Source organism: Canis lupus, chromosome 3 (genome assembly GCF_011100685.1).
Source record: "Canis lupus familiaris isolate Mischka breed German Shepherd chromosome 3, alternate assembly UU_Cfam_GSD_1.0, whole genome shotgun sequence".
In the NCBI taxonomy this organism is placed as follows: domain Eukaryota; kingdom Metazoa; phylum Chordata; class Mammalia; order Carnivora; family Canidae; genus Canis; species Canis lupus.
The window spans coordinates 15,704,241-15,992,598 of record NC_049224.1 but is presented as its reverse complement, the minus strand read 5'-3'; the positions used below and the strand labels follow the sequence as shown (position 1 = coordinate 15,992,598).

At 39.4% G+C, this 288,358-nt stretch overlaps 2 protein-coding genes, 2 long non-coding RNA genes and 1 pseudogene across 19 annotated transcripts in view; 2 read left to right on the top strand and 3 right to left on the bottom strand.

Moving 5' to 3' along the window:
- Positions 1–67,538: 67,538 nt before the first annotated feature.
- Positions 67,539–211,380, bottom strand: LOC102151182. 6 transcript variants are annotated; one of them, XR_005356687.1, is made up of 8 exons: positions 204,085–204,237; positions 203,554–203,665; positions 188,557–188,677; positions 187,446–187,548; positions 153,022–153,110; positions 148,747–148,903; positions 81,784–81,915; positions 72,682–73,861 (listed from the first exon to the last, which is right to left on the bottom strand). It is a non-coding gene; the product is annotated as an uncharacterized LOC102151182 (long non-coding RNA). The 6 variants fall into 6 exon arrangements; XR_005356683.1 differs by lacking the exons at positions 148,747–148,903; positions 153,022–153,110 and adding an exon at positions 67,539–67,991 and having other exon boundaries at positions 72,168–73,861; positions 204,085–204,236; XR_005356682.1 differs by lacking the exons at positions 148,747–148,903; positions 153,022–153,110; positions 204,085–204,237 and adding exons at positions 211,174–211,253; positions 211,327–211,380.
- On the bottom strand, positions 176,799–178,084 carry LOC119871115 (annotated as a pseudogene).
- Positions 211,381–218,334: 6,954 nt separating the features above from the next.
- NR2F1 (nuclear receptor subfamily 2 group F member 1) lies at positions 218,335–228,116 on the top strand. Of its 4 annotated transcripts, none has more exons than XM_038532339.1 (3): positions 218,335–218,892; positions 221,386–221,913; positions 227,060–228,116. In XM_038532339.1, exons 1-3 carry the CDS (start codon positions 218,430–218,432, stop codon positions 227,338–227,340), a joined length of 1,272 nt encoding a protein of 423 aa, XP_038388267.1. In that variant the 5' UTR covers positions 218,335–218,429; the 3' UTR covers positions 227,341–228,116. The 4 variants fall into 4 exon arrangements, with proteins under 4 accessions (XP_038388267.1, XP_038388270.1, XP_038388268.1 ...); XM_038532342.1 differs by lacking the exon at positions 218,335–218,892 and adding an exon at positions 219,199–219,220; XM_038532340.1 differs by lacking the exon at positions 218,335–218,892 and adding an exon at positions 219,395–220,683.
- Positions 228,117–240,715: 12,599 nt separating this feature from the next.
- The window catches only part of FAM172A (family with sequence similarity 172 member A), a 425,633-nt gene continuing 377,990 nt past the window's right edge, over positions 240,716–288,358 (bottom strand). For 6 of the 8 annotated variants that reach the window (XM_038532335.1, XM_038532328.1, XM_038532332.1 and 3 more), the window contains one exon: positions 254,471–254,754. In XM_038532335.1, the coding sequence (XP_038388263.1) occupies positions 254,486–254,754 (269 nt within the window). In that variant the 3' untranslated portion in view covers positions 254,471–254,485. Of the gene's footprint in view, positions 240,781–254,470; positions 254,755–266,671; positions 266,713–288,358 lie in introns of those variants that run through there. The other 2 variants (XM_038532336.1, XM_038532338.1) reach the window with 2 other exon arrangements.
- Positions 270,975–288,358, top strand: part of LOC111095134 — a 20,012-nt gene continuing 2,628 nt past the window's right edge. Inside the window, exons 1-3 of the long non-coding RNA XR_005356680.1 lie at positions 270,975–271,111; positions 271,621–271,697; positions 280,196–280,315. This is a non-coding gene — a long non-coding RNA (uncharacterized LOC111095134). The remainder of the gene's footprint in view (positions 271,112–271,620; positions 271,698–280,195; positions 280,316–288,358) is intronic.

Genomic DNA, 288,358 nt, shown 5'->3' with positions numbered 1-288,358 from the left:
ATTTTAGTTTTTTATGTGGTTCACTTTGTTTATAAATGTGTACCTTGAAGATCTCAAGATACCATATTTTATCAACATAGCCTATATGTTTTAATCATTAATAATTCTCTTTCTAAGCTGACTTAGGCTTAATATTCTTAAATTCAACTAATTGAGGCAGTTGGTTGGAGCGTCAAGAGGAGGTTCTTTGGAAATAATCAGAATCAGACCAAGATTGAATTTGCTAGAGCGGATGTCACTTCATACTTTGATTTGTGTGCATGAAGATTGAACTGGACATTTCTCCTTTTTATGTCATACTGAGTTGTTCTTTAAATTACAGAATTAAATGCTCAAAGATGAAATCTTCAGAGTTACAATGTCGCTGAATCAAATGCTGTAAAGATGAAGTAGCTTTGCTGTTATGTCTGTCAAAGCCTTCTAGCTATACTTCACATTTGGTGCCTTTATATTTGTTCTTCTATTTCTATTTTGTTAAATAAAATGTTGGAACATATACCAAGAAACACAGATTGTCCATAGCAGCATGAGACTTAGGCTGTGGTTGGAAATAATTTAAATTAAACATTACATGAACACTGAAGAAGTTTCCAACTTCCCAATTTAACTTGTGTATAAATTATACCCCCCCTCAAAAAATATAATACAAGAATATTTTATTAAGGCATCTAGGTATCTAAATATATATAGAGATAGATAGATAGCCTATATTTGTGTATAAATGATATTTTAAAGGGGATAAAAATTAAATGTATCCTCATTTTTTAACAAAAAAGATTACTAAATCCCACCAGAATACAGTACTAAACATAGAAAAATCCCTAGAACATAAATCTTGCTTGAAGAAATTACCTTACTTAAAATATAAATTATGCTTTTAAAGAGAACTCTTACCCAAAACATACATCCTATGATCAGATAAAGGGCATTCAATGATAAGGATGTAAATAATCATGCAAATGCTTTTCCAGTTGGGCAACTAGAAGTATTCATTTTATTCCACAGTCCTCCAAAATGCTGTGTTGCTTATCAAGTTTTAAAATAACTGCTTCCGTGTCCACATTTTGGCAGCCACAAACTATGGCGTGACTAGAACTTTGCTCATGTTACTTTGGATTCACAGGCTGTGTCTAAATGCAGCCTCTGAATTGGACTGCCTCATGCAGAATCTAGCCAAATTGGTTGCAGAGATCTTCATCAAATGTTAAGTTATCAAAAAGATCCAATTATTAAAGACATTTTCAATCTATAGGCCCACACATAGTCTAGGCTAAGGTCCAACATATCCCACAGAATGACAGAAAACATTTGGAGGCTGATACAACTCTTAGAGTTGGTAACAGATGACCCTGATCAGAGAGTGGCAGGAAGTAAAAACTCATTTTTACTCATTTTCTAAAACTCAGCTGTGACCTAATCACATATTGAATTACCAGAGAAGTTTCCTAAAGAAAATTACCTCCAGTCCAATTATGATCCTCCTACATGGGCAAGACACAAGGAGAGAAAACAGTAGACACATCGATAGGAAAATGTAATGTATAATTTTATGCCCATGAATGTGATGACTTAGACTACATGAACAAATTCCCAGAAAACAGTTACTTAACTAAGTACACTCAAAAAAGTATTAACAAGCCAAGTAGTCCCATGACCATACAGGACATTGAAGAAGAGTTTAAATTTTTCCCACAAAGAAAACAATGGGCCCATACAACCTTACAGAAAATTTCTACACAATTTTCAGGGAATAATTCCAATCTAACACAAACAATTCCAGACAATAGAAAAAAACAGGGAAGAAGGGACAATTTTATGTGATTTTATAAAACCCTGATACCATAAAGCAAACAAAGACAGTAAGAGAAAAGAAAATTACAGGCCAATCTCATACACACACATAGATTAAAAAATTTCAAATAAAATACTAGTAAACTTAATCGCTTCATACAAAATATAATAATCATCAATTCAGTTTCTATCGAGAATATGAAACTGACACTTGTCATTTCAGCTTCAAGAGGTAAGGAGCTTGGAAGCTATCACTCCCACCAGTACAAGAAGAGAAAGCGGGACCAACTAAAAATCAAAAACTTTTCTTGGATCTATCAGATAATAGAGGTTGCAAGACAGAGTGCCACCCCAAAACCTAGAGAGAGGCACATCCAGCAAGATATGGCAGCCCAGACTTGCTTCATACAGCAGAAGCAGCCAGAGCCACAGACTGATAGGAAAAATTAAATGGTAATTTTGATAATTTCTGGAGGAGCAGTGTAGACCAACATGAGAGTAACTCCGAGGTGTGTTTCTCCTGGGAACAGAGTCTTTGAATGGTCCTCCTGGATTTTAATGGGTTTTCTCTCCAGGAACTCCAAGTCTTACTTAAGGATCTGAGAATTAGAGAAAGATTCCCCTGTGGCTCTGGTAAGGGCAGGGGAAGAGTAGTCCCTATGGAACACATTCAGAGACCTCTCCATTAAACAGGGCTACTCTCCAAGGCAAAAGACATTGCCTTAGCACAATTTTGAAACCTTATCTCTGATAAGGGAAAGGCAGTCCTCCTCATTCCAGGCCCCCTCCAGCCTTCCTGTCTCACTAAAGGGGAAAAAATTAAAATTATAGTAGACAGGGGACAGGGCTTCAAGGAAATAGACTCAAAATGCTACAGCCAGGGAAGAGTAGGGAGCAGGAAAAATAAAAAGCAAACCACTGGGGGAGGGAAATATTTATGAAGACCACAGCTCCTGAACACAAGCCCACTAAAAAACCAAGAGTTCATCAGAAGATTACATAAAGCTTACTGGGGCACCTGGCTGGTTCAGTCAGCATAGCCTATGATTCTTAATCTCAGGGTCATGAGTTTGAGTCCCACGTTGGGTGGAGAGATTACTTTAAAAAAAGATTATAGTATGTTCCCCCTCCCACACCACCATATCAACAGGGCTTCTGTACAATAATCATGGATTTTAACCATAATAGCTACGAGACACAGGCTTTTTCTGAGGAGCAGTACATAGGGAAACCCCAAAGCAAAGAGAGCAGACAAAAACAAGGCTGCTGGAGGATTTTGAAGCCTCCAGAACTGTAACTATAACAAACATTAAACACAACCCAACTTTTAGCAAGAGTAGCATAAATCCACACACTAGAGGCCTATTAAATTAGTTCCTGTTCTCTGATACACTATGCTCTGCTTACAATAACAAAACAAAACAAAAAAATTACAAGGATGCTAAAAGGCAGGGGAACAAAAGCAACAATCTGAAGAGATAAAGCAGTCATCAGAACCAGACTCGGATAGGCAGAGCTAATGCAATTATCAAACAGAATTTAAAGTGACACGATTAATACGTCAAAGGGTCTAGTGGAAAGAGTAAACAATAACGGAGTTCAGATGAGTAATGTTAAGTGCAGAAGGGGAAACCATATGGAAGAATAAAAAGGAAATGATATAAATTATAAACACAGTAAAAGAAATGATGGATGGTCTTGATAAGCTGATCAGTAGACTTGACACAGTTGAGAAAGGAAGCAGCCAACTTGAGGAAAATAGGTCAATAGAAAGTTCTCAAACTGAATTGCAAAGAGAAAACAGAATGAAGCGGAACATCCAAGCACAGTGGGACAACTTCAAAAGGTTTATCAAACTCAAAACTATAATATCAAAAATAAGAGAAGGAAAAAGAATATTTGAACTGATAATGGCCAAGCACTTTCCATCTTAATGGCAGACAGACATCAAACCACAGATCTAAGAATCTTAAAAACAATTAGCAAGATTTTTTTTAATAATAAAAACAGCAACAAGAGCAAACCACCCAGGTATGCTGTATTCAAATTACATGAAATCAAGGACAAAGAGAAAATCTTGACAGGAGCCAGAGGATGAAGAATAAGATAAAGCTTCCCATTATACAACTTTTACTTAATGCTGTATCAAAGGTCATGGAAAAAAATAAAAAGATTTGAAAGGAAGAAAGAAAACTATCACGACTCTCGGATAATACAATAATGTATATAGAAAACCCAGACTTAATTATAAATTAAGATTTTTAATATCCTTATGAAGAAAATTAGAAAACTCAATTAGAAAACACAAAAGAAGATCTAAAAAAATGGACAGATTTGCCATGTTCGTGGACATAATGACTGAATACCATATGGATGCCAATTCTCCTCCGATTCATGTATAGACTAAAGGCAACTCTAATTAAATTCCCAAATTTTTTATGATGGACCTCAACAAGCCAATTCTAAACCTTGCATGGAAGATCAAAGGTTAAAAAGAACTAAGTCTATCTTCTGACAAAAATTGGATGGGTCAGGACACCTTCTGTGGTGGTTCAGTCCATTGAGCATCGGACTCTCAGTTTTAGTTCAGGTCATGATCTCAGGGTCAAGATATTGAGTCCCACCTCAGGCTCCACACTCAGCAGAGAATCTGCTTGAGATTCCCTCTCTCCCTCTTCCTCTGCCACCCCTCAATCACATGTGTGCATTTTCTCTCTCTCTAATATAAATATTTTTTTAAAAAAACAAAATGAGTGAATTGCCCTATGAGTGATCAAAAAATATTATAAAGTCATGTTAATTAAGGCAATGTGAAACCAGAACATTAGAAAGAAAACTAAAGGGATGGAATATTGAATCTACAAGCAGATACACACTTACATGTAGACTGGAGCTGTGAAGCAGTAGCACTATAGATCAGGGAGGAAATGTCTCAGTAAGTGTTGTCCAGCCAATTGCTTATCCATGTGGGGAACAAAATGAAGTTGAACCTCTGTATCACACAATACACAAAAATGAATTCCAAGTGGTTTAAAGAATTGAAGGATAAAGACAAAAATGATAGAACTTTTAAAAGATAGCTGTCAAGAAGACAAAATAATTAATACATTGCATTCTAAGTATTGGAGTCCAGCGATGACATAAAGGGGGAGATCTTGGTTGGGGAGGATGGGAAGGGAGCATTTATTCCAAGCAGAGGAACTAGTGCCCTCCAAGACCCAGGGGTGTGTATTGGCAGGTACTTTCAGGGACTCGTAAGCAGTACCATAAGGATGAGTATCTCAATATACGGAGGCAGAAATAGTAATGGAAACTAAGCTGGAAAAATAGATGGAGAGCAAATCCTAAAGAGCCTTTGTTGACTCCATAAAGGAACCTGAGCAGAGTCCTCCAGGCAATGAGCCCCCAGAGGAATTTGAAATAGGAGTAATGGGATTTGATTTGCATTTCAGATGGATCTGTCGGACCTCCAGGTGGATGAGAGAACAGAAGGGGTTTAGGCTGAAACTAGGGAATAAGAAAACTAGTAAAGGGATGCAGGCATGGCTGTTGGCTGGCCTTAGGACAGCTGCTAAGTAGCTGAGGGGGGAGCAGAGGGAATCAAACAGTGGAATCCACTGGGCTCTGTAACTTGTGGAGGAGCTAGAGGATGGGAGGAGGACTCTCGGGCTTCCAGAATGTGTAAATGAGTAGACAGTGATGTAAATTAATAACATCAAGAAGATTGGGGATTTGGGGATAAGGAATAAGATAGTGAGTTCAGTTTTGAACAAAGGGAGTTTGGATACCATCATCATATCCAGGTGGAGATGTTCAGTCGGCATGGAAGACATCGGAGAGAGCAGAAGCCCCAAAACAGCAGTTTCCATAGTGAAGGTACAAAATCAAAATACCTTCTGATCATGTTAAACAAAGCCTGGTGTCAATGATTATGATGGTCAGAGGCACTACCTGGAAAATGTGCTGCCTGGGGGAAAAAGAAGTCTGGGGGAAAAACAAACTACTGCTATATTTCAATTTCAATTAAAAATAAAATTGTATTTACTCATCTGAAAATAATGAGGTCCAAATGAGCTTGAGGACCCAAATTTGCAAAGATGTTCTTTTAAAACTTCAATTACCGCACCTACCTTTTCTGATGCTCGTGAAGGTTTCTCTTCATACATAGGACGCATTGGAAACACATTCTCGGAGGAGGTAATCTAGAGTCTCCCACTATATACGTTCTTTCTCAAAAACGAGAATGTTCAATACAATAGCAACAGCAGCGCCAGACGTAATGGGAAAATGCAGTCGAATATGCCAGGGAAAATTAAAACAACCCTCTAATGGTGGCCCTGGCACCTGAGATCCCTCCATAAACTCCCGATTAACTAGAGCAACAAAGATCAAATGAACATTGGAAGCAGCTTTAGCTTCTCACACTTCAGGGCTTCATAGGGGGAATCATTGCCTCAGTGATCTGGAAAAGTGTACACATTCCTGGAGACGAACACTGTTATGCAATAAATATTACAAAGAGCATGAGAAAGCTGCCAAAGTTTCGAAGATGGGCTTTTAAATAAAACAATCATAGAACTGATCTAGGAGGATTTCTGGTTTCATTGCTTTCACTTTGTCTAGGTCTCTGAGAAGCAACACGTTTTTAAGTGGTACAGGCCATTGCCTCGGCACCTTTTGACATTAGCTATGGTCTTTCCTAAGTTCCCTAAGTTCTCTCGCTGCTCAAAATTCACACTTGTCATTTCTCTCTATTGTTTCCCCTGACATGTGTGCGGAGATGGAGAGACTCCAAATCCAAGCAGACGTAAAGATGGGTCTGTGTCACTAAACACAGTACATTGTACTCTATTTTTCTTTAGTTACAGAGTCTCTAAGAAAATGCTCAAAACAATTATGTTTCACTTTATACAATAAAAATAGCTTTCTGTATTAAGCTGTGGCACATGTTAGGGAGACGGTGTTGGTTTTCTACTAGCATTTTTCTTGAACACGCATCTCTGACTAAAACTCTGAACTTCACTTCCAAGATATTACAGATCAGCTCTTCCTGCTTCTCTCATTTGCCTCCCTAAACAATATTCGTTAATTTCTACTTACTAGAAGGTCTGGAACCTAGGAAACCAAGTAGTGCTATTCCGTTCCTTATGCTTCGTTAAAAGCCAAAGGTTTAAAAATGTAATAACAACCTTGGCTAATGGAAGCTGCCCTTTGATTCCAACATCTATTTCAGCATTTAAGATTACCAGGCATCGTATTTAAATAGTTACGACGAACACTCCTAAATTAGGAGTAGACTCTACCCTATAATGTGGACAATTCAAATTAGATATTCAAACCGGTAGCTTTACAGTTTTGCATACTTTACCATGTATAATTTTAAATGACATAAATAGGCTTAAACGGCTGTGTTTGAAGGTGAAGCTAGCATGTGAAGAGCTCTTTGGTTTTCATATTATTGTAATAATTGACCGAGTTTAGTTTTATTTGGTGTATTAACCTTTGCTGCAATAATCCTAAACCACGCTGGTTTTTGTTTTCCGTGCTATTTTAGCGATTCTCAACCCGCCACACTTTTATAAATGGGTATACAGAAAGGTCACACCTTTCTACGAAAGGCTGGTGATTCCCTTTCAAATAGAGCAAGGCCAGACAGAAAGCATAAGTAAGAAGGTGGGGTGGGGGTGGGGGGTCAGAAAAACAGCTTCATTTGCCATAAAGGGAACAGAGCTCCAAATGCTACTGCTCCAGGTCTCCTCCTGTCACTACCTGTCCATTCTTGAGGTTTTGTTCTGAACTCTTCCCCAAACTGCCCATCGGAAAAGGACCTATCCCTGAAAACTGCGGCTGAGAACTGAGTCCCTGGATACTGATAATCACCTCTGTTAATTATTAGGGCAGGGGTTTGTCTTCCTTGGCAACTGCCACAAATTACCACAAATGTAGTGGCTTAAAACAACACAGATTTATTATCTCATAGTTCTGGGAGTCAGAAGTCCAAAATGAGACTCACTGGGCTAAAATTAAGGTGTCAACAGAGCTGTGTTCCTTCTGGAAGCCGAAGGGAGAATCTATTTCCTTGCCTCTTACAGCTCTATCTTCGTCTACTCAGGCTGCTCTCACAAAATACCACAGACAGGAGGGATTATAAACGACAGAAATTTATTTCTCACAGTTCTGGAGGCTGAAAGTCCAACGTCGGAGGACCAGCATGGGCAGGTGAGGGTCCTCCCTGAGTTGCAGACTCCCCATCGAATCCTCTCTCGTGGCAGAAAGGCTGAGGCAACTCTGTGGGGTCTCTTTTGTAAGGGTGCTAATCCCTTTTATGAGGGATCCACCCTCATGACCTAATCCCCTCCCAGAGGGCCCACCTCCTCATACTACATCTCATGATTAGCCATTACAATTTAATATGTGAATTTTGAGAGGATGCATTCGGCCAATTGCAAGCTCCTGGAGGCCCCTCCACCTTCCTTGGTTCATGCCCCTCTTCCTCCACCTTCAACACCCAGAACAGAAAGTTCTTTTTGCGCAGCCACCTTACTTGGTCCTCTATTCCCAATTTCTCTTCCACTCTTAAGGATGAATGTGATTACATTGGGTTCACCTGGACGACACAGGGTTCTCCCTCCACCCTAAGGTCAGGTGGTTAGCAACTTTAATTTCATCTCCACTCCCAACTCCCCTTTGCCTTATAACCTAACATATTCACAGGTTCCTTGAACTAGGACCCCAACATTTGAGGGGAGCCACTCTCCTGCCTACAGTAAACTATTACACAGCATTATTTTGACAGTAAGAGCTGTGATGCTCCCTTGAAAGCAGTACACATCTCGCAGGACACCCAACTCTGGCTCCCCTCTTAGGTCAGCAATCCCACAGAGATATGCACCCTTGAAGAGGGCCACTCACCCCGCTACTGACTAGGCCTGATTCTCCCACTCACACCTTTGCCATGGACACCCCAGCACTGTGAGCTGGCCCAGAGTCACCCGACAAGGAGAGAGGGTTTGGGGGAGTAGGTATCATGAAAGCTCGAAGGCCAGGGCAAGGAATCTTCAGGAAGACACCCAAGCTGTGTCTCCTAAGAGCTTGCGTCTGCCAGTTGCAGATCTGGACATCCTCAATGCCTGTCTTCAGAAGCTGCCTGGAACCTGGGGGCTATCCCACCAAAAAAAGTCTGTATTGGTTAAAGTAAAAGTAAGCCACTACCGCAGCTCCTTTTTAACACTGGGATAGACCTTTTGCTCTCTCTGGCAGTGCAGTCCGCGCAATTGCAGCCGACAGGGCAGCTCTGACCATTCAGCAACCCGGACTCCTCCCATCCTCACTCTGTTGCACGACCCTCATCCTCACTGGCCTGGTCCAAGCGGGGGGAACCTTCAAATCCGTTTCCATCCCAGAGGAATAGGAAACAAGGGAAGTTGAGTGTGAATAAATTTTTCAGCCAGCGAGGCAGTGACTGCACAAATCCTTTCCCCTCACCGTCAAAACGTCATCACGTAGACACACACCTACCTGCAAGGGCGGCAGGAAAATGTCATCTCTAGCTAGGCGGGTTTAACATTTATTTACAGCCTGCTTCGTGCCAAATTCTTTCCGCACCTTATTTTTATTGCTTGTTTGTAACCAAATGAAGCACCTGAGGCAGAAGGGAGCTAAGTCACTTGCTCACGATCACCCAGAACACCTGGAGCTGAACCCAGGCTCCCTGGTCACAAAGCTGGGGTCTTCGGGGTCTGCAGGAACCTGCCATCGCAGAGCCCCACATACTGCCTCGCCACACAGAACTTGCTTCTCAGGATTTGGGAGAGCATTCAAGTTGGATCCGCATCTTTTCCTACTTTTTCAGATCCCTACGGGCACACTCCCTCCACCTTCCCTTCTCTTTCACAGGCCAAATCACAGCGTTGACATTTATCATTTGTCTTAGGTTTCGGGGAAGTGCTGGAGACCTTTGTAGAGTCCTTAATTTTAAGAGCAAATGACCGATCATTGTATTCTCTTACTTTTGGAGAGCTTAATTCAAATTCACTCGTTTCACTTTTTCTTTTGTCGTCTTGAAAGACAGTGGATGGCCTTGGCCACCAGGGCTCAGCTCGGTGGGAGGAGCTGCTGGGTGAAGACCAGAAGCAGGCAGGCTGGGGGTTCAGGATTAGACCCACAGCCTCACAAAAGAGGAAGCTAACCCAGAGCAAGATCAACGAGGAGGCTGAAGATTAGTGGTGGCAGGAAACTTTATAAAAAGAAAACAAGGCAGGGAATCCCTGGGTGGCTCAGCGGTTTGGCAACTGCCTTTGGCCCAGGGCCTGATCCTGGAGACCCGAGATTGAGTCCTGCGTCAGGCTCCTGGCATGGGGCCTGCTTCTCCCTCTGCCTGTGTCTCTGCCTCTCTCTCTCTCTCTCTCTCTCTCTATCATGAATAAATAAATAAATAACCTTAAAAAAAAAAAAAAGAAAGACAAAACAAGGGAATTTTGCTATGGGCCACAGCCCCTTTGAAAGTCAGAGTGGGAAGAGCCGAAGGATACCCCGTTCATTCTCCACTCCCATGAAGTACCCGATGTCCTTCCTCTGCTGTGTCGTAAGCACCTACATCAGGAACTTGCAGCTCCGACTTAGAAGGCAGCTCCTGCAAGAGTGTGACAGTGTCCAGTTTGTTCTTCGTCCTTCTACAGCACTCTGCATACAAACAGTTCTCGGTAAGTGCTTTGGGAACTTAAATATGGAAGGTATGGAAAAGGAAGCCTTGGGCCAGATTGTTTTTTTTTTTTTTTTTCTTTTTCCTGGAACCTAGATGGAAAATGACCGTCTGATGGTCACACATCGGACGCCAAGCCTGGCTCGGAGCATGAGATCCCGGGCCCCACTGCAGCAGGGGGGCCTCCAGACCTGGGTTTGCCGGACAGGTGCTGGAAGCCAGGGCTCCTGCCACCACGCCGCCGAGGCCAGCGACCCTGCACGTCCTTGCAGGCTCAGACTGCTTTCTCTCAAAGCCGCGTATCTTGTCAAAGCTGTTTGCCCACATCACTGCAATCTGTGTGCAGGGAAGCCTGAGACGAGTCGTGTTTGGAAAGCAACGGAGAAAGTACAAGAGGTCCTGAAACTCCTAGGCCTGGGAAAGCAGTGGTTCAGAGAGAAGCTGCTCTTCTCCGTTCTCCCCAACTGGGAAGCCCTGGGAGCACCAGAGCAGCGGCCACTTTCCTAGGCTGGCTCCCAGTGACCTGGCTTGACCTTGGACCTCACTGCGTGAATTGGGCCTCCGGCCAGACCAGCAAACCAAGCCCCCTCCCCTGACCAAGTTTGACCTGTCTGCCTCTCCCCCCCTGCAGAAGCACCAGGGGAGCCAGGCGGTGGGGACACAGTCAAGGGTGAGGTCAGAGGAGCCGCTTAACTAAAGGGTTAAGGCCAATGCAGTCCTCACAGCTCTCCTTCCTCCCCTTTCCACCATGCTGCTGGCTTCTCATCCTTTACCTTCTATGGTTTTCAGTTCCAGGGGACTAATAATTTTTTTTAAAGATTTTATTTATTGGGGGATCCCTGGGTGGCTCAGCGGTTTGGCATCTGCCTTTGGCCCAGGGCGCGATCCTGGAGACCCGGGATTGAGTCCCGCATCAGGCTCCCAGCGTGGAGCCTGCTTCTCCCTCCTCCTGTGTCTCTGCCTCTTTCTCTCTCTGTGTCTATCATAAATAAAAAATTAATAAATAAATCTTAAAAAAAAGATTTTATTTATTCATAGAGACAGAGACAGAGAGAGGCAGAGACACAGGCAGAGGGAGAAGCAGGCTCCATGCGGGGACCCTGACCTGGGACTCGATCCCGGGTTCCCAGGACCACACCCTGGGCTGCAGGCAGCGCTAAACCGCTGAGCCACTGGGGCTGCCCAAGGGGACTAATAATTAAGTGATTGTTAATTCACTTCTGTCATCTGGAAGTTATGATCGTCTCAGCCACGATGATCCCACCGTAGCCTGGGAAGGAAATGCGGGTGGGCTGGACCGACAGAAATTCCAGGGTTTCCCCTCCTGTGTCAAAATCATAGCGTCCTCAAATGAAATGGGTTGTAGTGCATAGTCTTCGCTCTATAAACAATTTATTATGTTTTGAAATGCACTCCTTTCTTATTTCCCCAAGTACTTTCGTGTTCCCCAGACTTGGGGAGTAGAAATAAAGTCACCATTATCATCCAGGGATTCTGAGCATCCTTAGCAACAAGGATTCAACCTTAAATATTTACTTGGCAGCTGATTCTAAATTCAAGTAGACCTGCAGTTATTGGGTAACAAAAAGTGTGCCCCGTAACTCAAAGCACTCATAATTAGGCTGGCCTAATTTATGTTTCCAGTTTGACGCACAGTAGGTTGAGCCACTCATGACTCGATGGCATGCAGTGAGGAGCCAGCCCACAAGATCTCAGTCAAGGAATGTTCTCCTTTGATGTTCTTCTTGACTTCTCAAGAGTTTATAAAACTGAATCTGTTCTGAAACACAGTGAATCTGAATAATGTGTGTGTGCCTGTAGCCAAGTGACGGACACCAAGCATACTCCTAACTATTTTAATATTTTAAAGCAATTCAAAGAACTGGCCACTACAGAAACCTTCACTAACCACCTCCACCTCATACCAGTTATTGGCCTTGTACCCCCTCTAAGTGATTTGAACTACATTATCCTACCCTTGCAGTCCCCATGTTCCCTAATCTAGATTTTATATCTACAACAGCTAGAACGTAACCTCTTTGAAGAGAGTAGCCCTTTATTTACAGTAGACACTCCACAGATATTTGGGAATGAACAAGCGAACACGTGGATAAATGAGTGAAAACCTCATTCAGACCAAGTCCTATTCATTAATGAGGCTTTTTTGCTACCTAACTACCTTCTGCCCTCCTACCCTCCATGTTCTTTGGAGTTCCAAGGTTCTGTAGGCAGGGGCGAGCGTTCGGGTTTGAGCAGATATCCCAGTATGCTACCCACAGCCAAGATTAGGCACTTTCCCTTCATGGCAACCTGACTGGTGGTCAGTGACCAACGAATGCCTACCACTCATCCATATCGTCGATTCCTTTAGCACTTGCACGACCGTTGCAGCCCTTCTGATCCGACAAGTTGATGACGAGGTTTATGAGCAAATGGATATCATACGGTTAACGATTCAACTTGGAAACATTTTCTGCTCGTTCTCACAAGCTTCCGAGTCAGCTCCACTAAGGAGTATCCTGGGGCTGCAGGGCAAACTACTTTTGGGTGAACCAATATTTTTTTGATACAGTACTGGGCAAGCGATATAGAAGACAGAAAGAAATTGGATTTTAGGGCTGCTGTATGACAGTAGTCCTGACTTTTAGATTGTCGGTTTGTCACATGACACCTCCATAGTTATCGATCAGCTGTAAAATAAGGGAAAGTTACATACTTGGACTTATTCATTAAAAACATGTTTATTTATATATTCAAGTTGTATGTAAGATTCTTTTTTTTTTTTTTTTTTTAAGTTTAAAATCACTAAAATAAAGCATCACTAGTGAACGTGAGGAGCTCTGCCGGGAGCTTGCAGGGTTTTTCAGGAACCTACACGTTTCATCCATTCACAGTCATTTGACAAGTATTTCCCGGCCCCTGAACAATGTCTGGTGCTGTTCTAAGTGCTGGGAAAATCACCGTGAATGAGAGAATCGAATTCCTGCCCCCATTCTAGAGAACTGATAGAGTACAGTATTTATAGTATTCTCTTTGTAACTTCCTAAAATAACTGTGATCAGGGCATCGTGTCCTAAATTTCATCTACGCCATGGAATACTAGGAAAATGAATTTTCTGAACTGAAATATCCACAAATGAACTTCCTCATTCACAAAAGACTGCGTGAATTACAGCATTACCAAGGCAGGTGAAAGCTTCTCCCCGTGAGGTAAGCACTCCCTGTAGCCTCCACTGTTCCAGGGCTTTCCAGACCCCTCGCAGGCCTGGTTCCCATCCTCCTGCTGCTTTCTAACCTGTGGCTACCCGTGCAAGGCGTCCAACCGTGTTGGGGGGAAACCTCCACAACTGGTTTCAGCGCTGGTTGCGGGAGCCACAGGCAACCACACCTCAATCCACATAAACTCAGAATAAAGACTTTTCTCCTTACCCTGCCCATCGCCATTGTCCAGGTCAGGCACGTGCTAACCACGTTCTGGAGTCCGACACTCTCCACCTGGCTATGGGAGCTCCCTACCCACATTAGTCCTACAAACTATGGGACAAAGTCGGTCTCGATTTCTCAAATTCTTCCCCAAGGGCAGGACGCAAAGGGGTCCCACTGTTCAGTTCAACCCAGTCATCCAACAGGTATAAAATTGGGACCTGTTAGATGCAAAAGCAAACCTGGATCCTCTTCACAAGAAACCGCCGCGTACCTAGGGTAGTTTCAGAGAGATCAGTCATTTAAGTGGGTCCTTAAGTGCTGTGTGATTGAAGCCAGACGGGAAGGCCAAGGCCCACCCGGGTGCCACCAGGACAGTCCTGCAAGGACCCAGCGAGGACCCAGCGTTCACAGCCTAACACCTTGGCACACGCCTTGCCCTTGCAGAGCATCCTTCTAAGATGCACAAGACAAAACAGTGCTTCCTCACAGTACTGTTGTGGGGATTAAATACATGCACACCAGTTAGCTCAGAGGCTGGTCTAAGGCCCGGGGGGCTACGACCCTGGGACACATCAGGTGCCCGGGCACTCCGGGCTCCAACACTGGCCCCACTGTTTGCTGATTTCTATCCACACGACTTTCCCCAAAGAAACATCAAGAAACACATTAAACAGTGGGAGAGACAGTAAAAATATTTACAAATGATACCAAACACTAGGTTCATACTAAAATTGTGACGTTTCATTTCTTTTCCTCAGTCACTGGTGCTAGTATATCAATTGGGGGGAGGGGGGACTCATTCAGATTATTGGACTGTCTCAGGGCACGTGCGGACTTTGTCTGTTTTACAAATTCCTCAAAATTCTTTTCTAAAAATGGATGAGACTGTAATTCATTTTTAATGTGCAGAAGAATTGTAAGAAATGCAGAAGTCTCTTAGGTGATATAAAAATTGAAAATGCTCCATAAAAAGGACCCACTTAAATGTCTGACTTGTAAAAGTAAATGTCGTTTTAAAATTTTTCATTTGTCACCCTCCATGAGGTCTCTCCTGCCTGCCAGGCCCATGCCAGTCCCTCCCGGTGCTCAGTGGCATGTGGGGACAGCGCGGCTCATGGCACTCCAGCCGGGGTGCTGCTGGAGAGGGGCAAAGCGGCCTCCCCTGCAGGCTCCCGTCACCAATTCTCCCAACCAGCTACCCTAAGAAACTTCCATCCAGCTGCTGCATTTTATAGCTACCCAGAGAGGGACACAGCCAAGGTCACACATCCAAGGGGATGCCAAGCAAGCACCAGAGTCCTGCTCCCTGAGGACTCCCGGTCCAGTGCTCATCCCACAAAACCAGGCTTGCACTGAGATGCACCAGAGAGGATGCCCCAGACCCAGCTACTGACCACAAGGTCTTCGATCAGAATCTTGAAAAGCCTCTGGGTGTTGGATATAATTGTGGCCCCAGCACCTCTGAGACCCCTGAGGAAATATCCTCCCCTACCCCCTATAATTCTAGGTCCCCCCCACCCCCTGCTGCCCAGCCCAGGACTCCTGAAATAATGCCACACATACGTTGCCAGGACACCTCTGAGAGCCAGGGCTGCCCTGGTGGCACAGGATGGCTTCTAGCTCAGCCAAGCAAACCGGGTCTCTAGGAGTTTCAGGAACCACCAGCCCAGGGAAGGAGCAAGCAGTCTGTGGGCACCGTGGGCTGGAGAGCTGCTCCCCAGTTCACGTCTCACTCTGAGCCGCCTTCACCTAAGGGCTGCCAAAGTTCTTCCAAGTACAAGCATGAAAATCTTCATGAAACAAACACAGAAATCCATTACCAGCAGTCAACAAATGCTGGTGCCTTGACGAATGGCCAACCTGCTGGCATCCAGAAAATGTGCTGTGCTGACAAGTGACTCTTTCTGTGCCGTCCTTTGCTGCAATGAGGTGTGTACCCACCACAGCAGAACACGTGGGCAAGTTCAAGAATCAATGAGGCTACTAATTAAAGCAGAGCATCAATGCCCTGTGTTTAGAATGCATGGAAAGATCCAGCACGGTCAGCTCACGCAAGCTCTCTGAATCCATGATTATAAAATGTGTCGAGTTGTGCTGTGGACGTCAGCGGCCCCGGTGATGCCTCAACTCTGCTGGGAGCCTGGCCAGGCCCTGGCGGGCAGAGGAGCCCAGGGGTCTCAGGGCCTGCACCTTGTGTGGCCAAGGACCACACAGTCACTCCTGCGAAAGGCATGGGGTAGGGGAGCGGGGGGTGGGGGGAGAGTTCATCCAGGACCAGACTCACGTCTAGAACCTGAACTCACCCGCCCAAAATGCAGATGTGCAATGTAAAGCTATTGCCTAAGCAGGTCAGGATGAGAAGTCTCCCTAATAATAAAAACCTCTGGCAACTTGGGCTGAAATTCTGCGGAAACCCTCAAGGGAATTTTAAGAAAAAAAGATTTTTAATCATCATTTTTAATGAAAGCTACATTCCCCCCCATCCACATCTCCACAAGACACCCAAACTAATGCCCTCAGCAAGTTTTAATATCTTTTGTATTTATCTTTTAATTGACATTTTTCGTCTTAAGTTCTTATTGAAACAAAGATTTGTTGCAGAACCTATTGTTTAAGTTAATTTAAAAACAAACCTTTGCAACACTGGCTTTTGTATGTATGTATAGATACATTATATGTACTTGTATTTAGAAGATGTATAAAAATATATAAAAAGTTATATATGTGATATAATTTATGCATTATATTATATATTTATATATGATATAAATACACATTTTATTATATATTTCTATATAATATAAAATATGTATGTATAAATTTTATATAATATTTACGTACAGTTTTTATTTTATATATATATATATTCCCATGTCTTTACAGTACAAAGACACTTCTATTTTCTATCACCTTTGAAGAAATATCAGGAAGCTCAGAAGAATGAGATATATTCCCTAGCCTTTAATCTTCATATTAGTAGATGGGTTTGAGTAATTAAGAGTTTGCAAAGCATAAACCTACAATCCCCACCTGGTCCTGCAGGCAAAAGTGCACTTAGCTTCCAGGCACAGGCCTCCCTCTGTGGGAGAAATGGTGTTTTATACCATGTTGATGACTAATATTTCAAGTACATTTTGCAGACTCATTTTCCCAGCATTCTGTTGTTTCAGCTGAACCGTTCATGCCACAATATTTTTATAGGCTCTGAGACTGAAAAACATTCCCATCCAGGCAGGATATATGAACCTCTTAGTTTTCTGATGCAAAAGTAGCATTTCAGATTATCCTTGTGCAAAAGAAAACCACTCTCCTTATGCTGGCAGGTGAATGGGAGAGTGGAGACTTGAACAAGGATATGAAATATAGGTAATGCTTCTCTAGTGCCTTATGTCGCAGCATATGTGCAACAGCTGCCTTTATGCTCCACTGAGATTAAATCAGTGTTTCCGACCTGGGTGTGGGGCGTGGGGGGGCTTCTACAAGAGATACAGGTCACAGACAGGAGCCCCCTAGCCCCATTCAGTGGGCACATAATTGTAAGGACCATATTTCACTCTAAGGATGGTAGATAAGAAAAGATGGAGGTCTGGAACCAAAGACCTGGGCTTGAATCCCAGTTTCACCACCCATACAGCCATAGGCAAGTTACATAGGCTCAAACAGCCACAGCCGATTGTGCAATCTCCGGCAAGTTTCTTAACATCTCTGTGCCTCAGGGTCCTGTCCTAGAAAATGGCAGCACTAATACTCTTATAGGTGAGCACTGAATGGTTAAGAGAGATAAGGCACTTAGAACAGAGCCAGCACAGAAGACAGCTGTTTCAGATGGTTCAGAAAACCCAAGCTTGAGAAATCCCTCCAGAAGAAGATGAAGAGGGGGAAGAAAGAAGCAAAGATTGGGACAAAGAGAGGAAAAAATGAGCAAAGACTATTGCCCTTGCCTTTCATGCTTGGCCATGCTGGCTTCTGTGAAGTCGGCTCGTTTCAAAAGATTGGAAGGGGCTATGTGTCAGTCCTGAGGATGACAGCATTTTTACTGGGTTCCTTTTGTACCCAGAGGAAGAGTCTGGAATTTCACCATAAACTTGGTGCCTTGAACATTGTAGTTTGGGTGAGTGTCTCCTTAATGTCTCTGCTCCCGAATGGGAGCTGCAGGGCCCAGGGCCAGGCCCCAGGAACTGACAACCGCGGTTGTTTCTTCAATTGCTTCACCATACAATGACTGGAAAGCCTCCAAAAGGGAGAACTTTTTTGTAGACGTTGGCATGGAGAAAAGGCAGAAAGAGAATTGAGACTGAATGCTAACAAAAAATAATTTTTAAACATTCAAAAGTAACCAGTGGCAACAGAAGGAGTGTCCTAATTTCTATCAGCTTCCAGGAGGTCCTCCTGTAAGAGCAATCCGGGAACCAGTCCTTGCGTATAAATGCCCTATCAGTGTGTGACTGTAGGAGCTATCTATGCTCAGAGTCTGAGTGCTTCTCTTAAGTGGCTAAGATCTGTCTTGCTAAGTTTTGAAGGTAAGGGAGAACCAGGGGAAACCCAGAGAAAAACAAACCAACCCATCCCACTAAGGCTCTCTGACCTCATCTTTGAGGTGAGAACACACTGCCTACAACTGAGTCTGCCAAGGCAGTGGGCTCTCAGGGCGGTGGCCAAAAGCTGCAATCTAAAAAGGACACTGAATCTCCCTGACGTTTGCATCACTCTGAAAATATAACCAGAAGGGGAAACACAGATACAGAACTCCTCCCATGAAGACTATGACATATAGTTGAAGCACATTATTTGACAAACGTATGGCGGGGAATAATAGTTGATGTCTAATATCCATTCTCCCTCCTTTTCAGGTGGCCAAGCTGGGAAGGCTGTATCGTCTTAAAGCAGTCCCATGTCGAGGTTTGGGCCAGGGGGGTTAAGCAGAGCTTTCAAATCACGTGCATGGAAAAAGAAGAGAAGTGGCCTCTCCTTCCCCCGTCCCTTTTTCTCCTTCCCATTGGATGGAACGTGGATATGGTAGGAAGCCCTCCCAGACCAGGACTATGAAAATCCTGCTGGAGGGAGGGCACACGACCATCTACGGGGAGTCTGAATCCCTAATGCTGTGGGGGTAGGAGGGTACCCTACCAGCCCCAGAGCGCTAAATGCCCTACTCTTACATGGCAAACTTGCTATTTGCAGTCTCTGTGGCCCTGGTTTCATCTACGTTCCAAGTAAAATGGTTTCATTTGGGGTGGGAAGGTGGGGTGAGATCGTAAGAGATGTCCATGAGTTATAATAACTGAGCATAAACTGCCTTCAAAGGAGGAAAGGTGCCAGTGATGCAGGATTTTGCTTTGCTTCTTGCAGCAGAGCTGAATCGCCACGAACAATAAAGAGGATGCTGAGCCTGTGCAACATCCTCCCTCTCAGCTCTTCCCACGGGCAGTGCCCAGCCTAGTCTTCATATAAATGTGACTAAATATTTACAAAATATTGACTTGATGGCAGAGGCCCTCGGTGAACATCTCAGTCTTGTCTTGCCTTCCAGGCAAAGTTTTTTTGAGATGTGAGATGTTTGTGAAAGCACTTGGCAGAGTGCTTGCCAAGTATTTGGGGCTCAGTAAATGTTAGTTTCCTTTCTTCTTGACAGCTGCCTACTTTTTCTCATAACATACATGGGGTTTCTAATAGAGGACCTCAGCCAGTATGCAAACATGCTTCGGAAGTTTCCTACCTATAGCTGCAGATCCTATAAAAGATAGAAATGTAGCCTAAACCACCTATGAAGTCCTGAAAGGCCAAGTAAGTGTATTTTCTCCAATTTACAAAGTATGAACGAGGCTTTCAGAAAATTTTGTTTAGGTAAGAGGTTAACCCCATGCCTGGGAGACAAAATGATTAATTAGGGACTCCTAATTTAATTATTTTATATGATTCTCCCCAAGTTTCTCTCCTCACTGCACTGAAAGGAATGGTCTGGGTCAATGAGCCCGAAAATCCAAACTGTGGAAGAGAGAAGAAAATATGACATAGAAAAGTGTCTTTCACTCATTTTGAAAATGGTCTTGTTGTAGCCTCATTGGTTCATCCCTCCATCTTCTTGTACGGCTTCCACAATTCATCCAACAGACAGTCATGAGCACTTCCTGGGAGGCAGGTCCCATGCCAGCCTCTGGGGATACAAGACAAAGTCCCGGAAGACCTTCAGTCCCCTGGGGGTTCAGACCTGGAACAAGAACCCAGGGGTTCTTTCCACCTGTGGAAAGAAAGGCGGCCAATTCCTCCTCCACAGAGAAGGGCTCAACATTCTAGCTGGGTCTGGAAGATTTAGAAGGATTTTGTGAGGGACAAAAGACATTCCTGATGGTGGCTAATGATAGATCACTTTGAACATTGTCATTGACAGACGTTGAAGAGGACTGGCCAGAGAGACAGGTTAGCCTATTATAACCAAGTAGTCAAGAATAAAGGCCCAGGTTTAGGAGGCAATAACAAGGATGCCAAAGACACAGGATTTAATGACCATTAGATGTTAAAATGAAGAGAGAGGAGGTGACTCCACCTTTCTTGGTTTGCTATATCAGGTAGATGGTATCCAAATAAAACAGGACAAATTGAGAAGGTATAAAATAAATTTAGAAAAGAAGACACTGAGTTTGGTTTTGAGATGATAAGTTTGCAGTTCTGCAGATCACATCCAGAAGGAGATATCAGGGAAGTTGTGAGAAGGACGGGCCTCAGACTCAGCCTGCAGGTTTGGATTGGGAGGTCTTCTCCACATTCCTGGTGGCTGAACCAATGGGAGCAGATGAGAGATGCAAGGACAAAGTGTGCAGAAATAAGAGGACCAGAGACAGACTCATCCGTATTCTAACATCTAAGCAATGGAAAAGGAATGAAGAAAAGACTCAGAGAGGGAACACAAAAGTGGGGATTCTGCAAAGTAGAGAGTAACCAGTGGTCTCACATACTGCAGAGAGGTCACTGGGGCTAAGAACTGGAAACAGACCAGTAGACTCGGCCACTAGCAAGACGCAGGTGAATTACGAGAGCAGTTCTAGAGAAGCTGTGGGAGAGAAACCCTGGCCAGAGGAGGAGCAGAAGTGAGTACATGGGAAGTGAATACGGGAAAGTCCATTTGGCAAGACTGAATTACTCCTTCAAGAAACGTGGTGGTAACTGGAAGGAGGGAAATGGAGTACCAGCATGATGGAAGGTTATGCCAAAAGAAAATAAAACAAAAGAGGAAGATTTCAACAAGTTTGTAGGCTGCTGAGAAAGGACTAGAGCAAAATGAGGTGATGATGATGCAAGATCTTGATGATGTTGATCTTGATGATGCAAGAAGAAAGGAACTGAGAAAATGAGACCTGGAGCAGGTGAGAATGGATGTGGAGTCAGGCCCTCACCTGCCTTCTGTCTTTGAGCAGACACGAGCCTTGTGTTCCACGGCTCTTCTTTAGACAGACTGCTAGCTGTGATAATAACAACAAGACTAACCTAGGTTGGATCCTAGGTACCCCCACGTACCGGACTGAAAGGTACCCCCTCATGAAATCTAGAAAGTCTAGTTGCCTTCCAACTCTAGGAGGTTATGACTCTGACTTGAGAAGCCAAAACCATGTCCCACCTCTCCCTCTACCCATTTCTCTTTGGGCCTCAGCTCACTCTCTGCTCTCCATTCTGGTCTAGCAGGTAAAACATGGGCTCTGAGTTTAAATCCGAATTTCACCACTTACTCCCTGTGTGATCATAGGCAAGTTTTATAATGTCACCGTGGCCTCAGAGTCCTCATGTAAAACAGAGATGATTGCATGCCTCAAAGCTCTATCTTCTTAGTTTTCATGGCAATTCACTTATAACTACAAAAACACCTTTATTTCCTAAACTCCTAAGGGAGAAGCAATCACGTGTTTGTGATTCAAGAATTCCCTACTTCTCCCATTGAAGCAATTGTATCATAAATTTTTGCAAAAGCAAAAAACAAACAAACAAACAAACAAAAAAAACAGTGGGCATCCCCCACTCGATACAACATGACTCAGGCCCTACTCTTTTTTAGAAAAAGCTCAACTATTGTAGTAGACTTAATAGGGGTTCTCCAGATAGTTAGATCCTAATCCCTGGAACTTAGGAATGTTACTTTCTATGGCAAAAAGGAACTCTGGAGATATCATTAAATTAAAGATCTTGAGATAGGTATACTAGCCTGGATTATAATCACAAGCTCTTATAAGAAGAAGCCAGTAGAGATCTGGTTATAAAAGAAAGGAAGGCCACGTAACAGAGGCAGAGGGAAGCTGAGTCCAGAAAAAAGATGCTAGTCAGTGCCTTTGAAGATGGAGGAAGAGGCCAGGAGCAGAGGAATACAATTCCAAGAGCTGGAAAAGGCAAAGAAACAGATTCTCCCAGAGAGCATGGCCCTAGTAACATCTTGACTTTAACTCAAAACAACTGATTTTGGACTTCTGATCTCCAGAACTGTAAAAAATAAGTTTGTATTGTTTTGAGTCACCGAGCTTATGGTCATTTTTTTTACAGCAACAACAGGAAACTCATTCAACTGTCTTCTTCTTGCTGATACTTAGAAGGCAAGGTATCAAGCCCTCTGCTTTCAAGAAAAGAAGCGCCAGTCAAGTTCCTGATCCTCTTTTATTTCTAGATCACAAAAAATGGATCCTCCTAGAGGACCTACCAAGGTTTACCCCAATCAGAGCAGCCTCTCAGACTCTGTGACGGAGGACTATCCATCCTCCTCTAAACAAGAACCAAAGAGGAGATTCATAAGTGGTAGGGAGAACAGTTTTATGTTTTAATCAGATGAAATTAAAATAATCAGTTCAAATTTTACATATAATAAAAAACTAACCAGACTAAATTAAGATTCCGCTTTTTATTTGCCCAAGAAGCAGGGAAATTCAAGTTTATTTTTAAGTACTAATAAAACCTGCAGTGTAAGGAAGTAGTTTCCAAACAAAACCCATAAAATAAGGATGTATTTAAAATGCTGTTATTAGATAATTGCCATTCCCACAAACTTCCCCTCATGCATCCTGTCAGCCAATCACACTATGAAGCCAAAGGGAGAGACAGCTTCATGAACATTTTTTTTTTTCTTGTGACATTTTGGTGAACAAGAAGATCAAGACACCAATAAAAACCTGCTCCCAGAAAGAAAAAAAAAGCACTTAATTTTTGTCAGATGGTCCTAAGAGAATTCATGAAAAATGTATTTCTTCTAGGAGGGTGCCTAAAAGATAGGAGCAGAACACAAAAGGCTGGAGATCTCTGTTTTTTTGAGTTTACCTTCCTCTCGAGCAGTAAGTAAATGGCATTTTCTGAGTTGTCACGAGGTCTGGTGCACGTGCCTGGATAAATGCCTGTTTGTTCCTGATCCCACTTGGAAGAAAGATAAAACTTGGTTTTAATGTATCCTCATTCAGCATCCCAGAGACTTTTAATGAAATTTCATATTAAACACTACTCACATAATTCTCTATAGCTGAAAATTTACCGTGAAAATTTACCAAGGAGCTTTGAGTCACAAGAAACATCTAGATCTTGTTCTCAATTTGATGATATATCAAACAAATTGAGCTCAACTATGCGCAAAAAGAATAAGCTAGATGCTGAAATAGGGATGAAACACAATGGTGAATGAGTGACCTGCCCTGGGTGAGATTAAAAGCAACCTTTTCTTTCTTTCTTTTTTTTTTTTTTTTTCAAGATTTTATCCATTTACTTGGGAAAGAGAGAAAAAGCAGGAAGAGGGGGAGCGGCAGGCAGAGGGAAAGGGAGATGCAGGCTCCCCACTGAGCAGGGAGCCCGATGTAGGGCTCTATCCCAGGGCCCCCAGGATCATGACCTGACCCAAAGGCAGACGCTTCACCAATTGAGCCACGCATACATCTCACAACCTTTCCTAAAATATAGAAGGAAGCAAGTAGTCAAGAATATTCCATTCAAGCTTCAGTTTTCCATTGGTGCTTAATGGGTTGTACTGTATGTCTGTCGTGTCACTGTGTATTAGCCTCTACTCCCCATTCTTCGATTAAGAGTTGTGATACCAATTTAGGAGATTCCACTTTTCAGGGCTCTTTGTACATCTGAAATTCCCAGGTATTCCATATTTCAATTGTTCTAGACCCATTCCATTCCAGGACCATAAAGAATTGAGGGCTAGCTTTTATTTTTGAAGTGTGTTGAAAAGGGGTTTTTCATTCCTTGAGATCGCAGTTCAAGTTACATATATCAAAAATAGAAACCAAATATATATCTGCTATCCTCCAATGTTTGTATCTAAAAAATGAATAAATAAATAAAAATTATAGAGTAAACATCCCTTTGCAGAGGGCACCAGCAACCAGATGAATCGAATTCTCGCACTATTAGTCTGGCCCACGAGTTGAGAGCCACATTCTCAATTCCAAAATCCAGCAACAACCCCACTGAGAGTCTTCGTGAAAAGTGAGGCAATCTTTTCGGGACATTAAGACAAAGAAATGCATCTGGATTTTCTTCTGTTTGCTATAACTGGATTCCGGGTTTGCTTCAGTACTCCTTTCTCCTGGTGGGTCTGCATAAACTCTTCCTCGGATTCTAGTATCCTTTTGGAACTCATTCTCCATTTTTTCCATGTGTGCATCTCCCCAGCCTCACTAGAAGGAAGCCCTTCTTTTTCTCCTTTTTCATTGGGCTTGCTCCTTCCCTCCCATAGGTTCTGTGACAAAGCCGAATCTAGAGAGGAGCTCCAGGGCTCCTGTGCAACTGCCTGTCTGATAACCAAAGAGAGCTCCTGCCTTTAAAAAAAGATTGCCCATTCCAGGGCACCTGGGTGGCTCAGCGGTTGAGTATCTGCCTTTGACTCAGGTCATGATCCCAGGGTCTTGGGATCGAGTCCTGCATCAGGCTTCCAGCATGGAGCCTGCTTCTCCCTCTGCCTGTGTCTCTGCCTGTCTCTGTGTGTCTTTCATGAATGGATAAATAAATAAGCTTTTAAAAAATAAATGAGTAAGTAAATAAGAAAAGATTGTCCATTCCAATGTCATCTCTCTTGGTTCTTTAAATTTTGAGGATATACAGATAATATTGCTAAATTATCAGGCTTCTCTGGTGGTAAAAGAGCCAAGGTTAAGCTTTCTATTTTATTTTATTTCTCACCAATTGTGCCTGACAAAAAAGGAAAAGATGTCAAGATTTTAAGATCTTATAGATTCCTGTGTAAACTGTTAAGAAAAGAAAACAAAACCTGTGAAAACATTTTTAAAACATTAAGTGAAGTTAAACTTAACAAACATTTACCCCAAAGAGAGGAAATAAAGCAGTGGTTAGGAGGTTCAGTCACATATTATTCCTAAGGTTTCACATATTAATACACATTTTTGGAATGGTGTGATGAGGTATTACAAATGTGGATACATATCAAACAACCTTTGGTTAAGTTTATTCCTAGGTATTTTGTCTCCTTCTGCTACTTCATTATTAGTGCACAGACTCACTACCATTTCTGAGTATTGATTTTGTATTCTGCAATTGTACTGAATTCTTTTATTGCTTTTAGTAGTTTTTTGATGGTGTCTTTAGGATTTTCTACATATGTTATCACATCACCTGCAAATAGCGACAGTTTATGGTAGTAGCTACCCTCGGGGTGAGCATAGCGTAATGCACTACCTTGTGGAATCTCTATGTTGTACGCCTGAAACTAATGTAACATTGTGTGTCCACTTACATACATACATACCTAAAACAACAAATTTAACAAATTTCCTTTGGGAAAATTTTGTTAAAACGATATTAAATCTGGTGAAATTTGTGACATTCGAAAAATATATTTTCCCTGATCATCTTTCATACTCTTTTCAATAAATGAAGTTACATGCAAACACCACATCTGGTCATAATTGAGGCAGGAGACCCCTAGCATTGCTTTCATTTGACAAAAATGAAAAGTCTAATTTGGATCTCTGTTCTAAGAAGTCGATATTATTTTTATTTGCTGGTAATCTCTGTAAGCCCCTCTTTGTATATCCAGTCTTCCGAACAATTTTACTCACGTCCAGAAAGAAAGTTGTGGAATGCTCAAGAGCTGGAAGAGACGCAAATTTGAGCGGGACAGTAACCATGTACAGCATAGAAAGGGGTAGAGTACCAAGCCCTGTGATGTTGTGTGTGGATTAGTATACCACTTACTATGCTTGATCGTCTTTTAAAATGATTTTTCTGGTATTCCATTAACTAGCATGAAAAGAGCTCTAGAAAATCTTACATATACAGGAGGTATATGACTCGGAATTATGGCCTAGTAAATCACAGGTAGTAACACTGCAAAATAATAGAATTTAGGAAGTCAACGAAGTATCCTGGTATTGCAGCCTTCTAACAAATATCCAAAACATACTGGATCCAGAGAGATAAACAAGGGAGGTTATAAGTCTCACCCCACCCAGTGTATCCCACTCTACCTGAGTCAACAAAAAACAGAGAGATAACACGAACAGCACAGGGTAGGATATCTGTGTGGGCGGCGCTGCAGAATGCATTGCTTTCCTTTTCCTGTTGATGTTGTCAATTACGAAATGCTGAGTTGGAATGTTCTCGGTTGAAGACCTGTTCAGCGTTTTCTCTTTTTCCTCACATTTCTGTTAGCCTTTTCCTTTAATTATCTTGCCATTGTTATTCTTGGCAAGGCTGCCCTTTCCATTATGGTGTGTTTGCCTTCCAAACAGTCCCTACTTCCTCCTTATCTCTGTGAGCTTATTAAAATTTCCAGCTCCAGCCGCTCCCTTCCCCTCTTCGGCATATCCTCACCTTCACAGCTCACTTCTCTTTCTTTCTTTTCAACCCTTCTTTCAACTCTCACCCCAGCCCTCTCACCCCTTTGGAATAACAAGTTATTTCCTCTTTCATTTCCTCTTGCAGAAGATGTTTTTGGACCCAGTCCCGAAAATCTTTGGCATGAGACCCATGCCGCTCTGTGTTTCCACCGGGCACATTTCCAGAGGTGTTTCATCGGCCTGGAGCCCTTGGCCTTCACGCAGAGTTAGGCCTGGCTCTGTCAATCAGGCCCATCACTGTCCAGCAGCCCCAGCCCGCCGTGATGGTGGCAACAGGACTGGCGGCTCCTGCTCCCTCTGGCAGCAGGCTCTTGTTTTCATATCATTTTCAAAAAGTCTGTTTGAGGTAGGAGAATCTGGACTTTTTTTTTTTTTTTTTTCAGCAAGTGAAAAGGCGATGAGGTGAAGGGAGGGAGGGCTAAGTCAGCAATACTTGCAGAGCTGACACATGCTTCTGAATCTAAGCAGTAAGTTTATTATCCACTTGCTTTTCATTCTTTATAGGTCAATGCAGAAGTAAGTTTGACAGCTGCATCCAAGCTGGAGGAGAAACCTGTGCAACAAAAACTGCCTAAAACTAATTGTTTTCCATTTTAAGGTGAAAAAGAGTTGAGTGAAGGAGAATCATATTAATTTTTCCCTTAATGGGGTATGGAGTGTTATTATGTGTAATGATGTTATTAAACAGACTAACAACTTTACTATTCGTTACTTGTTAGTGTATTGAACAGTTTCATTGCACATTTTGATGTTTGTTCTTAATATTTAGGTATCACTAATATGATAAATTTAAGAGCAAGAGGACGTGGTCTTGAGAAGAAGGTTTTTCTCAGGCCCTGAGGCACAAAGACAAGAAGCCATGACAGTGTCCTCGGTCATGTAACCCTAAGTAGTGTCCTTGACATTTGATATCTAGTGCTCTGGCAGCCAAGTAAGTAAACATGTACTAATGGCATTGGAATCCGGTCCCCATAAACAGACACACTAAAAGTGAACAAATAAGTCATTTCCCTTGGTTCAAAGCATTCTAGATTCAAAATCCAAACCTGGTCTTTTTTTTTTTTTTTTTTTTATGAAGTTTGATTGGGTTGGTTTGGTGCAATGGGCAAAGAGCAAAGGGTGGAGATGAAATAGAAGAGGCTGTGAATTTTAATCTGATTTTTAAATGCTGTTTAGTAAATAGGACCATTAACCAGGCCAAGTTATAGACATTTTCTACATGACTCCAGTATACTGTTGTCTGTACAATTAAAAATGCAAAGCCAAAAAGACTTCCAATTTGAAAGGTATTTGCCAAACAGCTCTGATACAGCATCTCCCTTTAATCTTACAAACAAGGTGAAGAAGGCTCAGAAAACATCACATTGCTTGTAAGGCCCATGCTCAGGACACAAATAAGTCCCCAGGAGAGGAAGAGGGAACGTTTGTAGATCGGCATTAGTGAGCACTTGTTTCAGGGATGGCTCAGTGCCCATTAAAATCCACCTCACAGCCCTAGAGCTGAAGAGGAGACCAGACCTCACATGAGGCACCAGACAGCAGAGCTCAGAACAATCCACTCACACACTCCACGAACAACATCCAGTCTGCAGAGCTCACTCCTTGGTGAGGATAAACAAAAAGGGATGGGAAAAATACTACAGAGCAAGGGGAAAAGAGCAGCTTCCACAGACCCAGAGAAAGAGCAAGCTGGGTTTGAGTTTACCACTCCCTGGCCGCCTGAACTTGGGCAAGGTACTTAAAACTGTCTGATGTTCAGTTTTTATGAGAATCAAATATGTACAAAAAGCAAAAAATGTATCTAAGATATGATAAGTACTCAATAAATGCTGATTAGTATAATAATTATGATTACCAGATATTAAGATGTCCTATCAAGTTATCATTCATTCATCATTCATTCAGCAAATATTACTGAATGTCTCTTCTGTTCTGACATTAAAGCCATACTGTGTTCCCTTTCCTGTTATCAAGCTGCTTACATTCTGGTATAATAATTAATGATTAAAATAGTTCTGCTCCAGGAGTGATAAGCTAAATGGAAAGCAATATGGTCATATTATCAATTGAGTTCTGGGAGAAAGGGTCATAGGAATCTCAAAATCAGTCAAAATCAGAGTTTAACTACACAAATGGTGTTACAAACTGGATGTAATATAAGCTTAGGTAATTCAACTTTCACATCTAATATTCAAGAACAAAATCACTATTGTATCTCCAAATATAAGTACAACAGTCTCTGAACATAGATCCCCACACAATCAATTTTTTAATGTGAAATTTGGATCATTGAAGGAAATTAATTTATTAAGATTTGCTATAGGGCAACTGGGTGGCTCAGTGGTTGAGCATCTGCCTTTGGCTCAGGTCATGATCCCACAGTCCTGGGATCGAGTTCCACATCGGGCTCTGTATTCAGCCGGGAGTTTCTTCTCCCTCGCCCTCTGCCCCTTCCCCTGCTGGTGCTCTCTCTCTCTCTCAAATAAATAAATAAAATCTTTTTATAAAAAATAGCTATAAAAAAGGAGACCATCACCATCAATACTATAATATCAGTTCTAACTTACTAGCAATCCTGATGTTCTATAAGTCACTATAGCAGACATTACTCTAATTTTACCCTCAGAGTGTCTTTGCCATTTCACTTAATGTTATCACATTTGTCATCTTATAATAATTCTGCTAAAACTGATCTGTATGGATTTTCATAAAGAAAAATCACAATAAGAACATAATTTTAAGCTGCCTTTTAGAACATGGCTTAAATTCATTGATCTTTGTCCCTGTCAGGGTTGAAGAAGTAAGTTATTCATTTGCCTCAAAGTAAACCCATTCCTCAAGTTGCTTAAAATTTTGTACATTACCATTTCTGTTCCTCACTAATTTAACAGATCTAGTTGATTTTTGTTCAAAAAAAAATTCTTGAAGATGTTTATTCTGTTCTGTGTCTATGGAGTCCTCGAGGAGATTGCCATCCTAATAAAGTACACTCGAATCTTGCAATCAACATGTTCTTAAGGAAAGTCTGCTAAAACAGTCTCAGATTGTCATCCAGATTACTTCACTTGACAGGAAAAATTGGGGATTTGGCCTCATTGTGAACATTGAAATTACATGATTTTGTATCCTCTGAAAAGTTCTGACTAAATAGGTATTCATTGAAACAATTGGGATCCCTGGGTGGCGCAGCGGTTTGGCGCCTGCCTTTGGCCCAGGGCGCAATCCTGGAGACCCGGGATCGAATCCCACGTCGGGCTTCCGGTGCATGGAGCCTGCTTCTCCCTCTGCCTGTGTCTCTGCCTCTCTCTCTCTCTCTCTCTCACTGTGTGCCTATCATAAATAAATAAAAAATTAAAAAAAAATTAAAAAAAAAAAGAAACAATTATATAACAGTATATAACAATTTCTAAGCTGGACATTGCATTGGATACTGAAATAGAATCATCTTTGTTTCTAAGATGATAAGTCTGTCCTTATTTAGAGAAGCCAAAAAAGAAAAATAACTTTTTGCCCCACACTAAGTACCTTTAAAGTCATGAAATGCAAAGCCCCCCTGGACCATCTCCTATCTTCCTAGCTCTCTCTCTGCCAGTAAAGGCTTTTAAAAAATGGAAAGGAATATCTCTATGTTCTTCCTAACTGCTCCCCACTGCCTCCTTCTTTTTGATGGGTAGGTTGGTGCTACCGTCAGCAGCCCAATTCTCCATCAGCACATTTTAAACTACACTGAAAAAAAAAAAAAGAAGAAGAAAAAGGAGAGAGTAGGTATATCAGAATCCAGAGAGCTGACCACACCGGCTTCAACTTTGCTAATTGAAACATGACTCCCTGGAGTTGCTCGTCCACAATTTTTAGCTCCATAATTGTGTCTGTAGAGTTTGAAGAAAGAAAAATAGCAGGAGAAGAAATACCAAATACTCAGATATGAGCAGCTGACCACAAAAGGTTTCCACAATGTTACCAGGCAGCATCTTACTCATGAATGGAATAGTGGGCAAAAATAGTCTTTGGGAGGTGCCTGGGTGGCTCTGTTGGTTCAGGGTCCACTCTTGATTTCGGCTGAGGTCATGATCTCACAGGTTGTAGGATCAAGCCCCAGGTTGAGCTCCATGCTTAAAATTCTCTCCCTCTCGCTCTCTGCCCTTCCCCACCCAGCCACCCCTTCTCTCTCTGAAATAAATAAATAAAATCTTTAAAAAGAGCAGCCTTTGGAAGCAAACAATCTTGAGTTATAATCATGGCTCTGTACCTGGAGAAGTTGCTTAGTTTCCTTATCCACAGAAAACAGATTATAATACCTTGCTATTTCTGTTATATAAATGAAACTAAAATAAAATATGTGAAGTACTTTGAAAGGTAACTGACTCCGTAAGTACTTAGCAAGTATTAGCTATTAGTATCATCAGTCTCATCATCATTTCTTTTAATTGTCTCTGTTGTGTAATTGTCTCTGTTATTTCCTTCTATTACGTCAATCATTTCAGTACGTACCATGTGCCAGAGAAGCACTGTAGAGGGATTTGTGATACAAAGAACAACTGAAATGTGGAGATTCTGTACACAGGAGCTCATAATCCAAAAGATGGGACAGAGATGTAAACACATCAGCACACTGCCTACTAGCGAACTCACGACACTTTTTTTTGCCCTTATTTCTGTGTGTGCCTGCATTTGCTAACAAAATACATACCCCTCGTTGTCAAATTCCATGACTTAGTCTTCTCAATAGCCCTAGCACCTAATCCGGCCCCTGATTACATACTTGGTCAGTACATGTTTGCAGAACAAACAAATGAATAAATGAATGCTTTGCATTCAGAGCAAAGAGAGCTTACTTCACCTAGAGAAGATGGGGTGGCCTCACCAAGGAGTTCACTTTTGAGCCGGCTTTTAAAGAATAAATTGAAATTCAATATGTGAAACGGGCTGAAGAGTGAAAGAGCTTTCTGGGGGAAAGGAACCATATAAAAATTCAATTATGAATTCTTTGAGGGTTAGAGTTCTAGTTTTAAATTCTCTTATAACAGCACACAGGACCTTGAGGAGTGCCTGAACAAGGAAAGTTATCCATAGTCAACCGAACATCAGCAGCAACTAATATTTGTTGAGCACTTAAACATGCTGGTACTGTACTTCCATAAATGCCCTAGAGTATTAATTCATTTCATCTGCAAAGCACTCCTATGAAGTAGGTATTCATTTTACTTAGGACCAGAGAGTTTTGCTCTCTGTGATTTGCCCAAGGTCACACAGCCAGGAACTAGCACAGCCAGCTTTCAAAACCTAGAGTCTGGTTAGAAAGCTTAGGGTCAGACAGGCTCTCACACCATGGAGTGTATTTATTCACTCCATCATTCAATAAATGCTCATCGCTGAATTTGTGCCAGGCACTGCTTTGGGCTCAAAAGTAGTGCTTACTGTTATGAAATTGGCATTCTAGTATGAGAAGAAAAACAATAAACTAAACAAGCGAGTAAATAATACAAAATAGGAGACAAAAGTGCTATGGGACAGTATTAAGGATAGAAGGCAAGTAAGGGGTCAGATAAAAGAGAGAGGTTCAGTTTTAACTATAGGAGTCTGGTAGGCCTCTCTGAGAAGAAGACATTTAAGCAAAAATTGAAACAGGTGAAAGAGTGAGCTCTGTGGTTATCTGGAGGAAGAGAGATGGAGATCGAGGCAGAGCAAGCACAAAGGTACTGAAAGAAGAATGTGACTAGGCTGTTACAGAATCACAGGCCAATATGGCCGAGGCAGACTAAGCAAGGAGAGAAGAGGCCAGATCATGCAGAGTCCTCTAAGCACTGACTTATGCTCAGTAGGGAGAAGAGTAGTCAATGGTTGATTTAATTTGCATCACTAATCACTAATCACCTGGCCTTCTTCCCTAGCCTGGGCCATGCAGTGGAACAGATTTTACAACTGGCCATGCCACTGTTCTTTAGACCCAAAGACAGTGAGTCTAATTTGTGGTTCTCACAGACCTATATCACCTTCTTTGGATCCCTTTCTGCATACAATAAAATACAACCATGAACAGAATCATTACTGACCTAGAAAAAGTCTCTGGACCCTTAAAAAAGATAGCTGAATTTAACACACGAGAAGATTAGGGGCAGGGTAGGAAAGGAATGCTTACTTTAAAATAGCTGTTCTGAGCTTGTAACCATTTTTTGATGACAATTTTCATGACTTTATCTTACCTCCCACCCAGTGCTTGTGGGTTGTAAGATTCATTTAGTTAAAATGGCTTTTTTTTTTCTCACATATTTTACAAATGTTTCAAACAAATACCAATTTGTAGGCTCCTAAACTTAGATCATTTTGCTTTATCTCAATTTCCAATTTATAATTTGATAGCAGAGTCCTATGGGTGGGGGGAATATTCTCCAAGAAAGAACCCCATTCACTGCTCAAACAAACCACAAAGAGTAAATGTGATAGGAAGACTTCATAACAAGATAAAAAGCAGGTGTGAGTACCCAAGAAACTAGTAATCTTAAAATATATTATCTTGTTATTTATAGGAAATCTAAAGCCTTTGATTCCATAAAATTTTTAATTATTTTTATTTAGGTAAAATTTACATACATTGAAATCCACAGAACTTAAATGTGTAGTTCAATAAGTAAAAGTAAACATTCATATAACCAACAAGCTTTAAGTACAGATACAGAAAATTTCCATCTTCCATAAAGTTTCTCATAAATCTTATAATAATCAACCCCCTCAAACTCTAACACAACCACCGTTTCGATTTCAAAATCTCACTATAGATTAGTTGTACCTTTCTTGACTTTCACACAGATGGAATCACACAGCATGAACTCACTAAGTCTTGCTCCTTTTCCTCAACATATTTTCATTCATAGTGTTTACTAGCCTTACTTAGTTCATGTCCATTGCATCATTCCGTTGTATGAATATGCCAGTCTGTTTATTCATTCCCTTGTTGATGGACATTGAGCCATTTCCAATTTTTTTAAAGATTTATTTATTTATTTATTTGAGAGAGAGAGAGAGAGAGAGAGCACACACATGGGGAGAGGAGCAGAGGGAGAGAATCTCAAGCAGGATCCCCACTGGGCACAGAGCCCACCTCGGGGCTCGATCCCACGACCCATGAGATCATGACCTGAGCTGAAACCAGGAGTCAGACACTCAACTGATTGAGCCATCCAGATGCCCCAAAGGTCATTTCCAATTTGAGGCTATGCTGAATAAAACTGCTATGAACATTCGTGTAGAATTCTTTTTTAGACAAATGTTTTCACTTCTCTTGGCTAAAAACACTGGAGTGTAATTGTGCAATTATAGAAGCTATTCATGTACATTTCATTTCATAAGAAAATACCAGATAGCTTCTGCAACTCATGTCATTTTCTACTCCCATCAGTCATGCATGGGAGATCTAATTTCTACATATCTTCACCAATATTTGGTGTGTTGAGTCGTTTTTGTTTTAGTTTTTTAAGCTGTTTCAGTCGTGGCTACTTCACTGTAGTTTTAATTTGCATTTTCCTGATGAAATCTAATTCTGAGCCCATTTTCAGGTGCTTACGGGCTATTTGTCTATCTTCTTTTTGAAGTGCTTGATGTAGTTAAGCCCATATTTATAGAATTGCTTGTCTTTTTTATTGACATCTAAGAGTCCTTAAGGTCTTTTTGGTTACATCATTTGGCAGCATATTTTTATAATAATTTATTTCAGTCTGTTGCATGCCTTTTCTATTCTTAATGGTGTTTTTTGATTATCAAAAGTTTTTAATTTTGATGAAGTCTATTTTAATCATTTAAAAAAATAAAAATAAAATAAAATAAAAATAAAAATTTTTGTGGCTCACGCTTTTGTATTCTAAGTGTTTGCTTGTTCCAAGTTCACTGTGATATTCTGTTTTCTTCTAGAAATATTATGCTTCTATCTTTAATCTTATACACCACTTCTAATTAATTTGTATGCAGCATGACAAGGGGTCAAGACTCATTTTTTTTCTCTATACATTTATCTACTTGTTCCAGCACCATTTGTTGCAGGTATTTTCCATTTCCTCACTGAACTGCAGTGGCATCTTTGTCAAAATCAATTGACCATATATATGCATATCTATTTCTATACCTCATTCTGTTGAAATATTTTTCTATCCTTATGCCAGTAATATACTGTCTTGATTACTGTAGTTTTATAGTAAGTGTTGAGATCAGATAGTTTAATTCCTGTCACTTTGTTCTTTTTCAAAATTGTTCTGGCTCTTCTAGGCTCTTTTCACTTCCATACAAATTATAGAATTGGCTGCTTTCTCAAAAAAGCTATTGCAACTTTGATTGGAATTCTGTTGACTCTATCCATAGATCAATTTGGACAGAAGTTAAATTTCAACAATTTTGAGTCTTCCTTCCATGAACAATGCATAATTCCCCTTTATTTAGATTTCCTTTAATTACTGCCAGCATTGTTTTGAAGTTTTCAGTCTCTTGAACATCTTTTGCTAAATTTATGCCTACTTATTTTATGAATTTTGATGTTAAATTTTGTTTCCTTATATCTTATTTTCAATTTTTTTGTTCCTATAATATAGAAATACAAATAATTTTATCTATTTACTTTGTGTCCTATGGCTTTACAAATCCGCTTATTAGTTCTTGTAGTTTTTCTGTTAGTTTCTGAAGATTATCTATACACACTATTATATCATCCACAGACAAAAAAATTCAAATTTTTTCTTTTCAATATTTATAACTTTTATTCCCTTTCATTTAATTCACTTTCATTTTATTTCTTTGCTCCTTTTTTAGTTTAATTGCAGTAGCTAAGACCTCCAATAACATGTTAAATGGGACTTGTGAAAGTGAACATCCATAAGAGTGAACATTCTTGCCTTGATCCTCATTTCAGGGTAGACCAGTTCAGTTTCTCACCATTAATTGTTGATGTTAGCTGTAGGGTTTCCTTTTTTTTTTTTTCTTTCTTTCTTTCTTTTGAAGATGCTGTTCATCACACCAAGGAAGTTTTCTTCCATTCTCTTTGCATTTCTTTTAGTATGAATCTGTTGAAAATAAAATCTCTCAAATTCCATTCATCTAAAAATGTCTTATTATTTCAGTACAATTTTTAAAGGATATTTTCACACATATTGAATTCAAGGCTGACAAGTGTCTTTTTTCTGAACTTTAAAGGTATTTCATTGTCTTCTGACCTCCATTCTTTCTGATGAGAAATCAGTCATCATTCTTGTCATTGTTCCCCAGCATGTAATGCCTTTTCTCTCTTCCTTCTTTCTTTTTTTTTTTTTTTAAGATTTTATTTATTTATTCATGAGAGACACACAGAGAGAGGCAAAGACACAGGCAGAGGGAGAAGCAGGATCCCTGCAGGGAGCCTGTTGTGGACCCTATCCCAGGACCCTGGGATCAGGACCTAAGCTGAAGGCAGATGCTCAATCGCTGAACCACCCAGGTGGTTCTCTTCCTTCCTTCCTTATAGCCTTCTCTCCTCCTTTCCTTCATTCCTCTCTCCATCCCTATCTCTTTTTCCTTCTTCAAGATTTTCTCTTTATCAATGGATTCCAGAAAGTTTACTATTATGTATCTAAGTATAGGCTTTTTAAAAATTATTTATTGTGCTTGAATTGGATCTTTTCATCTAGTTAAGAAATTTGGGACCATTATTTCTTCAAATGGCTTCTCTGACCCATTCTCTTAAGTCATTCTCTTAATTCTTAGTTCAGTGTGTCTTATACTATTGGCTATTTTCCCACAGATCACTGAGGCTCTATTCTCCTCCTGTTGATTTTTCTTCTCTGTATTCTTAAGGTGAAGCAATTTCTACAGATATTTCTTGAAGCTTCCTGAGTTGTCTACGTCGTCCTATCTACTGTTACACTCAGTGAAGTTTCTATTTCATGTTTCATATATTTCGTCAGTGTTAAAATTTCATTTGGTTTTTTCTCATATTTTCTATTTCATGCTGAGATTCCTTTTCTGTCCATTCATTTGACAACCTTGTGCTTTAAATCTTCGAACACATTTCTGATAGCTTTTATAAAATCTTCGTCACTAATTCCAACATCTTGACTATTTTAGGGTTTGTTTCTGTTGACTTTTATTGTGGATTACAGTTTATTGCTTCTTCACACATTTAATATTTTATATGTTGGATATTGTAAGTAATACATGGTAAGGAGTTTGTCTCCCTTTAAATATATTGAGTATAATTGTGGCAGTTAGATAATTTAGTGGAAAATTCTCTTAATCCAGTCACACTTGGTTTTAGGCTTTGTCAGTGTATTCTCTAATTGAGGATGTGGCCTTTAAGTTGTGGTCCTAATTCCTAAAGCATGGCCTTTTGGAGGTTTCAACTGAAAGTCAGATGACTTTGGCTGGGCTAGAACTTCAGTATCTTTCAACATTGCACAAATTATGGGAGCTCCACTCAGCCTTCTGACCCACTAGCCTCACTTTGCTAGGCTTTACAGATTCTTACCTTACACATTCATAGACAAACTCTCGGCAAAGAACTCAAGGAGAATATACATACAGACTTCTGGGGCTCAACTCTTTCAGCATCCTCCTTTCTGGGACCCTGGCCTTCATATCCCAGCCACCTTAGCAGATGTGAACTCTGATCTTTGCCTTCTTAGCAAGCAAGATTACTACTCTCCACTTGGGCTTCACCTCCCTGAATCACAGTTTGAAAGGTACCACCAATTAGAAAGTTGGGTTAAACATGAAACTTATCTTTTATCTTATCCAAGGATCATAGCTTTGTGCTGGCTATTTCCAATGCCTGAAAAATTATATCCTCATATCCTTTGTTCAGTTTTATAATTATTTAAAGTAGGAGGTTAACTCTGATATATCCAGAAAAAGAAGTCCAATCTACTAATAACTCATCAATTTATTATCTGTGCCAGAGCTAACTCCTTCAGCCTGTTTCATCATCTCATAAAATTATGAGTTGCCTCTAAGAAGTCTACCTTCTCTAAGATCCTAAGATTCAGTAATATCTTGCTTCAGAAGTTAGAGACTATCTCGGGTCACAGCCTCATTCTTTACACATGTGCAAATGGATTTAATCAGTGCCAGCATTTGGACTGCCACTTTGACCTTTGCCAGTCAACACTGGTGTGGTGTGATTTTTCTGAAAGCTGAAAAAAAATAAATCATTTCCTTAAAGGTATTATAGTTAGCAACACTCTTACAAATCTACTACATCATTGTGTAGGGTAGAAATAAAAACGGTCCCAATTTTTCTCATTTAAAATAAAAAGTTGGCACCAATTTAATAGAGAATTGTATAGGCTAATGACTAAAATATTGGGAATGTGCCTGGAATTTCTTGAGTGAAAAGGCCCCGGAAATATAAAAGAGAATTTTCCATACTCAAGAACTATAATACTTCACATATGTGCCATGGGGTAGAATGAAGAGGAAAAAATGGGAAATAGTTAATACTCTGGCATACTTTCAAATGTTCCAACAAAACGCACACACACACACACACACACACACACACACACCTATTTTATATGCCTTTCATGAGATGATAGAATAAACTTACTAGTCTTACAAAAGACTAAGATTTATAAGCAACCAAATATCCATTTCCCCAGTTTCCTTTTTTCTTTTCTTCCTTTCCTTATAGACACTGATAGTTACACATAAAAGTATACTTAAAGGGTTTTTAGGCAAAATAATTTTGTACCTATAAAGCCCTTTATGTAAAAGCTTTAAACTTTCTTTTGTTTAAGAGCACTTGAAGATTGTCTTGATAAACATTATGTGTGGAAAACACAATTTTTTCATGCATTAAGCATTTTTAATAAAATATTTTTAAACTTCATGTAGTCATTTCAGATGATCTAAAAGAACCCCAGAGACAATAAAAGAAGAGCACATCTGTTATCCTCTCTGTTAATATAAGTGTCTGATTGTTTCATGTCCCACAAGGCATATTCCCACATAAAACATGACAGGGAGAATGAGTAGTAATGACTGGAGTGCAATGACTGGGTTTGTGAACATCCCACACAATGACCATCAGTCCATTTATGAGATGATATGCGAACAATACCAAAAATGAGCAATGGCAACCATTGTACCACACATGACTATTAAACAACAGAGAAGGATATATGAACACTGAATGCTTGTTGGTAACAAGGAATTTACTAACTCTGCTCCTAGGATTCCCAAGGCCTCAGATCCCAGTTTACAGCACGTTTTTCTTTCTCTGTCTACGGATGAGAATACCAATTTCAGGGCAACTCTTGACCTTCAGAGTAGGAAGAGAATCTTTAGGTGTGCAGTTTTTTGAGATGGTAACATTTTGAGGTTGATTTTAAATATGCATGTAGAAGAACATTTGTTCCTTCCTGTATACAAACAGTACCCACATTGCACAATAATGTGGCACTGTAAAAGTGGCCATGCAAACTGAAACCATGCAGGGCATTTTAATAACCAATGGGGAAAAACACAATTGCTCAATGACCTCTAAAAATTTTTGTCAGAACAACAAATCATCTTTTACTAACAGTCATAAATATATATGAAACAGTAGAAAATTACTGTTTCCTTTATACATTCTGATTTAAAACACTTCACTGAAAATTAAAGTTTTTATTTTTGTAAAAGTCTTATCAAGAGTGGATTAAACAGTGCTTTCCCTCTTATGGTATAACAGGATATGGAGCATATTTCTTTTCTGTCTCATTGAATTGTCATACTCTTTCTTAAGATTGGGTCAGCTTTCAACATTTTTTTCCTTGTGATTTAAATATGTAAATATTTTCAAGAGTACTTTAATGTGAGTTTTTCAGTTTTGAGGTTTGGGTTTTTTTGCCAATATCAGCTCCTCTGGGACACCTTCATCATTTTTTTCATAATCACTTTCCTTTTTTTTTTTTAATTTATTTTTTATTGGTGTTCAATTTACTAACATACAGAATAACCCCCAGTGCCCGTCACCCATTCACTCCCACCCCCTGCCCTTCTCCCCTTCCACCACCCCTAGTTCGTTTCCCAGAGTTAGCAGTCTTTACGTTCTGTCTACCTTTCTGATATTTCCCACACATTTCTTCTCCCTTCCCTTATATTCCCTTTCACTATTATTTATATTCCCCAAATGAATGAGAACATATAATGTTTGTCCTTCACCGACTGACTTACTTCACTCAGCATAATACCCTCCAGTTCCATCCACGTTGAAGCAAATGGTGGGTATTTGTCATTTCTAATAGCTGAGTAATATTCCATTGTATACATAAACCACATCTTCTTTATCCATTCATCTTTCGTTGGACACCGAGGCTCCTTCCACAGTTTGGCTATCGTGGCCATTGCTGCTATAAACATCGGGGTGCAGGTGTCCCGGCGTTTCATTGCATCTGTATCTTTGGGGTAAATCCCCAGCAGTGCAATTGCTGGGTCGTAGGGCAGGTATATTTTTAACTGTTTGAGGAACCTCCACACCAGGGCAATATACACGTTTAATGCAATCCCTATCAAAATACCATGGACTTTCTTCAGAGAGTTAGAACAAATTATTTTAAGATTTGTGTGGAATCAGAAAAGACCCCGAATAGCCAGGGGAATTTTAAAAAAGAAAACCATATCTGGGGGCATCACAATGCCAGATTTCAGGTTGTACTACAAAGCTGTGGTCATCAAGACAGTGTGGTACTGGCACAAAAACAGACGCATAGATCAGTGGAACAGAATAGAGAATCCAGAAGTGGACCCTGAACTTTATGGTCAACTAATATTCGATAAAGGAGGAAAGACTATCCATTGGAAGAAAGACAGTCTCTTCAATAGATGGTGCTGGGAAAACTGGACATCCACATGCAGAAGAATGAAACTAGACCACTCTCTTTCACCATACACAAAGATAAACTCAAAATGGATGAAAGATCTAAATGTGAGACAAGATTCCATCAAAATCCTAGAGGAGAACACAGGCAACACCCTTTTTGAACTCGGCCACAGTAACTTCTTGCAAGATACATCCACGAAGGCAAAAGAAACAAAAGCAAAAATGAACTGTTGGGACTTCATCAAGATAAGAAGCTTTTGCACAGCAAAGGATACAGTCAACAAAACTCAAAGACAACCTACAGAATGGGAGAAGATATTTGCAAATGACATATCAGATAAAGGGCTAGTTTCCAAGATCTATAAAGAACTTATTAAACTCAACATCAAAGAAACAAACAATCCAATCATGAGAGGGGCAAAAGACATGAACAGAAATCTCACAGAGGAAGACATAGACATGGCCAACATGCATATGAGAAAATGCTCTGCATCACTTGCCATCAGGGAAATACAAATCAAAACCACAATGAGATACCACCTCACACCAGTGAGAATGGGGAAAATTAACAAGGCAGGAAACAACAAATGTTGGAGAGGATGCGGAGAAAAGGGAACCCTCTTACACTGTTGGTGGGAATGTGAACTCGTGCAGCCACTCATAATCACTTTCTAATTCCACTTCCAGGGTCATGATTTTTTGTTTCTTTGCTGCACTTCCATCTTTGTTGGCCAAGCCTCTGTTTCAATGATATATACTTTAAAATGTCATTGGATTCATCACTTAGGAGACAAAGACACAACACCACTATGCACTTTGCTGTCTGTGTAATCGATGCACACTGACCAATCACCAACAGGCACTGAATATAGTGATGTGATTGGTTACTGATCATGATGTGCATCTGCTTTTAACATCATGATTTGGGGACTGAATGGGTAGCAGTGAAGTTTGTACATTAGGCAATTACTCATGGTTAATACAACTGTAGTAATGGAAGTTTCTATTTTGTCAAGGGATTGGCATTATCTTACTATGCTGTGATAACTGAAATTCATATGTATCTGAACCATGCAAACTGAGGACTACCTGTGTTTAGAGAATTGGTTTACTCCATTGATTTGATTTGACCTAAATTTAGTTCTTGGGTACTTTCTTTCTGTTTTAATCAATTTTGTTAAACTTCTAAGCAAAGGGCTTGTCATTCTCTTCAGAAAGTAGAGGAAACAAATCTCAGGCAAAACACAGTTACATAAGAGATAGAAATATTACACTTTTTATAGAACTTAATTTTTACCTAAACCATTATTTCACCAAGTGGCAAAATGTAATATCAGCCAATACAGAATTCCCTTTAAAGTAACTGTGTGGAGCCTGTGTCTGAATTCAAGAGGCTTATCTACTGCCAGGATGTGGTGGGGTAGTAGAGTAAGGGAATTTTCTTAACACCAAAATACAATGAGCTACCATCTTCTTGCCTGAACTCTGCTCTTCTAGAGCCACAATGTCTTCCCCTCCTCATCTTGACTACATGGGTCTTCAGGAGCCCTGGTTCTTTGGGCACATCTAGCAGCTTTCAATAATCTAGAAAAACATGTCATGGATCTAAAGCTAGGCTAGGACGCTCAGGGTCTCTTCAAGGGGCTCAAGTTCAGACATCCCATTCAAAAGATGCCCTGTTCTCTCCCTATCAGTGAAAAACAAAACAAAACAGAGTCTTGTTCCCTTTCTGAGCCCTTCTTGAAAGAGGACCCAGGCTTCTTCGTGGCCTTCCAAACCCATCAGGTATTCTCTCTTAACTCCACCAATGCTCTCAACTCTGAGCTGGGACACAGTCCGAGAATCTTCTTCTCAAGACTCACAAACATCCCTTTAGCTCAGCCTGATTACCTTCTCTTAAAAAAAAAAAAAAATATATATATATATATATATATATATATTTTTTTTTTTTTTATTCATGAGAGACACAGAGAGAGAGGCAGAGACACAAGCAGAGGAAGGAGCAGGCTCCATGCAGGGAGCCCAACATGGGACTCAATTCCGTGGTCTCCAGGGTCAGGCCCTGGGCCGAAGGCAGCACAAAACCGCTGAGCCACCCGGGCTGCCCTACCTTCTCTTTTTTTACCTAGTCCCTCTCCTACCAGCAAACATTACAAGAGTGAGCGGATTCTGACTTTGATAATGAAATATCCTTGTACCCTTCCAAATCATCTTGTCATATGCCTAGATCTTTCCAAAACTCAAAAGTCAACATTTTCACTCACTTCTCATGTCTACCATGAAGGGTTCTACTACAGTGACCCCTTCTCAAGCAGCAGATGCTTTAAGAAAGCAGCTTGGGTGGGAGAAGGGCCATGGGGAAAACAAAATGGGGGGGGGAGGTAATGAGCTAATAGATTTCTTAAATTTTATTCTATAGCAAAAGAAAAACACAATGTGGTATGGTGGTTATGGACTTAAGCAAAGGTCTGACTGCACCCTGAGTCTAAATCCAGGTTTCTCCCCTACATTACTCTATACAATACTTTATTTCTTTGAGCCTCAGTTTCATCATCTATAACACTGAGATAATAATGGCACAGACCTCAAGATTTTTGTAGAAATTAAACTTCGTCATAAAAAAGCATTTAGCACAGTGCATGGCAGATAGCAATTGCTCAGTAAACGCTAGCCCCTGTTACTAAGGGAGACGGCCACCAGCGGATGATGGAAACTCAAATTTTTGAGGCTACATATTCCCCCAAAATACCCCTAGAATTATGCCATTCATATGCTACTTATGTGATTGCCACAGGTTTGCAAAAGACAGTTGTCCCACGATTCTGTTTTAAGCTAAAGAACTAAACTTTGCTTAGGATTTTCTTTACACAAACTTAAAGGAAGGGGGGTTGCTGCTTTTTAAGGAGGACTCTGCGATTACATATTGCATGCATCCTATGATCTAGGAGGGGGTAATAAATTGTATAAATTTCAGTAAAAAGCATTTTCCCCTATCATCAACAGAGTCAAACATATAGAAGGCTGCCAACAGGGCCAATTTAGTATTAAATCCTATTAGCTAATCCATGCCATTAATTCCTATGAACTAAGAGATTGAGAGTGAAGAGTCAAGAATCACAAAAATTCACATTTTTCCCTCCTACACTTTGATGATTAATATGTCCATGGCCCTGAGAAACACTCATAACTGTCACTGCCTTCCATCGTTTCCACTTTGTGTCTGGAACTGCTCCCCAGAAATGTGTGTGTGTGTGTGTATGTGCACGCATGTGTGTGTACATGTGTATGTGTACACAAAGATTGAGGGAAAGAGAAATAAATGGTTTTGAAATGATCGAATGAGATATAATTTATTGAGGTATTAAACAAGGTATTGACAGATTTCCTTAGTTTTCCTTCAAGTGCAATTCATCTGGCTACAAAACAAAATCAAGTAAATAAATAATCAGCATCTCCTCAGCAATTGCACCTACTGAGAAAAGTAACACCTGTTAAGCTGAACACAGGGACAACACAATTAAACAGGCACTAAGTGCAGAGAAGCCCAACAGCTAAATCATGGACTCCAATCTATCCTGGAATGGGAAGAACCATCCTCTTGGCTCTTGCCTATTAGTTCCAGCTCTGTACATCTGTTTCTCTACCAGCTTGACCTCTCTTCCCCTTCTGATGGTTGCACCTCAGTTTTGCCTTGGGGAACTACTGCTCCCCCAATGCATGAAGCCTTTGGTGAAGAAAGTATCTCCCTCCATGTTTATCTAAAAACACTCAGACTCTCTCTTCCATAGCAATTTAGTCTTAACCTGGAGAATGTCCCAGAGAGCTCCTCGCCCCTTCTGCCATATGAGTCCACAGCAAGAAGACGGCTGTCTATCAACCAAGAAACCAGCCGTCACCAGTCTCCAGATCTGCCAATCTTGGACTTCCCAGCCTCCAGAACTGAGAGAAATAAATGTTTGTTATTCAAACCATGCCATCTATGGTGTTTTTGCTAGAGCAGGCTGAAATGACAATATCAAACAGTTCTTAATCTAGTATTATGTTTCCTTACCAAAAACACTTTTTCTCCACATTAAACAAACAAACAAAAATAATAATAACAACTGAAAACACCACTGGTCTAGATATTCATGACAACTTGGTCAACCATCTTGGGCTGAGGAGTTGCCACAGCAGTTTTTAACCCATATTCTCATACGAAGGAAAGGCAGGACTTGAGAGTCTCTGAGTCCTGTCTTATAGCTTCCTACACGGATGTCTGTCTCTGCCTTCTTGGCACAGATACACTTTATTTCTTTCACACAGCTTGACTACCAGCAGCTCCCTTTCAGTTGGCCAAAGAACACTGTGAGGCGATCTTCCACCAATCCAATGTGAACAGCCCAGGGCACTCACTGTGAAAAACCAGAGCAGCCTCTCTTTCAAACAGCAAGAGGAGCTCTGGACAACAAGTTTTTTTAATCATTCATTCCAGAACCCTTTGAAGCTGTAAAAGTTACTACTATTCCCTTAAGACTTTTAAAGGAGCTATACCTTTTTTTCCACACTTTCAACAAAGTTTAACCAAGGAAAAGTTTTGTTTTGTTTTTAAAGAGAGTTACACAGCAGTGTTTTTTCACATTTCCAAAGTTATCGCCCTTGGTAACTAACTCTGATATTTAATAATTCTCAGCTTGGCTTCTCTTTTAATATGAAGGACAGTGTATTTAACTAACGTTTAAAACGACAATAGCTCCCCAGTCCTGCTGGGAGTGAGAAGTGAGATGCCATCCCAACCTACTTCCCCCTCCCCCTGACAGACATAACAGACATAATGCTACCCCATTTTAATGCAGAGACCTCAGATCCTCATTCAGAATTGTTCGCTAGTGCAAATGACCATTCTTACACAAATCTGGAATTCAACAAATTCCATTTTGGACACCTCCTATATATTTGTCATTATTTTTAGGCACTCTGCTGCATATAATGATAATAGAAGGTAATGTTTGCTTATAACACTGTAGTGATTCCACCAAATTTCAGGACTGGTCTGTATTTTCCTGGAAAGACCACATCTTTCTCTTTCTCTGAGCTCAGAACCATCTAGGATCACCAGCTTTTGCAGTGTCTTCCCATTCTTTGTCAAAGAAACAAGATACAGAAATGGCAAAAACAAAATACTAGTAATAGTGAATAATGAACCAAGAAAGAAAGGAACCATAATCCAGAAGAGCTGCCTCATATCCACTTGCTGTCCAAAGATATCATAATTATAGTGACCCAAGCTGGGGTCTGAGGCTCACATTTACCTATGTGATCACTTAATTCCTCATCCCTTTTGACTGACTTCAGTTACTCCCCACTTTTTTGGATACAGAAAACCCTGTATCTGAGATGGGTAGAAGTCAGAAAGAGGATAGGAAGTCCACAGTCTTGTTACTCGAAGTGGGTCCAGGACCAGCAGCAATTGCATCACCTGAGACCTATTAGAAATGCAGAGACTCAGGCTCCATGTCAGCAGCTGCACTCCAACAAGATTCGCTGGCTAATTCCCCCACACTCCACTTGAAAAGCTCTGGTCTATAGTATTGGATAATTTGAAAGAGTTTTCAAAGCTACCTGGAGCTCCTGGTTATAATTTCTAGAATATGAGAGAATCTATAATGCATGTGCACGTCTTCCTTGCGGTATAGCATGAAGCCCTTCTGATTTGTGACTGAAGTAAGAAGACATCTTATAAGATCTGTCTCTACTGATATGAATTGCCCCACAGTGAAATTTTTCAACCATATATGCATCCACTGAAAGAAAAGAATTTATGTGCATATCATATTTAAAATAGTTACATTTATTTTAATAACACTTAACATGAACATGAATTATGCAACCACATTAAGGAAAGAATAAGAAAAATAAAGCCAGTTCCTATGAAACAACTTTGTCCCCCATATATGCCCAAAACAAAATCTTGGCCCAACATGACTTTTCTTTGTCTCTTTTCCAAAATATTCCATTAAATAGATTTAACTTTGTCTTTCAGGCAACTGCCCTTGCCAAAGAATGATTCGTGATACACTTAAATCCATATGGCTCATTCCATTATAAAATGACCATGAAAAATGAAGGAAAAGAGCATAGATTTCTTCTAAAGAATTTATTTAAGGTGCCAAAATAGACTACAATGAGGCTATTGCAAGGGTTAAACTTACATTCCATGTCCTCCAAAAATCTAATGAAATTTGGGCCTTTTGGGAAAGATGGAGAAAATTTTATAGAAAATGAAGACTCTAAGGAAAACAATCTCCACAGGTAGTTCGAGACGAATGAGAACCTATCTATAGAATTCAGGATTTAGGTTAAAAATATAGAAAAGTTTCCTGACAATTAAGATTATTAAATGTATAAATTATCATTCTATGGGAAGTTAAGAGGACACAATTTTAATAAAACTTGCCTCCTTGAAATTATGGGGTTGATTTATTCTCATTGAGGCTCTTCTAATAATAATAATTTATTGTTGCTGTTATTACTATTACAATTATCATTATTACCTCAATGCCAAGTGAACACTAACAACACAGCAGCTTTGTATTTTACATGCATTGTACATGCTACCTTTTTTCCTTTGTAAAATATTTTCTTTATTGAAGTACAATTGACATTAGCATGTACCAGTTTCAGGCATACAACTGTAGGTGCTATTAGTATACTCATTTTATAGCTTCAATGAATATTTCTGGTTAAATGACTTATCCAAGGTCACAAAGGCAGTGTGTGGTAGGACCAGGCTATGCAAGCAGCCTCCCTCCAGAGTCAGCACATTGAACCACTCTACTATACCCCTCTGCCTCCTAATACCTGTTCATCATGACAGGTCAGACTGGGACCCCAAAGTTGGCTTAACTTGGTTTGCTCTGACAAATGGACTTAAGGGAAACCTAAATCAATACTGGGAAAGGCACTAAGGAGTATTATAATACCATCCGGTTAAACAGGTGGTTAAAATATCAACTTTGTTCCCTGTCTGTTCAATGTATCATCAGTCACCAGGCATAGCCCATCAAGCCAAGAGCTGATTGAGACTGCCTCTGAATTTCCATATGCCATCCACATGGCCCTCATTGTATCAACACCCAGAAACAATGCACTTCTGGAGACATTCTGACCCGCACTCACCAACCATGATCTGTCAACATGTACATGCTCAACTAGAACAAATACGTTCTCTCTCTCTTAATTACACACAAACAAAATTGCAAAAAAACTTCTTCAGAAGGTAGCTCCAAAGAGCCTGGAACTGAATCAATACCATCATAATATAAATACAGTGAATGTAATGTTTCTAGTATCTACTGGATAACATAAGATTACATATGGAAGGCCCAGCCAATCAGCAGTACATCAGAGGTGCTCCGCAAATGTCAGTTCCTTCCTTTGCCCCCTCCTTATTCACATGGTTCTCACATGTTTTATTTCTCAAATGGAGAGTGGAAAGGCATGGTCCCTTTATTTATTTTTTTTTAATTTTTATTTATTTATGATAGTCACACAGAGAGAGAGAGAGAGAGAGAGGCAGAGACATAGGCAGAGGGAGAAGCAGGCTCCATGCACCGGGAGCCTGATGTGGGATTCGATCCCGGGTCTCCAGGATCGCGCCCTGGGCCAAAGGCAGGTGCCAAACCGCTGCGCCACCCAGGGATCCCGGCATGGTCTCTTTATAAAAAGTCATGGGATAACTCATTGTGAAGGACACAGATTGGTGTTAGGAGTGACAAGGCAGGAACAGAGATATTTATAAGGTGTCTCCAGTTTATAAAAGGTAGCTCAGGGCATCTAGGTGGCTCAGTGGTTGAGCATCTGCCTTTGGCTCAGGTTGTGATCCTGGGGTCGAGTCCCACATCAGGCTCGCAGCAGGGAGCCTGCTTCTTCTTCTGCCTCTGCCTCTGCGTTTCTCTGTGTGTCTCTCATGAATAAATAAATAAAATCTTTAAAAATAAATAAATAAATAAATAATAAATAAATAAATAAATAAATAAATAAATAAATAAATAAATAAATGGCAGCTCAATTTCACAAGAGAAAAGGAAGGTGAGTATACATCAAGACTTAATACAAGACAGCAAAAAAGATCAGAGATGTAGACAAAAATTTGGTGTCTATTATTAAAACACCTTATGCGAGAAAAAACCATGAATTGTTCAAAAATAATGAATGCCTGAACTTTACCAAACTATTACCAAACTGACCAAAAGCCATGAAAATGACCCAAATGTTCACAGGAAGGCCCAAATAGGCTGATTAAAGAGGATTCAGATAACATTTTACTTTTGTCAGAAGGTACATCATTTGTCCTTCGAAGTTTCAAAATGGAATCCTTGGTTATGGAGGAAATTACCAATTTATGAATTTTTAAGTTATATTTTATCTTATTAAAGTTTTATTGTAATAAGTGAGATGCCCCATTTTTCTCAGGGACCCAGACTAGAAGCAGGTCTAATGCTTAGGGCTCTGAGCTCCAGTAAATCAGAAGGCAAACAATCTAAAAAGAATGAGAAGTTCTCTCTAGCAAGGTGTTTTTCACATTTTTGAAACTCAGGTCCTCTTTTGATATGTATCAAAATCTCATGCCTTCTTTTAATGCTCTTTAAAATTCAGAACAGGGATCCCTGGGTGGTGCAGTGGTTTAGCGCCTGCCTTTGGCCGAGGGCGCGATCCTGGAGACCCAGGATCGAATCCCACGTCGGGCTCCCGGTGCATGGAGCCTGCTTCTCCCTCTGCCTATGTCTCTGCCTCTCTCTCTCACTGTCTGCCTATCATAAATAAATAATTTAAAAAAATTTAAAAAAAAAATTCAGAACAAAATGAATATTGTTATTCTCATTGTGTCAAAGCAGTGGAACAAAGCAATGCTTTGTTTTCAAACCACATGGTCCCTTGCCTCCATTATGATATCAGAGGTGGCAGTGAAGGGGAACAACGCGCCCCCCCCTCACTTCTGCTTGAAGATTCATTGCTCTCAAACTCATCCTCAAATCCTGCTGGCTTTTACCTAAGAGAAATATTCTCACTGACCAAATCTCAAAGTTCCAATCTTGCTCACTTTCATTGAATTCCCATGGTCTTAAAGAAGCCTAATTAAAGTACAAAGAGAAATATGTAAACTCTGAAATAATTAAATCTTAGAGATTGCACATGCAACCTTTGCAAGGTATCTGTTAATCAATCATTCTAGCTCTTGTGAAGTTTTTCTAACATCATTCATATTTTACATTTTATAAGGCATCGTTTCCTGTCATTATCTAGATTTAGGCTTTTTTTTTTTCCTCCTGGGATCACACTCAACATATTCATGCCTCTTGTGTGCTATCATCATTTTGTTTACATGGAATGAGAAAGTAGTATGGAATTCTGGAAGGTTTCAAAAGTCTTTGACAGATACACACATGTTCAAATCCTGAATCTGCTGCTGATTATCCAGGTGATCTTGAGCATGTTCTTTAACCTCTCTAAGTCTCAATTTTCACGTCTGCAAAATGAGTTTAATAATTTCCATCTCTCAGGACTATTGTGAGAATTAAAAGTATATATATCTAAAGCCCTCTTGCACAGGCACAGATACAATTTTTTAGTATCTATCAAGCTTATGAGAAAAAATTTGTTATTAGCATTATAATTTTTAGTACTGAATGATATTGAATATTCCTTTAAGAAAAAGAAATGAGTTTTGGGTTTTCAAAATGAAAAGTACTATGTGTCTAGATTTAATGAAATTTGATCTTTACTATCATAATAGTGATCATTTTGAATGAAATTGAAATATTGTTACCTAGGCAATACCCAAAAGCTAATTCCCCAAGACAGAGTGAAAAGAGATGCAAAAATTACTTCAATAATTACCAATTTGTTTTCAAATGCTAGTTTTCTTGTCACATTATATAAATTAGCCATAGTGTGCCTGCCACCAGTATATAAAATTTTTGTATTTTCTAATACACCAACTAAAATTAATTTAAAGCAGTTATCTATGATTATCAAGACACCATCAGTTTCAGAAATGTGGATCTTTTTCATTTTAGCCCCACTCACATGGTGTAGTCTCTCATTGGTAGTAGGGGGACCTAATTCTCCAAGCATGGATCCTTCCTTTCTCACCCTCACCCACAGGCAGTCTGCTCTGCTCAACAGCAAGGCAGGAAATACCAACTGAAGGAGCAGGGCCCTGCGATTTGTACTTACCACACCATAAAAATACTAGAAACACACAAAGCATTACAAAGTAGAATCTGTTTTAACCAGTGAGAAAAATTTAAGTGACAATTTCTTATCAATCCAGATAAACTCTGATTAAGCCTATGTTTACATATTGCCAAAATTTCCAGAAGAAAAATGACCAATGCAATCATCTTAATATTTTACAAACAGGAAATTAACCATGATATGGCAAAAAAAAAAAAAAATCACTCTACTCCATGCTGAGATAATATCATATGGGTAAAATATTCTAACATTTGATTAAACACAATGGGGAAATAAATATCAGCAGTTTCCCTTAGGATTTAGAGTTTGACATTTGTGAAAGTTCCTGGCATAGTATCTACCCAATACAACTGCCTAATAGAGAATATTTGAATACCAGCCCAAATTTATCTTCAACCTGCTATTCTATGTGCAACATATTAATTTGTTTGATTAATTTTATAGCTACCTAAAGAGTTTCTTTAATATTCTGGTAAGAACCAGAATTATTATTGTGCTCTGAAAAGAAAAGAATTCTCAGAATAGGAATACAATGAAGTTTTCACATTTTAATATAAACCAGTAACAGATATGCAATTTCTTGTGAATTTTCATGGAACCAGAAATGTGCTAGATGCTTTGAACTCGATCTCAGCTCAGTGATGCATCCAAAATAAAAATATAAGTATAAAAAGCACTAAAAAATAATTCTAGTTTTTACGGTAGGTCTGGAGTTGATAGCATAGGAGAATTGCATTGCATGATATGCAGCAGAACTACTTCCTTAAAAATCTCCTTAACATTCCCCAAAGTTACTCATAAAGTCAGCCCTTCTTTCTACCAATTCCCCCAAACTACTCCCCAATCTTACCTCGTGCTAATTCTCTTCACCTCTTTACTTCTCTCTCTCCCCTCTTTTACATCCTTGAGAAGAGACTAAAAAGGAACAATTGCAAAACTGTTCTGAGCTTCCTTGTCTGAAAAGCCTGGGGCTTAGGTATATTTTAAACTAAGAACTTTCAGATTTTAAGGTTGGTATAATGCATATACCACATTTTATATTAAGGGAGTAGAGAAGTACCCTAAAATCAAATACATTAATATTGTGGTACTAAAATACATGAATATTCATATTAAGTGAAATAAATAAATTCATACATAAGATTTTCAAGGGCAGGTTTTGGACCAAATGGATTTTCTAGAAAATAAGAGAGCTTTTTGTTTTTGAGCTTTGGTGATTACAAAATTACATAAGAAATTACTAATCAATACTCCTAATATTTTTTCAAAAAAATAAGAATTTTTTAAAATTTTATTCCTAGCACATTTCATTTTATTAATAGTCAACTACAGTTATTAAGAATTATGGAATTGTGTTGGCAAAGAACAGGTGATTCACTAAGCACCTACTATGTGCTGAGCACTATTCTAGGCTCTGTACCTGCTGAAGAAAGCAGATGAAAGTCCTACTGTCACAGAGCCTGCTTACATTCTGGGTAAGGCAGGGTGTAGGGACAGATAATAAACAAGCAAATGAAAAAATAATCTGAGATCCAGTAGTTAAAGATGCAATGAAAAAAATAATAATAAAGCAGAGAAAAGGCCTAAAGAGTGATAGAGAGTGTAGGGAGATGGTCAAGGAAAGCCTTTCTAGGGAGTTAAACTTGAATGGAGATGTGAAAGGCATGATGTAGTAAGCCTTGTGACTTTCTGAAAGAAGACTACTCCAGGCTGAGGGGATGACAAGTGCAAATGTAGGGGTAAGTGACGGGAGAGGGTAGGGTGCTTTTTGAGGAAACCAGTGTGGTAGGACACCCTAAGGAATTAGGAGAGACAAGGGAAGTGAGGTCAGAAGAAAAACATAGGATTTAAGCATGATTCTTAAAATTCAAGAATGATAGAATGGGACAGGTCACTGGAGCCATCATTGACGGCAGATGACAAGAGGAAGACATCCACACAATGATAGTGAGTGAGCGGTACAAATCGGGCAAAGAAGATAATGAGGTCAGAATGGGACTGCCCTGCTGCCAAAAAGCTGTACCAAGGCTATAAACAAGCATGGTGGGGCCATGTAGGAAGGCAGGAGAACAGGCAACAGAGGACAGAGCCCCTTTCTTGAGGAGAATGGTGGGAGAGAGTGAACAGACACAACTCAAGGAGCTGTCAATCAAGGTTAAGCCCTGGCTATAGCCAATGGAAGAATCCATTGCCCACAGTTGGATCTCAAGCAAAACAGCCTGGCTATGGCAGCCTGGGGGAAATTAATGCTTGAGTTAGCTGAATACTTCCTGTCCTCCTAAACAGAGCCAGGATCAGCTCTGCTAGCTAGAGCAGGACCTAGGCAGGTGAGAAGTGGGATCATTACAAAATTCCTTACCTGTTTCAGAATTCATGGGTAAAGTTTCTTAATATTTTCCTTTTCCACATACCTAGACAGTCCTAAAACAGTCTTAGACCCTTGGAAAGATCAGAAAAAAATACTCTGTATCTACTTATGAACAATGGTATTTGGCAAAAAGGGAAGGAAATAGCTGTAGTAGTAACGCAACAGGAAGGATAGATCTTTAGGAAAAGTAGATTATTCCATAACAGATGAAAATGGAAGAAAAAAGACTTGCCAGTTCAGAGGAAGAGTGATGTCCCATGACCATCGTTAGTCATGATAGTAAGAAAGCAACCATGACAACGACCACCATTAACTTCCACTCTTTGAATTACTACTATTTGCCAGGCACAGTGCTAGGCACTTCATATATGCTTTCCAAACTTCAAGCCATGGAAATATTAGAAGGATGGACAGGTGGTGTTATTCTTGGTGTTTTTACTAGCTGCTGGCACCCTGGGAGTAGATGCAACTAAGAAATAAGACCCAGAGATCACACCAATGTTGATTAAAATGTCCACTTTAATCCAGAAAAACAGAACTAGAAAACTTGACATGGATTTGCTGTCAAATGGGCTTCTTACGTTATCCCTCCAAAAGGGAGGCTTCCTCCACAAACAGAAGACTTATTTCTGTAAGCTTAGTCCAAAGCAGGAAAAAAAAAAAAACAAAAGGAATGGAAGAGAGATAGAGAGGTCAAGCAAACTACCCACTCAATAAAAGATTCCTTGTCCCAATGGGAAAAGTGAGAAAGAGTGAGGATCAAAGAGTTTCTCCCTTTTCTCCTAGGAAGGGTAAGTTACCTCCTTTTTATGGAAGAGTGGAGAATAATAATCATTTTTGTCTTCTTATCCACTCTTTAAGACTAGCCAACTATGGTTCTAAAAGGCAAGTAACTAGCCCAGGTCATAAAGCTAAGAGGTAAAAGAGAATTCAGTATTTGAATTCAGGTCAGTCTTACTCAGAAGTCCTACATATCTTTATACAGTGTCATCTAAGAAATTAACGTATAGGAAAAAAATCCTAAAATTTGTATGGAATCACAAAAGACCATGAATAGCCAAAGTAATCCTAAGAAGAGCAAAATTAGAGAGCCCAAGATGGCGGAGGGATAGGAGACCTTAGCTTCATCTGGTCCCAGCAGCTAGATAGCTATCAAATTATTCTGAACACCTGTAAAGTCAACCGAGCTCTAAGAAAATAGCTGCAACTCAACAAAAAAGCAACCATTTTCTGCAAAGTAAGAGGTATGGAGAAGTGAATCCGAGGAGATATATGGGAAGATAAAGGGTGGGGGGGCTTCCTAAGCCAGCTACTGGAACGTGATAGAGCAGTGGACTGCAAAATTAGAATTTTTAGCAGTCTGCTCCAGTGAGGGATGTCCCTGCCTGAAAGGCACTCAGGTGTCCAAGCGGAATGGAATACTATGTGGGACAGTGTGGCCTCAGGATCCCCAGGATCAGAGAAACATCAGGGGTGCCCGAGTGTGGCAAAGTTTCCAGCCATCTGAGCAGGGAACTTGGCTGCAATCAGCAAGCCCAGGAGTGGGCTCTCACTCGGGGTTGCCATAAACCATGACCTTGGCATGGTCAAGCCACCACTCTCTGAGCAAGGGCCAAGCAAGCAGCAGAACCAGTGAGAACCCTCCCCACCCCCATCCTCCACCAGGAGGAGCGACCCTGGTGTGCAGCCTCTGGAGGCTGCAGGGTTTGGAGACTCAAATCGGGGTCTAGGGCCTGAGATAGAAACGCTCCATCACAGGCTGGGTGAGCTTGGAGTGGGGATGGAAGCAATGGCCACGATAGCCAAACTGTGGAAGGAGCCTCGGTGTCCAACGAAAGATGAATGGATAAAGAAGATGTGGTTTATGTATACAATGGAATATTCCTCAGCTATTAGAAATGACAAATACCCACCATTTGCTTCAACGTGGATGGAACTGGAGGGTATTATGCTGAGTGAAGTAAGTCAGTCAGAGAAGGACAAACATTATATGTTCTCATTCATTTGGGGAATATAAATAATAGTGAAAGGGAATATAAGGGAAGGGAGAAGAAATGTGTGGGAAATATCAGAAAGGGAGACAGAACGTAAAAGACTGCTAACTCTGGGAAACGAACTAGGGGTGGTAGAAGGGGAGGAGGGCGGGGGGTGGGAGTGAATGGGTGACGGGCACTGGGTGTTATTCTGTATGTTAGTAAATTGAACACCAATAAAAAATAAATTAAAAAAAAAAAAGGCATGAAAAAAAAAAAAAAGGAGTGGGGATGGAGACCAGGGAGACAGGAGTATTGGCTGCTTCTTCCTGAGGGCGCACTGAGGACTGAGGCCCTGAGCTTTTGGCTCCAGAGCTGGAGATTGGGAGGCCTTCATTTTCACACGCATCCTGTAGAGCTGCACAGAAAGCCTTCAGGGAACAAAAGCCACTTAGAGCCATCGGAGCAGATTACTTAGCCTGGCCCCCTGGCAAGGGCGGTGCAATTCTGCCCGGGGCAACGACACCCGAGAATCAGCACCACAGGCCCCTGTCCCAGAAAATCAGCAAGAACATTCTGTCAAGACCAAGTTACTGATCCTTGAGAACTGAAAACTGCGGTGCTAGGGGAATATAGCATATGGAATTCAAGACGATTCTTTAGTCTTTCAATTTTAATATTTTTCTTTCCTTTTTCAACCAATTTCTTATTTTATCAACTCTTTTTAAAAATTTTTCATTTTTAGTTACATTCTATCTTTCCATTGTATTTAATTTTATTTAATTTGTGTGTATATATATGTGTGTGTATATATATGTGTGTGTATATATATATATATACATATATATATATATATATATTTGTGTGTATACATATTTTTTTTTCTTTCTTTACAATTTTGGGATGCAGTTTCTTCTAACAGGTCAAATATACCCAGAATCTATAGTTCTGTTCCCTTCACCTATTTGATCATAATTCACTTTTTCTTTTTCTTTTTTTGTTCTTTTTTTTCTGGTTTGTTAAAGTCTTTTCCAATTTTCATCCTTACAGTTATATTCTATCCTTTCAATGTCTTCAATTTTAGTTTGGAATATATATGTTTTTCTTTCTTTACAGTTTTGTGATGTAGTTTCTTCTAACAAACTGACCAATAACACTCAGAATACAGTGTATTGCTTAGTTCTGTTCACCTGTTAGTTTATATTCCTTCTTTTTTTGTCCTTTGATTTTCATTTTTACAGTTACACTCTATGCTTTCATTGCATTTAATTTTTTGTACATATCTAAGTTTTTCTTTATTTTATTTATTTATTCATGAGAGAAACAGAGAGAAAGGCAGAGACAGCAGAGGGAGAAGCAGGCTCCATGCAGGGAGCCTGATGTGGCACTCAATCCTGGGGCTCTGAGATCATGCCCTGAGCCAAAGGCAGACGCTCAACCACAAAGCCACCCAGGCATCCCTAAGTTTTTCTTTTGTTACAATTTTGAGATCTAGTTTTCTAACAGACCAAAATACACACATGATCCAGTGTATTGCTCTATTCAGTTCACCTGTCTGATTATATTCTCTCTCTCTCTCTTTAAGTTTCAGGTCTCTTCTGATTTGTTTATTAGTAGAATTTTTCTGGGATCATTGTTTCCATTTTGTTCTCTTGTCCATCTATTCTTCTCTGGACAGAATGACAAGATGGAAAAACTTACCTCAAAAAGGAGAACAAGAGGCAGTACTGACTGCCAGAAACCTATCAGTATGGACATAAGTAAGATGTTGGAACTACAGTTCAGAATAATGATTATAAAGATACTAGCTGGGCTTGAAAAAAAAAGCATAGAAGACACCAGAGAATCCATTTCTGGAGAAATAAAAGAGCTAAAATCTAATCAACTCAAAATCAAAAAGGCTATTAATGAGATGCAATAAAAATGGAGGCTCGAACTGCTAGGATAAAGGAGGCAGAAGAGAGAGTTAGTGATATAGAAGACAAAATGATGGAGAATAAATAAGGTGAGAAAAAGAGAAGTAAATAACTACTGCATCACAAGGGAAGAATTCCAGAGATAAGTGATGCCATAAAGTAAAACAATATTAAAATAACTGAGGATCCCAGAAAGAAGAGGAAAGAGAGAGGCAGCAAGTATATTAGAGCAAACTATAGTGGAAAACTTCTCTCATCTGGAGAAGGAAACAGGCACCCAAGTCCAGGAAGCACAATCCTCAAAGTCAATAAAAATAGACCAAAACCCCAACATATAATGGTGAAACTTGCAAATCTCAGAGACAAAGAGAAAATCCTGAAAGCTGCTCAAGACAAGAGGTCTATAACCTATAAGGGCAGAAACATTAGACTGGCAGCAGACTATCCACAGAGACCTGGCAGGCTAGAAAGGACTGGCATGATATATTCAGGGTGCTAAATGAGAAAAATATGTAGCCAAGAATACTTTATCCAGCAAGGCTGTTGTTCAGAATAAAAGGAGAAATAAAGAGTTTCCAGGACAAATAGAAACTAAAAGAATTTGTGATCACCAAACCAGCCCTGCAAGAAATATTAAAAGGGATCCTTTAAGCAAAGAGAGAGACGAAAAATAACATAGATCAGAAAGGAACACAGACAGAAACAGTGACTTTGCAGGTAATACAATGGCACTAAATTCATATCTTTCAATAGTTACTTTGAATGTAAATGGACTAAATGCCCCAATCAAAAGACATAGGGTATCAGATTGGATTAAAAAAAGCAAGACCCATCAATATGCTGTCTGCAGAAGACTCATTTTAGACCCAAAGACACCTTCAGATTTGAAGTGAGGGGGTGGAAAACCATTTAACATGTTAATGGACCTCAAAGGAAGACTGGGGTGGCATCTTATATCAGACAAACTAGATTTTAAACCAAAGACTGTAATAAAAGATGAGAAAGGACACTATATCATAACTAAAGGGTCTATCCAACAAGAAGATCTAACAATTGTAAATATTTATGCCCCTAACATGGGAGCAGCCAATTATATAAACCAATTAATAACAAAATTAAAGAAACACATTGATAATAATACAGTTATAGTAAGGGACCTTAACATCTCACTCACTGCAGTGGACAGATTATGTAAGCAGAAGATCAACAAGGAAACAAGGGCTTTGAATGACACACTGGATCAGATGGACTTCACAGATATATTCAGAATAGTCCATTCTAAAGCAACAGAATACATATTCTTCTCAAGTGCACATGGAACACTCTCTGGAATAGATCATGTACTGAGTCACAAATCAGGTCTCAACCAGTACCAAAAGATTAGGATCATTCCCTGCATATTTTCAGGCCACGATGTTTTGAAACGAATTCAATCACAAGAGGAAATGTGGAAAGAACTCAACTACATGGAGGCTAAAGAGCATCCTACTAAAGAATGAATCGGTCAACCAGAAAACTAAAGAAGAATTTTAAAAATTCATGGAAATAAAAATTAAAACACAATTGTTCAAAACATTTGGGATGCAGCAAAGGCAATCAAGAGGGAAGAAGCAGTGAGGAGACATTCTAGTAGAATTCTATTTATTATTTTTGCTTAATTCTTAACATAATAAGTTGCTGTATCTATATATTGGTGATTTAGTGTATCTTAGGTTTTGTGTTTAAAAGATTTATTTATTATGGAACCAGAAAAGACCTCAAATAGCCAAAGGAATGGTGAAAAAGAAAATCAAAATTGGTGGCATCACAATTCTGGACATCAAGCTCTATTCCAAAGTTGTGATCATCAAAACAGTACAGTACAGTACAGGCACAAAAACAGACACATAGATCCACGGAACAGAATAGAGAGCCTAGAAATGAGCCTTCAACTCATGGTCAACTAGTTTTTGAATAAGCAGGAAAGAATATCCAGTGGAAAAAAGGCAATCTCTTCAACAAATGGTGTTGGGAAAATTGGAGAGGCACATGCAGAAGAATGTAACCTTCCTCACACCATACACAAAAATAGACTCAAAATGAATGAAAGACCTAAATGTGAGAAAGGAATCCATCAAAATCCTAGAGGCAAACACAGGCAGCAACCTTTGTGGCACCAGCAGCAGCACCTTCTTACTAGACGCATCTCCAAAGCAAGGGAAATAAAGGCAAAAATGAATTGGGACTTCATCAAAATAAAAGGCTTTTGTACAGCAAAGGAAACAGTCAACAAAACCAAAAGATAGTTGACAGAATGAGAGAAGATATCTGCAAATGACATATCAGATAAGGGCTAGTATACAAAATCTGTAAGAATTTAACAAACCTGATACCCCAAGAACAAATAATCCAATCAAGAAATGAGCAGAAGACATGAACAGACATTTCCAAAGAAGACATACAGATGGTGAACAGATCCCTGAAAAAATGCTCAATATCACTTGGCAACAGGGAAATACAAATCAAACCCACAATGACATACCACCTCACACCAATCAGAATGGCAAAAATAAACAAGTCAGGAAACAACAGATGTTGGTGAAGAATGTAGATAAAGGGGAACCCTCGGACACTTGGTGGGATGCAAGCTGGTACAGCCACTCTGGAAAACAGTATGGAGATTCCTCAAAATGTTGAAAATAGAGCTACCCTACAACTCAGTAATTACACTACTGGGTATTTACCCCAAAGATACAAATGTAGTGATCTAAAGGGGCAACTGCACCCCAATGTTTATAGCAGCAATGTCCACAATAGCCAAACTATGGAAAGAGCCCAGATGTCCATCAACAGATGAATGGATCAAGATGTGGTATATATTTATGGAATGAAATACTACTCAGCCATCAGAAAAAAATGAAATATTGCCATTGGCAACAACATGTACGGAACTAGAGATATTATGCTAAGTGAAATAGGTCCATCAGAGAAAGACAATCATATGATCTCACTCATATGTAGAATTTAAGAAACAAAACAGAGGATTATAGAGAAAGAGAGGAAAAAATAAAACAAGATGAAATCAGAGAGGGAGACAAACCATAAGAGATTTTAACCATAGGAAAAAACTGAGGGTCGCTGGAGGGGAGGGAGGTTGGGGGATGGGGTGACTGGATGATGAGCTTTAGGGAGGGCACTTGATGAATGAGCACTAGGTGTTATGTAAGACTGATGAATCAGTGACCTCTACCTCTGAAACCAATAACACATTATACGTTAATTAAATTTAAAATAAAACAAACAAACGTTTGGAGATTGACCTTTGGAAGTTGCTTTAATACTGTTCTGGCCTTGCAGTTGGCTGCCATACAGCTAGTTTCCACTGTGATTGTAGACTGGTGGTTTTCAAGGCTACCACCAAGATAGGTAGTTGGGATCGTGATCAGGACAAGTTAAAATGCCACAAAGCTCACTGCTTTTACTGAGATTCAGCTCTTTTTCTTGAATCAACACTCCCAAGAATTGCAAAAGAAAAGGGATGAGGAGGAGGTGGAGGAGGAGGAGGAAGAAAGCTGGAACAGACTGGTGGTTGCTAGGGGTAGGGGACAAAGGATGAGTGTAGATGGTCAAAAGGTACAAACTTTCAGTTATAAATAAATTCTGGGGATATAATGTATAGCATGGTGACAGAGTTAACAATACTATAGGTCTGAAAGTTGCCTTAAGTTCTCATGACAAGAAAAAAATTATATTACTATATGAAGTGAAAGCTGTTAACTTGTTGTGGTAATTATTTCATTACATACATATATAAAAATCATTATGTTGTACACCTTAAATTCAAACAAGGTTTATGTCAGTCACATCTCAATAAAACTAGAAAAAACCCACAAAATTTAAAAGGAGACTTATATTTTTAATTCTTACAGAGGTAATAAAGGATCACTGTATAGAATACATAGAAATTATGAAAGAGAAAATTAAGAACATCCCTAACCACCGCATAGCCTCTGTAAATATTTTGGTATAGTGCTTTCCTGCCTTTATTGGAGATGTCCTATCTAAAATCAGGCTTGAACCAGGTTATTACTGGGAAATTTCTGAGGGAGTTGGAGAACAAGAACTGTCAGGGAGACGGGGCTCAGGACTCTGAGAACAAAGCTAGTAAGTAGCTCCTGCAGACTCCTGAGACACACCAACCTTCAACATCTGTCTCCCAGAAGTCAGCTCTCACTTCAGCAAAGCCAGAATGCAATTCCCTCCCGGCTTTGCTCCACCTGTGGATCTAAGGTCTCTCCTTTCCTCTGGCACCTGAAGTCAGAAAGCTGCCTCATCCATCATAGTCCTATTTGTTTCCAAGGTCTCATACCTGTGGCTCTTGCTGCTTGGCCATTCCTCCTCAGCAACCCAGGTGACTGGTTGCTGGCAATTGCCTGATTTTGGACTAATTCCTCATTTGGACATCTGGAATTGGAGGCTCCCCTGGTCTTAAATGTCTACCTGGCTTCCAGCTCACTACTTGCTCTTATCCTCATTCTTTTGTCACTTCCACGGATAGTTCTAATACCTGGCTTTCCGAAGTAGGACATTCCCATTCCAGCCTGCTGATCCCGCAAAACCAGGTTTTACCTACAGTCTAACCTATCCTTGCACCTACCATAAATCCAGACTTTTATCCAGATCTGGATTTCATCATCCCAGTGCCAATTCAGCATCCATGATCAACAGCTAGCAACGACCCCAGTTAGACACCAGTCTTTTTCATTTTCCACTCCATGTCACCAATAGCCTGATTAGAAACAAAGGACTGACAACATTTCCAAACCCATACACCTTTTACAGTAATCTGTTCTACTGAGAAGTGGCATCTGCTGCCTATCACCAAGAGGTGAAGTCAGACCATCACTGCCCACTGCCTCTTAGTATCTGAGTTGCCAAGGAAAATTCAATGCAGTCAGGGACCAGATGGAGCAACATTTTACTCACATGAAGAAAAGACAGAGTAAGCTCAGCTTCATCAGTTCCTCATGGCCATGGTAACTCCTGCCAGCCACAGGAACATTAGCCTATACACACCCATCTTGGGCCACAGGATGAAGGGTCTTTCTTGTCCCCTCCCTTGAGGGAAAAGATACGGCCATATGACACATATGCTAAGCAGAACAAAGGAACACATACTGAGTCTGAAACAGGGAAAGATTTTTCCTCACAAGGTGACCAGTTCAGTTCAGGCTGTGAGAAACTCTTTATCTCTTGGGAAGTAAAGTTCCAGGCCCACAGCCCATTCCCCTGCAGATGAGTGGGAGTCCGAAGACTACACACAAAGGACTGCCTTTCCCAACAGTTTCACTTTCAGAATTACTCTACTTAGAAATAGTATGTTGATGTAATGAGCACTGGGTGTTACATGCAACTGATGAATCACTAAATTCTACCCCTGAAACTAAAAAAAAAAAAAAAAAAAATTTTGATTTGTATTGTGTCCATAAATGTTATCATTCCTCTTCATTTTTTTTTTTTTTTTTTTTTTTTTTTTAAAGATTTTATTTATTTTTTTATTTTTTTTTTTTTGTTTTGTTTTTTGTTTTGTTTTTTTTTTTGTTTTGTTTTGTTTTTTTTTTATTGGTGTTCAATTTACTAACATACAGAATAACACCCAGTGCCCGTCACCCATTCACTCCCACCCCCCGCCCTCCTCCCCTTCTACCACCCCTAGTTCGTTTCCCAGAGTTAGCAGTCTTTACGTTCTGTCTCCCTTTCTGATATTTCCCACACATTTCTTCTCCCTTCCCTTATTTTCCCATCATTCCTCTTCAAATAGCAATATAAATGTACCTCATTAAGTGTAATATTTTTATGATACGGATTTTAAAAATGCTTTTTTCTGAACTCACTTTCAGCACCAACTCTGCATGACATAGATCCTCTTAAAGTGACCTGAGGCCATATCTTTCCCTCTTCCTGAAAATAAACCACCAACCTGGCATGAGACCGTAACTCAAGTGTTTTAGACTGTCATTTATAAGACAATAAACACCAAATGGAATAAATCCTAGTGAGCAAATTAGAATGATCAGAATTAGAATGATTATAGTAGAGTCAAATCAATCAATTAAATTAGAATTACTGATTTGGAAAATTAGCCATTAACAAATGTTCAAACCAGGGTCTTCATTTAGAACTTGACAAAAATGTCTACAACTTATCTGGAAAGAATATAAAGAACCGGTCTCTAAGCCCACACCATGACTATGTTCAGTGTGGTGGCTAAGGCAATGAAGAACTCTTCTGTTGGGCATTTCTAGCTAGAAGCAGATAGGCAGCCAATGCACATCTAAACTGCCTCCTCCTTCTGAAACACATTTCCATCACAACAGCAGGGGATACCAGACCATGGGATTTCAATCCAAGTAGAGGAGGGGATGAGTCTTGAATTCCCTCACTGTCCAAATGTTCAGATTCATGAGGCTTCAGGATGCGTACCAAAGTTTTTAAGAAACTTGGGAAAGATCATCAAACCACTGGAATGTACTTTATCTAAACTCACCTTTGAGACCACTTTTTGTAACTTCACTATGTAGGAACATTCTCAAATCTCCTAAGCACATATAATTAGGTAAGTACCAGATTTGTTCAGACTGTAGCAGAATAAATGAATACCATGATTTTACTGAGTTAGCACATTGCTTGTTAAGGCCTTGGTCCCTGAAACATCACTAACAGTGTAACCATCTCCAGCATGTAAGCGTTAGCAAGATGCTAAAAACACAAGTTTCTAAAACCGGTGAAGAATCAAAGATCTTTGAAATCTAGCAGAGTAATTTGTCCTCAGGCACTATTGAATCAAGCTGAAGAAGGACCTCAAGGAATATGTTTATCACTACTGCAGTGTTCTTTTTAAGCCACACCCTCCTGACCCAGGAGGCAGGCAAAATGGGGCTCTAGAAAAATCATATGGTCTTCCAGGCCAGGAAAGTGGTCCTTGTCCCATTATCTAACACCAAAAACCATATTCACCCACATACTAGGGAGTGATATACAAAAGAGGCTCTTTACGGGGCAGAGAGAGAGAGAGAGAGAGAGAGAGAGAGAGATTCGCTTTTCCCCCCCGCTTCAAATGTATGGGATTTTATAGCACAGGGCTAGACCAGCTCAATACCTGATTGAAATAACCCAAGAGAAGGATACGGAGAGAAGACTGAATTCAGAATGCTCTGTGAGAGTACATCTGTTTTATATGAGACACACAATCTGTCTCATTCCAACCTGCATTTCTGGGTCACTTGAGACATTTAAACTGCACTTATAATTAACAGCTATTTTTAAACAGTGAAAAAATAGAGCACTGGTAAGGTACAAAAGCATTAAAATTGCCCCAGTTTCGCTTTTCAATAGGACACACCACTGCAATATGCTTCAAGATCAAAGAGAGCTCAGAAAAAGAGAGAGCGAGAGAGAGAAAGAGAGAGACAGCCCGATCAGTGGGGATAAATTGTTCCCATTATGATGGTGTAAGAATAGGGTTCTTTCAATTGAAACAATTTAATAACCACATTCATTACATTGGTGTCCACTTGGTTTTATCTGAGCAGTTTTTGCATAACTGGGGAGCAAGTTCAATTGAGCTTATTCTCTAGAAATTAAGACGTGCAGGGTTTGACATTCAGAAATTAAGCACTAATAGTCGACCAAGCAGTTGTCTTGAGATTCCCTCTGGATGTAGTAAGATCTGCCTACCACTAATTATGTCAAATGCAAATGCATTCTCTAAAAGACCTGCCCCAAATTTTCATTAGCTCATTCTAAAGCACTTAAGGTTATATTAGGGTGATGATGGGATAGCAGAGTCTCTTCCTTGGAATATGTTTACAGAATCACTTTGCAAAGCATCACTTGCATAGTGTAAGTATAGCACTGCCATCTGTAAACGTGTTTTTCTCTCAGCTATCAACAGAGGGAATCTTTCAGAGCACTTTTCTAATATTCTGTGAGATCAAGACAACCAAACAGAATCATGACAAACACTGGAAGTGCTGACATGAACAAGGGGATCATTGATTTAGGAGGAAAAAAAAAATGACTAATTTTCCAGGGTTCGCTTTAACCCTGGATAGCTACAAACTAGAAGTATTGGACCTTTTGCCAACTAGTTTTCCTGAGAATGGTTACATTTACCAGTTCTCAACCACACTATGGGGCATAATGTGTCACTTGAAGTATAGTTTATCCTAAAGAGCTATTTAAGAAGATAGTAGGACTGAAACTGCAGAAATGCATACAGAGGAAAACCCAAAGTTTACATATTATGTATGAGATATACATAATCCATTCCTGTCTGCTTCCTTCACTAGGAGCTAAATCGTGTACAGGAACACTTAGAAAACATTTCCCAGTGTACACTATAAATCCTTCTTTATTTTCTTACTACTGCCAAACAAGGGAGAGAAGAGAATTGTTGAAACATACATTGGGTGGCAACTTCATAACAGCCACACTTCTTCTTTTTCCTTCGTTTTTCCAGAAGACAAAGTGTAAAACCTAAGAAGTTACCTCTACAAGAGCTTTTAAATAATGGCTTTTCCAGGAGCAACTGCACTTCTCTCACTAGACCATTTCCCCAGATGGGATGTGCAATATAAAACCACCATACGCATTGGCTTATTGAGGAAAGGAGATAGACTTGTACAAATCACTGGAAAGATAAATAAGCTATAGAGATCAATAAATAAAAGCCAGGCGGAAAAAAAATCAAACTCCGGCATTCCAGACCAATTAAGATGTTATTTACTGCCCATGTGATTGTAACTTCGATGCTCTCCTTCCTTGTTTTCACACCATAGGCATTTGTTTTGCTGAGAGAAAGATATATAACTGATGTGTAAATAGAAAATGATATAGATAGATTTTATGTCCCATAAAACTGTTAATCTGTGCTCCACATTAAATATAAAGTACATTTTTTACTTAGACACTGCACTGGTATAATTAAAATAAAGTATGCTAGCTTTATTTTTTCAGTAAGTCATTTCCAACCATAGAGATCAAATAACAGTGCAACAGCAGCATGAAATGTGGTTATAATAGCCTGAGACCACATTTCCTGAAACTAAAACATAGGAGATAATAGTGTGAAGGTACAAATTAAATGCAAATAAAACAGATTCCCTATTGTTGCTAATCCCTGTATTGGGTTTCAATGGGGAAATTTCACTGTAATGTTTAACTTCTTTCTACAGTGATCATTGACACGTTATCGGTTACATTTTGAGATCACTGATGGAAACTATCAGTGAAGGATGTAAGAAGACTACCTGCCTTTCAGGTAGAGAATGGAAGTGACCTGGAAAAGGTTAAGTTAAAATATACTGCCCTGACTGCTTCCGGGACACTTATGGCAACTGCCAACCACTCATTGACTTGTTTCCTAATAGATGTACGTTATTGTGGCAATCTACTTTCTTTTGCCAACAGAAGCTCTTTTAGATTTCAGCGGTGTGTCAGCATACCTTAGCAAGATCCCATTTTTTGAGGGTGACTGCTCCAAAAACATCTCACATTTTAACACAAGGGGACTTAACAGAGTCAGCTTGTGTCACAATTTCTGGGTTTCCTACATTGTAACAGGCCTATATGGCATGGAGATCAAGAGTGGCTGGTGGGATGCAGATGTTTTCAAAATCAAAAACTATGATTTAAAATGAACTTAGCAGAATCACCCTTTCTCTCAGCTCAGTTTCACATGGACCTTGCCACGAGTGTTTAAGACGCTCGTTGAACAATTGGCTTCTTGGGATTTTCAACTGTACTGACATGAGTAGCTATTCGATGAGACACCCTCTTATTCTAGAGCTCTTGGTGAAGAGTCTCTTTCTAGTCTTTTATACAATGGCATATGTCTTATAATTCTGTAATTGGCAGGTCTCAACTTTCAGGAAAGTTTTGGGCATGTTACATTCTATACTGTTCTACTCTTAACTCCTAACCCAAAAAGTAGTTCGACACTACCAAAAAGTCTCTGCAGTCCCTTCCTCACTCTGGACTATTTCTATTTCTGAAAGAATAAAGAACCACATTTACATAAGTTAACCCAAACTTCATCCTCTCTCCTTCTCCTCCAAAATTAGGGGCACACAGCCCTGGGGGCATACAAGATGACACACTGAGGTGCAAAGAAACCTTGAGAAGATCGTTTTTTATTTATCTGCCAAAAAGAAATGAAGCTTTACTAACAGTATATATACTATTAATATAGGTAATAGTAGGATGGTTTAGAAGGATACGTACCTATCCTAGGATATGTAATCAAACTTTTTTTTAAAGATTGATTGATTGATTGATTGATTGATTATCTATTTAAGACACACAGAGAGAGAGAGGCAGAGACACAGGAGGAGGGAGAAGCAGGTTGTATGCCGGAAGCCCGACGCGGGACTCGATCGCAGGACTCCAGGATTGCGCCCTGGGCCAAAGGCAGGCGCTAAACCGCTGAGCCACCCAGGGATCCCCTGTAATCAAACTTTTAAAACTATTTCCATGCATGATTTTAAAAGTTTGGAGATGCCTAGGAACTGCAATTAACTCTCCAAATATTGGTATGAGAAAGAACTCTCAGAGACTCCACGTGGTAGGCAGATCAATGCCATTAACTCCCACCTCCCAACAATGATGTCCAAGTCCCATTCTTCAGGACCTATAAATACTGTATCTTGCATGGGCAAAAGAGATTTTGAAGATGTGTTTTGAGATATGGACCTTGAGATGGAGAGATTATCCTATATTATTTGGGTAGGCCCAATCTAATCACATGAATCCTCAAAGGTACAGAACGTTTTCCAGCTGCAGTCAGTGAAAAAGAAAGGTGACAATGGAGCAGAGTCAGACAGATGCCATATGAGGAGGATTCGACTTACCACTGCTAGTTTGGAAGATGGAGGAAGAGGCCACGAGTCAAGGAAAGCAGGCATTCTCTAGAAGATAGAAAAAGCAAGAGAAAGGCTACTCCCCTAGAGCCTTCAGAAGGGACACAGCTTTGTCAACAAGTGATTTTAATCCAAAAAGACCACTAAACTACAGAACTGTAAGCTAATAAACTTGTGTGATTTCAAGCCACTAAATTTGTGGTAATTTGTTATGCCAGCAACAGGAAACTTTATCCTCCATCTGACCTAACTAATTTGGAATGCTGGAATATCACGACAGATCTAAATACTATATCAAACAGATTCAAGTGCCATCATTTAAACATTTTTGTCAACATCTCCTGACTTTACATCACTAGGTGAACAAATAAGAGCCAAGTATGACATGAGAAGTTGATGAAATCTTACTTGCAAACACAGAAACAGAAGAGGAACAAACTCTTTGGCCAAGAAGAGGTAAGAGTTTTCAGCTATGACCTTTCCCCATTATCTGAACATTATCTGCAGTGCCACCAAATATCAAAAAGAGCAAAAAAAAACGCTGACCTTGGAATAAGTTGCATTTTTCCCAAATCTAAGGCAGTTAGAGAATTTTAAAACTCATTCTTCAATATCTGAACTTCAAAAGGTAAAATTTCCAGGAATGACAGTATTGTGCTGGAAACATTAATGTACCAGCATGAAATAATATCATTCTGTAGGAGGCAATAAAGGTATGAATTATGTCAAATTGTATTTGGCTCACGGATGCTTCTTATGGGCAGATACAGCTAACAGGCCCAAGAACACCTGCCTGTCTCCCTCTGAAAATCAAAGTCCTGTGCACAAACATCAGTCTACAAAATTAGGGGACCATTTGTTGCAAAATGAAAATGTACCCTGTTACAAATCCACCTCCCAGGGATATGGAGTATCTCTTGTTACAGCAGAATATAATTTTTCTCCTGGCCTTGCTCACTGTAGAAAGAACCATTAAGACATTTACATTACAAGTGGTGGCTTCTACTCCCTTTAGGTAATATAATATGCTAAATGAACTTGCTGCTATGCCATATAGTGCTCTATTACAGACTCTAGTCATTAATTGGTTTGGGGTCATTGGCCATCTCAATTAATGTGAGGAATCTACTGTTCTTTAAGTAAAATGTTCAATAGCATCTCCTATTGAAATGGGCCAGATTCAAATGATATGCATCATTATGCATGTGCCAAAGTACAAGCGTGTGGGTTTTCCTGCATTTATATTTAGGGTAAGAAAACAGAGTCCATTTTTTAAAGTTTAAAGAAACTGTTTACAGGGGCTGTGTTGTACTGAAGTTGTTAAAAAGCTTGAGGAAACGTGGCACTGAGGAAAATACAAAATCTGTAGGCCGCGTAGTGATTTAACCCTTTCAGAGCTAACGTACTAAGGAGAGAAAAGCTGCCTTTCTCTTCTTTGCTCCCGTCTGCAGATGCGTACGGATAACGCTGCAAACAGAACCATCACTTCTGCTACAACCTGGGTAATAATGTGCTCAGTTAATCTACACAACATAGAGTCATCCTCTCAAAAAGTCATTCACTTCTTTAAAAACTGGAAGGAAAATAAATATGGTGCAGTAAAATTGTTGAGTAGAGGAATCTATCTGGACATTTCACAAAACATTTCATTATGCTGACAATTCCCAGAAGTACTCTCAAGAGTGCTTTAAGCTGAGGATTACTGCACTGGAGCTGATGGACTTTTTTTGTAGCCCCTTTAAAAGGCAGTGAACCGTTTTTCTATTTTATTTAAATAATGCCCCTTAAAATGGATTTTTAGAGGTATAATAACTCCTTAAGAGTCAGTTATGCTAAACAGTTTCTCTTGATAGAAATGTTGTAAAACTCGTTAACTGCACAATTTCAGATGCCGGCTTGGTGAACACTAACTGACATGTGAATGACCAGAGTTTGTAAAATAAATTGCAATAGTTGTTGTATCACACAGCTAGCATTGCACAAGCTGGAGGCCACAAGGGGCTCCAACCTGACAGAAAATTACTTCAAGATGAATGAAAAGTGCTTGTTTCTCTTTATTAGTTTTTAGAGAACAATGAAAATGTTGAATTGTTTACAGAGGGCTGATTAAATGTGGTCAGCGGGGCCATGTCCCTACTGCTAACTGTTGGCCTGCTTCTCCCACCGGCCCCCAAACTACACACACACACATACACACACACACCACCCACGCCAAGCGCCCAACCCCCACCCTCACCTCCCTGCCACATGCATCTTCTTAGAGGCTATTATGGCTGCACATCTGTGTGTGAAATGTGCTCATTCTGACATTCCACTGCTGCTCAGAGCTGCAGAGGCCTTTGTTAGGTAAAACGCTATTGTCAAGTCTAACAAGCAGGTCATGCAATTTGCTGGACACTGCAGCAGAGAACAGTCCAGGATGAATTGCTTCGGCCTCAAACAATGCTTAGTTCCATAGCAGAATACATATGTATTTCTTTCATTGTGCATACTACAAAAAGTCATGACATTGTTTTTTTAAGGCTTTGATTAAAAAAAAAAGTGTCTGTGTATATATATATTATATATATATATGTTATATATATATATGCGTGTGTGTGTGAGTGTGTGTGTTGCTAGGGTTAGACTACCACAAAATAGCCTATTTGTTATATTTACTTAGGATAACTATTGTCTTATGGCTATAGGAAAAAGGCATGAAGTGCTTTAATTGGTCATTTGTGGTTTAAATCCCACTTATGTTTTACCAGAAAGCACAGTGAGAGGAAAGGCACAAGCTACCATTTTAGCTGACTGTTTGGTGTACTTAAAGGGGTGGTCAAAACCAGGGCATTTAGGAGGATGTTGTGGAGAATGATTCTCACTTTAGATTTCCACAAAGTAAACAGCCCTTGATGGAAAGAAATATGAGACCTCATTAATAAGCATATGCCAAGCAGGAAGAAAACAATCCTTTTACCAGACCAAGCTAAATGAATCAGATCCAGAAGATGTTTTGGTAAACTAAAAAATTAAGGAAAAGGAAATCATTGTCACTCAGCTCAACAAACAGCCTTCCACGGCCCATCTCTTTCCTCACTCCTAACCTCACCCTTCCATGCACACAGGCACGCACACACACGTTAGGGAAAGAAGCAGTAATAGGGAGTTCACATGCTGTTTGTGGCATTCTGACACAATACATAGCACACACCCCTAATGTGCAAGCAGGATTCTCTTTCCCTCTGTGCAGAATATGCATTCTGAGCCCATTATGTGTATAAACAATGGCATATGTAATTACCTTTCTAGGGTGGCAATTATTTCTCAGAATCAACAACCAGAGTTGAAGCATGTTCCCCCAAAAGACATTTGGGGATCAATTCTGGGTCAATTACGTCAGGCTTTGATTTATCACATGGTGTCAGGCCATGTTAAAAAAAGAAAGTTTAAAAAAAAAGCATTATGAGATAAAGGCTAAAGGTTTGACTCAAATTGGTTTGTCTCCAACTTTGCTTTCTCCCAATTGCTCTGCCCTCCCCCATTCTCAAAACAACTGTGATTTGCTGGGTTTTATCTGTTAGACAGTTTGCTGGTTGGGAATACTAAATGAAATGAATCTGGACTACATCCAGATTTGATCTGCCCCCACACCACCAGGCACTGGGAATTTCTCCTGGGATGCAGCAGAGGGGAGAGGTTAATAGTTCAGGCTTTAGAATCTAAGAGATCTGGATTTAGATCCCCATGACTTAAGCAAGACACATACATATCTCTGCAATAGATAATGCCTACTTCAAATGGTTGCTGTAAGGTTTAAATGAGATAATTAAGCGAGAGGATATGTGTAAAACACTTAGCTCAGCGCCTGGCATGACGTGAATACCCAGTGAATAGAGTGACTGCTCTTCTAGTGGAAGACAACCAGAGGAGAAGCAGAAAAGCCCCTCCAAAGGCCCACCCCTACTGAGCTGGCCAAGGGCCAGGGGAAGCACAGTGGATGCTAGTACAAATCACAGGCTTAAACTGATGAATCCAAGACACCCATTAAGCAGCCCAGTGAACTAGACTGATTATGAAGAACCCAGTTAATTTGGTCATATTCTAACTAGATTGACTATGAGCTACAAATGATGAAGGTGCTACTCTGTTAGCAAGACCCCTCTGTCTTTCATAGAGCCTTAGGAATCACAGAAAAAAGCTATTTCACATGTTTTGACCACCAAATGTTTACTCAACACATACCTACTATGCACCAGGCACTGTGCCAGGTTCCAGGAACATAGAGATGGTCCCTCCAAAAAATTTCCCAGAACATGAAGTACATACCTACAATGTAGTAAAATATAGTTTCATAACTCAGATTAACAAATATCCAGTATCAGGAGTTTGGGGGCAGGGCAATTCATCCTATTAAGGATGAATCATGTAATTAAGTCACTGGTCAAATTAGAACTATTCCTTACTGAGGAGCAAAATAAAAGTTTTGGGAAATTAAGTAAAAAGGGAGAGTATGAGAATTCTCATCAAATTCTTTAGGGAGCAATATAATGTCCCATTCGAAGAACACTTTAAATCCATTTTATATGGAGCAACATTGTTTATTCAATAAGAGGGAAACGGCACTTCACAATTCATTTCTCAAATGCCACACAGTGCTATTGGCAGTATATAGTGGCAGCTTAATTAAGAAGCCTGTTGATGATGTTTAAAAAAAAAAAAAAAAAGCTGGCACATTTTCCATTCAGATGGACACCACTCAAGACAAAGACATGTCTATTGTTGCTTCATACATACAAAAATGTGTTACATACACCACATAAAATGTCTAATGTCTACAGTCATATTAGCATCTTAACACTGGAAGAATCATGACTTATTCCCAGATCAGAAATAAGTCTTCAAAAAAAAAAAAAAAACAAAACGTAATTTTGTAGCATAGAGGACAACACATGAATACCAAAATAGCCAAAGTTTCCTACAGAGTCATTGCCCAGGTCTCTTTTGCCCCTATCCCAACCCTATGCTGGGTCCATGAACAACATTCCCAAGTTTGATCCAAATCTCCCCCTTTCCCGAAGCTAATAGCTCACATGATGTCAGGTTCCTAAGGCACAGAAGGTAGAGGCCTACAGAGACAACAGATGTAATTCACCTACCCACTCTGCAAGAAATGTACAAACACAATATATTTTTCAACAGATAATCTATATCTCGGGAGTGGGGGGAGAATTGAATTCAATTAATTCCAAATCTAATGTGTTAATATCTCTAAAGTCTACCAAATATTTACAGAATGAATAAATAAATCCTACCTATCAAAAGTCCAAACAAATGGAATTAAGATGTCCTGAGTTGCCCACATTAGGCTGTTTTGTTTTGTTTTTTATTAAAGGGATTTAAAATACTTACAGAATACACTTTTCCATTCATTTGTTTTCTATCTTAGAAACACACTTAATTAAGAGCAGCAGGGAAAAAAAAAAGTGCCCTGAAACTAATTGTAAATCCATTGAAGGCAGGAAACACATCTTACTTGTCTCCCTCATTTTCCCTCCCCTATTTTGTGCAGTGATTCACCCATAGTAAGTACTCAATTAAGTTGAAAAGGCAATGCATGTTTCAATTCACATTAATTTGGAGGGGTTGCACTGATTTGAGGAACAGCTGAGACAAAAAGGATAGGTTCAATCTTCCCTGATTCCTGGCTAGTGAGGCACACTGTCTTGAAAACTTTGCTGAAGCTTGTGTAACACTGGCATCATTAACTGCTGGCCACTGTGGCATTCTTAATGTCTTGATTTGTTTGCATTTTTGCTGATGGTAACAAGATGATTCTCCAACGGTTGTCTTTCCAACAAGAAAATGTGAAAGGTGCTGTGAAGCAGGTATTCAGTGAAGCAGGTATTCAGTCTACCCCTGTCCTACAGACAGTATATCTGTGAACAAAATGGAAACAAATCATTAATTCAAGCCTTTCTAAGAACAACTTTTCAGAAGTACAACAGTTGGTCTTCCACTGATCACTAAAATTATTTAGCTCAACCCTTCAAAAGTGCAACCAGGATCTTTTATGGTAATAAGGCTGGTTCGAGTTTTCTCTCCTTACCTTATATAATGACCTTGAAATCCATGCCACCGCAGTTACAGATCCAAGCCCGATAAAATCAAAAATACTACACACCTGTAGTATTTTTTGAAAATTCATTTTGAAAACAGAATTTTCCCTTTCAGGTAAAGAATCTGTATTTTCTGTCCTCACCTCTAAAAATAGGAATAAAACCTGTCCTGAGGTTCCAAGCCCTATCCATTCACGAAGAAGGAAGTCCATGCCTATGTCCCATTATGGAGCCGCAGAGTGGCTGGCTGAGAACCAACAGCCGCACACAGCCCCCTGCAGTGAAGCCCTGCAGCCAGACAGGAGCGCTCTTCTGTCAGCAAAAGCTCAGAACTAACCAGGTGAGTAAAAGAGGTTAGGGATAAACACTTCAAACATCTCCTCCAGCAACCAAGGCCCCAGGAGAGCCACACACACAGACCCAGGTAGGCCCCACCTAAGGCTTTTCAGTCACGCTCAGGCACACGTACATTATCAACACTATCTTAGAACAGGAAAGAAAAGCATCTTTGCAAGGAATATTTCTATCCATTCACCTGCTCAAGGGCTCTTTTTCTCTGAAATATCCTACTGCAGACCCACCACAGTTGAGATACAAAGCCAACAAACACACAAATAAGCTTAGCCTTAACACACTGATTTAATTTACTTCATTTCTTTGGGTTTTTAAAGAATAGGCCAAAGGGATACGTCAGTTGAAAATACCTATCAGCTCTACTCGACTTCACAGTGGCGGCCTGGCCTATGCTGGGGGAATGGGGATTGGTTATTTAAGGAGAGGGAACTTTGCTCTCTGTGAGTGGGCAAGTTTCCTAGGCTCACTCTTTTGCCACCCCACCCCCTCCTTGCATGTCCCAGGGGATCGGGGATCCTCACCCTCCTGAGGCTCAGCTCTGGAAGAAAGAACACAGAGGCTTCAAGATTAGTTGAAGCTGCTATTTGCCCAGCATCTCCCACCCCACCCCACGTCTGTGAGCTCAGGTCTGGTGTGAGTGTGGGAAGATGATTATAGCAAGTGATCCTGGAAGTGTACTCAACTAGGGTGGGACTTTTCCTTCCGATGGTGCACTGAGCAATAGAGGTGGTGAGGGGTGAAGGGTGAGAGAGCCATGCTGCTGAATTCTGGTTGGCATTCTCCCCTTGTGCAAGATGGGGAGGCTGCGAGTGGGGCAGCCTCTGCATGGTGTGGCTGGGAGATAAACCTAGAGCAGAAGCACAGTTATCCCATTGAATTATTTGAGCAAAACACTACTGTAAATAACTTTTGTTTTTGTCTTCTGTCAAATAAAATTGTTTTGGGTTTAGAAGAAATACACCTTTCAGCTCAGGAACAAAAATGTCAAAGTACATGAGCATTTAAAATGGACCTGGAATCATTTTAGGTTCTTCTTTCCCTATCCATTATATCAAACTTGTCACTGAAGCCTCTTCTTAATTTGAAATGTCTTTTGCAGCTCCCTTTGCTTCTGAATTTCTACTAAGTCCTCCCCACCCCTTTGCCAAACCCTGTTCTCCTCAGCCTGGGATATGACAGGCTCCTAGCTATGCCTCCATCTCCTGTGCTGTAGTCAACTCCTTCCAAGTGATGCTACCTCCACCGGGCCTCCGCTTCAGCCATTCATTCCAAGATCTGTCTGAGGTAGGGCCCCTGAAGGATCTACTTAAGAGGCTCAGCACAGCTGTGATCTTCAATGCATCTTCAGCAGGCAGGCAAAAGAGAAGCAACCACACACACACACACACACACCAGATAGCAGCAATGGTATTCCTTTCTTGGCCACAAATGCTCTGAATTGCCCTGAGCTTACTCCACACAGCTTCATCATCATTCCCCCGTTGCCCTGCTAACTCCACACATATTGGCCCAGTCTCCTGAACTGTTTGCCCTGGCTAGCTTTCCTTTTTCCTTCAAGACCTTGTGCCTTGCCCTATACTTCAATCTACTTGAGTAGGGCCCTGATATCACCGTCCACCAGTCTATTCCAGAACTCAAGCTGCCGGCTGGAATTTACATTGCCCAAATTCCAAGACAGCAGCACCATTCCTGACTCAGTCTTACCTGCTCTCCACATTCTAGTTAACCAAATCTCCTGCTGAACTGGATCTCCTCAGATCCAACACTTCTTCTTGTTCACTGAGGACTAGACTGCTGGCTAACGTGAGCACAGCCAGGCTCCCAGTCGCTGTGATACCTGGTCTTGACTTCTCTTGTTCCCTGGCAACCTATGTTGCTGAGATCTTGCAGAGGAACCCCAAACTCCCAGCTTAGACAAATTTCTATGTAAGAGGCCAGTTATAATATCTACAGTGTCTTTACAATACAATTTATTTATTCATTCATTCAATTAGTCAGTAATTTATTAATTTATCCTCCCTTTGTCCCATAAAAACTTAGAGGTTAACACTAAGTTTAAAAGAAAAAAACTCACCTGACTATCTATAGCTTAACATATGCCTGATTTTTGAAGTATCCCACCATCCTATTCCACTTCATTCCCTAGTCTCCAAAATTAAGTCTCTGCCTCAGGTACATAAGTTCACTGACCTCTAAGCTCATTATGAATCTTTGTTCACCCCCTCTTTATTGCCTTCTTAATAAGTTCCTTTAATCCTTTGGCACCTCACTTGTGACATGATCCAGAAAGCCTTCCCCAAGAAACAAATCCACATTGATTTATCCCTTATCTGGATTCTTTCTTGAATAATCAATAACACATAGTTCAAGTGCTTTGGTTTTCACTAAATGTTTCATGTACATTAGCTTCCCAGACAGACTATTAGTTCTTTGAGGACCAGGATAAAGGGCATGTCCTGTATGTGTTACAGTGCCTTCTAAAGCAAAGTTCCACTTCCCTCTCTCCCCACCCTTAATACACTCCCCAAACCCACACCCACGAAGGAAGAGAGGTAAGGAGACTGAATCAAGTTACTGGACTCAACTAAACTTCTTAATAGGTGATAGAGCTTTGGGTATATGGAGAAAAAGGTTAAAGTTTCAACTTCTGTAGGCTGTTCCCTCTTTGCGGGGTTCATCTCTTGGAATCCTCACTCTCTGCAGATTGCTTCTCTCTACTTCCATGTGCCAATGAAGCGAAACAGGTCTAGAATTGCCTCCCACTTAGTAGATGCTCCCCAAGAACTCTTCCCCAAGATAAGGCTTAGGACAAACTAATTGGACCAGCTCTAAGATAAACTTTTCTTTTTCTTTGTTCATTTTTCTCCTGCCTCATCTAGTCACTAGTAAAGTAGGACCTAAAGAGTTGGACCCAAGAAAAAGAACCAAAGACATCTATCTGTCTGCAAGACACAATATTTCCAAGCAGCTCCATATGGACAGCTAAGTTCATATGAGACTGCATTAGGCTTGGGTGTTGGGGGATAAGGGGTGGGCAGCACCAAGGTAACAAGAATGTTATGAGGTCTTGAGGTCTACCCTGTGCTTATCTCCTCCTGTGGCCCCAGAAGATACCTAAATAAGGATCTGTGGGTTCATCTCAACATAACTACTAAGTATATTCCTAAGAAATATTCTCAATACTTGTTAATTGATTTTTCTATGGTAAAAGTCGAAATTTTATCAGTATAGATCAAGAAGGGGAACCTGGCTGGCTCAGTCAGTAGAGCATGTGACTCTTGATCTCAGGATCATGAGTTTGAGTCCCACATTGACCTACTTAAAAAGAATATATAAATTAAAAAAAAAAAAAAGAATAGACCAAGAATTCTAGGAAACCCTGAAGTTCAGGGTCAGGGTTGTTTATGATTTATGTATTAAATACATGCTTCACTCAAAACCTCAGAGTAATCTCTCTATGAATGCATCTCTTACAACACAGAACTCTGAGTTTGAGATCTTTTTGAGTGAGAATGCAAACAAGATAAATCCCAAGGGTTTTGCAAGGCTTTCTGCCAAAGATTAAAGCCAGTGGGCCTCTTCTATTGTGAAATTTTGAATTAGCATTTATAGATAACCAGAGTCCTCTGAAGAAGCATGTACTATTCATAATATCTCACATATTGTATTTAAATATATCATACACATATCATATGTACAAAACCTTGATATACGACTTGGAAAGAAATGTATAATGGATGAAAGCATATCCCCAAAGTCATGATATCATTTATCACTTGTCTAAGTCTATATCAAAACTCCATTTTGAAACAATGTTCTTAATTATCATTTGATGCAGAGACTGTCAATTGTCCCTTAATACCCTATTCTCTCCTTTTTTCTTTATTAATAGAATTCCTGAATTTTGAGAAGTACATGGCCCAAAGATATACTTTCAGACCTTCCCGGCAGATAGGTATAGCTAATAAGATGCCAGTAGAAGTTAGAAGTGCAACATCTAAGGAAATGCCTTTATTTTTTTCAAATTTAAGCTCAATTAGTCAACCTATAGTACATCATTAGTTTCAGATGTAGTGTTCAGTAATTCATCAGAGTTGTATATAAAACCCAGTGCTAAAAAGAATGATTATGAGAGTATATGGGTGCTTCAGTTAGTTAAGCATCTGCCTTTGGCTCAGGTCATGATCTCAGCATCCTGGAATCTAGCACTGTGTCCTTGTTGGGCTCCCTGCTCAGTGGAGAGTCTGCTTCTCCCTCTGCCTCTCCCCACTCTGCTTGTGCGCGCTCTCTCTCTCTCTAATAAATAAATAAAATCTTTAAAAAAAAAAAAAGAATGATTATGTATCTTTGGACATGTGAATGAAGCCAACAGCCAGGGATGGCTGAGTAGTAAAATAGAAGTTTATTTTTCCTTTACCCGATTGTATAAATTTAAGCAGTCCAGGGCTGATATGGCATCTCTACAATGTCAGGAGGGAGCTCCTTCTAGTTTGTTTAAGCCACTATTTTTCAAAGTTTCTTAACCGAAACATAAGCTAGGCTGCTGTAGCAAATACAGCACTGTAATTCTAGCTCTGCCACGTACTACCTATCAAAACTTGGACAAATTATTTACACTCTATGAAGTTGTTTTTGTCTATACCTACTTCATAGATTGTTAACAACGTGAGACTCTCTTTTTATGTTTGTTTCCCATTATATCCCCATCTTCTAGCACAGTGTCTGCACCTAGTAAGAATTCAATAAAAAATTATTATTGCTATTCCTGTTGATACTCCAAATCTAGACACATAATGCCATACCTTAACAACTAACCATTAAGCAGTTCCAGTAAAGATCTGAATAATGCAACTAACCAACACTGTGTGCATTAGAGTGATCACATTTTCTGACCCAAATCTTGGAAAACATGGTCTGACAAAGGGTTTTTTCTGACTTGTGAATTTATTTATATGAAAACTCTTATTCGTTAAACCATTGGTTGTCAACCTAATGAACTGACTTTACTTTTTAAAAAAATTATCTGCTTAAATCAGGCATCCCTGGAAAGTCAAAGGCACATAGCCCCAACATTAATGTTTCTGGCCCCTCTAGTTCTTATTACAAGGCTCTACTGTACATGCATATGATAGGGGGAAAAAAACAAAACCTGATTTTTATAACATGTTTATGGTTGTGAATTTGTATTGCAGTATTTCAGAATCTTGAGAAAAATCATTCTTATGTTTTCCCAAAGGAAGATGGGCACTTCTTGCTTCTGCAAAAATAGCATGGATGAGAGTTTTCAGTAAAACACATTTATTTCTATTGAAGAGCACTTAATAAACACACACACCTGGCTGCTTTCACTTCACCATGAGTACCACCCATTTGCCAGTCATCGAAGTAATTCAGTCTGATCTGTTAAGGTGATGGATTCTGACAAACTGTGTAAGCCTGTCATTAGGGGAGGATAGATTACAGTCTCTATGCAGGACATTATAGTGCTTACATTTCTCATCTATACAGCCTATGAAACACACAGGGAAGGCAAGATGAAAATAAAACTGAACATGGACTTAACTGCTACTCTCTCTCCAATGAATGATATGAGCTGGTGACCAGTCTACCACATTCTCTCTGTATATATATACACACAGAGAGAGAGAGAGAAGACAGTTCTATTCTGACTGATATAAAGACCTCTCAAAAAGGACACAAAGATTATGCACAAATTGATTATTCAGTAATTTAAGCCTAATTTAAAGCCTTGTGCTTCCACTTTTAAAATATTATTCTTTCCTCTTTCACTCTACCTATATATAGCCATTTTGCTTCTCTATAATTTTTTACTTATGTATTTAAAAATCCTCATCTAGAATGGAGATTATATCAAGAGTGAAATTTGTTAGGTGAATTGAAGACGAGTCTAAATTAACAAAAAGTGTAAAGTACGGACTGTTGTCCAAAAGATCATGATAATAGCAACAGCTGATGTTTTGAGAGTTTACTACGTAAAAATCAGTAGGCTGAACACTTTACATGCATTATCTCATTGAGTCCTCATAAAAGTCCTGGAGCAGGTATTATCATCCCATTTTTACAAATTAGAAAATAAAACCTGAGAGATATTAAGTAATTTGTCTAAGGACATGTAGCTAATGAATTTCAGAAATACTTTCAAACCTTAGTGTGTTGGACTCCAAAGCTCTTTATCACCACATCAAATTGCTGGGTGTTTCCTTCAATCAATAATAATAATAATAAAGCAATACTTCACATTAGGTTAACAAAACTCTAAAGTGTGGAAGACTGTTGCTTTAGTGAAAAAATGGTGTTCGAAATTAGCTCACCAATTATTTTAGGTAGGTAGTTATTACTTGACATTTATGAAGTATATACTTCACATCAGACTCTTTCTAAACATTAAATCTAATCTTCACAGCAGCCCCATAAATTAGGTAAACTATCTCCATTTTATAGGTGAGGGAAAAGAAACTCAGAAAAGCCAAGTAATTTGCCCAAGGTCACGTAGACAGAAAGTGGCACTGTCCTTGGACTATGCCTTTTGCCACACTGCCTCATTACCTCTCTTCAAGGCCTTTCTCTAGAGTGCTTGAAAAGTCTGCTTTATAAAACAATAGTGCCATCCCCCTTTAACTGTATTTAATGTTATTTATTAGCTCAGCAAAGCTTTGATTCAGAGACAATGCAAAAGTAAACTTTAACCCAGCCCTGCTCTCATTATCATAAATTCCAAATTTAGTGAGGTCCATGTTAATGGGTTTTACTGTATATAGAAAAGAGTTTAATAGTCACTTAGTTCTCCTCTATCTCCATTAACCAATGTAAAAAGTCACACAAAGGTGAAGGAAGGAAGAATAGTGACCTCAAAACTAAAACAGGTAAGTGTCTATAATTTGTACTTCAGCAAAAAGTCTTAATACATGTTGCACAAAAAGTGCAATACAGTACATACATATGCCAATATGTTACAACAAGTTCAACTCTATAATTTTAAGCGCTCTATTCATCAATTAAAGAAAATTAATCCTAATCAGATGTTCATATTAAGGAATACAGCCATAGCAAATCGGCAATAATAATTAAAAGTCCATTTCAAATCTCTTTGGTGAACAGTGAAATGATCTAATATAGCCAGGCAGCCCTAGTCTTTTCTGCAGTGTTATATAAATATGCACATTAAGTGAAAATTCCTGGATGTTTAATATGGTCATCTTTGCTACTCACACTGCACTTGTTTCTAATGAAGACATGCTTCCATGTGCACCATGAATGGGAAAAATGGACAAGTTGTGACAGTCAAGCACATGTCTGCTCTGAGAGTCAAGTCAGAATTTTCCCACCTAGGTCATCACAGTGTTGTAAAGATTCCAAACAAATCCTACCTGCTTTGGACAGGGCTACCGAAGCAGGCAGGATCCTTCTCTCTGGTTGCATCATGCTTTGTTTTTTTTCTCTTCTTTAGCTCAGCTTGTAAATGAGTTGTTGTATGCCTCTCTTACAGCAAAAGAAATAGCCTTGGGATAGAAGTAAAACAATCCAGGTTAAAGACAGCCCAACTCTTTTAGGTCCCATGCTCTGTGAGGTACATGGTAGAACCAGATTTAAGATCATTTGTAGTTTGGTTAGACTCAACAAGGCATGTGCTTCCTAGTGATAGTCAAAGCTAAAGGTGGCCAGTGTGCTGAGCCATCTGAAAGGATGGGTCTGTAGCCTTGGACACTCAGAGTGAACTAATTTCCCAATGTTACACTACATGAAGTATAAAAGTATAAAATTCCTACCATATGAATGGAAATTAATCCAAATATCTGCGACTGCCATAACCCTGATAATCCTCTATCTTGTACTGGTTGGTTGGTGAGCAAAACAAGCTCACCAAAGTGTTATGTTAAGATTCAGTCTTTCACTTTCACTTTCAACTCTCTTGGCCAGAGCATTAAAATTATCACTATTTCTTTAACAATTTATTTCAATTTCAAGTCACTGGAAGGCATTACTGGGGAGAATATAGAGTCTCATTCTCTGAACTTTTCAAAGTCAGAGTGAGTGTGGGGTAAAGTCTGAGCTCTCTCAGAATCCTTCCCATCGTGAGTCTCTGATCACTACCAGCCAATTAAATCTTCTGAGATATCTAGCAATTCCAATTCTAGGACTCTGTCCTACAGAAATACTAGCACAAATTCACAAAAATAAAAACAGTATCATGTTCACTGCAACAATGTTTGTAATCTCAAAAGTGTGAAAGGATCTAAACCACCAGCAGTTGAGGAATGGTTTATTAAAGACCATTTAAACCACAGAATACAGTGCAGCCATTAAAAATAATAATACAGGGGCACCTGTGTGGCTCATTCAGTTAAGCTCCTGCCTTTGGCTCAGGTCATGATCCCAAGGTCCTGGAATCAAGTCCTGAATTGGGCTCAGCAGAGAGCCTGCTTCTTCTCCCTCTGCCTGCCACTCTGCCTACTTGTGCTCTCTCTCAGTTACATAAATAAAATGTTTATAAAATCATTAATAATAATAATACATGTCTCCATTTACTAATATAAAAATGTGTTTGTGAAAAAGGGAAGATGCAGAACAAAACACAGAGTCTGTTACTATTTTTGGAAAAATACAACTGTGTATGTCTACAAATAAATGTATATAGAGAAAGAGTATATGAAACAAAACACCTGTTTCAGAGATATATAAGTGTAAGTATAGAGCTATGCATATTTCTGTTACGTGATACTCAGGTAAAAATATTTCTATTATATACTTATACATACATTTGCATATGCATAGAAAAATCAGGAAGAATTAGTCAGCTTGGGTTGCTATAACAAAATACCATAGACTGGGTGACTGAAACAACAGACATATATTCCTCACAGTTATGGAAGCTGGGAAGTCCAAGATCAAGGTGTCAACAGATTTAGTTCTTAGTAAGGGCTGCTTCCTGGCTTCTATACAGCAACTTTTTTTCTGGTCCTCAAAGGTACAGAAACAGAGATAGAGGCCATGCCTCTGGAAAATGAGATTGAGAAGGAAGACTAACTTTCTACTTGTACACACTATTTTATTTAGGTTTCTAAGCAATCCCCCCAAGTTGAGACTCTCTTCTTCTCCTGGATTGCAAACAAATTAAGAAATATTATAAAAATAAAACAGATGAGAGGCTAGAATACATCTGTTATTACTGATTGAGACTAGGGTAGAGGGGGTAATAGCCAAACAAGCCTAACTGTCTTCACTACAGAATTAACCCATTTCCACAGTGCTGGGCTGGGGTGGGCTCCCAGTCTCAGAAAAAAAAAATGTAGGGTCCTGGTAGGCAGGCCCTTCTCCAAGGAGGAAGGGGACAGTAGGCTACGCTGGACCACTTATTCACCCCAAATTTACCAGTTAGGTAAGTTGCTCTCTCTCTCTAGGGCAGAGTGATGAGCAGTCTTTGAGAAAGTTGGACCTGTAGTGGCTAAATCTAGACTACGACAGGTTAAAGAGTGAATGCTGAGAAAGCAAAGGCAAAAAAGAAATCAAGAAGAAAAAGAGAAAATAGAGTTAGGGAATACAGGGAAGGAATTCTCTCTCTCTCTCTCTCTCTCTCTCTCTCTCTCAAGGAAGAGGCCAACAAAATGTCAAATGTGGAAAAGGGAGAAGCAAAATAATTTACAGCAAGAGTCTAAGCACAGTGACAGAATCATGGACACAAGTGTAGTGAATGCTTCTTATGGAGGCATGAATAAAAGGGAAGGAACAGAAAAAGCCTCAGTGATTTGAGGCAGAGATGAAGGAAGGGAAGTTGAGTTCACAGCACGGTACCAGTTTTATAAAAGGGTAGAAAGAATCTAGGGCTAATGCTAGGCAACAAAAATTAAAATTGCAAGGTGCCACAGGGCTGTTGTGCTAAAGTTACAACAAAACTTAGCAGAGCCAAGACCCATTTATAAATGTTTAATCATACTGTGAAACTTTTGAGAAATTGTGATTTATTATTTATAAGACATGCTATCTAAGCAATATAGATAGATATACTCGCTATATCATTCAACATCGTGCATCATAATATTAGTTGATTCACATGCTCCTTTGTCCCTGGGAACCCTAAGAAATAAAGTTTTTCATAAATAACAGTGGTTTTAAGCTTGACGGGCCCTGTGCAATTTTTCATCGCAATTCTGGCTACCATTACAACCGTATTTCCCAAGTCACAATGCAGTATAAAGTAAAATCAAACAGAAAGAAGAAATCGGTGGAAAGATGCATAGTCTAAAATCTGGCTCCATACTTTTGACTGAAAGAAACTAAAATCTCTGAACAAGAAATGTTTTCATTCTCACTGATCTATTTCCAAGCCCTGGTGGTCAATGGCCATAGAAGTTCTGGCAAAACAATTTTTCTGGTAAACTGATTGCTGTGAGCTAACAGAAGTGGGGAAAGCTGCGTTTCTTTCAATAGGCCCCGAAGTTTTGTTTTGTTTCATCAGGTTTTAGAGTTATGTTCCAAGTCCCCATTCCTCTGTGTGATTCAGCTTTACAACCAGCTGCCCCCTCTTAACAGCTTTTGACGTCATTCAGGTTTTGCCAAATGTGTGCTACGGCCTCCTACTTTGCTTCTCCAATGCTATTAAAGTCCCACTGCACTGGGTTACATGTGGAAGCTGTCACCAGAAAGGATCCACAATGGGGACTGTCAAGCAAATCAGCCTCCTCAGGTCCGGCTCCTCCGCAGAGGGCTTCCAGTTCTGCTTCTGCATCATCGCTTCACTGTCCCCCAGATACTCTGAACCATCATCGCTGCTGACACAAGATGCAACTGAGATTGGTTGTCCTGACAGAGATTAGTGGGCAGCGATGAATCTTTCACTTGGGGTAGAAATATGATTTTATTTAAGAAAATAACCATACATAATTGGGCCTCTGTCACTTTAAATTTTAATGGTGAAAGTAATGTGGAGGCTTCTGGGACTTTAAATTATGGCTTTCAGAAGCTTCACACTGAATCTTTCAATTATTCTCTATAAGTACTTTCTCAAAGCATGTGCCACCATGACATTGCTATCACAATTCAAATCTAAATTCAAAACTGACTGCAAGGCTATGAGCTATGTGCTGGCGTGCCGGCTGCCTCATTTTATCTTGGAACATCTGACAAGGCGAATCAAGAGGCGCTCCCCCAGAGCCCAGCCAGCTGTTTGCCAAATATTCAAATACCCTGGCATGCAAGAGATGTCCCCACATCAAAATTAGCGAAGGCCCCTCTTATCCCATTAGTTTCTGGCTCACCTACATCCTTCCACACAGGCCCACCTGACCCACTCAGCAACGTGTTCCCTCTTGCTCGCTCGCTCACCTCTCGGGTTCCACCCCTCCAGCAACTGGACCCAGTGTGTGCTGCAGAGTGGCAGCCAGTTCAGACAAAACCATGGGGCAGAGTTTTCAAGTCTGTGCTTCCTTGAAGTGGATCTGAAAGAGGGGCTGAGCTGCTGTTTGTGGTGGGAGGCAGACAGAAAGCAAAGCGGTGCATGTATTTTTACTTAAAATGTGTTCCATTAGGCTGGAGAAAAAGGGGACTGGGAAGACAATAAGAGGGAGGTGAAAAGGCTTGCCTCGTTTATACTGATGTCTTCATTTCCTTGTTACATACCTAGTTTGATCATTTTAGTATTTTTATCTTCGTATGAAAAGAAGGGGAAATGCATATTCAATTATTTGTCCGTTTAGCTTTAGACAGCCTCGATTACTGTTAAATGAGTCCCCTCTCTCAGCAAATGCAATGCCAAATTTACAACTGTAAATAACTAAACCCAGCTGCACTAATGGATCTACAGTGAAAGTCAACCCTCATTTTAGATTTTAAAGGTCCTGAAGCTATCTTCCTCAGCGGGATGACTTAGAACAGACGCAATGGACAGCACATGGGAGTTTAGAAGCAGAAAGTGACAAAGGTGCCACGAGACAACAGCCTCTACCCAAATGGTTAGTCAAATTTCCTGAAGCTGGACACCAAACCCCAGGGTTCCAGCTGAGTAAGGGGATCCTGATTCCTTCCAGAAAAGTTGGGTCTTTATTTGTTCATTTCCTGTGATGTGTTTACACTTGGACAGAAGGGGCACAGCAGGGATGCTTTCAGGGCACATTTGCAGGGAAGCCAATCTCACAGGAATCGTGACTGCCAGATGTCAAACCAGTGTGTGCTGCTGAGCATGCTCTAAGCAGGATGCACCAGCACCAAATCATGGTCTGAGGAAACTGCTGCCCTGATCTACAGGCTCTCCTGAGATGTAGGGAAAGCCTGGTAGAAATTTATGTCACTTAAAAAATAATCATCATTTTAAAAGCTGATATGACTATAAAAATTACCTGAGAACCAGATAGGCTGATTACATTCCAGTTCTGCGAATTACAGATATTCATTCCATCAACCCACATCATCCTAAGGCAAATAACTTACTTCTGGGAACCATGGGTGGCAAAAGACAAGGAGGCCCGCGTGTGAAGTGGCCACAACAAAGATGTTAACTCTCATCTCTTGAAAACAGGCTCAAAGATTGTTTTGCACTACAATCAGGACAATGGAGCCCAAGCGAGAACCCTTCTCAATGACCATAGACAGAGAAACAAAGTATTTTCAAATCCATTGATTTTAAAGTCCAAAACAGGGGCACCTGGGTGGCTCAGTGGTTGAGCATCTGCCTTCAGCTCAGGTCATGACCTGGGAGTTCTGGGATCAAGTCCCACATCAGGCTCCTCGCAGGAAGCCTCCTTTTCTGTTTGCCTGTCTCTGCCTCTCTCTGTGGGTCTCTCATGACTAAATAAAAATTTTTTAAAATAAAAATGAAGTCCAAAATAGTGCAATTACAAATCCTGTCTGATTTCAATATTTTAAGGCTCATGGAATGTTTCAAACATAAAACAGTTCTACAAAGATCACTCACCCAAACATTTACAGTGCTTCTATAATATGCCAATACTACATTTTGATGAGCCACTTTTGATTAAAGATTCATCCTCATACTACTGGATTTCTCCAAAGAATTTAGTATCATGGCTCACCCCTTCATCTTAAAGTTCCTTCACTTCTGTAAAAGTTCCCTCCCTCTTAAAAAGATAGATCGCTCAGGCTGTTGAGACCTTTTTATTAATTCCTCTCCCTCAGCACTGTCCTCATTTCACTCTAAATCAACAAGGGGTGAAGAATAGTCTATCAAAATCACCTAAGGGACATTTTTCCTTTTTTCAAGTTATATGACACTTTCTACCTCCCTCCACTTGAGAATCTTTACCAAATGAACTACTATTTCTAGCTGGGATAAATCATATGCCATAAGAGTTTGAGAATGAAAAAAAAAAAAAAAAGCTAAAGACCTCTGTACTAAATAAACACTTCCTCTTGATCTTACCCACTTCTGTGACTTCAACTACCTATCACCTATGTGCTGATGATTTCAAAAAAGAACATTTTAAGTTCGGACCCACATATAGTTTATAGTTTGTTTAGTAGACTTCTGTTTTCAAATGATCTGCGTTAACAAACTCAGTGCAACATCACATCTATTATCTTTTTTTTCTATTTCTTAATAGAATCCATTCAGTGGGTACTACACACTTCCCATTCCCACCCCTACATACATCAAATCTGTCACCAGGTCCTTTCTCTTCCAGAACACATCTGAACTCTGTTTACCATGTGCCATATCCTACCTGGACCTCTGCAGTAGCCTCTCCATACCTCCCAACGGCAGCCTCTCTACTTCAAATTATTCTCCACATGCTCCTGATTCATACTTATTAAAGCAGGAAATCCTAGAATGCAGCGCTCACAATATAAAGATGAGTTTTCCTAACACAATGTTTTAAGTATTTATAAATTTTAAGTTTTAGAAAAATGGAAGTAACACATCAAACTGTGGTTTTAATATTAAGTTAGCTTTTAAAATAATTTTGGCATAAAACTCAGACAATTTAAATAAAAATCTAATTCAGGGAGCATACAGATATTTTTAAAGAAACTGGTACTTTAATCAGTGAAATTTGGGAAGTATGGTCCTACAAAATAGATCTAAACTTCTCAACATGATGTTGTAAATGCTATATGTTCCTTCACCTTCAGCCACTGCCTCTATCCACGTTCCCTGCACCATTCAGACCCTCTGTATATGAGCTTTGCTGCATAGCAAAAGTAGCAACCTGGTGGCTAAAATGACATTTTATTTAGTTCATAATTATGCAAATAAACTGGGTCATTCTGGATTTCCCGTGGATTCTCTCACGTGTCTATGGTCAAATGGTGGATCAGCTGGATGGTCCAAGATGATCTCACTCACATCTCTAGTGGTCAGCAGACTGCCAGCCAGAGCCTCCATTTCCTACACGTGGCCACTTTATCCTCCAGCAAGATATCTTGGGCTCGATCACAATATGGTCTCAGGCTTCCAAGCACAGAATCCCTAGTGTGTGTAAGTACTTTTCAAGTCTCTACTGGTTTTACATTTACTAATGTCCATCAGCCAAACTAAGTTACATGGTCAACCAAAAGCAACGATGGAGAAACAGACTTCACTTCTTAATGGAAGAACCTTCAATATCACATTGCCAGGAGTTGGACATAGAAGAGGGAAAAATTCATGACCATTGATACAATCCACCATTCTTGTCATATCCCAAACATACCAGGTATATTCACATATGTGCTCATGCTGTTCCCATCACCTGAAATAAATTATCAATCTCCTTCTATTTTCTGGCAAGTTTTTATTTCTTGTCCTTTGAGGTTCTGCCCAAACACAGCATTTACTGACATCCTTCCTCAAATTAATTATTCCCTCCTATGCTCCCATGATTCCTTGCTTATGCCTCTATTATAGCATTCAGGGAATAGTATTATAATGTGATAACGTCTACCTAAATAGACGGTCTTTGTACCACTAGCACAGTGACTGGCAAAGACCAGGCATTCAATAAGTGTTCACTAAATTGAATTTAATTGAATAAATTCAAAACAAAGATTAAAATCTCCTTCAAATAAGCCTACATTTAAACAACTTAAGGTGCAACTATACAAAACTGGCCTTATGAGTTAGTAGAACTAATTAGATCCACCTCATCTAATTTGAAGGGCACCAGGGCAATGCTCCCAGCCAGAAGCATTTTTCTTGTGCAACTGGCACAAAGCCTGAACTTTCAGCATAGATTATTCTAGGTCTTAAAATGTTTTGCTGTAGTGCAAACAACATAGGCTTTGGAGTCTGAAACACTAGGACTCAAAACCTAGCTACTTGTGTGATCCTGACAATTTTTTACATTTCTCTACACCACTCTTTTACATCCAGTTATCTGTGTTGTAATATATAAATAATGTAAAGCACCTAGCACAGTGCCTTCCATACACCTAATACTCATCAAACCCCACGGTCTCCTATAAGACAAGCAAATCACCTCAGGGGGGGTAACCTCAAGCCTCCTTCATTAACATCTGAGGAAAAGGGGAGAGAGGTAAGAAGAGTGTGAAAGCAAGCAAGGGCTAGTAAATAATTTCACAATGTTACTGAGAACCAGAACTGTGGTTAGTATTAGTTACATCACTTTTCAAGGACCCAGTCAAGGACTAACAGTTGCTCACTCCCCAAGGTATATAATGACTATCTCAGGTGATACAGGACAGGAATCTCTATTTTGCTGGGCATCAATATGGAATCAACATGTATACATATACTTAGGTAAGATTACTGGGGAAGAAGCTAGGGAAGAAAAGAGGTTGTTCAAAATGATGTTACCCTGATCCTTTAATGTATTTCTCTCCCTCTTTTAGTTATTACATTTAAAAGGAGTAGCTATAGTAAAGAAGGTTTTTTCTCCCCATCTAAGGATATGATTTTTTAAGTGAGAAAAATGAAAAGCATATTATAAACACGCAATTCTAAACTTCAAATTGTATCACTTCTGAAGGAAATGTTGCCACTGAAACCAATATAAAGTGAGTTTCAGACACTCTGAAGTTGTTTCAAAGTGAAGCCAAATTTAATACATTTTAATAAAATCTTTAAACTTCCAAAATCCAAGTAGGAACTTGACTCCTATAAGATGTCTCTACAGTTACCCCTCCTAAGGATGTTCTCATATCTCAATGGCAGCTCTGAAACACTTACATACTTCCTGTTCATAAATCAATCTACATTTCTTGATACCTAAGCCCTGTAAATGAATCTCCATCATTTCCCCTGCAATCTTTCATACCAGCTACGCTGTAAATTTCCTGATACCCAGGATTCTGCTTTGTGTATTTTCCTAATCCGCTTCTCCCCACTCCCAGCACCCTGATTATACTCAACAAATGTTAATTTATGACTGACAAGAAAATTTATAAGCATTTTCTGAGGGTAAATTCATTGGTCCATCCAAGTTCAGATCAAGATCTCTAGAGACTTTAAAGATTGAAAAATTATGGTGCCCTCCCCACCATCCGCCTGTAAATCAAAATGAAAATGATAAACCATAAAGCACAAAACTTACATATAATGTTCAAAATTACATAAGTGTTCAAATTAAAATAGCTTCTGCTGGCAAAATTTTGAGTAAGCTCATCAAAGATTGAACACTTCTCTCATTCTCCCCACCCTGCCGCCAGCATTGTGAGGTGTGTCTGTGTTGGGGAGGAAGGAAGATATGGGGTGGAGGGACACACTGGAGCAAGTATATGTCTCTAATTTCCTGGTGCTTGGTCTGCTATAGAATACTCCAATTCTTGGTCCAATTCATAAAACTGTATCAGAATGTTAATTATGGTAAGGATGCTACAGAATGCAGAAAGAGGAATCAAATGATAGCCTAAATTCATACATACTTTTGCTGTTCTCTTATAAGTACCCAAATTCTATTGCAGGTATGTAGCAGGGCAACTTAACATAATATGAATAGAAACCACCTAACATACTGCCTTGCCTGCTGTTACAACTGTACTGTGGTTATGTATAGAAAAGAAGGTACAATAAATGATTGTCAGCACAGTTCTCAGAAGCAAAAGTTTTTGCATTTTATTTCATTAGACTTCAACATTTGATAAAAGTAATAAGCACCAAATTATATTTGGATAAACCTTCCATAAATAATGTTTTCACAGCAGTCACAAAGTCTAGAATGCAGATGCTAATTACAGCGCCAAATCAAAACTACCACAGTTGCAATTAAAACTAAAATATTTTCACTTTATGATTGTCATATTCATAGTAACAAATATTGGTTAATATTTCCATTATTTTTGAATACTCTATGCTTAGATATAATTATTTCAGCTGATTTGTTTCCACTTTTATATAATAAAACCTTAGTGTGTTCCATATGAGCTGAATGTGGAATTTGATTATTTTAATGCACCCAGGTAGACCTTTTGCCTTTTAATGAAAAATGTTTGGATACCTAAGAAAACAGCATAGAGAAATAAGAAAGTTCTTGTCATTATAAAGGTCCTTTACATACAGGTACTTTAAAACACTAAATTTTTCAAGACCTGTGCTGATAGTGAAGTATTAGAACCCACATTTAGGAATGCAACTGAATAATCTAGTTAATCGTTATGTGATCAGATCTCATTGGTTCTGAGATGTGTCCAATTAAAAAAAAAAAGTCTCTTGGTGACTTCGTTCTAGAAATAGAGGGTGTATTACGTCCATTAATAGCAAGCCAAGGACTACTTGAATAAATAATATTACAGGTCTGTAGAATGACTGATGGTCTTTGCAAAGGTCCAGACCGGTTTCATCTTTCTTGAGATTTTATCACTGATTTGTTCTTAGTCATGTGCAGTTACTAAGGGCAGCAGTGGTAACAAGTGTTTGACACATGATAGTTGGGCCACTTTTGTCAGACTGCATTTATTTTAAGCTATACTCATACTTGGTACTCTTACATGTGTATGTTCTTGGGCTTTAGTTTTTTCTTATTTCCAGCAATGGGTCAAACAAATATTATAATAACACTACTCTCTAAAGCTCTACAAAAATAATGTATCTGCTTCCTTGCAAAGGATGCCTTTACCTTGCAGATAAAATAAGTGACTGTACAACAAGCACCTAATGTAAGGACTTACTCTTTGTTCATTGCCTTATTTGCACAGCTCACAGCATATCCCTTACCTTTTAGCATATATTATTCATCTCAATTCAATCCATCCTTTACAATCTGCAGCAAGCCACAGAAGTTCTCTGTTAGTTGAAAGGAAATTTCAAGGGGGGGGTGTGGAAAAACACATTTAATTTATGCTACTGAAAAGGGACTGTTCTAAATGGTTTCTGCGCACTTTTGCATCTTCTTACACACTACAAATCAGCTCAGATATCTTAATCAGTGGCTAGAAACATATCCTTATCAGTAACATATTCATGAAAGATGGTATGTGTATGAGCTGCAAAATGTTTGGCAGAGACCCAGGAATAAAAAAGAAAGAAAGAATATGGTAAAGAGTTGATGGAATAGCTTTGTGTTTCAACCCTATTCATTTTGGAAATTTTCTATCATCTGTTTCTTCTATTTGGAAGGATAATAGACACACCAAAAGAATGTCAGCCTTGTGGATTAGATTTCACCTATATATTGATAAATTAACTCTACAATGATCCAGGATAGAAGCATATCGATACACAGTGGTGAATATAAGAACATATATACATTCTTGAGTGTCTTACTAAATTTTCCTATTCATGATATTACCTTATGCAAAGTTCAGCACTTTTCTGTTTTGACAATCTAAGCACTGTCTAAACATTATTTCACAAAATCAAGAGTAGTTCTTGACAATTAATTTCTGCAGTCAATGGTCTTCACAAACTGGGCAACTCCCCTTGGAACTTAGGAGCCACAACAGCAGACTGTGTGCGTGAAAGAGCAAGACAATTCATTAGCCGATTCTGCAGCAACTCAAAGTGGCGGGGGATGTCAGCCCCTGCTCTGGCGCTTCAATACTAATGAGAGTCATTGCATATTCATAACCCCAAATACAGTCAGCTTCTTGTAAAAACTTTTGTCACCCAGGCTTCATGGCAAGAGCAAAGCACTGCACAATTCGTGTCGTGGCACTTCCGCCAAGTGAGTGCAAGAGCAAGATTGATTGTTTTGCAACGTAGCCTGACGGAGAACTAAAAGATGCTGCCCCAAGGGTCCTAAAATTCTGCTTAGTTTGATTGCAAAGCCCTCAAATAATCAAAGAGACAAAAAAGGAAGCAGTGGTGGTGAATGTATATGTCTCTATATACAAGTACCCACATATATGGCATACACAAAAAAAATATGTAAAAGAATACTTCAAACAAGGAATCTGGCTTATTGAGAGTTCAGAGTAATTACCTGTTAGGAATGTAAAACCACTCACCATCAATTCTTACCATGTTGAAAAAAGGATGGTGTGCCCCAGTAAACTTGTTCTTGAGTTACAGAAACACCATGGCATATCTTAATAGAAACAGATTTCTAAAACTGTCTGAAGTTTCCCATCATTATCAATACCAAAGCTTCATGAACTGAACCTGTCAGCTCTGCCAAATGTAGAGCAACCTGGAATCCAATTCCTCAGGCAGCTTTTTAAGTTGTTGTCAGTGCCTCCATTGCTTTATCACCATCATCATTATGATTAGTTTCCAGAATTGAGCCATTCAGTGTGCTTGCCAGGAAATCCTAAGGGGCCAGCAAAACACCGTATGACCCCAAAATACCTGTCTGTTTGGGGTAGCTACCAGCATCCCCTGGAGTCAGAGAAAGGAAATGTATGTCTCAGCACCCACTTTGAAAAAGCCTTGAGCATTTTTTTCACTAGTAATGATGTCTTCAACTCGAATGCCAGCACACTTCCACATTTTTCTGACAGGCATACAGTCTATAAACTACACATAAAAATTAAATAAAACAGGACAGTGAAAGAAAAGTTTCTAAATTTGATCACACTTGAGTTGTTAAAAGTTATTTCCAGATGCATAATGTGTATAAATATCTGCATAGCTAAAGACAAATCAGGAATATTGGGAAGATGGTGGGGGATAGATGATGAGGTGTTGTGGGGGAAGGGGCTCACCAAACTGCTTTACATCTCAGTCACAGACACACAAGCTTCGAAAATAGAAGGATTTGTGTTTATGATTGATTGAGGTAACTGATTATCCACAGATATTTTAAGTGTTGAGACATTAAATTGTCAGCTCTATCAGTTTGATTGCAGTAAAACATGAAAACATTGACTTTTGTCTAGTTAGAGAAATTTATTTTTCCCAGAATGACAATCCTTTAAGTAGAAGCCAGGCAGCTTGCCAGCTTTCCATGTCATACACTGAAGTTTGCAAATGCAACCCATATTTTCAAGTGTTTTTCAAGGTTCAATGAATGGTGCATAGGTCTTTTGCAAATAGTCTTGTAATAAACAGATTCCTGCAGTATGCTTCATTCTTTAAGCCTGAGAAAAGTATTTACTCATTTTGAAGGAAAAAAAAAAAACATTTTTGTATTCATGTTACCAGTGCTCTTCAGTTATTTAAAGTATCTCTCAAAAATAAAATAAACCTCTTTGGACCACCATGCTGTGAACAAGTTTGATTAATATGTTTTATAAGCCTGAAATAAATGCTCATCATAAGTGTCAGTTAGCTGACAGCTTTCAAAAGTCTTTGTTCCCAGAATGAGTAATTTGTCTGATCTTTAAGATACCATATTCCAGCTGAAAAGAAAGATATAACAATCAAGTAAATTCTACTAAAATTTGGTTGATATTAAATCAGCCTTATATTCTGAGTCCTTGCATGTACTATATGTATGCATACTATTTTACAAAATAAAAATACGATATCTTACTTGTTATAATTACTTATCAGAATAATGCTTTTCATTGTGCTTTTCATTGGCCAGAATTGTGGTTCCAGTATTTAAAATCTAGTCCAGGGATCCCTGTGTGGTGCAGCGGTTTAGCGCCTGCCTTTGGCCCAGGGCGCGATCCTGGAGACCCAGGATCGAATCCCACGTTGGGCTCCCGGTGCGTGGAGCCTGCTTCTCCCTCTGCCTGTGTCTCTGCCTCTCTCTCTCTCTCTCTCTCTCTCTCTCTCTGTGACTATCATAAATAAATAAAAAAATTTAAAAAAAAAATCTAGTCCATTAAATATTACTCAGCCATTAGAAACGACGAATACCCACCATTTGTTTCGACGTGGATGGAACTAAAGGGTATTATGCTGAGTGAAGTAAGTCAATTGGAGAAGGACAAACATTATATGGTTTCACTCATACAGGGAATATAAGAAATAGTGAAAGGGATTAAAGGGGAAAGGAGAGAAAATGAGTGGGGAATATCAGAGAGGGTAACAAACCATGAGACCCCTAACTCTGGGAAACAAACAAGGGGTAGTAGAAGGGGAGGTCAGGCAGGGGATGGGATAAGTGGGTGACGGGCACTGAGGGGGCCACTTGATGGGATGAGCACTAAGTGTTATGCTATATGTTGGCAAATCGAACTCCAATAAAAAAATACAAGAAATAATATAGTCCATTAAAAGAATAAAAAATGTTAGATAACAGTATTTTTTTTTCAGTTTTTCATTTAAACTCAATTTAGTTAACATATAATGTACTGTTAGTTTCAGGGGTAGAATTTAGTGATTCATCAGTTCCATATAACACCCATTACTCCTTACATCAAGTGCCCTCCTTAATGCCCATCACTCAATTACCCCACTCAGCTCCCCTCCAGAAACCCTCAGTTTGTTTCCTATAGTTAAGAGTCTCTTATGGCTTGCCTTCCTCTCTTTTTTAATCTTATTTTTCCTTTCTTTCCCCTATGTTCACCTGTTTTGTTTCTTAAATTCCACATACGAGTGAAATCATATGGTATTTGTCTTTCTCTGATTTATTTCACTTAGCATAATACCCTCTAGTTCCATCCATGTCATTGTAAATGGCAGGATTTCATTCTTTTTGATGACTGAGTAATATTCCATTGTATATACATACCATATCTTCTTTATCCATTCATCTGTCAATGGACATCTGGGCTTTTTACATATTTTGGCTATTGTGGACATTGCTGCAATAAACATCAGAGTGCTTGTGATCCTTTGAATCACTATTTTTGTATCCTTTGAATAAATACCTAGTGGTGCAATTGCTGACTCATAGTTCTATTTTTAACTTTTTGAGGAACCTCTCCATTGTTTTCCAGAGTGGCTGCACCAGTCTGCATTCCCATCAACAGCATAAGGTTCCCCTTTCTCTGCATCCTCGACAATACCTGCTGTTTTCTGAATTGTTCATTTTAGCCATTCTGACCAGTGTGAGGTGGTATTTTATTGTGATTTTGATTTATATTTCCTTGATGTCAAGTAATACTGAGTATTTTTTCATGTGTTTGTTAGTCATTTGTTTGTCTTCTTTGGAGAAATGTCTCTTCATGTCTTCTGCCCATTTCTTGACAGTCAATCCTTTTAATAATATATGTGACTGGGAAATCATCACAGGCCTAATGATTTAAATTAAAACACACATCGAAAGACAGATGTGATCATTAATTCTACTAAAATACCAACATTTCTATATTTGTTGCATATTTTCCAAGTTTTATTAATTATTATTAAAATACAAAATGTTCTAAAGGTCAGAAACACCAGCCCTTCCATGCATGAACCCTGCAGACAGCAAAAGAGAAGACCTGGAACAGAGGGTACCTGCACAGCTATCCAAGCCTACACCAACTAGACTAACACTTCTTCCTGACTCTTAGCCAACCACCTCGTATTCTAGAGCACTACATTTGGCTGTTCCTCTTATTATATCTTAGAGAGTAATAACTGTTATAAGTGGTCATTAAACTATCTATTCTTTACTCCTTTATTCCAACCACAACTGATATTTCACTCTTTTTCTGTGGCAGAACTTTAAGAAGTACCATGTTTATACAATGCCTATAGTTTCTTGTGTCAACATGCTTTCCTTGACTTAGTTGTACCTACTTTCATACCATGCCCACAAAGATTAAAATTACAGATCATTTTCCATTTAACATCTTTTTAATTTTTCCTAATCTCTAAGAAAGGCTCATTTTTATAACAATAGTTCTTTTTACTACTATATCACCTTTGTCCATAAGAAGACATTATTCATTTTGTTGTTTTCCAAATTGACCAAAAGCTACGGGTTCTGTACATATGATAATTTGCATATTGTAAGCATTTCAGCTCTTCTTCCTTTTGATATATCCATTATTAAACTTTTAATGAAGTTTATTTTTATTCTTTAGCTGTTCTCTATGCCATAGCTACCCTTTATATAATTTCTAATATGTTGTGGAAGTTTTGAAACAATGATCTTTCTGTCCTATATACAAATTTCCTCACTTCTGTTATATCTCATAATTATTTTATTATCTATTGGTTGCCAGCCACATTTATTCTGATGAAAAGAATGTTCAGGCTATAAGCAAATATTGCCTTCCTGTGACTAAGCTTGAGATGTGTGATTAGTCTCACATCTGTCTTTTCTTTTTGATTCATGGCACTCAATAAAGAGGCCTCTTTTTTTTAAATGCCTGATGTTCAGATTTAACTCAGGTAAACTATGTTGACTGGGCTGGAGAAAATTCAGATGATCTTTATCCTGGCTTTTTGTCTGGTTTAACTTCTCTTCTTCATGACTTAGCTTAGATTTTATCTCTTCTAGGAAGCCTTCTCTAATTCCCAAAAAGTAGGATTACATGTCTTCTCTGTGTGCTTACTCATGTTTTAGCATTTAATAACAGTACTTAAATTATTTCTTTATCTCTTTATCTTTACATATTTCTTTATCTCTTTACATATTTCTTTATCTCTCCAACTGGAGGGCAATCTCCTTGAAGATAGTGTGTCAAACTCATTATATTCTCAATGGTGACCTCATGCCTGGCACATGGTAAGTACCAAATAATTTTTTTGGCATAAATGAATAAATAATGAGATCAGGCTTTTAAAAATCAGAAAAAGAATCACAGTGTTTAAAAAAAAAGGACAGGAATTTAGATTGTAGAGCTTTTCTTATCTCCTACCACATACTCATACACACTGCCCTCCCATTCCTAGGTTTACATTTTCAGGACTATCAGAAGTTTTGATGAGAAAAGAGAAATGCATTTTTTCCTAAAGACCTGTTTATGCAAGGTGGAGTTTAATATAATTGTTTGTTTCAAGACCAGGAGCACTAAGACGATGAAGGTAGGATGACAGCTAAACTGGATAATTTCTTCATCAACTTTTTAGGATCAAATATCCTCATCATTGCTCACTATCCTCTCCAAAGGACTGAGGTATTTCTAGTCTCTGGTTCTGAATTTTAAGAAGAGAAACTTAGAATGCTTTTTTCTAAGACCTTACCCAGAACAGCCAGTGTAGCCATCCAACAAAGTAAAAAAGGAGAGACCTTTAAGACAACTGGTACACCATGGCAGATTTCAAGAATGCCTATGATCCCAGCAGTAATGATAGCTGAGGGAGAAACTGAGGACATGGAAATTGGTTATACCAATTTAAACTTTCAGAGTTTTCTTGGCCAATATCTGAACTATCAGCTATAAAATTATTTCCAATAAAATCACTGCTGCTGAACTTTATATTTTGCTCTAAAACTTTATATTTCGATCTTTCATATTTTACTCTAAATACTCTGGTTCTTTTAGAGTATTTAGAGTATATAAAGCAAAATTCTTAAAACTCGCCGAGTGTTTTTCCTTTATATAAAGAATAGCATCACATTTGGAGATAAATCTGGGTTTCAATAATGACTATGCAACTCACTATGTGACCTTGAAGTAATAATTTAAAATCTTCTCATCCAGGTGGCTCAGTTGGTTAAGCATCTGCCTTCGGCTTGGGTCATTGTCCCAAGGTCCCAAGATTGAATCCCACGGTGGGCTCCCTGCTCAGCGGGAAGCTTGCTTCTCTCTCTCACCCTACCATTCCCCCTGCTCGTGCTCATTCTCTCACTCTCTCAAATTAACAAATAAATACTTTAAAACCTCTGAGCCTCAGCTTTTCTGTGAGGATTAAACAATGCAGTGTGCCTTTAACATTACCCACTATGCTGTTAGTGCTCAACAAATAGTAGTGAAAAAAAAAAAAAAACAAATAGTAGTGATAACTTTTGTAAGGTTCTTTATAACAGAGGTTAGCAAACTAGAGCCTGCAGGACAAATCTGCTCACACATGTTTTTATAAATAGTTCTACTGGAACACAGCCACAATCCTATATTTATGTATTGCCTATGACTACTCCTGCATTATAATGACAGGGTTACAACAGAGACCGTATATCCCACAAAACCTAAAATATTTACTATCTGGCCCTTTACAGAAAAAAATTTGCTGACCCCTACCTATAACAGAGATTTAACTACAACTTCTAAAATAAAACATCATCTCCTTTTAGGAGATTAATAAGCCAAATAAGCCTCCTTGGCTTTCCATTTGTAGGGTCTAAAGTCACCCAACAAGATAGACTAAAATTATTTTCATGGGGTGAAAAAATATTAAGAACATTTTAATGGTTTTCAGTATACTTAAAACTGTTATTAAATGCAGTATATTGAGTTTCACAAAAAAATGACTAACCTCACGACTCTCTTCATCTACTCTCAATAGTGACTGGGCATGGCTAAAATTAATGATAGAGATAGCTAAGCAAAATAATATGAGCCTTGGTGCTTCAGTTGGTTAAAATGCCCAAGTCCTGACTTTGGCTCAGATCATGATCTCAGGGTCATAGATCAAGCCTCATGGTGGTCTCCAAGCTAGGGGTGGAACTTGCTTAAGATTCTCTCTCTCCCTCTCCTTCTGCCCTTTCTCTAGCTGTCACAAAACTAAACTCTTCCTAACGACCGATAGCTTAAGTATACTACTTGCACAGCTCTATTCTAGCCTTACAGGAAGGCAGATGTATTAACCTGGGTTCTCCAGGAAAACAGAACCAATAAATGAGGGAAAAAAAGATTTAAGATAATGAATTGGCTCATGTCATTATAGAAGCTGAAAGGTCCCAAGATCTGTAGTCAGTTAGCTGCAGACTCAGAAGAGCCAACAGTGTAGTTCCAGGCCAAGTCCAAAGAGCCTAAGAACCAGAAGGGCCAATGGTATAAGTTCTAGTCTAAAAGCTAGCAGGTTTGAGACCCAAGAAGAGAGCCAAATTCGTAGAGTCAGTCTCAAAAGGAAAAAAATCTAGGTGGCAGCTTAAGCATTCAGGCAACAGGAGCTCCTTCTTACACAGTTTTTTTTTCGTTCTAGTCATATCTTCAACTGATTAGATGAGGCCCACTCAAATTAGGGAGAGCAATCTTTTTTTCTTATTCAAGTATAATTACCATACCATATTATACCAGTTTCAGGTGTACAATATAGTGTTCCAACAACTCCATACATTACTCAGTGCTCATCAAGATAAGTGTACTCTTAAATCCTGTTTCTCTATTTCACCCATACCTCCACCCACCTCTCCTCTGGCAACCACATTTGTTCTCTGTATTTAGGAGTCTGCATTGCCTTTGTTTTATTTGTTCATTCCTTTGTTCTGTTTCTTAAATTCCACATGAGTGAAAGCATATGGTGTTTGTCTTTCTCTAACTTATCTTACTTAGCATTATACCCTCTAGATCCATCCATGTTGCTACAAATGGCAAGATTTAACTTTATGGCTAATATTCCATCCAATATTTATATATCACATCTTCTTTATACATTTATCTGTCAATGAACACTTGAATTGCTTCTCTATATTGGTTATTGTAAATAATGTTGCAATAAATATAGGGGTGCATATATCTTTTCAAATTAATGTTTTTATATTTTGGGGGTAAATATCTGGTGTAGGATTAGTGGATCATATGGTAATTTTTAAAAAAATTTTTGAGGAACCTCCATACTGTTTTCCACAGTAGTTGTACCAGTTTCCAGTCCATGAGGATTCCTTTTTCTCCACAAACTCGCCAACACTTGTTCTTTCTTGTGTTTCTGATTTTAGCCTTTTGGGTTTTTTTTAAGACTGATTGATTGATTGATTGATTTGACACAGAGAGAAAGAGAGCAGCAGAAAAAAGGGAAAGCAGACACCCACTGAGCAGGAAGCCCAATGCAAGACTTGATCCCAAAACCCTGGAATCATGATCTGAGCTGAAGCCAGACACTAACCAATTGAGTCACCTAGGCACCCCTGATTTTAGCCTTTCTGACAGGTGTGAAATTATATCTTATTCTGGTTTTGACTTGCAATTCCCTAATGATTAGTGATGATAAGCATCTTTTCACACTGTTGACTAGTCTGTTGGCCATCTGTATGTCTTCTTTGGAGAAACATCTGTTCATGGATTTTGCTTTAAGATTCATTAATTTATTAGAGAGAGAAAGAGCACATGAGCAGAGAGAGTGGCAGTGGGAGAGAATCACAAGCAGAATCACCACAGAGTGATGTAAGGCTCAAACCCACAACCCTGAGATCTTGACCTGAGCCACCCAGATGCCCCACCTTCTGCCCATTTTTATTGGCTTATTTGGTTTTGGGGTGTTGAGTTGTATAAGTTATTTAAATATTTTGGATACTAAGCCTTTATTGGAAATGTCATTTATTTACAAATATCTTCTCCAATTCAGTAGCTTGTCTTTTAGTTTTCTTGACTGTTTCCTTTGTTCTGCAGAAGCTTATTATTTTGATGTAGTCCCAACAGTTTATTTTTGCTTTTCTTTCTCTTACCTCAGGAGACATAACTAGAAAAATGATGCTACAGACAATGCCAGAGAAATTACTGCCTATGCTCATTTCTAGGATTTTACAGTTTCAGGTCTTATACTTAGGTCTTTAATTCATTTTGAGTTTATTTTCTTGTGTATGGTGTAATACAGTGGTCCAATTTCATTCTTTTGTATGCAGCTGTCCAGTTTTCTCAACACCATCTGTTAGATACAATCGTTTGCCCAATGCATATTCTCGCCTCCTTTGTCATAGATAAATTGATCATAGAATCATGGGTTTGTTTCTGGATTCTATTCTGCTCCATTGATCCAGGTGTCTATTTTTGTGCCAGTACCATAGTGTTTCCTTTTTTGCTTAAGATTTTATTTATTTATTTGAGAGAGAGAGAGAGAGAGCGCACAAGCATAAAGGAGTGGGGGGCAGAGGAAGAGGGAGAAGATTCCATATTGAGCAGGGAGCCTGACATGAGGCTTGATCCCAGGACCATGAAATCATGACCTGAGTCAAAGGCATGCTTAACCAGCTGAGGCACCCAGGTGCCCCACCATACTATTTTGATTATTACAGCTTTTTAGTGTATCTTGAAATCTGGAATGTGGTCCCTCCAACTTTAATCCTCTTTCTCAAGGAAAAAGGCTATTCAGGATCTTTTGTGGTTCCACACAAATATTAGGAAAATGGAATATCATTCTATCTGTGTCATCTTCAATTTCTTTCATCAATATTTTATGCTTTTCAGAGTACAGATGTTTCACCTCCGTGGTCAAATTTATTCCTAGATATTTGATTATTTTTGGTGCAGTTATAACTGGGATTGCTTTCTTAATTTCTCTTTCTGTTAATACATTATTAGCGTATAAAATGCAAAAGATTTCTATATTTTAATTTGTATTCCACTGCTTGACTGAATTCATTTATCATTTCTAGCAGTTAGTTGGTGGAGTCTTCACGGTTTTTACAATAGTATCATGTCATCTGTAGTGACAGTTTTACCAAACTGCGTGCCTTTTATTACTTTTTTCTCATCTGATCACTGTGGCTAGGACTTCCAGGACTCTATTGAATAAAAGTGGTGTAGGGAGATATCTGTGACCCTAGAGGAAAAGCTCTTTGTTTTTCATCACTGAGTATAATACTAATTGTGACTTTTTCATATGTGCCCTTGATTATGTTGATATATGTTCCCTCCAAACCTACTTCGTTGAGAGTTTTTATGAACTTTGTCAAGTGCTTTTTATGCTTCTATTGATATGATATTTTTATTCTTTCTCCTATTGATGTAATATGGCACAATGATTGATTTGTGGATATTGAATTATGCCTTTATCTCTAGAATAAATCCCACCGGATTGTTGTGATTTTTTTTTTTGTGAATGATTTTTTAATGGATTATTGTACTTGGTTTACTCATATTTTGATTTTTGCATCTATGTTCATTAGAGAGATTAGCCTAAGTTTTGTTTTGGTTTTTTGTGGTGTCTTTATCTGGCTTTGATATCAGGGTAATGCTGGCCTCACAGAAGAAATCTGGAAGCTTTCCTTCCTCTTTTACTGTTGGTAATAGTTTGAGAAGGACAGGGATTAACTCTCCTTTAAATGTTTGAATGAATTCACCTACATAGTCATCTGATCCTGGACTTTCGTTTGCTGGGAGTTTTTTGATAACTGATTCAATTCCTATGCTAATGATCAGTGTGTTCAAATTTTCTATTTTTCCTGATTCAGTTTTGGAAGATGCTTCTAGGAATTCATCCATTTCTTCTAGGTTGCCCAATTTGTTTGGTATACAATTTTTCTTAACATTCTCTTATAATCCTCTATATTTTTCAGTATGTCAGTTGTTATTTGTCTTCCTTCATTTCTGATCTTATTTGAGTCCTTTCTTCTTCTTCTCCTTCTTTCCCTCTCCCCCTCCCCCTCTCCCTCTTCTTCTTTCTTCTTTCTTCCTTCTCCTTCTCCTTCTTCTTCTTCTTCACTGGCAGAAGGTTGATGAACCTTGTTATTCTTAAAAAAAAAAACTAAACAAGACAAAACAAAAAACAGACAGCAATCTTCTTTACCCAGTCTAACAATTCAAATGTTAATCTCATCCCAAAAATACCTTCATAGACACACCTAGAATAATGTTTGACCAAATATTTGGGCACCTTGTGACCCAGTCAATTTGAGCCATAAAATTAACCATCACAGCCAGCAGGCAGCTTGAGAACAAACACTTCTACCAAGTAGAATATATAAGACCCTCATATTCACAAATATATTCTGCAAAAACTTTTTTATTGCTGCTACATAAATGGATACAAAAACTAGGATTTTAAAAACTACTTATATAAAATATCTAAGAGAGCAATTCTACATGCTAGAAAACTAGGATTCAATATAAGAATTAGTACTTCCTGAAAGTATAATATATAAACAAGCATATTCATAACAGACAGTAAAATTTACCCAAGGCTTCTTGAAAATAATGGGTTATTTTAAAGATAGATTACCCTCATTCCTTGTAAGCATCATAAAGTAGACCATACCAAAAGCTCTCATTAAATCTGAACAAGTTTACCAAAATATTCTCCTTCTTTCAACTAACACTCCAAATGTCTGATATAACTGTTAAGACCTAGTTACAGCTACAACATAGATAACTGTATCTTTCTCCTTTGTTATTATAATAACTCAGTAGGAAAATGTGTCTTAACCTTGTAAAATACTAACACCAAACCATTCATTAACTATATTTTCCTAATGGTCACCTCCTAATGTGTTTATTAAACCTAACATTTCTTCACCTTTACTTCAGAGAGATAATAAGGTACTATAATTATTGAAACTAATCAATTAAGACAATTTATTATAAATCTCACTTTATAACAATTTTATTGTAAATATTATACTCTATAAGAAGCAAGAGCAAGTGTTTCTACAGAATTACAATATTTTCTGCACTACTGCTTTGAATCCAGCAGAGTAAACACAACCTAAGAAATTCTATTTCCAGAGGCCTGCTGGCATTACTGATTATTGTTTTGCATAAACAAAGAGCTACCTATTAGAGCTGTGTACTAAGACCAAATATCAAACTGCTAAAGTAAGAGGCACCTAAAGGAAACAACTTTTTAAAGACGTTCTCTGTTCATCAGCAAAATTAAATAAAAGACAAAAATATCATGTCTATATTTTGGGAGATGAGTGGTTTAACCTGGAATTTTAGCAGATAGTTCTGATAGACCATTAAAAGAGTTACGAGTAGACTAGTAACCTCAAGAAATTTGTTTTGCAGCATACCCAGATCTGTGAAGTAGGGGTGCCTGGGTAGCTCAGTCAGTTGAGCACCTGACTCTTGGTTTCAGCTCAGGTCATGCGATCAAGCCCCATGTCAGGTCCCATGCTCAATGAGGATTCTGCTTGAGATTCTCTCTCCCTCTTCCTATATACCTCCCCACCTCTCTCTAAAATAAAGCTTTAGGGGATCCCTGGTTGGCTCAGCAGTTTAGTGCCTGCCTTCAGCCCAGGGCATGATCCTAGAGTCCCAGGATCAAGTCCCACATTGGGGTCCCTGCATGGAGCCTGCTTCTCCCTCTGCCTGTGTCTCTGCCTCTCTCTTGCTCTCTCTCTTTCTCTCTCTCTCTCCTGAATGAATAAATAAAATCTTTAAAAATAAAATAAATCTTTAAAAAATTTTTAAAAAAGATCTGTGAAGCACATTCTAAACACAAACATTCATTTTATATAACTCCTTTCTGGAATTTTAAGTTAGGAATGAATGACTTCATGAGGAACATACACATTCTAAACTTTTTAATGTCTGAATTTAGAAAAACCCAAAATACATTTAGTCAAAGTTTATTTTAAACCATTTCTCAAAATTTATATGCTCCAGGTATAAATACATATATATATATTAGCTCCAGGTATACTTATATACATATATATAATGCAATTTATTTCGTGTGTTTCTCACTTATACTTGCTCATCAAAAGCTTATTTTTTATAATAATTGGTTCTTCTCTAAGATGCCCTATGAGGTTTGGTTTTATAACACTTTGAAACACTCTTTTTTTGAAGAAAGTTGCTCAGAAAACTTGTACTTCAAAATTACTAATTTAGTTCATGCAAAATCTTCAGCTGACAAAATATTTCCAAACTCTCAACCAACTTTTCTTTAACATTTTTGATAACTCTACAGGTCCAGGTATAGCTACAATGTAACTAAATGAGATATATCACCATCACCTAGACAGCATTTCCAAAATTGTGTTCTCAAGAGATATAATGTCTCAAGAGATGTAAAGAGGTATTCATGAATAGAAAGTGGTTAGAAACGGTAGTCAAACAACTGTGGAAAATGTTGAGTTAAAATCAAACAGGTTTCTTTACTGTAAGATTTCCTAGAATCTTTATGTACATAATGAATATTTAAGAGAGAAATATAGGAAGTAATGTTTCCCAAACTTATTTAACAATGGAACTCAGGCAGCCTGGGTGGCTCAGCAGTTTAGTGCCACCGTCAGCCCAGGGCCTGATCCTGGAGACCCGGGATAGAGTCCCACATCAGGTTCCCTGCATGGAGCCTGCTTCTCCCTCTGCCTGTGTCTCTGCCTCTCTCTCTCTCTCTCTCTCTCTGTGCCTCATGAATAAATAAATAAAATCTTTAAAAAAAAAATAACAATGGAACTCTTTTTTAAAGATTTATTTATTTATTTATTTATTTATTTATTTATTTATTTATTTATTCATTCATTCATTCATTCATGAGAGACACAGACTGAGAGAGGCAGAGACACAGGCAGAGGGAGAAGCAGGCTCCCTGTAGGGAGCCCGATGTGGGACTCGATCCCGGACCCCAGGATCACAACCTCAGCTGAAGGCAGGCACCCAACTGCTGAGTCACCTAGGTGTCCCTAACAATGGAACTCTTTTAACAAATTTCTTAACACATTTAAGACATTAGTGTTCTGTAAAACAATTTGTAGAGCTGATCTTTGTGGTTTCTAACACTAAGGAATTAATTGCATTTATGATTTTCTATCTGTATACGTCACTAATGAATGTAATAATCTAACAACTATTTTAGGAATATGATAGCCCAGGTATTTAAAAAATATTCCTGGGGCTCCTGGGTGGCTCAGTGGTTGAGCATCTGCCTTCAGCTCAGGTTGTGATTCCGGGATCCTAGGGAAAAAAAAAATACACACACACACACACACACACACACACACACACACACACCAGAGTATTATTCAGCCATAAAGAAAAATGCAATCTTGCCATTTGTAATGACATGGATGGAGCTAGAGAATATAATGCTAAGCAAAATAGGTCAGATAGAGAAAGATAAATACCATATGATTTCACTCATATGTGGAATTTAAGAAACAAAACAAACAAGCAAAGGGAAAAAAATAGAGAGATTAATCAAGAAACAGACTCTTAATTATAAAGAACTGATGGTTGCCAGAGGGGAAGTGGGTAGGAGAATGAGTTAAATAGTTGACGCACTTGTCCTGATGAGCACAAGATGATGTCTGGAAATACTGAATTCACTATGTTATATAGCCCTGAAACTAATATAACACTGTACATTAACTACCTGGAATTAAAATAAAAACTTAAAATATTTTAAAAATACAAATGCAAACAAGAAAAAAATATTCCTAGTTAAGGCAGAATTACCAATTACCCCATTTTAACAAAATAGGAATGAATTGGAAATCTGAGTTGATTTACATAATGATGAGAACCCAGCAACCATATTAAAAAGACTATCGAAATTTAATTCACAAAAGCTTTTTAGAAGAAGGTTTTTGAAGAAAACTGATAGCTACAGAATTCTTGGTAAATTAAAAGTGTAATATATAGTCATTTCTTGATTATGACTACAACAAATTTCACTTCTAAATTGGCTTCTCCCTACTATTGAACATATTTCAGAATCATACTTCCCTTTTCCCTACCAACACATGGGGTACTCTCAGCCAATACAAAGTAATCTAAATACTAACTTAATCTATACATAATTTTGACATGATTAAGCACACTTGAGGGCAGGGAGATCTCTACTTTGCTTATGGCTTAAGTTTCTAAAGAGAAAGACTCTACTGACATGTATTTACGCGATTGCAAGGTAATTTCACTGTGCCTCAAAATCACGTAATGCATGCCAAAGACCCCTGGAAATTAATTTAAAATTACTTAGTGTTTTATATAATGCATGCCATTTCTTGTCTTCAATTATAAAGATAACTAAAAACTGCTTCTATTAAAACATATACTGGTTTAAAGCAATTAATTATACTGTAGGGTGGAATACATTAAAACTTTATTAAAACTCATTGACACTTTTATCAAAACTACAAAAAAATGATAAAATGGTTACTTTTGAAGAACAGTAACAAAACGCTTAAAACAATTTGACAAGCACTTTCACGTCCACCCATGAGGGATTAACCACTATGGAAATTACCCTATAATTGTAAATATTAGTAAACCAAATAAACTATATAAAACAAGTTTTCAGACAGTGGGTAACACACAGCACAGAAGGAAAGAAAGAAGGAAAACAAACTGCTTGAGCCCTCTAGTTGCCCTTACTACCTGGAAGCATTTTTTAGGCTTAAGAGCAGAGATAGGGAATATAAACGATTGCCTTAAGCAATGAGCTTAAGAGACAGAAAGGCATCTGGGTCGGCTTCCAGTTGAGGAGGAGACACCGATCGCTGTCCCCTTCTGCCCCAGAGGAACCGAGGACTGAAATGGGACAAAAGAGGTGGTATTGAGAACAGCAGGGGCAAGTGTCTTCTCCACCCCACCTGGCCTGCTAACTGCAGGCGAGGGCCCACCTCCAGCACAGCTAAGGACATCAACACCTCACCAAGAGGTAACATGTTTTAGGTACCAAAACATGTCACCTAGCCATATAAGCAGCTGCATCTACAGCTCTCATGCTCTTGAAGACATTTTCCCTCAGCAGAATGCTCCTGACTTCCACTTTAGCCTTTGAAACAGGCTGCCTCCTAGGCTTCCCAATAAGCCCAGGGACTGCCACCTTGCTGTGGCCAGGCGTGCAGCATTCAAGTCCCACTGACTTGAGCTGAACTGACTAGTCCATCCTGCTGCACTTTAAAACCATTGAGCCCCAGGATGCCTGGGTGGCTCAGTGGTTGAGTGTCTGCCTTCAGCCCAAGGCATGATCCTGGATTTCCAGGATCAAGTCCCACATCAGGCTCCCTGCATGGAGCCTGCTTCTCTCTCTGCCTATGTCTCTGCCTCTCTCTCTCTCTCTCTCTCTCTCTCTCTCTCTCTCCCATGAATAAATAAATAAAATCTTTAAAAATAAAAATAAAAATAAAGGCATCTGGGTAATCTGACACAGCTAGAATCTGTGGGGTAGAAGGTAGCTAAACACAAAGAGAGCTCTGAAGATGTACAGAAGATCTCAAATCTTTGGCTGAATATTGATCTGCATATGCATGAAGTCAAACTTCTCAAGGCAAAGGAAAGAAACACCCAAAAATAGCACATCAAACAATTCCCACAGTCACATTGAGCTAAGAATAATTCATAAGGCCAGCGTGAAGAGACAACTTAACACATGAAGTATCAATAGAGTTTGCACTGAGATTAACTTACTAGCAAGTTTAAGTTAGTGAGACTAACAGCTAGTACTAAAGATTTCTCTGGAAGCTGTAACAAAGTTCAAAAGCAAACCACTTAAGTATGAAACTGATCCCAAGTAATTTAATTGCATGCCAGAACAAAGTCCAACATTCTTTAAAGGAATATAACAAAATCCACCACCCAGCAATATAAAATACATTATGTCTGGTATCTGATCAATAAGATTAAAGAAGTAGGAAAATACAGCCCATAACCAGATAAAAAGCAATCCATAGAAACCTAAAGGACAAAAATCAACAGAATGACAGAGATAGTGGCATTAGCAGACAGGTAGATTAAAACAACGATTGTATGTTCCATATGTTCAAGAATGTAGTGGGAAACATGAACATATTGAAGAAAAATAAAAGATATTAAAAAAAAAAAAACTCCAAGTCTAGGGATGAAAGTTACAAAATCTGAAATGAAAATTATACGAGGTAGGATAAATCACAGAATAAAGATCACCAAAAAACAAAAACAAAAGTAAAATAACAACAAAACAAACCCAGTGTACTTGAAGACAACAAAACTATCCCAAATGAAGCACAAACAGAAAAAGAGTTCAAAAAATGAATGGCGATTCAGTCACCTATAAGAAAATATCATGTGGACTAATATACATGTAGTTGTAGTCTTGGGAAGAAATGAGAGAAGAGAGAAATATTTTTTAAATAATCACCATAAATGTTCTAAATTTGGGGAAAAATATAAATCTACAGAAAAAGAATACTCAAGAAATCCTGAGCAGAATAAATCTAACGAAAATCACAAGTGATCATCACAAAGCACAACATAATTAAGAAATAAAGAAACAATAAGTAAAAGAAAGCCTGAAAAATAGCCAGAGAGAGAGAGAAAAGACATTTTGTGCAGGAGAATAAAGAATGATGGAGAACTTCTCACCAAAAACTGGGCAAGCCACAAGACAATGAAGTGACAACTTTAAGGTACTGAAAATAAAAACAAACCCAAAAATGAATTCTGTACCCAGAAGAAATATCTTCAAAAAATGAGAGCAAAATAAAGACCCTTTGTAGACAGGTTAATACTGTCTGAAATCAATGCTAGCAAACTGGCTCTATAAGAAATGCTGAAGTAAGTTCTTTATCCTGAAAAAAAATGATACCCAAGGGAATATAATATTACGAAAAGGGATGGGAAGTATCAGAAATGTAAATATGTAAGTAAAAATAATAGACATTTTTTCACATTTTTAATCTCCTTCAAAGATAATTGATTATTTAAGTCAAAACAATTACAATGTATTATAGGATTTATAAAATACAAAGAAGTTAAATATATGACAACAGCACTCTTGTGACATTCTTGCCCTATATGTGAAGTGGTATAACTTACAGGTGGACTGTGTGAGTTAAAGAGACATATTTTAAACCCACAGTAATCACTAGAATTTTAAATCACAGAGGTAGATGGCTAGTAAATCCACAAAAGAGAGGATGAGACAAATGAAAAAAATTAAAAGATGGTACATTTACAAACATACCACTAATTAAATTAGAGGTTGAAAGACTGAGTTTAAATTAAGGAAGGAAACAAAAATAGAAAATCCACTTGAAATATAAAGACACACATAGTTCAAAAGTAAAAAGTGTAACAAATATATCATACAAGTACTAATCGAAAGAAAGCTGGAGAGTATGTATTGATATCAGATAGGGTAAACTCCAGATCAAGACATATGACCAAGGATAAAAATAAACATTTCATAATGATAAAGGATTACTGCATCAAGAACACAAAACAATATTAAAATTAGGCAAATTATGCAATTATAGCTAGAGATTTCAATGCCCCTCATAGTAACTGTATAGAACAAATATACAGAAAATCACTAAGGCTATCAATATTAGCAAACAACGTGACTTAATTGACATGTAAGAATCAACAACACTAAAACTAACAATAGTAAAATAGACATTCTTTTGAAGTATGTATGAAATACTCACCAAAACATCTCATAAACTGGGCCATAAAAAAGGATCAATTTAAAAGAATCAACATACCAAGTAAGTTCTCTTCCCTCAACAGAATTGAAACTACAGGGGCATCAGGGTGGCTCAGTGGTTGAGCATCTGCCTTTGGCTCAGGTCATGTACCCCGGGGTCCTGGGATCAAGTCCCGCATCAGGATCCCCACAGGGAGCCTGCTTCTTCTCCATCTGCATATGTCTTCTGTGTGTGTCTCTCATAAATAAATAAAAATTTTAATCTAAAAATAAATAATTTAAATTTTTTTCTACTTTAAGAAAAAGAAAGATAAAGAACAAATTAAATTGAAAATTAGAAGGAAGAAATAAAGAGTAGAAAGCAGCAAAATAGAAGAAGGGCTAACAATAAAGAAAACGCTATAGAATAAAAAGCTGGATCTTTGAGAAGATTAATAAAAATGATAAACTGGCTAGACTAGTCAAGAAAAAAAGGAGAAGATACAAATTACCAATAATAGAAAAGGGTAAATCACCAGATATTACAGACATTAAAACAATAGTAAGAAAAAAATCATAAATTATTTTATGCCAGCAAATTTGACAGCTCAGATGAAATGGACAGATTCCTTGAAAGATACAAATGACCAAAGCTTAGTGCTCCTACACTTTTTAAAACGCTGCCACAAAAAGTATCCCAGGTCCATGTGGCCTCAAAGATGCATTCTATCAAATATTCAAGATAGAAATATTTCTTAAGATTTATTTATTGATTGATTCATGATAGACATAGAGAGAGAGAGAGGCACAGACACAGGCAGAGGGATAAGCAGCCTCTATGCCAGGAGCCCGACGCGGGACTTGATCCCAGGACTCCAGGATCGCGCCCTGGGCCAAAGGCAGGCACCAAACTGCTGAGCCACCCAGGGATCCCCTCAAGATAGATATATTATCAGCTCTCCACAAACTCTTCCAGAAACTAGAAACAAAGGAAACATTTCCCAAGTCACCCTAAAAATCCAAGTAATTATATTGCAAGAAAACCAAAAACCAACATCCATCGGGAATCAGAAATGCAAAATTTAACAGAATTTTAGCAAAACAAATCCCACAATATATAAAAAGGATAACACATGATGATCAAATTGAATTTATCCCACAAAAGCAAGGCTGGTTTAACATTCCAGACCAATCAATATAATTCATCAATCATATTAACTAAAAAACACACAAAAAGGAAAAAGAAAGAAAATCCCCAAAATACAGAAAAAAAGCATCTGTTTCAGAAATGTAAATTTTAACTTACGAAAAATCAATGTAATTCACCATGTTGACAATATATATGTGATTATCTCAAGAGATGGAAAAAAAAAAAAAAAACATCTGACAAAATATAATACTCAGAGGCGCCTGGTGGCTCAGTTGGTTGTCTGCCTTACGCTCAGGTCATGATCCTGGGGTCCTGAGATCAAGTCCTGCATCAGGCTCCCTGCTCAGTGGGGGACCTGCTTCTCCCTCTCCCTCTGCCTGCCATTCCCCCTGCTTGTGCTCTCTCTCTCTCTCTGTCAAGTAAATAAATTTTTTTAAAAAACCATTTATAATAAGGTCTCAGCAAACTATAAATAAAAAGGAACTTCCTCAACCTGTTAACAGTAATCTAGAAAAAAAAAATCTACTACTAAAGTCATACATAGAGAAAAAGACGGATTTTTTTCCCCCAAGATGGGGAACAAAGCAAGAATGTATACACTAACCAGTTTCATTCAACACTGTACTAAAGTTCGTAGATAAAAAAAATAAAAGCAGGCAGACAAATTAAAAAGGAAAAGTAATACTGCCTTTTCAATAAATGGTTTGATTATGTATTATTATTCCTATATTAGGAAACTACAAAAAGCAACAACAATTACTAGAATAAATGAATTTAGTAAGGTCACGGGATTCAAAGTAAATATGCAAAAATCATCTGTATTATTTCTACATAGCACAAACAACCGGAAACTGAAATTCAAAAAGCAATACTGTTTAACAATAGCAACTAAAAAAAACCTGGAAATAATTGGGAATAAATATAACAAACGTGTGCAAGATCTGTGCTGAAAACTACAAAACACTGCTGATAAAAGTTAAAGATCTATATACATAAAGAAATATACACCACCTTTATGGAGAAGATCCAATTCTCCCCAAACTAATCTATAGATTTGGTACAATTTTACTCAAAGTCCTAGTAAGCTTTTCTGTAGTAATTGTCATGCTTATTCTAAAAGTTATATGAGAAGAGGCACCTGGATGACTCAGTCAGTAGAGCAGGGGACTCCTGATGTTGGGGCTGTGGGTTGAGGTTAGAGATTACTTGTTGTTATTGTTGTTTGAGATTACTTTTTGTAAATTTTTTAAATCAAAATTTGTATGAAAATACACACCTAGTAAAGCTAAAAGAATCTTGAAAAAAGAAAAAAAAAAAGGCAGTCAGAGGACTTAAACTATCTTATTTCAAGACTATCGTTTAAGTTATTATAACCAAAATAGTCTAATACTGAGTAAAAGAAAGACATATAGATTAATGGTATGGAATATAAGTTAGAATATATCTATGGCCAACCAATTTTCAACAAATGCATCAAATTAATGCAATGAGGAAAGAGTGGTCTCTAACAAAGCTGGAACAACCACATACTGACATGTAAAAAAAAAATTACACTCTACCCTTACACCTCACACTTTACATAAAAATTAACCCAAAATAGATTGTAGACATAAATCTAAGAGCAAAAACTATAAAATTTCTTGAAGAAAACATATGAGAAAATCTTTGTGACCCTCAGTTAAATTCTTGTGATAGGACACAAAAGACATGAACCATCAAAAAAAGAAAATCAGCAAATTGGCTTTTATCAGAAGTAAAAATTTTTTTAAAAGTAGTAAAAACTTTAGCTTTTCAAAAGATTGTTAAGAAAATGGGAGAAAATATTTGCAAAAGATTAATCTGATAAAGGATTTTTATCCATAATACCTAAGAGCTCTTAGAATTCAAAAATAAGGTAAGTCAATTTTCTAAAATAGACCAAAGATTTAAACAAATACTTCTCAAAAAATGTTTACAAATGGAAAATAAGCACATGAAAAGATGTTCAACATCCTTAATCATTTAGGAAAATGCAAACTAAAATCACAATAAGATGTAACCACATAACCACTAGAATGACTAAAATTAAAATACTGATAACACTAAATGATAAGACTGTGGAGCAGGTGAACTTTGATACATAGCTTAATGGGAATGTCAAATGATACAATCACTTTGGAAAACAGTTTGGGTTTTATCTTTAAAATTGATGAATCTTACGTAATTTATACCTCAATAAAAATGGATTTTAAAAATCAGGGACACCTGGATGGCTCAGTGGTTGAGTGTCTGCCTTTGGCTCAGGGCGTGATCCTGGAGTCTTGGGATCGAGTCCCACAAAGGGATCCCCACAGGGAGCCTGTTTCTCTCTGCCTATGTCTCTGCCTCTCTCCCCCTGTCTCTTATGAAGAAATAAATAAATAAAAATAAATTAAAAATCAACCTGACAAAACATTTCTAATTAAGTAAAATAAAATTCTGATACTATCTTGTAGTGGTTTAACAGCTTTTAAACACTAGCTAATTTTTCCCCTATGCTTAGATTCTTCCTCCATTCACGCAGTAGCAAAGGTTCACTTTGCCTCAGGAAGAGCAGTGACAGCAGAAAGCAGAAATAAGGAGTCTTTTTCCTAACCCATGAATTTCAAAATCCTGGGCCTTGAGATTAATAGGAAAGATTCAAAACATGCCTACCAAGTCAGGCAGGTGAGTAATACAAAACAAAAAAGGGAATGTGGGAATTGGGAGCCACTATATTGCTCCAACTGATTTTTACCATATAGAAATGTGGGTCCAGTGTTGCCAGATCACTTTCTGCCCTACCCCCCAAAAATCTGGGAATTCAGATTTTCATGTGAATTTTCCCAATTTCTGAAACACTTCCCAAGTAAAATGCATTTCTGTGGGTCAAACTCAGCCCATGTATTTGCAACATCTGGCACAGAAAACAGATTTAGAGGACCCTAAAACAAAACAAACAAACAAACAAAAGACTTCTTTATCCTCTAGACTTGACAAAAATTCCCTGAATGGGGAAAAGAAGAGTCAAAGGAACATGGACTTAGACACTGTTCTTACAAGAGAACAGAGGCAATCTGCATCCTACTTACTAGATATAGACTCAGGGAGGAGGAAAGATTCCACAGAACTGGAAGAGATAATGTAAGTGGTAAACAAGAATATTATCCTCTGAATTTCCCAGGCCCCACTCAGGCTCAGCAAAGCTTAGACAAGGGGCAGGCTCACAGAATTCTCCATATTTTAGTGGACTTTGGGGGCCAAGAAAGACTACAGTGTCATCAATAGTAGAGAAATTCTAAGAAGAGTTGGTTTACCACCTAATACCTTGTGGATGAGAATGAGGAATGAGCAGTAACCTATGATGACCCATAACTTCAGAAACAAAATGAAAGGATGAACATTTCCACAAATTCCACCACTGTGGAAAGATAAAGATATCTAGTAGGACCCACCAAGGACTCCCATCCAAGAATTAGCAGAGGTAAAAGAAAAAGAAAAAGAAAAAGAAAAAGAGGCCCCTAATTAAGATGAAAATTTCAGTCACCTGAGCAGAATAGAAGATCAAAATAGAAACTGAGTTTCAAGAAAATAACAAAAAGTATATTCCTTGAACATCTGACATTGGTAGACCGAGATGTACTTCTACAGTCTGTTGTAAGCTGGGAGGTTATCAAGGAAAAGGGGAAGCATTTTATTTTTTTCTCTAAATGAATTACACCAAATAAATATTACATTTGATAATATGCCCTAAAAATTGGCTATCAGAACATAAGACTTCAAATCACTACTATTTAAGAGACTACAGAAGCTAAGTTCTTCAGAGAACCTCTGTAACAATTTCACTAGATAGACTAAATTATCAAACACATTTATTAACTTTCTCAAACTTCTTTTGCAAGTAATAAATTATCTTAGGGCAAATGTAAATGATTGGTAACACTAAACAAAATGAGTAAAGTTTATTCATTTTGCAACTATTTAAATAAATACAATAACAGTACTACCAGAATCCACTTTTTTACATTGAGAAAAGTGTCTATCTGAGGCATTAACAAGGTGGAAGCATAGGGGTTGCCACAGTTTGTGAGTATGTGTTTAAAAAATTGTATTTCTCATTTTTCTAAAATAACCACATACATAGTCCTTTTATCCCCAGAAAAATAGTGTTTTGAAATAAGAATGGCTTTTAAATACTCCTTTAATATATTCTTAGAAATTTAATGGCACATTGTCTGATTAAACATGATTAATACCCAGATCTACACCTTTGCAATTAATCCTAGCAATTCAGGCAAAGAGCCTGCTTTAGTGTGAATATTCAGTATTTATGCTGTAACCAACTAGTTACAGCATCTGCACCATAATAGGACCTCTGAGCTTCAATATTCTTCTCCATATGATGGGGACAAATACCTGCACAGCGTAACATTTGCAACAGCATCCAGCACAGTATTCAATATTTAATAACCCCACAAAAATATTTACTGAATTAGCTACCACTGACTTCACTTCTACTGGCCTCTAGAAGAACAAATCAATGAAATCTTTCTAGGAAAATAGTCATCTATCCCATCATGGTACTGTAGTACTCTTCCAAAGGTAAAACAGACCTTCAGTAATGTCACTCAATGTAAGCTGTCTCTGAACAACCACTTGCATTTCTATTGCAGTAACTGTATTAGTAAATCCGACTGGGTAAGTGCCTAAGAATATTCCTGATATCCTGCAGCTCTGCTGTCATTTGAAAAACTATTCCTAGCCTGAAGTGAGTCCACCTTGCTTCCCTGATCTCAACCCTTTAAGTGTGATGACTTGCCATCACTCTTCAAATAAAACCCAAGAACTTTTCTGAGGTCTATCAGCCTTTTCATTATTTCCCTCTGCCCAACTCCTAATCTCACTTTCCACACTCTCCCCATCCATCCACCGTACTCTTGCTGACCCTGGAAAACATCAAATCTAAATCTATGCAGTTGTCTCATCCTGCTGCCAGTTGCATACTGTTGTAAAACTCATACAGCTTGTTTCACATCATTCAGATTTGTTTAAATATCACCTCCAGAGAGAAAACTTCTTTAACTACCCTTTCCAAAATAGTATACTGCATTATTCTCTATCCCCTTAATCTCTTTTTCTCCCTACAGTAAATCAAATATATACTTATCTGTTTTAATGTACGCTTGATAAGAATTGATACTTCATCTCATTAACTGTTGTACAGCTAGAGCCTAGAACATGCCTGGCATAAAGTGACACTTGAATTATCATTGACAGTGAATCTCTTTAATTAACTAAGTGGGAATACTTGAATATTTAAGAAAGCTTTCAAAAACATGACGATGGAATGAGAAATACAAAGACCAGTAATAGTTATGGTGGCCATGTGAATTTAGAACACCTGCTGATAGAAAAGGTAAGTCTGGCCGAACTGGACTAGCACCAAAATTAGATTTTTAATAGCTGGAGTATGATCAGCAGGATGGATGCAAAAGGAAGAAAGCCAAGTAACAACTGGTTGCTTTTGTCCTAAGGCAAAGGAGAAAAATCTTTGTTTTTAATCCCACCCATTCTCCTTCATCTTCCTTCCTCTAATGTTTACTCTCAATGTCTACCCACTTTTGCCACCTCTTTACCTCCTCCTCTTTTGCTGCCTCTGTCATAAACTGTTTTTCACTTGTAGATTACACTCAAAGAGGTTTTTTCCTGTGAATCAGTAGCCTCAGCAGAAGAAAAGCTCTCTAATGAGAAACTGTTAAAAATATATTTGATATTCCTTTAAATGCCAAAAAGAACACCAACATCATTATCAGCAGTATCACACTCATCATGAAGGCAATAGACTGAAACAGAGAATCATAAAGCCATTCCTTTCACAAACTCTTACATCAAGAACTGAATGCTTTATGACTTCATCTTTTTAATTTTCTTCTCTTCCTTCTCCAGAGTATATCTTTAAAATACAATCAACATGCTTTTTGTTTATCTTTATTGAGGTATAATTAATATATAAGAAATTCTACATATTTAATGTATGCATTGTGATGGGTTTGGACTTACACAAGCACCCCTAATACCATCACCACTATCAAGGTACTATAAACATATCTATTATCTCCAAAACTTTCCTAGTATTTCTCTTGTGTCTTTGTCTTTGTTCTGTCCCAAGAACATGTAACATGCGATCTATCCTCTTAACACATTTTAAAGCTCAAATATCACATCAACTATAAGCAACGTGTTGTACAAAAAAACATCTTTGACTTTTAGACTCCCACTCCATTTAAAAAACTCCTGATATATTCACTAACTATATCTGCTAAAATCCTAAGACTGACATTACCTTTTTTTAAAGTTGATCCTGATGCCTATTAATATTAAGAAAAAAGAAAAGAAAAGAAAGAAAAGAAAGAAAAGAAAAGAAAAGAAAAGAAAAGAAAAGAAAAGAAAACAAAACAAAACAAAACAAAACAGTACAATCAGGCTTATAAATGATTGTGTATCCTCACCCCTCACCAATGACACTGGCATTCAACTGGATTTTTGAAGAATAATCTCTAACACATTAGCAGCAGCCAACATAATAGCATTTACCTCCCAAAATATCTTATCCCAGAAGATCAATTTACTCATTTAGGAAACCTCCCATAAGAGGTTACAGGTAGAACATGATCTTTGTAATTCAAACTGATCCAGAGAAAGTAAACTGTAAATCACAATTTTAGGAGAAATTCATAATGAAGATCATGCTTTGCTCATTAATCCTAGAGAGCAAAGAGAAATCCAAGCAAAGAGAAATGGGCTTATTTTTTTAATATTAGGCATATTCACAAATGACAAAGCATTAAGATTTATAAACTGCAAGATGACCTACTTACAGCTAATCAATATACTCAATAACAAACAAGATATCAAGTCATAAATTATTTATTTCATTATTTTGGTAACTATGCTTAAATTAAGTTCATTTACAACCGTAAGTTCAAGACTTGAGGAAAAAAAATGTACTTCTACAATTTAAAAATCAAAAGCCTACAGCATTATTCCCTTCTACGTCTTTCCTTATTTCATCTTTCCAACTCCCCACTCCCACACTCCCCGTCTCTGTCATTGTACATTCAGGACTAGAATACTATCAAATCTGATAGGGTTTGTATAAAATATGTGTAGCAAGCCGTGTGACTTTATTTACTTGCTTTTCTAAGTTTCAAGACTGAAGGATGCTATTACTAATGTAAAAGGGTGATCATTTCTCACTAGGTCTCTCCCAGCCCTTACCAAAGCTGTGTCTTCACTGACATGTATTCAGTAGAGAAAATGACAAATGCAGAATATAACAACTGTTTGTATTTGTCTGTATTAATACCATGACATATTTACTAACCGTGAAGGAAAAGGTCCAAAATTAGCTTATTTAGCAGCCTAACTAGCTTAAAACAAAATTTCCTATTCTGAAATAACTCATAACTATAAAAGATAAGTATTTACAAGACAGAAATCTAAAACAATAGAGAAGGAAAATACTCTTGTTTTCATTTTCACTAAGTTGGTGTTAACTTAATGAAATGCAATAACGCAGTGTAGTACAATAAACATGAAAAGGTGCCCAATGTACAAAGAAAACATGAAAATTCCTACTGACAACAGCGAAAACAAAAATTATATTTTCTGTTTTCCTTTCACATGCCTTTTTTGCTGGCTTGAGAGATTATGACCTTGTTATCTGCATACTATCATAAAAATATTATCAGTTGCAGTGTGCCTAGATAGAGGCTTAAAAAATAACTAGTAAAATTATATTTCTCTGTGTCCCATAAAAGATCCATCATACAGGACCCAGTTCTGATTTCCTGATGTTACAAGCTGTGGTAAATGCAGCTAAACAAGAGAAAAGTATCTAAGTAATTCTCAGAAGTAGCATACACAGACATCATATCTTTGTTGAAATCTCAAATCTTAAATTATCTAAAGATTTAAATCACCTTTAAAACAGAATTTATTAAAATTCTAAGCTCATATTGTGCTTATCCTTTTTATAAGTGGCTATATACTCCTAGTAATATGTTTCTATCTGATGTTACCCATATAAATAAAAGCACAGAGTCATTTTAGGGATTAATAGAAAAACAGACATCTGCATGGAACATTTCCTTCATTAGATATTATCATGTTAGCATATTTTTCCTATTTCTGATTTTACTACAAAATAAAATGAGCTGACTTTCACCCTTAAGTTTCTCTACATATATTGCCAATAATGCAAATACTTTAATTGCACATTAGAAGAATCTCATTTTCCTCTAAAAGTTGCTATAGAAATTAGCCCCAAAGAGACCTCATGATATGTATAAAAATCAAGATATGACTAAGTCAAATTGGCATACCAGCTACCACTTACACCAAATGTTACTTTATTTTTATTTTTATAAATTTATTTTTTATTGGTGTTCAATTTGCCAACATATAGAATAACACCCAGTGCTCATCCCATCAAGTGCCCACCTCAGTGCCCATCACCCAGTCACCCCAACCCCCGCCCACCTCTCCTTCCACCACCCCTAGTTCGTTTCCCAGGGTTAGGAGTCTTTCATGTCCTGTCTCCCTTTCTGATATTTCTGAGTGGGAAATATCAAATGTTACTTTAGACATTAGTTTTAAATTAAAACCTATTTTCAGAAAATCCCAGGCAAGATCACTTGGGTGATTAGAAAGTTATCTGGCCTCTTCCTAAATTAGTGCCAAACCGAATCAATTAGGCAAAAATCAATTAGCCAAAAACTATACGTTAATCAACTGACTTAGCAACTAGCCAACCTGTATATTCAAAAAGTAATGCACTCTTTTGTCAGAAGCTCCTATTTGAGGATAGTGGGAGTATCAATTGATACTTTTCTGGAAAGCAACTTGGGTTTATACCAAATGTTAATGTTAAATCTCTTTGACCAAAAATTCTACACCTAAGAATTATCCTAAAGAAATAATAAGAAATGCATATAAAGTTTATATATATATATAAACCCAATCTTTATATATATATATAAAGATGTGCAGTCTAAATTTACTTACTGGAGCAGGAAAAAAAGCGAAATTTTCAAAAAGAACCTAGTTTAAAAATGCATACCATGCGGGACGCCTGGGTGGCTCAGCAGTTGAGCCTTTTGGCATGATTCTGGGATCCAGGATCAAGTCCCACATCCGGCTTCCTCGCAGGAAGCCTGCTTCTCCTTCTGCCTATGTCTCTGCCTCTGTGTGTGTGTGTGTCTCTCATGAATAAATAAATAAATCTTTTTAAAAAATGAATACTGTGCAGCTGTTTAAATCACAATTATGAATAAAATGTAATGACCTAATAAAATTCTCAGCACATACATATAAAATACACCAAAATATTTACTGTGATTTCCTCTAGCTGGTACATTATAGGTTATTTTTATAAATTTTTTCACACTTTTAGAAGCTAATATTGCTTTCAGGATATTTCGGAGTGCCTGGCTGGCTCAGTCAATAGAACATGTGACTCTTGATCTTGGGGTCATGTGTTCAAGCCCCACACTGGGCATATGGATTACTGAAGAAAAAATAATAATACTTGAATATTCTATATTGAACTATTATAAACAAACGGTTTTTGTCAGAAGCCATCTCACTGAGTGATAGTCATAAAATATTTCACATAAATGATGAAGAAAGGACTCCTGGTCATAAGTAGACAATTGTCATCAGCTGGCTTCTCCAGAAGCACCAAAGACAGAGGTACCATTCCACTGTTAACATCTGTTAACTATCAAATTAGTAGAGCATTCATGTTAACAATTTGTATTTCCATCTAGGGATAAACTTATTTAACAATAAATTTCTCAGTAGAGGCAGTTAGTACAACGAAACTGAGAAATGGATAGGAACCAGTATATACTGAGTATGTAAAAGATGTTAAGCCCTTTACATATTCTACTTAATCCATACATTATAAATTAGATGTTATTATCCCCAGTTTTAAGAGGAGAGGACTGAACCTCAAAAATTACACAATTTATCTAAGTTTACAAAGCTACTAAATAGTGTTACTAGAATCTGAACCCAGCTTTTCCATATACCAGAACCCCTAATGATATCAGTGAAAGAAATTAAATAACTGTAATGACGGGATTGTTCATCTTGCATAAAGATAACAGTCTTGAAAATATTACAACTATAAAACACTAAATAATTTTGAAAAAGGCAACTGCAAATTTACTGAGAATTACTAGCTAACAGATTCTACATAGTCAAGAGAACAGCAAATAAACATTTTAACTAATGTTCAACAAGAAAATGTCTATTATTAACTGTTCCTGAAAATAAGGTTTTTAATAAGTACTTGGGGTATTCAACCAAACTAACCTGAGGCTGGCTGACAAAATATGTGTGTATACACACACACACACACACACACACACACACAGACACACATAATTTCCCTGTTGTTTTCCAAAATATACATGAATGAACATACTCTCACTCAAAATATTAAAAATTAAATTTAGTAAATTATATGATTAATATGTTAGACAACAGTTGATCATTAGTAGAAAGATGTGTGTATGTCAGAGGTTACAGGAGATAGTTACATATATATGGAGAAAGAAATCCCATATACAGGATGGTACATTTAGTCCCTATTAAAATCAATACTATATTGATTAAGGATCTAAAAGTGGATGAAATAATTAAGAAAATTTCTATTTAACTCTTAAAATCCAACAATTAAAATTTTTAGTCTAAAAGCACTTCCCGGGGCACCTGAGTGGCTCAGTGGTTGAGCATCTGCCTTCGGCTCAGAACATGATCCCGGGATCCAGGATCAAGTCCCACATCAGGCTCCTTGCAAGGAGCCTGCTTCTCCCTCTGTCTATGTCTCTGCCTCTCTCTCCGTGTGTCTTTCATGAATAAATAAATAAACTCTTTTAAAAAATAAAAAAATAAAAAATAAAAGCACTTCCCTTTACATAAGCATTTCAGTGATTCTATAATTTTCCTGTTTGGACAAAGTTATTTGAAACCACAGCTCCTAATAATTTAAATAATCTGTTAAAAATGCTGCTAACCAAGTCAGAGTTCAACGGCTTTGATTCACAAATTTATGCTATGAATAACTTTTGCCTAATTCTACCAACATATGAAACCTATACCATCTATACCATGAAGATCATTAAACTAAGTTATGGCTAATGTATCCTGTAAATTTCTAAAGGTCAAAATTTTTGTTGCTGATGAATGCACCGAAGGTCAACTTTACATGTGCTGAAGTAGACAAAGCAACTTAAACTGCTACAAACAAAAAATTAAAAAATAAAAAATAAATAAACTGCTACAAACGGGGCACCTTGGTGGCTCAGTGGTTGAGCCTCTGCCTATGGCTCAGATTATGATCCTGGGTCCTGGGATCGAGTCCCACCATCGGGCTCCCTGCAGGGAGCCTGCTTCTCCTCTGCCTGTGTCTCTGCCTGTCTCTGCATCTCTCATGAATAAATAAATAAAATCTTTTTAAAAAAAATAAACTGCTACAATCAGGAGCAAAGTGGGACTAAAGCACACTAAGTAATAGACTTTATACACACATATTCAACAACACTACAGTAGACTCTTAAAGATTAAACATGTGTACACACACACACCCCCAAAAATTACCCCTCTGATGATACAAAGGAATTAAGACTAGTGGAATAACAGACTTTGCATGTGTTGATACTTCTCAAAAGTGTGTTCAAATTTAAACCCTGGCACAACATGGATAAGTGACTCATGGATAACCAGGAAATTAATTAGCACCCCACCCAAGATTATTTGCACAGTTTAGAGTTTAAATAAGACTAATTCATAAAAATTATATCAGTAAACCTTATGTCTTCTTCACAAATAATTATAAATCATATAATTTAAGCAAATAAACCGAAAAATACGGATCAAAGTTAGAGTATTAAGTAATATCACTTAAGATTATTAACCAAATAGAATTACAGTTAAGGTGGAAGTGATTAATAAAATCTGTTGAATTAAACTTATAAAATTAGTCTCATCTACTATTTTAATAATAACATTTTTCAGGCAATTTTTATGTAAAACTGCCAATCTTATCATATTTACAATTTGTATAAGATTTGTAAATACAGGTCAATTTTTAATCAGTTCAGAAAGTAAAAAAGATTTAAAATTTTAAAAAAGAATCACAGGGGATCCCTGGGTGGCTCAGCGGTTGAGCACCTGCCTTCAGTCCAGGGCGTGATCCGGGAGTCCAGGGATCGAGTCTCAAATCCAGCTCCCTGCATGGAGCCTGCTTCTCCCTCTGCCTATGTCTCTGCCCCTCTCTCTCTGTGTATGTCTCTCATGAATAAAGAAATGAAATCCTAAAAAAAAATCACATAGCAATTTCTTTAAAATGTGTAAATAATTTGCCACAGTTATTCAGATGTTAAGGTAGCTCTCTGTTGCATTCCCAGACCAAGCATAGTTCCTGCAACACTACAAATAGTCAATTACAACAAACTAAGCTTTCATCCTTCAGGGGGCTGTACCAAGTTATTCTTCATTAAGATTTCCCACCTTGAACATTTAGTGCATGTATGCTTATGTGCATTTTTCTGGTAAGAGGAGTGGCTTTTATCACAGACTCAAGCGACTATATGGCACCAAAAAAAAGTTAAAAGCTACAGATTGAAACAAAATATGGACATGCTAAAACTAAGCTGTATCTCTCAAACACACAGTAGAGAGCTGAGCTACCTCTAAGAACAGTTCAGAAGAAAGAGGTTAACTCTTGAAAAAAAAAGCGGTTTTTTGGTAGCATTTTTTTCATCTTTTTGTTTATTGTTCTTGTTGTTTTGTCTATTAACCAAAAGTAGATTACAATTCATTTAATTCAACTGCCACAAATGCAGCTACTGATAGTTACACTACCCACATTACAAAGGAACACCATGGCTAAGTTATATGTACCTACCACAAATGAACAAATAGGAGGATACATACTAGATAATTCTCTTTAGAATTCAGACTCTCACTTATTAAATACTTTATTAATTCCTGTAATCCTTGCTTACTCTAACTCAGTAAAACTGGCTAAATCTTACATGATAAAGCAAGCTAGATTTCACATTAATTTTCCTTTATATACCACTTAAAAATCTTCTTTGGAGCACTTGGGTAACTCTCAGTTTCAGCTCATGAGTCATGAGATCAAGCCCTGCATCAGGCTCCATGTTCAGCAAAGAGTCTGCTTGAAGATTCTCTCCCTATGCCCCTCCCCTGTGCTTCCTCACTCGCTCGCTCTCTCTCTCCCTCAAAAAAATAAAATATTTTTTAAAAATCTTTTAATATTGAGTATACCTATTTTGTAGGTAAACACCATACAGCCCTGCCCCAGCAAGCTCCCTGTTCGTGCTCATTCTCATGCCAAATGTAACTAAAATGCTCCAATTCCACATTACAGTTTTAAAAAGCCAAGTTTCAGATTTTACACTGCCTGATTACTAAGATCCCATTAGCTCACTACTAGTGGTTTAGTCACTGTATCAACTATTCGTATTAAAATCTTGGGATGCAATGAAAGTTAACAATGCTATTTTTATGTTGTGCAAAAAAAAATCATTCAGTCTGTTTTCCCTTTTTGATTACAGTTCATTTAAGGAAAAAATGTTGCTGTATGGCTTGACAATGTTTTATGTGTCTTCGGCTGATAGAACACACAAAACGTTTGAATAGGCCCATTTATTTGAGCAGACGTATTAAATAATACTTTAAATGTGAACATGCATGTCATAAATTTTGTAGTCTCTTTAAAGTAGGATAAATCTGGTATTTAAAATAGTCTTTGTTCAAAGCCATTTTTTTTCTAACAGTCATAAAGGGACTCTGATTTGTGCTGCATGAACAATGCCAGCATCATCATTTTAATGTTATCCATATGGGCTTCTAATAATAGATAAGAGTCTACATTTGTATTATATGTCTTAGAGACATTTAAAATCTAGATAAGGAAAGGCTGATTTCATTGGCCCCATAGTTAAAGGAAAGCAGACCCTAATTAAAAGAATTCTGTTCTGAATTAACTAGTTTGACATGTGCTAATTGACAGTTCCTGTGAAATGGTTCTAATTAAAGTCAATATGTCTTTTTCAATTAAAAGGAAATTAAGAATATACTAATATACATTAACAACTTAATCTGCCTTCAATATCCCATACATCAGCTGCTTTTTCCCCCCTAACGTTATTGAAGAACCATCTGACATGAATCATCTACTGTTTGCTTATGGTATCTCATTATTACTTCACACGAGCACAGCAGTAGTATATGTCCCCTTGAGGAAGAGAGTAACCTGCAATAAGCTTTAATTTTCAGAGCTCCCAACTTTTAACTCATTAAAAATAAACCCACCTTTTTGAATTTAGAAAATGGACATTCTTATTAAAAATTTTTGCTAACTGAAAACAAAGACAAGTGTTCTCAATTAGTTGGTCTTTTTACTATAGGCCTTAGAGGTAATTGCATTCTGCTGGAAAGAAGGCTGGACTATGTTTTCATCATTTGGCTTGATTCAAAGCAAAGCTTGATTTGAGCAACATACAGAAAACATCCTTCAAATTTGTTCTGTTTCCCAAGTGAAATTTTGGGGAAATCTCAGGTGGGAATACTTTGCATTGTATATACAACAGGAAAATAGAAAGCAAGACTGTTTAAATGCCAGCACTAACAGAAGGTCTATCATATTCACTGAAAATATAACATTAGCAAAGCTGTTTATAGCAACATAATTAAATATTCAAATGTGCATTACCAAAGCTATGGTGCTAACAATTCTAATGCTAGCAAAAGTAATATTAAACTCAAGCACCATACTAATGGACACAACATTAAAATCACATGGAAAATTATGGAAAAGATTAAAACTATTTTGTGAATGATTATAATTTAGACATTTTAATTATAATTACAAATATTTTGAATAAGTTTTTTGATACTATCAAGATACTATATGCAATCATTTCATATGATACAGCTGATATTCTGATGGGACTTCCACCACAACCCCCTTTCTACAGTTTAAAATTCAACCATAAAATATGTCTACTTAGAGAAATAGGAAATTATTTTACTTAATTTCACTAACATTAATTTATGCATGTTTAATACATAACAAAAAAGGTAAACAAGTCATTTTCACTTTTCCACTTTTATTCACTTATATTTTAAAATAATTAAATTGGCTGTCACTTGTAGCATTCTGAATATGTGTGGGAGTGATGGAGAGGCTGTCAGCCAGCCAGTCAATGCAAGATCTCTCATCGAAAGCATTTTTCCCAAATGTACACTATACTTCTTTTCCAAGTAGTTACCAAAAACTTTAATGGGGACTCTAAAATCAGTTGAAGTCTAGTGATTTGCCAGAATGAGTAAATGCATATTAACCCATGTTCATAAAATCACCTCCATTTGACTATAATCAGACTGAATAGTCAAAATGCAGTGGTCTTTACCACCATGTGGAGCCCCTAGTTTGATTTTCAATCCTGGGATCTTGGTCCTCACACTGGCATTGACAAAATGCTGCAGTAACAGCATGTACTCAGCTTTCTGAAATGGGAGGGAAGCCAATGCAGCAACTTTTCTGCCCAATTAAAGAGCATTGTCTATAGCAGGCCTACACAACATAAGGCCTGCAGACTGCACACAGCCATGAAGCAATTGTTCATGACCCACCTACAGATTTGAGAAGGGGATCAAGTAGAAAGACAGACAATATGGTACTCCTGTCAGGAATAAGAGATACAGCTGTTACACAGATTCCACCTCTTAGTCTACATGTTATAATACCCCATATCTAAACTCATGATAGAAATCAATGTGATTTGTAAACTCTGACAACAAAGGCATTCAGAGGACACCTGGGTGGCTCAGTGGTTGAGCATCTGCCTTCAGCTCAGGGTGTGATCCCAGAGTCTTGGAATCAAGTCCTGCATAAGGCTCCCTGCAGAAAGCCTGCTTCTCCCTCTGCCTGTGTCTCTGCTTCTGTATGTCTCTCATGAATAAATAAATAAAATCTTAATTAAAAAAAAAGAAATAGAAGGCAGCTATTAAATACAAACAAACAAAAAAAAACCAAAGGCATTCACTGTACCCATGCTGGACTACTATAAAAACTTAATAAAGGGCAGAAACTATATATACCTAAAACTAGGAAAAACCTGTAGCATTCATCTGACAGCTTATCTTCTTTGAGCAGTCAATAAATATTTTTTAATGATCCTCACTGTTCATATTTTCTTTAAGAACTTCCTTTTATACCTTGATTTTGTTATTTACCTACCAATGGGTGACTATAAAACTTATTGTTCAAATTGGAACACTTTTAAAAATGAACACAGCAAGGAGTGGTGTCATTGACAATGACAGAGTAGGAAGCTCTAGAATCAGTCCCTCCTCCACCAAAACAACTATTGAACAGGTAAAACAAACAAACAAACAAACAAACAAACAAACACAAAATCTGTTAGAAACAACTATTTCAGAACTCTAGAGTCTAGGTGAACACTTGTAGCATCCAGGGGAGCACCTGATGAAGAAACAGACTACGTTTTGGTGAATTTCAGCATTACACAGAGCAGCTACAATCCAGAAGCCCTGTCAAAAGTTACCATGGGGACAATAGCCTAAATTCCTGATGCAGCTTTCTGGCATCAGGGCAGACAGTAGGGACCTTCTCCTCTAAAAACTAAAGTTCTGTGTTGATCTACATGGCAGTTCACTGAGGAGCCAACACAGAGGCCTAGCCATTGGTTCAACCCATTGGATTGCTTCACTTACATCACTGAAGGAGTCACAGAGACAGAACGCCCTTTAAAAAATTTTTTTGGTCTCATTGGATCCAAGTATTTAAGGAAAACTGTCAAGTCACTGGCTAACCGCAGAGGTAATAGAATATACACTTCAGTCACCATATGTGAGAAGAAATACACTCTGCAAAAAAACAATGTGGAAAAGTCATTAAATAAATGAATTACTGCAGCCTTCATCAAGTAACAGTAGCAATCCTTGGCATAGAGGGAAGAATTTGACTTCTAGAAGTATGCTGGAATATTCAAAATGTCCAGATCTCAACAAGAAAATTATAAAGCATACAAACAGGAAAATGTTATTCATAGGAAAGAAAGAAATTGACAGAAACCATCCTAAAAAAGCCCAGACACTGAACTTAGTAAGCAAAGAGTTTAATTTACTACTTTAAATACACTCAATGAGCCACAAAGAACCAAGATAAATTAAGAAAAGTATATATGAACAAATAAAGAATATCAACAATGAGAAATTATTGAAAGCCCAAAGTAGAAATTATGGAGCTAAAAAGTACAAAAGATAAAAACATTAATAAGAGGTGTTCAATAGCAAACATAAGCAAACAAAAGAAAGAATCATCATGTATGAAAACAGAGCAATTATAACTTCCCAGTTTGGGGAGAAAAATAAGAAATAAAACAAAATGAACAGGACCTAAGAGACCTATGGGACACCATCAACATATCAATATAAATATTATGGGAGTCCCAGGAGAAGAGGGAAAAAAGAAAGCAAAAAATATTTGAAGAGTGTCCAAAAGCGTCCCAAATTTGATGAAAGATATGAATATACACATCCAAAGAGCTCAACAAACTCTAAGGAGGACAAAGAAAACCAGCACCACATTATCAAATTGTGGAAGGACAAAGAATCTTTAAAGCAACAAGAGAAAAGCAATTCATCACATACAAGGGTATCCTCAAGAAAGATTAATGGCCTATTTCTTATCAGAAATGATGAAAGCCAGATGATAGGAGGATAATAAATTTAAAGAATTGAAAGGAAAAAAAATGTCAACCAGGAATTCTGTATTCAGCAAAACAATGCTTCAAAAATGAAAAAGAAATTAGAACATTCCTAGATAAACAAAAACCTAAGGGGATTTACTACCAGTATATCTTCTCCATAAGTAATGCTAACAGAAGAACTTCAGGCTGAAATGAAAGGAGGCTAGACAGTAACTCAAAGCCATACAAAGAAATAAAGATCACTGATAAAGACAGCTACATAGGTAAATATAAAACCTAGTATTATTGCATTTTTGGTATATAACTCCTTTTATTTCCTATATCTTTTTTTTTAAGATTTTGGGGTTTTTGTTTGTTTAAGATTTTATTTATTTATTCATGAGAGACACAGAGAGAGGCAGAGACATAGGCAGAGAGAGAGCAGGCTCCATGCAGGGAGTGCTATGTGGGACTTGATCCCAGGACTCCAGGATCATGCCCTGGGCCAAAGGCAGATGGTCAACTGCTAAGCCACCCAGGCATCCCTATTTCCTATACCATTTAAAGGACATGCACAATACAATAATTATAGTATTAATAATAAATCTATGTTAATGGACAATGTATAAAATGCAAATTGTAATAAAAACGTAAAGGAGAGGATAAAGCTAGAGAGAAATAGTCAATGCATGCAACTGAAGCTAAGCTGCTGGTATCAGGTTCAAATAAGATCTTTATAAACATAGGATGTTAACTATAATCCTCATGGTAACCACTAAAAAAATAACTAAAAATATACACAAAAAGAAATGAATACGCCTGAAGCCAATGCAAAACTGTGTGTCAACTATACTCAAAAATAATTTTTAATGAAGAGGGAATCAATATGGTATTCTAGGAAAAAAAATCAAACACAAAACAAGGCAACACTTGAGGAATTGAGGAATAAAAAAAAAATATGACACTTAGAAAACAAAGAGCACAATGGCAGAAATAAGTCCTTTATAATCAATAACTATAAAAGTAAGTAGGTTAAACTCATCAATTAAAAGACCGCTATTCAGCATTAACAAGAGCCAAACTATGTAAAGAGCCCAAATGGCCATCAACTGATGAATAAAAAAGATGTCATAGACAGGGCAGCCCCGGTGGCGCAGCAGTTTAGCACTGCCTGCAGCCTAGGGTGTGATCCTGGAGACCCGGGATCGAGTCCCACATTGGACTCCCTGCATGGAGCCTGCTTCTCCCTCAGCCTGTGTCTCTGCCTCTCTCTTCGCTCTCTCTGAATGAATGAATAAATCTTAAAAAAATAAAAATAAAAATCTTTAAAAATAAAAGGACGTCATAGACAGATATAGATATACACAATAGAATATTATACAGCCATCAAAAAACAACAAAATCTTGCCATTCGCAACAACATGGATAGAACTAGATTGTGTCTGCAAAGTGAAATAAGTGAGTTAGAGAAAAACAAATACCATATGATTTCACTCATATGTGGAACTTAAGAAACAAAGAGATGAACATATTGGGAGGAGGAAAAAAAGAAAAAAAGAGAGGGAGACAAATCATAAGAGACTCTTAAAGATAGAAAACAAACTGAAGAGTGATGGAGAGAGGTGGGGGAGGATAGGCTAGATGGGTGTTGGGTATTAAGAAGGGCACTTGATATGATGAGCACTGTGTGTTGTATATAAGTGATGAATCACTGAATTCTCCTAAAACCAATACTACACTGTATGTTAACTAAGTAGAATTTCAATTAAAATTTTTTTCAATTAAAATTTAAAAAATAAAATACCGCTATTAGTGGAAGGAATCTTTTTAAAAACATGATACAACTATAAACTGCATATAAGAGACTCATTTTACACCCAAAAACACAAGTTGAAAATGAAAGGATGGAAAAAGGTATTTCATGCAAATAGTAACCAAAAGGGAGCCCAGTTCACAATATTAATATGAGACAAAATGGATTTTACATCAAAAACAGTTGCAAGAAACAAAGACATTTTATAGTGATAAAGGATCAATTCATCACAAAGATATAACAATTATAAATGTGTATGGTGAGGACATGGAGAAAAAGGAACCCTAGTGCACTGTTCATGGGAATGCAAACTGGTGCAGCTATTATGGGAAAAAAGCACAGAGAGTTCTCAAGAAAATAAAAATAAAATTATTAAATGATCCAGTAATTCCTCTAGTTGGTATTTAGCCAGAGAATACAAAGACATTAATTCAGAAAGATATATGCACCCCTATGTTGACTGCAGCATTGTTTACAATAGCCAAGATATGGAAGCAATCCAAGTGTCCATAGGCAGATGAATGTATAAAGAAGATGTGAGATCTATATATAATGGAATATCACTTGGCCATAAAAAAGAATGAGATCTTGCCATTTGCAACAACATGGATGGATCTAGGGGGTATAATGTTAAGTAAAAGAAGTCAGACAATATCAGAAAGGGAGACAGAACATAAAGACTCCTAACTCTGGGAAATGAACTAGGGGTGGTGGAAGGGGAGGAGGGCGGGGGGTGGGGGTGAATGGGTGATGGGCACTGAGTGGGGCACTTAACGGTATGAGCACTGGGTGTTATTCTGTATGTTGGTAAATTGAACACCAATAAAAAATAAATTTATTTAAAAAAATAAAATAAAAAAGAAAATAAAATAAATAAATAAATAATAAAAAAATTAAAAAAAGAAGTCAGACAAAAACAAATACCATATGATTTCACTCATATATGGAATTTCAATAACAAAACAAAGAGAAAAGAGACCCAAAAAAAGACATTTAAATGGCAGGATATCTATTCTTCTCAACTGCACTGGAACATTCTCTACAATAAACCATATGCTAGGCCATAAAACAATTCTCAAATTTAAAAAGTAACCAAACCATTCAAAGTATATTCTCTAACCACAATGGAATGAAGCTAGAAATCAGTACCAGAAGGAAAACTCAAACACCTGGAAATTAAACAACATACTCTTAAGCAACCACTAGATCAAGTAAGGAATCACTAGAGGACACAAAAAATACATTGAGATAAACGAAAATAGGGGCAGCCCGGATGGCTCAGCAGTTTAGTGCTGCCTTCAGCCCAGGGCGTGATTCTGGGACCTGGGATCGAGTCCCATGTCAGGCTCCCTGCAGGGAGCCTGCTTCTCCCTCTGCCTGTGTCTCTGCCTCTCTCTCTCTCCTCTCTGTGTATTCTAATGAATAAATAAATAAATAATCTTTAAAAAAGAGAGATAAATGAAAATAAAAACATGACATACCAAAACATATAGAGGGCAGCAAAAGAAGTGTTCTCTGGGAAATTTATGGCTGTAAACACCTACATTCAAAAAAGAAGATCTCAAGTCAACAACCCAACTTCACATATTAAGGAACTAGAAAAAGAAGAAACTAAACCCAAAGCTGAGAAAAGGAAAAAAATAATAAACACTATAGCTTAGAGAAACAAAACAGAAAAAAGAAAAGCAATAAAGGTAATAAAATCAAAGGTCAGTTCTTTGGAAAAAATGAGAAACCTTTAGCTAGACTAAGAAAAAAAAGAGAAAAAAGGCAAATAACTATAATAAGAGATGAAAGCAGAGACACTACTACACTTACTTTTTCAATATTGTTTTGGCTACTCAAAGTCTCTTGCAGTTTCATATACATCTGAGGAACTGTAGTTGTTTTACAGAAATTAAACGGACTATAAGAAAATACTATGAAAATTTTATACCAACAAATTAGACAATCTAAATAAAATGGATGAATTCCCAGGAAAGTACATATTATCAAACTAACTTAGGAAGTAAAAAATCTGAACAGATTAGTAACAAGAAATTGAATCAATTAATTAAAACAGCCCAACAAAAGAAAAATCAGTACCATTTGGCTTCAGTAGCGAATTCTATTAATCATTAAAAGAAGGATTAGCAACATTCTTTCTCAAACTCTTCCCGAAAAACAGAGAGCAAACTCTTAACACAGTTCATGATGTCTGCATTAACCTGATACCAAAGCCAAAGATACCATGAGAAAACTACACACCAATACTTCTCCTGAATATATACAAAATTCCTTGACAAAATACCAGCAAACAAGGTCCGAGAGCACATTATAAAAATTATACACCATCAGAGCACATGGGTGGCTCAGCAGGTTGAGTATGACTATTGATCTCAGCTCAGGTCTTGATCTCAGGGTCATGAGTTTGAACCTCATGCTGGGCTCAACGCAGGGTGTGCAACCTACTTTTAAAAAAATTATACACCGTCACCAAGCAGGATATAAATAAGGAATGCAAAGGCAGTTCAACATATGAAAATCAATGTAATGCACACCACACTAACATAATTTTTTTAAAACTACATGATCATCTCAATACATGCTCAAAAAAAGCAGCTGACAAAATTCTAAACTCTCTCATGATAAAAATGCCCAAAAATTAGGATAAAAGGGAATTTCCTCACTGCAGTAAGGAGAATTTATGAAAACCCATAGTTAAAATATCATAACTAGCAGTGAAGGAATGCTTTTACCCTAAGATCAAGAACAAGACAAAAATTCATGCTTTGACCACTGCTATTCAATATTGTATTGGACATTCTAGCCAGAGCCATTAGACAAGAAAAAGAAATAAGATGCATCCTTGACTGATAAAGGCTTTTAGAAGTAGAAAGAAGTAAAACTATCTCTACTTGCAAAGTCATGATTCTATATATACAAAATCCCACAGAATCCACACAAATCCACACATACACACACACACACACACACACACAAACCTGCTAGAGCTACTAATAAATGAATTCAGCAAAGTTGTAGGGTACAAGACCAACATGCAACAATTAGTTGTGTTTCTACATGGCAGCAATGAAATTAAGAAAATAATTTCATTTACAATAGCATTAAAAAGAATAAATTACTGAGAAATACATTTAACCAAGAAGGTCAAATTATACATTGAAAACTATACAATCACTGCTAAAAGAAATTAAAGAAGCCTTAAATAAATGGAAATTCACCCCATGTTCATGAATTGGAAGACTGACTATGGTTAAAATGACAATACTCCACAAAGAGAATTCCTCAAATTTATATGGAACTACATGGGACTCTGAGTAGCCAAGACAACATTCAAAAAGTAAAATGTGGGTGAAAAACTCACACTTCCCAATTTCAAAATGTACTACAAAGCTACCCTAACCAAGAGTGTGGTATTGACCTCAGGACAGAAACAGAAACCAGCAGAATAGAATTGAGAGTCTAGAAATAAACCAAATCATCCATAAACAATTGTTTTTTGACAAGACCATTCAACAGGGAAAGAAAAGTCTCCAATAAGTGGTGGAAGGATAAATGGATAATCACATACAAATAATGAAGTTGGACCCATTCCTCACTCCTTATACAAAAATTAACTTGAGTAAATGGCCTGAATATGAGAGCTAAAACTGTAAAATTACCAGAAGAAAAAAGAGGGGTATCTTCATAACCTCAGATTTTGCAATAGATTCATAGATTAGACACCAAAAGTGTGAGCAGTAAGAGTGGAAAACAAAATTGCCTTCACAGAAATTAAAATATTTTTGTACATTACAGAACATTATCAAGAATGCCAAAGAACAACCTAAAGAATAGAGAAAAAAAGGGCAGCCCGGGTGGCCCAGCGGTTTGGCACCGCCTTCGGCCCAGGGTGTGATCCTGGGGACCGGAGATTCATTCCCACGCCGGGCTCCCTGCATGGAGCCTGCTTCTCCCTCTGTCTGTGTCTCTGCCTCTCTGTCTCTCTGTCTCTCTCTCTGTGTGTGTCCGTCATGAATGAATAAAATCTTAAAAAAAAAAAAAGAATAGAGAAAAATTCTGCAAATCATGTATCTGATCAAGGATTAATAATGAGAATATATTAAGAACCCTTAGAACCCTAACAGTGGGCAGCCTGGGTGGCTCAGGGGTTTAAGCGATGCCTTCAGCCCAGGGCCTGATCCTGGGGACCGGGGATCGAGTCCCACGTCAGGCTCCCTGCATGGAGCCTGCTTCTCCCTCTGCCTGTGTCTCTGCCTCTCTCTCTCTCTCTCTCATTAATTAATAAAATCTTTAAAAAAAAAAAAAGAACCCTTATAATTCAATATTATAGCAGTGATTTCGTATTTATGTGGATATAATCTACAGTCTACACAGAGACAAATAAGCCCAAATAAAAAGTGGGAAGGGACCTGCATAGTTTCAAAGAAGATACAAAAATAGCCAACAAGCACATAACAAGATTTTCACTATCTTTAGTTATTGAAGACATGCATAATGAAAAAACATTTCATATCTACTAGATAGTTTTAATCAAAGAATAAGTTAATAAAAATAAGTGTTGGCAAGGATATAGAGAAATAAGACCGCTTGGTAGGTCTTATTTCCCATTACTGGTGAGAATGCAAAATGGTACAGCTGCTATGGAAAACAATTTGGCTATTCCTCAAAAAATTAAACACAGAATAACCGTATGATTTAAAAATTCTGTTCCTAAGTATATACCTAGGAGAAATGAAAACATATGTCCATACAGAAACTTATTCATGAATGTTTATAGTAGCATTATTCACAATAGCCAAAAGGATAGAAATAGCCCACATGCCAATCAGTAGATAAATGGATAAGCAAATTGGGAGTATGTACATATTGTGTATATGTATATTCAGCTATAAAAAGGAACAAAGAACTGATACATTTTACAACTTGGATGAACCTCAAAAACATTACATTAAGTGAAAGAAAGCAGATGCAAAAGGTCATATATTGTATGGTCTACTTAAATAACTGCTTATAAGTTTTGGTGTGGTTTTCTTTGATCCTTTCAAACACTATGCATTTTTCAAGTAGTGATTTTGTATTTATGTGGATGTAATCTACAGTCTACACAGGGTTTCATACAAGAGACTCTTCTCAGTACTTTAGTCTCTTCTACTTTAATCTCTTCTCTATGCTTCATTTTTGTCTTTTCTCATTAAGAAAAAGTACAATTATACATCTAAACCTAGCATTAAACTACAATTATTTTAAAGCAAGAAAATAAAGCCAAGTGCATGAGGAAAATGCAAACAGGGTGAGGACCTCTCCAAAATTCTAAGATGTGACCCTTAAAAGTACATAGTTTCTGTAATGAAATGTAAATGTTTACAGACTTTTCACCAAGAGGCAGGAGAACTCAAGCTTGGTCAAGACCACGTAAGGTAAGAGAAGTTAAGAATCTTAATACTTACTTTATTATTCTATTTGGGGGAAAAATGTATTCCCAAAGTTTTTAATCTTTAATATATAAATATTTGTACTATATAAAATTTTGTAATAAGGTGTATTTATATATACAAATATGGCTATTACTGGACATTTAATTTTTAAGAGAAAATAAATTTCTTTCAAAACACTACTTACTCAATTAGTTATGAAGTATTTTGGAAATACTCTCCTCAAATACATTTTCTGAATTTCACAACTTTAAAACCAGTAAAGAATGACAAGATATCATCTCACACCTGTCAGAATGGCTAAAATCAACAACACAAGAAACAACAGGTGTTGGCAAGGATGTAAAGAAGGAGGAACCCTCTTGCACTGTTGGTGGGAATGCAAACTGGTGCACCGACTGCAAAAAACAGTACGGAGGTTCCTCAAAAAGTTAAAAACAGAACTACTCTACAATCCTGCAATATTACTAGGTATCTATCCAAAGAATACAAATATACTAATTCAAAAGGATACATGCACCCTGATGATTACAGTAGCATTATCTACAATAGCCAAATTATGGAAACAGCCCAAGTGTTCATCAGTTGATAGTCGAATAAACTTACATACATATAAATGGATATACACATGCCCACACATGTACACACACACACACAGTGAAGTATTATTCAGCCATAATAAGGAATGAAATCTTGCCATTTGTAAGGACATAGATGGAGCTAGAGAGTATTATGCTAAGCAAAATAAGCAAAATAAGTCAGAGACAGAACATGAGAGACACCTAACTCTGGGAAACGAACAAGGGGTAGTGGAAAGGGAGGTGGGTGGGGGGATGGGGTGACAGGGTGACTGGGTGATGGGCGCTGAGGGGGGCACCTGAAAGGATGAGCACTGGGTGTTATGCTGTATGTTGGCAAATCGAACTCTAATAAAAAAAATACAAAAAAATAATAAAAGAAATAAGTCAGAGAAGGACAAATACCATATGATTTCACTCATATGTAGGATTTAAGAAACAAAACAAACAAGCAAAAGGGAAAAAGAGGGGGGGGGAGGCCAAAGCAAGAAACAGACTTTTAACTGTGGAGAACTGATGGTTATCAGAAGGGAGGTGGGTGGAGAAATGAGTTAAGTTGGTGATGGGGATTAAGGAGTGCACTTGTGACCAGCACCAGGTGATATATAGAAGTGTTGCATCACTACATTGTACACCTGAAGCTAATAGCACACTGTAGGTTAACTAACTGTAATTTAAATAAAAACTTCAAAAAAGTAAAGAATGTTTCTTGAGTACTATAAAACAAATACAGCATACATTTCTCAAAATTGTTATAGAAGATAAATGGTATTGCTAACAACATGACTATGATCTGAACATAAAGAAATTCAGTATCTCCGTGCTGAAAAAACAAATTATTTCCCCAAGACTAAGTATCTCTTTTCTAAATATCATTATTAGGTATCCTGAAAGGTAATAAAATCAAAGTGAAACACACAAAAATAAACTCTGAATTCCTTTATTCATTTATAGACAGTAATATGAAGTAAACACAAAACTCACATTTCATTTTGTATTTATATAAATAATGAGCAAAGCATTCTGTTTATGTCTTGCTTTGATCAAGCAGGCTTGTCTGTGAGAAAAAGAAATTGCTGTGCTGTAATGTTAGCCAAGCCCGCCCTATAAATTCTAGAGTTCAGGAAAATAGATTTTTGCAAGAAATCTATTCAATCAGAAATTAGAATTGGGATTATAGGATGCCTTGGCCTTTCTAAGTTCAAATCCCCATTTTTGTCAAACACTTTACTACTATTCCCTTCTTTCTCTCTGTCTCCCTACCTTGAGTATACAGAAATAGTAAGGCATCCTCTTTTAATATATGCATATGTTTAAAAGATAAACACCTCTGGTACATTTATTTGTTCATGAATTGAAAAGAGAAATATAAGGTGTTTTTAATATCTCACTGGCTTTGCCATATAAAATAATTGCTCCTAGGCATTCTTAATTTACATACGATGACTTTTGTGATGCTCTTCTCTTTTTATATTGAGTGAATATTCATTTTAGGTATCTCAAAGCACAATTTTTTTCCTGACTGTGTCCCCTTCATAGGATTCAAGATCCCTAGATGAGTGATAAAGAGTCACTTCCTTGCCAGAAAAAGAAGGATATGCAATATGCATGTACAAAGGTCACTGTCTAAGTGTTTGCTTTAGTTGGCTTCCTCTCTACTGTGAATACACATGGCTTCATTAAATGGTGCCCATTCTCAGTAAGGCAGCTTACATACAGAAAAAATTACATGAGAAGAAACCCAATGACTCTGAAATAGTCTGTCCTTATTAGTGTACTTCTAAAATGTACCCCTTTCTTAAATTTTTGTAATACATTCAGTAGAAAATAAAATTTTTTTAAAATAAAATTTGGGATCCCTGGGTGGCTCAGCAGTTTAACGCCTGCCTTCGGCCCGGGGCATGGTCCTGGAGTCCCAGGAACGAGTCCCACATCAGGCTCCCTGCATGGAGGCTGCTTCTCCCTCTGCCTGTGTCTCTGCCTCTGTGTGTGTGTGTGTGTGTGTGTGTGTGTGTGTGTGTGTGTGTGTCTTTATGAATAAATAAAATCTTAAAAAAATAAAATAAAGATAAAATTATTCCATATGCCTCAGTGATTCATAGTAGTCATTACTACAGACTGTGATGGATACCAAGGAACTCAAAACCCAGTTTTCTGGTTGAGTTTCTATTAATGCAATGTGTAGGACATATATGAAAAATGCTGAAGCAGGAAACAAGACAGATAGCAATGGAGATATTATGCTGTTTGTTTAGGTTCCTGTGTGAAACCTTCCCAGTCTCATCATCAGAGCTGTAATTAAAACTCTGGCAGCCTAAAACCAAAGGTTGTGTCCTCTTCACCAAGTTATCTTTGAGCTAGTTAGTTTACAAGTTCTGAGAAAAGACATGTTCCTGTTTTAAACATATGAATGATACTGCTCTAGCAAACTCAATTAGATGTAAAATGGAGCTTTTTTCCTTAATTTCACATCACTCTGAAACAGTGACAACTACAGGAACTTGGATTGTTATCTTGTTGAATCTTTTATACTTATAATTGGTGTGTGTTTTACTGTCTCCACAAATTCATGTTCAAATGTATATACTATACTCAAGTACATTTAATGTGACACATATTTATAAATCTAAGTTGATAAAACATTGACACAGATGACATCATGAATGTGTGAAAAAAATGAAAGCAAATGCCATAGCCTGGAATACCAAAAAAAAAAAAAAGTTAAAATTCTTATTAGCTTTCTCACATTCCTCATGTTTTCACTAAACATGTCAGTAAACGTATATATACACTGCATGATTTCGTATAATTTGACTCAAGGGTCAGTTAGAAAACATTTCACTTTTAAGTTTGCTAATCAATGCCCAGGTTTAAATGCTGTATGTCATTTTTCCCCTGGATTTTCTAAGTGTTCTTTTTAAAAAGAAGCAAGTCTTATAACAAAAAAAGAAAACCATAATGATAATATCCTTTGGGGTACCCTGAAAGTTAACTTTCTTTGGAGCCACTTAAAATAGTCTATAAAGAAAGATTTAATAGTGTCTCTTGCAGGGATCCCTGGGTGGCGCAGCAGTTTGGCGCCTGCCTTTGGCCCAGGGCGCGATCCTGGAGACCCGGGATCGAATCCCACGTCGGGCTCCCAGTGCATGGAGCCTGCTTCTCCCTCTGCCTGTGTCTCTGCCTCTCTCTCTCTCTGTGACTATCATAAATAAATTTAAAAAAAATTTAAAAAAAATAGTGTCTCTTGCATTATTTTTCACTCTGGTTAAGACGTTATACTAAATAATATGAGTTATAAGCTAACAAAAATAAGTAGGAATGAAATTACTCTTTATCACTTAAGAAACTCAAAAATGGTTGAAACAATTTTTCCAATACTTTTGCAAAGTTCTTACCTCTAGTCAAAGTTCTAAGTAAATATGTCATCCCTGAAGGAGAATTTGTCTGAAAGCTACAAATCTCTTTAAATAATCTGAATAACTATGACTTGTACGTTTCTACATATTAATATCGCCTCCATATTTTAATTTGCAAAGAGGCACAGGAAAATATCTAAGTGAAATGTATGAAATACGGAAGTTCCTCCTTGGCATGCCAATAGCTGATAGAGTTTTAATGAAACCCCTGCACTGCAAATAAGGAAGAATCAAAGAAAGCAACAGGGAGGACACAAGTTAGAGGGCAGCACCAGGGAAACAAAGACATAAAATCAAATAGGAATAAATGTTATTGGATACAGCTTAATACCCCGAAACAAGAATCTGCACTTGTGCACAAATTATACATTGGTATTTTTCTTTTTTACTAAAAAGAATTTATATTCACTATAATGTGTAAAAGCCTCATGACTTTATTGCCCTTCAGAAAGAAGCACTAAGATTAATAGACCTGGATTCTCAATACAGATTTTTCTTTGATTTATTGAGAGATGGAAAAAGGAGAAACAAGACAGAAAAGAGAAAAAGGAAGAGACTGTACTTAAAAAACACTTATAATAACTATTACAGAAGATCAATAATCTTTTCAAGCAAGAGAAAGGGGGGATGGTTTGGTAGGAAACGGCATAATTTTAGTTATAAGACATGTCTTAAAAACTCGTTCTAAAAAAAAAAAACTGGTTCTGTATTTGTGAGTACATGTGTGTACTCCTTCAGTTAGTTACAAAAAAGAGATGACAGACAAGAGGGATAGAAAATAAATGCTGTTGGTCTACTTCTGGGAATATGACAAAGTGAGTTTTCTCCTGCTCCAAACACAAAGAAGCTCCAAAAAATACATAGCTTAGAAATATCCAGGCTCCAAAAGCAGAGAGAACTCAAAACGAGAGTCACAAGAGTCCAGGCGGATAGCATAACAACATAAAGAACGGAGTAGAAATGGTGTAAGAGCCTGTAGCTGAGATTTTATGGTCCATATGAGGGATAGTCAGAGTCAGAATGAAATAGCTGAAATAATAATCGATTAAAAAAATCAGATAATCTGAAAGACTGCTTACTCTATTAAAAAAAGGGGGGGGGAGGTGTTAAAAAATCTCTGCTCATAAGCTCAGAAGAGACGCAAGGAAGCTGGTCCTCTGCCAAAAGCTCTATGTATGAAAAAAAATCTCCCATGAAAGAGCAAAACCTGAAGATAGGTTTGAGGTTTGAATTTACATTACATGCATGGTATGATAATCCTATGCCAGATAAAAAACAGATCCAAATAAGGAATTTCTACATAATATTATGGTATGGTCTCCAGGAAATATTGGTATGCATGTGTTTATCTAAGAAAGGAAATATAAATATACAAACACATACATTTGGTTTCATTTTTTTTAAAAAAGGTATCAATCAAAAGCTAATAAATTATTCATTTGTGGGAAAGGAAAAAAGAGGGTAGAAGGAAGGATAAAAGGATAGAAGCCAACTTTTACAAATTTATCTTATGTTCTAGTTTTTACTATGAAATTGTAAATATCTGATATAATTATATAAGAAAATGGAATCAAGAATTTAAAAGTCCTCCCCAAAATTTGAAAGTAAAATCAAACTAATCCATGTATCAAGTCAATGGATTTAATGAACACACAGGAAACAATTATTTCAAGTGACTTAAAAACAGAGTAATTTGATTACAAATCATCAGTGGGATATACAAGGACCCAAAGAACTGCAAGGAAGTTGTAAACTATTTCAGTCATTGTATTATATTAGAAATGACACTGGTGTTGCTATGCTGATATTAATACACAAAGAGCAATTAGTTGCATTAGGGTCACCAGGAATCAATATTTTTTGGCATAAGAGAAAAAAAACACAAGTAAAAAAACAAAGAAAAGTTAAAAACCCTTGTAATCCCAAATTTGAAATGGAAATATCAGGATATACTCATGAAGTATTTTTCTTAAAAAAAATTTGTATTTCCTAGCTGTTCATATTTCCACTAAAAATGCCTAGAAACAATAAATAAAATAAAAATAAAAAGGCCTAGAAACAGTGACAAGTGCAGACAATTGAGCACCCCATTATCTAAAATGTGGTCTCTAAATATAATTTCTGCACTAAAAGGAACTAGGATAGAAAATTACTCCAGTTCTAGGGTAGAAAACAGACATGAGCCTGAAATATCTTACTGTACCAGAAAACTAGTTATCAAAAGCTAATAGTGTTGTCAAAAGGGCTCAAGAGGTAACTTAAGGAGGTGGTAAAAGATGGGACACTTATACTATCAATGGTTAAAAAACTAAATATTAAGAATCCATATGTTCATAGCAATAATAAAAAATGAATATTCATAATTGCCTTTGGAGGATGCGAGGGAACCAACTTACTATTCTGAAAACTAGTACGTACAAGGCAAAAAAAAAAAAAAAAACATGCAATTTTGTCCTGTCTTTTCTTTATTAATTGTACCTCAGAAAAACTGAATAGTGGGATGCCTGGGTGGCTCAGCGGTTAAGCATCTGCCTTTGGCTCAGGTTGTGATCCCAGGGTCCTGGGATGGGGTCCACATGGGGCTCCCTGTGAGGAGCCTGCTTCTCCCTCTGTCTGTGTCACTGCCTCTTTGTGTCTCTCATGAATAATTAAATAAAATTTTAGGAAAAAAAAAAAAAAGACCGAACAGCTGATGAGGGCAATTATATACAAAAAAGAAGAATTTTACAACTCTGGCAGGAGGAATCTGGGCAATGGTCATCAACAGGCGCTAAAATCATTGGGCAAATAACAGAGGGGAAACTCTACAATGTAGACATCAGGCTGACAATACCTGGAACTACTGGTCAATCTTAACATCACAGACATAAAAAAAACAACCACATGCTATATGCCTCCTGTTATGATGCGGAAGAAAGTATACAACACCACCTATGAAATATTCTTGCCAAAAAAAAAAAAAAATCAAGGCTGTGTCAGCCTCTAGACCCAAGTACTGGTCTACAGAGAATAGAAACAGAGGACCACACTGAACAACATCTCAGGGATCCCTGGGTGGCTCAGCGGTTTGGCGCCTGCCTTTGGCCCAGGGCGCGATCCTGGAGACCCGGGATCGAATCCCACGTCAGGCTCCCGGTGCATGGAGCCTGCTTCTCCCTCTGCCTGTGTCTCTGCCTCTCTCTCTCTCTCTGTGACTATCGTAAATAAATAAAAATTAAAAATGAACAACATCTCAGATGCAGTTAGCATAATCCTGAATGTAGGTGTACAAAAAGAGTTAATACAGCAAGACTGAAACCACTATCCTTAGAAAAGTCTGTTTGCAAGACTGGCCCTTCTTTGGCTAGTGTCTGGGAATGTGTATGTCAGTAGAGTTCCCACCATTCTCAGAACTGATAAGACTGCTTAATGTGCCTAACCTATCTGTACAAGTGGGCTAAGGCTCGACATCTGCTCTCCCTCTGCAACTGAGAATTTTGGGACATACCAGGCAGAAGATGCCTACATAACCAGCCTCCAATAAAAACCCTGGGCACTGAGAAGTAAGCTTTCCTTTTGGATATTTCACATAGCTGTCACAACTCATTCCTGAGGGAATTAAGTACAACCTGTGTAACTGCACTAGGAAAAGTCTCTTGGAGACTCATGCCTGGCTTCCTCCAGACTTGGCCCCGTTTGCCTTTCCCCTTTACTGATATCACTCCATACCCTTTTACTATATAATACATAACAGCCTAGAGTACAACTATATGCTGAATCCTAGGAGTCCTCCTAGTGAATCTGTGAGCCTGGGAGTGGTCTTCGGAATCCTCAACACAAAGGGAAAATTTACAAATTAATAAACTGATTTGTCAATAAATTGTACAAGAAAAAAAAGGAGTAAAAATCTATAAAGAAATTTAATAATAAATCTTTAATTATAGTATTTTGTTTCAGTTCCTGTAGTTAAAAGATGGCAAACACTGACTGAAAATTTTAATTTGTTTCAAAAACCATAAAATGTAAAAATAAATTGAAATAAACATTGGAATAATTATACAAGTCTGTGGCATGTATACTCTTTAAGTCACTCAAATTTAAAACTGCACTAAGACTTTTGAGACATCCTGTATAAATAACCAAAATCTGACTCAAGAATACTGAAAACCCAAATATATTCATAAACATCAAAAAATTAAATCAGCAGCCAAATATCTATGCACAAGAAAGCATCAAGCCAAGTCTGTTGTTTATAGACAAGTATTATCAAATCTTGAAAAAAGATAACCCTTATTTTAAATAGGATATTCCATGAACAGAAAAAAATAGAGTAAGCTGTTCAGCCCATTTTATAAAGCTCATATCACCTTAAAGCTCAAAATAACAAAAACTATAAAGAAAACACAATAGAGCATTCAAATTTACTAATATTAATAAAAGAAATTCTACACAAAATAGCAAATTTAATTAATAATCACTTGTCTATATACATCATCTACGTATGTACACACACACATATATACACAAACTACTCATGATCAAGTAAGGGTTATCCCAAGAATGCAATGATTAATTAATGTAATTTGCCACATCAACATATAAAAAAAAACCTCATATCCTCTTTTAAAGATCTTTTTTTTTCCAATGGAAACAAAACTCAGCATCTATACATCACCTTTTATTAAGAACCACTTAGCAAGTTAGGAATACTTCCTTAGAAGTATTTCTACTAAGGAAACTTAGTTAGACTGATATTTAATGAGAAAATTTCTAAAGCATTTAAAGTTAGAAACAAGATGAGGATGCTTGTTACTACATATTGCTTATAGTCACCTTTTCCTAATAAGTAAGGAAATCCTAAGCAACTTTAAAAATTATTAAAAGCCTAAGAACTAAAAAATTATTTTTAGATAAATTATTACATAAAAGATCAAAATTAATGAGATAGTTTAACAAGGTTATTCGATAAAAGATCAAAATACAAATAATAATATTCCTATGTAGAAGCAGTAACCAAGTAGAAATGTAATTTTAAAAATCTCATTAGCAACAGAAATAAAATCATAATGTACCTAAGAGCATGTCTAACAAAATCGGAGTAAGATCCCTATAAAGCAATTTATAAATTATATTATAAATTAAATTATAAAACTTTATTGTCAGGCATAAATGAAAACAAATGAATGGGATATACTATGTTGGTAGACAGGAAGAATAAGTTTCATGAAAATGTCTATTTGCATTAAATTACTCTATTAATTCAATTCCAGTAGAAATCCCATAAGGGTTGTATATTGTACTTGATAATAGGACTCTATAATTCACATGTGAGAGAGGATACCAAAAATAGAACAATTTTCATGAAGATGGACAAGGTGGCAAGACTTACCTTAAATAGCCATCATCATATTACAAAGCTCTTACAATTCAGAAGATATAAAATAAACAAATCAACCATACAGAATAGAGAACTCAGAGACTGATGCATCTATATATGGCAATTTGGAAAATGAAAAAGTTGGCAATACAAATCACTGGGAAAAGGAAAAATTATTTTTAAAAAATGATCTAAAAAAATTAGTTACACATATGGGGAAAAAATGAGATCACTGGCTCACAAAATAAATCCCAGGTGATTTTAAAAACCCAAATCTAGAAAGCAAAAATTTAACACTTTTAGGGGAAAAAGCAAGAAATTAGTCATAAGGCATCAAATAAGGAAAAGCGTGCATAAACAAGATACAAAAAAGTACAAGCATTAACATGAAAGGCTGAAACTTTTTACACAATGAATTTTAAAACTTCTATACATCAAGAAACCATAAGCAAAGTAAAAAGATAAGACACAGAATGGGACAAACTTATAAAGCATACAATCAAAAATGAGTTATTATAAAGAACTTCTAAATCAAAAGGAAAACAACAAAAAGGAAATATAAATGGGCAATTCACAGAAAAGAAATTCCAAATGGCCAAAAAACATAGGAAAGGTTGCTCATACTCATTAAATGTTAGGGAAACCCAAAATTAAAACAAACTAACATTTGCTAACAATAGTTTATATAGTCTGTAGTCTAAGTATCTGCAAGAATGTGAAGAAAACTGCTAGTTGAGGCAGAAACTGATACAGCTATTTTAGGGAATGATTTGGTCACATCGTGTAAAGCTGACAATGATTACAACCAAGAAATGCATATCCTAAAAAAAAACTTTCACACATATGTGTAAAGTAACATGCATAAAAGTGCTCATTGCAACATTGGCAAATCAAACTCCAATAAAAATATAAATAAATAGATAAATAAATAAATAAAATTAAAAACTGGAAATGGTCTAAATGTCCATAAATCTGAAGGTCACATAGATAAGTTTCAGAAACACAATACTGAGAAAAAAAATAAGCTCCATAATATGAATAGTAAAATATAATTTATATGAAGTTTAAAACATGCAAACTTATATGAGAACTTTTCCACAATATGAATATGTTCTGTATCTGCCCCATCCAATACAGTAGCCTAAGCTACATATAAATATTAAAGAGTTGTAATGTGGCTAGTGTTCCTGAGGAACTGAATGCATTTTAATTAGTTTAAATTTAAAGTCACATGTGGCTGAGGGCTACCATACTGGCAGAGCAGGTGTATATGATTTATGAGTACATACATACATAGAAATATAAAAACTTAGAAGTTACTCCTGGAGAAGTGAAGTGAGTGGGAATGGAATGTGAAGGGATTCAACAGTCTCTGTGATCTTAAACAACAAAATTATATAAAGCAAATATGTCAAAATACTATGTGTTAAAATTGACTAATTTGAGAAAGAGAGGCAAATACAACTACTCACATGTGTAACATTAACCCGAGATCTCAATTTGTTCAGTGATCTATCCATGTCATCATGCATCCAAGGAATCAAGGAACATGGAAGGATTGGTTCTCCTTTGCTACTCACATACCCAACTTTTCTTTTAGTTACATCACAAAGTGTGTTACAGAAACATCTAGAGCAAAGAAGAGAAGTTTAACTATTTATGATGTGTTAAGCAGCATGACTATTATGAAATGGTAAGACTTTGATGTTATTTTGGATGGTGGTACAAAAGGCTAGAAATTATAGTAATTATCTCTTTTTAATTTATTTTGTGGTAAAATATTGAGACATTTCTGATTTTTATCATCTTTCATAAAATATGTATACTGAAATTATCTTCCCAACCTTGATGGGGGATGGGTAATATTCTTACTGAACATAAGAAATTTTTAGCATAGAGTAAAATTTAAGCTTGAATTTCAAGGATTGAAAATTAGGAAATGGAAAAAAAAGAAAAGAAAGTTAGGGAACAGAATGTCCCCTACTCAGAAAGGGGGAGGGAAAGCATTTTATGCTTCATTAATCCTAATTATAACAGTTAACTCTGATGGAGACCACCATAAACCAGGAGTTAAGAGATAAGATTACAGTGTATTTGAATATAAAATTACAATGTAGTTTGAAACATTCAACTTTCCTTTCATATTCTATTATATATTCAAAGCCAGGATAACGCTGCTGGTTGTTAAATACAGAGCTACATAAAGGAATACTTTTTTTAAGACAAAGGATTGAAAGAGATGAGAGGAGTATTTTCAGCTTGGTATTTCTACTAACATTTAATACTACATATTCTACACCATATACTGAACTTGTAAAAATTTGTTACTATTTGATAAATCTAAATTGAAAATTGCCAAACAAGTGACGGGAACAAAATGAACATAAGGGCATTTACTTCATAATTAAAATATACAACTCAAAGATATACATTTTTCCTCTCCCCAACTTCCAAACTACCAAGGAATTTTTACCTCTGGTATTCATTAAAAAATGAAATGTATTTGGGAGTTCTACAAGTAATAAAGTGAGAGGTACTGTCACACAGCCTGCAAACTTAGAAAACACTAATAGCATATAAACTTGAGATTATTTGTAAATTATCTGCCCTTCACTAATCAATAAGAACTAAAATGTTATTAAAATGTTTATTTTATTCCATTTAAGCACAAGAAATATTTTAGTTGGGGCTTCTTGAGATTGATACATTGAATTATTATCTTTTTTAAAGATTTCATTTATTTATTCATGAGAGACACAGAGAAAAAGATGCAGAGACATAGGCAGAGGGAGAAACAGGCTCCATGCAGGGAGCCTGATGTGGGACTCGATCCCCGCACTCCAGGATCAGGCCCTGGGCTGAAGGTGGTTGCTTAAACCTGAGTCACCCGGGCTGCCTAAAGTTGTATTTTCCAACGTTTTCAAGGCAAAGAAACACCATGTACAAGAAAGTAGCATGTGTAAAAAGATAATAATTTAGCATATGGATTTATTTCACCCCTGGAAGCATATAAAATAAAACCATGGGGGTTTACTCTTATGGTCCAGTTTTTATTTTTTATTTTTATTTTTTGGTAAATAAACCATGGTGATTTAATGTGCAGTATAATAAATACAGACAACAATATTATTGAATAGATTTCATAGTATCTATAATTATGTAATGTGATAAATTTTGCTACAGTGGCAATCATATTACAATATAGAATATAGAAATATACTAAAATAACATGCTATACCTTAAATTTACATGATGTTGTATGTCAAATATATTTAATTTATTCTTAATTTATTTTTTAACCTAACTTTTATAAACTATTTTATATAATTCCTTATTACATCAAAATTGTTTAAGTATACCTAGCCAGTGAAAAATTACTTGTCTATAATTTCATCAAAACTCTCACCACTAGAAGTTTGTGGTATGTATATGTAATAATGTTGTTATTGACTAACTACATAGGGTAATTTCTCACTCCTTTTTATCATTCAAATATTAATTTATTAATTTTTCTATTTCTCTCAACTGTTGTCTCTTCTCATAAAACTACATGCCTCTCCTTAGTATTTATAAGTATTTTAATTTAATTCTGAAATTATTTGATTAATGTTCATGCTCTCTACTAGATTATAATTTCCTACTAATTTATTTTCAGGGTCTATCATACTGTTTGACTTGGATCAAGTCATCAATAAATATGTGTTAATAAATGAACAACAGTAAGAACAAAATACTGATTGCTTCTTTCACTTTTATAAAAATCTCTCTTGTTTGCTACTGGGCCTGAAAAATTGGTGACTGAATGGAAAGAACATAACACAAGAAGACATTCATCAAACTGCAGCTTTACATCCAAAAAATACACCATTTTTAATCTCTTTTGTATACCAATTTTGTTTCTTTAATGTATAAATTAAAGATAATAAACTGAAAACAGAATGCATCCTTAATAATATGTACTTCCAGGGAGGATTCTGAGGATCTGTTTAAATGGTTCAAAATATAAATAGAAACCAAAAACCATGCTATCAACAAACTGACAGCCAAGTTTTCATAATTAATGTAGTCAAATAATGGAGCCAGGACAATTAACTTGTACCTGGCATAAAAAATAACACAGAAAAATGAATGAATGAGTGAAGTTTTCTCCTCAAAAGGAATTATCTATTCATATGCCTGCTACAGTACTTTGGTTCACCCAGACAATATATACATGCATTACATTGTAAATATATTACACACAAGTACATAGACACTCAATTTATTTTCATATATGGTATACAGATAAATAAGATCAAAAAGTAATATTACACGATTCTAGAGCTGAACTCAATTTCAAATATAAGAATATACATGACCTAATATCTATGTCCTTTATTAAACTTCTCTCTAAGCCTTTACTGACAACAGACAAAGCGTTTGCCTTTCTGGAGTATTCCCACTCTACCTAATAAAGATTATGATTGGTATTTCTCATATGAATGTTAGTAAACAGAAATAATAACAAATAACTTAATTTTACCTTTATACTCCTTCTCATTCTAAAGAAAGTATTTTAAGTGATATATCAAACAGCACTTTACAATTTAAAAGGCATTTTCACATAAATTCTCACTTAAGCTAGATAGTAATCTTATGAGTTATATGGGTAAGTATTATTAGCCCTCTTTCACAAATGAGGACCCCAAGGGCAAAGAAGTTAAATGAATTGTCAAAGACACAAAACTAATAAGTAGAAAAGCCAAAACTGTAACCCAAATATTCTGACCCCATCTTTTCACTGTACCACACACAGTAATATAAAATTAGATACTTGAAATGCATAGCAGCAATACTAAGAATTAAACCAACAGAAAATCTTCGTGAGGTTTAGAAACTAGAACAGAACAATCTGAACCCTTCACATCATCAAAAAAATCTATTTAATCCAGAATTACTTCACTGTACAATACACTAGTTAACAAAAGACTCACTAGAATAGCACCTATCTACCAAACTAGAAAAAGAAACCAAGTAGTTTGTTTATAAAAAGAATAGGAATATTTTCCTGAATCTCCCACTGATAGAATGCAATCTTTTCAATTAATTTACTTTATTACTTTACATATTTTTTCCATGAAGTGTATTTAGACTGTCTTATTTTTCCTCTCCCTAAAACTCTAGAATTTTTTTTAAAAACTTCTAAAGGTCTAAAATGGAATAAGTAATTGCTTGATACCTTCCTGCTAACTCTTTAAAGTGTTGTACAGCTGCTAATGTATGTTTGCGCTGGCATTGCAGAGTGGAGCCTGGGGAATACAAAATCTGATTTCAGAGAAACCAGAGCTTACTTCAAAGAAAAGAGCGACTCTCCAGCTGATAAGATTTTTCCTGAAAGAAAACAACCACTAAGTAAGAAACACACTAGTGATATCTCCTGTTAGTCTTCTACAATCCTTCTCAAACTTATTTTTCCCATTATTTGATTATATACTTCCATTTCATATTTTCTCTTGTGATGGCTTAATTTCTGTTTGTTTATTGTAGTTTCAGAGTATAATCCCATTGTTTCAAAGTACGCTGAATTAGATATTTAAGACTAAAAAAAAAAAAAAACAGCCAAGTAACTCCAGAATATCCTCAAACCATAGCAGAAAGGGAAACAAATTTAGGAAAGATGAAGTGGGTATTTTTCTTATAGATTTAAAATATTACTGGGCAACAATAATTAGATCATTTATTTCATATACTCATGCCAGAAAACTTACATGTCATAACTAATCAAGTTTATTTTCTTCATTCCAGAAGAGATGAATGAAATAGACAAACTGGTCACCAAGATTCTTTATTCCATATTCTAGGAAAGATCGGGTTAAAGCAGGAAGAATAAAACTATGTGGGTAACCTGTTACATAACTGTTTTTGTAGTTTACAAACCCGAATAAATTTGAACTAAGGGGAAAAAAAGAAAAGAAACTTTCATTCAAGGGACTTCTACAATATATTACAGGCATAAAATAACCTCTAAAGTTTGGGCTCATGATAACAAGAATCCTGCAAAATTACATTTATGATAAATATTAGTAATGTGGATTCAAACTGATGGCTTTACAATTGGTAATATAGTAGAATACTGTAATCCTGGCTTTTTATCTATATGGAAACTTACAGTTCAAAATATTTTCACTTGGAGGATTTCATCCAACTCTCCCAATAACCCTCAAAACCCCAGTTGAGAAAAAAGAGACTAAAAAGACAAAGATTTTCCAAAGTCATGTAATCTCAGAAATGGAAAATGAACCCAGATCCTGTCATCTAAGACAGTACATTTCCCTTCAACTGTACTTCAGTTTCTTTACCATTAAAACGGGAACCATTATATCTACAACACAATTCTTCATATACTCTTCAAATATTTAGTAATTACGTGGCAGGCAAAATTAAATGATATGTATGTTGTAAGTACTTGTGACAGTGTATAAAAACAAAAACAAACATCCACATAAAAATACAGAGTACAATTAGCAGTAAAGAAACTGGTCTGAGCCTAAAGAGGATCAATATCAAAGCTGACAATTTAACCCACAGTATTATATGCTTCTTTGGGCCTCCTACAATATACATCTGAGAAATCATCATGGTACAGGCTGGTGCAGGAATCTATTAAAGTAGATTAAAACAGTCTACAAGACTATTAAAAACTATAAATTAAACAAAAAACACTATTTCAATGACCTCTTTCTCAGTAATTAGAATCTAAAGTCAGCACATAAGAAAAATCTGCATATAATCAGAATCTTTTTGCACAACACACACTGAAGACTTCCTCTCATAGCCAGTTATATTTTTTCTTTAGTTGAATCCCAGATAAAGTAGTTGGCTTGCATTTCATATTGTATTAAAATACATTTATGTATATATACCTGTATACATATATGTATATGTGTGTGTGTATATAAAGCTATGTATTGTGTGTACATATGCTTTTAAACCCTAGAAACACAATCTAATGCATACAAAGGAGCTGAAACCAACAGTAACAGAGGATTTACATCTCATATTCACTCCCAGCACAGATTCATTGAATGGAATACTTTAATTTCTTTATTTGGCCAAATCTCAAGGCAAATGTATAATTTGAGTCCGCTATGTAAGTCTTTAAAATGGAAAACTTGGGATCCCTGGGTGGCTCAGTGGTTTGGCACCTGCTTTCAGCCCGGGGTGTGATCCTGGGGTCCCAGGATCAAGTCCCACGTCAGGCTCCTTGCATGGAGCCTGCTTCTCCCTCTGCCTGTGTCTCTGCCTCTCTCTCTGTCTCTCATGAATAAATAAATAAAATCTTTAAAAATAAAAATAAAATGGAAAACCTGAAGATACATATCCACACTAACATTCACGTGTGTGGAAATAAACTCAAAAAACTGCCCACAGTTTATGATGCTGAGAGAACCCTTAATTTCTGTTTTGACACCATATACTTTGGTGATAACTTATTTGTTAGTCTATTTTAAAGAATATGAAACTAGGGGCACCTGGGTGGTTCAGTCAGTTAAGCATCTGTCTTCAGCTCAGATCATAAGCCCTGAGTCCGGGGATCAAGCCTCACATCCGGCTCCCTGCTCTGTAGGGAATCTGCTTCCCTCTACTCCCTCCCCAATTCTCACCCCTCCCCCATGCTTGTGTGTGTGCTCTCTCTCTGAAATGGAGAAAATCTTTTTTAAAAAAATAATATGAAAGTATACATAAGTGTATATTAAATTTTTCAAAGAAAAGACCCTCTGAAACAATGCTTTCTTGTTTAGACATGCAATTTGGAGCCCCAATAGCAATTTCTGTTGCTATTGCCCGATAATTCTTAATAATTGATATAAAGGTAAATATCCAACTACAAAAAAACGTGTGATGCTTCATAAAAAGGATTCTACAACTGCTACTACATATTTTGTTCAGAATACTTAAAATACAATATATTATTTGAAAAATTAGACTAAAATAACATTTAAGAAGTCTAAGCTAAGAATTTCTAGAATATTACTCATGAATGATGACTATACACAAATTGACATTTCTCCTAGATGAAGCTTTAAAAGCCCTCTCTATTTATAGAAAGACAAACTGAGCATTACTGTATCTATAGTCTCAATGTTAAGAATCATAGTTTTTAAGAGACAAATTCACATTCACTATTATTTATAGTAATATAAAGATCCTATTAAACTCATGTGAATCACACAGAAAAGATGTGATCTCCCTATTTAATAAAAACTGAACTATATATACACATATTATTATGACAGTTTGCCCATGCTCAAAAACTATAGGTTTAAATTTTTATTTTAGTTGTCTCTTCTGCATAGTTTAAGATTGGATATAGATTTGTTCAGTTAGTCTCCACTTTTTTGTTAATGAACACTTCCATATTTTCCTTTTTCTAAAGAGAGAATTCCAAATCTACTCGAAAAAGTTGTCAAATTCAGTCTCATTTTCACATATTTATCATGCTCACTTATCCAAAGGAAAGTTTCTAAACAAGTAGACTAATAATTGAAATTCTAATAAGATCAAACAAATATTTTAATTGTTTTACTATTCTCCTTTTTTATCCAAAAAGAAGAAATGTATAGGTTTATTCTACTAAAATAAAGAATGCCTTAATCTAAGTTAAAAAGTATCTAATCTAGGACCAGATTCTCATCCCATGAATGTCAAGAAAATTTTCAAGAATAACACAACCCATTATTAAGTGTATTTGCACCACATGCTATAAAGACTCTGATGAAAACAAAAACAAAAAAAAATAAAAGACTCTGATGAGCACAAATAAGTTCTCATATTCCATCAAAAACAAAGGAAATTGTTTAAATGAGCAAAACATAAATGATGGTCTAAACCAAAACACCAGATTAATATAGTACTCTCCTTCTATGGCAAAATAAAGCTTCTACATTTTCTTAGTCCAAAGAGGGGGAAAAAGTTGACTTTTATAATTCTTTGACCAAAATAAGAATGTAAATCGCAAAATCAAGCATCTGGAAATATCACAATACTTCATCAACAAACAGATGAGATGTTAATACTTATAAATGTTTATATCAGTATCCTCTAAATACCTCAGAGGAACAATCCAACAGTGTGAACTTCCAACGTTCTATACTTTATGAATTTAAATGGTGAAGATATAACTAATTCCATCTCTTTAAAAAAATGAACAGCATAAGGGATAATTCTTATTTTTGGTTTAGTACAATTCAAAATTGAATAATAAAGAAAATTATTATGTATATATTCATATGTATGTGTATATGCATATGTATATATACTGTATGGTCCTCAACCATAGCCATAGCCTCAACCTATGGCTAGCCTGTATTAATGATGTTAGAAAGTTATTTCTCACATAATACAAATAACAGTTGAAAAGGGTGCTGTTATTACTGCTGGAAAAATAAGAAAGAACTGAAGTTTCCTAAAGCAATCCTATATTAAAGGGAAGCAGCTCACCAAAGTTACTGGTAACTACAGTAATGCTGATAGGGGCCAAATGCCAACGCATATATGCTAAAAGAAAGATGAAGACATCAAGAAGTTTAAAAAAAGATTAACACTTACAACTGACTCAGTAACACTTAGATTATAGAAAAAGTGAAAAATTTGGCAATTATCTTAATTAACACAGAGATTGTACCAAAAAAATTTAAAATCTTCTTTTTTTCCCTCAATAATTTATTCACTTCAAAGTACCTACAACTGTCTATTTCTCTTTTCCTATGGAGTCAAGGCCAAAGTGATCATAGATGAATTATTTAATCATTTTCAGTAAGAAATGAATTCATGTTATAAAGATTTTGAGGATATAGGAATCCTAGATCTAAATTTAGAAATACTACATTAAAATTCTAGCTTCACTTTTATTCATGTAGATTTGTTAATATAAAATATAAAAAACAGGGGCACCTGGCTGGCTCAGTCAGTTAAGTGCCTTCAGCTCAGGTCATGATTCTGGGGACCTGGGATTGAGCCCAATGGCAGACTCTCCGCTCAGTGGGGAGCCTGCTTCTTCCTCTCCCTCTGCAGTTCCCCTTGCTTGTGCTCTGTCAAAAAATAAATAAAAACTTAAAAAAATATATATATATATATATAATAAATTGTGATTTTGTAGAAAGGGGAAAAATGATTTTCCTTCCTTATTTTGTACCAATATTCAAAACTTTCATACTTAGTAAAATCAGTAGGTAAGCTTTGAAGTTCACAAAGTTCTTTTAGATAAACTGGCTCATTAAGTCCTTACATTAGCCTTATATCCACTTCACAGATTAAAAACTGTCACTCAGGGCAGCCCAGGTGGCTCAGTGGTTTAGTGCTGCCTTCAGTCCAGTGTATAATCCTGGAGACCCAGGATTGAGACCCACATCAGGCTCCCTGCATGGAGCCTGCTACCCCCTCTGCCTGTGTTTCTGCCTCTCTCTCTCTGTGTCTCTCATGAATAAATAAATATTTTTTTTAAAAACGGACTCATGTTAATTGATTTGGCCAACATAAATCACAGAACTTGTGACAGAATAAAATCCAGTTCCATCCAGTATCTTTATCTTTTTTTAAATGTTACTTACTATGCTCACATTAGATCTTAGGCATTATACATCTTATATTAGAAAATTTGGGCTCTTTTGCCAATTTCTATTTCCCCTAGCTCCAAGCCTCTCCCACTCTATTCCTACGAGTTTGAAGTTTGGGGATTTTTTTTTTTAATTCCACATGTGATACCACGCACTATCTTCTGTATCTGGCTTATTTCATATAGCATAATGCCTTGAAGGTCCATGCTGTCACAAATCAAAGGATTTCCTTATTTCTTATGACTGAATAATAATCCATTGTGTGTATATATCCACTGATGAACACTAAAAAAAATGATAAAAAAAATTCAAATCTGTGCTATTGAAGAAATGTCCTCCAAAGAGCTAAACGTAAGCTGGGATACTAGTTTTATATAAAGTAGATGATGTCCTTACTTTAAATTCTGTATCAAAACTTGCTTCTAGTCCAAGATGGCAACACAGGTGGACCCTGAACTCATCAACTCTCATTGACTCAGCTAATCTTCAACTATATATAAGGCAATTCACTCCAAAAGGTACCCAAAAACTAGCTGAGTGAGAAGTACACTTTTGACAAACAAGAAAATACCCACATAGAAACAGGTCTTGGGAATATTACTCAGCCATTAGAAACAACAAATACCCACTATTTGCCTTGACATGGAGGGACCTGGAGGGTATTATGCTGAGTGAAATAAGTCAATCGGAAAAGGACTAACATTATATGGTCTCATTCATTTGGGGAATATAAAAATTAGTGAAAGGGAATAAAGAGAAAGGAAAGAAAATGAGTGAAAATATCAGTGAGGGTGACAAAACATGAGAGACACCTAACTCTGGGAAATGAACAGGGATATTGGAAGGGCAAGTGGGAGGGGTTGGGGTGACTGGGTGATGGGCACTGAGGGGGGCACTTGGCAGGATGAGCACTGGGTGTTATGCTAAATGCTGGCAAATAGAACTCCAATTAAAAAAAAAAAAAAGAAACGGGTCTCGGCACATCTTCAGCTATTTGGAACAACAAAGAACAAATAAGGTGGATTGGACAATTGTAAAGATTTGAGAGAACCAAGAGCTTGAGCCAGGCTGAATGGTAAAAGGCTCATTTAGACACAAGACAACTCTGACAAGACTGGGAGAGGGGTTTGTTTTGTTAAATGTTGCAACCCAATAAAGAAAGTCAAGAAAATTGAAGGAAAAGGAATATGTTACAAACAAAAGAATAAGATAAAACTCACAAAAAAGAGATTAATGAAACAGAGATAAGTTATCTACCCAAGAAAGATTTCAAAATAATGGTCATAAAGATCCTTACCAAGGTCCCGAGAACAAAATGAGAATTTCAACAGAGATAGAAAAATGTAAGAAAGTATTCAATCAACATGATATACCACATTAATAAAAGAAAGAATAAGAACCACATGATTCTCTTAATAGATGCAGAAAAGGCATCTGTCAAAGCAGCATCCTTTCTTGATAAAAACCCTCAAGAAAGCAAGGATAGATGGAACATATCTCAACATCATAAAGGCCATATACGAAAGACCCACAGCTAATAATATCATCCTCAAAAGGGAAAAACTGAGAGCTTTTCCCCTAAGATCAGGAACACGACAGGGATGTCCCCAACTCTTACCACTGTTGTTCCAAAGTTCCAGCCTCAGCAGTCAGTAAACAAAAAGATTTTTAAAAAGGCATCCAGATCAGCAAGGAAGAAGTCAAACTTTCACTCTTTGCAGATGACATGATACTCTATATATAAAACCTGAAAGCTGGGAAACCTGCATTGCTTAGTCAGTTGAACAACCAACTCTGTATTTTGACTCAGTTCAATATCTCAGGGTCATGAGATTGAAACCTGTGTCAGGCCCCATACTGGGCATGGAGCTTGCTTGGAATTATCGCTCTCTGCCCCTCTCCTACACTTGCTCGCTCTCGCTTGCTCTAAGGAAAAAAAAAAAAAAAAGAGAGAGAGAGAACGCCTGAAAGACTTCCACTAAAAAAATGCTAGAACTGATACATGAATTCAGCAAAGTCATAGGATATAAAATCAATGTACAAAAATATGTTGCATTCCTATACGCTAATAATGAAGTAGCAGAAAGAGAAATCAAGCAATCAATTCTATTTTCAATTGTAAAAGGCAGTCTATGGAATGGGGAAAGATATTTGCAAATGATATCTGATAAAGAGTGTCCAAAATCTATAAAGAACATAATCAAACTCAACACCCAAAAAACAAATGACCCAGTTAAAAAATGGGCAGAAGACATGAATAGACATTTCTCCAAAGAAGACATCAGATGGCCAACAGGCACATGAAAAGATACTCAATATCACTCTTCATCAGGGAAACGCGAATTAAAACCATCATGAGATACCACCTCATACCTGCCAGAATGGCTAAAATGAACAATATAGAAAACAATTGGTGTTGGCAAGGATGCAGAGAAAGGGCAACCATCTTGCACCACTGATAGGAATGAAAACTGGTACAGCCACTCTGGAAAACAGTATGGAGGTTTCTCAAAAAGTTAAAAATATGACCCAACAACTGCACTACTAGATATTTACCCAAAGGACAAAGATTCAAAGAGGTACATGCACCCCAATGTTTACAGCAGCATTATCAACAATAGCCCAACTTTGGAAAGAGCCCAGATGTCCATCAACAGACAAATGGATAAAGAAGATGTAGTGCGTCTGTGTGTGTACATGTGTGTGTTTGTGTGTAAAACTGAATACTACTCAACCATCAAAAAGAATGAAATCTCATCATTTGCAACAATGTGGATGGAGCTAGAGTGTATTATGCTAAGTAAAATAAGTCAGAGAAAGACAAATATCATATGATTTCACTCATATGTGGAATTTAAGAAACAAAACTGATGAACATAGGGGAAGGGAAGGAAAAATAAAATAAGATGGAAACAGGGAGGCAAACCATAAGAGAATCTTAACTATAAGAAACAAACTGAGGGCTACTGGAGTAGAGGTGGATGGGGAATGGGGTAACTGAATAATGGGCATTAAGGAGGGCACTTGATGTAATGAGCACTGGATATTATATGCAATTGATGAATCACTAAATTCTACCTCTGAAACTAATAATACACTATATGTTAATTAAATGGACTTTAAATTAAAACTTTTTTTAGGATGACTGGGTGGCTCAGTTGGTTAAACATCTGCCTTCAGCTCAGGTGATAATCCCTGGGTCCTGCAATCAAGTCCCGCATCCGGCTCCCTGCTCAACAGGGAGTCTACTTCTCCCTCTACATCCCCCCACCACCCTTTGTGATCTCTTTCTCTCTCTCTCTCTCATTCTCTCTCTCTCTCTCATGTTCTCACTCTCAAATAAAATATTTTAAAAAAATTTTTTTAAGATAAATGGCTTTCATTGTTCTACAAGGAAAAAAGAAATCAGACATTATGAAACACACTGGAAAGTCCAATCCTTTCCATGCCTATGCTCATTAGTACAACTAAATAAGGAAAGCCAAGGTATCACTGTTTATGATTCAAAGTGCATGCTTTAGTTTCCACTAGGAGTTACTCTAAATTTCCTAATAAAATGTTTTTGTTTTTCCATTTATCTGGGTGATCTCTTTTTAATTGCTACTACCACACAAAAGTTCATTGATAAATGGTCTATACTTTGGATTTGAGAATAATTATTTTGCCATCTTTTCATTGTCCCTTGCCCACTTTTTTTCTACCCTAAGAAAATTCAGTGGTGAGGCACCTGGGTGGCTCAGTCAGTTAAGTATCTGCCTTTGGCTCAGGTCATGATCTTAGGATCTTGGGGTCAAGCCCAGCATCGGGTTCTCTACTCGGCGGGGAGCCTGCTTCTCCCTCTCCCTCTGCCTGCCTCTCCTCCTGTCTGTGTGCTTGCTTTCTCTCTGTTGAATAAATAAAAATAAAATCTGAAAGAAAGAAAAGAAAAGAAAAGAAAAGAAAAGAAAAGAAAAGAAAAGAAAAGAAAAGAAAAAAAGAAAGAAAAGAAGAAAAGAAAGAAAAGAAAAGAAAAGAAAAGAAAGAAAAGAAAGAAAAGAAAAGAAAAGAAAAGAAAAGAAAAGAAAAGAAAGAAAGAAAAGAAAAGAAAAGGAAAAGGAAGGAAGGAAGGAAGGAAGGAAGGGAAAGAAAGTCAGTCAGTCAGTCCAGTGGTAAGGCACACCTGGCCAGCTCAGTCAGAAGAGCACATGACTCTTGATCTCTGGTTCATGAGTTCACACCCCACACTGAGCGTAGAGCTTACTTAAATAAATAAAAATTTAAAAATATATATCCAGTGCCTACATCTCTATTAACAAACCCAAGAATGAAAATATACCAAAACTGACCAACACAGAACTTGTAACCCTGAATTAGTATATAAACATGAGAAAACAAACTACTATTGCAGACAAGTATGACAACCAAAAAACTGCAGAAGGCTCTTCCAGTTAAGCTTTAAAGCCAGAAAAAGTAAATCTAACATTCACTTTGTTTTTTGTATTCCTGGAATGCATTCTTACTCTGAGGAAGAATAAAAATGGTAATAAATCTAAAGCAAGACAAAAAGTTTTGAAGACTAATTATATTTTTTTGCTACAGAATACAGAGCAAATAACATTCAACAGTATAACATATAACAGAAAAATATCCCATTAATTAAAGTATCTCATTAGTATTTAAAGATTGCTCTAGAGGCTCAGGTAAAATGAATATATAGGACCTTTTTAAAAAGCCTACAACTGACGCCAAGTTTTTCTGCCAGTATTTTCAATCTTCTTTGTTAGTTTGATATACTTACTCTTTTTCTAAAATGTAATCTGCAATTAATTTTTCAAAGACTTATAATACATTCAATTTGTGGACCTCTGTCTCTAAAAAGAAAATTCTAAATTTATTTTATATAAGATATGAATTTTTTTGGTTGTTTCATTTATATACTTAGCTTCTATAAAATTCCCTGCATTTTCATAAACCTCGGACAACAAGACACACAAAAGAGTGAGAAAAAAAGAGAACAGGATCTTGTACTAGAATCCTGCCTGAGCCAAATCTCAGTAGTCTTTTGGCAAAAAAAACCTTGTGTGAACTATTTCCAAGACTTCAGACTAAGGCAGACAAAGGTTCCATACAAGAATAGGCCCAAAACGGCTAATAACCTTTCACATTTGACCTTTTACCCAGGTGTCTCATACTTTGTGAACTTAAAATCTTATGAGTGAATGCTTAGTCATCCTGTTTACAAACAACATATTTATTCCACAGAAAAAATTTGGCAAGACATATCCAGGTCAACTGACCTTGATGTGTCACAGAAACCATGGGTCTCAGACTCCTCTTAATTAATCCAAACTACAACATTTTCACTGGCTGAAATCTGTGCTGGACTGTGTAGTAATCATAAATGTTTTAATTCACTTTTATGTCATACACTTCAAAGTAGTACCATACAAAATATGAAAGCAATGGTACATCAACTACAAGTGGTATAATCAGGACTACATGGAAGACACAAAAAGCATAAATTTTTAACCTGAATATTACAAGTTATTCTCAACTATTACACTGCAAATATGTAAGTACATAACAAAAATCACACAATCTTTTAGTTATTTATGTGTTTTTGTAACTCCAGTCTTAGTTGCTTTATCTTAATATTAGGCAGTTACCTAAAGATATTACTTGATTTATTTATTTAAGATCTTATTTATTTATTCATGAAAGACACAGAGGCAGAGATATAACCAGAGGGAGAAGCAGGCTCCCCAAGGGGAGCACAATGCTGGACTTGATCCCAGGACCCCAGGATCACGACCTGAGCCAGAAGCACTCAACCACTGAGCTACCCAGGTGTCCCAGAAACTACTTGATTTAGAGGCACCTGGGTGGCTCAGTCCATGAAATATCTGACTCTTGGTTTCAGCTCAGGTGATGATCTCAGATCATGAGACTGAGCCCTGTAATGGGCTCCCTACTCAGCTCGAAGTGTGCTTGAGATGCTCTCCCTCCCTCTGCCCCTCCCCCCAGATCGCGGGGATAAATAATATAATAAACAAACAAACAAACAAATAAATAAAATATTTTTAAAAAGAAGAAAGTACTTAATTAAATTCATTATCTCTATAGGCAGTCCAAGATGGTAGCATAGAAAGATCCTGAACTCACCTCTTCCCATAAACAGACCAAATTTACAGCTACATTTGGAACAATTCCCTCTGAAAAAGACCTGGAATGTAGCTTCAAAGTTCCTTCACAACAAATGGTAAAAGGGCTACATCAAGATGGCTAAGAAAGGTAAAGGCACAGTCTCACCACGCCCCCACCACCACCACCAAACTGTCAACCCACAATCAGGAGAGATCTCACAAATCCTGAGCTCCCTGAGGAGAAAGGGGTTCATCACTCTCCACAGAAGGCACCACAGCCTCGAGACCTACAAGAGAGATAAGCCTCGAAAACATCTGGCTTTGCAAACAACCAGGGCTCAGGTCCAAGAGACCCAAAGAGCTGTAGGGAACTGAGATTTTGCACTCAAATGACTTATGGACAGACTCACAACCCATGGGGCCCAGTAAAAAAGCAGCAGTTTGAAAAATGTCTAGACTCTACGTGAAGCAGGTTCATTTGGCTAATCTTAAAGTGTGTGCCAGAGGAGGCGAAGCACATTGGGACTATCTCCAGAAAAAAGGTGCTACAAGATAGGAGAACACAAAAATGGTAATTTGAACTTGCTAATGCCAGTGAGCATATCCTGGTCCAGTGTTTCCTGCTGCCCTGCAAAAGCTAGTGGGTGCATGCTGGCCCTACGTTCTCCCAATTCCTCGCTAAAGCCAGCAGGCATGCAAAGGGAGATTCTGTGATCACCTGGCTCTGGTAGCCAGGAGGAGTTACATTTCTGGGCTCCATGGGACTGAAATAGTCAGAGATGATCCTTTGCAGGCTACCACCCACCCCCAGGGCACTGCACAGACAGAGAGTGAAACATTCCCCAGTCCTCCTGCGGAAAGGTCTATTTACCTTTCCTGGAGCTTCAGCTTGAGGGGCAGACTTCAGATTTGCCACACATTCAGAAGCTACAGAGCAGCTTAGGGAACATATGCAGGGGGATGCCATCCTCAGATTTAATATAGCCCCATAGTACCTCTCAAAAAGGAGCTTACATATTTGTCTGAAGTCCCAGTTTTTGCAACTGTCACCCAGAGGTCACATCCAGAACACTTTATCTGGAAGTCAGCAAGGTTTAAGTTCCAGAGGACTGTATATACTTGCAGACTTTAAAAGCTGCTGCCTGAGGGTCTCGTTTCCAATCAGCCTGAAAATAGGTGCTGACTGAGATCCCTTCCTTTGGAACCCTGACAGGGCTTGGCACACCTTGACTTATCTAGTATAAATCAGGCTGCTTAGATAATCACAAAGGTCTGAAAGACAACCAGAGCTAGAGCAAGGTTAAAAGATAAGGTTTATCTCCCACACAAGGTCACTCCTTCCAGACTAGAAGAGGTAACTGTTTTGCCTAATACATAGAAACAAGCCCAGAGTGTTTCCCAGAAAAAAAAACAGAAAAATATCTATTAAATGAAAAAATACAAAACCTCAAAAAAAAAAAAAAAACACCTTAATGAAACAGAGATAAGTAATATATCTCTGATAAGGAATTCAAATAGTCACAAAGACTGGTGCAGCCACTCTGGAAAACTGTGGAGGTTCCTCAAAGAGTTAAAAATAGATCTGCCCTACGACCCAGCAATTGCAATGCTAGGGATTTACCCCAAAGATACAGATGCAATGAAACGCCAGGACACCCGTGCCCTGATGTTTATAGCTGCAATGTCCACAATAGCCAAACTGTGGAAGGAGCCTCAGTGTCCATTGAAAGATGAATGGATAAAGAAGATGTGGTTTATGTATACAGTGGAATATTACTCAGCCATTAGAAACGACAAATACCCACCATTTGCTTCAACGTGGATGGAACTGAAGGGTATTATGCTGAGTGAAATAAGTCAGTCGGAGAAGGACAAACCCCCTATAGGGTCTCATTCATTTGGGGAATATAAAAAATAGTGAAAGGGAATAAAGGGGAAAGGAGAAAAAATGAGTGGAAAATATCAGAAAGGGAGACAGAACATGAGAGACTCCTAACTCTGGGAAACGAACTAGGGTGGTGGAAGGGGAGGTGGGCAGGGGGTGGGGGGTGACTGGGTGATGGGCACTGAGGGGGGCACTTGATGGGATGAGCACTGGGTGTTATTCTATATGTTGGCAAATTGAACACCAATAAAAAATAAATTTATTTATAAAAAAAAACAAATAGTCACAAAGATGTTCAACTAGGGAGAATGGATGAACATGGTGAGAACTTCAACAAAGAAATACAAAACATAAGAAAGTGCCAAAAAGAAGTCATAGAGCTGCAGAATATAACTGAACCAAAAAACACACTACAAGGATTCAACAGCAGACTAGATCAGAGCAGAAATGATCACTGAGCTCAAAGACAGGCAGTGGAATTCATTCATACAAAGCAACAGAAAGATAAAAGAATTTTATAAAGTAAAAGTAGTTTAAGGGACCAATATGACAGTATCACATGAAATAACATATTATAGGAGTCCCAGAAGGAAAGGAGAGAGAGAAAAGAACAGAAAACTTATTTGAAGAAATAATGGCTGAAAATTTCCCTAAACCAATATTCAGATCCAGGAAGCCCAGAAAGTTACAAATGAGAGGAACCCAAAAATATCCACAGCAAGACATATTGACATAATTAAATTGTCAATAATTAAAGAGAAAGAATCTTAAAAGCAGCATGAGAAAACAACTAGTCACATACAAGGGAACCCTCATAAGATTATCAGCAGAATATTGAGAGAAATTTTATAGGTCATGCTAGAGGAAAAAAACTTGTCACCAAGAATACTTTATCCAGCTAGGTTTTCATTCAGAATAGAAAAAGAGATAAAGACTATTCTGGGCCAAAAAAAAAGCCAAAAAGGTCATCACCATTAAATTAGCCTTACAAGAAATACATCTTTAAACTGCAAAGAAGGGCATTAATAAGTATTAAGAATATGAAAGTATAAACCTCATTAGTAAAAGTAAATATATTGAAAAGGTAGTAGATTACTTACTTAGAAAGTTACTATGAAAAAAAAAGTTACTATGAAAATTAAAAGACAAAAATAGTAAAAAAAAAAAAAGTGTAATTACAATTATCAGTAAAAGGTGGGTGGGGGGACGGGGTAATTGGGTGATGGGCAATAAAGAGGGCACTTGATGTAATGAGCACTGGGTTATATGCAACTGATGAATCACTAAATTCTACCCCTAAGACCAATAATACACTACTTGTTAACTAAACTGAATTTAAATTTTAAAAATTTTTAAATAAAAAGTAAAAATATAAATATAAAAAAATGACATCAAAAACATAAAATGTGGGATAGGGAGTAAATAAGACTTTTTTTTAATATGACTTTTAAAATGCATTCAAAACTAAGCTGCTATTGGGATGCCTGAATGGCTCAGTTGGTTAAATGTTCAATTCCATCTCAACTCTGGTCTTGATCTCAGGATCATCATGAGTTCAAGCCCTGCATTGGGCTCCATGCTAAGCATGGAGCCTACTTTGAAAGGAAAAACAAAACAAAACAAACAACCTAAGCTGCTATCAATTTAAAATGGGTTGGGTTGGGGACACCTAGGTGGCTCAGCAGCTTAGCACCTGCCTTCAGCGCAGGGCATGATCCTGGAGTCCCAGGACTGAGTCCCACATAAGGCTCCCTGTATGGAGCCTGCTTCTCCCTCTACCTGTGTCTCTACCTCTCTCCTTTCTCTCTGTCTCTCATGAATAAATAAAATCTTTTAAAAATTAATTAATTAATTAAAATGGGTTGGGGGCTTTTTTCATATACATATGATAGATATATATCATATATATATATATATATATATATATATATATATATATACATACATACATACACACACACGGGGGGGGGCTGTTATAAGTGAGCATCATGAGAACCAAAACTCTAAAGTATATAAACAAAAGATAGTAAGAAAGAAATCTAAGCAAAACACTAAAAAAGTCATCAAACCACAAGGAAAGACTGCAGAAGAATAAGAAAGAACTGAAAGGAACTAAAATACAACCAAATAACAATTAACAAAATGGTAATAAGTATATATCTATCAATAATTATTTTAAATGTAAATGGACTAAATTCTCAAATCAAAAGATAAAAAGTAGCTGAATGAATAAAAAAACAAGACCAATCTATACACTGTCTACAAAGGACTCACTTCAGATTTAAGGACAAACACAGGCTGAAAGTGAAGGGATGGAAAAAAGAAGTTCCACACAAACAGAAATGAAAGAGAAAAAAAGATGGAGTAGCCATATCACATAAAATAAACTTTAAAAAAAAGATTATAAAAAAAGAAAAATATGGGCATTATTTGATCATATAAAATATGATCCTTATCTATAATGATAAAAGGGGTCAATCCCAGAAGAGGATATAACATTTGTAAATATACACCTAAAAAAGGAACACTCAAATATATAAAGCAAAAATTAACAGACCTAAAGGAACATAAGGACAGCACCACAATAACAGTAGAAGACTTTAATACCTCACGTACATCAATGGATTTCTCAGGGAAATAGAAAATTAATAAGGAAACATAAACACATCATCACTGGTGAATTCTAAAGAGTTCAGACTTAAAGATTTAACACCTATCCTTTTCAAACTCTTCCAAAAAATTAAAAAGGAGGAAATATTTCTAAATTCATTTCACAAGGCCAGCATTACCCTGATAACAAAACCAGAGAAGGACACCACAAAAAATTGCTGGCTATTATCTTTGATCAACACAGATGCAAAAATCTTCAACAAAATATTAGTCAAATTCAAAAGTACATTAAAAGAATAATATACCATGATCAAGTGGGATTTATTCCAGGAATGCAAGAATATACCAACATCTGCAAATCAATCAGGATACAGTGCATTAATAAACTGAAGGATAAAAATCACATGATCATCTCAAGAGATGCAGAAAAAAACATTTGACAAAATTCAACAACCATTTATGATTTTAAAAAAACTCTCAACAAAGTATAAAGTAAATGTACCGCAACATAATAAAAGCAATAGATTTAAAGTCCACAGCTAACATTATATAATTTTTCTCTAAGATCAAAAACAAGACAAGGATATCCACTCTCCACACTTTTATTTAAGATAATATGGGAAATCTTAGCCACAGCAATAAGGTGAGAAAAATAAATAAGAAGTATCCAAATCGAAAAAGAATAAGTAAAACTGTCACTATTCACAGACAACATGATTTTATATATAGAAAACCCTAAAGACTCCACCAAAAAACTATAGGAACTAATCAGCAAATTTAGTAAAGTTACAGGATACAAAATCAACATACAAAAATCTATTGCATACACTAATAACAAATTCTTAGAAAAATAAATTCAAAAAATAATCACTTTACAATTACATTAAAAAGGATAAAATACCTAGCAATAAATTTAACCAAGGAGGTGAAAGACCTATATACTGGAAACCTTAAGGCACTAATGAAGGAAATTAAAGAAGACACAAATAAATGGAAGGATATTCATACTCATGGACTGAAAGAGTTAATACTATTAAAATGCCCATATGATCCCAAAACAACCTACAGATTCAATGCAATCTCTATCAAAATCCCAATGGTAAACAATCAATCAACAAACAATCCTACAATTCATATGGAACCAGAGAAGACCCTGAATCCCAATGGCAATCAATCAATGAACAGTGCTAAAATTGTATATGAAACCACAAAAGACCCCAAATAACCAAAGCAGTCTTGAGAAAGAACAAAGCAACAGGCATCATGGTCCCTGATTTCAAACTATATTACAAAGTTATAATAATCAAAACAGTATGGTAATGGCATGAAAAAAGACACATAGAACAGAATAAAGAACCCAAAAATAAACACACAAATACATGTCAATTCATCTGCAACAAAGGAGCCAAGAATATACAAAGAGGAAAAGACAGGCTCTTCAGTAAATAGGGCTGGGAAAACTGGACAGCCACATGCAAAAACACAAAACTAGACTACTGCTTTATATCACTCAAATAATTAACTTGAAATGAATTAAAGACTTAAATATAAAGGCCTGAAACCATAAGTCTCCCAGCCTACCATTACTGATAATCTTTGCTCATAGGCTGGCCTTTATGGGGATTTGCTGACCACCCTTGAATGACTAGAAAAACTCAAGCTATAATTTGGTTTAAATGGTCCTAGGTTCTTTTGGCAAAAGCAAGTGTAAATCTTCTCTATAGAAAGGTAGCTTGATTCTAAGCCTCCAGAACTCTCCAAATAATTTTGGAAGGGCAATGAAAAAGATAATCAAGAATACAAGGAAACAAAGCATCAGGTGACAAAAACTTACATAAATGAAAAACAACAGCAAGGGACACATTAAGACTTTAAATATTACAACTGTCACATACAAATTATCAAACTATGCTTACTACATTTAAAAATAAATGAATGGCACACTTAAAAATATACACAGGTATAGGAAACTACATGAAGTAAAAAAGCAGATTAGGAAAAGAATGAAATGGAATTTCTCCAAAGGAAAATGAATATTGTTTAAAATTGATATTTGCAAATCATATATTTGATGAGATTAATATCAAAAAATAAGTAAATAATACACAGTATAAAAACAAATAACCTGGTTTAAAAATGGGCAAAGGATTTAAATAGACATTTTTTTCCAGATGGCCAACGGGTATGTAAAAATACTCAGAATCACTAACCAGGAAAATCTAAGCCATAAGGAAATATTATATCATAACTGTCAGGATGGCTATCATCAAAAAGGTAACAAATAAGTTTTAGCAAGGGAATAGAGAAAAGAGAATATATATTGAAATATAAATTGAGACAGGTAATATGGAAAAAGTTTGAGGTTCCTCAAGAATCAAAAACAGAACTACCACCCGTTGGGTGCCTGACTGGCCTATACAGTAGAGCATATAATTCTTGGTATTGGAGGTATAATTTACTTAAAAAAAGACTACCATATGATCCAGGAATCCTACATCTGGGTTTATATCCAAAAGAAATAAAATCATTATCTCAAAGAGATATCTGCACCATCATGTTCACTGCAGCATTATTCACAAAAGCCAATTTCGGAAACAAGTGTCCATCACAGATAAATGCATTAAAAAGTGTGGTATGTATGCACCATGGAATATTATTTAGTCATCAAAAAGGAAGAAAACTCTCATTTGCAACAATACGGATAAACCTGGAAGACATTGTGCTCAATAAAATAAGTCTTAAAGAGAAAGACAAAAACTATATAAACTCATTTTTATGTGGAATCTAAAAAAAATTCAACTCATAGACTACAGAGTAAAACAGTGGTTGCCACAGACAGGGGTAGAGGAAACGAGGAGACACATTCATCATAGGGTATGAAATTTCAGTAACAAGATTAATAAATTCTGAAAATCTAATGTACACCATTATTTTTTTTAAGATTTTATTTATTCATGAGAGACACATAGAGAGAGAGAAGCAGGCTCCTCATAGGGAGCCTGATGCGGGACTCGATCCTGGGACTCCAGGATCACACCCTGGGCCGAAGGCAGCACTAAACCGCTGAGCCACCCAGGGATCCCCTGTACACCATTATAGTTAAGAACACTGTATTGTACATATGCGATCTGCTATGCTAAGAGAGTAGATCTTAAGCATTCTCAACCACAAAAGAAAACTTTCTAGGGTGATGGATATGTTAATTAACTTGACTGTGGTAATCATTTCATAATGTATGTGTATATTAAATCTCCATGTTGTACTCTAAAAAGTAAACTTTTAAAAACTAACGATTCTCCCAGGTTTCAGTACCAAAGAAAGAAAGAAAGGAAGATAAACTATGATTTGCCATTAAGAAATTATTGCAACGTAGGGGTGCCTGGCTGGCTCAATGAGTTGAGCCCATGACTCTTAATCTCAGCTCAGGTGATGATGTGGGGGTGTGAGATCCCCACTCAGCAGGATGTCTGCTTGAGATTCTCTCTCTCCCTCCTCCTGCTCACACACTCTCTCTAATAAATAAATCTTTTTAAAAATTATGTATAATTTTTATACATAATTATAAATGTCATACAATGTATAATAAACTTTAGAAAAAAAGTTGAGAAGCTAAAGAATATACACAGACATACAACCTGACATTAGAGAAGCAAGAAGTATCCATGACTGAAACAACTGCCATAAATGAGGAGTCATTATACTCTTGTGCTATGGGCTAAAAACCTGTATCCTTTCAAAGTTCATATGTTCAAGTCCTAATCCCAATTTGATGGCATTTAGAAGTAGAGCCTTTGGGAGGTAATTAGATCTTGGGGATGGGGGGGATCCCTGGGTGGCTCAGCGGTTTAGTTCCTGCCTTTGGCCCAGGGCGTGATCCTGGAGACCCCGGATCAAGTCCCAGATGGAGCTCCCTGCATGGAGCCTGCTTCTCCCTCTGCATGTGTCTCTGCCTCTCATTCTCTCTCTGTGTGTATAATCTCTCATAAATAAATAAATAAAATCTTAAAAAAAAAAAAAAAAAGATCTTGGGGATGGAACTCATGAATGGGATTGGTACCATTGTAAGAAAAGAATGAGAAAAATGACCTCTCTCCTCACCATGTGAGGATATATCAAGATGGTTACCATCTGCAAATCAGGAGCAAGATCCTCACCAGACACTGAATCTGTCAGCACCTTTGTCTTGATCTTCCCAGACTTAAGAACTATGAAATAAATGTTTGTCATTTAAGTCACCCAGTTTATGGGATGTTATAGTAGTCTGAACTGACCTGTACATGTTGAAAAAGCAGTAACTACTTACAGGAACTAAAAAAGAAAGATACAAATATATGAAATTGTGCTATGTTTTCTTACAGAGAGACAGGTAAAAAAAAAAAAAAAACTATGCACAAAGCAATGCAAATGAAGAAAAGTTTGCCAAATCCTTTGAGAAAATGACATATTTCTAAGCAACGGGGATCAGCATGACCATTTCATACATCACATATTATTCTTTTAAATTTTGTTTATTTGAAAGAGAGTGTGTGTAAGCAAGAGAGCAAGATCAGGGGGAGGGCAAAGGAAGAAGGAGAGAATCTCAAACAGACTAGACTCCCTGCCAAGTGCAGAGCCCAACATGGGGCTGCATCTCACCACCCTGAGATCCAATCTAAGCTAAAACCAAGAGTCAGATGCTTAAACCACTGAGACACTCAGATACCCCCGCATAATACTATTATTAAGGCATTAGTAACATTGTTTTCTCTTTTGGTGATGTATAAATGGTGCATGTTTCAATTGATCATATTTTAGATTTATAAAAAACGGTATTTGAAGTCAACAAAATTTCCAGAACTGATCAAAGACACCAATTCACATAATCAAGAAGCCAAAAATTCCCAACCAGTATAAATAAAAAGAAATCCACACTTAAAGACATCACATGAAATTATTTAAATCTAAAAGGAAAGAGCAAGACCTTTAAAGCAGTCACAGTGGGCAGGGGAAGGGGGGGGGGCGGGGAAGGTTACCTTCAAAAGAAGGTCAGATGCCAGGTTTGTGAAGTAGAAAAGTTCAATAGTGTTACAATGGCAACTCTCCCCAGATTGATTCATTCCCTATCAAAATTTAGGCAGCCTTTTAGCAGAAATTGGTAAGATAATCTTAAAATTTATATAGAATCGCCAATTATATAAAATTGCAAAATTTATATAAAATTCATAGAGAATACTACAACAATTTTGACCAAGAAAAGCAAAGCTGGACAACTTATACTTTCCAATTTCAAAATTTAATATAAAACTACTGCAGCAGTTATCAACATGATGTAGTACTGGCAAAGGAAGATAGACATGTACATCACTAGAATAGAAGTGAGAGTACAGAAATAAATGTTTATACTTATGGTCAACTGATTTTCAACAAAGGTGTAAAAGAAATTCACAGAAATAAAGGATAGCCTTTTTAATGAATGATACTAGGACTAGATATCCATATGCCAAAAGATGAAGTTAGACCTTTGTCTCATACTATATACAAAAATTAACAGAAAATAAATCAGAGCTAAATGTGAGAACTAAAACTTTTAAAGGAAAATACAGGTGATTATCTTTAAGACCCTAGATTAGGCAAATATTTCTTAAATTTAACACCAAAAAAATTTGATAAATTGGACTTCACCAAAATTCAAGTCTTTTGCACTTCAAAAGACACCATTAAGAAAACTAAAAGAGAAGCAGCAAAATGAGAGAAAATATTGCAAAATTTTATCTTATAAGGGACTTGTATACAAAACAATGAATCCTTTGTATATGAGAATACAAGCAATACAATCTCAAAAATGGGTAAAATTTGCAAAAAAAAAAAAAAATAACATTTCACCAAAGAATATATATGAATGGTTAATAAGCATATAAAAGATGTTCAATATCATTAGTTTAGGAAATGCAAATTAAAACTACAATAAGAAGCAATTTCACACCCACTAGTATGGCCATGATAATTTTTTTTTTTTTTTTTTTGTATTAGATGATAATAGGGATGCCTGGCTGGTTCAGTTAGTAGGGACACTATCTCAGGGTCTCAGGGTCATGAGTTTGAGCCCTATGCCTGGGTGTAGAGATTACTTTAAAAAAAGAAAATAGATGGGGCAGCCCAGGTGGCTCAGTGGTTTAGCACCACCTTCTTCAGCCTGGGGCATGATCCTGGAGAACCAGGATGGAGTCCCACGTTGGGTTACCAGCATGGAGCCTGCTTCTCCCTCTGCCTGTGTGTGTGTGTGTGTGTGTGTGTCTGTGTGTCTGTGTCTCTCATGAATAATAAATAAAATCTTAAAATAAAAAGCAAACTCATTTAAAAAAAAGAAAATAGATAACAAATGTTAGCTAGAATGTGGAGAAACAGGAGTCCTCACACTACTGGTAGGAATATAATGATGCAAACACTTTGGAAAACGGTCTAGAAGTATCTTGTAAAAGATAAAAAATAAATCTGCCAAATAACAGGGCAATTCTCCTCTTAGGGATTTACACAAAAGAAATGAAAACATATATACATAGAGATTCACACATGAATTCTTTTAGGAACATTATTCATATTCATAGTCAAAACCTGAAAAAAAAACCTACGTGTCCAACAACTGATGGAGACAAAATGTGGTATATCCATATAGTGGAATACTATTCATCAAAAGAAAGAACAAATTATTAATACATGCTTCCACATACATGAACTTCAAAAATATTATGTTAAATGAAAGAATGCCAGTACAAAAGATCACATATTCTATGACTTGATTTATATGAAATTTCCAGAAAAAGAAAATTTAGAGACAAAAACATAGATTAGTGTTATCTGGGATAAAGGAGGGAGGACAGGGATAAATAGTTAATAGACATAAGGTTTCTTATTAGGGTGACAGAAATATTCTAAAACTAATCAACTCAGCACAAAACTGCTAAACTTACTTTTAAAAATCACTGAATTACTTGAAATGGGTGGATCATCTGATATACAAAATATGCCTCAAAGCTATATATACATGCATAGATACATAAAAATCAGATCAATTACATCACAAAAACAGTGAAAACCAGAAAACAATGAAATGAGATCTTAAACATAATGACAAAAATTACTGCTAATCCTGAATTTTATACTCAGCTAATTTTATACTGCTAATCCTGAATTTTATACTCAGTATGGTTAAACTAACAAAATAAAATGGCTTTGTCAGAACAATAAAATAGAGTTTGTTATCAGCAGATAGTCTCTAAAAGAAATGAACAATAATAAACTACTAGGAGCAGGAATGTATTCCAGATATAAGATATAACATGGAAGAAACAACAGGAAATATAGTGACAAATACATATTTGAACATAAATATAAAATACATAAAATAGTAACAATAAGTCTGAGGGGTTAAAAAAATATATAAAGCACAATAACAGTGTGTCAGGAGGGGAAGAAATGGAGTTAAAGTGTTATAAAGTCTTTATATGATCCAAAAGGAGGCTAAAGGTACTGATTAACTTTAGACTAAAATCATTATGTTTATTATTATTTCCAGAGTAACCAAATGAACAGAAAAGAGTGTATAACTTCTAAATTAGAGGAAATATGAAAAAATAATTTAAATTATCAATTGTATAACTTAAGGATATCCAGAGAAACAGAACTAAAACCAACAGGATGGATGTATACATTGACTCATGAAATTATGAAGGCTGACAAGTCCCAAAAGCTGCAGTCAGTAAGCTGGAGACCCAGGAGAGAGCTGATGTTGTATTCCAATCCAAGCCCAAAGGCCTGAGAACCAGGCCTTTTCCTTGTCTGAAAAACAGCTGGCTTGAGACGCAGGAAAAGCTAAATAGTCCAGTTCTATGCAGATCTTCAAGAGATTAGATGAGGCTCACCCATAATTGGGAAGCCAATCTGCTTTACTCAGTCTGCTATTCAATGTTAATCTCATTCAGAAACACCCTCATGAACACATCCAGAATGTCTGACCAAAGAATGTTTGACCAAGTATCTGGATACCCTTTCAGCCCAGGAAAGTAGACACACAAAATTAATCACCATATCAATCCAGAGAAAGGAAGAAGGAAGAGTAAAATGAAAAACACATGTCAAATAGAAGGCATAAAGTAAGACAGCAAAGTCAACCACGTCAGCAAATATATTAAGTGTAAGTAAATTTAAATTCCGCTTGGAATCAGCTAGATGTCTAGGAGATACATGTTAATTGAATCTACTCATTCACTAACATTTATTTACTCGTTATCTATTTTTTTAGGTATATGGACACATCAATGAACAAAACAAAGCAATGAGATAATAAAATAATATTTTATATTCTTTTTGTCTATCAGGAATCTTTAAAAGACTGTAGTGATTTATAATTTAAAATATTATTATATAACACATTAATTTAAAACTAAAGGAAGAGCTTAGCAACTAAATGAACACAGGAAATAATTACATGAGGAACCACAGATGAGAAAATCACTAAAAGTGAGTATTAATAATAACCATAAGCTTATGGGCAACCAAGACAAAAAATGACATATTTTCATCATTTGGCAAAAGTTGTATACACTATGGAAGACAGAAACTTTTATTAAATAAGCCCTAAATTACAATGAAAACTAACATGGCTCCTTATATATTAAGGAATACGTAAGTATATAGGCTATCCTATCCCAAAAGATCCAGTAGTCTTGCTAAGTTTCATACAAATACAAGTTGAGTAGGGTAGGGAAAACTACAGGCTTCAGATTCAAACAGCATCTGAATAAAGTGTGAATCCTGTTCCATCACTTACTGCTTGTACAACCACAGGCAAGTCATTTAATCTATCTGAACATGGGTTTCCTCTTTTCTGAAACAGAACTATGATTGAAGGAATCAGAAGTTTCATAAAGTATCTAGCATATAAATTCTTAGTTTTGAACTTTTATCATTATTATGGCAGTCAATAAACATAAGGTCAATGTAAACGGATACAGACCAGAGTTTCTACTTCTAGATTAAAGGACATGATGTTTTACATTTTTTGTTATCATATAATTATTTTTAGTGTCCTGTGTTTATAATGCAAGGGCCAGATCTTTCTCCCCACCTCAGTTCATAAATTTTCAATTGGCTTGCCAGGCCAACAGGGATATTTCTTCTTGTCTAATGTGGTTTCTGGGAAGACTTCATTCAGGTCCTCAATGATCATCTGATCAAATGGATTTATGTTCTTCAGCTTCTCCAGCTCTTTTTCATATTCCTCAAACCTGGCCTCTGAGAGAGAGACAAAAACTCAACACAACTTTTCACATCTTCTTTTTCTTCAGCATCCACCTGAACAGTATATTTATCCTCTGGCACAGCAAACTTCAGGGCATTATACTTATTATCCAAGTCATCTACCAAGCCAGCCTTGACCACACTGGCTTTGTAGTAAACCCAGTTGATAGATAGCAGGTGGATTTTCAGGGAGAGCAGCCAACTTGGAGGTGAGTCTCACTACGGATTTCAGGGAGTTAACAATGGCCTTCTGGTTTTGAGATATGATCTCCCCCAAAGCTACCCTGTCAATGGCTTTTATGGCAAGTTTTCATCCAGCCATCTTGAGATCCTTCAATGACCCTGGTTACCCAACAGGAGTGGTGCCTTAAAAACAGTCAGTTTCACAGTACCAATGGACTGTGACAGAAAAAATTTCCAAAACTGTTCTTAGAAATCCCTATATAAAGTATCAAAGTAATATAAATTATTTAATTAAAGAGAAAGTTGACAATTTTAGACCTTGAGATACAAGGTTTATGTAATAAAAACTTATATAAGGCAAGTCAGTAAAATTTGGGTTTTAGTAAATGGTTTGTCTTTGGGTTAACAACCACTTTTTGTCCCAAGCATCAATAATAATCAGTGTATGTGGGATCCCTGGGTGGCTCAGTGGTTTAGTGCCTGCCTTCAGCCCAGGGCATGATCCTGGAGTCCAGGGATTGAGTCCCACATCAGGCTCCCTGCGTAGAGCCTGCTTCTCCCTCTGCCTGTGTTTTTGCCTCTCTCTCTCTGTGTCTCTCATGAATAAATAAATAAAATACTTTTTAAAAAATAATCAGTATATGTGAAAGTACAGTCCATTTGTGGTTTTGCATGCTGTTCTTTTCAAATAGCACTTAAAGAACACTCAATAATTCTTAATAAGCAAATGGCTATCAACTACTATCTCTGGAATTGATAGTTCTCACTTCAAGAAGTTGCCTAGTATGTTCTGTGGTAACAGTCTGACAGCCTGACCCCAGCCATTTTTGTGACTTGTGATATAAATTTTTTTTAAGGGCCAAACATGATGTTTCATTTTGTATGTCAACTTGGTTATACTTTATATAGTACCCAGTTATTTAATGAAACACTAATCCATGACTTATTATGAAAGTATTCTGTAGATACTGCTACCATCTCATATACCAACTCATATAATGAGTTGATTTTAAAGAACAGATATTATCCTCAATAATATGGGTGGGCTTCATCTCATAAGTTGAAGGCTTTAAGAGCAAAACCCAATGATCCTAGATAAGAAGATATTATGCCTCCAGCCTGCAACATTACCTCCTAGGTTTCTAGCCTGCCAGCCAGCCGTGCAGATTTTGGACTTGCCAGTCTGCACAAATGGGTGAGCCACTTTCTTAAAATAAAGCATAAATATAAATAAGCATATCTATCACCTTTAACACTCATGTTCTTTGAGTTTTTGCACAATAATAAAGATTTTTCAGAATCAACACTACATTATCATTAAATCCAACTAAAAGGAAATTCTAAAACAGAGAATTCTTTTAAAGATTATCCAGAACATTAACAGCATAGACACTGAAATCATATAGAATGTACTTATACCATATTAGTGTTCATATAACAAAAAGTAAGATATCATAATTGTGTACTCCATACCTACAAATCTGTAGTTCTACCATTTAGCATATGCCTAAGGAAGAGAAATAGCTTATCACATCCAGGTCAATGAAGGATTTAACCAAAAATACTCAATACTATCTATCTATTTATTTACTTACAAAGATTTTATTCTTAAGTAATCTCTACACCCAGTGTGGGGTTCGAACTCACAATCCCCAAGATCAAGAGTTGCATGCTCTATCAACTGAGTCAGCCAGCTACCCCTCCAATTTAAAAACTCACTTTAGGGGATCCCGTAGGTGGCTAGGTGGTTTAGCACCTGCCTTTGGCCCCGGGGCATGATCCTGGAGTCCCAGGATCGAGTTCCACATCAGGCTCTTTGCGTGGAGCCTGCTTCTCCCTCTGCCTGTGTCTGTTTGTCTCTCTCTCTCTCTCTCTCTCTCTCTCATGAATAAATAAATAAAATCTTTAAAAAAAAAAAAAAACACCTCACTTTATATCACCAAAATACAAAAATATCATTTTTAACATAAAAACTAGAATAGATATCTCTCTCTCTCTCATGAATAAATAAATAAAATCTTTAAAAAAAAAAAACCTCACTTTATATCACCAAAATACAAAAATATCATTTTTAACATAAAAACTAGAATAGATACACCAATGTAATGTTGATAATGAGAAATGTAACCTGAGACATTTGGACCATGTTACAAAAGTTTTATTGTCATGTACCCTGTGCGCAGTAAGGGAGGGAGAATAAATATTAAGGGTTAAAGTATAAATTGTGGAACACAAGCTTTTGGTTAATTTTACTTATACTGAATATCCTGATCCCTTTATACACTTACCAAAAAAGACAAATACAAGAAATTCCTTCTTAAATATTTTCCTTCAGTTTTCCCATATCTCCAGATACTCCCATTCCCTCTCACAATGACTGTTCTAATACTAAATTGTTCAAAGGAAACAATTAAGGAAAGCAATCAGGTTATACATTACAAAAAGGAGATAACCTAGCAATTTCTTTTATTTAAACATAAACAAATGATCAAAATAATTCAGTCCATTTCTGTGGCCTGAAAACCTATTTTTTTGTCTCCTCCTCTCTACCCCAGTCTTCCTCTATTCCCAAATCCTGTTGCCAGGTCAGAGCAATAAAAGTCCATTTTAGCACACATTGTTTACCTCAAACCACATGAAGAAGTTCAATAATGCTGCTAGAGTCCAAATGTATACCTAGCTATGTCAAAGAAGTAAAAAGCATCGAGCCAGGCTGGAAAATGGCAGTATTTTATTATATCAGTTTAGTTTGTGGTCATTTCACAAAATCTACTGAAGTTATAAAAGATTTAAAGTTTTTACTGTAATTAATAAACTGACCCTCTGTCTCTCCATTTCTAAGTCCTTAATTCCAATTCTACCAGGATGGTTTATATTGTTAAAAACATCTATGGAGGATTAATCTTTTGGTCATAATTTTTAAATGGATGTAATAATTGATTACATATATAATTCATTGCCTAATCAGAAATAAAATTTTAATCCCATAAAAGATGTTTAACAGCAATTTTAACTATTAAGCATATAATTAATGCTTAGAGTATTAAAAATTAAATTTCAAGGTGGCTAAAGCATAAATTCAAAAACCTTAGCCAATTTTAAAAAGAAGAAAACATTAAAATAAAAAGCTTATAATTGGGGGCACCTGGGTGGCTCAGTGGTTGAGCATCTGCCTTTGGCTCAGGCCGTGATGGGGGTGGAGGGCAATCAAGTCCTGCATCAGTCTCCCTAAGGGGAGCCTGCCTCTGCCTCTCCCTCTCCCTATGTCTCTGCCTCTCTCTGTGTGTCTCTCATGAATAAATAAAGTCTTTTTTTTAAACAGCTTATGATTGTATTTCTAAAATTATATGTAATTACACATTACTATTCCACATTTTCACATAATTTAATATAGCAGATAGATATTATTCCAAAAAAATATTTTATAAAATAATTTTAAAGACAGTGGAAGGGCAATAAAATAATTTTTGCAACTAAACAGCAATAAAACAATTTTAGTTATAAAGAAATCTTATTCATAAAAGAAAAAAGTAAGCAAAAGGCACTGGAATGCTGAAATACTAATTACTCTGCTTTCACATAGGGAAAAAGCAAGGCACTACAATTCTGTGACTGTTATATATGCAAAGCTTCCACTAACTTTGATGATTTTGCCTTCACACTTTACCAAATTACAGAATTTACAGAATTGCTTTACTGTATGTAATCTTTATTAGTAAGAGGACCTCATAACAACACTGTTAAACAACACAGTTGGGGCTCTACATTCCCATGCCTGACAATTTTCAATGAAGGAATCTCACTTTTGCTAAGGCAATGACTGAATTTTGTGCAAGATTCTCAAATTTTGAATATATCACATTAAGGAACACCCACTTTATTTTCAACTGCTTGAGTGGATGGGATTAAAGCAAATGCAGTTGTACTACAGGAATTTTCTGCCACTCAACTGCCAGTGAAGTAATGCATGAAGAATTCTTATTAAGTCAAAGAGAAGAGAATACATTTGAAAGCAGAATTTACCCCCCTTGATTAAGTTTTAGAAGGGAAAGATCAAGATTCAGGTCACTATAGACCCTTTTCCCAACTTAAAAAAAGACCCCCTCTATTAATAACCATTAAAATGCTCCACATTTTAAAGTGTGCAACATCATGGCCTCATTACAAATTAGGTATTTAGGGAAAACTGCATTTCCTTCAAAGAAAAATGTTAAAAACATTTTTTAAGTACTAAGATAAGCAACTGTTTATGTAAACTAGGCTCAAGCAACTGCCCAAGAAGCCTATAAAACTGATATCAATTGGAGTTTTATGCCTGATGGAAAATCAGTCTATAGATTTATTTTAATCTGAAAAATAATGTCATCACTGTGAATTCCACCTTAGGATACAAAAGCAGAGATTATATTCTGTTGTTAAAATGTTAGCAACTGCATTTCAGTTTTTGAAAAAGCAGTATAGTTTTCCTAAAATAAAGAGTTGATTATATCTTTTATTACTGTTACAAGAATTTGATATATCACAAAGTGTAAGAGTTACAGCATGTGCCAACTATCAACCAGAAAAAATGAACCTGATTCATAATTCACTTTGAGAATGTCTAGTTAGTCAATCAAGTGATTTGTAATCATGAAGACTGTCAGAAATGTAATGAATAATGAGCTACAGTAAAATCCTTGGATTTTTTTTTAGTATTCTTATTTCATTATGTGACTTTTATTGCCATTTTTGATCACTGTTTCTCAGCAGCACATATATTTACTTACAAGCTTTTGACTACGAAATAGGCTAAAGGATATACAAGTTGAATGACCAGGATTTAATGTCTTCCTACAAAATTAAAAGCCTTACTGTTTAGAGCTTAAGCAAAGAAAATTTCATTCCATTCAACCCCCTTGACACTTATATCATTTTATTTAAATTATTTAGTGAATATGCTATTTTCAGCATAGCAAATTTTAATTCAGTATATATTAAGTTGTTTCTATATAGCCTAAAACAAGCTCACTTAACAGAATATAGTCAATATCAGAAGCCTTAAGCTTCTTTTTATTATCTTCATCGTATATTTCTTTAGTTAAATCTAATGCAAGCTGATGGTGAAAGAACATCTGTTCTCTAATATAATCTTAATAATTATAAATAAACAAAATATGAACCAACCTAAAGTTTGCATATTACTAAAGGAGTAATATGACACATTAGTGTTTTTCAAAATGTAAAACTACTAACCTATGTTAGTTAGAATCTGTCATTCTGATAATACTGGCCATTATAACCATTTTAACCAGAATTCCATAACATAAGAATTATGGTTTTAAAGCAAATGGAACTTTAAATGTAGTAACAAGTAGGTTCATTCCTTGACAAAATTTTTCATCATTTTCAAGCAGAAGGGTCCTTTTCCAACTTTAGATTGATTATAACACCAAAGCACATGTGGATCTCCTTAAGGGAAGTAAGAGAATCCTTAAGTCAAGACCTATTATACTTATTATTAAAATATATTATTCATGAAAAAATTCACCTATTGAAATTTTGTGGACTCATTTTAATAATACATGGTTAGTTCAAGATAACAAAACTTGAGACGTACACTATACTAATTCTAGAAGCTAGTAAGATTACAGTGAGACCTCAGGAAAGATACTATTTTCAACACTGAATATTCCCTAAAAAGAGTAGCAGCACTCCACCTTGGAATGCACTTTATCACCATTATCACACCAACTGTGAGGATAATCTTTTCTTTCCTTTATAGTTGAACCATTTATTTACTCATCTATTTAACAAATGCTTACTAAGCATCTATATCTACCAGGTATTGTGCTAAAAACTGGGGATATAAACATGAATTAGACACATAGCCTTTGTACTTGCTTATTAAAAAATCTACAGTCTATCTACAGTCTAGTTAGAAAGAAACAGATATGTACATAAGTACAATAAAATATAAAGGTATATAAATACAAAATATAAGATTCTAGAATAGAAACTTGTACTAGAAAGGTTCAAAGAAGGTAAGGTTCAATGACAAAGGTCAGTAGTTAGGAAAGCCTTCAAAGAAAAAAGGCATTCCCGAATCTTGACTAAAAAGTTGGTATTCAACAGGAACAAAGAGAAAAGATCATAATGGCAAGAAAGAAAATATTAATGAAGACAAAAGTGCCCAATACCTAATTATTGTAGAGTAACTACAAGCTATTCAGGCATTTTGGGGGGAAGGGGGGGAAGATTTATTTTTTATTTGAGAGAGAGTACGGGGGAGGTGAAAAGGGAGAGAAGGAATCTCAAGCAAACTCCCCACTGAGTGCAGAGTACTGGGCCGGATCTCACAATCCTGAGATCCTAACCTGAGCCAAAATCAAGTATCAGACACTTAAACAACTAAGCCACCCAGGCACCTCCAAGGTATTCATTTTAACTGAGGAAGATATGTAAGGAGTATACATGACACTAGTTGGTAAAGAAGAGGACTGCTGGAGGTAAACTTGAAGCAATATGCAATGGCCACTAACAAAAGACTTTACACATATGCTAAAGACAACACAATCTGCATCCTAAAATCTTTCAATGGTTTCTATTTGTTAAAAAAAAAAAAAAAAAAAAAAAAAATCTATAACGTCTATAAAATTTATGCATTTGGCTTTCCTCAACAATGGTCAAACTAACATTTCACACTTTATTATACATCTGTTAGAAAATTAATGTCACCATTTTAGCCTACCTGTTTTATATGCATATGTGAATAATCCCCCAGAACAAGGATCTCAGCCTCTAGCAAATTTATATATTAAACAGCAATTCTTCCACTTGTGGCAGACGCTAAAGATACACCAGGCTTTCCAAGGAAGCATTGTCAAGATTCCTCTTAAAGTATCTATACATACATGTTGGGGCGCCTGGGTGGCTCAGTGGTTGAGCCCCTCCCTTTGGCCCATGTTGTGATCCCAGGGTCCTGGGATCGAGTCACACATCGGGCTTCCTGCGTGGAGCCTGCTTCTCCCTTTGCCTGTGTCTCTGCCTCTCTCTATGTATCTCTCATGAATAAATAAATAAATAAAATCTCTATTAAAAAAAAAGAATCCATACATGTTGGGGCACCTAGATGGCTCAGTCAGTTAAGCATGTGCCTTTGGCTGAGGTCATGAATCTCAGGGTCCTGGGATTGAGCCCTATGATGAGGGGCTTCCCACTCAGCAGGGAGTCTGCTTCTCTCTCTGCCTCTGCCCCCTGCTTGTACTCTTTATCTATTTCTCAAGTAAATAAATAAAGTCTTAAAAAGAATCTATATAGGAGATAACATGCGTACAGCAAACACACACAACATTAGGTATACACAAAATACTAACAGACTGTCAAAAGTTATGTCCACATTAGGGTACCTGGGTGGCACAGCAGAATGAGCATCCAACTCTTGGTTTCAGCTCAGATTGTGATCTCCAAGTTGTGAGATCAAGCCCCCTATGGGGCTCTACCTTTAGCACAGAGTCAGCTTGAGACTCTCTCTGCCCCTCCCCCTGCCCTGCCCCAGTGCACACACATGCTCTATCTCTAACATAAATCAAGAAATCTCCTTTTAAAAAGTTATGTCCACATAAAGTCACAAAAGCAAATGTTTCTGCCAGATACAGTTTGGTGTACCTCAGTAAGTAGTACAAAATATATGTGAACTAACCAGACTGCCTCAGAAGTGAAATAGCCCATTCTCAAGTGACATACATAAGCCTTTCATGCAGCTTAACACCAAATTATAAACAGGAGCTTTGAACAGAATCTCTGAGGTCAGATAGTTTAAAGTCTGGGTCAGTTACCAACCTTATGCAAATCATTGAACCCTGAGTCTTAGTTTCCTTGTGTATAAACCTAGGATTATTATTCCTACCCCATATAACTCTTGTAAAGATATAACGACATATAAAAAATACTCAGAATAGAGCTGAGCAAATTAATTTTAATTAATTTTACTAATGTTAATAACAATTAGAATTATAATTACTCAACAAGTAGTATTTTATCATAATAACTACAATAGAAATTATTCTAGTTAAGACAAACTCAAGTTTAAACACTAAATAACCTAATGCACTATAATGCTAAAGAAATTTCCAAAGTCTAGTCCAACTAAAAATGTTTAAGGCTTAATGTAAAAATAATACTAAGACACGTCAACTTAAAATAATGTTTTCAAGAAACAAGATTTTTAAAGACACACTGCATTATATTTAATAATTACTTATAAGGCATGGGAAGGGAAAGCCCAATCTTACTACAGAAATATTAGAGCTTTTTTGAGGAAAAGAAAATTGTACAAACTTTTTCTCCAAACACAGTGCCACATTATTCCTTTTTTTATTTCATGGCCTCATACAAACCATTTAGTATAGCTAAGGCTAGTTATAATGGAACATCATACCTATAAAGCTCTCCTCCCTACAGCTAGACCTTCCTTTTGAAGTCAGTGAGCAATAGCCCCACTAGTCTTTAACCTCGGAATGTTTTTATGCCCCAAAAGAAGAAAAATTAAAAGATAACAATAACATTTTTAAAAAAGGAGAATACCAATAAGTAGGGCTATAAAAGGAAACTGACTTCAACAACCTGACAATGAAGATGATTCAAGTAAAAACAACTTGAATAAAGAGGACCAAAGCAACATCTGGAACTGTATCAAGTCACTTATATGTAATGTTATAGAAACACACACACACTCATATATACACATATCTCATGATTAGGTAGGGCTGGGTCAAGTCACAAATTAGCACAGTAAAATGAAGTGATGATTAAGAAATATGCATTAAATGATACTGAACTGTGGATTGCTATTAGATACCCCACTACTTCTTGTAATAATACTAAACATGTACAGTGATCCACTATGTCTCCAAGACAGCAAGCCTGTGGCCAGCATTAATAAAGACTACTATTTCAAAGAACAAATAATGATTTTGAAAACAGTATCTTTATATTGGCATTGCAGTTATATGAAATTTCCTGAAATCCATAATATATTTTTAAATAAATATATAACATATGTGATTCTGCTCTAGCCAATATTCATTCAAATAAAAGTCATGAATTATAACTTGGCTAGCATGTATTATCTGGAAACAAGAATGGAGGTGAGAAAGAATACCCAAATTGGGGCACCTGGCTGGCTCACTTGGGAGAGCATGTGACTCTTGATCTCAGGGTCATGAGTTTGAGCCCCATACTGGGTACAGTGATTACTTAAAAATAAACATTTAAAAGGAAGGAAGGAGGGAGGGAGGGAATTCAAACTACTTCTAGGAGTATCATAAACACCAAATTGTTACTTCCATCCCTTTTTATTGTCAGGTTGATGATTTCTGTGTGAATCTTTACACTCAAGTAATAAAATATGATGGTTCAATATCCCATAAAACAAAGTTTAAACCAAACTTCCACTTGATAACCCTGAAAACATCAAATAACACTAGCATGATCTCTCCTGTGTGAAGATGATACTAACTCACCTTCAACAGAGATGAGCTTCAAGTTGTTTTTCTACAGTGGAGATGAAGTTGGTGATCTGGCCAATTCTCTTGCCAAAGCTCCCTGGTGGACAACAGCTTACATCTGCAAGATGAGTGTTACCAGTGGTCACAGAAAATAAAATAAAATTATTAACACCGAAATGAAATCTATGCCTTGGTCCCAAATCACTATGTTTTAATGAACTAAAAATAAGGTCAAAGAAATACATAAATGCTATAATACTTACATACAAAACTGTACATGTTTTTACTCTGATACATTCATTATATTCTATAAGGCACTGGCCTAAAAATACAAATAGAGCCTGACCTCCATCCCTAAGTAAAAATGTTCTCAGCTATCTTACCTAAAACAAAGATCGCTTCTGACATGTAAAATCAAAAGTGTATAATGAAAATGCTCAAAACATGAAAGCATGCCAACTTTACATCCCTCATCACCAGTAGCAATAACTGAGGAAATTACGGAATATTTTTGTTAATGTTAGCAACATTCTCAATAACATTAAATGCAGCATGACTACAGCCAAAATTGCTTTGACATTTCCCAGAATTCTGAAAAATACTATTTTGTATGAAGAAAAATACTTTCATTACTAGCTACAGTGTTTATTCATGCTAATATAGACAGAGGTTTATAATTAAATATTCCTGAAATAGAATTTTATGGGTTGCCAGCTGAATCTCCTACATAAGAGTTGAGAAACTGGTTAAACATTACCTGAAGACATAGTTTTTCTAAGTAGAAGTAAAGATGATGTTATGTGCTTCTTTATCAATTAAAAGAATAAAAATTAGATTAACATCTATTAAAAATCAGTAAGGAACTGTTTACAACTAGATACAATTCAAACAAAATCACAATGCTAAGTATCTATGATGAGTTAGGCACTCACTATTTGGGGGTTCTGTGAACAAGTATAAGAATAATAAGGCATAATAAACAATCTCAAAGAAATCACAATATCAGTATAATTCAAACATTCCACTTCCAGTTCTACATAATTGTCTGCAATAAGAAACCACTAAATTCTAACCTAGATCCTCTGCTAGAACAGGAAGGATGAAATAGAACAGCACAGCATCATACCAGAGCATAGTAGCTACCCCAGGGATGAGGCTCTAGGGCTCCTCTTGCAAGGCAATATAAAGAAGTTTCAAAAGAAATGTTGAGAACATCTGCTACAACCCATGATGTTGCCCACTGCCACCTGTAAACAAATAAACTTTGTTAATATAAAGGCACTACACAAATGTCTCCAGTCACAATTGCTTTAATGGGTCATTCCCCTTAACAATTCTTCACTGTGTTTCTTACCATAATTCCCAACCAACTCACCAAAATTGGAAGTCCTCCACTAGGTTGCAAACTCTTAAAGTTCCTCTTCATTTTAGTTTCCCATTTCCACAATGCCCAACTGATAACTCACAAATTGTAAATGCTTGATAAGTGTTTTATAAATTGAAATGAACTAGTCATCTTACTCCCTTATTTGTCACTCTAAAAATTATCACTTATTCTAGCTATATTCACTATTACTGGCAGGACAGTATTAGATGAAAAGATAATTTATTCAGCAGATGTTTTCCTCAAATACCTACTAGGTACCATACTAAGTGCCACAGATACTGGCATAAATAACACATGCTCCTTGCCATTAAGCAATTCATTGTAGTAAGAAAGGCAAAGATAGTGTACTGTGAAAACTATGAAACCCTGATGAAAGAAATTGAAGACGACACACACACATACAAAAAAGGAAAGACATTCTATGCTCACGGATTGGAAGAAAAAATATTGCTAAAATGTCCATATTACCCAAAGCAATCTACACATTTAATGCAATCTCTATCAAAATACCACCGGCATTTTTCACCGTGCTTGAGCAAACAATCCTAAAATTTGTATAGAACCACAAAAGACCCCAGATAGCCAAGCAATCTTGAAAAACAAAAGCAAAGCTGGAGCCATCACAATACAAGTTATATCACAAAGCTGTAGTGATCAAGACAGCATGGTACTGGCACAAAAACAGACACATAGATCAATGGAACAGAACATAGAACCCAGAAAAAGGATCCTCAATTCTATGGTCAACTAATCTTCAACAAAGCAGAAAAGAATATCCAATGGGGAAAAAGACAGTCTTTTCGACAAATAGTTGGGCAGCAACATGCAGAAGAATGAAACTAGACCACTTTCTCACACCATACACAAAAATAAATTCAAAATGGATGAAAGACCTAAATGTGAGACAGGAAACCATCAAAATCCTACAGAACACAGGCAGCAATCTCTTTAACATTGGCCTAGATACATCTCCTGAGGCAAGGGAAACAAAAGCAAAAATGAACTATTAGGACTTCATTAAGATAAAAACCTTGTGCACAGAGAAGGAAACAATCAACAGAGCTAAAAGGCAAGCTGTGGAATGGGAGAAGATATTTGCAAATGACTTATCTGATAAATAGTATCCAAAATCTGTAAAGAACTTAACAAACTCAACACCCAAAGAGCAAATGATCCATTTAAGAAATGGGTAGAAGACATGGACAGACATTTCTCCAAAGAAGCCATACAGAAGGCTAACACAGAAAAAACTGCTCAACATCACTCATCATCAAGGAAAGAGAAATCAACTACAATGAGATACCACCTCACACCATCTCAGAATGGCTAAAATGAACAACACAGGATCAAGAGACTTTGGCAAGGATGCAGAAAGGGGAACCGTCTTACACAGTTTTTGGGAATGCAAACTGGTGCAGCCATTCTGGAAAACAAGATGGAGGCTCCTTAAAAAGTTAAAAACAGAACCAACCAATGGTCCAGCAATTGCATTACTAGGTATTTACCCAAAGGATACAAAAATAGTCATTTGAAGGGACACATGTACCCCAATGTTCACAGCAGCATTACCAACAATAGCCAAATTATGGAAAGAACCCAATCATCCATTGACTGATAAATAGATAAAAAAAAAAGAGTTGTGAGATATATATATACATATATGTGGTATACATATATATATACATACATACATCATACATACATACAATGGAGTATCATTACTCAGCCATCAAACAGAATGAAATCTTACCATTTGCAACAATGTGGATTGAGCTAGAGTATATTATGCTAAGTAAAATCAGTCAGAGAAAGACAAATACCATATGATTTCACTAATGTGGAATTTAAGAAATGAAACAGATGAACATAGGAGGAAAAAAGAGAGAGGCAAACCATAAAACAGACTCTTAACCATACAGAACTGAGAGTTGCTGGAGGGGAGGTGGATGCAGGGGATGAATTAAATGAGTGAAAAGTACTAAGGAAAGCACTTGTGATGAGTGCTGAGTGCAACAGGTTAAGTGATGAATCACTAAATTCTACTCCTGAAACTAGTATCACACTATATGTTAACCAACCAGAATTTAAACAAAAATTTGACACTAAAAAAAAAAAAAAATGTGGAATATATATGTGTGTGTATATATATTTATATATATAATGGAATATTAGTCATTCATAAAAAAAGAATGAAAAGTGAAGGAGAAAAAGAGAGGAACAAACCAAGAAACAGACTCTTTAACTACAAAGAACTGATGGTTATGGGGGGGGGGGGGTAAGTTAGTGGGAGGACTTAAATAGGTGATGGAAATTAAGGAATGCACTTAATGTGATGAGCACCAGGTGTTATATGGAAGTTTTGGATCATTCTACTGTATACCTGAAACTAATATTACTAATATTTAATAGTTTTAAGTAAAAACTTTGTAAAAAAAAAAAAAAGAAAAAAACAAGAAAAAGATGGAAAATAGTCACGAGATACCCTGTAATCAATTTATAGCAAGTTTTCTAGAAAGTACTACAGAAACTAAAAGAAAGGGAAATTGGCTTAGAATAAAGCCTTTAGAGAGGGAAATGTCATGTGAAATATTAAAAAATCAGCAGCTGCTGGACAGGAGGACAAAAAGAAAATGGACAGTCTCAATGGAGGGGAAAGGTGAACAATTATAGAGGTTCAAAAGGGTACACAATATTCTGAAAACTTCAGGAAGTTTTTTGGAGAGTAGCAAATGAGAAGAAAGAGGTCTGAGAAAGTTCACAAAGATGCCTATTATGCTAAAAAGCTGGACCTTTGTCTGACTGAAGGAGGTAAGCCAGGAGAGTGATGTCATCATTAAAAAGATCCTGGCAGTAGTGTGAAGGACAAGACTGAAGGCAAAGGACTAAATCACGAGACAAAACTGTCTTGACCTAATAGTTTATGGAATTATGATGACCCCATTCATCATCAATGATCATTAGGTCTATTACCCAATGGGTCTCAAATTCAGATAGATATTTAGAGACTGTAGGTGCTGATTTATTTTAGAAAACTGTTTATATGGTATAATCTCAATCAAAAAGCATGGCAGGAATTTCATAAGAATTATATCAAGATGTCAAAATATGAATAAAAACTAGCTCTGGGTAGTGGGGATACAGGTCATGTTTTTCTTCTTGTTAATATTTCACATTCTCTACAAGGTAAAATTAAAAATAAATCCTACAGCAATTCCTTGAAACTTAAAACTGGCATTCACCCAAAATGGCCAGAGATTCCTTTACAACATAATTGACCCAAAGCCTCCTCTTCACCACCATGGCCCACTATACATAAAATACTCATTCCTACATCAGAACCTAAACCCATGTCCTCTCTGTTTCTGTAGCATCTTCTTGTTCTGAATATCTAAATCCCAACTTCATACCACCAACTAGGCTGATTTTGTATATGAAACATCAAAAGCTCATTATCTGTGGTATACATTGTGATAACTGATATTATTTATTGAAAGCCTTCCTAAATGGGTCTCCAATCTGTTCTTTCTACAGTTTTTTACAAGGATATTAGAGCAAAATCAGTCCTATTCCAACACAAATATTCAGACATGACTCATTTATGGGTATCCGTGCATATAATTACACCAATATATTGATCAACTACAAATTATGTATATAACCGCTACTGAAGGGGCACCTGGGTGGCTCAATCAGTTGGGCATCTGCCTTTGGCTTGGGTTGTGATCTCAGGGTCCTGGGATCGAGCCCCACATCAGGCTTCCTGCTCAGTGGGCAGCCTGCTTCTCTCTCTGCCCCTCCCTTCTGTTCATGCTCTGTCTCTTGCTTTCTCTCTCAAATAAATAAAATCTTTAAAAAAAAATACTAAAGAGTTTTAAAATCTATCATCTCAGAAAAGATTGCTTATTGTTATGAGTTGAATTGTGTCCCCTCAAAATATACAAAAATATACCAAAATCCAAACTCTGAGTACCTGTGAATGTGACCTTATTTAGAAAGATGGTCTTTACAGATGATCAACTTTAGATGAGGTCATTAGGGTAGATTCTAATCCAATTATGACTGGTGTTTTTATAAAAGAAAATTTGGACACAAAGACAGAAACACACACACAGAGATCACCACATGAAGATGAAGGCAGGGCAGGACGATGCATCCTATAAGATATACCAAAGATTACCAACAAACCACCACAAGCTCAGAGACAAGCCTGTAATAGATTATCTTCCTCATAGCCATGGAAGGAATTAACCCTGATGACACCTTAATCTTGGAATTCCAGCCTCCAGAACTAGACAACGACAGTTGTCTTAAACTACTGGTACTTAAACTACCCTGTTCATGGCACTTTGCTATAGCAGCCCTAGCAAAATAATATATCTACTAAGGGAAACCAGGACTTTTTTTTCCCTTAGAAGTCACTAAAGAGAAAAACATTCTGAAGAAAGACTGCAAGTCAGAAATAATAAATTTTCTTGCTATTCAATAGCTAAGTCAACCTAGTGCCAAAAAATTTTAAGGACAGAGTTTCATTTGGATAGTACCATTTATACATACAACAGCAGCACATAATCAAACAGAATATTATCCAATAGCTACCAGGACATGAAAAAAAACATGAAATTATATAGATTTCCTTTGTCTTGCAAAAGAGTTGCTCTATGCTTTTTTATGTGCCTGTGAGAACACAATTTGACCTATAATCAAAAGGTAATATAATCAGTTGCTTGATATGAAAAAGTGAAATCAGCATAGATCAGGAATGGGCTCTGGAATGACACATACTTTACTTCAAATCCTTGCTGTGTTACTCATCTTCTATGTGACTTGACTGAGCAAATTACTTAACCACATTTGAGCCTCAAATTCTTCACCAGCAAAATGAGAATTTTACATTTTACATAAACGGATTAAATAATATATGAAATATGCTTAGCATATAATAAGAGTATTTTATTATTTATATAAAAAGTAAAATTCATAAATTAAGAATATTATACACTTCTCTTGGGGAGGACAACTATTAGGTAAGTTGATGTAAGAACAAAACTCTCCATCATACACACTACATATATAAAAATACAGCCTCGGCTAGTTCCTTACTATATGACGCAGGACTTTCAGAATTTTAAAACTATCTGTCAAAACTGAAATATAAATAGGATCTTGGTGACTTTTGGCTCTGTCACAGATCAGTCCGTATGTTGCTTTCAAAGCTCTGTAATACCACTCTCTTATTCTTTCAGGTCACTAAGTTCTAGCCAGTCTAAGACAACTACCTTTACAACTTAGACTAACATGAGACTGACTTTAATAGTATAGCACAATCCACCATAATCCTCTACCAGATATTACTGATGTGTTTTTTTGTCTTTTTTTAAAATATGAGTCTTATAAAATACACATCTCCAAAGTGTAACTTATGGGCAGTCCAGGTGGCTCAGCGGTTTAGCGCCGCCTTCAGCCCAGAGCCTGATCCTGGAGACCCCGGATTGAGTCCCACGTCAGGCTCCCTGCATGGAGCCTACTTCTCCCTCTGCCTGTGTCTCTGCCTCTCTCTCTCTCTCTCTCTCTCTCATGAATAAAACAAATAAAATCTTAAAAAAAAGAAAAAGTGTAACTCAAATAAAGGGGACTTATTTTAAAATTTGTATGTTTTGAGAAATATATATATAAACAATGCAAAACCCAATCAATCCCCAAAATTCAAAAGGACTTTGTTATCTCATGCAAACTCTACACAACATACAAATTATACTTCAACTGTTTATTGCAATACTTATAAACTGAAATTTATACCTACATTGACATATAAAGAGAGAGAAGAAACTACATAATTAAGTCCAAAAAGACTGTAATTATTATACAGAGGATAAGGGTATTTTTGTTAATCCATTTATCAAAAACAGCTATCTACATTGGCCAAATTTGTTGGCAAATATATCAACAATCCACTTCTTGTGAGACAGGCAAATGGTAATTATTCTTAGCATCTTTTAATAAACTTTGGTGAGCTATAAAAAATGTTCAGGTGTAATGCTATTAAAACATTTTCAAAGCTAAAATTCCATGATATTACCAACAAAGCTAATGTGAAGACCAAAAAAGTATTTTCCTAAATATTTATGAAAAATGTTTTGCCTTCATACTTAGTGTAGTTCCTTTAACTTAAATATACTTTGTAGTTTATTTTTTAAAAATGAACCTGCTTCTTGCTAAAAAATAGCACAAAGGCTGCTTTTCAGAAAGTTATGCAATTCTTTTTTAAAAATTTTTTTAAAGATTATATTTATTTATTTGAGAGAGAGAGATCATGAGCAGGGTGACGGGCAGAGAGAGAAGCAGACTCCCTTCTCAGCAGAGAGCCCGATACGGAGCTCAATCCCAGGGCTCCGGGATCATGACCACATGGAAAGAAGATGCCAACAGACTGAGCTACCCAGGTACCCACAATTAGTTTTTATTTACAGAGAGATAATTAGATTGGCATACTTAAGCAAAATAGAGTACTAAGAAAAATTCTTAGATCTTATATTCTTTTAAAAAAATTATTTTAAAAAACCTGCTCCTCCCCCCAGCTCATGCTCTTTCTCTCAAATAAATAAAACATTTTTTTAAATGATTTAAAGTTAGCAAATGCCACATCCTATTTATTCATGATACCACAGTAATATCATTTTAGGTGATCCCAAATTATAATTTTTTTAAAGATTTTATTTATTTACTTATTTGAGAGAGAACAAGAGTTAGAGAGTACAAGCAGGGGGAGCAGCAGGAGAGGGAGAAGCATGCTTCCTGCTGAGCAGGGAGGCCAATGTGGGGCTTAATCCCAGGACACTAGGATCATAACCCGAGCTGATGGCAGATGTTTAACCTACTGGGCCATGCAGGTGCCCCAATTCTAAATTATAATTCTAAGAATTTTTTCAAAAGGTAAATAACAGCAATAGAAAATTAAATATAGGGCAGCCCGGGTGGCTCAGAGGTTTAGCGCCTGCCTTCAGCCCGGGGCATGACCCCAGGGTCCCGGGATCGAGTCCCGCATCGGGCTCCTTGCATGGAGCCTGCTTCTCCCTCTGCCTGTGTCTCTGCCTCTCTCTCTCTCTCTCTCATGAATAAATAAATAAAATCTTAAAAATAAAAAGAAAATTAAATATACTTTCTTTTTCTCTTAAAGTCTTCATGTAGAAATATTTTTAAAAATCACAAATATATTAAGAGAATATAATCTGTTCATTATTGGCAAAAGACTGTATCAATAATTATCCCCTAAAGGGCAATGACTATGCTTTTATCTACCTCATATGCAGTAAGCGTGGCACGAACTTAATAAATAGGTGTTAACTATCCATACCTCAAGAACAATAAGCATAACAAAATTCTCATAAGAATCAAATAATGGCAAAATCCTAAATGGCTGGGATGTCAAAACAGGCCATGAACAAAATTTTACAACATGCATATCTAACATTAAAAGAAAAATCACCGTTTTGCCCACAGAAAAATTCTGAGATCACATCAGGAAATTGTGTATTGTGTATTGGTTATGTCAATAGAAAATACACAGCCAATGCTAGTTTTGAAATAATCTCAACTCAGTCTAAAGTGAAGTCATTAAGGACTGAGAAGAAACACTGCAGATATTTAAGTAACTATAATCTTGAATCCTGGTAGTATACATATGTTTTATAAATACATACATCTATACTGTTTTTTCCATATTTGGATGTTTCTGTAAATAACACATCACCTTTCTTCAAGGAGATACAGAACTAAGAAAATAAAATGTTATATATGGACTATAGACTGTTGTGTCTCACTGGCATCTCTGGTTTTAGCATTGCTGGTTTGGTGTTTAATCTATATTCTCACCACTACTGCCCAGATTCATATTATAGTCACAAAGAAAATAAGTTAGGGGCTAATTTCCTCTACCTACACCTTTTCTGTTGAGTTTCACCAACCTGCTAGAGCAACAAGGGCTATCTAACCAGTGTAGAAAATTCCTTATATTACACATTACAGATGTTCACCAGAACTTTCAACTAGACAAGAAATGCCTTTGAAATATTTATAGGCAGGCAGGCAGACAAACGCGTGCGCGCACGCGTGCGCGCGCACACACACACACACACACACACATATATATATACACACACAGAGCTCTCTCTCCAGACAGAAAAGGTACAGAAATGAAAGAAATCATATTTAGTGAGTGTGAGCAAATAAAACAATGCTAAATAAAAAGTGTACTGAATGTTGATATCTGATTACATTGGTTCTCTCCTCCCCAAACTAACATGCTAGGGAAAATTTCCTACTAGAAGCTGCTGAATACATGATAATTGACCTAAAATAGAGAAAAATATGTTACCTGGTTTGCTTGTTAAAACACAACTACCCTGAGAATGTTTATAGCACTGACAAAGCTACTATTAGTAGCTTCACCTTCCCTTAAAAGAATGATTACTACTATCGCAAGTTTCCTAGTACATATTTATAGAAGGAAGCAAATATTTGTTAAGCCAAGTTTCTGGTCTTGAGGCAAGAGATTTGGGAGAAGATAGTTTTACAATAGGATACATTAACTCCATCTCTAGTTATATTGATATTTTTTCATAGGCGAGGCATGGCACTGTGTGAATATTATGACTCAAGCTTACTCATCTCAACGAAGAATGAATTAAATTTGTTAGAGTAAAAACCTGAAAGAGAATGTACATGCATGTAATTCTAGGTTGCCATTTTTAGAAAAGGGTTTTTCTCCAGAGATTTTAAAAACGTGTTTCCACATTATTCTATTTGTGCTATTCTCACTTTAGTGCTCTGGTAAGTTGGTTGCTAAATAGAAACAAGAAACAAACTCACTTTCAAACAGAAAGTCGTTTGTGATCTGACCATCGCATAAGCTACAAAAAAAAAAAAGCGATTTGTCAGTCTTAACTGTCAAAATATACCGAAAAAATAGATACATGTATATGTAAAGAGACACTTATATTTGTGTCCATTCCTATTTTCCCCAGAACAGATGCCATGAAGAGATCAGAAAACTGACTCCAGGGTAAGAAACCTACAGACAGTTTTATTGTACCCAAACTACCATTTTTTCCAGGGAAGTCCAGAAAATAAAGAAGAAAATCACAGGCTCTGTAGGACACATATAGCCTTCTCATTCTGTAAGCAGCTTTCAGGCTGATAAGGCTTCAGTGTTTTTCCCCACAGAAAAAAATAGTCTAAGAGAACCCTCTCCTGCATTCACAGTCACCAAGTTATATAAGCCTGTAGATGGTCTTTAATCACAGGCTACCACAGTGGTCAGTCAGCCAGTACCCAAAGATGACAATGTGGACTGAAGAAAAGAGTGTTTTGAATGGAAGTCAGGAGAACTGAGTTTTATTCATGGCTCTGGATTTACTATATGGTCTTGGGTAAGTTACTTAAACTTCTCTGGGCCTTTGCCTTTTATTTGTTTTATTTTATTTCATAAGCAAAATAAGAGGTAATCAAAAAAACTTTAATTATGGCTAGAAGGACACCAAAGAGCATGTAGATCCATCCACAAATTCACAGATGAGGACAGAAAGCAGAGAAACATGACCACTCACAGGTGATTAGACTATAAATGTTCCAACAGTCTTCACAGGTCCAACATTTTAAAATTTATTTAAAAGGACAAATCGTTATGTCAAGTTTTTTGACATGTCAAAGAAAATGCGTAAAAGGCAAAAAGATAATCATCAAATTTGGAATGATGATTATCTCTTCAAGAAGCCTTAAGGGAATACCATCGGGAAGAGCTTTGATTGTACTGGTAATATTTTATTTCTCAAACGAAGTCTGCAGTACAGGGCTGTTTACTTTTCTCTATATATCACATATTGTCTGAAATACTTTCTAATCATTTTTTAAGTGACCACCAAACATCTTTAACCAAAAGCTGAATGAAATAAATGAAAACATTTCTCTGGAATATTAAAGGTCAATGGAATTAGTGCATGGACATCAAACATTCTCCTGTTGAGCTTAAAAGGTAAGTATCAGTATGACCCCCTAATATATGAAAAAAAAAAAAAGCGCTTGGCTGTAAATATATTTATATATGTGTTGTGCACCTCCACACACAAAAAAACACATGTATCCATATAAAACTATGTCCACTTTCCAGCCTAGTAAAATATTAAAAGTACACAAACAGCACAAAACACAAAATGAACTCTATTATTAGTAGCATGATTAAGCGACTTAAGAATACTGAGGTACCTAATAATTTGTACTCTAAACATCTGCCTAAAAAAATACTTTCAGGAGTCACATCTGATAGCCTAGTGTTTAATCTTCAGGGTTCTTTGTTTGTTTTTACTGAGACTACAGTGATTTACCTAAAGTAACCAGAGGCCTTTCTAAACCTTTACAATGGAACCTACCTGTAAAAACTAAGTCCCTCTGAAATCTCTGAAATTTTCCAACAAGAAAGTATAGGTCATTCAGCAAAATATATTTACTGTATACTACCATAAAAGCTATTTAATTGTTATCATTATGATGCAGATATATAATGGAAACAGATGTTCCTTTTTCCTTTCAGCAAAGCACAGGAAAAGCATAAACTTGCTGATATTGCATGGACTACTATCATAGCACAATAGAGGAAAAAAGACATTAGCACATGACAATATTAGTTTTTACTACACAACTAATTGCATAAAAAGTATAACTTGAGATCATTAAATCAATATAATTTTCAGCACTACAGAAGGGAAACAAATAGATTTGTATAACCAGCCTATTTCACATCTGCAGTTGAGAAAATACTTCTGAAAGACTAAGTATATGCAAAATGCTGCCACTGCTTTCAGAAGACAAGGAAAGAGTGTTCTGTTTTCTTTGCTCATGTAATATAAATTAGAATGCTGCCTCTACAGAGAAATTTTTTAAATCGTATCAGTATAAACCAGAAGAACCTTTCTGGAAAAACAATCTGGGAATCGATATCAAGAACCTTAAAAAACAGTCTGTACCATCATCTAAGCAAATTCTTTTGTAATAATACATTGTAAGGAAATAACCAGAAGGATGAATAAGATTTATTTAAAATGTCATTCATCATCATTTTATTTACAATAATGGAAAATTAAAAATCTAACTCTCCAATAGTAGAACAATGATTAATTAAATCATACATGTTAAAACATTAAAGTCAATATAAATGACTTTAATAATTTTAATTATACAGCAAATTTTTCACTGTATGATGCCAACCGAAAAAAGCAGGATACAAAGTGGTATATCTATCTACATATGTATAAATAAAACATGTAAATGCTAGGAAGAAAAAGGCTTAGAGAAAATACACCAAATGTCATTTCTAACTTTTGCAAATTATTATGAGCAAATACCAGCTTTTTAATCACAAAGTTATATTTTCTTTAAACAATTAAACAATTCTATTTCTATGTTCTAATATTCTATGTCCTTGTTCAAAGTTTCTAAAACTTCTTTGCATCAAACAATCCTATAAGTATTTATAAATAAATTGACTTAAAGTTATGTTGCTATATTACTTGATCCTAAAATCTGGCATACAAAAAAAAGTGTGTGTCAATCACACAGACAACACTTTTCCTATGTCAAATAAGATACTTAGAAATTAGAGATAATTTTTATGAGACAAATATTATAAATGGTTACATAAGAACTATTAACATGATGATTTTTAAGTCACCAAGTCAAAGAAATGTTTCAATTAAAACTATCTCTGAACCAGATAGAGTAGCCTATTAATTGCTCTCCCCAACAGGCCAATAAAAAGTTTGCCATGGCTCTTATTAGGATTCCTGGTTTCATGATTCTATTTTTACAGAAAGGAGCTGATTTGTCTTAGGCTATTACTGTCTATTACTTCTAGAAGTCTTGAGGAAAGGTGGGAAGCAGCAAATTCTGGCAATCTGCCTAAAGAGAAATCAATGAAACAAATTAATCCTTCGCAGGCTGCAATGACACAGTAATCCATCATTCAGAGCTGCTTTTATATAGCAAATCAGAGAGCAGAGGAAAGAGCCCTGGGGGACATCACAGACAACAACTTACACCAACACTGGGAAAATACTGAGGAATCAGTTTATTTAAAGAGGATAGATTTCAGTTGATTGCCTATTTCGTCAAATAAAGATTTTTTCTTTCACAGTGTAGTGAATCCAAGGCCCAGTGACTTTATCTTCAGAATTCAGTACCAAATATCCTAGCTGACATCAAGAGGGGATGAATGTTTTTAAATAATTAGCATCATTAATCAGTATAAACAAATATCTAGCTAGAGTAATATTACTTTTTCCATTAAAATTCCAGGTGTTAAGCACATTCCTTGTTTTCAGCAGGGATTAACTCTATATGCAGCCACTAATCTACAACTTAATTGACCAATTCCTGGTAAACCGCATATGAAGTATCTTTTTCATATATAAAATATAACCATTCACAATATGTGTAACTTTCTAAGTACTCTGTTAAGTTTAAAGACTTGAACATTTTAATTTCACCTCTAGCCATAAAAGTTCCAACAGCAAGTTAAATTATAAAAAGACTTGCTTTGGGGATCTCTGGGTGGCTCAGCGGGGTTTAGTGCCTGCCTTCAGCCCGGGACGTTATCCTGGAGTCCCAAGATGGAGTCCCACATCAGACTCCCTGCATGGGGCCTGCTTCTCCCTCTGCCTGTGTCTCTGCCTCTCTTTCTCTCTGTGTCTCTCATGAATAAATAAATAAAATCTTTAAAAAGAAACAAAAATTGCTTTGAAATAATAAGCAGTTCTTTAGCTTTTAATGTCATCAACAATGCTGAAAGATGAAATTAAAAGTGGTTTCTTTTTTAAAAAATAAACATATCAACGTACAGCAATTCATTCACACTGAGTATATTTATTTATACATACAAAAGAACACCTAAATTTATTCATGCCTGTGTAGAAACTCCTGCACCTGAGTATGTCTTACTGGAGTAATGTATTCTGAGTGGAATTATACTTCCTAGATGGAAACTCAGAACAAGAACGATAAAGTCACAGTAAATTACTATTGTTAAATACATGCATCACTTTTGTGGTTAAATGTAAGACATGAGAGAAAAGGACTTCCAAGAAATAAACAAAACAAAACAAAAAACCTATCACAATGGTCCCTGAAATGTTAAAACCCAGAATATCTAATCACAGATGAAAAATAGAAAGAAAAAAAAAAGGTTAAATAAATGCTACCTCGTCAATTTTTGAGGGGCATCTTCGATTCTGCAGTGCATGGCCATATGACTGCAATTCCTGGCCATGCTGATACATTTTTAATTCAATACATGGATCTAGTATTTATTGATTTAATAAGGTTAGGGTATTACATTGTTGCTGCTACTGATGAACTGTCAGCAATTCAACCTAGTAAAATCTTACAGAGAAATATATATTTTAGGGGAGCGAGAAACAACAGCTATGTAAATGTAATCCCTTCACTACATACGACAGTGGCAAGAGCAAAGCCCCTTCTTTCCTAGACTGTGTTGAGCGAGCTCCAGACATTTGCTCTTACTAAGGATGTTGGCCACCAACTGATTGAGGTTACAGTGAGGGGACTGGAGCAGAGCCTCACAGGTACACCTTCAGAACTAGGGAAAGCAAGGATTTATCTCCCAGTTTCCACCTGTGACCTCTCCTCATAGGTTCTGCAGCATGTACACACGCGGGAACATACACATGCACATACACACACCCAAAGACCTGAGCCCTTATCTTGTCACCTAACAGATGTTTAAAGGAGCCTTCTGGGATTTCTCTCTCTAGACCCTAACATTGTGTATGCTTTGTTAGCATGCAGGAGTACATCAAAGAAGGGGGGAAGCTCACTTTCTCAAAACCAACTCTGCCAAAATACAACCAAAGGAGACGGGCTTTAAAAGCTATGTGAGGGGATCCCTGGGTGGCTCAGTGGTTTAGCACCGCCTTTGGCTCAGAGCATGATCCTGGAGTCCTGGGATCGAGTCCCACATCGGGCTCCCTGCATGGAGCCTGCTTCTCTCTCTGCCTCTCTTTCTCTTTCTCTCTCTCTCTCTCTCCCATGAATAAATAAAATCTTTTTAAATTTTTTTTAAATTAAAAAGAGAAAAAAGCTATGTGAAAGTAAGGAGGTGGTACGGGATCCAGAATCAGAAAAGGGGAGAAAAATCCACCAAAGTTGCTGAAGCACTTGGGGACTATCGGAAAGCTTTTTGCACTGCTGTGCTACCCTGCTTGTGGGCTTATTTTCCCAACGTAGACACCTGGGAAGCATGTTGTACTCCAGCTTTTCCCCCCGACTTTGAAGAAACGGATAATCTAAGGAGTGGTGCTGCTGCTGGGGTCAGTAAAACTATGCTAATTGGTGAACCTAATTGCTTCAAGCAGTCCTGCCTCTAAACATGGAGAGCAGAGTTGATGGAGTCAGTCTGTTCCTAATAAAATGAAGAAGCACTGAATTAAATTCCCAAGGAAGGCACTATAAAAGTTTCCACAGTGTAACCAAATGACTTCACCTATGCTATTACCCCTAAGATGACATCTTTGAAAGAAAGCAGAGCCCAGTCAGGCTCCATATTCATAAATTGGCTGAGCTTAGGCCAGTGAATCTGGATTGATTTAAAAAGGCTTTTTCATCCTTCCAATCAAATGAAGTCACTGTTAATTAGATGCTTTCTGTTAACAATGTCACTCTTGCCCGCATTACCTGCTCACACTCGCAGCGCCTCTAGTGCAACATCTGGAGCAGCAGCTCCCCTGCAATCAGTCCTCCCAGGTTTGGCTGGAGGGTGGTGGTATTTCCGTTTCTCCATCCCTGTCTGAAGGAACATACTATTCAGTGTACTGATGGCGACATACATACCCACGCGTCTCATCTGCAAGATGATAAAACAAGTACGGGGTCCTCCAAAACAGTTGGCATGAACTACACAGCGGGTCCCCCCCCCCCCCCCGGGCAGTTCCCGCCCCGTGGAGAGACGTTTTCCGAAAACACCAAAGGCCACAAAGTTCTCTCCCACGGACTTGGAAGCTTTCTTAAGACCGAGTTGCTCCTGAAACTAGGAAACTTTGGGGCCGCGCCGCAAGCCTTGCTCCTTAGCGCTCTGCCCCCCCCGCCCCGCCCCAGGCGGTCTGGGCGCCCAGGGCCCCGCGAGCCCCTAGACGGCCTGGAGCACGGCCGCCCCGCGCAGGCGCAGAGTGCTGGAGCCCCGGGGGCGCGAACCCGCGCCGCGCCCACCTGCTGACTACGACGACTGGGAGTCTCTGAACTTCACAAAGTTGGCCAGAAGCCGCCCGCACTCCCTCGGGCCCCCCCCTTGCAGGGAAGCTTGCAGCCCCGGCTCCTCAGGGAGCCTGGGTGGGCTTGGGTGGGCCTGGGTGGGCCTGGGTCTCCGCACGCCGCACAGCCCACCTGCGGCACCGACGGCACCGCGACCCCTGACCTCGGGCGGGACCCCGCGGCCCCCGCGCGCAGCCCCACGCCTGCGTCGAGCGCCCGGAAGCCAGCGCGGCGAGCGAGGCTTCGCGCCCGGATGTGGGCCTCGCTTCCGGGAGCCGCTGGCCCGGGCGGCTGTGCGGCCGGAGGGGACCCCCGCGTCGGGGGGAGCAGAGGGGAGGCGGACGGAGCGGCCCCGGGGCCCACGGGGGAGCCCGGCTGGCGGAGGGCAGCACCGGTTCGCAGGGGAGCCCCCTCCCCACCGGAGCCAGGGCCCACGGCCTCCGGCCGCTCTGCTCCGAGGGCGCCACCGACAGATCGGGCCCTGGCGGGCGGTCCCGGGGGCGCAGGCCTTCATGGCGGGCGGGGGGGTTCCTGAGCCAGGGCGGCTGACCAGGCCGTGCACCGCACCTGGGGCAGCACCTGCGGCCTTGTCCCGGACTCCGGGCCGCCTGAGCATCTTGGGGACCACAGCCTTGGGGGCGTCCGCCTGTCGGGGACGCGGGACGGGCGAGGGGGGCGGGGCGACAGTGAGGTCGCATTTCCTCGATTTTCCTCGACCTCCCGGAGGGCGGACCCACAGCAGATGGGGTAGATGGGGTTAGACAGTCACGGTGGAAGGGCAGGGCCATGCGGAGACAGGCCCACTCTGCAGTTGGGGCTCGCAATTACGGGCCTTCAAATGTCTGACCCCCAGGGCCTCGCCCGCAAGAGAGTTTGGGGAAAGGAACCTTTTCCTGGGACTCTTTGATGCCCGGCACGTGGGCTCAGGGAGGAAGGCAGACAATAGCCGCCGCCGCCGCCGCCGCCACACCTGCGATCTCTCATAGCATGAGATCGGGACAATGATTGGAGTCGTCTCTCCTTCCGATTCCAGAGGGAGCTCACACCTGCAGCGTCAAGGTCATCCTTCTCCCGGAGACTGGAACGGCGCATCCCAAAAGCTGCTAGGGCCCCAGCCGCCCGCACCCGAGGGGCCTCCCCCGCGCCCGCGCGCTCGCCGACGGAAAAAGGCGATCTGGATTTTTGCTTTTTTTTTTTTTTTCATCTCAGTGCCTGAGGGAACCCTAAATTGGGGGTTTGTTCGGTGTAATACAATCTTTCGACCCTCTGGAGACCAAACTGCAACCGAGCAAAGAGACATCAGGCGGGAGAAGGAGGGGGTGCAGAGGAGAGTGGCGAGCCGACGTCTGGGCAGGTGGTGCGCGCGGGCTGCTCCGCCCGGCGAGGGCACCCAGGGCGCCCGGCCCCGCGGCCCCCCGCAAACCCGGCAGCAATTTGGCCACGTGCTTAGGCTCTGCGTTTTCGGGCGTCACACACACACACACACACACACACACACACAGCGGCACGTGTCTCTCTCTGGGTCCTCGGGTCCGTCTGAGGTTGTTCAGACAGCGGAACCCCGCGGGTTCCCGCCGAGCTCGGCCACTGGATCACTTCGCTCAGGCGGGATGAGGGGCAGCCCTAGGGAGGGCGGAACAAACTGCTGGGCGTTTGGGGACCCCGCGCCCGGGAAGGGCAGCTAGAGTGACAGGCCCGGGGAGGAGCGGCCGGGGCTCCTCCCCGCCCTCCGGTCCGGTCACCTGTCATCCCGCGCTCTCCCGGGTCCTCGTCACGCTCCGCTCTCCGCGGCCACGCGACCACCCCTGGACAGCCCGCGCTGCGCGCCCTGGTGGCTCGCAGGTGCCCCAGCCCTGGGAGCCAGGGCTCCCCCCTTACGGAAGCCTCTAAATAGGAAGGCACAAGCGCCGCGCTCGCCGCCTGCGTATCCGCGTCTCAGACTCGCACCTAGCAACGACTCGCTACGGTTGGGGTGGTGGGGGGTTCTTTTAAAAGTATATTAAGGGATCATTGGCGTCTCCCCGTCAAGTCATTACGCCTTTATCCCCATCAATTAACCACACCTCCAAGGGCTGCTATTAGGAACTAAATTGAGCTGCAAAAGTAGGTATCCCGTTTCAGGCAGATGTTGTCACCTCCCGCAGAGATAAACGGCCGGCGGGGCCAGACCCGCAGCTTCAGCAGCTGCCCGAGCGGCGACGGACCAGGTTCAGGACTCGCAGCTGCGGGACCGGGGGAGGTCCCGACCCTACGTTGCGCCTGGAGCCTGGGAGAAGCGGAAGGGCCCGAGCTCTCGGACGTCAAGCGTTGTGCAGGTCCGGGGCAGGTGTCTCCAGAGTTGTGCCAGGGAAAAGGCCAGATAAAGAAAAAGAAAAAAAAAAAAAAAAAAAAAAACAGCCATGCGTTTTTGCGCAGAGGACTGGAGAATGTTCGCAAACCCGGAGCTCCCCGCCAGAAGAGGGGCGTGGATGACAAGAGGACAAAGTAATGAGTTTGGCCGGCAGTCCCTCCTCCGGCAAACCTCACCTCCTCTTCCCGCCACTTCAGCCTTCTTCCTCCCCCCAGAATCCCAGACCGCCTTGTGGAGGAAGGCGCAGGGTTGCATAGGGATGCTGGATATGGAGCTAGGGAATCCGGGACAGAAACGTCGCGTTTAGGACAAAGGGGTTCACCAGGGACCGCCGCGGACCTCTGCACAGACGTGTCTCTCCGCTCTTTCTCACCCCATCACTCCCTAGGACTTGGGGCAAGGCTGTCGTCTGCAGCTGGGAGGCCCCGAGAGTTAAGGGAAGGGGGGAATAGGGGACGTGGCCCTCACTGCAGTTACAGGGCTTTCCTCCCGACACTGACCACAATAAATTTAGCTAAGGCTAAAGGAGATTAATTTCCCAGCATAATCCAATTAAAAGATTTCTAAAGTAATCTTTTGCGAAGATGAAAAAAAAAAGTGCGCCGCGAAAGAGGGGACTGGTTTTGATGACAGTGATTTATAACCTCGGCGCAGCTGCGCTGGTCCCTCGCTCTCATGCACGCGATGTGACCAAAGCATCCCGTCGGTGCCTCTAGTCCAAACCCTCGCCTTCCTGAAAGACAGCCATCCATCACGCCAACCTGGGCTGGGGTTGCTTACGAGCACCATAGACTTTTTTAAGTGCTATTAGATTTATGGTCTCTTTTTCGACGCCCATCCAGAGTAATTAGCACATATGTTCTAAATAGATGATAGTTTTGTGAGCAATAAAGCAATTACCCATCGTTGGAGCTGACAGTTCCTCCAACTAAACTCCAACCAGCAGCTAATTGGAAAAGTCATTTCAGCTCCATTGTCTGCAATTAGTCCTGCTAAACTACTACACCCCAACTAGCTGGTTTGAGGTTAATTTATTCAGTGTTGTATTTGCAGGAACGAGGCATTGGCACGAAGGGACTTGCCTTTTGCCCCTCCAGACTGTGCCCTGGAACTAAAGAAGCAGGTGGGAGTGAAAGGCCAGTATTTGGGAGCCGGTAGGATTCCCAGGGGAGGGAGTGCCTGGCCGCCCCAGCTTCAAGGTCAGTGTCCAGCTCGCTCAACACAGCGGACAGAAAAAGCCATTGTTTCTCCTACTGGGCAGTAACTGAAGGAGACTGCTCAGTGCATGCTACCAAAACCTTGGTTAAAAGTAAGCACAGAAAAAGTGACTAAGTTCTGAGCTCACCTTTCCTCTCGCACACCCAGTCCTGATCCTGAGCCACCAGACTGTCCCTAAAGGGTAAGGGTGTTTTGGTGTCCCACCAAAACAGCAAAATTCTGAGCCCTCATTGGGCAGAGGGAGGCTCCAATTCTTGGAGTAGTTCGAGGAAATAAAAGACCAGAAAAGTCAAGAAGCCCTGCTCCTGCCTGCAGCTTCTCTGAACATAAAGTCACTTCACCCTTGATATTGGGGTTTCTTCTTGACTTTTTTTCTTTCTTTTTCTTTTTTCTTTTCTTTCCTCATCTTTTTTCTTCTTTCCTTTTTAAAGCTAAGCCCAATGAATACAATACTTGTGCACAGTGAGTGGAAAAAATGTGTTAAACGTCGGTTTGACGCCCCACCGGAGCTTCCAAATATCCAACGGCTGGGATTCTTCTACTTAATTTAATCTTTATTAGACAGGGCGGCTCCTACCCTCTTATTCACCAGGAAACACCAGGAAACGGATCTGTTGGGGTTCAGAATTGAGGACGGTAAGGAGAGGAGTTAAAGAGGGATTAATCCTCTCCCTCCCAACCTCAAACTTTGGAACTTCGATCTCCTGTAGGCTGGGGTAGATGGGAGGGGTTCAAGGTCCCAGCCCTGACAGCCAAGGGTCTCTGCAATCTGGAGCAGGGGGCAGGGAGGCTGGCATGTTGAGATGGGAATCTGTAGCCCCGGTAACCATGTATTCCTCTAAAGGAATTTACAGCAAAGTGACCCAGGCTCTGGGAGCAATGTGAATCTTACTTAAAAGAACTTGGGGGGGGGGGGGTGGTAGAGAGAGCGGAGAGCTTCTTAGGAGGTAAAGCCCAGTGCTTTCAGTCCTAGAAATCAAATGTCCTTTTCTGGATAGTCATTTATACTTCAGCTGTGGGCTGTTCCTCTTTTTAAAAGTCAATGTAATGCTTAAGGAAGACAACTTAGGTGGTATTTTAGTTAGCATATGAGACTTACAAGAGGAATTCTAATTTCAAAACAAATTGTAATCAGATTCTCAGTTTCAAAGATTTAAAGATATGTATCCATAGCAAGAACAACTTTTAAACTGCCTAATGGCGGGCGCTTGTTTTCCATTTATTAATTGTGTTTTAACCAACTTAATCCCAAGAAAGGCTGAAAAGAAAAAAATGCTGGGGAGCTATTGAAAGTAATGGTCTCGCCTTAACCCATCACCTCTCACCTGTCACACAATCTCTACCCTCTGAAAAGAAATCCCCCGGTTAGTGTAACTTCCAGTTGAAAACAAAGAAAATCAAATGTTTTCACTAAAAGACTGTCCATCGTGCTCTCAGTTATTTGCTTTCTTTGGGGGGACTTAAATATGACATCTCAGAGACCCAGGGCAAGAAAAAGCTGAAGGAAGAGTCAGCTGACAGTATCACCAGGATTGGTAGAGAATCTTTGTGTGGGGGTGTGTGTAAAGGCAAAATAACCCACCCAATCAAACCCTGCCCCCAGAATGTGTAAGAAACTTTTACATATATATATCTATGCACTCCGAAAAATCTCTAAGCACATGTGTGCAGAAACGTAGCCCTACGCAAGCTCAGCTAGCTATCCACACACATGTATTCACTTCTGGAGTAAAGGCATTTCATTGCTCCCATAGTTTCTTTCCATTAAGAGCGATTAGATGATGTCTATTCAAAGTTGCTGATCCAGAGAGAAAATAAGAGTAGATAAAAGGAGATTTCAAGTGACCTCCTCATCCCTTTCACACCAACCTGAGCCCTAGAATAGCCAAGGATCAACTAACACAAAAGCCCTTTCCTTTTTCTTTTCAGCTTCAGAAGATTTCCTGCAAAGGGTTAACAATAAAACAGAACTATTCTCAAGTTTTGTTAGATCATGCCTTTCGAATACTTTATTAACTCCTCCCATAGTTAGGCTAGGTTTATTATTCACCTCCAAAACAGGTAAATAAAATAGACATAGCATAAGAGAGGGCATAATTATTTACTGCTCCATGTGGTTTATATCAGTGGTGTACTGTGCTCATTCTTTTTCATTTAAACTTTACCTAACCCCTTCTCACTGCCGATGGAGGACACTGTAATAAACATATCTTTCCACTGACAGGTTAGAAGGAAATGTTAGCTTTATTATTTAGATCAACTTTCTGATAGGTAAATACTACTATTGTAAAATGACCACGGTTACCAACAGATCTGGTGGCTTTGTAAGTCAATACTTTTTCACCAGTTTATCTTATAGTTTTAAAAGTGACATTAAAGAATTAAACATATTTGAGCAATCTTTAATCCGTTAATGTCCAACTCAGATCTACTCTCATGGGCTAATCCTGCAGTAAAAGAAATAGGTGCTCTAACAGGTAACTATTAAGAGAAATTATTATATGGTGTGGTGGATTGTATTGTCAGGGAACTTTAACAAGCTTCAGAATCATTTCAAAATTCCAACTCTTCATCCAAATCCAGCCCATTTCCCCCAGGAAAAAGAACCATGCAGTTATTCTTCACTCTAGTCCAGCATTTAAAATAAGGAAATACACTCTGTAGCATAAAAGTCTCCAGTTCTTTCCTTCTTTTGCATAAATGCATTTAGATAGCGAAGGCTTGATTTTTACAAAAAGTAAATATTTGGCCTTGGCTTCTCTAGTGTGCTAGGAATGATTGTCACTTTTCCTCCGATAAAAGGCTTGATTTGCATCCAAAGGTCAGCACTAGCTCTCCTGCCATCCTCCCGTGGCTACTCCTGGCCCTCTTAACTGGAGGTCCAAGCAGAAAGGGGAACTGCTTCCCTTATCTCTCTTTCCAAAACACGTGCTTTAACTGGCTGGCTTGTGATAGAAATGTAAACTGTTTTATAAGGTAAAACGGGGTTTTTTTTCTTTGTCACCAAAGGTGACAGGCTACCAGAGTGATGGTGAATATGCAAGCCTACTGATCTGTGGTTCAACTACATGGGCAGGCTCAGAGCAGGCGGTCCAGCAGAAGCTCAGCTCCCACTTTGGCCTTTCCATCCTTCTTTTCACTTTAACAAAGGCAGAACTTTCTACGGCTGGGCAGCCACAATACACACTGAGTTCAGTCTTGGGGGTGGGGGTGAATTTTTGATATAGGCAGGGGCGTTTGTTTGTTTGTTTGTTTGGGTTTGCATTTTGACTTCTTACTAATCACGAAACACTGGGCAGGCATTACTGTGCCTCTCTCCACCCTTTTCTTCAAAGTATCATTTTGAAGACCATTTTAAACATATCTTCTTTAACTGTTTTCTGCCCGGCCTTAATCTCATGCCAAGGGAGACTAATTGATTCAGCACCTTTAAAACAAGATCTTTGGGAAAGGTCTGCAGTAAGAGCAGAAGAACTGACCTTTCTCCCAATGATTGCAGGCATGTTCATCTCTCCAGATGAGCGTGATAACACACGGTTATTTCTGCTTTCTGGTCTCTCTAAACAGAAAAATACCACTTTTAACAATTTAGGGGTAGGGAAGAGGTACAGGAGATGACTGTCTACACATACCTGGTCATTTGTAGCATCTCATCACCCTTGAACTAGATGTAGAAAACATTTTCGCAAGGCCACCACCTTTGTTTACTGTGATTTACCAAAAAGCCAAGAGAAATGATCTGGTGAGTTTTGGAAGAGCAAAATACCAATATCAAAAAGGTCAGGATTAATGAAGAATGCTTTGGGCCTTCCTGGAAAGAAAGATTTGGTGTGTGTGTGGGGGGGGGGGGGGGGGTTGATCCACCAGAAAGTCTGCTTGGATCCGGACTCTGGCTCCAAGAATGCAAGTCAGTGCAGTACACGCAGCCACCAATCTTTGCTTCTCTCCTTCTCCCAGCAGGTCCTAAGTGTTTGCCGGCTATCCAGCTAGGAGAGATCAAGTGTTGTGTGGAAGATCTTTTTAAAAAGTGATGAAGGCTGAGCCATGATGCCAGCAAACCACAAGGGAAGTTTTAAGCTTTACAGCCTGATTCCTCTTTCCCAAGCAGAGGGGTAACTTCTCACCATCTCTTAGGGGAACCACACTGGAGACTGTGTGCCCTGAATGGGCCTATGGAGACTAGACAGAGGAAGCCTTCAGAAAGGAAGCTGGGGAGTCCAGACCCTGGTGAGCCTTTTCCCAGCCCTGGATGGGCCTCACCAGTAGAGAGGCACCTTGGAGAGGACCCAGTATATAAGCCACTAGTGACCTGGCAGTCTCAAGAAGGGTACTGAGGCAAGCGCCAGAGCGGGTGTAGGTCCAAGAGCCACATCCACGAGCGTAGACTTAAAGGCAATGGACATGAAGGGCTTGAGTGAGAAAGGAGGGAAAGAGAGCTGAAGAAGGGTGGATATAGCAACTGTGTTTTCCTTCCCTGCAGCTGCGTGTGCCTGGACACTTGGGTGGGGTTTCAGTTTGGGGACCTATATGCGCCCACAAAATCTGATCATTTTTCTGTTCTACCCAACAACAACAGATACCTTATGTCCTGGTTGAGCGTGGGGTGCCTAAGGCCCCAGGACCAGTGTGCCAGGTCGAACCGGTAACAAAGGACAGCCTCAAAGGGAGAAAGCAGAGCTGCCCAGGACCTGAGCTGACCCCCGGGGCTCGGCGGAGGCCATTTTGCTAGGGCTGAGGCTGGGAGCACGAGCGGGGCACGCAGAGAGCGCCCGCGCGGTAGGGAACACGGGGCCCAACAAGAAGCCAGCCCCGAGGTCCGCTGGGCTGGACAAGTCCCAGAGGAGGCCAGCACCTTTCCTCGAACGAAACACCTGGGTTTCTTCCTGCCTGCCCCCTCTTGAGACAGAAATGTAGCACGCAGAGCCGGCAGGAGGGCGATCTGTCCCCCGCTCCCCAAAAGCAGAGAGTTGCGCCAGCCACTGGGCACCGCCGCCACCAAGAGCCCCCACCTCCGGGGCCAGGGCCGGGCACCGCGCCCCTCCTTCCCCTCGTACGGAGGAGCGGGTGGCCTCGCCCGAAGCCTCAGGGCCCCCAGTCGTCCCCATCCCCGGGGCCTCTTTCAAATTTGGAAGCTCGGGGTGGGGGCCGGCGCACAGAGCCCACAGCGGGGGAGAATAGGATCCGCCGCTCCCGGGGAGTCTCGGCCCGACCCAGGGCGACCTCGCGGGGCGGGGCGGGGCGGGGCGGGGCGGGCCGGGTCTGCAGCCCCCGCAGCCCCCGCAGCCCCCGCAGCCCCCGCAGCCCCCGCGGCCCCGGGCGCGGCCCCCGGCGTCCGCTCCCCGCCCCCTGCGCCAGCCCTGCGCGCCCTCTGACGCAAACGCGCGCCCCTGCCCAGCGCCGGGAGAGCGCTCGCGTAGGTTCCAATCGAGGCTCTCGGTTCCCCGCACACCCCCTCGGTCCCCACCCCGGGGGGCTGACCCCTCCCCGCCCCAGCGCTTGCGCGGCGGCGGGGAGCCGGGCTGGGCGGCGGGGCGCCGCGGGTGCTCCGCCGGGGGGGGGGGGGGGGGGGGGGAGCGGCTCGGGGTCCCCCTTGAATCCGCGGGCACTGTCGCCCGCATCACGGGGGCAGCCATCGCTCGCGCTACGCCAGGGGATCCCGTTCCACGCGGCGCCCGCAGGTGGGCGGCGGGGCGCGGGCCGCAGGGCCAGCCCGGCCGGGACTCGGCCCCGGGGTCCCCCGCCGCCCCCCGCCCCCGCCCCCGCCCCCGCCCCCGCCCCTGCCGCGGGGCTGGAGGCCCGGCCGCGGGGGCGGGGGCGGGGGCGCGGGGATGGGGGTGGGGAGACCCGTTTTGAATCCGGGCTGCGGCCGGCCGGCGCGGTCCCCGGCTCCGGGAGGGCCAGGGCGCGGCGGCCGCGGTCGCTGCGTGCAGCCGGGCGCCACGGAGGCCGGGGAGGCCGGGGAGGCCGGGGAGGCCGGGGAGGCGGGGAGGCCGGCCGGCGAGCAGGCCCCGCGGGAAGTTCCCCTCGTCCCGCCCCGCCCGCCCGCACTGCGGCCCCGGCCTGCGGAGGCCCCGCGCGCCCGCCTCCCGACCTGTGCGCGTGGCCGGCCCCGGGTTCAAAAGAAACGAGAACCATTGCGTTACTTGCCTGGGTGGGAAGGACTCGGCCCGGCGTGGCTTCGGGTGCCCAGGGCGCACGGTGCGGGGTCCGAGGGCGTCCGGGGGGCCTCGGGTTCCCGGGCGCTCGCCTCCGCCTCCTCTTCCTCGGCTCCGTCCCCCTCCACGGCCTCTCTCCTCTCCTGGGCTCCCTCTCCTCTGCCGCTTCCTCTGCCCTCGACTGCCTGCCTCTGTACTGCACGGGGAGTAAAATTCAGAATTTATATATAGAAAGCTTGTTCTCCTTTTTTCTTTCTCTTTTTAATCTTTTCTTCTCTTTCTTTATCTCTCTCTCCTTTTTTTTTTTTTTTGGTCTTTTAATCGTGTTCGTCCCCCCCCCCCCTTTAATTGACCAGGAGACGTGAGAGCGTCCACGGGGAGAGGGCCGAGGGCAGGGAGCCCGGCCGCCCCGCCGCCCCGGCCGCCTCCCCTCCGCCGGCCGCGTACAATGGGCCGCCGCTTGCAGAGTGCACGGACTGTCTCTCCATTATTCGAGCTGGAGGGGCTGTGGGGCAGGCACGGAAAAGGCTTTATTCTGCTCGTTAAGACCGTCGCTAGTCGCTAAGCGGCCGCGGACTCCCGACTTGCAGGCTGGAGAGACCGGAGAGCGCAAAACGCACCCCAAACACGCAGCGCTTCCCCGACCCCTCCCTGGTGAAATTTAAAGTGAGAACGAGTATCAAAAAGCAAGCCCTACCTCTGCCAATACAGCGTGGCCATTTACTCCCACCTTTACCTGAGGGCGTGTTGAGGATCGGGATGCTGGAGCTGAGACAAACTTTTACGCTCTCCCGAGTCGAGGGGCGGGCGAGCGCGGCTCCCACCCCCAGCGGCGGCCGCGGCGGCTTTGTCACTCCGCGCAGCTCCGCGCCCGCCTGAGCCTGCCTAGGGAGCGATCTCAGAACGAGGGGGGTGCCAGTGTGCTATTGGAGAATATGTAACTAATAGAAGTATCATTTTCCCCAGTACGATCTTTCAAGGAAAAAAAATCCATTGAAAGAATTTTCAAAGTGCTGTCTCCGTTTGGAGAAAAGGCGCAGGCTGCCTGCGGGGAGGGGAGGAGAGAGCCGGCTGTGCGCCTCCCGGGCGCGGCTCCCGTCCGCTAGGTGGCAGCCGGAGCCAGCGATTCCTGCAGGCCCCGCGGCGGGACCGCTCCTCCTGCCCGCCCCTCCTCCCACGACCAATCGCCTTCGGGAACCGGGGTGTCTCTCTCTCTCTCTCTCTCTCTCTCTCTCTCTCTCTCTCTCTCTCTCTCTCTCTCTCTCTCTCTCTCTCTCCCCCTCCCTCCCTCCCTCCCTCTCTCTCTCACTCCCTCTCTCCCCCTCCTCCTCCCCCTCCCTCTTCCTCTCTCCCTCTCCTCCTGCCTCTTCCTCTCCTTCTCTCTCCCTTTCCCTCTCTCCCCTTCCCTCCCTCCCCCTCTCCCTCCTTCCCTCTCTCTCAATCTCTCCTTCTCTCTCTCTCTCCCTGCCTCTGTCCCTCCCGCTCCCCCGTCCTCCTCCCTCTCCCCCATCTTCCTCCCCCCCCACTCCCCTTCCCCCACCTCTCCCCATCTCCCATTTTCCCTTGTCGGTCGCTCGCCCCTTCCCTCTTTTCCTGGGACTCCGACTTGACTGCTCTAATTGCACCCCCCAAACCCCCGCATACGAGGACTTACTACTGTTTTATTAATAATTATTTAAGCGTTGTTTGAAGTTTGGAACAGCCTGAGAATACCAAAGAGGAAAAAAAGAAGGAAAAATCGGATTGAGTGTAAAGTTTATTTTTAAAATCATCATGGGATGAATAGGAGCCGTTGATTCAGATTGATTTTGTGGCAATAGCTGCATATTCCAGGAGTGTGTTTTGTCATAATTAAACCTTTAAAAACCAACGGGTACTTTGGGCCAAAAAAAAAAAAAAAAAAGGAAGTCCCTACCTTGTTTCTTAAAAGGATATAAAATGAGCAGAATCCACACTTGGAATATGCTTAAGTGTGAACGAAGAAAACAATCCAAACCCAGTATATTTCGTGAATCATTAAGATGGTGAGAGTTTAATTCTCATTAAAAATTTTCCCAACATTTTCAAAGACACTCTCTTCACGCTCCTAAGACCTAATTTTAAAAACTTTTCGGAAGAAATCAAAATAATTCCCTTCTCATTCCCTTTTACCCATTGCAAGGCATTCTCCCCCTCGCCATCCCTTCCCCCTCTGGTGTGCGTGCGTGCGTGTGTGTGTGTGTGTGTGTGTGACCATAGACGACCCATACTAATCAGGTCTCAGAGTAAATAGCAGCGCAGGGCGATCTCAATGTAAATTGCGCTTGTCAGAAGCACACCCCCCTCCCTCACTTTCCCTCCTCCTCCCCTCACCATCCCCGTCAGTAGGTAGCTAAGAGGGAGGGGGAAAAAAAAAAAGAAAGAAAGAAAAAGAGGAGGGGGGAGGGGCTATCCAACCAATGGCGTGCTGGAGGCTTGGCTAACCTTAGACTCCCATTTTCTCTCCCCCCCGATTCAGGGCTCTGACCAGTCAGTCGCCTTTGATTATCAGTTGCCAGCAGCCCTTCTCTTGGCTCCTTGACACGAGCTCCATATAAGGCAGCGATCTCCATAGAAACGTGTCAGTTTCAATAGTAGTGTCAAAGTTCACTATATACAGACATTCGCGCAGATCCCCCTTTCGGAAACATTGCTCTGCGAGTCCTCCCGTTTAAACGCATTCAATTTTGGGGTCTCTCTCTCTCTCCTCTCTCTCTCCTCTCTCTCTCTCTCCTCTCTCTCTTCTCTCTCTTCTCTCTCTCTCTTCTCCTCCTCCGCCTCTCTCTCTCAATCTCTCTCAATCTCTTTCTCTTCTCTTCTCTTCCCTTCTCTCCTCTCTCCCTTTTCTTTTCTTACATATTCTATTAGTTGTTTCCCTCGTATTCTTCTTCTTCTTTCTCTTTTTCTCCCTCCTCCTTGCCTTTTACTCCATTCCTGCAGAAGAGAGAGGGCTAAACTTAAAAAAAAAAAAAAAGGAGGAGGAGGAGGAGGCACCCCCTTCGTATTCTTCTTATCGTTATTTTATACATATATGATTTTTTTTGGAGGGAGGGTGTTGGTTCCCGGCTGAAGAGCACTTATTTAAAATACTAAAAAAAGAACATTTTTGGGCGATCTCCAGGGTTTTTTTAACTAGCTCTGTGTGTTATAGCAGAAGAAGCAGAAGAAGGAGCAAGAAAGAGGAAAAGAAGAGGATTATTTATTCGACCTACTTTGGATGTCTCTCGCTTTTTTTTTTTTTTTAAATTGCGATTCTTTTTCTTCTGATTTTTATTTTTTCGATTTCGCTGCGAATTCGTCGCCGGCGTGAATTATCTCGTATTTTTCTCCCTCTCCGTCACCTCCCGAAAGAAGAAGGCAGCGAGAGCCCGGCGCCACCGGCACAACAAAAAGAGCAAAGTGTGTGATCCTCGTCGCCGGCTGCCTCCCTCTCTCCGGCGCTGCCTTCCTGAATGGCTGGCTGCGTCCAGCCCTGGACCTGGCCCCCCGACACCAGCGCGCCCTGATCGCCGCCCGCAGCCTCGCCCCGCGCCCTGCTCGGCTCTCCGCGCTCCCCTCCATCCCGAGCCCCGCCAGGGCTCCCGCCGGGACAGCGGCGGCGGCGCGGGCGGCCCCGACCCGGGCTCGCGCTCCGGCTGCGGCCCCGACTCCAGCTCGGACTCCGGCCCGGGCCCCGGCTCCTCCAGCGGCGCTCGCCGCTGCAGCTGAGGCGGCGACTCCAGCGGCGCCTGCAGCCGCGACCTCCTCCTCCTCCGCCGCCGCCGCCGCCGCCGCCGCCGCCGCCGCCTCCGCCGCCGCCGCCGCCGCCGCCTCCTCCGCCGCCGCCGCCGCCGCCGCCGCCGCCGCCGCCGCCGCCCTCGCCGGCTTCCTCTATGTCGGCTGAGCCGGCGCGCAGCGTGTAGCCCGAGCGGCCGGCGGGCGGGCGGGCGGGCGCCCGGCGCGGGTGAGCGAGTGTGTGTGCGAGTGTGTGTGTGTGCGCGGGGGTGCGGGCGAGGCGGAGGGCGAGTGTGTGCGCGCGCCGTGGCCCATGCCCGCCGCCCCCGGCGCTGCGCCCCGCGCCGCTCCCGGCTGCCGCCTGTGCCATTTCTGATTTTGCAACTTGGGGAAGAAGAAAAAAGCGAGAGAAGGGAGAGCCTGCTCGGCTGGGGGGGGGTGGGGAGGGGGGGGAGAAGGAGAGCGCGGCCCCCCCAGGATCGGAGCGCGGGGGGAGCGGGCGAGGGGAGCAGGGGTGTTGGGGGGGGAGCCAGAGAGCCTGGGGGGGCTGCAAAAAGAGAGAAAGAAAACAGCAGGAACCACAACAAAACGCCAGCAGGGCGGGCGGGCGCGCAGCAGCAGCGGGGCGGCCGAGGCAGTAGCGGCGGCGGCGGCGGCGGCGGCGGCGGCGGAGGCAGCGGCCGGTGCCCGGCTCGGGCTCGGCTCCCGCGACCCCGGGGCGCCCGGCGGGCCCCCCGCCCCCTCCCCCTCCCCCCTTCCCCTTCCCCTTCCCCTCCCAGCGCGCCCGCGCGCCCCGCGGCCCTCGGCGAGCAGCTCGGCTCCCCCCAGCGCTCCCCGGGCCCAAAGATATGGCAATGGTAGTTAGCAGCTGGCGAGATCCGCAGGACGACGTGGCCGGGGGCAACCCCGGCGGCCCCAACCCCGCAGCGCAAGCGGCCCGCGGCGGCGGCGGCGGCGGCGGCGAGCAGCAGCAGCAGGCGGGCTCGGGCGCGCCGCACACGCCGCAGACCCCGGGCCAGCCCGGAGCGCCCGCCACCCCCGGCACGGCAGGGGACAAGGGCCAGGGCCCGCCCGGCTCGGGCCAGAGCCAGCAGCACATCGAGTGCGTGGTGTGCGGGGACAAGTCGAGCGGCAAGCACTACGGCCAATTCACCTGCGAGGGCTGCAAAAGTTTCTTCAAGAGGAGCGTCCGCAGGAACTTAACTTACACATGCCGTGCCAACAGGAACTGTCCCATCGACCAGCACCACCGCAACCAGTGCCAATACTGCCGCCTCAAGAAGTGCCTCAAAGTGGGCATGAGGCGGGAAGGTGAATATTTCTTCTCTGCTTCTTTCCCTGAGCTTCGCCCGCCTCCCCGGCCCTCTCTCTTTCTTTCTCTCGCGGGGGTGGCTGCTGTCTGGGGCTGGAGCTCCTGCGGTCCCGGCCCCGTCCCAGCCTCCCCTGTCCCCGCTGCCTTCCTCCCCCGGCGTCACCCCCCCCCCTCCCCAACCGAGCTCGCTGCCGCTGCCTCCCCCTCCCGGCCTGCGCTCCTCTCCCTGGCTCCTCCACCCCTCCTGCTGCCTGCTCAGGATTGTGTCCCTGGGATCGTGAGCTGTGGCTTAAAATCCCTTTACTTCCTCTGTCTTGGATGTGCTCGGTGTGTGTCTCTTTCCCGCGTGTGCGTGAGGATGCTTGGGGGCTGTGCTGGCATGAACTCGGGGAGGGGGTGCTTATTTCCCCCCCCCCCCCCAGAAAACTCTTGTGTGTGTGTGTGTGTGTTTTTTTTCATTCCACTTTCCCCTCCACCTCTTCCTTCATCATACCCTTTATTTAAAAACTGGGGAGGGCCGGGGACTGGAGGACCCTGAACCATGGATTCATTGCTGCATCATCCTTTTGGAAGCTTAGCTTGGAAAAAGAGGAGTGAGATTTATTGCACTTGTAGGTCTAATTAGGGGGGAAAGGGGGGCTTCTGGCCTGTTCACTGGTTCCCTCTCCTCTTCACCGAGCTGGGGCCGCCTCCTCCAGAGCTGTGGCCTTGTTTTCACCCCTCTACTTTGAAAGGAAAGTTTGTGACTGAACCGTCCTTTCATAGTTGTGTCATTTTTTTAAAAGCATGATACTCGTTTTATTTCTTCATCAAACTCCACCCTCCGCTTAAATACTGCATACAAATTACAATTTACAACGGCATTTACCGATCCTTCTGATTTGGCTATAATGCATAGACTGCAGCTGGCATGAGCTTCCACTTCATTTAATCTCTGTGTTGTGTGGGTTCGGTTTCTTTTAACACAACTTTTGATGTTGTATTTAGATATGCTTCATGTTCATGTGGCAAGGGATGCAGCACTTTTCTTATAAATATATTTAGCCGTTTACAGTTAAAGTTTATCTCCTGACAATCATTAAAGATGTCTTACAGTCAAATTAGCGAACCAGTCAATTTTGCAGAATGCAGATTACTCCTTCTTGTAATTGACTTTAAAATTATATTTTATATGCCACAAGAAAAGAAATTGAATTCCTTCAGATCTCAAGGAGCAGGCAAATATGACGACTTCATTTCTAGCTCCAGGGAGATTTTGTAGGCATCTGAAAAAAAAAAAAAAACTGAATTGTGCTCTCATTTAATTGAAAAATAACTGCCAAGTTCAAAACTATAATTAGAAAAAAGTATTCTAGCTGTTATGTTTCAAGAGCTTAAATTGCATTGGGGCTTGCATTAAAATTAGAATCAAAGCAAACTTAAGAAAATAGTGCACAACCTGAAATAAGACAGCTATGTGTACATGGACATATCTATATTAATTTGTTGAGGGGGGGGGAAGAGTTCAGTAGCCCTAACTTTTCCTAAAGTTGTCTTTGTTTACATGGCAATTTAAAACGCTGGCACTGTTGAAGTAAAACATACACATTAAAAAAAAAAAAAAAACTTTGGTCAGCTTTAAGAACTCAAAGCATGCTTACGTTTTGCATTCAGATGGTTAATGAATCCAGTGTTTTTGCAGTTGCAAGCTCGTGCATTCACTGGGCAAAAGCTGGCTGCAGGTTGCAGTGGCACCTCACAGGACAGACATTAATTATATTTCCCACTTTTTTCAATAATGTTTGGCTACTGTAAGTTCAACTCTTTTCTTGGAATTTTTCAATTTTCTGTTGCTTTTAACAGTGAACTTTGTGTGGGGCGAAGGGGAGGAGGGGGCAGGGGAGGGGTGCAGGATACTTGTTTTATATTCAAAAGTTGTAAGTGGTTATGTAACTTGTATCTATTTTAAGGATAATTCTATAGCATTTTGAGAGAATATGGAAACATTTTGAGCAAAACCCTGCTTGCTTGCAAATGAAGAGGCGGCTAGGCGTTTGCCTAGAACCACAACCTTTCTCTGGTTTCGCCTGTTCTTTTTTGTTTGTTTTACTCTGATTTGTTTCATTCTGGAGGGGTGAGTGGGATTTCCCTAAACCTGTGTGCTGCACCTTGGTGGTGGAGGGCTTGGGTGGCGCTTCCTTGGCCTTGCCGGACCGGGGTTGGGGGGCGGGGGGGGGGGGGAGGTGTCCCTGCGCTCAGGCCTAGCTCTGGCGGGGCCGGGGTGGCCAGGGGCGCAGGCGGTGGCCGGGCACACGGAGCCGCGGAGCTGGAGGCCCGCACCCCACACTGCCTCCGGGCGCGGGCCGGGAGTGCGGGCGGGCGCGGGGCAAGATGCGCGGGGCGCGCGGGGCTGTAGGATGAGCCTCCGCATTGTGTCGGGGGCGCGGCGGCGCGCCGAGGTCCGCAAGCCCCCTGGATGCACATTGCCTCTTTTCTCTCTTTCTTTTTGTCAGCGGTTCAGCGAGGAAGAATGCCTCCTACCCAGCCCAATCCAGGCCAGTACGCACTCACCAACGGGGACCCCCTCAACGGCCACTGCTACCTGTCCGGCTACATCTCGCTGCTGCTGCGCGCGGAACCCTACCCCACGTCGCGCTACGGCAGCCAATGCATGCAGCCCAACAACATCATGGGCATCGAGAACATCTGCGAGCTGGCCGCGCGCCTGCTCTTCAGCGCCGTCGAGTGGGCCCGAAACATCCCCTTCTTCCCGGACCTGCAGATCACCGACCAAGTGTCCCTGCTGCGCCTCACCTGGAGCGAGCTGTTCGTGCTCAACGCGGCCCAGTGCTCCATGCCGCTGCACGTGGCGCCGCTGCTGGCCGCCGCCGGCCTGCACGCCTCGCCCATGTCCGCCGACCGCGTCGTGGCCTTCATGGACCACATCCGCATCTTCCAGGAGCAGGTGGAGAAGCTCAAGGCGCTGCACGTCGACTCGGCCGAGTACAGCTGCCTCAAAGCCATCGTGCTGTTCACGTCAGGTGAGGCCGCGGTCGCCGGGAGGGCAGGCCGCGCCGGGGAGGCAGGCAGGCCGCGCTCCGCCGGGCCGGGCCTCGCGGGCCTCCCGGGCCTCCCGGGCCTCCCGCGCCGCCCCCGCGCCCCGCCGCCGCCGCCCGGGCCCAGGCCGTGTCCGGGGCGCGGCGCTGCGGGCGGCGGGGGCGCGGGGGGCGCGGGGGCGCGGGCGGCGGGGGCCCCGGGGCGGCGGGCGCGCGGCCTGGGTGTGCGCGGGGAGGGGGCGTTGGAAGTGCCTGGCTGCGCGTGTGTGCGGGGGGGCGTGTGTGTGTGTGCGTGTGCGCGCGGGTGTGCGCGCCGGCGTGCAGGCTTCCTGGGGGAGGAGAGGGAAGGCAGCGATCGTGGGAACGTGGCTTTCTCCTCCGCGCGGCGCGCTCCCCGCCAGGGTCTCCCGACGCGGAGAGGCGCACGCAGGCCTGCAGAGGGAAGGAGGCGCGCAAATAAATCATAAATAATCCCGCTTTATGGCTGCCTGATTTTCCCTTATCGGAAACCATTCATGTTTGCAGTTGCTGAGGTTATTGAGGGTCGTAAAAAAACGGATTCAATCTAAACAAGAAAGATAAAAAAAAAACAAAAAAACAAAACAACAACAAAAAAACCACAAAAGGAATCCTGTAGGACCCGCAAGAATGGGAGGATTTCCCCACCCCCCCCCCCTCCGGAGAGAAATCTCGTAGCCGTGCAAAACGCACGGACATTGGAAATTTAACAGAGTGCCTTAAAAATATCAAATTAAATGTAGGTGGTGGTAACATGCATGTTAACAATTTCTCTTATGATAGATGGTTCAAATTAACTTCCAGGAAAGTGCATTAACGTTGCCTTTGAAGGCTCTAGTCAGAGCCTCTGAGAACACTGCCCGCTTTTTATTATTGTAACCTGCAAGAGGGAAACATATAAACACCCGGGACAGCAGGTAATGGGGGGAAATATAAACAAAGCCAGAAAGGAGGCTGGTGGGGAACAGAGCTACTCAGATTGGGGCCGGGGCCTTGCCCACTGTGAGTAGGGTTAGCTGCACTTTTACTCCCATTATTGGCACTATTGTTTTTAATTCCTCCATTCAGAGAACAAATAAACCATCCTAATAAATCTATCCTAGAGCCAGGACCTCCAAAGGCCAAATTAAAACCATTCCTGAGCGAAGATGGCAAAACCCCTTTCCCAAGGCCTTGTTGAACAGTAAGCAATGGTATAATCTATCAATATTTCCTGGCTTTCATGCGTGAAGAATCGTATTTACATTGTATTAAAATGACTCTTAAATTTGCACAATATTGTAATGTAGCAAATGTAGTATTAATATCGATCTGAGCAGCAGATAATTTATTTAGACAAGAGCATCTCATTTGTATGCAGGGTGGCCAGAGCCGTGGACTTGGACTGCCCCCCTTTTACTTGCAGTGCAAATGCAGGTCTGCTAGTGGGAGAGGGAGTTATTCTTTGCAAGAGGATAAAGTGCAAACCTTAAAACAAATGGAAGATTTATTGAATAGCCTCCTCAGTGTTTGAATGCATTTTATCTTAATAAGTCTTCTTGATGGAAACGTGTTTTTCAAAAGTGACAAAGAGCCTGGGAAGCAGCGACCGGGCTGCTTTAGCTCTGGCAGGCCTGGGGCCTGGCTGGCTCTCTACTCCCCGGCTCTTTAGCCAAATTAATCAGGAAGCAAGCCAGTGTCGGGGAAGCTGGGGTTTTAAAATCTCATCCAGTGAGGTGTCTTGAAGCAGAAATGTGACTTGGAGCTGGACAGAGGTCTTCTCAGGAAAGGTCTTTCCTCCCTTTGCCTTGTCCCCTACTAAGGTTCTTTGAACTCCCTTGACTTTTCTGATCTCCTGCCCTTTCCCAGAGAGAGGCGAGGACTGTGCTGGCTGCAGGGAAGATTGTGGAATTATTCATGCTTTTCTTTCAACTTTCCGCCCTAAAACATCCCCGTGGAAAAAAAAAAAAAAAAAGTGTCCCTTTTTAAAAAGTTTTCCCAAAGAAGTTTCCAAACTGCGTCTTCAAGGTGCAGAGGGAGGCTGAGAAGTGAACAATAACATTATTTTGTAGGAAAATTGCAAACAGAATATCTGAAAATGGAAATGGAGCTGTCAGTAGTAATTCACCCCCCCCCTCCTCCATACAACACATTTCCACTTTTGACTAAACTTGTTTTGATTGCTAGCCAGAAGGGAATTCATGGGAAGCCTTCTCAAAGTCATCCAACTTTTAAGCAAACTTTGAATGATGGAAAAGACAGTTTTAGACATATTGTCCAACGAGGTTTGCTCCGGCTAAGTATTTGAAGCTGGCACGGGGGGTTCCCTGTGGTGGTTTTCACATTTGGCCTCCGGATGGTATGCTTAATCCTTAATATTCTGGACAGCATCCAAGGACTAGGTCATGACCTGAACTTACTTTTTAAAAAAATTCATTAATTCATACACCTAAATATTCCCTCAAATAAATGGGACCTCCTCTGAAAGGAGCCATCTAGTTAACATAAATACAATAAATCCATTTTCAGCACAATAATAACTTTGATTTCTAGTTATGGCAGCTGATTACATCTATATTTCCTGAACACTAAACTCTTGTGAATGCACACCATGAAATACATTCTCTGCACTACAAAGGCTAAGCCGGGAGGGCCTGAGCAGTAATGGTTATTTATTTACATAATTTCTTTTCCATATACTATAAAAGAAATATTGAGGGTTCCCACATTGACACTAGCACATAAAAATTGAGACATGGACTCACCTCCTTTTCTTATCTCGGGTGTATCTCGTAGAATGTAAATATGTCCTGCATTAACACCCCCCCCCCTTCCCTGCTCACCTAGCTTTGCTGCCATCACCAGCCAACTGATCTGAGCGCTCATACTGTCCGTGCATAGTTGGGGGGAGTCCTGTCCTGGGAGTATCCGGAGTAGGGATGAATAACTAGGGTGGGAATCCAGGCCTGAAGTAGGACTCCTGCTGGAGGGAGGCCACAGAGCTGGCCGGCTGGCACCTGGCAGCCAGGCCCAGCTACAGGCATTCTGCCTTCAAAGGAGGAAAGAAATCCAAGCAGCCAGCACAAGGCCCAAGCAAGCCTTTCCTGGGCTTCTCTCTCTTGGAGCGGCCTAGCTGGGAGAAGGGTAGTGTCCTTGCGCTCTGAGGGCCCTAATGGTAAATATCAGATAAATATTTTACAGACCTGAGGGGATGCCATATGGGTCTTTAAAAAAAAAATCTGCTGGGGTACCAGTGGGTCCTTTTCATACTGCATTGTCTGAGGCTGAAAGGGATCCTGTGGCATAATGGGCAGATAATGCATGTAAAGCAAGATATATGTAAATATGAGTCTGCATGGTGGCCATTCAGCAGGGCCAGGTTAGCAAGCAAGGCCAAGGGCAGACCTGGGGGGCCCCCTCTCTCAGCAACGAAGCCCCAAAGTGCTCCTGCCCTGGCCCTGCTAACCATAAAATCTCAATGGCTTGCCAGGTCAGGCCAGTGTGGATGCACCCGAGTGGCTGGCAGGAGTAATTAGACATCTGAGAGGAACCCATTCTGGATCTAGGGTCAAAGGAGACCTGCCTCAGAAGTTCTTGAATTAGCACTAGTTTTATTTGTATTTTTGCTCAAGGCCATTGCCTTGTAGATGAAGGTGTTAGACTGCTTTGTAAATCCCAGTTCTTGAAATAGAAAGACATAAAGCTCAGAAACTCAGAAGCAGACACGGGCTTCACTTTGAATCGTTTGGTGTGACTTCTTAGGGTCACACTTGCCCATTCACGATTATATAACGTCCTTTTGGGGGCATTGCCATGCATGAATTTCTTCCCAGATCTATATATTAGCAAACTCTGCCTTTGATCTCGAGTCAACCTCCTGACTGGCAAAGGGCTCCTCTGTGATCTTCCTGTTTTTTAAAAAATATTTATTATTAATATAACAAATAACAAGGGTGTTTGAACTAAGAGAAGAAGCTTTCACTTCATTCCTTTCATTCCACCTTCTCCTCCATTTCTTTGCCTTTAGTTAGTTGATACAGTATAAACTGCTGTCTTGAAAGATTTTTAGGGGACCATGAGGAGCCCTGGTTGATAGGAGATAAACACACAGGTCTTAAGATGCTGTCATTGTGTGTAAGTGCCTTCTCCCCCTTGGTCCTGTGACAGGAAGCCTGTCTCCCCAAATCCCCCCCTCAACTCCCCACCTCCCAGTTTGGAAGCAGCAACAGCAGCTGCCTCCAGCCCAGCTTTGTGTCTGATCGTGGAAGATGTCTCCTTTCCGCAGCCTGGAGTAACTGAGCCATATTCCTTCTGATTATTATACAGCTTACAGAGATGTGACCAATTTTCAATTACTTGATCTAAAGCACAGATAGAAGCGTACACTCTCACCAAGGATTTGCTGCAGAGTTCTCGCTTGCTCAGATAGTGGATCTCAAATCCTGTACTGCTAGAGCATGGGCTCGATCTGATTTCCCGCACTGCCAGCCCTTGATTCCTTACCACCACCACCACCAGCACCACCACCGCCCCTGCCCCCAGGTGTTTGTTCACTATACAATCTAGGTTCTCCTTGAGGATTTTGGTTGGGGTCCTTTGGGTTTGAGAGGGAAGACTCCAGGAAGCCTGTAAGAACTGCCTCCAGGCTACGTATTTCTTCAGGGCTTCTGCACACCCCAAAATCAGGGGCAAAAGGGGCAAAAGTCCTCCCTTTAATGAGCACAGTGGAAAGATGCTCCCCTGCAGGCGGAGGACAGGTTGCTTCGCACAGCAAACATGGCTCCAGCATCGTACATTATTTAATCCAAAGGTGAAAGAGGAAAAACAAAGGGACTAGAGAGGTTGCTGCCTCTGCATGTGTGTTCTTCTGTCTCCAGCTCCCCTAGGCTTGGGCGAGGGTGGGGAGTTGTTGATTTATTTTTATTTGTATTGGGGGCCGAGGGGAGGGAATGGTGAGGAAGGCTTGGGGAGGTATGGAAAGGAGGATTTTTCCCCCCTCTTCCCTCCTATTTCTTTTCCCCCCTCTTACAACCTAAAAAAATTTTTTTCCCTCATGGTTTGTTTGTGCCTTTGCTCTTCACTAACCTGTGTGTGCCCTCCCCCTCTTCTCTCCTTCTTGTGGCTGCACGGCCAGACGCCTGTGGCCTGTCGGATGCCGCCCACATCGAGAGCCTGCAGGAGAAGTCGCAGTGCGCCCTGGAGGAGTATGTGAGGAGCCAGTACCCTAACCAGCCCAGCCGCTTCGGCAAACTCCTACTGCGACTGCCCTCCCTGCGTACCGTGTCCTCCTCGGTCATCGAACAGCTCTTCTTCGTCCGTTTGGTAGGTAAAACCCCCATCGAAACTCTCATCCGGGATATGTTACTGTCTGGGAGCAGCTTCAACTGGCCTTACATGTCCATCCAGTGCTCCTAGACCTTGGGCGCTTCCCACCTGCCCCCGCCTCCCTAGAGACTCAGAGGACCGGCGGGGGCCATGGACTCCAAAGCTGCGGGGACATCCGGGCGGCTGTTGCAGGGTGCAGCCAGGCAGGGGGGAGGTGGGCCGGGCCGACAGGAGCAGCCCACCCTGCAGAAATGCAACCCGAGCTGCAAACCAGGAGAAAGAGACTCTCTTTAGGATCAGATCTGTGAACATGTTGGAAAGGAAAGAAAAAGGACCTTGTGTCTGGTGAGAAAAGGAAAAAAAAAATTGGAAGAGAGGACCATGAGAATTTTAATAAAACAGAAGGAGACTAATGGACCTTCCAGGATTTATTGTGGACGGATGTGGATATATTCTGTACAGAAAACAACACACATGGAAGTGGACTGAATTCTATGTAGAAACACACACACACACACACAAACACACACACCCCAAACATTGTTATTCATTTTGTAAAATACTAGTCTTTATTTTCATTTTTTTGTAAAATTTAAACATCGTATGCACATAAAAAAAGGAAACAAGAATTAGGGGAAAATAACATTTTCCAAATAATTATAAAAAAATTGTCCTGTGTCTATGTATCTATATCTGTTTTGTATTTTTTTCTGGTTCCAAACCAGATTTCCTGTGATTCTATACTAATAATTTTTGATATAACCCTTTGCTTCTTATAATGAGTGCGATATATGTTGTCGAGGCTGTTCTTCAAGAATTAAAATTGAAGTGAAAATTTAAACAAAAAATAAAAGAATTTAGCAAAACCCACGTGTCTGGTTACTTGACAGATGTCCTGAGTGCAAGAGAACCCTCCCATTAATTGCCATTCCAATTATGATTAGAACGGGAGGTGAGGGTGGAAACTTCTAAGGTCCATTACGAAGTTGTCTAGATTTATTTCCTCAAACCAAGCCGCCGCCTTGGTTTTGTAAATGCAGAGGGTCAGGCTCTGTGTGGGCTGGGACGGGCAGGGAGAGGGCAAGGCACCTTGGTGGCTCCCAGCAGCTCTCGTGACCTTGTGGATGGTTGGTGCCCTGCACAGAGCCAAGCGGGGAGCCCGGAGTAGGCTCGGTTGGAAGTGGAGGCCGAGTCCAGGGGCCATTGGCTTCAGTGACCGCAGGTGGGAACTTGCCCACGCTGGAGAGGCCCCGGAGAGGCGTGGGGAGCTGAAAGGCGGATTGAGGGCAGGGGAGGGCTGCTCAGAAGCCTCATGTCCCTATAACTGCAAGATCGGCCTCTCTCCAGCTCTGGGAGAGAGAGTTAGGGCCTCAACGCTGCCAAACCTACCTCTGCTCCCCCTTATGGTCCGCTGCAGAGCTGCCTGGGGTTTACCCTTCACTCCAGCCTCTGTGACAGGGGTGCCCTGGAGGGCTCTCAAGCTCAGTTGGGTGAAGGGAAAGGCCCCCCTGTGGCACTTATGGCCATGGACCTGGAACTGGGGAGCTGGTGAGCTAGGCTGGAGCAGGTTCTTTCCAGGAGCAGCGTTTGGGCTCTAGTGGCCCTTTCAGGGCAGAAACCTGCCGCTGAGGCCTCTCTTTGGGGTGTGCGTGGGGGGCTGCTCTCTGTTACAGCTTTCCGAGCATGAATGTTTTATAGGATTCTAGTCGGCGCTGCAAGAACACATACTACCAAGGGAGCTTTTTCCTAACGTATTAATAAAGGCAGATCTTTTCAAATAACACCTCTTACCTCCTCCCCCACCTCTCACCCCCAAACAGGCCTTGGATGAGGCAAGTGCTTCACTTTCAGAAGTCATTGACAAAGTTTTGCTTTCATTTGCTGATGAGAAACCTCCAGGATCCCCCACTCCTTTAAAAATGTATTAACAAGCTCCAAGCCGCCTGAGTGAGGTTTTAATATTCTAGGTGCGGTGCGGCCAGGGCAATGCCACACTGTGTGGAGAAACCCCTGCGGGTCCACCTGCCACCGGGCCTGAGCCTTAGGGAGGCAGGGAGGGCACAGTGGCTGGAGTGAGGGGCGGTCGGGGGCCCTCCGGCCCTCGCAGGGGTCCCAGCCCGCCCTGGGCCTCAGCCTTTGCACTACACTGGGGGCAACCGGCTTTGAGCCTAGACTGACCGTCCTGCGGACTGAGCGCCCAAGGCCCAGAGGGGCAAGGGAAGAGCTCACGTTTAAACCCCTGACCGCCCCCCAGAAAGTCTCAGAGAGCCCTCCCGGGTTGCCAGATGAGGGAATGGGGGGGTTGGGGTGGGGTGGGCTGCAGGCCCGGTGCAGGGGGGAGGGGATTCGGTCGAGCTGCCTCTGAGCGCTCACCGATCCTTGCTGCCTTTCTTGAAATGAGATGTAAATATATTCATTACAGAGTGATCCCTCTGATGAAAACAGATAAACATTTTTGTAGGTCGGAAACGTATTTTTCAATTAATTTCAATATGGAAGCCCCAGCACAAGGTGGCCAGTGTGGGGACCCTCCCAGAAGCCAAGGCCTGGGGTGCACCAGGCTCTCGCTCCCGGCCCAGAGGGGACAGTGGTAACTGGCCTGTCGCGGGCCTCGGACCGGCCTGGAGCCCGGCCACCTCTCCGGCCTGGGCCCGAGGCCCCAGCAGACCAGCGCCGCGGCAGGGAGAGCAGGCCTCGCCCCTCAGGGCCTCGCTGACCCCTCACAGGCTCGGTGCAGGAACTGGGGGCGCTGGGCCCGGCGACCAGAGGGGGACCGGGTGGCCCGCTCCCTGCCAGGCGGGCCTGGCTGGGGGCTGTGGGCAGGGGCTCTCTCCTGCACTCTTCAGAGGTCTCTGTGTGTCTCAGGCGGAGAGACAGAGCCTCCCAGGAGACTCAGGGGCTCTGGGGGTGCCCCCCCCCCCGCAGGGCAAGGCAGGCTTCGGGAGCTCGGAGGGCACAGCGGGCCCCACAAGTCTGCTCAGGCCTCCCGAGGTTCAGGAGCTGAGAGCGCAGTGTTCAAGCCCTGGGCTCAGCCTTCCAGCAACCAGGGAGCGCCCCCTCTTCTCCCGGAGCCCTGGCAGGGCTCCCTGGCCCGGCTGACCCGGGCCCCAGGCCCAAGGACTCAGGGCCCAGCGGCCCCCCGGCCGCCCCGCTGTGCAGAGGGGCCGCCCCAGGAGTGGCCGCGGCCTGCGTCCCCTCAGATCCTGGAAGCCACTGGGCAGAAGGCGAGGGGGAGCGGGAGGGAGTGTCCTCTGCCTGGGTGGCCGCCCAGAGGCCCCAGCAACGAGCCCGCCTTGGAGCCTGGAGCCGAGCGCCAGGGGGAGCCGTGGAACGTGGGGGCGAGGCCGCAGGCAGGTGTGGGCGCCCGGGTCACGGGGCCTGCGGAGGCCGAGGCGCAGCGGCCCTAAGGAGCTGGCAGGGTAGGACCGGGCTGTCCCCAAGGCCGAGCAGGTACATCAGAACTGTGGGAGAGCGGCCCACACAAGGTGACGTCCCCCTCGGAATTACCTGTGACATCTGAAAGTCAAGCGCTCCCCTTTCTAACCCAAACACTTGCTGGGCGACTGAGAACTTTGGGGGCTTTGAAGTCGGGTTAAACTACTTTAGCCACACGCTTTCCTGAAAACATCAAAAAGCCATCTTAGGATGTGCTCTCCTCTGGGGATTTCTAGGGCAGGAGGTTGCGCCCCGTCCGCAGCCAGGGGACAAAGAGTGGCCTCAGGGAGTTAAAATGTGACCTCAACCCCCTCCCCAGCACACCCCAAACTGCCCAGGCCTGGGGAAAGCCCCCGGGGTGGGGATGGGCGTCCCTCCTGGCCACCAGAACAACCCTGGGCTTCCCGGGCCCTGCCCCTTGGGTTGCTTCAGGCTCGCGGACTCCATCAGCCGCAGAGGGTGTCGGTGGGCTGCCCCCCAAGCCCCGTCTCCCAGCTTTGAGGTCAGGGCCACTAGGTTTGCGGAGCCCCTTCTATCCGAGCCCACCTGAGCTCATCTGCTTGGAGAGTGCAAAAAGTTTATTAAAAAAAAAAAATCCTCCCGGTCAGCTCACAGGCAGCCCTTAGATGTCCTACAGCGCCAGGATCACCCCCTGTAAGCCACTCGAGTCTCCAGAACGAATCACCTGAATGTCCCTGCAAATGGGAGACCCTGAAGGAGAGTGGGGAGGGTGGGCAGGGAGACACAAGTGGAAACTAATAAAACTCTTGTTAGAGGGCCCGCTCAGGATCCGCGGTGTCACTGGGCCTTTTACTTGGAAAGCCAAAGAGTTGTATTCCTAAATGAGTTAAAGACCCATTTACCTCTGTCGTGTTCTATTCATCAAGCCACAAGTTGAGAGTTCCTAACATGAAACTATTTGTTTGCTTACACAACCAGCTGGGCGCAATTTCACGTCTGAGATATCTATCTGAAAGCGCCTCTCATTTATTATCTCTCCTTGTCAGCGAATCCATTTTCAAGCTCCCCCTCCCCCCTTTGGGGTTTATTTATTTATTTTTGGTGGGACTTCTGCGCCTGGGAGGACCTGGGTCTCCAGAGCTCCCCAGGGAGCAGCCGGTCCCTGCGGGGGGGGGGGGGGGGGGGGGGCTCCTGCTGTGCCCGGGGCACCCGGACCCGGGTTGGGGGGAGGGCAGCAGAGGTCCCCTGCTGACCCCGGCGGGCGCCCCAAGGGCCAGGGTGAGGGGCGGGCGGCGGGTGGACCTGGCGGGACACCCTGAAGCCGCCCTTCTCCCGGGGTGTCCCTCCTGCTAGCAGTCCCAGAGTCAGCCGCAACCACCTGTGCGAGGAGGGGTGGGAGGAGGCCCGGGAGGGGAGTCCAGGAGCCTCTCTCCCAGTTGGGGGCCCGAGATGCAGATTTGAGAGATGCTTTTACAAAGCCTCACCTAATCCCACGGGGCCAATTTCTTCTCCCAGGCTGGGCCCGGAGCGCAGAGTGAGTAACCAAGATGTAAATAGTTGTGTGATGGGTTGGGGGAGGGGGCAGCGCATTTATTGTGTGTGTGCGGAGGGAAGAAGGCTGCACGTGGTTTCAATTTTGAAGCACAAAGAAATAACATGCAATGCAGAAAATAGGTTTATGAATGTAATTGAGAGGAAAGAAAACAATTAACACGGTGCAAGGTTGCACACTCGATTCTCCACCCCTCGCCTTCCCTTCTACCCCAATTTTGAGAAATCCGGGTCATGTGAATAGAGTGGGTCTAGGCAGTTGGATCCGGCTGACAAGGGAACCCCTGATGGAGATCACAGTGATGGGTGGATAATGGTGTCTATCCATCTCCTAGTCGGCTAAGGCCTCCTCCGACCAAGCTGAAAGCGAGGGATCAAATCCCCAAGTCCATTGTATACAATGTCCGTAGTTGTAAAGGTGGAAAGGAGAAGGGGTGTGTGTAAGGCAGGGGAGAGGGAGAACGAGAAAGAGAGATAGCCAGGGATTTCTTTAAGACAGACCAGGCTGGTCTCTGCAAGCTATCCTATTGTGTTGATTTAGGAGGACATTTGCTGTATATAACGTTTAAGGCTGATAATATCATTGCGCAGCCAGATAAATAAAGCGTTGGCCCAACCGTGGGGTCAGCGATCGATCTCTGGGCTCAGAGGAAAAGGGAGAGAGACAGGATCGAGCACGAGGCTCTGTCTGTGTGCTTGTCAGGCGGCAGGCAGGAGCCCGAGTGTGTGTGAGCGTCAGGGTGTGCGAGAGAACCAAGTCTTCAGCTGGCCAAGAGGCTCATTAGCATTCCTAACCCATGGACCTGCGCTGACAACTAACAGAGATATCCCGCTCACCACCAGGCCTCGTCTCCTTTTGTCTTCAGATCTGGAGGAGAAAAAGATTTCTCGGTGGAAGCTGGAGCCTGAACTTCCATGTGGTTGATGGAGATTCAGGGTATAAAGAGACGTTTCAGGATCCTGCCTGGTCTTTCACTCTGCTTTTAAAAACTTCCCTCCTAAAGAAGGAAGTTCCTTTTTTTTCTTTTTTTGCCTTTCTCTCTTAAAGTGTAATATGTTTGTTGCAACTCCAAGCTTAAATGAGAGGGAAAATTCCCTGAAAATATTTTGCCATTTCTCCTTGTTGACATGCAGAGAGGTGGATGTTTATATGTTTGGCTCACAGACACATGTAAAGCTGGTACTTTTCAGGATTTCTAGAACATAGCAACCAGGGGTTGTTGGAGATTTTTTTGTTTCTCTTCTTTCTTCTGCTTGGTTTTGTTTTGGTCGTGACAAAATTCATTTGGTTTCCCACAATACAGGGTCTGCTTATTACCTTATCAGTCCGCTGTTTGGGTAAAGTACAACCTTTGAAAATTAAATAGGGTCTAGTTTTGTGTTAACCATCAGAAATGAGCAATTTTAGAGGCCTCCACTATTCCAAGGGACATTGTAAGATTACACTCTTTCACGCGGTTTTAATCACCTTACACCTATTTGGGGTTAAGTGTCTCAGTTAACTACATCTCCCAGGGATAAATACGGATCCAGTGCTGTCCCAGATCCTGCGCCTTGAACTCCATCAAATGAGGCAGATAGTTTTACATCGGAGTGTACAAATTATCCCATGTTGACAGATGTTTGTCACTTAGTAACTTCTTTCCAAGTTTTCCCCCTCCCCTAAGCCTTCTTTCTTGCTTGCTTTGTTGTTTTAAAATATGCATGTCTCTCACTGGAATGCCAGTCACGAGTGCAAACTTTGTGTCCAACCTCCCACATGAAATGATCCTTTTAGAGGGAACTCGATATGTCTCAATCTGCACTTCACTCAAAGCCTGTGGGTACGGGCCACTCACTCACTGGTCCTGGCTTCAAAATAACTCAGCAGAAACGAGTTTCCAACTAAAAATCCCCTCGAATGTCTCCCAGGGAAGAAATATAGCTCCTATAATTAAAGGAGGCAACGGCCGGAGGGGGAATGCAGCCGGCAGCCAAAAAAAAAAAGTAAGAGTTTTATTTATTTGCTGATTGAACTTGGGTTGTCACGACCAGCAGGTTTATCCACACTGGAAGTGCTGGCGGTTTGTACTGTGTGTGCACAAGAGGGAGAGGTGGGCAGAGAAGAAGGGGAAGGGGAGGATGACACGGAACAGGGGGTGTGCAAGAGGTGAGGACAGATTTGGGGGAGACAGAAACTGATCTCTGTGGGACAAGGTAAGGCAATTTCCTAGCACTGGGTTTGCGTAAAAACTTGTAGCTGAGGGAAATGGGAGGGGGGGAGCTCAGAGGAGAAGAGGGGGTAATTATAGTAAACTCCTAAATGTGGGGTATCGTCAGGCAAAGGAGGACTCTGATTTCCCTAGAAAAGTAATGTGACAGCAGGAAAATTATTAGCTGTGCTGTGTGTGGCGGTTTCGGTATGTGGGGGGTGGAATTATGAAGAGAGGAGCCGGAGAGCAGGGAAGAAGTTCCAGGACTCAAAGCACAAGTGCCACGGAGCCAGAAGCCCTCCACCCTCCTTGGCAAAAGTTGCCTAGTAGGTGTGGACGTGAAGTCTCTAGAAGACATCATCTTTACATCGTATTTTAATGAGTTTCATCTATTTGAACTGATTCTGGCATTAGAAGCACTTATAGGATGATTCAGTTCACAGGATGAAGAACACCTCCCCATCTCTTTGGCCAGCCCCCCCACCCCCACCCCCCCAAAAAAGAAGCTTCGAAACAGAAGGAGTACTCAGGCTGGGCAGCTCATTTCTATTAAAAAGGCAAAACTTTAGCACTGATGGAAAACAGATGAATTTTTTTCTCCCTCTCTCTGAAACAGTTACTCTCTTTTACTGATGTGAAGTGACGTCAGCAGGGCCTGTCCTATCCCCTTGGAGGGAAGGGAGGGAGGGAGGAGGAGGGGATGGAAGGAGGGAGCTGGGAGAAAGAGCTACAGAAAAAGAGAAAGAGCGAGCTGAGAGAAGAGGGAAGGGAGGGGGCGGGAAGGAGAAATTGAGAATGAATATCCTCCACTTTTTTGACCAAAATTCCACAAAGAGTGGGCAACACGATGCCTGGGAAGCCCGTCACGGAGAGGACACCCTTCTCAGCTCCGGCCCGGTCGGCATACCCTAACATATGGAAAGCTTACAGGCCCTGTGCACTTATAGGAGCCGATAATGCATTAGCTCTCAGCAATATTTACAGCACCGCGCTTAATACACACCAGATGGTTCGCGACTGTGCCGCCCCAGCCAGCTCGCTCCTCGGTTTTACTCGGCGGCACTTTGTTGCAATTACGCTCCATGCTGAGACCAATTTTATTGGTGACCTATTTTTCATATTTGCAGCGTTTTATGTTAAAAACCTCCTCTCTGGCCTTTTTTTTTTTTTTTTTTTTTTTTTTTTTTTTTTTTTTTTTTTTTTTTTTTGGGAAAGGGCAGCAGCGCCCAGGAAGGGAGAGCTGGGGAGGATGCTGCTGCAGCTGTCGAGGTGGGGATGCCTAGATGCATATTTATCACGAGGTTGCACACCTCGGGTTTAAGGGAGTCCACCGGGTAGACATAAATACTCGGGTCATTACGTTGGTTTCCCCCAGCCCCTGTTTGTCAGACCCCCGCGGACTGTCTACGCGGCGCGCTCGCCTCCGAGTCGATACAGCGGACCATAAATATTGTATTCCATTAATTACCACGCCGCTGGCTGATGCCGGGCGCCGGCGTCCTCGAGCGACGCAGGGCAAATGAGGACGCGGCCCGAGCGCGTTTGCAGGCTGCGAGCCCCGCTGACAGCGCCGCGGAGCCGGGTCCCGGGGCCCGCGCGGCGCGGCGGGCGGCCTGGGTCGGGGCGGGGCGCGCCTACCTGCGCCCGGGCGGCGGGGACCGTCCCAGAGGCGCGCCCCGCGGGGCCTCCCCCCCCACCTCCCGCCTCGGAAACACCCCCGGGGGCCCGACTCGGGGACTCTGCTTTGCACCGAACAATATAAATACCCCATTTGCGGCGACGCAGGTGTGCTCTTCCTACCCAGACTCTTCTTTTCCAACCACCCCCCCCAACTCCTCGTTGACACTGACTCTTTATACCCCCTTCCCTTGCTTTAAAAAAAAAAAAAAAGAAGAAAAAGAAAAATCACAGATGTTTACTTTATTGATATAACCTATACCATGGTTAGGCGGAGAATAATATGCCTCAACTAACAGTCATTTAGCAAATAATAGAGGCGTTCTGGATGCTTTCCAACGTTACACATGTACTTGGTCATAAAATGATACGTGAAAAAATTAACATCTGCTTTCCTAAAATAAAGTGTGCCAAGTAGCTTTTTATGAATGCTTCCCTCATTTTAAAAAGAAATATGGAGAGATAAACTGGCACCCAGATGTATGGCATATTTATAATGGTTTTAGGATTTAAAGGTAGCTATTCATTGCACAAACCATTTAGAAGCTGACGGTTTAAAAGCTACTTAACCCCAGACATCTTCGAATCCTGAAGAGTCTTCCAAATTTTATTATTTAAAGAGGAATTTACTGTAATTTAATTGTGTATCAAAGCAGAACTATGTGCAAGTCGGGGCACTGCAGCCTGAGCTCAACAGAAATTCCAGCCCGCCTTTTATTTACCTAATTTCTCAGCAAGGTTCCCAGGCCCTTAAGAAAGCAGAGCTGGAAAGTTTAGTTGGGCTCTTTTTTGTTGTTGTTTAATTCCACTATTAGGAAATGAGGCCTACCTTTGAATTATTTCATTAGGATTTGGCCTTTTGGGGGAAGGGGTGGGAACCATAATCATTAGTGGCTTTTTATTATTTCTACAATAAATGGCTAGATTCTTTGTTGAATAAGCTGCTTGAATGTTTTGCAGATGTTCCACTTAGACCAAATCTGACCCCCTATTTCCTCCCAAATAAGTCGCCTAAACTCTCCCACCAGTGCATTTACTCGAGAGCACACTCCCCCATCCTGGCAAGTTTATAAGTGTAGAACATATTCTTATGAAATTTCCACCTAACTGCACACACGCACACATACACATTTACACACACACACACACACTCCCACCCACCGAGCCTCTGAGCGTGGCAGAGGATAAGAGAGAGAGAGAGAGAGAGAGAGAGAGAGAGAAAAGCCGGGGAAACTGGTGAGGCGGAATGGAAAGGAGGAGGGCAGTCAGCCCAGTGGTTACTCCCCTGCGCGGAGGCGCGCGCTGCTCGGGCCTCTCGCCCCCCTTTGTGCCTCGGGTTGGGAACGTAGGGGGTGGCCCGGCCGCGCCTACCGGTTCCCCAGCGCTCGGGGGGCGTCGGCCCTCGGGCTTTCGGGCCGCCCGGGGAGCCGGAGCCGAGCCGCGCTCCCCTTGGAGCCTCGCGGCCGCGCGTGGGCAGCGGGGGGGCTGACAAAGGGCTCCGCGGGGCCGGGGTGCAGGGAGGTGCAGCCTGGGGGCAGAGGGGGCGGCCGGGGTTCAGGGGGCGGGGTGCAAGGGGGGCGGCCGGGGTGCAGGGGTCGGAGTGCAGGGGGGGCGGCAGGGGTGCAGGGGGCGGGGTGCAGGGGGCGGGGCGCAGGGGGGCGACGCCCGGGGTGCAGGGGGGGCGCCGGGGTGCAAGGGTCGGAGTGCAGGGGGGCGACGCCCGGGGTGCAGGGGGGCGGCCGGGGTGCAAGGGTCGGGGTGCGGGGGGGGGGGGGGGGACGGCGGCCAGGGCGCAGGGGCGGGGCCGGCAGGGGCGCAGGGGGGCGGCGGGCGGGGCGCAGGGGGCTTCCTGAGAGCCGGGGCCCCGCCGCCCCAGGCCACGGGCCGCGCGCGGGAGGAGCCGCTTGTCCCCTCCGCTCTCGCTGGGGAAGCGCTCGGAGGGCGCGGAGCGCGGGCAGGGCCGCGGGGGGCGGGGGCGGCGGAGGGGGAGGCCGAGGACACAGCTCCCTTCTGAGTGACAGGACTCCTTTTCAAAGGGCAAACAAGGAAAGGGAAGGGGGAAGGAAGAGAGAGAGAGAGAGAAAAAAAAAAGTCCTGATATGAATAGGAGAATTTTCCAGGTTTCGCAGTGACTCCCACTCCTCCCCTTTTCAAGACCGAGATCCTTCCCCTTCTTTTCCTCCTCCTCCTTCTTTTTCTTCCCTATTCCCTTTTCCTTCCCTTTCTTTCTGTTTTTAGGTGGGAAGTGCGTGTGCAAGACGGGTCTTGATGGGTTTCAGGAGAAGGAACGATCTGTTAACTTTCAAGCCTCTTTTGGGGCTGGAGAAGAAAAAAATAATTTTGCTGAAACGTTGTGACCTGGGTCGGGGCTCCCAGGCCAGACGGGGTGGGGCAGCAGGGGAGTGAGGCTCCCGGGCAGAGGTCTTTCGGTTAGAGACGGTGTGTTTGTGAGGGAAAGACAGGGACTACCTTCCAAACTCCTCCCTCGCCCCAGCACCCAAACCTGTCAGGTCTTTGCTTCTTAGCAGAAAAGAGACAGTGCCCTTCTTTGGACACCTCTAAGGTGATCATTAGATGCCTCTGTGAAAAATCAGGTTGGGAGAGGACAACTCATCTCTCTCACCCATGGATTTTTAAAGCCTGCCTGTATTTGTAATTTGATCTTAGAAACACTTTTATTATGTCCATTCTCAACCCTGGCTATTTTTGTTTTTAATTGTTGAAGGGCTATGGCTTAGAGAGAAGACAACTTTCTTTTTAAAAAGATTTAAACCCACAGTACCAGTTGTTTGTTGTTGTTATCATGATTATGATGGTTATTATGTCATCCCTCCTTTTTGCACTTGATCTGATGAGAGAACTTTTTAAAAGAGTGTGAAATGAAGGACACAAAGACAGTATATCAATGAAAAGAAGAAAGTGGCCCTTTTAATGAGAACTAAAGAAAACCCAAATGTAGATGAAGTGTACCGTAAAAGCTGCTTCAAAGTCCATCCTAATTCCCTTGGGCTCAGTCATCACGAACTTGTGGTAATTGGGAGTTCTTCACGGAGGTAAGGCGGCCCTGGGTGGGAAGTCCTGCAGATGCACCTCCCTGCCCCATAATTCCAAATACATTTTAACCAAGAACTTGGAGATTTTACAGAACTCAGATTTGGCTACTTCACTCTCAAATGCTACCTGCCCATTAAAGTAATTTGTTTTCTTCCCGAGTCACCGTCCTCACGAAGGGAGCTTCACCCTCCTGCTCCCCGCACCCCCCAGCAGGTTGGTATACGCTGGGCCATATTCTAGGTTTTGACTATCATTTTGTGATCAACTCTGTTTAATTTTCTATTTATTTTTGGACCTCAGCCTTTCTGGATCACAAAAGTCCCCACAAGCAACACAGCAATAAATCCAAGCAAAAATAAGACAGATTTCCTCATCGATGTGTAATAAAGTTAAAGGACATTGTTTTGTCAGACAAGCGCTAAGTAGAAAATAAATCTCAGAGTCTGGGGAAACAAAACGGAGCGCTGCTGGCATGTGTGTAAATTTACTTTTAAAAGCAATAAATCAATGTTAAATTAAACAGCTGGGTACCCTGTCTAGGAGAAGGTTCAGTGTTTAAGAAGACCTTGATGGGAGAAATGTGCTATTTAACAAGACACCAAAAAAAAAAAAAAAAAAAGAGTTAAATTTTTATTGTGAGCTGAGGCAAGACTGGCCTGGGAACTTCTCTGAACTTCCTAGAGGAAGACGAGGCATGTGAACTGTATCTACTTGCCATCCTGAGAGCCTTACATATATGTTTTCAGGCATCAGGAGGCAAGGAGGTTTCGTGGAAATGTCTTAGATGTTTTGGAAATTGTCGATTAAGCTCTCAGATCCTCTCTTTATTGGCTTAGGTTTGTTGGAGGAGGGGTTATGATTTTTTTTGTGTGTGTGTGTGTGTGTTTTTTTTTTTTCTGTAAATACTCTAACCTGTGGAGATATTTTAATGAGCACATTGAACATATTCTTATCAAATGGTTCCTTTATTCTCAATGTGGCTGTTTCGCCCAGGATATGGCATAGTGGAAAAATAAAGAGATCTGTTATTGCATATCTGTTATGCCTGTTTTCATTGAGAAGTAAACCTGAGGGGGGAGTAGCATTTAAAACTCAACTGGAATGTTGTGATAGTCATTTTCTAAGGGTTCTTTCTTTCTTTCTTTCTTTTGTGGTTGGTTGGTGGTGGTGGTGATAGTGGTTTTTTGTTTTGTTTTGTTTTGTTTTTTTCCCCAAAACACTTCACTGGGAAAAATTGTATGTGTGGGGTTGGGGCAGGGGCCAGAACAATAGAAAACCCAAGCTCGGCTCTGTGTTCTAAGAACAGTGTGAATCAATGAGTTATGACAAAGGCAATCATCAATAGCAGGAAATTAGGATAGTTTAAGGCTAGCATATATGTGCGTTGGATTTCTGTCCCTCCACTCCCAATCTGAAAGTAAAATTCTGGAAGGGATCAACAGAAGTACTTTAGAAAGCAGACCTATTATTGAGAGGAGACTTCTTGGTCTTTTGAATTCGGATCGACTGCTTTCCAAGGGAAATATGTTGTTCTTGCCTATACAGAAACCAGTAGGTTTATTCCTTATTCTTTACTTTCTTCGCATCACAATCTCAGGAGCTTTGTTCTGCTAGCCCAGGTCCGCAGAATATTCATACAATTGGATAACATCATTTAAACCTAAAAAGAAAAAAAAAAAACTGGAAAAAGTGCTGTTTTTCCCCTCAAGCTACAAACTAACAGGCGTTTGGCAGCATCCGAGCTACCTTTGACTTCTCTTCAGCCAAAGGACCCCGGTGCCCAGAGAGGACTGAGCTTGTGCTGTTTATGTTTAGGAGGCAGCGTTGGGCTTCCATGACCTTCCGTGGCTTGTTAAGCAAATCCGTGTCCTGTGCGGCTCAGGGGTGGCTCGGCCGGGCTGGCAGGAGGCGCCGGGCAGCCTCGCAAGCTCGGGACGACTCCCCAAGTCCTGCTGGGCCTGCCTGGCGACGCGCTTTCCGGGGCGCGGGGGGCCCTGGGGGCCCTGGGAGCCCCAGGTGAGCCCCAGGTGAGCTCCAGGTGAGCCCTGCAGGCGCTGCTCCGTCCGCGGCTGGAAGGGAAGGTGCAGCAGGGAGACCCCCGGCTGGGGGGGCCTGGGGGGGCGGGGGGACCCCAAGGCCGCTGGTCCTAATTAGAGACCCTAAGCAGCCCCGTGAGCAGCTGTCCCCTTAGCCTCAGCTGGAGGCAGAGGGCTCCGTGTCACCTCCGGAGTCAGGTCGGCTCGGGCCGGCCGGTGGGGCGAGGGGTGGGCGCCGCAGGGGGGGCGCTCAGGTGACCCGGGCGCCCCCAGGCCCCTCTTGGCCCCCCGGTTCCCTGGTCTCCGCTCGGGGCTGGACTCGGCGCACTTTGCTTCTAAGTTTGCTTGCTAGATGGCGCTCGGTGTCTCAGGACCTTCCACTTCAGACTTCGAGCGGCTTCTCAGCACCGTTGTTCTCAACTAGTCGTGGGTGATCGGGGAGCCGGCCCGGGGCCCGGGGCTCGCAGCGCTGCCCCCGCCCTGGGTCTGACCCCTCGCGCCCGGAGCCGGGCAGCGCAGGTTGCAGCTCCCCACCCTACTCGGGGCGATCCTAAAATTCAGTGAAACTCTGCACCTGAACTTAGGGCATATTTATGGCTCAATTACTCTTTGTGATGCATTTCAGAAAGCACTTGAGTAACTTTTCCTCCAGTAATCTGATTGAGGTTTTCAGGAAGAAGATAAATCAGCAGGTCCAGGTGGATATTTGCAGTCCTTGAGGTTTACCACCAGGGTCCACCTCCCACTTCACCATGACTACCCATTCCCATTTCAAGATGAATTAGGCTGATCTTAGGGAACTTATTGCCCTCATTTATCATTTGTGGTGTACCATTAATTGATTTAAAAGTATCATAATTTGTTTAAAACACAAATACTGAAATTCATACGCACAGAAGATGTGTTTTGATATTGGTCCTAAAAGCCTACACAGAGCTTGTTTCACAGGAAGGGTGATTTATGGATCCTAATGTATATTTATTTCAAACACTAGTGACTCTTCTCAGATATTCAAAACACCTTTTAAAACTCCTTTGTGCCGAAGCACAAAGAGACAGAAAATCAATAGTTCTAAGTTTCTGATGGAACAAAATTAAGATGAGCCAGAAAGAATTGGATATTGTTTTGTCGAATGAAGATGTCACTTTCTCTGCACCCACCGCTCCCACACTATTGTGTGTCCCTTAAAGATGAGGATGCAGGTGAGGAAGGGAGATGGAAGGAGAAAAAAAAAAAAAAAAAACAACCCAAACCCCAACCTCTATACAGACATCTTGCAAACACTTTAACAAAAGAGAATTTAACTTGTTACTTGCTTTTAGGATTTAGAGAACTAACTTGTAGGGAAATGTTCCACCTTTGGGAAAATCAATAACACTCAGAGCTGTGTGGTTTGGAAACCTTTTATCAAACCTTGGCTGCTTTGGTGAAGAACCCCGCAAAGTCTCTCTCTAGGTGTTAGGCTGAAACTAGCAGGCGCTGAAAACCTAAAGCGGAAAATTTACAACTTGATCAGCCCCAGCCACACACCAAAAACCTGCTACTGCTGCAAACATATGTTCCAGATTAAGTTAAGCAAATGGCTCTTGTTTCTCAGGGTTGAAAGTTGATCATGAAAATTCAAATTTGAGTGAGTTGTGCTTCCAGTGGATCACCGGATCCTCAAACGCTTATAAATCCCTCCTAACTGTTTCCTCAAGAGATTTCATAGACTTTCTTATCTTCTTGAGAGCTTAATTTAGAAGCTCCTGGGAATTTAATCCAATCAGGTATTATCTACGGGGGACACCTGTAATTTCAAAAGTTGGCTAAGTTGAAAACGAGGTGTAGTCTTCCTTCTAATGCTAAAATGCTGGAGAGCTAACGTGGAGCTCAGCTGTTTTCGTGCTCCATTTCCTCGCATACATAACTCACTTTAAAAAGCAGAAATTAAACTCGATTTATTTTCAAGTTTCTTGAAAGTTTCATTCGCCAGAGGAGTAGGTGATTTTTTTTTTTCACTGCCTGAGACAAAATAAAGGAGTGTTATCAAAGCCCTTAATTATGTCAGGAAAGACTAAATCATGGTGTTTCTCTTACTGGGGGGAACTGCCTTTTGCAACCTCCCTGTGGTCATCCAGTCGCCTCCTGGCTAAATTATTTGAGGACCAGTCTGGCTACTCAGCTGTCTTGTAAGAAAATTTAGAACTACCTCCCGACTCTTTAAGGTATCCAGTTCCTTGGGTAAGTTGCAGAGGATGGAGAGGGCATCAGGCACCTCGGGTACCTTCCTGTGTAATCGCGGGAGTCCGAAGTCAGTCTCCACTACCTCCCCGCATTCAAATGATCATCCTGCAGATTTTAAGCGATATTGTCATGTTGAAGTTTGGTAGTTATTGTTTACATTTCTCCCTTCCCCAAGGGATCTTGGCAAGTGTTTAAGAGATTATTGATTTCCAAGAAACCAAATAAAGAAGGCTGTTCTTTTATAACATATGAAATACACACTTTTCTGTAACTAAATAGGCAGTGTATATTTGACATTGACAAATGGACAGGAGACAAGAAAACTTATTTTACAAGATTTTGAAAGGGAAAAAATGGACAGGACAGCAGCAATCCTACAGAAGAGTAGGATTGGAATTAAGGGAAAAGCTTGGGTGAAAGTGGGGGGATGGCTATCTGTGCTGTAAAATAAAGTTTCTTCGAACACATACAGGTGGTTAGCAAACATCGTTGAAGAAGCTCCTTTCAGGGGGACCTAATCACAGTGGTTTTTATTTCTTTCTTTCTTTTTAAAATGATCTTCTTATGCTTTTTTTTTTTTCTCTACATTTTTCTCTGGCAATGAGGTACTGAAATATCCACCCAGGTATGAGGGTTTCTAATTTACTTGGAATAACCCATAAAAGTCATTCTGAAGCTGTGTCAAGAATATATATGTATATATATATATATATATATATATATATATATATAAATACCTGATAGAGATCTTAGTTATCCCATCTCCAAGTCATAAGGGAAATACCCAGTGAAGGAAAGAAACTCCCCAAAACCCAGATTGTGAGAACAAATGGTAGGCACCCAGGAGTTTCAGTGTTACATATTGCACCCCAAATCTCCACAACTTCCCCGCACCAACAAAGGAAAACCCCATGTCCTTCCCTGCACCTGATTCTCTTTTCTTGCTCCTGAACCTTAGGAAGGTGAGAATGAAATATTTCATTTATCCGAAGATGTAAGCTCCCCCAAAATATACCAGCCAAAGACATGCAAACATTATGGAGATTATTTCAGCTGAGGGTTCAGATCTGGAATCTGCGAGTCTCCGGGTCACTACTATTCAACAGGTCCCTTTGCTACCCTGCACACTTCAGCTGCAAACTTCATCCGTCCACCCACGTTCTCCCCAGTTTTCGTAGCAGGGTGGCATCAGTAGTTTAAATAGCTCTCAGCATGGCCGAGTTTCTCTAGGAGCAGAGACTTATCTGAGTATTTGGGCAAAACGACTCTTGAGACCGCAAGAATGACCAAACTATGAAGGAAAATTCTCTTTGGAGAGAACTCAGCAGTGATTCTGCACACTAAAAAAGGGGAGGGGGAGGAAACTTTGTGAAAGCAGCAGTGTGTGAGAAAACACTCTAAATGGTTAATCTGTGAAATATTTAATAAAATGTTTGTATATTTTAAGGGATAGAAAAATAGAGTGTTTTGAAGCTAAATTGCTACTGTAGTGAGGAATTCAAGGAAATTTTTCACTGCAATGGCATGCCAAGTAGAGAATAATTTTATCCTGAGATGCATGGTAACCCGTGATACTCTACAAAAGCAATTTTGAAAGCGGTTTATCGAGGCTATTTTACAGGAGGAAAAGAAATACTTAAAATACAAGGGTTCTCTCCTTAATTCTCTTTGTTGGCCCTTTCTGGGAAAGTTATGGAAGAAGTTAGTTTGGAAAGTATATTGGCACAATCAATATTTAGTACCAGTTTGCTTCTGACCGACTCACCTGCTCTAACCTTATTGTTTTTGTCCTCAAAGTCGGTTCAAGGGAGTAGATGACAAGATTGGGGTTCCAGGGGGGAGAGGAGGGATCTTACTCAAAGCCCAACAAGTGAGGCGAGAGTTTCAGTCAAACAAGGTGCAATTTGAAAGCTTTGGAAACTATAGTTTTGTCTTAGGAGTGGTGACTTCAGGGTTGCTAGGGAGACGGTGCAGTGAGAAAGACGCCACAAGGCAATGATCTCCAGTTCTTGTACTTTAACGCGACAGTAAAAAAAAAAAAAAAAAAAAAAAAAAATTAATAAATAAATAAAAATCCAAACAGGAAGACACGCGGACCTTGGGAGCTGTAGGAGGTGAGGTCTGCAAGTGGGGGAAGCGGTAGGGGCCGGGAGGGAGTCAGGCACGTTGCTGTCAGGCTCCTTAGCGCGCCCCGGGCGGGCGCCCCGTGCACCACCCCCCCACGGCGGTCGCCCGGGACCTGGGCGCCCCCCCACCCCCCACCCGGCAGCAGCAGCCCCGGTTGAGCCGCGGGGACCGGGGGCCCCGGGGGCTGCGTGTGCGCCTCCTGGAGCACAGATCACCAGCCCGGGGAGAAGGTGCTCCTGCGGCAGCTGCTCTTCACCTGGAGCCTGGAAGGGAGGTGGTGCAGCGAGGCAGGGAATGGTCGTGGGGGGTGAGATGACCCTGCACCACCCAAAGGGCTGAGAGTGGCGCTGCTTTCATCCTAAAGTAGATGCAAATTCGGGGAGCAGGGGGACTGGTGTGTCAACTCCGGGGCACGCTCACTGATTAGCACGGGCGTGGAGCAAGCGGGATTCTCCACCCACAAAGTGTGTACTTTTTAAACTCATTGTCGCTTTGGGCTCAGATGCTAAGGTTTCAAGAGCTAGTTCCCTACGGCGAGGGAGTGGTCGGGGCGAGGAGTCCGGCGAGGGCCGCGACTTCGGGGTTCTGGCGGAGGGGAGCGGGGAGGGGGCGCCGGGCGCTGTCCATGGTGCTGGGCACGAGGCGCTGCCCTTCGCGGGACCCAAACTAAGATCAGGTGTAAAAAGGGGAAAGACAGTCCAGCCACTCCTGCGGCAGGGGATTTTTTTTCTTTTCTTTCTTTTTTTTTTTTAATTCCCGCGAATGTGAAAAATACGCACGAGGCTGTATAATTTAAACAGTACTCTAGGAGTGCTCTGCTCTACCTCCCAGTCTGTACTGTTTAGTCAGACAGCCCCGTTAGCTGGTCATTACGGGATGGTTTCCCCTTAAAATGTTCCATATTTCAAAGTAATGTAATCATCATTTTTTTTTTCTGTACAAAGTAAAGAGGCAGGCGGGAAGAAAAAGGGTGACTTGAGACTTCACACGTATCCAAAGGCACTTAGGCTATTTCCAGATTTGATAGGATATAGAAGCAGAGCATGACTTAGCCTGTTAGATAACATGGATTTATTGAGAAAGTATTAAAACTATATAGATCCAATTTCACTTAAATAATTCTCCTAACTCTACGCTGGCCAAATGCTGCAGTTATATTTTTGTCAGCAAGAATAACAAGAGCGACTTACCTATTGTAGCGTGCGTGTGTGTGTGTGTGTAAATTTGAAATGGCTAAGCTTTCATTCTAAGTTCTAAAATGGCACTCTAACAACTGCATGCTCTTAAAAGAAATTTGGTCTCTTAAAAGACAGATAACCAGGAAGAAAGGAGGATGCAGATAGAAATTATTTCAAAATGGGTATAAAGAACTAAATGGAAACATAACCTACCTAGTAGGTCAATCACACTTTTGTAAAACACACACACACACACACACACAACTTTAAATATATAAACTATTATACACTTGTATAAAACACGTTTTTCTAAAGGGTCTATCTATAAATACATATATGAAATTATGTAACAAAATTTCAGGTAAATTATTACCTATGCTTGGTTAAACCAGAAATATGAAAAGGAGGAAAAAAATTTATCTGAATTGTGTTGATCATGAAAATCTTACTTAGCCTCGGCAACTTGAATCCATGTGACAATGAAGAAGGAAAAGGACAAAAATTCAAACATCTGACACAATGATCAGCAGCAACTGACAGCATCTCATTTGATATTTGATATCAGGCACTAGATCAATATTTGTGAGATCAATGCAATTTTAATGGTTTTTCTTTCAAAACTGTATGAAAGCCAAATCATGACACTCTGTGCTCGGGTTATTTTTAGAGCTGGTTTTAGAGCTGGTTATTCCAGGGGATGATATTAAGTAATTTACTGAGGCAAAGGAAAAGAAAAGAAAACAACAACAAACCAACTAAAAACCAAAAAACAAAACCACCACAATAAACTATCAATATTTCTTCAGTTGGTAAATCCTGATGATCTAAGTAGGTAGAGAAGGTGTGAACATTTATTGGAAAAAGAGCCATTTATTTAATTAAGGTTAAAAAAAAACAAAGAAGAAAATAAACCTTTGGAAAATTTTTTGGTGGTACATGAACTGGATCAGAAATACCCTGTTCAGTCACAGTGGGAGTAGGTGGTACTTCAGCAAAAATGAATGAAAATGATAAAAAGAAATAGCCTAGGCCTTTCAGCTACAGAGTCAATCCCTTCATGTGTGGAATTCAGTGGGAAATAACAGATTTTTCTGTGTCCCAGGCAGAGTAGAAAACTGAGAGCCCTATCTGAAACTCCTACACAGCAAGGTTCCTACAAAGGTCAAAAAGAGGGGGAAAAAGTAATTAGGTATATGGTATTGTCTTTTATTTCCCTTTTAAGAGTTTATACCTTAAAAAAAGAAAATTCAAATTAATCTAACTCACAGACATATAGGTCTTCAACCTACAGATCTTTAAACAGTAATCTAGGAGGGTTCTACGCTTGCTTTTTCCCCCTTCAGTCTTTACTGCTTAGACAGCAGCGTTAACTCATTTGCCTACCAACTCATTTTGTTTGATAAAAATGCTAAACTTTATTTATTTGTCTTTACAGATTCAATTCTGAGGAATTTTTCACCTAGAGGAATCCGAGACCTTCAGTCCAAACAGCAATTTCTGGGGAGGTAGATGATGGGGGTGGTGCAGCAGTATAACTAGGTGAACACTTTGGTAAGGCAGTGAGAAGGTGAGATGGGGTGATTGTGGATGGCGTTTCTGATAAGCAGATGTTTAAGTTTTTCAGACTAAAAGAGAAAGAAAATTTTTTCATTTGTAATTCAACTCTGAGTAAAAACTTGGGAGAAGTTAGTTTCCCACTTGAAAAAATACGAATATTTTAGAAAATTTCTAATGCCTGACCTAAAGATCTCTCATAGAATAAAATACTTCAAAACTATGCAATCCTTAAACTTTTTCCCTGGACGTCTCTTTTTTCCCCCTTAACATTTTTCTTGATGGCAGTTGAATTGCCTAATAATGAAACTGTTAATATATCATTACAAACAGGTCACTTCAAATATAAGGGTAATGCATTATAGGTTTTCAAGTGAGATTCATGCCTATGTCCTTTTGCAGTAGAATTAAATAATGCACCTAGTATATCCCTTAAGTGCCTAGGTAAAGACATATTTTCCAGGATTTTAATAACTCCATAACAAACAGTCACTCTCTGCATGTGTCTGTATGCTCTATTGTATTTCAAGTCTGGCAGATTGCCTACAAACTAGACACCAAGAGTTTAAATCAATTTTTCTTTAATGAAATAGAGCCACCTTACACACACATGCACATTATATACAAACAGAATTTACAGATGCAAATGAACTTGAGGCATTTAAAATATTTATGACAGTGCCTTGAAGAATTTGAACATGAAAATTTACTTAGAAGAAAATAAGTTTACAGACAATCCTCATGACCAACATATATGGAGTACCCACTATGTCACAGGCACTGCAAAGACATACACATGCTGTATATATTGTTTATTTCTGGTGGGATGGGCATATGGATGCTCCATGGATGGGTATGTACATGTACATGTGTGTACACACATATGCATATATACATATTTTTCTATTAGGTCTTTAAAAAAAACCCTGAGTTATCTCAAAGAAGGAAATCAACTTTATAGTCAATTGTAGTTAATTCAGGCTTCATTTTGACTAATCATAATGAGACCAATAATTTTTTTCCTTATAGCATGGGCAGTACTTAGAATTTAAAAGTTTAGTGTTCCAAAAATGCTGCTCTTCTTAAGCCACTTTGAAGTAATGCTAGTGAGTCTAAGATCCAGATCTACATGTTAATCTCTAGTTTTGCCTTCAAACAGAATTCAGTTACAAAGAACTTGGAAAGATTTTGAATCTATTCAGAAGAGGAAAACTCTTTAATTTTCTGAGGAGTAAAAACTCCCCAAGAAACTTCATATAGCTTCTTAGATTTTGCTTAGCATACGTGATAAAACATTGATTGTTGCAGTTTGGTGACCCATGAAATTTGGGGGTTAGTTTTCTCTTCAGACCAGAGCATATAATTATGCAAATAAAGAGCTGTCACTGATCTAGTGAAATACTCACAAACACATGCACTCTGAAATTGGACAGAAAAGTGAAAATGGTTGGTGATGTGATGGTGCCATGGTTTGTTTTCCTGCCAAGTTTCTATCCAAGTTCATTATTCAAATTGTAAACTTTAAAAAGAGACATATCATTCTTGGGGTGTTGGTTGTCTTTTCACTTCAGATTCTTTGTATTGGTACTGCAGGCTGGTTACAAAGTACAGTTCAACATTATTTTACCTATGACAGTCTCCCATATTACCCTATGGAATAGCCAAGAAAGAAAAGCTGAATGATCTAGAAAGAAAAATGCAGGGCCTCCCTAGATTTCTTTCTAGAAACATGTTTCATGTCTGTTTCAAGTAGAACTCAACCCAACAATACGAAGAATATAGTGAAATGTTTTTCACAAATCTCAGGGCAAAGGGCTGGGAAAAGTTGCCTGGAAGGCCTCATGGATTAAGTCAAATTTCAAGGTTTTTTTTTTTTTTTTACATTAGAAGGAAAATAACTGGTCTCTGCATGGTATCCAGTTAATGGTCAAACTTTCAGGATGACTTTCTCCTATCTAGCAATTAAAGCCCACTATATATAATATTTGGTGACTTTAACCTTTATGGTTCATTCACAATTACCACTCTCTAAAACCTTTGTGCTAAGAATTAACAAGAGTTCTTCAATCTAACCATGCTCTTTGGCATCGAGGTCTCCCAATTCCAAAGTTACCACTGCACAGGCTGTTGCATAATTTTAGATGTCATGGAGAGTCCCACTGATGAAATCTGAGAAGGCTCATGTCAGACCACTGACTGCTAAAGACATCACTACATGAAAGATCAGTGGTGTGAAACTTTAAAAACATTGATCCAAATGAATCAATTAAATCAACATTCATCCCTCCTAAGTGTGAGGTTTAAAACTATCATTGTTGCTTTTTTTTTTTTTAACTCTACATAGATTTCGAGATAAACGTTGGAATGCTTTGATGGCTACTTCTATTCTCGAATCTCCGTTAATCGACTTTGTGCTATTTCCCTCTTTTCAACATCTTCCACTTGGTGTACATTCTTTACTTTTAGTACAGTGCATGACAGTTGCAATGCTTTAAATCTAAAACCGCCTAACAAAGCTGACGCTTTAGGTAGGGTAGCTTTAAGCTCTGTGAAGTGTTGATTAAAAACCCTTTCCCAGACTCAAACTGATCTTTTTGGAGATTAATAGAATATTAGATAAAAGGAAGACGAACAATTCAAGAGACTCCCACTCAGTCACTCTATACAAGGAAGGAAGGAAGGAAAGTATTCAATTTTTGAAAGGGAGTACCTCCTGGAGTCTTTTATTTTATATTATTACAGCCCCTAATAAGTAATCATAAAATAACCACCATTATCCTTTTTTTTTTTTTTTTTTGCCACCCATATTTCAAAGATGAGAATGTCTCACATTTATTTAAAGGCATTTTTCCCTTTAGAGGCATGGGGAAAGTTTTTGAGAAATTTTTAGACTTTCTGTAATAGTAATCTTTCTTAATCAGGATCATAGGAACCTGTCAGTTTACAGTTATAAACTATGGTGTAACAGGAGACACACACGTGTTTGGATCGAGACTCCAGATAATCCAGAGAAACATGTGGAAAAATTGAACATATTAGCCTTGATAATGCAATTAAACATATTTTTGTCACCCAAATTCTCTCAAAGGAGTTACAGGTTTTAAAGAAGGAAAAGCTATAAAATATATGTAAACAGGGTATTTCTGGATTACATGTAATAAATACATCAAGGACCTATACAGGGACTTGGGAACAATGCAACGTCATCAGACTCCTTTTGGAAAACACATTTGTTTACAGTATTACTAATAGGTATTTTATAAAATGATAACAATGGATTCAAATTCCCTTGTAGCTAAGGGTATTTTAGATACTAAAAACAAACACCTTAAAAAAATGTTAGCTTTGTGAACGGTACAAGCCAAATAGTAAGTAAGCAGGTGAAGTTAGGATGTGACCTTACAGCAACAGTAATAGTAATAAAAGGAGCTATACGGGTTAAAATATTGATGAGTGCTGTCCCATCATTCCTTTTAAGTTTCGGCTTTTATTAACCTCTGTACACGAATAAATAAACTTCTGAGCAATAATAATACGCCGCTGCTTGTTGGGAAAATTGTTTTTATTTTAAAATGGTAAACAGAAATATATAATATATATGAAAGTCCTGTGCTTTACTTTCCCCCCCCCCTTTTTGTATAAACCATAATGCAATCCAGGTCGAAGCACAAGGCAGAAACTTGAGAAAACAGCAATTATTACAAATAGATTTTTCTCCCCCCCCCCCCCCACTATTATCCATGAAAACTTTTAATGGCTGCGTGGTTAGGTACCTTTATAAAGTCCTCTAACCAGTATCTGGCTTTTAAGTTTTAACAGGACTATTTTGAATCTCGGATTTATCAACAACTCCTTGCTTCCCATTCCGTTTGCTCTAGGAACTGGGTATATAATTTTTTTTTTTTTTTAAAGCCTACATCCTAACCATAAGCCTCTAGTCTTCTAAAAACCTGTCTACAGAAACCAGAATGGGAAGAAGATTAGAGCAGAAATACTGTTAACACTTGTCGCCTCCAAGCAGGCGGGCTACTACCAACCGATTGTTGTTACTCCAGGAAAATTGAGGTGGATGATTATTACTACATTTATATCAACAGACACATAATCAACAGGTTAAAAAAAAAATCCTACATTACAAGGAATCTTCTCACTTATCAGTTGGAGGTCTCAGATGGTTTGCCTAGCTCTCTCCGGGTTGCTGCAGCTCAGATCCACAAGTAGGAATTACATTTGCACAACTTAAGTTTGCAAATAGCTCTCTGTAGATGGTTAAACAAGGCTAACAACCCAGCAGTTTTAAAGTATTAAAGGCAATTAAGCAGTGATTCACTCAGGTTGCAAGTAAAGGTTTTCAAAAAGAGAAGTGAGAAAACTCCAGAGAAGGAACAGGAGTGATTTGCTGCATAAGCTGAACACATGTACTTTGCTCTAATTCAGGTGCACACGTGTCATAAATTTAGCACTGCACAAGTGCTGATTTTTTTTTAAAAAGCACTAAAATTAGTTTTCCTGCGAATACTTTCGTATAGTGAAAACACCACACAATTTATAACGCTTTGAAAAATATATTCAATCCACATCAATTCTCAAATCCTCTCAAAGGAAGGTATCATTATTGTATACAGTTCACCATTACTTCTAAGACAGAAAAGATTGCAGACCAACATGCTTGACGTTGTTGGGTTACAATATATTAAGTTATCCAGGTGTTGGATAAAATGACGTTTTGATTTTTCCTCTTATGCGGTTTCTGCTAAAATAATATCAAAAGATGTGTATATATGACCAGTGGAAAAAAGATCACTTTAATTTGCCATCATTAAACCTAGAAGAACGAATTAATGTACTTATATACCAGACACAGATATTGTCAGTTTTAAAACTTGCTGAGATCGGTTCATCATATAAAAGCATCTTGTCCATGAGGTGGTTATTTTAAGTCATTTTTCTGAGGAGGCAGACAGTTCTCCGTCGTTTTTGGGTACATTTTATCATGTCCTCAAATAAGGCAGGTATATCGTTGCATATACTTTAAAAAAGGATGAAAAAATATTAAATTCCGACCCTCACCTGCTAGAAACAGAATCTTTACTAGTAATTAAATTCAATTAAAAATTGATGATGTTGAGATTCAATATTTGAATTTAAAAAAAAATCAGCAAAAATCTCAACTTATTTTGCCTCTTATGTTTCACAGTGTTGGCCAGATATTAGCTGGATCAAAGTAACTGCTGACGCTGTAGGGCACCATCCCCTCCCTGCAGAGGACATGGACTACTGGGTTGAGAGGAGCGAATCTTTCAGACCAGGGCTTTCTTTCCCTTTCTGTTGGAGCAGAAAACTAAAAATCAGAATCATTTTGGCCTCACTTGGCCTTCCCGAAGGGAAGGGTGGAGCGGCCCACAGGTTCCCTCCCCCGAGGACAGGGAGACGCCGTCCCTGGCAGGGTCTGGCTCCCCCGGGGCTCGGGGTCCGCCTGCCAGGTAGGATCCTCGTCACCGACAGACTTTCTCCCCGTTAAGATCTAGAAAGCAAAGCGAGCGCGCGAGCTACGTTACAGCGCTGAGCTCCCTGCGCCTCGGACGGTGAAGGAGTCGAGTCCATTCTAAAGGCAGAGCTGGGCATTCCCCGAGGACGGGGCCGCCCCGAGGGTGAGCGGGGCCTTCGCTGAGGCCGAGCCCGGGTCAGGGCCCGCGCGGGCTCCGGCTCCGGCTCCGGCTCCCGGGCGGGGGGGTCCGGCGTCCTGCGCCAGCGCCGCTCGGGGCGCTCCCCGGCGCCGGCCGCGAGGGGGGCGGGATGGGGGCGACGCCGCACAGCAGGGCGCGCACGCTCTGAATTTAAATTTGGCTTTTCTGGAGAGGCGGGGGAGGGGGCACCCCCTTGAAAAAGCAAGGAAAGGAAACAAGAGTCTCTTTGGGAAAAATCGACCTAAAATGGGAGCCTGGAATCTAGAATAAAAGTTTGCTTCTGTTCGGAGGGGGGGGGGGGGCGGCAAAAAAAGGGGAAAAAGGAGAAGGGCAGGATTGAGGGGGGCCGGGGCCGGGGCCGGGCGGGCGGCGCTGCGCGGCGGCGGGCGGTAGGACCGCGCGGGCTCCGGGGCCGAGGGGCAGGGCGGCGGCCCGGGCGGCGCGGGAGGCGCGGGCGGCGCGGGGCCGGGGCCGGGGCCGGGGCGCGGGGCGCGGGGCGCGGGGCGCGGGGCGCGGGTCGCGGGGCCGGGGCGCCCGCGTCGCTGGGGCAGGTGCGCTCATCTAGAAATAATGCAGCGCGCTCCGCAGCCGACCGTCTCACGACCCCTGCTCCGGGAGGAAAGCGAGCTAATGAGGGCCCGGGGCCCGCCCGGCCGCGCCCCCGCTCCGCGCCCGCCGCCCCTCACAGCTCCTCGTGCTTTCAGTCGGTGGGAGCGCCGCGTCGGGGCCGGCCTCGGGGAGCCGCCCTTCGCCTCCGACGCCTCGCTGAAGAACTTGAAGATGGACGGGAAGCTCTTCCAGGACGTCAGCTCGTGACGGTCGGTGCCTGCAACACAGAACAAAGCGGACACCGCCGCGGAGCCGGTGACGAGGCGGCCGGGCCCCGCGCCCCCCCAGCTCCCCGGCCGCGCCCCAGCTCCCCGGCCGCCCCGCGCATCCCCGCGCCCCACCCCCGCCCCCCGCGCATCCCCGCGCCGCTTCCGCAGGCCGCACCTGTGCCCCCGCGCCCCCCCCCCCCCCCGCCCCGGCCCCCTTCCCGCCCCGGGGCCCCGGCCCGCGCGGGCCAATCGAGGCGCCCGGAGGCCGGGGCCACGCCCTCCCCCCCGAGCCCCCCGCCCGGAGCCCGCCGCCCCCCCGCCCCGGCCCCGCGCGCGCCGGTGGGGTCCCCCGCGCAGCCCGCAGCGCCCGCCTGCCGCCCCCTCCCCGCGGGGTCCCCGCGACCCGGGCCGGCGGGACGCTTCCTGAGGGGTCAGACCCCAAACAGGCGGGCCTGCCGCTGTCCCGGAGGCTCCCCCATTAAAAAAAAAAAAAAAAAAAGATTTTTCGGGGACAGTCTTAGAAAAGCTGAAAAAGTGCTTCGGAGCACTGACTGCGAAAGGAGCATCGAGGCCTCCTATTGGGTCAGGAGGATGCAGGCCGAGTCTGTCCCCTACAGCCTGATGTTACTGTACAGCTGCTCTCCGTGGCTTCACTCTGATGACTTAATAACGGACAGTGTTTTTCAAGGGGGACCTGCCCGGGCAAACAGGTACCAGCGACGGAGTCCGAAGCACAGATGACGACATTCACCGGCTCCGGCTCCTGGCGATACCATTGCACCCGTCTCTTCCTAACAATTTTTTTTTTTTAATTAAGAAGTAAAAATAATAGCGAAGACTCTACCGTAAAAATAATGAGTGAACAGCTTTGAAACAGTTGAAATCTCTTCCCAGATCGCTCAATTATGCAGAGATACTGCCTGGAAGTCTTGGGATTCAGGGCCTCCGTCTGATACTTTAACATTGTTAATGATAATTCTTTAGTCTGTAATAGTAGGTCATTGCTATGGTTACTCTACAATGGTGCAACACTTTGCTTTCCCCTTCAGCTATTCGCTGAGACCTGGTAACCACATTTGTTGCCTAGCAACAGTTTTGTGACAGTATCACAATCTGGGAGTTACAACAATAAGGATGCTATGGCTGCAGTCGACCAGAGAGCAGAAAGCTACAGTCTGTGCATGGGACTTAGGTGTGGGAGCTGGTCCTAGTAGGGAAGCCCTCTCTTTACAGGCCTCACAAGGATGCTCCTTCCCCTTGTCCTCTGCGATTTGGCCTATTGAACCTGCCCTGGGAACGATGATCCAGTATTGAAGTCCTATCCTTGACAAACGTCCTCCAACACTACTATATTCATATTAAAAAATGAGGTCATTTCTCTGTCTGCTTACTCATTTTGGGCAAATTTCAGTGTTACTCAGTGGAAGAGAGAGAGGGAGAGGGAGAGAGAGACAAGTGTAGGTTCATCCTGGCAAACCTTAAAGTGCCTGACTTGATTTTTGACAAGTCTTAAAAGAATTCTTGGAGGGGGGGGTTATATATATATGCCTGCCCACATCAATAGGTGTGTAAACTTTCAAGTTCTTTAAAATAAATGTAACATCCAGACATTTATTATTATGATTTTCGCTGATTTATTCATATGACAATCTTACTGAATTCTTTTGAATTTGGAGGCATTTATATTCTCCAAACCCAAGCAAGCAGTTGTAAATATGCTCAGACAAACCTACTGTGGATACATTTGCAAGGGGCCTAGTTTCTGGCTAGGTTTATGAAATTCCTATTCCTATTTCTATGGGTGCTTGCAAATCTAGTTTCGTTATAGTAATAACTAATTGCACTTCCAATGATAAAATGCTTTAAAATCCATTGTATTTGTTCCTTTTGAAAGACTATTCTCAGATACATACTACATGGCAACACCCATCCCCAAAAACAATAAGAAAAGGAAGAAAGAAAGGAAAAAGAGGTGTTAATTGTCTTCTTTTCCTTCTCATTTCCCATGCTTCCAGACTCATTTGGCATTTCCTTCATAGTGATCACACTTACACTTACTAGTGTTATCAAGGCTATGATCAATTTGTAAGCTTTCTCAGGGAATTCTTCTCATAATTCCTCCCACCCCTTGAAAACCAATTCAATCTAGGAATCTAGAGGGACCTAAGGAGTCAATGGTCTGAAGCAATTTTAACTCCTTTATTTTTTTCTTTCCTGGTGACAATCTTTCTGAAGGATGAACAAATTTCCCTGGTGATAAAATCACTACAAAGGCTTTTTAGTTTTAGCTTATGATGACTCTCTGCTTGATTAGTCCTGGGCTGAAAAGACCAAAGTCCCTGAGATAACTGAGTACCTGCACTGGCTCTCAACATTTACCCCTGCAATTTAAGAGTATAAATAATGAGAATGTGTGCTCTGTCAGAGGAAGGGAAATTGCTAGGAGTAAAGGTAATAAGCAAAAGTGGCTTAGAAACGGAATTATAGAGAACCAAGTGGGGGAGGGAGAGTTCTCCCTAAATGAAGGAGTAGTAAAGTGAATATTTTACACAAAAATGGCTTTCTTTTCAAAAATTTTTGAAGTCGGTTTTTAATAATTTTATTAAAATACCATTTGAAAATTAGGTTATTGTGTATCCACCTAGGGCTGCATGTACACATTTCAAGAACATGTTTGGAGACCATTTTTTAAAAGTCCGAGCCAAAGTTCAATGACAATATTTACAAATTGATATCAGTACCCTCTATCTAAGCAATGCTTGGAGAATGGAAACTTTCAGAGCAGCTTTCTAGTAGTTGAAGAATACACTACTTTAGGAAAAATTATTCCATCAGGGCAGAAACACTATCTATTCATAAAAGGATATAAAAATGGAAAATTTTGGCCAATCAAAAAAGCAGCCATTATTGATAAGCTGCAATGATGTGCAATATGGAAAATTATTCTGAAATAACCATGTTATTTGAAGGATATAAATATGGTTCCTAGTATTTCTTCTAGCACAGTATTACCTTAATCAAAAGCTCCTATTGTTAGGGACTATGAACTTTTCAGAGCCCCACTGTCCTAATCTAGAGAGGTTCCCACAGTACAGGGAGTAAAAGGTTTCCCATATTAAATACCCATCAGGTTTACAGGAAAAGATTTGTGTATCTTTTTGAATTGGCAGGCTTGTTCTTTCTGGATAATTCACCTTTGGTGAATTCAGTTTCCTAATCTATAGAATCAATTCAGTATCAAAAAGTACAGGGTCTCAGTGCTTCATTACAAAAAAGTGCCTTTGTCCAGTTTCAATAAGTGATTCTTAATGGGCATGGTAGTTGCCTGTGGGGCATTTTCAAAATTGTAGGGATATTTTTGGTGGTCAAGATGATTGTAAGAACTATTGGCATTTAGCAGAAGAAGGCCAGGGAAGCTGGAAATCCTGCAATTTGCAGGGCAATAGAGTATGATGAATTGTTTTTGCAACTCACATGTTTTGTTTTCTTTTCTTTTTCCTTCCTACCTTCCTTCCTTCCTGATTGTATTTATTTATTTGAGAGAGAGAGAGTGTGCGCAGAAGCAGGGGAGAGGGGCAGAGGGAGAGGGAGAAGCAGACTCCCCTGCTGAAGAGGGAGCCTGATACAAAGCTGGGATCATGACCTGAGCTGAAGGCAGATGTTTAACTGAGCCACCCAGGGACATGGTTTTCAAATGTTCCACCAGCTACTCCTGTAGTTGAAAACCCTGTTTATAATTATATGGGCTTAGAATTTAGATGTCTTTAACAAATAATCTCAAAGTACTTTTGGCATCTTTTTAACATACAGAATTTTTGAGGAATCCGACTACCATGTAAATTGAAGGAATGATGTACTTTATGTTGCCCAGATTATTAATAAGCAAAAGTGGTTTATATAATTACCAAGAGTGGTTTACCACTTGAGGAAAACCTCATCGCTGATGGCATTGCTGCCCATGAAGCTTGAGTTGTGGATCAGCACATCTGCATCAGCTTGCATTTGTAGCTGTTGAATCCATGGTGATTTTATGTACAGGACTAAGTATCTGACTACTATATTATGCCTTCTTATGTAGATTTTCCAGAGCACTTAAAATATTGATATGCATATTATTTTTATTATGAGTTACTTTTCTTTTATTCCTTCTATGTGTTAACTAGAGCATTATAATAATTTAGCTATCTTATAACTAGGTGGATCATGTTATCTTTAGAATTCATTTCAAGATAGTAAAAGCACTGCGTAATATTTGTTTTAATGGGAGGTATTTAGATGGTCAAGTGTCAGCTTAAATAAAAATGAAGTTAATTCTTTTTTTATTATATTAGAGATTAATTTTCCCTAAAATCTGAACCCTATACTCTACTACCTTTTATCCTGTACGAAGTAGAAAATGTCTTTTATTTCTCTTAATGTTTCTTCCATAAATATGGTTTGTCAATGATGTTATTCACCGTGAAATAACCAAAAGGCAGGAGACAGAAGATCTTCAATAAAATACTATACTGAATATCTATCCTTTATCTACACTTGTTTTTAAAAAAGTGGGCTGTAGCAAATTTCAAAGTGGTAAAGATAGCACAAATGGTCAAAAGGATTAGAAACTTTAAGTATGAAGTATGAGACTGTAAATGATATGAGAGAGATCAAATTGCTAAAATGTGTCATTTGTTTTCCCCAAAGACTATATATTTTTAAAAAGTGTCCTGTAATGGAACTGAGAAAGAGGGAGGCTACATTTATATAATAGCATTTAGAAATTAAACAAAATATGGCTGGAATAGCACTGAGAATGGAATGCTCAAAGAATAGGGTTAAGTAAGAAAGGAGAAAACATTGCTGTGTCTTCTTCTTGCCTATTCCCTTTACTTTTTCCTGGGATGACTTCAATCCAAGTGTTTCTTACAAGTCTGCCTTGTCCACACTCCTCTTTCACTTGATCTTAGTGCTTACATTTTTTTGGGCAAAAACTATGCCAAAATATGCTAGTGAGTTAGCAGCCAAAATCCTGATGTTTACTTTGGCAGATGTAGCCTAGCCTGAAGCTGTACCTCATTTTATGCAGTAGATGTCTTAAAAACTTATATGTAAATATAATTTCTGTAAATAGAATTTCTTTAAAGGAAGAAGTGGGTTATTTACCTTTTCAACGAATCTTTTAATAAAGTGAAGAAATGTCTGGGAAAGCAAATAATCATTCTTCAAGTGATATTACACACACACATACACACACACCACATCAAACTTGCCAGAAACGAGGCTTACTAGTATAATGATGGACAGTCTAAGTTCTCACCAAAGAGATAATTTAGAAGAATTTCTTGGTCAGCTATTCGCTATTCTAATTATTGCTAGTCACCTTATTCTACATGGTCATAGACCAAAAGGTCATGGAATAATTTCAACAATCTATGCATAATTTACATTTTACGGCTGGTTTAGAATAGGGAATATAACTGATGACAGAGTCACTTTTGAATACAAAATATAATTTTTATGTCTTTGTTTCAGGGCACGGGAAACTAGCATGTGCCCCTACCCTCTCACTGACATTCCCCAATCCCCTTCCCCCCCAAAAAAATAATTTGTTTTTAAAACAAAAGGTAATGAATAAATTTTGTTTCCTAAGATAAAGGGGGGTAAAAATCCTAGAAAGATATGAAACATTAATATTAACAAGATAACATGTCTATGATACCTTCAAAATGACAAGGTTTGATTTTAAAAATTGATCTTTAACAAGAAAAAGAAATATGGGCAATTAGGAAGTAATGAAGACCCTGTCAATATAGCTATGTTGATAATAACAGGTAAGGGAATTCTTGAGAAAATCTAATTTATAAAAATCAAGAGGTCTGTAATATGCATTATTGAGTCCCACTGGGATTAACTAATGAACTTATGAGCTCAGCAGCAGTTATTTTTAGAGAGTTATAAAGAATTAGAGAAATACTAGAGCACTGAAAAATAATGTGCCTTCTCAAAAGAAATAAAATCTAACTACTAAAATTCATTTTGAAATGAATTCTAGAGCTTCTATGGAGAACATCATTAGAAATCCCCCCCCACCCCCTCCACACACAACTTACCAATATTTGAACAGAGAAGGGTTCCTAATGGAGTCTCTCCCAAGTTAGAAGGGGCAAGTGTGAGACTCAGCCCCTGTTGGGGATAGTGGATTGGGTGAGCTGGTCATTAGGACTGTGTGAGGGAAATGCCAAGAACAGCTGAGCTAACATGGGGCACTGCTGTGTCAAATTACTTGTGTAAGAAATAGGCAGGTCTCCTTCCACTGCATGGAAAACGCAATGCTGGTCAAAGCTGAAATGCTGTTGAGACCTGAGGGCAAGTTGTCAAGCTTGACCACAAGTAAGTAAGAGGCTGAAACAAAGGCAGAAGCTCAGTGGTAGAAACTTTGGGTCATTTGCAGCTTCCGGCATCCTGTCCTCTCCTGCAGCTTCTTTTCTAGATCTCTCATCTATGGAAGGGGAGTCAGGGGTGGGGTGGGGGTGGGGCACAGGGCATCTTAAGACCCAGGAAGACAACTCTGGGAAGCAAACTTACTCTTAGGCAGGGTAGAGACAGCCTGCGGGAGCTGTGGGTCGTGGGTCTCTGACACGGAACCTGGAAGACCTCTCTCTCGAATCAACCTCCTAACCAATAAAAAATGGCACATTTTTATTGTTTCAATTGCCTGTCAAACTCACACAGCTGGTGTAGAAGTGCTTTCTTTTTCATTCTTGTCTCATGTACTACTCCTACTGTGGCCTCCCGGGATGCTGTTTCCCTTTAAAAATCTGAGCCTTGGTGTGGGCAAAGGCTCCCTTTTCCAGTTTCCATTTGTCATTTTCCAAAGTAACTTTACTAAGGGATTGTAAGAGGGTAGAACCCTGAACAAGGGAATGCAAAGAACCAAAAAATAGTTATTTCCATAAGTACAGGTTCCTAATCCTATTATTCCCAACACAATAATCAGCAAACGGCTTTGCTGGGCTCCATTTTCAAATAGTGCTCTGCCCAACAGGGCTGGGAAAACTGGACAGGTATTTGCCAGGCTTCTTTCTCCTGGCTTCTCTGTTACTAGATAGTTAACTATGACTAACGGCTGCTAGTTTGACTCTGCATGTATCAAGGGAAGGGGAGGAGCTGGGGGTGGGGGGGAAGAGAGAGAGAGAGAGAGGGAGAGAGAGAGAGAGAGAGAGATAGAGGGAGAGAGAGAGAGAGAGAGAGAGGATGAACTGCAAAATACTTTCCTTATTTTAAAACCAAACCATGGGACACCTGGGTGGCTCAGTGGTTGAGCATCTGCCTTTGGTCAGGGCATGATTCCGGGATCCCCCCACTGCCTCTCCCTCTGTGTCTCTCATGAATAAAGTAAAATCTTAAACAACAACAACAATAAACTAAAACCAAACCAAACCATTTACTCGTTCAAATATCCAAATCTTCTGTGGTCCTCTTCTCTCAACTGTGGAGTCTACTCTAAATGATATTTTTTTGGGGCAGATGGTTTTTCCAGAGGTTCTGGGGTTAATTTATACCTTCAGACATGTATGTATTGTATCCCAGGCACTATTTCTTGGGGCTGAGGATGCAGTGGTGAGCAAGATATGTAAGGTTCCACTCTCATGGCATGTGTGCTAGTGCACGAGACAGACAATAAACAAGTAGACTGGCGAACATGGTAATTTCGGAGTCAGAATGCTGTGAAGAAAACACAGCAAGGGGATGTGAGGAGAAAGATGGAGGAAGATGGTGGGGGGATGAGGAGAGGTGGTCATCAGTTTAGACTGGGTGAAGACTTCTGACCTGAGACCTGAATGGCCAGCCAGCCAAAGGTCTGGGGCCAGACTACCGTAGGCCGAGCTCTGGAGCAACAAGAGCAGGCACGCTGAGGAGGGAAAAAGCTTGTCACAGTTGAGAGGCTGAAAGGCTAGGGTGACTGGAGCATTGAGGGGGTGGTGGTAGAAGAGGATTCATGGTAGGCCGCCTCCAAGCCAGGGGAGTTATCCAAGGCCATGATGGAAGGGTTCGATTTAATTAATTTATTAAATGATTTCATTTTATTTTATTCATGAGAGACACAGACACAGGCAGAAAGAGAAGCAGGCTCCTTATGGGGAGCCCGACAGGGAACTCGATCCTGGATCTCAGGATTAGGCCCTGAGCCGAAGGCAGATGCTCAAGTGCTGAGCCACCCTGGCATCCCGGCATCCCGGCATCCCGAAAGGGTTGGATTTTATTCCAAGTGCAGTGAAAGGGTTGTTTGTAGAGTTTTGAGCAAAGGAGAATTAAATCTGACTTGTATTTTAAAAAAGAATACGGGTTGGTATGTGGTGAAAGGTGAATGGATTATGGGGAGTTAGAATGAGGATTTAATCCTTCCTGATTGCATTTACTGACTCCACCCACCTCTAGAGCATTCTCCAGGCTCACTCCTCTACATACTTCGGAGTATAAAATCCACTTACTGCTAGTTCACATAAAGAAGTTAATAATATAGTAATAGTAATACGCAGTATGAGTTGAAAGAGATCAATAAAATGCCATTTCCAAGAACTGAATACAAAATGGAGTTGAACTAGGAAAAGCATTTTCCTAACACTGTGGCTCTGGGGTGAGGAGGTACTGGGATGGGGAATATGCCGTCATGGCATTTCATTTCTGCAAGCAGTCCAGAGGAAACTGCTGGGCTTACTCTCCGTGTAGGCTTTTCCACCCAGTTCTTCATTTCTGTGAATGGACACAGCTATTCCAGCTCAAAGCCTCTCAGCCACCTTTGATTTTTCTCCCCCCTTGTTTGTGGCCAGCCTTCTGATCCAATCAGTTACCAAATCCTGACAATTAGACCTCAGCAAAGTGTTCCCAATCCCTATCGTCCCTTCTAATTCCTCTGTTTTCACTCTAGATTTAATGACCTATCATTTAGAATCCAGAAACTTCCTCCTAATTTCATTGCCTTCAACCTCTTCTCCTCTATCTTGTACCCTGCTTGCTATCAGATGAAAAATTCTAAAGTATCATTTGTGTCATGTGCCTCTTCCTCTGTTCAAAAATATCCAGTAGCTCTCCATGATCTGTTAAATTAAGTAGAAATTCCTTAATATGGTTTAAAGTTCTCCACTCTGGCTCCAGCCTTCTTTTCTGAGTTTATTTCTCAATTCTTCTGTAAGTATCCACCTGTCTCCCCAGGCCCCACTTAATTGACATTTTTAAACTTTTTCAAAATCTCAGGGACTGGACACCTGTGATTCTGAAGTTCAGTCAAAGAAGAAATTATCACGGTAAAGTTCTGAAGAGATGGGTCAAATGCAGATTGATAAATATACCTTTATGTTGAAGTACATATGTTAGCTTCTGGAGTTAAGAAATAAATTCCTCTAAGATTGGAATATAATGACAGTTGGATACTCTATAACTGAAGCTGAAGGAAGTAGAATGTTTTTCTTACTCACTCTAAAAAACTGATGAGGCGATGATCCACAGTCCATTAGTGACTAGCTGATAAGCACTGACAAATACTCAAATATCTTCTAGATCTCTTTAGCTAAAATGTGCTTATCTAGGAAATACAATTTGCTAGCTTCAAAGGAGGTTTAGAGGAGTGTTAGGACTGGGAACTCTTAGAAGACTTTAACTGTAGTTGTTCAAGAGCTTGTATTCCCAAGATGTCGTTGGCTTGGTCTCAATTTAGATGCAGACAGAAACAAACCAAATATAAAAGAGTAAAACATAGAAAGAACCGTAGATAAAATCTTATCCAACAGTTTCATTTCACAGGTAAGAGATCTAAAGTTAAGAGAGGCTGTGATAGGCCAAAGGCACACAGGCATTTTGCTATAAATATAGCTAGTATTTACAAATCAGTAAAACATTAGAATAATAAAAAATTTCAGAAGATGTATGCCTGATTGCTTTAAGATCAAGTTCAGGGCAGCCTGGGTGGCTTAGCGGTTTAGCGCTGCCTTCAGCCCAGGGCGTGATCCTGGAGACCCGGGACGGAGGGCCCACGTCGGGCTCCCTGCGTGGAGCCTGTTTCTTCCGCTGCCTGCATCTCTGCCTCTTTCTCTCTCTCTGTCTCTCTCATGAATAAGTAAATAAAATCTTTAAAAACAAAAAAAAGAGATCAAGTTCAATATTTACTTCCCCTAATAAGCTGTCTTTGGTTAGCTTTACCCCATACTAGCCACTCCCTTTCTTTATGTTTCAGTATTTTGTATATAGTGTACACTCTATTATCATATGCCTGTTTTGCTTACCTAGTTTTTCATATAGGAAAAATACCTTGCTTTATCTCCAAAACCTTTGGTGGAGGGTAATGCTTCAAAACATTTTATTCCAGGAATCATGGTTGAAGATTAATAGATGTTTGTTATATAAACAACAGTCTGGAACAGAATTCACCAGAAAACTGATGCTTATTAAATGCTATTAAAAATATAATAAGGCAAAGGATCATAAACCTTTTCTGTGGTTTTTGCACTATCATAATGATAATTCCCATTTTGAATTTAAGGAAAAGGAGGCATACAGAAGATCATGGCAGTAAAAGCTTGTGAATTTAGAAAGCAAAGTGCTACTGGCATTCTGAATACAGAGATAAACCACTGTATGAACTTCTGTAACCACACCATCATTTGTACTGCTGCATCAGGCTTTCAAAAGCAAACGTGTTTGTTTTGCAGGCAACAGAAGGAGGAAGAAAGCAGAGAGGACGGAGGACGTAGTAGTTATTATAGATTGCCCACGTCACTTAAATTATTTGGAATTGTACTAAAGCCTATAGGCCAATCTGGGGAGAACTGATATATTTACAATACTGAACTTTCCAATCAATGAACATGACCTATTTTGCCATTTACTTAGATCATCTTTAATGCTTTTTAATGAGGTTTTATCATTTTCTCTATTAGAGAATTTGACATTCATTTTTAGATTAATTAAGCTATAATTACACTTTTTATTTTGCGATAATTGTAGATTCATATGTACTTGTAAGCAATAACAGATTCATCCTGTGTCCCTTTTATACCTTTCCTCAAAAATAATATCTTGTAAAACTGTATTAGAATATGATAGTGCTCTAGTTAAGATACAGAACATTTCCATCACCACAAATATAACTCATGTAGCCCTTTTATAGCCATGCCTGCTTGCCCCTCTCACACCCCTGGCAATCACTAATCTATTTTCCATTTTCTCTAATTTTGTCATTTCAAGAAGGTACATAAATGGAATTATACAATATGTAACCTTTCGGGATTGGCTTTTTCACTCATCCTAGTTCTTTGGAGATTTATCCAGGTTGTTTTGTATCAATAGCTTGTTCCTTTTTATTACTGAGTACTATTCCATGCTATGGATGTACTAGTTTGTTTAACCATTCACCTGTTGAAGGACATCTGGGTTGTTTCCAGTTTTTTGGCTATTATGCTTAAAGCTGCTATAAACATTCACGCACAAATTTTTGTGTGAGATAATCTTCATTTTTCTGGGATAAATGCCCAAGACTGCAACTGCTGGCTATATATTAGTTCTATGCTTAGTTTTTAAAGATACTGCCACACTATTTTCCAGAGTCACTGTACCACCAGATGGCCAACCATGTCAATGTAACTGAGTTCCAGGAAAAGCTGGACATGAAGGCTCAGGTGAGCTTCCCTGGTTTGCAGTACTCCATGTGTATTCTCACACACTGTTGTTGAAAGAAGACAGCACTCTTTGTGACTTGACTGGATGAGGGCCACTGGAAACTCATCCTTGGAACTTTCCTACACTGTGACTTTCATGTCTCTTCCTCGACTGATTTTAATATATACCCTTTTGCTATACTAGACTGTCACTGTGAATGTAACAGCTTTCAGTGAGTTCTGTGAGTACTTCTGGCAAATGATCAAACCTGAAGGTAGTCTTAGGGACATCTTGTTGCAGTTGGTATCAGAAGTGACAGTGGTCTTGGGACTCTAGAAATTGATATCAACAAAAAAATCTCACTGAGATTTTTGACAGGAATTATGTTATACCTGTACATCAATTTGGAGAGAAATAACATCTTTACTATGTTGAGTGGTTGCACCTTCAAACATGATATATCTTAGCTTTGCTTTTTAGTGCTGCATATTTGGTGACGCTACTATAACTGGATCTTTAACAGCTTGTCGTTGGCATATGGAAATACAATTGACTTTTGTATGATGATTCTGTATCCAGCAGCCTTGCTAAATTATACCTTTCTCCAAAAGATTTATCTGCAGATTTTGAATTTTCTAAATAAACAATAATATCATTTGAAAAAACTACAGGTTTTTTTTTTCTAATTCTTAGAGCTTTTGTTTCCTCCAGCTATAACTTAAGGAAAACTTTTAAAATAGCCTCAACTGTATTTATGCCATTAATTATTGAAATGGGTAAAACATCACACAAAAGCAAATTATTATAAATAACATAAAACTGGCATGAAAACACCAAGTTTTCTATTTTGATTGATTTCTTGATGTTAGACTTAAAAAAGACCTAGCTCTGTCAGGTAATGTCATCTAGTTGCTGACTGTTGGTCATGAAAGCTCTCTGTTACCTTAAAACAGACACTGACAGCTTCTGGAGTGTCAGTTACTCTCCTACACTGTGATTTCTTTTCATACTAGTTAGTAATGGAGAAATAGACTCTTTTTGTTCCCTTCAGCCTCCAAGCCTAGAGTTGCCCTCACGCTGTCTGGTAATACTTTAATTTCCTTACCAGTTCTCTCTCCCAAAGATTTCCTCTCTGGTTATCGTAAGTGGAAAAAAAAAAAAAAAATCCCAGGATGCAACTGCCTTGCACATGGCAAGAATCTCTAAAGGATCCTGAACTTATTTATACAACAGCATTAGTACATAAAGAATAACATCTTCCATTCAGATAAAGATGCATTGATTTTTACTTATATATATTTACAAATATATAAACATAGTAAATTCCTACTATGGACTAGTTTAGAAAATGACACGAAAACATATTGGACAGAACTGATTACTAAAGACCACATAATATTTCAAATAGGAAAAATTCATGAGCACTTAAATTAACATTAAGTTCCATTAGGGACTGATTTACAACAAAGATTGAACAGAACCAGATATGGCTAAATAGTTACTACAAAGAGTTATGAAAATTATTTACATTTATAATCCTTACTGAATTTATACTGAATTTCATTTAAAAAAAATCCAAAACTCTAATTGGGTTTTCCAGACAGATTCTTTCTTCTACAACTGTCCAGAAGAATTGTAGGCTGAAATTTTCATTATTGCTCAAGGAATTTCTTCTCAGGAATTACATACTTGTGGGTTTGTAAATTCCTTTCCTCTCCTCTCCTGTCCTCCTCTCCCCTCCTCTCCTTCTCTCCTTCTCCCCTTCCTTCCTTCCTTCCTTCCTTCCTTCCTTCCTTCCTTCCTTCCTTCCTTCCTTCCTTCCCTCCCTCCCTCCCTCTTTTTATGAGAGAGAGAGAGAGAGAGAGAGTAGGAGAGGGAGAGGGGAGAGAGAATCTTAAGCAGGCTCTATGCCCAGTGCAGAGCCCAACTTGGGGCTTGATCTCGACCTGAGATCACGACCTGAGCTGAAATCAAGAGTTGTACACTCGGCTGAATGAACCTCTCAGATACCCCTAGGTTTGTAAAAACTTTTCATTGAGGTTTGAGATGCTGTAATGGATGGAAAGTATATTTTTCATGAGTTACAAAATTCGGCAAGTACCTGTTATTCTCACTTCTTTGTTTTGCATACTGGCTCTAAGTAACATTATAAATGTAATTATCATTTAATTATAAATATAATTAAAAGGTACTTCCCCCCAAGTATTTTATTTTTGACTTTTTAATTAAAATATTTTATCTATTTATTTTAGAGAGAGAGTGTGTGAGAAGGGAGAGGGGCAGAGAGCGAGAGAGCATCCTAAGCCGACTCCACATTGATCAAACATGGGGCTTGATCCTAGGACCCTGGTATCACGACCTGAACCAAAACCAAGAGTTGGGTGCTTAACCAACTGAGCTACCCAGGTGCCCCATCCCTGAGGTATTTTCAAATCCCAGTGAGAATTGTTACTTGGATCTTGTTAAAGTAGCAATGGATAGGCTTGATTTCCCAAATAATCTCACATATATCCTTTGGTATCACTGATCGGTGGATAGAATCTATTATTTTATTTCTACTCCACAGACAAAATTTTTAAAAGATTTTATTTATCTATTCATGAGAGACAGAGAGAGAGACAGAGAGAGGCAGAGATATAGGCAGAGGGAGAAGCAGGCTCCATGCAGGGAGCCCGATGTGGGACTTGATCCCAGGACTCCAGGATCACGCCCTGGGCAGAAGGCAGATGCTAAGCCGCTGAGCCACCCAGGTGTCCCTACAGACAAAATTTAAAAAAAAAAATTTAAAAAGTCATATTGATGGGAAAGTCCATGAATCCACTTACAAGATTAACTAAGGTGGAGGATTCATCTGCACAGTAAAAAAGAAAGATGTTGATTATTGAAAAAAAGATGTCTTCAGTTAGTCAGATTTCAATGTTTCTGGGTCAACAATTATATCCATTAGTAGAAAAATGAGGACTGTGGAAAATTTGCCTAAAAGAAGTTGCAAATGAAGGAAAACCTAGATTATTAAGACAAAAGCACTTTAGTAGTTCCATTATTAAAGAATGCTATAACCCATATACTAGAAAAAATATATTTACAAGTTGTGAAAAGGGGGGCTAAAAGCTATATACTTTTACACTAACACACTATTAAATAACCATATGTCTTTATGGTGATTTAATAGTAAAAGAATTTAATAATATTATGTAAGAAAATAGTAGCAGAATTACTTTTGCTTGCTTATTTAATTTAATAGTTATTTATCCGTATCTGCTATTGAAAAAAGCATCTGAGGTTATATATATATATATATATATATATATATATATATATATATATATAATAGGGCAGAAGAAAAAGGAGTAAAGAACAAAAGGAGTAAGAGAAATCAGATAATGGCAGGCATAAGGTGAGACTAATTCATAAGACTGACTAATACAAAGACCTGTACAATTGCTGGATGATGACCAATTTAAACAAATTATTTAAATTCAATTTGCCAACATGTATAACACCCAGTGTTCATCTCATCATGTGCCTTCCTTAGTGCCTGTCACCCAGTTACCCTGTCCTCCTGCCCACCTCCCCTTCTGCAACCCTTTGTTACCATGACCAAAATTTGACTGAGCTTCCTATTAACCAATACAAAGAAGGTTATACAACTGATCACGATGCACTGTATTTAGGTGGTAAAAGCAAACCAGTTGTGGGGAACAGCTGTTTTTTATACTGGTGTCCTTGGTGAGGACTTACAACACAACACTACAGAGCAACTTGGGAGAAGTAAATCAGAGGAGATCCAAATGATGTGTTTTAGGTGACCTGATAGTGTGTAATAGCTTGGCTTGTTCAGGAGAAAAATTAATCATGTCTAAAGGAATGGATGGACTGTAGCTCCTTTATACAACTCGGTTATTTTTTTTTAATGTTTTTTTTTTTAAAGATTTATTTACTTATTTTTATTTATGATAGACACAGAGAGAGAGAGAGAGAGAAAGAGGCAGAGACACAGAAGGAGGGAGAAGCAGGCTTCATGCCAGGAGCCCGACAGGGGACTCGATCCTGGGACTCCAGGATCGTGCCCCGGGCCAAAGGCAGGCGCCAAACCGCTGGCCACCCAGGGATCCCCAAATCGGTTATTTTTTAGATAGTTGTATTACTTATATTTTTGCCCAATAAGATTTGAGCAACAGAAAGTCTGAGGTTACATTCTCTGGCAGAACTTGGGTGACATTATTTTTGCTATTTTGGGGCCATCAATATGCTTTAATATCTACTCCAGAGGTTATGAAGCCTAACCAGGGTATGTGCCCAATAGATGATTCCTCTATCTATAAAAAATAGGGGCTGGGCAGCCTGGGTGGCTTAGCGGTTTAGCACTGCCTTCAGCCCAGGGCGTGATCCTGGAGTCCCGGGATCGAGGCCCACTTCAGGCTCCCTGCATGGAGCCTGCTTCTCCTTCTATGTCTCTGCCTCTCTCTGTGTCTCTCATAAATAAATAAAATTCTAAAAAAAAAAAAAAAAAAAAAAAAGAAAAGAACTCTTAATGTCATTGGTTAGCTCAATATTCCTAAGAAATCTGTGTCCCTGTTCTTTCTTTAGATTCATATCACTATCGTTTTTGCTAAAAAAGCAACTCATATGTGTCCCGACTGAGGGAAGTGAGCACTTGCTCTCAGCTGACTATGGATAGCCATCTTTCATAAACCATAAATGCAAGCCTATTGAAGAAAAAGCCTCAAGGTCAGTGCTTCTAACTTTAGACAGCTAATCAATAGGTCATTTCCTAAACATGAGGCTTCTGTGCATCCACTCCAGATCAGTATTTTTAAAAAGAATAGTTTTCTTCCAACATATTGCAATAAGCTTGTTGTAGACTTACAACATCTTCAGAATGTTGTAAAAGAAATCTTGTAAGAGAAAGCAACATTTTCACTTTCATATAACTCACGTCTCTTCCTCACATGAAAGAGCAGCTAAAAGGATGAAGGGCAGCATGGCCTCAGTGAAATATGCTGAATTGTAAAAATCTTGATTCTCGTCTTTAAAGGTGAAATAGTGAAAATGTTAAGAATCTGGGATGACATAATCCCCAAGACACTGAAATGTAGTATCCACAGTAATTATTAGAGAACATTTTTTGAAATTCTGGGAATGATTTTTGCTTAAATTTTAAACTTATATTTTATATATATGCAAGTCAAAACACTGCATTTACTTTATAACTGATAGTACTTTGTGCTTTATTTTAGATTTACCGTGGACCTACCTAAATTATAACAGTTCAAGTTTTATGACCACAGAGAAAATATCCAACTTATTCAGAAAAGTGAGTATCTTACAAATTAAAGTTATAATTAAAGAAAGCAGTTCTATAAAAAAGAATTTCATTAAAAGTCAGTGTTACTATTCATAACTCTGGATTTAAAAAATTCTTTTCTCATAGTTCAGACAGCCTTGTGGACAGTGATACTAGCTCATAATTACATATTTAAAAAGAGGATTATGTACTTAAAAACTATCAAATTATATAATAAGACAAATAAGATGTATCATTATGAAGTATAGTAACTCTGCACTTTGAAAAATTACCCCTAAAAATAACTGGATTAATCTTACAAGGCAAATTAAAACTTCTGGATTAAAATTACTTTAGGTTTTCACAAGGGGAAAAATAAGAATCTTTATATTTCTTAATCTAACTATTCTTGTATTATTCAATAACCTATCAAAAAGGAAAAGAAAAAGAGGGATCCCTGGGTGGCGCAGCGGTTTGGCGCCTGCCTTTGGCCCAGGGAGTGATCCTGGAGACCCGGGATCGAATCCCACGTCAGGCTCCCGGTGCATGGAGCCTGCTTCTCCCTCTGCCTATGTCTCTGCCTCTCTCTCTCTCTCTGTGACTATCATAAATAAATAAAAAATTAAAAAAAAAAAAAAAAAGAAAAGAAAAAGAAAAAATCTTACTTTTTAATGAGGTCTCTGGTTAAACAATTTAAATAGTGAAGTTTTAGGCCCCAGAGCAAGACTATACAAATTTAAAACCGCTAGAAATGTTGACAGATGCTTAATTACAGTGTTACATATGGTGGAAAACATACACAATTTGAGTGGATATTTTTATGAACAATTATCATTTAAAACAACTTTGGAAATAAAATTCATTTGTGACTATGTCATTCTTAATAAAATTGTTCTGTTTAGTCAGTATTTTCTTTTTTCTACTTACCTAAATTCATCACAATTTTTGCAAGTAAATTCAAACATGAGGATATTCTTTTGGTTAGCAATTCAAGTTCCAAATTTTCTTTTATTAAAAATATAAAATTTAGTGATAAATTATGCATAGTGATGTGATTCTGAGGTTTTAGACTGAGAAATGAAAAGCACTGATTTGAATGTATTCTAAGAAAACGAACCCAGAAGTATTAAATTTAAAAATAAATTTTATTTTAAAAATAAACTTCAAACTCAAAAAAAGTTGCAAAAATAATACAGTTGACTCCTAAATATCTCTAACCCAGATTTCCAATTTTTAAAAATATTTGTGACATTTGTTTTATTATTTACTTTTTCACTTTGTGTACATATATACATATGTATATACACAAATACTATTTTTTCTAAACTATTTGAGAGTAGGGTATAAATATCACATCCTTTAGTATGTATTTCCTACCAACAATGAAATTCTGTTATGTTATCAAATTCAGATTTTACACTGATAGGATATATTTTTTACTCTACCATTTGTATGCCAATTTTGCCAGTTGTACATAAGGCATTTTGTCTAGCACAGAATAGAGTCCAGGATCACATAGTGAAAACTATGAAGCTTTATTTTTATTTATATATTTATTTTTAGAAAACTATGAAGGTTTAATAATTATTTCCTTTTATTTTTTAATTTTTTTTTTATTTTTATTTATTATGATAGTCACACACACACAGAGACAGAGAGAGAGAGAGAGAGAGAGAGAGGCAGAGACACAGGCAGAGGGAGAAGCAGGCTCCATGAACCAGGATCCCGATGTGGGATTTGATCCTGGGTCTCCAGGATCACACCCCAGGCCAAAGGCAGACGCTAAACCGCTGCGCCACCCAGGGATCCCATTATTTCCTTTTATTTCTTTTCTTTTCTTTTCTTTTTTTTTTTATAGATCTTTAAAAAGATAGTTTCATTTGGTTTCAATTTGAAACTTCAGAATGACAACACAAATTCTATCCCTATGTTCTATGATAGTTTTAGTCAATTATCTGCATAAAAACATAAGAATATGATGAAAATATTCCTGTTTAAGGAATATCTACCAGCGACTAACAAATATCCATTTGACTCTTTTTTATAAAGAAGCTTGCAATTCAGAAAGAAGAAAATTCCTGACTATTTCAAGGCATGCCTTCCTGGGATTTCCTTGCTAGCTCTTGGAAGGTTATTTGAATTAAAATTTAAAATCAGTCAAGTATTCTATTTGCTAGAAATTCTAGTAAAATATTTATTTGATGGAGAGGAGACTGAAATCAGTGTCTAAAGTCAAGTTTCTAAAATATTTGAGGCTTATATTCAACTATGACAATTTTCTTCCATACCCATTAGAAAATACAGAATTAACTACATACATGGTTGCTGATGGCCTAGAAATAGTTTACACAGCTGAACTGAGGGACTTAAAATTTAAGATCTATTTCTGGCTACTCTATCAATATGCATGAAATTCTAGATAAGCCATTTAACTTTGATTTGTCCCAAATTCTCTATTCCTAAAAGCAGAAAAATAATCTACCATACAGATATATTGCTAGGTTTTCAGTCACTCTAGTGAAATCATAATATTAAATATATCAAAGGTTACAAAGAATCATGATAAATATTATAAAGAGTAATGATAAATAAACCATGCCTGGGAGAGCAAAGAAAGGATTTTACTGCTTAAACCTATGTTTGTTGTAAGAAAAAGTAGAAAACATGAAAGAAAAAAACCAGAAATCACCAGGAATTCTACCAACCACAAATAACAGCCTGGAATAGATTATTTTACTCATTTTTTCCCTATACATAAGCACACGTTTGCTTGTTTACAAAATGCATTACTTTAATAACATAACAAACCATAGTTCAACACAAGTACATTAAAAATACTATACTGAAGGTTCTTGTTCTACTAGTCAGTTAACCATTGGTAATAATGATAAACTCTGGACAAAATGTAACACATGGAAGAACCACCTAAAGCAGATAGATACTGAAGGAGATTAAACCTTTCAATTAGGGGATCTGCACTGGGTAGCTCTTCACCCCAAAGAATTTTTTTCTGCAAGGTACAGAATGGTTAGAACCCAAGCAAAAGGCTGCAGTTATTGGCCTGCCGTGTCCAGAGATGGAACTGGGGGATACCAGAACTGCTGGAAACAGGGAAGGGAGATTCCTGGGGGGTAAAAAAGGAGCCAACCACAGATGGGAAGTTCGAAATCCATGTACAAGTTGTTTTCAGTTGAATTCTGAACTGTGTTTGCAGGGAGAAGACTCCAAGGAACTGGTAGAAGGCTGTCAGTTTAGAGAGGCTGGATTAACTAACCCCTTGGTCTTTCCACTGTGAAACCCAGAAGGAGTAAAGATAACCTGTCAGGTCCAAAGTTTTCACCTAAACCTAAGGGAAAAACTCACCATAACAAAGTGTCAAACTACATCTGAAGAAACTCGAGGTCATTGACAGAATCGAAAAAACTCAACGACTCACCACCATAATGTCCATATAATAAAAACTTACTAGATACGCAGGAAAAAAAAGAGTAAACAGTGATCTGAAGTGAAGGGGTGGGGATGGCAGGATAAAACAATAGAAATGGACCTAAAGATGACCCAGACACAGGGCCTGGCTGGCTCAGTGGCTGAGCGTCTGCCTTCATGATCCCGGGGTCTTGGGATCAAGTTCCACATCAGGTTCCCGGCATGGAGCCTGCTTCTTTCTCTGCCTATGTCTGCCTCTCTCTCTCTTTGTCTCTCATTAATAAATAAATAAAATCTTTAAAAAAAGAAAAAGATGACCCAGGCATTAGAATTAGCAAACCAAAACTTGAAAGCAATTGTTATAAATATGTCCAAGAACTTAAAGAAATGGCTCTAATGAGTGAAAGATATTTTAACAGACAAATAAAAACCTTAAAAAAAAAGCCAACTAGAAATACAAGAACTGCAAAGTATAGTATCTGAAGGGAAAATTCACTGGCTTGACTAATACCCAACTGGACAAAGTGGAAAAAAAGCTTCAGTGAACTTGAAAACTGATGAACAGGAATCATCCAAGCCAACGAAGAGAAAGAAAAAAGATAGTTAAAAAAAAAGAAACAAGCTCTGAGTGACCTGTGAGACAACATAAAGCCACCTAGCTTTTGTGTAATTGGAGTCCCAGAGGAGAAGAAAAAAGGAATAGGGAAGCAAAAACATTTGAATGAATAATATCCATGAATCATAAATTAGGTGAAAAACATTAATTTATGAGTCAAGGAAGTCCAGCAAATGGTGAACAGGATGAATAAAAAGAAAAGCACATAGACACATCATAGTAAGACTACTACAACTCAAAGATAAAAAATCTTGAAAGTAGGAGGGGTGAAAAAGACATTAGTACATACAGCAGAATAATGATACAGGGGACTGCTGACTTCTCATCATGAACAACGAGGTCAAAGACAATGAAATGACAACTTAAAAAAATGAAAGAAAAAAACGCCTCATCAACCCAGAACTCTATTTCCAAACAGAAAAAAAATTTGTTTTAAAAATTAAGAGGAAATAATGTTAACTCTGCTGGAATTAAAATATAAAAAAAGAGAAAAAAGGCAAAATAAAGATATTTTCAGGTAAACAATAAAAGGGAGAATTTGTGGTCAGCAGATCTGCACTACAGGACATGCCAGAGGAAGTTCTTTAGGTTAGAGAGAAATAATACTTGGCAAAACTTCAATCTACAAGATACGCCCAGTAATGGAAATGGTAAACCTAAGGGCAAAAATAAAGACCATATTCTCTTCTACTACGAAAAAAGTACAATGGAACCTTATTTTTTATTTATTTTTACAAAGGAATCTTTTTTTTTTCTTTTCTTTTTTTTTCTTTTTTTTTTTATGATAGTCACAGAGAGAGACAGAGAGAGGCAGAGACACAGGCAGAGGGAGAAGCAGGCTCCATGCACCGGGAGCCTGACGTGGGATTAGATCCCGGGTCTCCAGGATCGCGCCTTGGGCCAAAGGCAAGCGCCAAACCGCTGTGCCACCCAGGGATCCCCCAAAGGAATCTTTAATGCAAAATTTATAACAATGTATTCTGTGGTTTTAGTGTACATGGATTTAAAATATATGCCAAGAGAGGCACCTGACTCCTGATTTAGGGGTTGTGAGTTGGAGCCCTACTTTGGGTGTACACATTACATAAATAAATAAAACTTTAAAATACATTTAAATATAAAAATAAAAGGGTAGAGGATAAATGGAATTACAATGTTGTAAGCTCCTTACTTTACATGACAATGTACAATGTTAACTCTGAGTAGACTATGATAAGGATGCAGAGATCAACCTTTAATCCCTAGAGCAACCATTAAAAAATAACACAAAAATGCATACTAAAATGACTTTTAGAGCAATTAAAATAAAATACAACCCCCCCACAAAACCCAGACAAACAGAATGCAAATAACATACAGAGAGACATAAACAATGATATCAATAATTACATGAAATTTAAATGGACTGCTTACTCCAATTCAAACTAAAATGTAAAAGGCTACAACACAAATGTTGGTAAGGATATACAGAAACTCAACTAGAACTGTCATAAGAGTGCAAAATGATACAATCACTTTGGTAAAAATTTTAACAGATTTTAATAATATAGATATATCTACCTCATGACTTAGCACTCCTAATACTAGCTATTGATCTAATAGGTAAGAAAACAAATTTCTACAAAAAGGCATGTAAGAAAAATGTTCACAGAAGCTTTATTCATAATAGCTAAAAATTAGACACAGTCCAAATGTCCATCAACAGGAGAAAGATGAATAGATACATAAATTGTGATTATTCATCAAACTGATACTACTTGGTAATTGAAAAGAACTACTGATACATAAAACAATTTGGATGAATCTCAGGTGAAAGAAGCCAAATACAAAAAAGTATAAGCTCTAAATGGCATTTATGTGAAGTTTAAGAAGAGGCAAAAAAAAAACAAACCCTATGGAGATAGGTTAGAACAGAGGTTTCAGGGGTGAGGTGGGAGGGCAAGGAGAACTGACTGGAAGGAAGAAGAAAATTTTGGAGGTGAGGGAAATGTTCTATATCCTTAACAGGGTAGTGGTTACAATCGTATATACATCTTTCAAACTTCAACAGTTTCTATACTGAAGATCTGATCATTTCACTATATGCAACATTCATATTTAAAAAAGAAATAAAATTTAATATACTTCAAAATATACCTCAGATAGAAATATAATAATAAAAGCACCATACTTAATAAAAGAATATAATAATATTTAATTTGTGTCACTGAATAAAATTTTTTGCCTAGGACATATTTTTCATCTCTGGACAAAATCAGGAATTAAAACCTCCTGAAAGTACTAGCTCATTAGCCTACACCAGTTCTTTCTTTTCTTCCACAGTCCTCAATGATTTAAAACCTAGCAAAAGAATATGTCTGTATTAATTGGATAGTGTTTGGTAACTCTATCTCAAAAAGATGAACTCATCTACTAAATTGCAGAGAACAGTCTAAAATTACTGCTCACAAGATTACAAAATCACCTTATTTGCTTATAAGATGGTGACATTCTAATCATGTATTCTTGGTGACTCTCCAAGTAAGGAACTTGTCAGATCAACATGGTGTCATGCTCAACATTTACAGGTAATAGACAGTTCTGGTTCTTAACAACTTGTCAATGATAAAGACAGTACTGTAAGAGCACTTTATCACTAAAGGATTTGCAAAGCTTCTAGAGAGTGTTAAAAATTATAGTCCCAAAAGGACAGTTCAGTAAAAATTCACCAACCCTTTTTATTACATAGACTACTAATATGAGTCATTACATCCCAAGGCAGCAGAACTAATGGGCATATAATAATAATTTAAACTCTGGCATTTTAACAAAATATATGACAATGAAGTAACAAAAACAGGCAATGTACCTAATGTTTTCCAAGAATAAAAGGAGAAAATGAGTATTTTTTATTTGAGTTGATTCAAAAAGTATTTGAAGTTCAGATATAGTTCGGTACCAAACTGGGAAGAAGTTTTATTTTTTTTAAATTTTTATTTATTTATGATAGTCACACACACAGAGAGAGAGAGAGAGAGAGAGAGAGAGAGAGAGGCAGAGACACAGGCAGAGGGAGAAGCAGGCTCCATGCACCGGGAGCCCGACGTGGGACTCGATCCCGGGTCTCTAGGATTGCGCCCTGAGCCAAAGGCAGGCGCCAAACCGCTGCGCCACCCAGGGATCCCCAGGAAGAAGTTTTAAATAACTCTTAAGTAACTGGAGAATCCTATCTGATAGGACTAAATGAATTAATGTTCTTCATTTTTCTCCTGGTTTTTAGAAGAGGAAATGGAAAGAAGTAGTTTTGACCAACATCACCTTCTCCTCCAAGTAGAAATGCTTATTACACAGGTTTAAAAACACCAATTTAAACTAATATTTAATTATTAGGATAATCATTTTCAGTGCCATAAAATAAATTCAATCATTTATCACAGTACAATTTCTTACATGAGAAAATGACCTGAATTTCTGTCGTCTTTCGTTATTATCAGTTGATGTCAGGGTTAGGAAAAAATCACCTTGAAGAATCTCTAGGAAATTGGTTGAACACATCTAGGAAAATTATCAGACTGACTGTATATTTCCAATAATTTTACATATATTTTATGGAGAGGATTGTGTTCCATGTCTATTGGGATAGTGGCATAAAGACTGGCATAATGATTAGTACACTTACTGTTAAGCTTATTCAACGTTTAACTTTTCTTAAAGTTTATTCTGTGGGCCTCTGGCTTTGTGGGATACCAACAGCTGTTGACTCAAGGGTATGTTCAAAGGAAAGCTCCTTATTGCAGCCTTTCTTGGAGGTATCTGTGTGCTAACATGCACTGTGACACAGAGAAGGGAAGACTTCTTTTTCTTTTTTTTTTTTTAAATGATTTTATTTTTAATCTCTACATGGGGCTTGAACTCACAAGAGATCAAGAGTCCCATGTTCCACCGATGGAGCCAGCCAGGCACGCCACAAGGGAGGATTTCAATGTGTACCGTCTCCCAAACATATTTGACCAGTGAGTTTTCTTGGGACAGTTTTCTGGACTTCTATTTCAGAAAACACATTTTGGAAAATTTTAGTTTAGAGGTAATACAGGTATCAGCTAGAGTTGTAGCAGGCTGAAAAAAAGGAGAGAAAAGTACGAAAGAGCAAATACTGTTTTAGGTTACTTGTTTCTCAGTGCTCATTTCCTTAACTGTAAAATGCTATTTACTAGCTGTAACCTTGGGCAAGTTATTTAATCCCATTTCTTTCTTTAATCTGTAGGAATGGGACTAAGAGCAATAATATCTACTTTGCAATTTGTGATGAGAACTGAAGATGACATAGGTAAACTGCAAGTGTAGTATCTGCCATATGGTCCTGCTTGAAAAATGAGGGTGACTAGTATTATTGGAATATTTTGGTACCACCTATATGAACTGGAGGCTTTCTTTTGATTACATAGAAAGAAAGCTATTCATTCCCATTTTAACCCTTTCTCCTACTTTCACAATACTAACTTCTAAGTGAAAGACATCAAGAAGACCTGCTCAAAAGAAGCCTGCTTACCTTAATGGAACCCAGCCTTTAGGTTTGACCAAGAAACCTGCTGACCACTGGAGCATTTTGGCACTATTGTTTCCACAGGTAAAGTTTTTTTTTGTTTTTTTTTTGTACAGCACTTGGTAACTTCTAGTTTATCTTCACATGTACTATCAGATTCTATCCTTCTAATAAACCAGTGGGGTTAGTAGGGAGGAAACTGTTATCTCTAAATAAATCATGGACATGGAAACTGAGGCTTGGAGAGGTTAAATTGTGAACTACCCAAAGTCACAGAACTGGCAAGCAGCAGCATCTAGGCTCACACGTTTTTGGCTTTTGTTGAGTATCCGAATAAATGAGTGACTCAGACAGGGTCCTCTGAGTTTGCATTTTAGAATAATGTAGTTCAGTTCAATAAACACTTATTGACTTGCTCCTATATGCTAGACACTGTGCCAGGTGTGACTGAGACTTCTGGTTCTGTCCTTGAAAAGCGTACTATCTAGTGGTATTCCGAGAGTCCAAAAATAGGAAAAAAAATAAAGAAAACTAGTGATTCTGAGTAGTTTTCTATGGTAGTGACCTCCTCAAAATGCTTTTTAGCATCAAGTTCCCCCAGAGGTTCACCAGCAGAGAGTTTATGGTGACCACGGCAAGGGTTTCCTGTAAGAGTGAAAATCTGAAGAACCTTTCCTGTGGTGAAGCCTGTGGTCCTTCCTATGTTCATTCAGTCACTAAAAATACACCAGCCAGTAAAGACAAGTGCTGGGGGAACATTTGCTATGGTGTCTAGAACTCTCAGCTTGAGATACCTTCTCTTCTATGTGTCTATACTTCTTTCCCAACAGATCACGGAAAGGTACTTTCTACCTTAGAATGCTTGTTGGAACATCACATGAAAAATGTATTTTTCCTTTCCTTGTTATCATTATATTTCTATTGTACTGTCCTTGTTCCTTTTAGCATTTTTGAGTTTCCCCAAATTTATTACCTATCTTGACTACCTATTGAACTGTTGTGTCTATTTGTTCACAGAATTAGTTGAACATGTTCTTGGCATGGGAACCCTCCATTAAAAAAAAAAATCAGTTCCTCCTTGATAAATGCAAAACTTTTATCATCACCACTTTGCTGTTTAGAAACTTGGCTTTTAAAAAAAAATCATTGATTAGTTTTCTGACTGAATCTGAGACCCATTTTTCAGTTCTTATCCCTGCAGCCTTCTGCTGCTAAGAGACACTGTTGATTACTTTCTCATTGATGTGTTAGCCATAGCATCAGATTCACAATCCTATCAACTTTCTACTTCTTTTTGTGTCTGCTTCCTCTTGAAAATACCTATTTGTAGTTACAGTGCAGCGGAAAGCACGGCGGCCTCAGTCATAACTCCTGGGCACCTGGTTCTAACACTTCCTAGCAAATCACCAGGCTGAGTCTCAGTTTCTTTACACATAAAATGAAGATAATAATAGTATCTATTTCACATCACTGTTCTTGAAGACTCCATGATATAATGAAAGTATTTTATACATTCTAAAGCACCTTCTAAATGGAAATAATAATTTCCATTAATACTAATATTGAATGGAAATATTAACCTGAAAAACTAATATTCAGACATGAGGGTTTTAAAAAAGGTTTTATTTTAATTTCAGTTAGTTAACATACACTGTCCTATTAGTTTTAGTTATACGCTATTCCACACTTCCATACATGATGGTGCTCATCATGACAGGTGCCCTCCTTAATTCCTATCACCTATTTCTTCTATACCCCTCCCCGCCCCAATAACTGTCAGTTTGTCCTCTACACTTAAGTGTCTGTTTCTTGGTTTGTCTCTGCTCTCTTACTTTTTTCTTTTTTCTCTTTTTTTTAGAGAGAGAGAGAGAGAGAGAGTGAGTCAGTGAGAGAGCACGAGTGGGGGATAGGAGAGGAAGAGGGAGAGGGAGAAAAAGAATCCCAAGCAGGCTCCCAGTGCAGAGCCTGATGTGAGGCTCGATCTCACAACCCTGAAATCATGACCTGAGCCAAAATCAGGAGTCAGATGCTTAACTCACTGAGCCACCCAGCACCCTGTTTTGTTTCTTAAATCTCATATATGAGTGAAATCATACGGTATTTGTCTTTCTCTGACTGACTTGTTTCTCTAAGCTTTATACTCTCTAGCTTCTTTCATGTTGTTGTAAATGGCAAGACTTCATTCTTTTTTATAGCTGAAAAATATTCCATTGTATATATATACACACCACGTTTTCTTTATCCATTCATCATTTGGTGGACATTTGGATTGCTTTCATATTTTGGCTATTGTAAATAATGCTGCTATAAACATAGGGGTGCATGTATCCTTTTGGATTAATGTTCTCGTATTTTTTGGGTAAATATCCAGTAGTGCCACTGCTGGATCATAAAGCAGTTCTTTTTTTTATTTTTCATTTTATTTTTATTTTTTGGCAGTTCTATTTTTAACTTTTTGAGGAACCTCCATACTAGATATATTAGATTCTTATATTCTTTACTCCCTAGATATACTGCAAGAGATGGTTTTTTAGGTAATACTATCATTTGCATATAAATGATTATATGTATATATTATGTCTATATATATAGGCACATAGATGTATAAAATATATAAAGTAGAAATCAACTTGAACCAAATTATAGGACAGCTTTACACTTATAATCTACCAGTAATGGAAAACTTCTGGTTTCAAGATTTTATTTATTCATTCATGAGAGACACAGAGGGAGAGGCAGAGACATAGGCAGAGGGAGAAGCAGGCTCCCTGCGAGGAGCCCGATACAGGATTTGATCCCAGAACCCCAGCAGCACGACCTGAGCCAAAGGCAGATGCTCATCCACTGAGCTACTCAGACATCCCTTGTAATGGAAAACTTAATACTTTTTTTTCTCTTATTTAAACATGGTGTCACCTACACATCTCTCTATTTAGTACCTATAGAGGACACATGATTTTTGTTTTTTTTTTCTGCCCAGCATCTGATTCTCCTTACATGCCTTAGGGCATACCACATTGTGTAAGTGGTGGTGGCGAACAGGTGGGAAGTTTCATCTTTAACATCTAGTGAGCGATGCATAAGGGAAGGGGCAGGAAATGTGATTGGACCAGTTAGTGTATTTCCATTCACTTCTCCTTGAGAAAATGACTCTGTTTGTGATGTTATATTGCTCGGCAGTACAAAGAAAGCATGTTGTTTTCAAAGAGTTCAATGGTGTGCAGCAGCAGTAACAGGACCAAGCAGTCTCAAAGGGGGAAAATGATTAATTCAAGGAGAGTCACACTGCATTCCCACTTCCTGCTCAGTCACTCAACTCAGTGTCTTCCTAAATGTTTGTCACAATACAACTCTTAACTAGCTACTAAAATAATTTGTGTCTTTATTTACTAGTGTTTTTTTGGCTTGCTTGTTAGTTGTCCATATGCTCTAACTCAATGTAACCCCCTTCAGGTCAGGAACTTTGCTATGTCTGCTGCTGTGTCCCACTGCAGTGCCTAGAACAGTTCCTGGTACATACTAGGTGTGTACTAAACATTTGTTGATTGACTGAATGACTGACTGGTAAAGTTTTCTGAAATAGTTGGGAGCTCAGTAAATGGTAAATTGATTTAAAAATGAAATAGAGACATTTTTTTGAGATAAGTACTTAAATTCAAATGTTATCTTCTCTAGAGAAAAGAATATACTATTAGGAAAAAATAAAAATAATTCAAAAATTCTTTAAATGCTTTTCAAAAACATAGGTGTAGGTGCTACGTTCCAAATATTAAAAATGACAAGATAATGCAGGTTTTTCTTCTAATCTGCTGATAGGTCTACTATTCTTAGTAACCCAATCTGTTGAGTAAAATGACCATAGAAAATATGATTGTTAAAAGCTTCTGGAAATATAAGAAGCATAATTTTAACTGTGAATTTGGATAAAAACTGAATTTGCTGCTTCTTCGTGGCTTTTGTATCAGTAGGACTCTCACTAAAAGGAGCTGTTTCTATTTAACAAAAATAATTTTAACGAGTCCTGTACTAGTCATATTTATTTTGGAAAAGTATGGTGAAAAGAAGAAACAAGACACTGTCCATTATTTTGATCTTTAACATATTTTCCCATTTAAAAAGATTTTATTTTATTTATTTATTTTAAAAGATTTTATTTATTTATTCATGAGAGACAGAGAGAGAGAGAGAGAGAGAGGGGCAGAGACACAGGCAGAGGGAGAAGCAGGCTCCATGCAGGGAGCCCGACATGGGACTTGATCCCGGGTCTCCAGGATCACACCCTAGGCCAAAGGCAGGCACTAAACCACTGAGCCACCTGGGGATCCCCCTAAAAAGATTTTTAAAAGAAACAAACACAAATGCAACAGCCTACACATTTTTCTTTTGTTTCTCCCCAGAAAAGAAAAACCAACACTATCTACAACAGTATATGGCAGATTTTTTGAAATTTGTTCAGGCACGTGGCTTTAAGCCCTTCAATAACTTACATGGTAAAGCAAAAACCAAAGCCAAAACCCAAACTTATACCATCATGTAGTCCAAACATTTTCTAAGTGCCTATATGCCAGATATTTGATGGGTAGTGGGTGTATAATGAAAACAAGAACAAGGCCCATCTTTGGGATTATAGTATTCGTGACCCCTTGGAGGGAATCCAAGACATACCTGCCTTATTCCAAATTGTACTTTATGGTAAATGGTATTACAATGAAATTTCAGTGTTATATGAGAAGTTATATTTGGATGCATAAATTCTGTCTATAATGAAAATGACATGGCAGTACAAACCTTCTAATTAAACCGACACTATTTCTACTATATTGTACCTTCAGTAAAGTAAACTAATAAAGAGACCCTTCTGCTAAAATAACAATAACTACATTTGCTATACAATGTGTAGTTTTCTTTAAAATGATGCTTCTTATTTCTTCATAGATTTTTTAGTGAATAAATGGCTATTATCTACATTAGATAAGCATGAGGATCCATATAACTTTTTCTCTGTGAAGGCTGAATGGTCATCTTTGGCTATAGTAAAGTTATAATAAGTTATGGTAAATTTTAATGCAGTCTCCTATATGAGCCTCATCACCGAATCACAATTTAATGCTATATTATAGGCATTTATTTTATTGCATCATATTTTTTTCTCCATTCTCTCTTTATAGGTTTTTATTGGTCATTAGTAAAAAAGTTAACAGTATCAGGAAAAGAAATTAAGGAAATAATCCTATTTTCAGTCCCATCAAAAAGAATAAAATACTTAGTAATAAATTTAACCAATGAGGTAAAATAACTATACACTGAAAATAAGACATCGATGAAAGACATTGAAGACACAAGTAAATGGAAAGATATTCTGTGCTCATGGAGTTGAAGAATTAATATTGTTAAAATGTTCATACTTTTCAAAAACAATTTACAGATTCAATGCAATCTCTATCAAAAGTCTCATGGTATTTTTCATAGAACTAGAGTATACAATCCTAAAATTTCCTTTTTTTAAAAAAGATTTTATTTTTTTATTCATGAGACACACACACAGAGAGGCAGAGACATAGGCAGAGGGAGAAGTAGGCTTCTCACAGGGAGCCCGATGCGGGACTTGATCCCAGGACCCCAGGATCATGACCTGAGTCAAAGGCAGATGCTCAACCGCTGAGCCACCCAGGTGTCCCACAATCCTAAAATTTGTGTGGAACTACAAAAGATTCCGGATATCCAAAGCTATCTTGAGAAAGAGGAACAAAGCTAGAGGCATCACACTTCCTGATTTCAAACTGTATTACAAACTTATAGTAGACAAAACAGTATGGTATGGCATAATAACAGATATGTAGATCGTTAGAACAGAGTAGAGAACCCAGGAACCAAGAATATCCAATGGGGAAAAGATAGTCTCTTCAATAAATGATGTTTGGAAAACTGGGCGGCCATAAACAGAAGAATGAAATTGGACCATTTTCTTACACCACACACAAAAATCAACTCAAAATGGATTAAAGATTTGAACATAAGACCCCAAACTGTAAAACTTCTGGAGGAAAACAGAAGAAAACTCCCTAGACATCGGTCTTGGCAAAGATTTTTTGCTTTACCAAAGCAAAGGTATCAAAAGCAAGAATAAACAAGCGCAATTGTATCAAACTGAAAAGCATGCATACATCAAAAACAAAACAAAACAAAACAAAACACTCTAAAACAAAAAAAAAAAAATCAAAGTCCAAACAAACCATCAACAAAATGAAATGGGAGAAAATATTTGCAAATAACATATGTGATAATTAGGGGTCATGAAAAGGTGCTCGACAGGGAAACGCAAATCAAAACCACAATGAGATAAAACACTGCACTTGTTAGAATGGCTATTATCAAAAAGACAAGAGATAGAAGTGTTGGCCAGGATGTGGATAAAAGGGAATTCTGTGTATTGATGGGAGGAATGTAAATTGGTATAGCCACTAGGGAAAACAGTATGGAGGGTCTTTAAGAAATTAAAAATAGAACTATGAAGTGATCCAGCAATCCTAGAGGCACTTGAGTGGCTTGGTTAGTTAAGGTTTGCCTTTGGTTCATGATCCCAGGGCCCTGGAATCGAGCCTTGCATCGGGCTCCCTGCTCAGTGGGGAGCACTCCCTCTGCTGTGCTGTCTCACTGTCTCTGTAAATAAATAAATAAAATCTTAAAAAATAATAAAAAGAACTACAAAGTGATCCAGCAATCCCAACTCTGAGTATCTATCCAAGGGAAACGAAAACAGGGTATCAAAGGGATATCTGCACTCCCATGATCACTGCAACACTGTTCACAATAATCAAGATATGGAAATGACCTAGGTGTCCATCAACGGATGAATATATCAAAATATATATACACACATGGGGGAATATCATTCAGCCATGAGAAAGAAGGAAATCTGGCCACTAGCAACAACATGAATGGACTTTGAGGGCATTACGCTAAGTGAAATAAGCCAGGCAGAGAAAGACAAATACTGCCTGCAATCAGTTATATGTGGAATCTGAGAAGAAAAATGTCAAACATTTAGAAACAGAGAAAAAAAGTGGTTGCCAGGGTTTGGAGTTGGGAGGAATAATAGGAAGAGGTTGGTAAAAGGATACAAACTTTCAACTATAGGATGAATAAGGTCTGAGGATCTAATGTATAACATGGGGACTATGTTAATAAGAATATATTGGGTAAATGAAATTTGCTGAAAGTAGAACTTAAATGTTGTCACCAAATAAAAGAAAGAAATATTCAAGGTGACGGATATGTTAATTAACTAGATGGGAGGAATCCTTTCACTATGTATGTACATCGAATCATCATGAGGTACACTTTAAATGTCTTAGAATATTGTCAACTATACCCTCAATAAAGCTGAAAAAAATGAAAATACAATACTTTAAAAATTTAACAGTATAAGGAATGCTAACTACATTCATGGAAGAGGTGGCCCATTAATTTAGTCAGTGTTTTTTGGCTAAGAATCCACGTGATTTCATTTCATCTTAATTTCAACCAACATTTTTTACTAGGAGCTGGGGACATGGTGATTAATAAGATACATGTGGTCCCTGACTTCAAGGAGTTTACAACCTAGTGGGGGGAAGGAGACACTAAAAGAATTCCATAAATAACTGCTTGCTTACAAGTAAATATGTAATGATTTCTTTGTTATTTATTGCAAAGAAACTATCTTTTCAGAAGAATGTATCTGCTTTAGCTTTTCAGTGAGGAAGATACTGTCAGTCATTATTTCCTTTTCCGCCTTGACTGTAAGGAAAGAGATAAATTTTATGCTAAATTAATATAATTATCATACCATAGGCTGATGGACAATTATCTTGATCTCTAACTAGTTTTGATATTATAAAAATCTTCATTTTAATTATTATGTCTTGTATATGTCCTCTTCCCTGCAGGCTGACCGAGAAAGTAAAGAGGGACAGGATTTGGGGAGGGGATTAAGCTATACAGCATAAATAAAAACAATGCTGTTTTCTTGATGTTTTATTTCACAGGTACATTTGAAAACCAGAATTGTTCTATCTATCCACTGTTGTATAAAACAGCACATAATTATTTTAGAAGTTTCAACTCAGAGCTGTCTCTAAACCTACA

What these genes read in the sequence shown, in the direction of transcription:
- NR2F1 (XM_038532339.1), top strand. Translation starts at nt 218,430, where the DNA reads ATGGCAATGGTAGTTAGCAGCTGGCGAGATCCGCAGGACGACGTGGCC. An exon ending in AGTGGGCATGAGGCGGGAAG is followed by an intron (nt 218,893 to 221,385) that starts GTGAATATTTCT and finishes TCTTTTTGTCAG; the next exon opens with CGGTTCAGCGAGGAAGAATG. An exon ending in CATCGTGCTGTTCACGTCAG is followed by an intron (nt 221,914 to 227,059) that starts GTGAGGCCGCGG and finishes CTGCACGGCCAG; the next exon opens with ACGCCTGTGGCCTGTCGGAT.